This window comes from Lates calcarifer, linkage group LG12 (genome assembly GCF_001640805.2).
Source record: "Lates calcarifer isolate ASB-BC8 linkage group LG12, TLL_Latcal_v3, whole genome shotgun sequence".
NCBI lineage: Eukaryota > Metazoa > Chordata > Actinopteri > Centropomidae > Lates > Lates calcarifer.
In genome coordinates, this window is record NC_066844.1 from 25,693,837 (window position 1) to 25,902,874 (window position 209,038).

Here is a 209,038-nt window from a genome sequence, read left to right on the forward strand (position 1 = left end):
CTAATCCAATTACGAACAACCAGGTGCTAAAAACGTCCACGTTAGCCTCCAGTTTGTGATAGCAAATCAGGAATTTCGGGGATTTTTGATGTCTATAATATCTCCGAGAAAGACCTACAGACATGTCGACAGACTTTTGTCAGGTTAGCACCATGGATAAACACCTAGAAACATCCCCAGGGCGGAGTATTAGATGTTCCTCTCCTTCTGGCGTTGTGCAACCGCAGCACGAAGATTAGCGCTAGCTAGCTAGGAGCGTCTGATTCTCTCAATGAAAAACTTAAAGCCAAACTTTGAAAACACAAGCCATTTTCATAAAGACAGTTCCAATTCTTCAGAGATTCTCCTGTGTTAGTTTCTGTTCCCTTGAAACGTTTAACTCCTTTCCAAAGGTTTGATTCGGTTGCTTTAGGAAAAATAAAGATGGCCGCCGGAAGAAACTAGGCATCATTTACCAACTGTCATGAAACAAAAAGGAGAAGATGAAAATGAAGACACTGAGTCCTACCAGTGTAGACTATGCTAATATGACCCTGTCACTTTTAACAGCCAGCTTCTCATGTGTAGTAGAAGGAAAGACACAAGACGTTATCTGTAGTTTTGCAGCCAGTGATCAGGATTTAATATATAGTTGTAGCATATGTCACAAGGCAAAGCACAGAGGTCACATAATGTGGGTCTGTGTTCATGCAGGCATTCTGGGCATCAAGCACCGGACTAACAAGCTGTTAGATGAAAACATGCGCTGTGGATGTCAGTGATGAACTTTGATGACAGATGGAGAGGGCGCACTGAAGTTTGAAATTACACACAAATTGCAAAAAGATTTATTTTAGTTCAGAATAACATCAGTGTAATGAGATGTAGGGGAGTAAATTGGAGAAAAGGAGCAGATAATGACCCAATAAAGAGCAGTGTACAATCTCAGAACATATAGTTTTAGGTTTTAAAGCCGGTCTTACTGACGGCCTGAGGGGGATTTTTTCTGTTACTACATCTTTGCTTTGAATGTTGTACATGCTGCAATTCAGTATAGCAGCGGAGCACAGGTCACACACCCCTCCACAAACATGCCTGCTTTTATTCATCCTCTTACCCATTGTGCTTAACTTGTTTGAGGTTGTATTTGCTGCTGTCATTCTGCAGTGGGGCAACACGCAGGGCGCTGAAAACTGATTTACTGGCAGAGATTTAGATTTTTCCGTTACGCAGCGCACACGTTGCCAGGGTGGACTGGTTGGAAACAGCTCTCATTGGTCTATATATTCCTGAAAAGACACCTGTCTTTACTCTGGCAAAAACTTTTTTTTTTTTTGCTGGTCGCTGGCTGTCACTGCAGCACACTGTAATGAGTTTTGTTGTCCATCATTAGAGTTAGATGACAGGGGTCATGTTCACTTCACCTGAGCTGCATACTGTATTTCTCTGATGTCTATCAGCAGATGGGTCGCTGACCTGCTGCCTTACCCGGGCCGGGGTGTGCAGAGGCACAAATGGAGCAGCAGGAGCAGATGGGAGCGAGACGGATGAAAGGATGATGAGACAGAGCTGTGTGCTTAATATTTAACCAGTGAAGCAGCATGCTGCTCCGCCCAGGAGGGAGAGAGGATAAAATCATCACACTGAAGTGACACTGATTATAGAGATGCTGGAATTCACAGGTGGAAAGTAACTGAGTGTCAAGTACTGTGCTGCTCACGCTCTGAGCTGGTACTTTTTCTTAAGTACCTCTTTTACTCCACATTGTTTCAGTGAGGAAAATTTATTCCCCCAAAATGCAACTTACTTTAGCTCCATGATAGCACAGGACTTTGTCTACAGAGTTTTAGAGAATTTCCTCAAACCGTAAATCTTTCTTTTCTTCATTCCTCCTGCTATCCATCTTCTCTTGTCCTTCACAGTAAAAAGGAAGCTAACCAAAGTGAAGTGCTTTAGGTACTTTGGATGAAACACTGTGATGGTGCTGATACACAGATGCAGGGTTTTAGAGGAGAGACAGTTCGGTAAACTGTGCTGGTGCTGATGGTGTTGCAGCCTGCAGTGAGCAAATGTTCATTAACATTGCTAATATAAAATTAACAGTGTCTTTATGTGTTTAATTTGGATGCAAATTAGTGGTAAATTTACAACATGGAGCCATAAAGATCACAAGGAAAAGAGAGGTTTCACAGCAGCGCCCCCAACTGAGGGTTACTTCCACTGCCAGCAAGCAGTTCTCTCCCTCCTGGGCCCTCCATTAATCAACACACACAGACCTGACACACACACACACACACACACACAGGACTTCTCTCTATATTGGCTCCAGACCAGTGGGAACCAGGTTTCACAGACACAGATTAACACCATGCCTGTGGACGTCAGTACCCTATAAATGTCCCCTGGAAAGCCAAGTCAGCCTAACACTTTAGTTTAATCCTCAACAGTCAAACCAGACCTCAATGTCACCCACATTATTAGAAAATAATGTAATGTCCAACACTGAGTCTCTGGTGACCTTGTTAACTTTCTTTTTCAAAGTCTCCAAAGAGAACTACAGTGTCTCTGTATTCCTGTCTACAGTGGAAAGTTTTCTACACTTTCATAGTTTAATTCTCATTTTAAATCAAGTACACGGTGCATTCCTTCAAACTGGCTGCTGGAATTTAAAAACTAGGACTGAGGCATCCTTACAGTAACAAATGGAGCTCAGAATGACCCAGTGGAAGATTAATACATCTTTCCACGGACAGCTAGTTACTGGGTCATCTCTAGTCAGGACAAATTAGATACCATCCTCTCATCGCTCAAACCTGAAACTAGAGAGAGGGATTTTGGGCAGGACTACAGCCTGCTGCAACCTCCGACAGCTGCATAGCAACCAGCTCAGGTCCGATGTGCCGTTTCCCACTTTTCAACCTATTGACTTTACTGATGAAGAATTGGATCTTAAAGATGTCTTTTGCACGTGTACACACGATCAAGTAAAGTTACACGAGTCTCAGTAAACCAGACTGACAAAGGCAAACACATTATTTGACTCAGTATTTGCAGCAGAGTCACTCTGCAGGATCCCACAGTCTCAAAAAACACAACATGTTGATTCTTAGTCACCTTTGATTTATTCCATTTGTCACTGAAAATAGTACATTATCCATTTGTTGCTCTTTTTATTACAGAACCCTTTGTCCCTATGGTACAGCAGCCCGAAAATCCATTTCACCTTTTAAATGCCTTTTCAATTGTCAAAGGATTCCCAATGCAATGAAGAGAATAGGTTTATCTGTTAAATTCAAAATGGCGTATAAGCACAATAGGCCAAATTGGTTTCCCAATTATGAGCCACAGCAATAATTACTCTGGATTTAGCTCACCTCAAATCAGCCCTGAAGGGGAAGGAGCTTGCATAATTTTTATAATTAGCATAATAAAGAAAACCATCCATTGGTAATATTGACAGCTAGACAGTTCCCTGGAATCCTCATTTCCAGTTACTGACTGAAAAAATCTTTAAACCTGAGGTACAGAGAACCTTTGGATCTTCTTTCCAGGTGGTTTAATGTCTGGTTTTCACTCCATCAGACAATCCCCAGTTTCCACGGCCAACTACTTCTGGACCACATCTGTCCAGCCGGTCTGTTCAGCTGCTGTGTATGAACAATCCTTCTGTTCTTGAAGTGCTTCCACTTTTAGTGAAGAATGTAAATCTCTCCTCTGTCCAGAATAAATACAGCCCAACAACACACTGTGCTTTCTTAGAAAACTGTCACTGAGAACTGGGGACAAATTAAAGGCAGTGCGAGGGAAAGAAACCGCGTCAGGGAGGAGAACCGTGATCGTCACATCTCAGATTGCTTTCAAGCAAATAAAAATCTCAAGTCAGATTCAGCCGTGCTAATTCTGAGCCTGAAGTTGCCTTGAGAAATTTCAAGATGTGTGAGAGTGACTCTATGAAGTAACAGCTGTGAACTTGACAGACAAGCCTCCTTTGCATCAGGATTTCAAAAAACCAAAAACATCTTAACACGTGACACACATTATGTTGCCATAAATCCACTGTGCATCAGTGGACGGGGCTGTCGGGATTATAGTGGGTAAAAAAAACAACTTTCCAGGAACCTGTGACACATCTGAGACAAATGTTGACTGGTGAGATCCTGGGATGGCTTCTCTGGATTTATGCTTCAGCGGTTGTTGGAAGAACTCTCACAAACAGAGTTTTGGTGTCTAGAGATTTTACTGATGAATCTGCTGGCAGCTCTGAAAAACACAGAGAGACAAAGAGTTAAATAATGAGCTCGATTGATTTAAAGCAATTACAAAAGATCACAGTTTTAAAAACTCTACCTCCAAAGCAATTTATTTTAGTTTATTCAAAAGAATCAAATAAACCACTTAGTGTCATTAAGGAAAATGCTGTGATTTTTTCATCAATGCTGCACAATTTTCTTGCATCCAAACTGTGCCAATATACCGTAGCCATGTATGCATGCATGATCGGAGCAATTTAAATCCTATTCAGAGCAACATCCTTGTATTTTAAAGTAAATCTTCTTTAAAAATAAAACCACAAAAATTGTAAATTTTCTTTAAAGTAAATCTAATTCTTTCCTTCTCCTGAATTTTGCCAAGTTACCTATAAGCAGCTCCTGTTTGTAATGTAGCTGTGCATGCACAGATAACTATCACTAGATTACTCTGAACTTTTATTAGTGTTTGTTGGCTTTCTCCTTTGGTTTGTCCTTCTGACTGTCCATGTCTATTACACTCTGAATCCTATAATTCTGTTAAGTCTGGAGCGATGAGTTAAATTACCGGAGACTACAGGGAATATAATATATATAATATTTCCCCCCACCTCCCCCTGTAATGTTAATCCCATCCAAATGGAGTTTAAGAGTCTGCTGCACGGATGCCAAAGTCAATATGATATCCACCAATCGTTTCATCTTACCCTGGGTGAGGTCCTGGTCCAGGTAGAGTTTGAGCCGTCTGCTGCGGAGGCCGAAAACCTTGGCAGCCTCAGACAGCAGGCCTGAGTGGTCGAGCCCATTCTGGCCCACTGGGTTCACCAGCAGGAGGGTGCCCACCTCCCCCGTCTGGCATTCTAGAGCAGAGAGGACAAGCGTTAAAGAGAAGTGAACCAGACAAGACTTTAGCATGTGAAGAGGCCGAAGCCATGGAGACAGGGAGGAGACAGAGAGGAGGAAGACTGAGGGGGAGAGAGAGAGAGAGAGTGAATACAGGGGCAGAGGGGTGAGGTGAATGGGGTTCGGTGTGAATGACTCAGGATAAGGTTGGATTACAGCATTCTTCACTGCACTGAACTCTAGAATCAATACACAACGATCCTCAGTGATTCCAGTGGTGGAACGTGACTGAATACATTTAATTAAAAAGTACTGATTCAGCATCGCACTCTGCTAACGCCTGGTGCCTACATTACCCACAATGCAAGTAGTAGCAGCTAATGTAGCCTCGAGCAGAGATGAGGAGCAGCTACACTTCTCTCTCCCTCCAAACCCTCAGATTTTTTCTGCATTTTCAAACTTGGTGCAGCTCCCTCTGAAGACTTTATACAACTCTTTGACAAATGGAGTACTGCCTGAGACCTGTAAACAGACTCTGAGGTGTGAAATTGATGTGCAGTTTACCTCCAAGTCCTGTTCTCAAGTACAGGTTTTGCCTTTACCTGATGTTTCAACTCCGCTGCATTTCAAAGGTAAACATTGTACTTTTTATTCCACTGAATTTATTCTACAGTTCAGCTTCACACTAAACATAACTCTGGAAACACCAAGTTGATTTATCTCACTCAAACTAAAATAATGATGGTGTGTGATGGTGCGTTTCTCACCAGCGGGCTGTGCGTTACAGAGCATCAGGTTCACATAGGGACACAGGACGGCGTCGGTGGTGGGGGCGGGGCCGGGCGAGGAAGAGCCTGACGTCACTGACAAAGTTTTACCGCTCAAAGCCTGAAGGTCCGTTTTGCTGGTCAGCTCTGTGTGTGCACAAAACAGTTTCATCATTTCATCTGAGGTTCTACAGAGGTCAAGTCAAAAACACAACTGAATAATTCAGAAATTTCTGTCTTTCTGAGAAGTCAGATCAGTTCTCACCAGCCCCGCCTGTTGAAGAATCTGAGCTGGGTGTTGTTTGTTCCAAAGATGCTGCTGCACACTTTCCTCAGCTTGTCCACGTCTAGTCTGTTATCTCCTTTGGGGTTCTCCAACAGCACCACCCCCTCTGAACAAGAAACCAGTCAGAGAGGATCAGTAACAGCTCACAGAGAAATTATCCTACACGTGCAAGGCCTCACAGACCACAGACGTTACTTCTTTAATTGTTAACAGCTATACATGTTCTTGTCAGAGCTTCTCTGGAAAAACAAGACCTCCTTTCTGGTCTCCCCATGTGCTACCTTGCTCTTTGTTGTTGACCTTCACCCTGAGGTTCACATAGGTGCAAGCTGGTCCACTGAGAGGAGCCCGAGGGGCTGACGATCCCTTCACAATGGTTAACTCCAAGTCTGAGCCCTTCAGCTGCAGCAAAGAACGAGGAGAGAGAGGGAGACACACACTGAGTTTTTTCATAATCTTTACTCAAGTGTCCTTTAATCGGAAAATCAAATTGTGAGCTGTGCAGAAACACAGCCAGCTGGAGTCAGAATGCAGACATCATGGAAGAGTAGAAACCTGAAACAGCTAAAAAGAACAGCAAATGCCATCATCAGAGCATACTGGGTATATTCTTGGTGCTACATTACCGTCACACTTCTGGGTACACGTGGTGTAAAATAACAGTATGATCATTCACACCTAATGAAATATACAACTATCACAGCAGAGGAAACAATGGTCCTGTGTCTTTTCATACCTGTGTTTTTTCCTCTATGATGACACTGGCAGTTTTGGGGACAGGGAAGGGCAGAAGTGGAGCCTTGGTCGTGGCCAGGATGAAGTCGGTGTGAGCCTGGATCACAGAGTCCAAGTACTCCCCCTCTGGCTGGCAGCGGTAGTACACAGTTATCTCATCTGATGGTACCAAATGGCCCTGAGGCAAGAGATGGAGAGGTGGGTAGAACGTTTTAAGTAAACACATTTTTCACAAACTAAGTGAAGGCGTCTGTTTGTGAAATAAAAGCTGGTTCCTACAGAATCAAAGGGAAAAAAAGACACCAGGGATGACGAGCCAGGACTGAGTAAATATGCTAAAAGTCCTGCTTGAATAGCTTTTCAAACAATAGCACACAATAATCTGCCATTTGGTCTAGAAAACCTGCATTCTGATTAAAACAAGTGATTGCCAAGGACACAAAGAATCGCAGTTTTGCGACGGGTAATTTCTCTTCAAAGCTTTTTTTCCTCTTTTATAAGAAAATGAAATCTGGAAGAAACAATTACTGGAAAGAAGGAAGAAAAGGGGGGATGGGATAAACAAAATGGAAGGGCGAACAAAAGAAGAGAGAATAGGGATTAAAAGCAGAAAACAGACAGTATAAGAACAAATAAAGGCAGGAGGGAACAAGGGGAGATTTTTTTATTGGATGAAAGCCCATCTATTTTGGCATTGTGTGCTGCCAGCTTCCTCTAACCTTGACACATTCAAACACATTGATCTCATCCTAATCTGCAGTGTGCAGCCGTGCACACGTGTGCACGGCTACACACACATATACTGACTGTGCAGTACGTACACACACGCACACACACACACACACACACACACACACACACACACACACACACACACACACACTCCAATTGCAGTATGTGGCTCAAGGGCAGAGGAATAACGTTAGCTAGATACAGAGGAGCAGTCAATCAATGGAGGAAGGTTTATAGGCTTTTCCTGCCAAGTCAAGGTACTGACCCTACCCTGAAGGGGCTCGTGCAGTGTGTGTGTGTGTGTGTGTGTGTGTGCATGTGGGTGTGTGTGATACAGCTACAGAGAACTCCAGATTGTGAGCAATCCAAGAAAAAAGGAAATGCTGACCCCTGTTTCTCAACCGTGCATATGCTCACAAACAAAACACCAACACCCACGTAAACACTGCTACAGACACACACACACACACACACCCACAAACTACAACCAAACATGTCAGAGAATTGTTAAAAATTAATTCCCATCCCCGGGGTGGAAAATTCCTAACAGATCTCAGTTTGAAATAACTGGAGGAATTTAGCCTGGCCGGGAGCCAGTGCACACCACTGCTATAGGGGGATGGAAAAAACTGTTTGTTGCTTGTGAAAACAAGGGACTGTTGGCTAATCCGTCTTTACTCCCCAGACCACTTCAAAGCTCCAACATTAGAATCTGAAAGGGGCCAGACTGTAATTAAGCTTCCATTAAGCCTGCCTTATGATGGAGAAACTTCTAACTGTGACGCTGCAGTGGAAAGATTTCAAAACTGCCCTGACAAAATTAGCATGGGACATAAAGACGAGGGCGGGGGGGAATGAAAAGCAGGGAAATATAGCAAAAAAATACAGAAAGTCAAACATATAACTGAATCAATACATAGTACTACTGTAACATGGAAGTGTAAAAACAAAGATTGATACTTTAACAAAGACCAGGCGGTAAAATCAACTTGTCTTTCATTTGCTTACTTTATTTTCCTAACTCATTAATTTTTGGGGCTTTGGTAGATTTTTCTCCATGTAACATTTCCAATTTTCCTGATCCATAGATGATAATGAAACAGGTGTGCCACATCTGAGTGGCTATAAACTATGACAGTTTTTTATTTTTGCTTACTAAGTGATTAATGGAAACTGCTGCCAGGAGTGTATATGCAGGAAAATATTTTGTCTTCAGGCAGGACTACAGTACTGTGTGCTTCCTCAGCAGCATGTTTAGCTCACCCTGGTTCCATGTATCGGCAAACTGTTTCATCGATGTCAGATTCTATTCATTAAACACGGGATTGTAAAATTCAGTAGTGGTGTGTTAGGTGTCACTCTGGTTTCCAGAGTGAGTCGTGCTCCTGAAATAATTACCCCACCTTCTTGCGTAGTTTCTGAATGCGGTTGATGACCTCACGGGCAACGCCTTCGTCCACCATGGACTGGTCCGGGGTGACATCCAACAGCACCAGGACCTGAGGAGGGGAAGAAGAGGAGAGTGTGAGATTAAAGTGATCAGACAATCTGTCACTGAACTGTTCAGGTGTTTCCAAAGACTCAGACACAACCTTCTGTTTGTTTACATGTTGAAATTAATGTTTGATAATGTAATCTACGTATGCATGCGTGTAGCAACAAATCTCTACTTGACATCTATTCAAATTTGTGAAATTAGGCTAGTGGATGCCCCAAAATTTTTATGTTAAATAAATTCAAAATCCTGTTTCTTTTAAATATTCATCCGTTACTGTAACAGCAACAATATACTTAGAATTACTTCAATATACAGTTGCACATGACAAGAGGATGTTATGGTAGAAATCATCCTCTGATATCATGAGTTTACTGTAGCAGCTGAACCACCAGATGAACATGATGCAAGACGACTCGAGCAACCTTAAAGAAATATATCTGTCTTACACTGTTGTCCAAACATTTCTAATGTGAAAACTGAAAAAAAAACAACCAACCAAGCAGCAGTAATGACAATATTGTAGTCTGTGTGAGTCACTAAAGTAAAATGAGTGTCATGTTGTGCAGAGCTGAGCTGCTGCCAGCCCTGAACACTTTACCGTGGGAAGGAGGAGGGAAAGAGATGACAGGGTGACAGAGGAAAGTACACAAAAGCAACAGAGGCAGAGAATAAGAGGAGAGAGAGAACAGAGAGCCAGACAGATGGGAGCTGGAGAGTCAGTGCGAGCGAGCGAGAGTAACAGAGAATTAAAAAGCCAGCTCAGTAAACTGGTATTAAGGTGCAGCCGTGTGGCATGTATACGGTTGGAGGAGCACTGATTAGAGAGGGCCTGTGGGAAACGCATACATGCTGGATTCCACTTAGCCGTGAAATTATTTCATACATCACACTCACAGAAAAGACACATAAACGCATTTACTGTATGTGGCAGCTTAGTGCAGGAGCTGCAGCAGAGCAGCATTTATTCTTTTTTTTAGACCCGGTTACATTACACTTTGTAGCTCAATCTACACAACAACTGTTGGCAATGTAGCTGTAAAGAGAAAAACAGAGCATGGTACCAGAGGAGAGCGTGGACGTGTGTGTGTGTGTGTGTGTGTTACCTCTCTTCAGGTAAAAAGAATCAGTTGTACCTTTTAGGAAATACATGCTTAGCTTAGCATACAGACCTAACTACCTGTTGGCTGGGCACAGTAACTTCCTGATGTCTCTGCTGGTTGGCTGGTGACCTCAAAGTCACGGTAAGACTCCAAACTGCCATTTTTGCACTTTGGTTTTTGTTCAGATTAAACGATAAAACGTGAATTAGCGAGCTTCTGCTTGAGCCAGGCTGTCAGTTTGCCCCCGATTCCAGTCTTTAAGCTAAGCTAACTTATAGTAGCTGGCTATAGCTTCTTATTTTGAGGCAGGATGGTATCAATCATCAGGTCTAAAAGCCTGAACTATTGCTTTAATGAAAGGGGTGTTTTTATAGTCTCTAAGAGGTTTGCACTTTACATCACGGTGCTGAATGTGCGTGCAACGTTATGTCTTCAGTGAATGTATATAATGGGAAAACAACAGCGTCTAAGTTTCGAGCGGAGCGTACCTGTGCGTCAGAGTGTGCTTCATACTGTGCAGCTGAGTCTGAGCTCTGGTTGAAGGTGTACATCAGCCTCAGGTCCTCCTCGTGAAGCTCGTGGCCGTCCACCACGATGGAGCCTTAAAATGATCCACGACAACAAGATGACGTTAATAACCACAGTTATCGCTACGAACATGAAAATAAACATCATTATATGGCAGCATGAATTACCATTCATCACTTCACAGGAAAACAAACAGTGCTTTTAATATAATAAATATGCTGCTAATACACAATTCAGCATTATGGAGCCCTGCTGAGTTTCAGCACCGTCAGCCCACGTTTCTGAACCACCATTAATTATACAGCCTGTGTTAACTGCACCGGGGGGCACGAAAAGATTCAAACCATATTTAAAATAGACTCATTAAAAACTGTTTACTTTCATAGATACTACTTTTCCTTGTGGGTTGGGATATTCTTAGTAACAGTCATAAAGGACAAAATGATCTACAGAGTCGGTCATGAAAACTGCTCCAGGACAAAGAGTGTGAGGTGTAAACAAGAGAAGTCTGACAAACTTCAAATCCATTCCAGTGAAAACCACAGATCATGAATTCCTGCAAACAGAGATATCTACATTTTAATAAAACTTTCAGATCATGAATCTAATAACAGAAAATGGATCATTTAAGGGAGAATGAAAAGCCATGGCATCATGCTTTGCTGATGCCCATTATGATTAAATCAATGACGATAAACCAATTTAGCTCCCCGCTATCCTCCTAATTAAATTTGAATAAATTGCCAAGTGATTGTGTGAAATTAGTCTATATGGCAGAGTTTGTCTCTTGAGAAAGATTCTAGAAAAGGTTTCAATTACACCCAGTCATATTAAATAAAGTGCTCTGCTAACGTGCATGCAGACTGAGGCTTTGTTTTGAATTAGCTGGGGTCTGGACTGGTATTTGCTGGTATTTTATGATTCCTTACATTGCAATCTTTCCTGGCCACATCCACACGGGATCTGAGCTTTTAGACAATGCTGCAGACCCAATCTAGTCAGGTTTATATCTCCATTTTGCCAGCGGCAGCAATTATCCACGTCTGTGTTCTGACTAAAAACCATGACCGTGTTCTGCTCTCCCCTTCACTTCTCCACAGCCGGGGGCTGGGTGAAACAGTCACTCCCATCCCCTCTAATCCTAGATTTCCACACTTTGATTTCCTGTGTCCCTCCCTGCCTCTCTGCTCTTTACCACCTTCTCTCTGAACCTCTTTTCTTCTTCCCCATCAAAATGATGGGATCAAAGGTACAGGTAAGGAATAATACAGAATACAACCAATGGCAATGAACCCACAATCAATTTCCAGCCAAACTGCCAACCTCCTGGTCTAAATTGGAACAGGGTTTTTGGACTCACGCACTCTGCAGTGAGAAATTGCTCAAAAGGTTAAAAGTAGGCTCTGAACTGACACTGCTTCACAAATAGCAGCTTCCACCAACTTAACTAATCATTTTCTGTCCTTTCTCCAGAAGTCGTATGCTCTAAAAACAAAGATAGGTGCTGAAATGAACAGTTTAGCTCCTTAAAAACAGCTCTCATAAACTCAAACATCACACTCCAGCTTTGATCTCAATTTAACAAACTGGAACTTGGTGCTGCTGTACACAATTTCATCTGTGAGTTTCCCCTTCTCCATCATTTTTCCACCATCCTCTACCCGCGTCTATCTCCTTCCTTCTATCGCTCATCCTTCTTTTTTTCCCTCCAATTGGCTAGACTTCAAACATCCAACTGATTGGAAATGTTAAGTTCCCACAGCCCAGCTGACCTCCACTGCTTCCTTCCCCAGAGACTCGGGGAGCTCTCCTCGTCTTGCTATAATTGGAGAGACAAGATACCTTGCACTGCTTTGATCCGTACTCGAGCTCTGATTATAGTTTCAGAAGGGTTAGGGTTTACATTCTGGGGATAAACTGGCCGTCTGTGTGCAGCAGGTTTCATTACAGGGATTCACAGTTTATTTACTGTTCAGCAAAAGTACACTTTGACACAATAAGCAACAACTGTGCAATTGTGTTCAAAATCCAAACTGCTCTTCACTAAATCAATATTTGGTAAACAACATCACTGCCAACAGATTCATTTGCTGGTAGTTCTGGGAGAGAACAAAAGTATTTGTCAGAGATTCATACAGAAAAACTGGTGTAAACGTGAACTAGTGAAGCTCATTAGACTGATAATGTGCCTTTATCTGAAAAGTTTTTGTGCTCCTCTCCGCCCTGAGTTTGATTTTAAGAGTTGGGGTTCATAAATATTGGGCCTGTTTTGCACACACAGCCAGTACCTGTCTTCTGGAAGGCCTCTAGCTGTTCGCTGGTGAGCTCCTTGATAGAGGCAGTGACGGATTTGAAGGCCCCCTTTAGTCTCTTGCCCAGAACCATGTGGTCTGGCTCGGCTCTCAGACGGATGCCGTACTTGTCCTTGTCCGTTGACAGCGTTAACTGCCTCACATTAAGCTCCTGGGGGGATGAAATATAGACACACGTTATGTCTCAGAAAAGGTAAAGTCACTGTGCTGTAGCTTCCTGTAGAGAGTGTAAATATCCCAAGTACGGGCAAAAACTGGAGATTATCAAGTCACAAAAACTGAAACTAAAACTAAACTATAATGATCAAGAAAAATTTGTATTTTATTTATATTTTGTGCATGTAAACGTCGCAATTAAAACTAGAACAGAAAAAAAGAAATTAAATCAAAAGGAAAATTAAAGTGCAATCTAACATAAAAGTTACCTAAAAGTGTAATAAAAAAGAAAACTTTAATAACCCCAGGCATGTGCAGTATAAGGCAAATCAAAAATTGATCAGACTCTTAGGCTGAAAAAGTAAGCCAGCCATGAAATCAACCAGTCGGTCTATAAATCTCCAATAAGCGCTTCCAATTCAGTCGCTGTATTTCTGCCATTCAATACAATTGTTTCATTCTTCAATCTAAATGGAGAGAGAAATCTCTGATCCAGTCGTATGTGGTGAAGCAACAGAGAGAGACTAAATTTAGGTGCCACCCTGACCTGCCACGCACGGCTTCTCTCAGTCAATCACACTGAGAAGTTGAGGCTTGTGATTGGGACCGAGTTCTGACAGTTGTCCTGCTGACGGAGAGCACAGTAAGTAATAAACCTGACGGCAGCATGGGGTTAAAAACAGTGGCTCAAACTTCTGTTTTGAGCTGAGCTTGGTTATTTAAAATTGGACTGAATCAATGTAAAAGCCCACAAAGAAAAGCTTTCTCCTTCCTGAGGGCATATATGGCTCTGTGTGAGTGATGACTGAGGATTATAATGAATTCAGGCCTCTGTCAGTTCAAACAGCAGCTCATTGGATATTCCACAGAGCATCTCCAGCTCACTGGAAACTCAGCAGATAGCGTAGTCATCAACTAGCTTGTCAGCTGAGCAAAGCTAAAATTTACACGACCACTGACCATCAACAGCCAGGCTCATTCAGTGCAAGTGAAAGTTAAGAGAATTCACTAAATTTGTGTTTTGCCTCAAGAAACGGACAATAAAAATGTAATCAGAACCATTCTTCTTTTTTACACTTGCTTTGTGTGAAATGCTAAGATGCTGTGTTTTCATGTTTTTGCAAGTTAGGACTGTTAGTGAGTGCCAGTAGAATCCATTACTCCCATGTATCACAACAAGGAAGTTCTACATTCAGCTAAATGCTTTGTAACATCCCGTAAGAGAAATTAAAAACTTAAATTACTTCAGCCTTGTGAAATTAAAAGTTAATATTTTACTATTAAACATAAGTCATCACATTAAAAAGAGCAGAGGTCCTGGGATGACAGAACTCAGTCTGTGTCCAATCGTGTTTACGTAGTGGTAAAACAAATTAAGTTAAAGAGAATTACTAGTTAAAAATAAAAAGGTGAATCAAGACTACAACTAATGCACACACATTGTCAGAGAGCGTTAAGGCTCTTCCCTGGGTCACAGGACCTCAACTGCTCCCAATCCTGATCAAATAAACTGTGTTTTCTGGGAAGAAGCGAGAAGTCAGCGAGGTTAAATGTTTCTCCCATCAGAAATATAAAAAGTGAGAGATAAGAGACGGCTAAGATGAAGCTCGCAGGATCCAGCAGAGGGTTTTGTGAACCTCAATCCATTCCCATCTAATACACATCAGTCACCAAAGATGCAACATTCCCATAAAGGTGACAACGTTCTTACTTAAGACAGAAGCGGGAATAATTGGAGTCAGCCGTGGAACAGCATTGACATCTTGAGCTTTGTTATTGGAAAATCAAACCCACAGACAAAGGGATAATCTAAGTTTAACGGCTTCCTGCTCTGACAATTACTCTGTCTAATGTCTGAGTCATTTTTCCAAGTTTCCTGAACAACACCTGAATGTACTCGACAGACATTTGCAATCAATCTGCACTTTGTGCTGCACAGGCACACGGTGATGATGTTACTTCTGGAAAAACATTACATAACACGCACTAAGATCTGCAGAGGCCCAGTGCTCAACATGAAAGTTTATCATGAAAGAAATCCAGAGGATGTGCGAATAACAAAAAGCCTTTTTCTTTCTCTGGAAACTGAACTCAAGAGAAGATGAACTATAATCATGCGTATTTACTGTCACTTTAAAGTACACAAACAGATTCACAGTAATATAATGTTTCCTGTACTAGAGGAAAAAAAACCTAATGCTCTCGTTTGCACTCTATTTGATGAGGTGTTTGTGTGCCTGGCAACTGGAGTACATCAAATGTGAAATCATTTTCCGAGGCATCTGCTCCACCCCCTTTTTAAATTAACCAGGCACAGAAATTTCAATTACAGCTGAGGATACAAACAGCAAATGAAGATGTACTCCTTTCTGATGTTCATCCCCTCAACCAACAGTAGTGGCTTTGGAGTGTCAACAAGGATCTAGGGGATGTTTTCTCTAAATGTTATGGTGCTGATCAAAGCAGAGTAGACCAACAAAAATAGATTTTCTGGGAAACATTTCATAGGAAAGATGAGAAAAAGATGCTCCTCTTGCCTCGAAACAGAGCGCTGGTAAAGTGACACTTTACCAAGACGACTTCAAGACTAAACAAAATGCACAAAAAGACAGTTTACTCACTTCCAGGATGTATTTCTGCAGGGACTGGATGTCTTTCAGAGCCTCTGCATCCTGGTGAATAACGACCACCTCCTTCAATGGGTACTGAAATACAAAAGCAAAAAAGCAGGCACATTTAAGGCCACAGAAAACCATTTTAAAGATTTAATATATACCTGTCCACAACACAGGACACAGAATATATTCATACATATGAAAATAATAGAATTCCTAACCTGAGCACAGGAGTGTTTGAGTGAGCGAAGAGTAAAGTTGATGATTTACCTTGACGGGCAGGGTCTTCCTGTCTCGGATCACTCTGCCCAGCTCAATCACAGACTGCATCTGAGAAACAGCGCTCTCAATGCGCTTGTCAATCAAACTCTCCCTGGAAAACACACACACACACAAATAAAGAAAATCTGAGCATCACTACATCATGAGTTGTGTTACCATGTCCACCACATCACAGGACTGACAATGAGTGAGTGAAAGAGAGCTTAAATTAAAAGGTCAAACAAAACTAGAATTAGCTGGATTGTGTTCATTTAAGCTAATAGCAGGGGAGCTGTACCAGCCTGTCCTCTTCTTATAATGAGAACATTGTTCAAAACAACTCAACTTCTTGAGGTGATTATTCTATATTCTGGTGCAGGTGTGTTTTTACAGTGACTCAGAGTGATTTTTAAATTTGAATGGCTCTTCCATTGAGGGAAATTAATAATAGTGTGTGACAAGGCTGGCGCCACAAGTCTAAATAAAGCCAGAGTTCAGAACCATCAGCGCCAACTCTGGAACATCCACTAATAAGGTACACTGAGACCTCCACCTCTGAATTTAAATTAGAGCTGCAGAGCCACTGATAATCATGCATAATAGCGATATTAGTCCTAACAGTCTGCAGGAACACAGACACTGTGTGTGTGTGTGTGTGTGTGCTCATTTACTCCTGCAGTGTGTTTCCCCCTGTGTGCACACAACACTGGAGTAAAATGACAGAGGAGAGGACGCCGGGGACAGCCAATCATTTAATGAGCTGATTGAGGAGCAGCTGTTCCCACCGCCTGATTGGTGGCTGACCTTTGGGGAGGAGGGTGAAGCAGTCCCATTCGACAACAGGAGGGACAAGCGGCTAATAAAGCAGCAGCGCCGAGTGCTGCCAAAGTGCCAGAGGAGATTATATGAACCATTACACAAACTATTTTCCTTATGCCAAATCAAACGGATATTTAATCATGTCAGAACTTTTTTAGAGTTAAAGATGATGCAATTAAGTTTGGCCAATTAGAAATTCCTCCCAGGCATTAACAAAACCAATCAGCCACCAAGGCACACATTTTACTGAAGTAATTGAAGTGAAGGGGGTGAAATGATCATATTTTGTCAGCAGCATCCATTTGCAGGGCTGACAATCAAGGCAAGCCCTGTGCGATTCTGTGTGGGTAACACTGCGCCTCTGCTACAAGTGGACACAGTCTGTGAAGGAGAGATCAAAAGTTTTTACACTAGAAATACAAACAGGGTTCAGCTGATTTTTAAAGATAGCAGAGAACTTAAGGAGGCTGTGCACAAGGATTCAAAGTCAGATCCATGACCTGTTTGGATCTGACTTTGTGCCAGTGCAGAAAACGCATCATCTCTGATTCACTTTTATCATTGCAGAGACAACGAGTCGTGAATCGCATTTGACAGGCAGACGGAGAAAATCTGCTCTGAAACTGCTCAAAAGCAAACCTTCATCTAGAGAATCCAATCAACCCACTAAAGTAACACCTGTAACAATCATTATAATCATAGAATAATCTTCAAAATCACAATAAAAGGAGGAGAGGGGTGATTTATAAACTAGGATAAGTAGGAGAACAAAAAATCACAGAGGAAGATGAAGCCGACAAACAGCAGGAACGAGGAGGAGAAATTGGGTTAAGACACAAAGAGAACAGCTGCTGTGAAGCCTGACACTGATCTAGAAACTGCTGTAGACTCTCAAGCTTCAAAAGCTTCTACTCCGAGGAGTCCAGAGAGCGATACAATTGGGGTAAAGTAAGGTCACACACTCTGGCTGAACCTGATTAGGCTCTGGATCAGCTGTGGATATCCTGTGAGAAAAGGGGGGCTTTGCTGTGTGAGCTGCAGAAGCGACTGTGAGGCAAGAATGGAAGTTTTTAAACCAAATGACCCTTGTTACGTTCACTTGGTTAAAACCCTGTTACAGTAAGCGTCTGCTCTGCTGGAGTGCACTTCAACAAGACAGGACACAAAATCCAGGGGAGGGGATAAATTCCCTGAAGAGAGAAATGAAAGCTATTGTTACACTAAAACAGGTTTTTCTTCAACAACTGGTTAGTGGAGGTGCCAGCTTCTGATTATCAAGCTAACTTCAGTCAGCAGTGACTTTTTCCTGACTGAGCCGTTTGTCTTTTTGTTTCCTACTTGTTAAAATAGTTTCCCTGACATCTGAGTTGCATTTTGTGTATGAAAGGTGTCATATAATCAACAATCAGAACGATCCTGCTGCACCTTATCTAGTAATCAATTTAGCCATCATACAACAGTCTTAACCATCAGCAAACAGTTGGCTCATTTCTTAGATATGCACTCTTGGCTGTGTTTTGTCTAATTTATCTCGTTAAAATGCAATAATTTCTTCCTTTATTTTAAACAAAGTGGCATTCCTCCCCTATGAAAAGCTGTGGAACTGTTTAAAGAGTATGTACATCCTCAGTTTCTGCTCCTCCCGGTCAGAATATTTAAAGAAATGTGGTACGTGGAGTGGGAAGCGAAGGTGACACACCGACCATCACTGTTGCATCACCCACTTTCCTCTCAGGGCGCTTTCGCTGAGAGATCATAAGTTTTGGACTTGTCATGAATTTTAGCTCCACGCAGGAGTCCATGTCTCTGAAAACTGAAGCTTTACTGAAGCGATTTTTTCTCCAACCTGACTTGGGGAAGCATGAGATAGTGGATGCTGCTGCTGTCCTTCTCCTCGACAGAGGCGGGGTCGATGAGGTGACGCAGATTTTGGTACATCATCTCTGTAATGAAGGGTGTGAAGGGAGCCTGAGGTGAAGGAGGGAAGAAAGCAAGTAGAAATGAGAGAAAATAGAGGAGAGGATGGTTATTAGAAGCTCTGTACTGTGGTTAATTTACATTTCCTGACATGAAGGTCTGAGAGTCAGGAGCTGCTATAAAATCAGCATATAAAACACATTTTACTGCAGCTTTTTTTTCTTCCTCACATGGTGCAAAAGTTCAAACAGAACTGTGCCAGAGTGAGGTTACTTCTAATGCGATTCTCCTCCATTTTAACCACAGCTAATTAATTTGTATCGCTCACAGCTGATCTGTATTGATCTGGGTTAGGCTAACTGCCTCTTAGCGTGCCTCTCGCCTCACATGCAAACATCTTCAATGTGTTATAAATAAAAACTCCTACTGCTCATGCATTATTCATGGCCATGCCAGCACACACACACACCTCTTCCATACCAGCATTATTTCTTTGTTGTCTTGCACACACAAAAGCAAAAACCTCACCACAAGAAAATTTCCCCATACATTCTCTCTCAGTCACTCACACACAGGGTCTCACACACACAAACAGTATGACTCACCATCAGCCTGCACATGGAGAACAGAACACTGAAGAGGGTTTCCAGCGCCCACAGGCAGTCCTCAGTGCCACTCTCTCCCTACAAAGTTCACATATTCACATATTCAGTCCTCTTGGAACAGTGAAAAGATAAAAGTCCTCTGGCAGACATCAGTGCAAGTATCAAGTCAATCCAAGTCAGCCAAATGTCGACTCGGAGGGCCACAAACTGACTGCTAGAAAATGTCCACAGATGGAGGCTGCGCTGAGGAGACTTAGGGGTAGTACTGTTTCCACCGAACAGATGAATAATTTATGTGTTGATCAAAACTTAAAAAGACACAGGACATAAACTGTAAATTAATTTATGTATAAAGCTCCTGTCGCTCCTAATGTTTAAAACCTGCACTTCCTCATCTTCATTACATAAAAACTTCATTATCACTAAAACAAAAAACACTAATTAAAAGCTGTTGCCTCACCTTCAGACGGCGTCTGTTGGTCCTGACGTACCAGTTGGTGAGCATGTCCACAAACTTGACCAGGCGAGGCACGACAGTGTAGAGGCGGTAGGCTGCAGCGATAAATGACTGTCAGTGTGTTTATAAGAGCTTTATTTAGCAGGTAATCTCACTGACATCAAGATCTCTTTTAGAAGAGAGAGCTGATAATCAAAGTGTGTGTGTGTCTCCCTCACCATCCATCTCAGCCTTGAAGAACTGAATGAGGGACTGTGTGAAGGACTGAATCCATTTGTCCATGATGTTGTCACTCTGCTTCGCCGTGTTCTCGTTGTACAGAAACTGAATCTCATCCTCCTGACACAGAAACATGTGAAGTGAAGAAGCATAAACACAAACAACAAACAGCCGAAACGGAGCCTGGAGCCTGTCCCAGCGTCTACAGGTAAGAAAAGCAATCGCTGCTGCAGTTTGACTGAGCCACCTTTGACCAAATTATATAATTATACCCGCTGTTTATGTGTGTGCACAAAGTTGTTTATTTAAAAAGAGAACGAGCTGCAGTAACAGTAGTAATAAACCTGAGTTACAGGCGACCATTTCACAAAGACAGTTAACAAACTCACTTGTGTGAAGGTCAAGTGCCTGAATGTTAGATCTGATCATAACTGCTTTGAGTGGAGAATCAACATCCTCACAAAATTTGAGATGGTGCTAACAAAAAAACCCTATTCCTTTTTGTGCCAATGATTACCTGATAATTAAATGCTTAATAACAGTAAGAAACTGCTGTGATCTTTAGACGAGGAACAGCTAAAGAAACACTGTGGGACTGGAAAAATAATGGACTTTGTGTTCTGTTCACTGCTAATGTACCTTCTGTAACCTCTGTACGTTCTGCACCAGGAAGCGATAGGCATTATACCACGGCAGGAAGACATCCTTCAACACGTCCCGCACCCCCTCCTCTTTGAAACGCAGGTTCTCAGCTCTCACTACAGGAGAGTTGATGAGGTAGAGCCTGCAGAGAGAGACAGAGAAGGAGCTGGTGAGTACAGGATTGATCAGTCACTGTGTACACAGGTAAATAGGTCTTAGAAGGACAGGAGGGGTTGGGAGTGTGTGTGTGTGTGAGTGGATCTAGAAAAGTTATGTAAATATGTTCATGTTGAGGAGACAGAGAAATGTAAAAACAGGGAAGGAGTTAGCCTCTATGTGTTACTTTACAGGACGTACAAATCAAAAAGTTGCACTGACCTGTTAACCTAAGAAAAACACACTCATCTGAAATAACAGGTCTATATATGATAACTTTATTAGCTGGCGTGACATCTTATTAGTCTGGGAGGCAGTGTGATATACACAAACACATGTGAGACATTTAGGTAAAGCATTGGTTTAATAAACTGTAAACTGATGAAACAGATTTATTTTTATCTCCGTCTCAAGCCACTACACAAGAGCAGTATGTGGGCCGATCAGGTATATTTCAGTGGATTAGCATCTGCTATATAAAGCCTGATACAACTGCACTTCTAAAATTGTAACCTACTTGTAGTATGGGCACACCAGCTGTCAGAAATGCCTCCTTTGAGCTCTGTTAAAAACTGGAACCATTTCCAAACCATGCACAGCGCTGTGAGTGAGTGAACCACATCATTAATTGAAGCTGCATCTAGCCTCTCACAAGATGCAGCTAGCTGACAGCACACATCATCGAACAAAGCTGCTTTGGGCTTAAAAACATTTTGTGTTCATTTGTTGGACATTCTGCAGATGTAACGCGCTTCGTAAATGCTGCTGTTGGCTGAAAGCTGTGTTTGAATTTCAGTTATTTGTTCATCCAGGGGATGCAGAGAAATCTGGTCCTAAACTTCAGTCACAGACAAAACTCCTCTCTGTGGACGCTGAGAAAACACTACAGGACACTAAAAAATATTAAAAGAAGGCTGTGGGGCAGAATGCAAAGAAACAGCTTAATGCAAAGCTATTCAGCTGTCAAACAAATCTGAATTGGATTAGCTTTAGCAATCAGGCTAAACGTCCACCTTGAATATGTTCTGCACAAATTCTGGGCCAAAACCTAATTTTACCAACAGCAAGCATCACAGTGTAAATTAATCTCTTCCCTCCATTACAGCCCAGTGGAGACACTGTTGACAAATACTAAACAAAATAATCCATATCAATATAATATTCAGTGGCAGGCATCAGCACACTGGGTTAGATTGGTTAGAAAAGGTTTTCTGATGATTCTGGAGGCAAGCTGACATGATGCAACTTCATGCAACGGGGCATGAGTGATTTTTAATAGCAGCAACTCTGAGATGGATTTGCAATAAAATGCAGAATAGACACCTTAAAACGAGCAGAGATGAAGACAGACGCTCGTTTGACTGAAAACGCTTTTCAGTATCTGTACCTCGGTCTGTCACTTGTTCAATTTCCACTCTGCAGTGAAAACACTCGTGGAGCTCATGATACTGTAATGGCTGCACTGTGAGTAAAGTTTTAACAGAAAAGAGAAAATGGGAGCCATGAATAGAAACAGAATGTCGCCTCTCTTTATCTCTGCAGCTCACTCTTCAGCAGTGTATATGAGCATATGGTGCAACTGCATAGTGCTTTATTCATTAGGCCATATGGCTAAGACACCCTTACTGCTCAGGGCAAAGGAGAGAACGTATGAGGAGAAACAATGTGTGCATGTGTATGTACAGTGAGTATGAGTGTGTGTCTCCTGTATGTAGGACTGGGACGGTTCCTTGTTAATTGTAGATAGTGATTCAAGCCTTTTAAACCATGCCCACTATAAACATAAGGTAGGTTAACACACACAGTCCTGCCACCGGCACACAGCTTCAGAAACACACACTCGCTCACATTCAAGCACAGAGCTGACCTGAGGGCATCAGCTCCATAGTTCTGCACTATCAGTCCCGGATCTGGGTAGTTCTTCTTGCGCTTGCTCATCTTCTGTCCATCGCTGCGGGAAGGAGACAAGCAGAGGCATTAATGCGCAGACACGCATGCATGCACAAAAGTGCATGTTAGAAACCATGCACTCGGTATTCAAATTAGTCGAGTCCTTCCAGGTCAGCAGGCCTGTGAGCACAGTGCTGCGTTTTGGACCCCGAGGCTGAGGACAAGCAGCCCTATTGTAGAGCAGCTCTGAGGGCTAAATGTTACAGCACACATACCACACTGATCAGGAGAAACAGCAGAAAGATTAAGAGGAGATGAATGGGCAGGTGAATAAAGGGGGGAGAGGAGGAATATAAAAATAGTGATTGAGAGGAGGGGCAAAGAGTGGATTAGTGGAGGCAGACAAGGAAACACGACAGGGGAAAAATGAAAAAGCGAAAATGATGTCTGCAGAAAAACGGCTTAGAAATTTGTTTGAAATTGACAGTAAGGACAAGGCTGGCAATATTCTGTGTCTTTTATTATTGTCAACAAATCTGTTTAAAGACCAAAACCAAAGATGAACTGATCCTCCCAATAACTATTACCTGAACCTGTGTGGCCAAACATTAGTGTAGTTTATTCCTCAGTGCCTCCAACCTCCACTATTGACCAGAAACTATTAAAAACACATCACTGCTGCACTGTCTGACATGTTCCTTCATTACCATGAACACTGTAGTTTATTCTGAGCCAATCCCACATACAACATCCCTCTGCTGTAAATACTCACTGCACCAAATCCATGGCCAAAAATAGTGCCTAACTAATGTTACCATTCACTCCTGTTTGAGTAATGTTTGCTAAAACTACAGCGCCCAGCTGCTTTAGGAAATTTTTTTCCTTTTTTTTTAATGAAACTGTTTATTTAGGATCCTTTTTTAAGAAGTCTATTAATTAAAATGATGCCAGTCTTTACTGAATTTATTTTGTGATTGGAAAAAAGGAATAACTTGTTGGGAAGTTAGTGGACTGACCTAGCAAGAACCAAACCATTAACGATGACATTCTTGAAGGGTGGTTTGCCAAACAGGGCTGTGGAGAGCACCAACAGGGTGTAGAACCTGCAGGACACAAGAAGACACACACAGTCAGGGTAACAGGCACAATTCAACATAATGATTCATTCCAAAACAAACCAAAGAAATTCACCAATTTAATCTCTTTGTTTATAATTCAACCATTTTCCATCATTTGAACCAAATCATTCAATTCAGAAGTTTGAGGGAAACACTCGTCTGTCTGATTCTCTCTGTGTTTATCCATGCATTCACGCTCTGCTCTCATCAATTCCCTCAATGAAATCAGCAGGGAAGTGTGTCTCTCCTCCTCATCTGTCACCCTCTTTTCCATCTACCCCTCCATTAGTTCCCTCCATCCAACGATCCACTCATCCGAATCTTACCATCCCCTCGTCTGGTCAATGCCTTCGGCGATGAAGTCTGCGGGGAAAGCGTCCTCAAACTCCTTCCTGTTTTCGAAGGGGTAGTGGACCTGGGCGTAGGGCATGCTGCCGCTCTCGAACCAGCAGTCGAACACCTCGGTGACCCTCCGCAGCACGCCCTTCCCACACCGCGACGGGATGGTCAGACTGTCAATGCTGGGGCAGAGAAAGAGTGAGACACAGAGAGAAAGAAAGTGAAAGGAAAAGCAGTTGTTGAGACAGATGGAGGCAATAAGAATTTGACCAGTTCTGTTTTATTTCAGGTTTTATTGGCGCCATAGGGAACTATTTACACATTTGTACAGTGTATAGATCCACGGGTCTATAGGCTTTCTGGCTGCGATCCCGAGCAACGATTTTATAATCTTTCACCGCTGGGAATGAGGTTTAAGAAAAGAACAGTGGTGCTCATGTTTTGCTGACACCCAGCAGAATAAGGTCGGTTATTGCTTTGGGTCATACGTTTCAGACAAAAGAATATGGATTCATTTACTCCAAACACTGACTCGCTGAGATTCAGCCTATGAACAAAGTCAGCGTTTCGTCAGAAAAGTTACCTAACCTGAGGAAAAACAGACGAACCTGGCTTTTGTAGTAGTTATAAAATGTCAGCCTGTGTGAAGTGCCTATCAAACCCGGATCAAACGTGTATTCTGAGCAAAGAAAACCCAACAACAAAACATCTAAATAATATATAAACAGGAAGTCGATTAACCGCATTTACTTTCTTTTCCCCTGCAGCAACAGCTGCTGCAAATGTACAGAATTATACGCATTCAGGCCTATAAACCAAAGATTACACCTTCAGTAATCTGCTATTAACCACTAAAGCTGCTCTGTTGCAGTACTCTGCTGCTCTTAAGAGCTCTGTCCCAGGGCCTATAGAAGGAAGGCAGGAATTTTCCAAAAAGAAAAGTACTGCTGAGTACATCCTGAGTAGTTTAATATGTGATTTTCGCTGTGCGTCGAGTAGAATATTTTTGCTAAAATGTTCACTTTCCTACAATGCAGGCAGAGCTATTATCTTCACTTGCTGGCCACTTCACTTATTATAACGTGGAGTGATTACAGTCTACCCATTTAGCTGTTAGTGACGCACACATCTTGACTTTGGTGGAAAAGTTTTTCAAGTTGGGCAAAAAATTCAAAGCAAGCTTCTCCTAACATTTAGACTGTGTCTGTTCACACCAACAGAACAAATGAGACAAGTCACTGAGTTTACTGTTCAGCTGGTTTTAAAGCAAGAGTTCAACATTTAACTGTGCTTATTTGCTTTCTTCGTGCAGGTTAGATATCACTCTCATGTCTGCACGCAACATAAGAAGCCTCAGCCGATTAGCTTAGCATAAAGACATGAAATAGGGAAAAGTTACATGAGAAATATATATAAATATATTTAAATTAAAAAGAGTTAGGGTTACAACAAACCATTCTCTTTTAAACTACTACACTGCTTTATAACTGATGAGTTATTCTTTGACGTGTTTAAGTCTTCTTTATTATAGTAATATTTTAATTACTTTTCCAAGACTACCAGACCTGCAGAGAAACACTTAACATCCAACCCAAACCCAGGAGCAGGAAGAAAGCGACCTCTTCCTCCTCCATCAATTAAAGATGGCCAGCCCTGTGGAAATGATTAAAGGTAACTAGCCGACGAAGAGCGGAAGAGTAAAGTGATCTGTGTTCCACATCAGAGGGACGCAGGGAGGATTTAAAGTGGAAGTCAAACACAGACACATATACATGCACAGGCGCTGTATCACAGACGTCATGTTTACTGCACACACACTCAGCATGTAGACGTGATGGAGTTGCACTGTCGCAGCAGACAGAAACGTGGCTGTGTACACGTTCAGGTAGCTGTCTGATAATCTCAGTGGCTGATCAGTGACTCACCTCTCCCGATGCAGATCAGTTACTTTGACTCCGGTCAGCTCCTCCAGTTCGGCCATGGACCCTACACACACCACCTGACGAACGGGCACACACACACACAAACACAGCATTAACAGCAACAAACTCCTACATGAGGAGATAAACCATTAATGGGAAAACAAGTTGATTAATAAACAAGCCCAACATTCACTGTTTTTTTATCATTGTAAAAGGAATATTTGTGGTTTCTGGACTTTTATTATTAGAGCAATTAAGACTTCCCCCTGAGTTAGATAAGAGGACACGTCTCTGTCTGTACAGTAAATATGAAACTATGCACGGAGTTGTTTTTACATTTTGGTTTTTGTACAGATTAAACAAATGAGATACATCATGTTAATTAGTGCGCTTTAAAGGTGCTGTAAGGCAAATTAGCAGATTAGTCCTTTGGAAAGAGCCAGGCTAGCTGGTTTCCTCCCATATGTGCAGACATAAGTTACCCAGCCTCTGGCAGTAGCTTCATATTTACCATCGCAGTAACCTTCTACCATCTACCTCCTGACGAAAAAAGCAAATAATCATATTTCCAGTAACTATGTCTTTAAACCCACAGGAACTGAAGCCAGTTGTATTTATCCTGAGTTGGACCATTATTTATTTAAACAATCCTGATGAATCTGTCTGCCTGTTTTATGTATTAGATTATCACAGAAAACAACCAGTTAAAAGTAGGCCTACCTCAACACACTTCCTGAGTAACTTTACCTTAGAAAGTATGGTAAAGTGTGTTATCTTGTCTCCTCAGAGAATTAACCTGTAGGCTCTGCTCTAGTTTTACCACAGCAGCAGGTAACATGGCCCAGATACAGGCTGACACACCACCATCAGACACAAAAGAAGACGGAGCAAAAAGAAACATACCCAAAAAGACAGGGACAGGGACAGAGAGAGAGAGGAGAGGGGGAACAAAAAGAAGAGATACTGAGACAGAAATCACATTGTCTCACACACACACAGACACACTCTTAAAGCTTTAGTTTTGGGTGTGTGATTTGCCGCTGAGGGGTGTGTAAGGGATGCACCAGGGAGCGCGAGTGTTCTGGAAACAGTCACAATGCTATTTCCAGCAAGCAGGTCGCTGGCTGTCCCTCTTTCAGCCAGGGGACCAACACTTCATTTTTCAAACGCTCAAACAACCCAATTCTGACATCTCTATTCAGTTCAGTCTACTTCACACAGTCAGCCGGGTTTGGCAACGAACATCCAATATCAAGACGAACGTTTACAGTTTGGCTCTCTTCTACGCTGCCTCCTCTCATCCCTCATTTTACCCCCTTCTCGTCCCTCAATTCCCTCACCGGCTAATTTATTCTGACCCCCCTCCTCCTCTTCCTCCTCCCCTTATTTTGCGTGTCTTCTTTCCTTTCCCCTCCACGATTGCCGTTTGTCTTGAGGACCTTTGAAGTTGCCTTAACTGGCTTGAAGAGAAACCAAACGCATTTTGGTTGGTGTTTATTTGCTGTTTACATTAATGAATCATTCATATGTTGAGTTTACGGAGGCACTCGGCGATGGCGCCCGAGGGGAGCTGACTATAACCGCAGTACGGAGTCACGCTACACTCTCTGGTTTGACACCGTGGTCACCTCACTCTGCCATGCCAGAAAGCCTCTCCTACACAAGCCCCCGCGCACACATAAAAAAAAAAAAAAACGGCCAGATATGCTAAATTATGTTAGTGTCAAAAAGAGGTCAGCGAGAAAAATTTTCACCCTGCCAATTTCTGAGAAGAGCTGGATTTCTGTACCCTCGCAGCAGACCAATCTTCCTTTAGTGAGACACAAGACATTTTTCCCCTAACTCATTGCTATGGTAAATAAAAGTGAGAGTTACAGAGAGTTCAACTTTTCAATTATACGATTTGTGAGTGCTGCCAGAGCTGCGATCAGCTCCCTTGGAAAAGAATAACTGTCTTGATATTTGGTCATGACACAGACAAATTGTGTGATCTCTGCGGAGCACAAAGACACATTAGAAGCACTGAGTGCTCTATTAAAGCATAACAAGTGCCTGTTTTGTGTTTTCCTGACCTCCTCGAAGTCGTCGCTGACCCAGAGAGGGATTGGCGTGCCCCAGTAACGGTTCCTCGAAATCGCCCAGTCGCGTGCGTCTCTCAGCCAGTTCCCGAAACGCTTCTCACGCACAAACTCTGGAACCCTGCAGAGACAAAGACAGAATCACATTACGCATTCGGTTTTAATTACTTTGGAAATGTAAAGCACAATTGCACACACAAGGACAATCAAGTGTGTGTGTAGGATTTTGCCTGAAATGATGCACATCAGCCATTTATAATATTCATATTTATTGCTAAAATTGACATTATTTTGAGCTAGCTACTGTCGCCAGCAGTAGTGTCAGTGTTTGCTACAGGTCTGAAACAGAAACAGACTGATCCACTGCTGAAATAATCCCACTTTCTGTTGTCTCCTGACTGATTCAAAACATTTCATTACTAACATTACACAGAGCTGAATACTTTTTAAACATTTCTAAAGACCTGCAGACATCGTGATTAAACTAAAAGTATTTATCCCTTTACTGAGCAGGCTTCTCCTCCTCTTCTTCTTCATTTTTAGCCCTAAAAATAAACTGCACTGTTCTCTTTATGAAGCTCAACTGCAAAGGTTAACATTCCCTTCAAGGCATCCTCCTCCTTTTCCCTCTCCCTCTACCTCCTATTTTGCCTCAACCGATTCCTAGCTTTAATCCGCTATCTCACAATCTCTTCCTCTTTCTCTCATTTCTTTCTGTCCCCCCTCTCTTGCTGTGCTCAGAGGAGCAGAGGGGGGGTATAAATCCACGCGCTGAGCAACAAGTTCATCAATTCCCATTTGTAGGAGGCATTTCTATTTAGGCCCCTAATATATCAATTTAATGATTTTTTTTCTCTGCTGCTGCTGCTCTCTGCCCCCCCTCCCCCTGCTCATGCTAAATGTAGAGTTTAAACTGTGCTGTCTTGTGCTGGAGAAGCACAGAAGAGCCATTTAACATGAACTGGCTTCTGTTATATGTAGAGACGCTGCGACAGGGACTCGGGGGGGGGGCAGAGGTTGTGGTCGGGGAGGGACAGATCGCGAATGTGCAGCATGATGGGAAAAAAGGTAAGGAGGATAATAAATTAAAAAGCAGGACAAGGTTCAACAAATTGGGTAACAGATCATTCTCTAAACTCCGCCCCCTGAACAGTGATTGTCCAATCATTGCTTAACGACAGTAACTAGGCAAGGCAGGTCTGTGAGCTTTGATTTATCTGCATGTTGAAGCCATGAGCCATTTCCATCTTCTTTAATAAGCTGCAAATGTTAGCATGTCCGGCTAATTAGTTTACTATCTAAGGTAGAAACTCCATGTTCACCTGGCTCTTCCTCCTCTTACCTTACAAGTGAAAATATAAACAATAAAATCTAACCTCTGCCCCCAAGTAGACTTATTGTCAGGGACCTGTAACCATCGGGTGCATTTTTAAGACCTCAGCTGATGTGAGATCAGCTTCCTATCTAACTACAGCTGCTAAAATCTGCTAGCAACCTACAAAATTCACTGACTGAGAGAAGATTACTTTATCTGCCTCTGTCTGATATTACAGATCCATTGTTTCCAACATTACTACAATTATTGAGAGGTCAATCTGCCACTGTTCTGACTGACTGCATGGAAAGCTGGACAGGTGCAGAAATAGTGACTAAGTGAGGCGAGTTTAATGAACAGTCAGTCGGGTTTAAAAAGTGACAGAAAGAAGAAAAGGTGCAGCCTGAGTCATTTTAGGATCAGTTAATCACCACTGCAGTTTCTTCACACAACAGTGGCCAAGCTTCCTGCACCTTAAGCCTCAAAAGAGACCAGCTCCTCTTTCATTAATCTGGTTATTAATTTATTCAGACAGACGGACGTCTGCAGAAATCAGACTGAACTCTCTCAATAGATACTTAGCCCGAGTCTACCCACTGCACCATTAGAGTAAAGAGAGATAAAAATGAACAAATCACTCTGAGAATATGATAACTAGCACTTTGCTTTCTGAAGGGGCTTTTTTAACTCTCTCATCAGCCGAAATGAACTTCATACAGAGGTAGTGAACTCTGCAAGGATTTTACTTTTATTCGGATGCTGATGAGCTGGCAACTCTCACCGACAGACAAATCTTCCCGGGACTAGAACTCAAGAATGAAAGTCTCATCAAAAAGAAATCAAATGTTCTTTCTTTTTTTAAATTAAAAAAAAAAAAATCAATTAATTAGGGTTTGGGAATAAGCCTAATTACAAAGCTGCATCAGAGAATCACCATCAATATGCAGCCACATAGACACAGGAAGGAAATATGAGCAAATATGTTTAGTTTCTGACCATTTTTACCAAAAATCAGTATAAATTTACAGAGATTCTTTAGACATTGTTTCATTCTATCTACAAACATCTTACATCTCTTTGTGTTCTACCGCAGCACTGAAATAATAAGTTAATCCGTGAGCAGTAACTTTATCTAAATTTAAGTTGTCTAGCAAAACCGTCAAAATTTCACATCTTAAATTTTATTATTTTCTGACATATTATTGATCGTATCAACTGTTGAATTGTATTGTTTTATACCACCACCCTATTTATATCAGTGAGGGTGGGTTAAATAACAGAAACTCTCAGTTTAACACAATACAGTTCAACAGCACCGCAGACTAACACCTCAGCTTCAATAAAAAAACGACCATTAAACCTTGAGGTAGCGTTTAGTGCAGGACTGTTGTATTGGACTGCATTAGTTTTAGCTGGGTGCACCTAATAAACTGGTAACTGAGTGCATATAACACTGATACCCTTTAGATAAGGAACTTAGCCTTTAAAGTAGTGTGTGCGTTTGTGTCGGTCTCTATGTACATGTGTGTCTGTGCGTCTTCACCTTCCTAGCGGCTAGTCATTCATCTCAGTTTGACAGTCCCATTACCAGAGGCAGCTACTGTGGCTCAGAAAAGAGCACTGGGAGCACCAAGGGTAATACCACTTAGCAAAGCCATCATGCTGACGCTTACTTTTGCTCCATTTTCTGCCATTACAATTAGCATCATGCTAATGTTTTCGATAAAACACCAGTCCCATGTGCATTGTAATAATGCCGAATCTAATGAAAAATGAAGAGAAGTCCTTGCAGCAGCTTTTATTTTCAATCTAATATCTTCCCATTTAAAATGACTGCACCCATTGTTGTCTGTCCTGCAGAGACAGGCAACCACGTGATGTAGTAGCACAGAGTCGTGGCTGTAAGTATATGAAGTATTTTACACCACCTGTTTGGCAAGAAGCTCATTCCTGCCATCTCACTGTCACTTAGCACCGAGCTTAGCTACCAGTCGTTTCAGAAAACAGCTCACCAGTAGCATTTTCCATTGTTGTCCAGCAGTTTGTCCACCATGTGCTCCACTCGGACAAACCAGCTGGGCACCGCTTTGTAGATCAGAGGCGTGTCGGACCTGCAGGTGCATAAACACATGACATGAAACATTCATAACATTAATACAAATTCCAATTTATAAAACTGTTTATTAGGGGTTTGTCAAAGTTCTTTAGTAATTTCATGAGAGATCTACCATCAATCAAATCAGATCAAACCACACATACACAGTCCTGATGATGCATTTTAGAGCGTTAAACTCGATAAACTTGAATTAACCATGGATTTATTTTTATTTTAATATAAAACAGAATACTTTTAAGAGACCGGGCTTTTATGTAGCTGTTTGGATCACAGCCGTACAGGTGCTGCACGGTTAATAACACAACTGTTTCATCTCTACGAGCCGATGTGTCCTAGTGGCTTAGAGAGCACATCTCTGCATATTTACTGAGGTTAATTAATCCTCCTCAGGTCAGGTCGCAGCTGCTCCAAGTGAGAGAGCGACTTAGTCCACTAAAAAAGTACGTTTGCGAGTGTGTGTGTGTGTGTCCTGATAGTCACATTGTGACAATGTGGGACCTTGAGAGGTTGTGTGTGAGTCACTGAAGTGACACTGGCTTTGTGAGTTGTTTCTGTGCAGAGGCCACAAAACCTCTATTGACATCCTGTGCTGCTGATCCTGAGGGAGGCGTGAGCGCAGGCGAACCTCAAACCTCTGTGCTGTACTGCAGGTTAACCCAGTACATTATGTCCTCTACCACTACAAAGGCTTCCCGCATCGAAGCAGAGAAGATAATATTTAATTTGTGCAGGCCTAACATTTGTGACCTCTAACCCTCATCTCCAGCAGGTGCCCACAGCGGAAGATTCAAAGTCAAGTTGTTAGTTACAGTGAGTTGGACACAAGTTTTACAGTTAAAACTCTCACCTCCAGCAGAAGGGGTAACTATGTTTGAAGCTGCTGGCATTGACGAGGCGGCCGTTCTCCTTCAGCCACTTGATGATGTTCTTGTCAGCGTCCTGTAAAAGAACAAAAAAAACATTAGATATGTTTTATTAAATTCAAAAAATAAAGAGTTTCACCTGAGTCCACACCCAACTGTGACGTCCCAGTGTACTGACACACCCAGGAGTACACCTACAGCAAGACCGAGCTGTTCAACCACTGGAGGACTTTGTTGCTCTTTAAATACATGAAAACCAGATGATTAAAATTACTTGTGCGTCTAAAGCTTTGCTTTAATTAAGGATTCTGGTTGATCTGCCACATAATCACGTCTTTATTCACCATATTAATCTTTCTCTTTCTGAAGCTGTAGTGTTCCCTAAATATTTGTCCCACCAAACTTTAAAAAAAAAAAAAAAAAAAAAGATTCATTATCAAACTTTCTTGCGGAGGAAGCCTCTGCATCACTGAACACCACGGCTAAACGCTCCCTTGCAGAAAAGTCATTTGCAGCCAAGGTCATCGCTCTGCTCCTACAGCTATTATAAATATCACAAAACAGGTAGGGAGAAATTGTCTGTTCTGTCATCCAGCTCATTGTTTATGGCAAACAATCTAATATGCAATCAGCCCGGTGGCTCATCACGCACTATTTCATCTCCCACTAACCAAGTTCACAGTGCAATTCACAGGAAGCTCATAAATATGACTTTTCAGCGCGGTGCTTGGCAGACTGTTGGTCACGACCTCTTTGTAGAGAGAGCTTCTAAACTTTCTCAGCCAGGGGTAAATTTTGTAATGCCCTGACCCAAGCTCATTAAAACATGAAAGCACACTTGTGATATGGACACTCACCTGCAACCCACTGAGAGAATAAACCCATTACACCACCTGGCCAAATGAGGACTACTAGATATGTCACTAAATTACTCACACGTATCTGTGACTCTTTGCCATGAGGCATAATTAATCAGCAGAGTTACTATTACCAAAACAGTCATCTTACTCTTGTGTTTTATAATTTGAGCTACTCCAGCTAAAGCATCAAACGCAGCTTGCACGCTGGGAAAAATAATCAACATATAGCAACCTGAGGCTGGATTCACACAGCCATTTTATTTCTTAGTGGCAGATTCTGTATCTTCAACTTACTTAGAGGATAAAGAAAAAAGCAAAACAGTAAACTGAGATTTACTGGGTCTGACTCATAAAATGAGGGTAAAGAGATGGATGGAGAGCACACATAAAAATAAAGTTATCACAGAAAAGCGACAAAGTAAGAAAGGGGACATCAAGAAAGAAGATGCAGGAGAAAAGAAAAATCATCACTGCATTATTTTGGATGCACTCACTTCAATCTTTATTAAGTAACAGTTGGTCAACATTAGTGTAAATGGTCAACAGTTGTGTGTTGTCGAAACATTCTGAATAATCGAGGGAGACTGTGAGGACCAGTCATAACACTGAGGCTATTTGCTCTGCTTGGTTTGGGCTTAGATGTGACACATCAAAGCAGAACAAAAGCATTTCGTCGTGAAGGCAAGAGAAGCAGTGACGGCGAAAAGTGAGCAACTGTAGCAAAGGGAAGAGACAGAGGGAAAAGAGAGGGGTTGACTTGACGGGAAAAGGGGGAGGAGGGGGGATGTTGAACACAGTGGGGGTAACTATAGGAGCAGGAGGAAGGAGAAGGGTAGGAGCAAGGAGAGATGACAAAAAATAGAGTAGGAAGGGATACAGGAGTTAGGGAAGGAAAATGAAAAGACTTGCAGGAAGATGAAGGGAAGGACTGGGAAGCAAGCAGATCTGTAGGGAGAATGGGGTCAGGGTGTGGCAGGGTAAATGACAGGGGTAAGGAGGGATGGGTATCAAACCTCAACACATTTCTAGTACCAGGAGAAATTTGCCCCGAAACACCAGAAGATCCAAAACGAGTCGAGTACAGGAAGCTGTTAGCAAATGTCTGGTCAGATTCATAATCTTGTTTACCTACGTCTGTTTTAATCAGATCAATCCAGATTTGAATCAAAATGTAGGGAAAGTCACACACATGATATTAAAAGTGCATTTTTTTCCCCTCATTTTTTATTGGATCTATTTTAGGCTGTTCTAAAATTGTTCTTGTCAAACAACACGTGTTTAGACATCAACATTTTTGCTGTTATTGGCTTTATTTGTTGTAATTTGAAAAGTACAAGTATCGTTTTGGTCTCGTACTGAATCTCAGGTGTGGTGTCAACACTGGTATTGAAAAATTTCAAACAATACCCAGCCATCGCAGTCAGGACGGTGAGAAGGGAAAGAATGGCTAAGACAGGGAAGAATTTAGTCTCTTTTTAACTAGACTGAGATAATCTCTCCATCCACGATGCTCTGCTGCTGCTTTGGACCTCCTGCTCCTCTCATCCCGGATATTCAGGCTTCTTTGGCAATTCCAAGCCTGTGCTCCTCTCCTTCCAGCAGCTTCCTGTAGGTGGCGATCTCTGCATCCAGCTTGAGCTTAATGTGCAGCAGTTCCTGGTAGTCTTGGAGATACTTGGTCATCTCCAGTTTGGTTTCGCAGAGCTGGGTCTCCAACTGAGCGATGACACCCTCCAGGCCTCCCACCTTATCCATGTGGGACATCTCCATGTCCTCCAGCTGCTGCTCCAGGGCCACGTTGCGAGCCCTCAGGCCGTCAATCTGGTTCTGCAGGTCTGTCACCTGGTTGTGGAAGGTCGTGATCTCGTCTTTCATGGTCTTCATCTGATCTTCGTGCTTTCCAGCGTGCTCCTTGAGGGTGTCGAACTTGCTCTTGTACCACTTCTCAGCTTCCTGGACGTTGCGGGCGGCGACAGCCTCTATCTCTGCACGCATGTTGCGCAGGTAGGCGGCCAGGTCAGGTCGATCACCCTCCAGTTCGGCCGTAATCTTAGAGTCCTCAATCTGCTTCATGAGGTCAGCCACCTCTTCATCATGCAGCTTCTTGAGAAACTCTATCTCGGCCACCAGTTGCTCGATGCGCTTCTCCAGCTCGGCCTTCTGCAGTGTTGCGTTGTCAACGTCCTGGCGAAACTCCCTCAGGATCATTTCTGCTTCTTCTTTGAGTGCCAGCTCCTCCTCCACCTTTAGTCTCCACACTTCAACCTCCTCCTCAATGTAGCCCCTTTCAATATCAGCTGCTCCTTTCTCGTTAGTCAGGGCCTCGATCAGCTCCCGCACCTCTTTAAACTTGAGCTCATATTCTTCTGCGATGCCCGTGGGGCCTCCCTTGTAGCGGCTCTGCAGGGAAGCCAGCTCAGCTTGAAGGGCAGCGTTTCTCTGCTCTAGTGCCTGGACCTTCTCGATGTATCCTGCAAACTTGACGTTGAGCTCCTGCATCTCCTCTTTCTCGTTGGCATAGTGCTGGTGTATCTCTGTGCCCTAGCTCGACAGCAGTGCTGCGATAACCTGAGCGTCCACGGCTGTCGTACGAGGATCCACGGCACCGGGACGGCGACGGGCTCTGAACCCTTACTCTGCCGCCCGAGCCGCTAACTTGCAGGCTCTTCTGGGTGTAAGACGCAGCTCTCATGTTGTGTGAATACCGTTTTGTTTCTCAGAAGAACAGCTGCTCTCTCGGCTTCTCTTTACGTAGCCCACAACGCGACTGACGCTGCCTCAGATCACCTCTGACTTTTTATGCCGGCAATAAAGAATGTCTCAGACAGCCTTGAAACTCGCGCTCGGTTTGAACATATTTTAAAAGTGGATTATGACAGACTTTCAGAGAACTGTGGCTGCATGCTCTTTATTAGCTAACGCTGTACTGTTAGTGGCCAGGCGGGTCGAGTCCACTCCCTGGCCTTTGCGCCAGGATGTGAAATAGTGATCAGATCATGTATGGCTGCTATTTTTCACTCAATATCCACTTAGGATGGTAATGAAGTTGGGTGTGACAAGGAGGAGGAAGGCACACAGTGCACTGGTAAACAGTGACAATGTGCTTTGGCAGCAGGTTTTCCCACACAACTTTGTGAAACTGCTCTGACGCGGATTCCCTCAACTCCCTCCATATCACCAAGTCACGCAGCTAAAGAATAAATTGCATTCGGAAAAGCATGATAAATATTTCATATTTTCATTTCAGTTACTACATAAAGTAATTCTAAAAAGCATTAAACCTGTAACCAGGAGGACAGGGCACATTCCTGTGCAGAGAGAGAGACTTAAAAAATCATTTCAAAAAGATGCACTTTCCAGATATAAACAGAGGAAATGGAGAGAAATAGGAGAGTGGGTAACCAGAAAGCGGAAAATGCTGAATTAAACCGGATATCAATATTGTTGAGGGATTTATCCCGTCTATCGTACCGGTGGTTCTTACCAGGGGTGGAATGCCTGAAATGTCTGCAAACCTAATCTACATGTAAATGTCTTCTGTGTCACTCACTTTGACATACTGTCCCGCAAAGTCAGTGACCTCTGAAGTGAAGCAGCCTGAGGCGTCCACAGGGCAGATAGGAGCCTGGTCCCTCTGGATGATGTTGTATTCAGTGCACACCCTGTAATCATCCTACAGAGAAAATGATACACAGTTTAGGGACGATTTCGATAAAGGTGTTAGGTTTCCATAATACGATTCAATGCAAGCCATGTACTGTAGCACATTATTACATCTTGAGAATGTATTTCTAATTTTGCTTTGTGTTAAATTATATTATCTTGAAACTAATAGCGACCTGGTTCAACTCATGATCGTTCCATTTGTGTGAATAATACTGGAAGATGGAAGATAAGTAATTATCTAACACGATTGGCAGCCCCTAGTTAAAAGATGTGTAATGATTCCTTATTGAATTCCTTACTGAGCTGGACACTTTTTACAGTGTTGAAACAAGCATCACTGGTATGTGACAGCTATGCATGAAAGATCTGAGTACTGTCCAGCTGTAAATGTATTTTGTATTCAAACACCCTGTCTAGACCCATGATGGATGGCTCACAGGGTCATTTCACATCTAGTCATAACAACATAAAATTTGAAAAATGTAGTTTGACAGTGTGTTTTCCTCTCACCATATATCTTCAGAGCGCACGCAAACGCTTTTGAGTTTCACGTCTTCACCGACTAATCAACATGTATGCGATCGCTAAATAACTGACACTGTATCTTAATAAAAATCAGACATTTAAATGTAAATGTGAGTGAGACGTTGATGTGAAGGGTTTACGCCACACCTCCGTAAAGACTGGGCTGCAGTGATGTAAACAGAGAGGGCAGAAGAAAAAGCTAAGAAACTGAGTATCCACAGCTGGCTACAGCCACAGGGGCATCCATCTGCCCTTGACAAGGGCATCTAACCTATTAGCAATGACCCAATATCTCTGATAGCACCTCTGCTCTGGCCCCTAGACTCTAGCAAAACCAATATGGTACGATTCAACACAAATATTTCATAAAACACTCATCACTAAAGTGAATAGATCACTGAAAGAAACACAGTACACGAGAGGTTTAAGGATTCTACAGTGTCAGACCTGAGACACAGTATTCTGCAATAATTTAAAGAAATGAAAATTATAAATCGATAGGTTTGAATGTACAAATAAAAAGGGCCTGTGGGTAAAGATCCTGAATTCTGAATCAGTTGAAGCAGTTAAATTTAGTTCTACATCCGACTATAAAGTGATAAATAATCCAATGTATTCTCTTAAAGCAACACAACGAGGGACAATACCAACAAATGGAGAGAACATGTTAACTACTGTGACTGAAAAACCTTCTGAAAACACAATCAAACAGAACATAACTGCACTGGTAACATAAAGGCAAAGCTTCCTGGAGAGACAGAAAACACTACACACTCCGAGATGCACTTATTTTTTTTCCTAAGATGACAGGGAAGCCATCCATAAAGTTACACCAGACAAAGGTGACCTTGTTTTCCTCAGAGTGCGCTCCATATGGGCAACTGCAGGGCTGTCAAAACAAGCTTACTAGAGGCAAGGTTTCACAAGTATTAGATCTATTTCTCAACTTCTCATTCCAAATCACACAAGGAAGATGTGTATGTTGTAATTAAAGGAGGAGAGTGTCCACTCATTGAGAGCATCATGAGCTTATACTCCTAATCTTTAAGTCTTGATGACGATTACGTTTTTGTTGATATGGTTCTTGGTCTTGTTTAGAAGTCCTGATGACCAGGCTGATCAAAAAAATAATCAAGTATTTTCTGCGGTTACAATAAAGAAAAAAGCACAAAAGTGTTGAAAAACAATACTTACAGCTCCAAAGTAAGGTGCCTGGTGGACCACTCCGGTGCCCTCTTCCTCCTTGACGTAGTTATCCGTCACCACCTGGAACGCTCCCTTCTCCCCACACTGAAGTGAAATGAGGACGAGAAGAATTAGATGAGAGGGGGCGAGTGGTGAGGAAGCAAAAAAAGGTACAGCCACAGACAGTGAGAGAGATTAAGAGACAGATTTAGAGAACGTAAACAGAGATGTCAGACATAGGTCTGTCTTCATTTTGTGACAAACACATAGAACGGGAGGGAACGAGAACACAGACTCTACAAACCTTGGCAAAGTACTGGAAGAGAGGCTTGTATTTTTTCCCTTTAAGTGTCTTGCCAGGAAATCTGAAAACACATAAAACACATTTAACACATTTTTTTCCCACCTCCCCATCTCTCCAACCTGCAGAAATCCTATACAACCACAACCTCTGACGAAGCACAGTCAAGACTTAAAATCAAAGAAAGCAGAACCAGAAAGGTCTTAATGTGAAGCTACGAGAGCAGGATTTCTACTGTGGATGGAAGCCTCACCTCTTAAAATCCCACCCCCTCCCCAGGCCCAGTTTCTCTTTAATTTACTTACAAAAACAGCTGTAAACAGTGTCCTCTAACTGTCCAGCTGTTGATACACTCGTCAGAGTCACCCTCAGCTATTACCATGAGCTCACAGCAGGAAGTTTTATGAGCAGCAGCAGTGATTTGCTAATTAACACACATTCCTACTGCTGATTGGTGATGAAAATGTCATTAGTTCAGCAGACATTTGGTCTTAAACCAGAGTAAACAAATTAAGATTTTAACGTGACGACGGTGGTAGATGAAAAGGGATGCCCCAGGATCTCCTGAAATCTCTGTTTCAGGTTTAAAGTCAAAAAACGCTGTTTTTTGTAGTTATCATTCCAGTAAAGACGCCCCTGTCCCTGTGTATGACTCTGTGGAGCAACCTTTTTCTACATGCCGTTTTTATTGCGGGTTAATTTGTCCAATATATGGGTCGAGTGGATATAAATCATGCCTGGAAATGTGCTCCATCAGGTTTCAGTACACCCTGTATTCTTTATTCACTCAGGTATTTTCTTCATCTCACCTCGCCTCTTTTTTTTTTTTTCCCCTGCTCCATTCTGCACTTTCCCTCCGCTCCAGAATCATCCAGTGAACTGGGAAATTGGGAATTTGATTTGCTTTCCGCTGCACAGAACAACACTCAGCTGGTAAGATACACCTCTCTGTTAATTCTCCTGTCAGTAACTTCATCGCTGTCTCTTAACTCTAAGTTAGAGGAGAAAACCTTTCACAGGAAATGTAAAATACAAGTTGGGCTCTCGCTGAAAGACAGCAGCTAGGTTTGAATTTTTTTTAATCAAAACTTTTCAGGAAGGGGGAGTAAAAATTGATGTAAACTCTTAATTAGAATGACTGTCTCACGGTTGTGTGCCTCCACCAACCAGTCCATATGCAGTTAATTAGTGTGTGAACTCTTCAGTTATGGTTTAAAAAAAAATGTTTGTGAGGTCCTGGTGACCTTGACCTTTGACCCCAAATTCTAATTAGTCTTGAGAGCAGATTAACGTTCGAACCCTTTATTTCTGATCTAACCAGCAGCTCAGCAAAGCACTGGTGCAGTTTGACTGCTTTTAAGCTCAAACATCTATATTAAAGGTATTAGTCATTTTCATTCTCTGTGTGTTTTTAGGGTCGTTATAAGGTCTTGTGTACTCACTTGTCCAGCAGAGTGTACTCGCCCTCTGACTTAAACAGAGCTCCCAGCCTGGCCTCCATCATGATGTAGGTCTTGCCTGTGGTGTTATCTGAGAGACGAACAGAAAAACACACATGAATGCATCTGCAGAGAAACAAAAGAGAGGTTTGCACATGTTTTTGCAAAGGGAGAAAATCCATTAAGTAAGCAAGAAAGATTTATTTAAGTGTTATAAGGCGATACAGAAACAAAAGGCATCAAACACATATGATAAATATCACTGTTGGCCAAAGGAAAGAGGCCAACACTGGACTAAAGCTGCAGCATTTCGAACAATCTACAGATGAGCTACATACTCATCTGCAGTGTGAAGACACAAAAGCACGAATCAGAACATTTAAGAAATAGAATTTGTCTACTCTAAAGAGATATTTCCTACCTGCAATAAGGAAGCACAAGCGTCTTTATTATGCATGGAAAGATTAAGAATAGAATCTAAAATGAAATCTAAATTTTTACTGTGTTGTTTGATGTCTGGGGTCAAACATCCCAGGGTCTGTTGCAGGGTCTATTGAGGGCTTTAATGAGGACCTCTGTTTTATCCTCACTCAGTTTTAGAAAATTATGAGACCTCAGGCATCTCATGGCTGCCAGGCAGTCATCCAGGTTAATCAAATTACAGAGATCTTCATATTTGACTGACAAGTAGAGCTGAGTGTCATCTGCATAAAAATGATAAGATTTATCAAAATAACAATGTAGATGCCTGATGGTAACATACAGATAAAAATATATAGGTCTGAGAAAAGGCCTTTGAGCAAGTGTCACTACCCCAACAACTACTGAAATCATCGTCAGTAAGGTTCTTATTATCTGTTTGTCATTTCTAATTTATGAATCTGAATATGAATTTGAGCGTGTGTACTCAGACACCAAAGGATCATAATGCTGTGTTTACACTGCCTTGGTATTTATATATTCATTGTTCAATAAAGCATAGAGGTCGTTGAAGTAGGAGAAAAACAAAACAAAAAGTCAGGGGTTAGTAACTGTGAGGTGTAAAAAAAAAAGAACTTCTCTTCAACAGCATAAAGTTTCAATGCCAAACAAAGAGACTATACTATGTATGGCATTCATCTGACTCTGGTCTAAGCTGTTAAAGATTAAATAAGCTTTCATCGTGTGACTGCCACACAGCTGAAACCTGGAAAACAAAAAAAAATAGTGTTTTGGAGAAGGTCGACAGATTAACACAAAACTCCCAGCAGCTGTTTGGATTTTCTCCCTGTTTCTTTTTGGTTCATCTTTCAGCTTTCAAACCTCACAATGATGATACTGATCAATACGAAATGAAATGATGGTCATTTTTTAAAGTCTGCTATCTAAGTAACCCCTGCAGGGTGATTTATGTTTATTGAACTGAATTTCATGTATGATAAACAGCAACTCATCGAACACGGCTCGAATCCATGTAGCTGATAGCAAGAGGTACACAGTAAGTACAGCTCCATAATAACACAGCCAGCCATAAAGTCAAGGTCAGGTGAGTAGCTACAACCGCTCGACTGAAACTGAGCTAAATGAATCCAGTGCTGCTGAAAAGTTGCCGCCTCATGTAGGATAACTGCCTGACATTTTGGGGGGAACTGAACCCTCCTGGAAAAATGAACAGGGATTTTAGGAGAAATAACAGAGGAGAGGTTGAGAGCAGCAGGAACGACAGTTGTGAGGAGGGCAAAAACCAAACGGCCTGAGTCGGTGAGACACCAAAAAAGAGAGAGAGAGAAGGGGGCAGCATCAATAAAAGATGTTTCTTCCCCTCCGTGGTGTGACAAATGACTGCACAGCTCAGACCTGCCGCTGCTGACAACCCTAAACTCAAACAGCGACAAAGGATGCAAGGGAAAGAGAGAGGAGGCAACACACAAAAGAGACAGAGAGAGAGAGAAAATAAGAACAACGAAGGACAAAAACAGGTGGATGTGGAGGCAAAGAGAGCGATAAGAAAATGAGAGAAAAAATTAGGATGAAGATGGAGCGAGAGAGGACGGGAGATAAAAAGAGAGACTGAGATGATACAAGAAAAAAAGAGAGAGAGGAAAAAAAACATTCATTGGTATTCCAAGGCGATCTCCCATGCAGCACAGAGCAGGAGGTGCACTCAGAATGACAGACTGTGCTTCAACAGTGCCCCCTGCAGGCTGAAAGAGGCTACGACAAGCTTCTGTGAATCTAGGTCATCCTTTTAAAAACTCACCAGTTCCTCTCACAGGGAACCAAAAACTACAACAGGAGGGTAACAGAAAAACAGTAGCCACCTCTCTGGAGTATTTTCTTTTATATTTGAACAAGGACAACACTTTTTTTAAGTGACCTGATTTGAGGTTCATCCACATTTCTCAGGGCTGAACTGCACAGTAATGTACGTCACACACACACACACACACACACCAATCTGTCAGTTCAACTTACAACAAAAGACCTTTTTTTACTGAACTCATTTTAAATGTCACAATACGAAAAAAAAACAGATTTGAATGAGAAAATTAATGATGGCTGAATCACATTAAAACCAAGCCATTTTAATGTTATTAGTAACACCTGTGCTTTTATTACACTGACGAGTCAAAACGGCTGCTGTGCAAAAGGCCTGAAAGAAATGTTAATCAAGATAATTACAAAAATCAGACTGCTCTCCACAGAAACCTGGAAATATAACTGACCGATACATGTAAGGTGAGCAAAGATGTTATATATTATATTTTCTGTGTAGACTATTTTTTTAATGTTTCGTCTGTGACAGGCAGAAATAATGACAAATCTTCATGTTAAGATTTAAGAATCTAAATTGATGTTTGTTTGCTCGAGCAGCTACAAAATATCAAATTTACAGCCGACGTAAATTATATCAACTTTTGACATTTTATAGGCCAAACAATTATCAATTAACTGAGAAAATAAGTGGCAGATTAACTGATAGTGGCAAAAGTCTTTGTGTCTACAAAATTGTCATCCATCAATTATCTATCAATTAATTAAGCAGCATCGAGTACAGCCTCCAAAATGACAACACACTCTCTGAAACAGTTTCAACACAAACTGAACTTCACAACCTTCACGAGGGGAAGATTCACTGTGGTTTGTATCAAATAAACTGGCTACTGAGTGTATATACATCATGTCTCTGACAGCGCTGTGGCCCGAAAGCACAAATACTTGATAAAAGGCACCGTTTTAACCTTTGACTTTGCTTTGAAATTTTATTTGGTTGTTGACTGGTGTTAGTCTGTGCATTAAAAGACCTGTCAGGTCCCACGTTCGATTTGAACTCAGACGCTTCCTTTATAAAGACATTAATTTCAGATGGTGCCCTTATTAAGTTACCTCTTAAAACGCCTTAGTGCAGCCTGTATATAGAAACCATTAGCAGAGCTGATACATGGCATTTAATGCTCTTTTGTTTAAATCCGACAGGTGCATTTTATGTGGGTGAGTCTCCATCCACTGGGAGGACAGATAATGTTTCTAATGAGCCCATGTTAACATCAGGTTATGAATGCAGAGCGTCTGGTTGGTTACAGATAAAAACTAAGTTCCACTCACAGAGAGTCCTTTGTCATACAACAAAATAACAGTGTTATTTCATCAGCTAAAACGCAGCCAAAAGCTAAAAAGTCCACCAACACATTACGGTACAGAAATCCTTTCCTCTGGGTGCAATTTGCCAAGGCAGCACTCCTCCTCTGCTAATTTGTTCTTGTTTGTTCTTTCTGAATAAAAACACCCATCAGCTGATGCTGAGGTCCACAACACTGAACCCACAAGGGAAACAAGATTTCCACTCTGAAAACTTTGGCCTTAAGCAACAGCATTTAAGCAACATCGTTCAACAAAACAACCAATCCCGGTAATTCAAGTAAACCTCAACACAAACATGTTTGTCAGCAGGATGTGTGAGCACTAATGTCCTTTCTTTTCCCCCAACAATGACTTGAAGAAAGCACAGACAACAGCAACAAAACAACTGTGTTTTCTTTTCAGCATTTCAGTGATTGTTTATATCGGCTTAGGCAACTAAACAATGATTCTTCAAGAACTTCAGCTGCATCCCATTCCACACCACACTTAAAACAGTCAAAGTGCGTCCTAAAAAACACCGTGATTTTTGAAGGCGCTGCTGATGGCACTGTACAAAGAAAACGCAGGAGCTACTCACATCAAAAATTAAAAGCAATAGTGACAGCTCCAGGAAAACATCAGAAAACAACAAATAACTATTAAATGTTGGAAAAAAAATTGTGCTGTCTCTTTGTTTACAGTTTGATGGACATCCAACAGCACAAATATTACACAATACACTGCATTTGTGTCTCGTTTTGTCTCTCACCTTTCACCTGGACATAGAGGAACTCCGGGTTCACACAGAGGGCGAGGTTGCTCGGCAGTGTCCAGGGTGTGGTCGTCCAGGCAATCAAAGCAACATCTTGATTGTCGACCAGCGGGAAGTTGACGATCACAGATGGATCCTGAACATCCTGCAAAAAAATAAAAATAAAACAAACACAGAGATTAGGTCAGTTCAGCTTTTACTCCGTCTCTCTCTTCACTATGATATACATGATTCATTTGTCTCTGGTCTCTCTGAACTCTGCAGCACAACGTTAGACCAGCAGATCATTTCTACCAACCTTGTAGTTCTGGTGGGACTCGAAGTTGGAGAGAGGGGTGTTGCAGGCGGTGGAGAAAGGCATGACTTTGACACCTCGGTACACCAGACCCTTGTCATACAGCTGTCTGAACACCCACCTGTGTGAGTGAAGAAAAACATCAAAAGACGGCAAAGGCAAAGAGTGACTGCACATAAGACAGATCTGATTTGTTTTCTGTTTTTGATCTTATGTCGTTTTATATGGTAAATTTGCTATATATAGATTGTGGTTGTTATTCATGTGCTCCTGTGTTTATGTCAGAATGTAAATGATGTGTCTTAAAGCCAAAACTCGTAAATATAAAATGTCTGACATCCCTACCAGACAGTCTCCATGAACCACGGGTAGAGCGTCTTGTAGTCATTGTTGAAGTCAATCCACCGGCCCATTCGCTTCACTGAAGTCTGGAGAAAAAACAGAAACAAATCCACAATAAATCAAAAGAGCATCACAGTCACACGCTGTGTTTCAGATGATGCACTGTTTTATTTAACACAGTATGTAATTTGAATTGACATATAACAACAAAACCAAACTGGTTTCACAAGTATGGCTACAAAGTTCTCTCACATGAACATATTATTCTTCTGTGTATGCTCACCTCCCACTCGTTGGAGTATCTCATCACAATGTTTCTGCACTGCTTGTTGTACTCAGCAATGCCCATCTTGGCCACATCTTCAGGCCCTTTGATCCCCAGTGTCTTGTCAATCTCATACTCCTGCAGAAACACACAGGACGTGAGACACAAGCTGTAAATAAACTAAATATTCACAGGGCTGTTAACTATATTCATGAAGGTAAAATCGTACCACAGGCAGGCCGTGACAGTCCCAGCCAAAGCGCCGGTCCACATGGAAGCCGCTCTGGTGGGCAAAGCGAGTAACAATGTCCTTGATGGTGCCGGCTAGGATGTGACCGTAGTGGGGTAAACCCGTGGCAAAGGGAGGGCCGTCGTAGAAGGTGTACCTGGTTGGGAAACAGGCAGCAAAATATTTTTTAAAGGAAATCTGGCCTGAGTATTTTATCACTGATAAAGTGAGGAGTTTCCTCTTTGCAGTGAAGCATGTACGATAACAGAAACGCAACATTGACAGTCCTCCTTTACGCAGGTGTTCTCATGGTTGTTTCATATAAGAAAGCAGTGTATTCACTGCTTCTTCAGCCTGAACAAAAACAGTTTTGAGGTTACAAATCCAGTATGAGCTGGAGCAGGCTAAGAGACAGTGTTTGACACATGATGCTGTGCTATTCCCCTTTTATTGACATTGTTGTCACATGTATTTTTTACTATTTGGTGTTACCAAACAATAATCTAGTTAAATGTCTATTAGTATTAGTGAGGGTCTGTATGTGACAGTCCCTCTTAGCTAATGCACTTTAGTCTGCCTCATGTCATCATGACATTTTATCTTTAGTGGGCTAAAAAGTGAAAAACTACAAATTATTTTTGAAAGGTAATTGATGTAAATAAGAGATATGAGCAGAGATTTGATTTTTTTAAAGTATTTTCTTTGAACAACAAAGCCCCTGTGACACAGTTCAAATATTTTTCATCCTTTTTCCATTAATTCCAGTTGAAAAACTTAAAATAAACATCATTTTCTTTTTACCTAACATTTAATGTTTGTGCTGCCTGACTTTTAACACATAACATAACACTTCATTAAAATGATCTTAATGGTCCATTTTTTCCTCTATGTGTTTTCATATGCTGGACATGTACTGATACTCACTAAGATTAAATTCTGAAAGCACACAATGGAATCTAAGAACAACTGGTCAGCCAGGAAATACAGCTTCTTCATTTGGAAACAACAGCTGGAATGACAATCACTAAAAACAATCTTTAACCACGATTGAAAAATTTCAGCGACGTGACATTGTTGCTGCTCGAAACTACTCAAACTATTCATTATCATTTCTCAAAGAAGTTCACTTGAGCCAAATGTTATTTCACAAAATCTCATTTTATGCTTCGACAGCTTAGCATGGGAATATATCTTCAGCCTAGTTAATTCATAACCAGGAAAAACCAAAACAGGTGGATTTACTTAGGCCTGTTCTTGGACTGTCTGAGGCATTCCTGGAAGCAGTCCTTCTCTCCCCAAAACTGCAGGATCTTCTCCTCCTCCGAGGGAAAGTTGATGGACTCAGGGACTGGCTCCACCATGGTGTCCGACTAAAGGAGGAAAGCAAAAGTGTAACTCAACAGACTTGTGAAGCAGGAAGACAGAAAAATAAATAAACACTGCATGTGACATGAGGATCGCACAATGGATGTCATTCATGCAGTAACTGCGCAATCTTGTCCCATTCAGGGATATGACGTCCAGGTAGCACTAATTAGCTTGATTTTGACTCATTAAGAATTACTGTTATTGTTAGGAATTATTTACAAAATGTGTCAAAATGTGATGTATTAAGAAGAAACTAGCTTTCAATCACACTTTAGTGACAGTAACTGATATGAAACAGGTATTAAATTGCTTTCTGAGAGGTTTTAAAAACCCTGGAGAAACCTCAACATACTGTTATGTCATGTTAGTAAGTTGACCACTACATTATATGTGATGGACGGTAAGTATTTGTCTTTTTCAGTGAGTGTCTGCCACTCTCCGCAGACTTTAGGATCTTATTAATAGCTGACCTGTCAAACCCTGACACTGCTCAGTAGTTTGTTAACAGAACATGCAGTTCCCTTTAACATTTTACGAGCTAAAGTCGAGCATGTGTAATGTATTATTTCCATGTCGAACCTGCAAATGCAGGAACGAAGCCCAAACTAGTTAATTAAGTGAAATTAGTCCAGTAAATCACTTTTCCACAGCAGTTGGTTCAGATAGATGACGCCTCCTTGTTGTTAGCTAGCAGGCTATAAGCTAGCCGGTCAACGCTTCAGTTAGTTAGCTTGAAGCTACACGGGCTGCAAAGTTTACGAAAGGCGGCGTTTAGACGCTCACATGTGCGAACAGAGGGACGGTGAAGTGTGTCTGTAACCAAAGCTTTGTGTTGTGATTATTCAGTTTGAATGGAGATACTCACATGTTGCCTGCCGCCGCCGGCTGCCGAGAGAGAGACGAGAAATGATGCAAGCTGGAGTCAGAGCAGGAGCGGAAGTGACGACTGGACGTAAACTGATTTGTGCATAAAAATAAAATGCAAATACATCAAAATAAAATAAAAAATAAATCCAATCACATTTTAAAACTCTGGACTGTCACAAAAAAACTAAACATTATGGGGTTTGTAAAGATATTATGGCAGGACTGTTGTATTAGACTGTGTATGTTGTGGCTGCGGCTTTCTGTATCTCTTCCTCTTGTGCTTCAGCAGTATTCTATAATACCTTTTACTGTGTGTTAATCTCACTAGATTGACAAGCCTTAGCTGTATTTTAATGAATAGAGATGAGGTGTTTTCATTGGCTAAAGAAAAAAAAGCATTACTAATATATGCTGTACGTTGATAATGATGTTCTATCACTTTTTCTGGTCTTAATCTCTTAATCTGCCATCTCTTCAGGCTGTTTACGTCAAAAGTGAAGAGCTTGAGGACCTAAGAGCTGAACAAAAAGATAAATATGCTGAGAGTAATGATGACAGACGAGTGGTGGAGTGTTTCAGCAAGTATGTAAAAAAAAAAGTGCAAAGAAGCAGATTTTAGAAAAGAATTCACTTCTATTTCTATTCAACTGCATCAGTAGGTAGACTGATAACCAGCATCCACTCTCTTGTATCTTAATATTAAAGAATGAGACTGAGTTTTCTGGACAGTGGTCCTTTCTGAGCTTCCTGCTTCAGACTGAACTGTGAAGAGCTGGGTGAAGAGGCCTCTGAAATCTGTGGAGGGGTTCCCTTCACATCTTTATTCTGATTAGTTTTATTTATACCTTTAAAACTTCATTCTCCACTCTGCTTTCATTCAGTTTCCTAAATCATTTCGATCTCGGTGAATGAGGAATAAAAACAACAAAGCGGACCTGAAATTAATCCCATCCAACTAACAGTGATTTATCCCATATGGTCAGACAGAGACAAACAGAGTACAAACTGATGCTGGTTTGTTAACAAAGCATAGCTTTATTATGATGGTGGAAACAGAGTCTATGAACGCAGACAGACATGGAGGTGACCGGAGAGCGGCTTATTTCGCCTGAGCGGCCTTCTGTGCCGCCTTCATGCCCTTCTTGTTGTGCTTCTTGGCAAAGCGCATGTTCCTCAGGAACTTAGGGTCCACCTGCAACAAAAGGAAAAAATAATAAACTGAGTGAACAGGTGAAGTGAACAGGAGGGACACAGGTGTGAAAGGTTTCTCTTCTACTACTAATCAAACAACTTTGAACAAAATAAAGCAAAAGACAGATGGAATCAACCTGGGAATAAAACATGTCGACATTAGAGTAGGTACATATCTGAGGTTCTGGTTTATTTGAAGACTAAACTTAAATACCTGCCCTGTGCAAATCAGAAACATCAGAGATAAAGACACTATCTCTTAATCTTAGTGAAAGAACAGGAGTACTGCTTATAACAAAAGGACTGAGACAGTAACCAGTGTGCAAGATAGCTGATGCAAAAAAAGTCTAACCACAATATGCTTTAACCCACAGTGTCTCAAGCTAATTCATCACAAACCTGGCCTCAACAGTAACAGTAACAACTCTGACCATAAAAGTTGCAGTATTATTTCCCAGATACTTCTGTAAGAGAAGGCTGTAATAATGTTTACATGATAAAGAAAAGTCAGTTTCCTGTGAGCGAAAGCAGAGTTTATTCAAATGAGATCAGCTTTCTCGCTGCTAGGTTCATAAATTATTTTATAGAAAAACCTGCCAGGTCAACATTAGAACAAACAGCAACTAACAGGACTGATGTCTGAAGGTAAACTTTTACTTTGCTTTTTACATAGACAAAGTACTGTTTTAACAAAGAAACAACAGGATGTGAGTACAGATCATAACCCAATAGCTACATCCCATTAACACTAACTGAATTTAAAACCACACTATATCTGAAACTGCCTAGGCTCTCTATCACTTCATAGGATGGATACAGAGCCGGTCCTATCACTGTGCATCCATCCAGGTTAACACAAAAATCCAGGATTCAACATGTTGAATCATTAATTTACTACAAGAAACTGGGCCATAGTTTCATAATGAGCTTTGAAATAAGAGATGTGATGCCACATTCGTGCCAAATTGAAGTGAACAACCAGCTCTAACAGTGCGACAGTCTTCACACCAACACTTGTTATTGACAGATATTTGCATCTTCCATCCATCCAATGAGACCTGCCGCAGCATGTAAACATTAACTTCAGTAACAGTACGTACCCCCTTCAGTGACTCGTAGCGCTGAGATCTGGGCTTCTTGATGCCGTTCCTGTGGGCTTTACGAGCTGTGCAGACAGGACAACAAACAATTAGAACCAACTCACTGATACATCCATTCTTTTGTTAGTACTTCTACACACAGAATACTTTAAGACATGCATGTAAAATTAAAAGCTGGAACAATCTTCCATTGGTGTATGACCTTATGATTATAATACATTACTCTGAACCTGCAGTTCCTACAATTCACGGCATGTTGCACAGACATTCAAATCAGTACTTAGCATACATTGTACCACAGAGATCAGGTACTTCTGGTGTGCTGCTACAACACAGGTCACTCTTTTTTTGCAGGTTAACTTAAGCAGTTTGTACCTCGTTGTTGGATTTATAAATCTATCCTCTCTAATGTAGCTGGGACTGCAGGGTGGTAGTTTAATTGCAAAGTGTAACCTGTTGCTCTGTGCACATGAGAATAAAATCTTTGCACCATGAATCTTTGAGGTGAAATAAGCTCCAGTGTGAATAAACCTCAGACATGAATTACCGCTGCAGTCGTACTTACACTGGTTGTGGGTTGTGTGGTTCTTGGACTTGGCCATTTCGACACTGGTTAATCTAAAGAGGAGGAGGAAAGAGTGAAAAAACATTTCACGTTAATTTGAATTTAGCATCACTGCTACTAGCATGTTAGCTCACGTTAGCTCAGTTTGAACTGTGAGCCGGCAGCTGATAAAGCTTTTAACAATGCAAACAAAACTTAATTTATTAATAAAAGAAACAAAGGTAATCAGGAACAGTGAATGGACGGTATAAAGGTGTATTTCTGACATTAAAACAGACTGTTTGTCTGTATGTGTAGCCCGGTAGCTAGCTGATGTGAAGCGGCTGCTTTGCTAAACGAAGCGTTAGCACCATTAAAAGATCCATTTTATCTTTAAATAAAGATCCCATCTGAAACATACTGCGGCGGACACATAACCAGTAAAGTGCTTTATCAAAATCAGTGGCTGTTTCTGTGCGGATGTGTAAAATATACGAGGATTAAATAAGATTTTAAAACTCAGCCAAAGTGTAAAAAACAGATACCTGCCGCACGAACAGACGACAACCGGAAGAGAAAGAAATTCTAATCCGGCGTAGAAGAAGAAGACGACTGGAGTCAAGAAGGTGAAGTCAGTGTGAGCTGACTGACGACAGCGCCTCCTGTCGGTGGTTTCTGAAAGTGAGAGTCCACAGCTGGCCACTGGATGTCACTCTGTTCATATGTCAACAGCAAACAGAGAACAGCTGCTACAGCTGAAATGTGTGAGTGCCCAGTTTATCAGGTTAGTAACACAATATAGTTCAACAGCTCCACAGGATTTACTGTGTGTGTTTCTCGTAATCTGACAACTGAGAGTAACTCCAGGAACAAAACTGAAGGTATGTTCTGTTTTTTGTTTGTTTGTTTTTTCCTCATTGGAAATGAAAGTATGGCAATGACTCGACTTCCTCTGTCTGAGAAGACTGGGTTTGACCTTGCTTTCTCTTTCAAGAATCAAGAATCAAGAATTCTTCATTGTCATTATGCACGCACATGATGAGATTTTGTTTAGTAGCTTTCGGGTTAAGAAAAAGACAAGATACTTTAAAATATACACACAGAAAAAACAACTATAGATGCACTATACATATGTACATTAAAATAAAAATGAGGTAAGATAAGAATAGAATAAAATAAATTAGAAATGTGTTTAGATTCTCTTTTTGTGATGTTTGTGGAAAGTTAGTGAACCCAAGTACTGCAAGTAATGCATCCCATAATAACCATAAACACACAATACAGCCTATTGGTGATTATTTTTGTTTTCTATCACCTTTCATCCCTGTTTTTTTTTTTTTTTTACTATTAATGCCTAAATTATAAGATCAAGTCCAAACTATGAGATAACAGGTAAAAAGTTTGATTTAGTGAGTCAAAATTCTAAACAAATGTCAAACAATTATAGGTAAAAACAGACACATTTAATCCTCCAGTTTGTGTGAAGAAAGATCAATGTCCTGAACAGACCACCAGTCGATCACAGGGCTGACGCACAGAGACAAACAACCATTCACACTAAATCATGTGTGTAATACAGCAGCAGTCACAGTTTGTGCTGACAGACCTGTCAAAGACGCAGACTAGGTGTCAGTCTCGGTGGGTTTTATGAACCCGCGGTGAGATGATGGACAGATTGTAAAGCAGCCAGCATTTATAGACAGATCTACAGAGATTACAGTGCTGCTGGCTCTCCCCTGGGCTGTGATGGATGGGAATGGATGCAGGGCCATGTGACCGAGCTTACACCTCTCTCCCTCGCCCACACACACTTGATCATACACTGAAGGAACGGAGGGATTTTTCTAAATATGGCTGTAACCTCTGAACTCCTCCGTCCTTTCCTTTCCTCTCCTCTCCTCTCATTCTCAGCTGAGGTTGGGTGAATCCCTGCTCAAGCAGAAGAAATCATGCAGCAGCATCCTATATTTAGACCCATGTTTGATCATATGAGCCTCCACTCTGCAGCGCTCGCCTCTTGCTCAGTCAATTACAGAGTGCATGTGTTATTTCATATTTATCCTACATCTGATCGTGGTCAAGAGAAGACAGGTTTCCATTTCCTGATGCATCTCCGGCACGTGGCAGTTTGGGTGGTGTGAGGGTGTTATGCTGTAAAATGAGCTCGTCTTGGGGAGTGTTTTCTCTGTATTAGTGTTTATTAATGACGCTCGGTTGCTTCGCTGAAACACACACGATTATCATCACCACTCAGTGATGGTGCATCAAGTGTTCAGTTTATGCTAAGCTAAGCTAACTGTCTGCAGCTTCATTTTTAACAGACAGATGTGTGAGTGGTATCAAACTTCTCGTCTTAGTCTTGGCAAGAAAATGAAGAATATTTTCCTAAGAACAGTTCCCAAATTGAGCAACAAGGTCTATCTATAGACTCTGTACTTTTCTGCTTAGACACTCATACAAACACACACACACACCCACACACACACACAGTTTTCCTCAGACCAACTTTAATTTATTTACACAATATGAGGGTCTTGTGTGTCGTCTAAACTGATCTTAGATATTAGATCTCGTCTGAGAGTCTGTAACTGATTTCCCACATAAGGGGAAAAAAACACTACACATGCACATCAATAATTGTTTATGTTTATTAAAAACTGTGCTATATTGCTTCCCTGATATTGCATTGCCCATTTCATATCACAGGAGAATTCAATTACTTCTGCATCTTTATTTCAAGTCACGATCAGTTTGTTGTAATTAGCTTTATTTCTCTGGGTGTAAAGGTTTAAAGGCCTCGGAAATCTGTTCTAATGTCAGGATAATGTGTCATTTAACATCATGTAGCTACAGTATATACAGTATAATGTTGGTTCTGATCTTTGGAGATGCTGTGCATCCATTCCCACCAATAATAATAAGCCTATAGGGAACCACCAGCTCTGCTCTTTACTTAATCGCTCCCCTTTGAGAGAAGAGAAGCCATCAGGTTACTGCTGCTGCTGCTGCTCTGTTTCTTTGTCATTTCTTAAGTCTCTGCTGTTATCTGAGTACCTCCATTAAAAACTACTTCATATGTGCTGTATGTGTGCATCAGCTGTCATTCCAAGGCATCTGGTAGATGTTGAGATATTCAAAGTATTTCAGAGGAAAGGTTGAGCAGTTGGCTGCACCAGGTGGAAACTCAGGGGATCACCACATTCAGCAGGGTTCATCCTCTGGATGCTTTGCACTGTTGTGTTGCTACTTACACTCATTCACAACCCACACACTTTCCCCTGCCCTCTTTTACTCCAGCTCAGTCCTTTGCTCTTGTCTTTCTCTGCGCCTCTCTCTTGGTTTTACCCCTGAACTCCCTCTCTTGCTCCCCTGCTTTCTGTTTTGCTCGACTCCCCACCCACTTTCATTTCCTTTTCATCTGTAAGAGGAAATCTCGTCTTTGAGCAGCAGAGTCGATCCCCCAGGGACTCACTTCACCTCAACACATGAAAGAGGCTGCTTATTATGTCTCTGGATTTTGGAGGCATTATAGGCAGGCACATCTAAACAGAGTGCAAGATCCACTGAGTGTCACATACACGAATGCAAATGAATATAATAAGCGAGGAATGAAAAACGCCAAGATATCGAAGGCTTGAAGTTATGAATATGTGATGTGTTTTTTGTTTAGAGTTAAATTAGGAGTTGATACAGTATGTTACACACCCATGAAATCATTTACTGTGAGGTCTATTCTTTGACATTAACATTTATTTGTAGTTATCCTTCTGGCATCGTCATGAACGTAAGTCACCTGTTCGCTGCCTTTTTAGCTCTGTCTTTGCTCTCCACTAACTTCTGAGAAAAATATCTGGATGTTTAGCTGTTAAATGCTCAGCTGTGGTTCCTTCGTGCACCGTTCATCACTCACTCTGCATAGATTCCATAGTCTACAGAACAACAAAGGACGAAATAGTGACTACTGGAAGTTTTTGGAAACAACCTGTGTTAACAAGCTACTTTTTCTTTTTCTGTCTGCTGTTCGGTGCTTCACAGGAGGCTTACACTGGTTAGTAGTTTTCTGAAAGCAGACGGTGTTACTATCAGATAATATTAATCTGTGTGGAGAATTATATTCCCATAGTGTGTGTTTAAGTGGCTGATCTACATAAACTGATGATGAATCACCATCTCTCTCACTGCCTCCTGACAACATCACATTTGCTTGGAAGAAACATCAGAGTGCAGATGAACAGATAAACACAGTGTAACATCTCTTTTAAGTTTCACAGAACTTAAAATTCGCAGATCGCCTTTAAAAAGCAGAAGCGACAGTAACATACTCTTCCCTTCCTCTCAGCTTCTGCAGTAGCGCTCTTGAGCAACGCTGTGAATCACTGGTTGCTCAAGTGGAGCTGCTCAGCAGAAGGTATCTGCAGAAGTTGTGGTGTGTGTGTGTCCTAACTCGCCAGATGCTGCATGTACGATAAATGTCTTCCTGCCAGGTTAAAATGAAAAAACGACAGCCGTGCTAATGCCCTCTTCTTGTTAGTTTCCAGGGTAGACTGACTACTGTCCCCCATCAGCTGGGTTTGTTTCTCATTGAGCGATTCTCTCGCTCTTGCTCGGTGCAGGTCCCGGATGTGCATCGTGTTCTGAATGATGAAATGCAAATATGGTGTTGGAGGTTTCTGCTCCTCTCATGAACTGCATACACTCTCTCCCCTGCATCCTCTGTTTATCCATGGCTCCCTTAATGCTGCCTCTAACTCCTCGTTTGCTTTGCTGCACTGACTTCATTCATTACAGCCGGAGGACAGTACAGGAGAATGAAAGGCAGAGTGAACGAATGGGAAAGCAGAATAGAGAAGCTGAGTGTGTGTGTATTGGTGCCGGGAGAAGACACGTGGGCGGTCTCTGCTAAGACCGAGCTCTCCTATTGGTTAACGGGAGGGGATGAATGAAAGGACGCTGATTTGAATGAAGGCCAGATGTCACCGAGCATCAGGGCATGAAGCACCGCTGGGATGACAGGAGGGAGGGAGGAGTGATGGAGGGAGGAGGTAGAAGTATGAGTCACTGTCTTTGTCCCACCATCTATCTCTCTGCCTGTCCATTTGTCTCTCCTCCCTCCATCCTTCGCTTCGCTGTGGCTCAGCTGGCTGGCTACACGTGGTGAATAACAACATTAGAGTTTAAGGCAGTCATGAATCCAGAGAATTCAGCTTTGTCATTTTTGAAGCCAGAAATGTTTTGTCTAAAAATGCTGTAAAATACCCTCAGTGTTTTCAGGTTAAAGCCTCAACTCTACTTTGTGTTAACTGCTGATTAGAGACTGTCCTCGTGTAAAAAATGATCGTTATGTTTTATTGGAATGTGATCTCAAGTGGCAGCAATAGTTCTGATGGGAGCAAAGGTGTGGTGTGGATGGACTCTGCTGGTTTGTTCCTGTGGGTCATATCTGAGGCTGGAGACAAACAACCTTCATCTTTTAATTTGAAGAACTTATTAGCTAATTAGCAAATGTTGGCATGCTAACACCTCAAGCTAAGATGGTGAACATAGTGAACGTGATATCTGCACGTTAGCAGCATCTTAGCATGTTGATGTTAGCGTTGAACTCAGCTTAGCTGTAGACTCTTGGTCTTGTCTTCTTGGTGTCTTTGTTTCAGAACAGCATTTATTCCTCTTTAATTTCACACTTTTGCTTGCTCCTCTTCTTTGAACATCAGTCCTGTTGTTTGACTTTATCCGTCACACTTGACTTTGTGGATCCATTTGCTTCTGGCAAATGGAAACAACAAACAACAGATGTCAGTCTGCATTAAGAAGACGGTCAGGACGACAGACAGACACTAGTACTGGTTAATACAGTAATATGTGGTATGAAAAACAACACAAACAGGAGAGATGTACAGTCGAGACAGAGTACTTATTATGTGCTGTAAAATCAATTGTTTTTGGCATAAAAATGACCTTGACTGGTTTTATTCATACGTCACTGGTAGATCTGAATTCTGTCAGGTAATAGTAGTTTTATACCTCAGGCAACCATCTTGAATTTTGCTTGGAAATGTGTTGATTTTCCTGCACAATAATGCTAATATTGATCTTAAAATAGGCACAAACCTGGTGAAACGAAAGCTAAAAATATTAAATCCTTACGTATGCTGTGTATCAGACAGTTTTGATTTCCCTGGTGAATGTAAAACAATAAAACATTTCAGACTCTGTGCAGCTGAGAACTCATTTATCAGACATCAAAACATTTTTCGAACGTCTAACCTTTTCTTTGAAATCCATATTAATGTGAGCACATGCGATGTTCTGAGAAATAAAACCAAGTGAAGGTTTTTCCTCTGCTTAAATGACCTAGAAAAAGTGAGACATGCTGTTATTTCTTCCAGTATTAATTACTGTAATGTACTCGTCTCAGGCGTCCCCGCTCTGCTCTCAATCAAACTAATTCAAAACTCAGCCGCCAGAAAATGAATGTGAGCCAGTAAATATGATTACATTATCTCAGTCTCTGTTCATTGGCTCATTGTGAATGCACATATTGATTACAAACTTCTGTTTCTAACTACCAAAGCGTTACGCTGTCTCTCCACACAATATATCACTGATCCACTCGCAGCTCCGTTCACAGAACACAGGTTCATTGTTATTTTTCAAAGAGACAGCTCGGAGCACAGCCTTCTCTGCCGGTGTCAGGGCATCAGACACTGTCTCATTACTGGAGACACGGTCAGGACTCAACGCCAATTTATTTTCTGCAGCCTAAAGGTTACCTGAGCTCTCACCTCACCAACCGCACTTCTTCTCTTCTTCCTTCTTTGTCTTAAGTACTTCTTTCTATTTCTGGCTGTCAGAGAGATAAGACTTTCACATGTTATAGCATCACAAGAAACAGCCTAAAAGGCAGGCATATTAAAACCCACATGGAACAAATAAAGTGAACCTGAAGCCTTCAGGCTAATATGCTTACAGGTTAGCATGAACCTATACTCGCTGCTGTAGACACTCTACTGGAAACAGCTTTACTACAGGATCCAAAGAAACACCAGCATAAAATATTTTCCTTCAACAACAATAAAAAAAAAATGGATGGACTGACCAGGCACAGGCCCAGCTGCCCAGAGCCTCTGTATTAATATTTCCTGTTTACAGTCGTAGAGCTCAGTTAAAATACACAACATGACCACTAAGAGACACAACACAACCACAGAGACATAAAACCATCATAAAGAGACGTAAAAAGACCAAAAAGAGATGTAAAATGTCCACTAAGAGACCCACAAGGACCATGAAGAGACACAAAACCACCGCAAAGAAATGCAACAGGAACACAGAGATGCAAAACAACCACAAAGAGACACAAAACAAATCAGAGCCACGCATCATGAGCTCAGTTCATACAGACAGTTCAGTGCCTGGGTTGACCATTGACCCAAAAGTAGCTCTGCATCACTGAACTCTCTCATAATGGATTACTGAGGTGCTTTAAATGTTGATTCAATCACTGAAATGTCTACAAGCTGTCTGAGACTCTTCAGTTCTTGGCTGTTGTATAACTGCACATGTTATATCTATAACAACAGTGACGTGTGCAGGAGAAGAACACGGCTGCTGACACATGAATCGGCTTTATGATGTGTTCTGGTTAAAGTTCGGTTGGATTTAGTGAAAGATCGTTGGATTAAATAAACACTTTGTGAAGGTTAGCTGGAACTTGAACTTAAACAGGTTGTTTTGAGGCCACTGATGCTGTCATTGTTCTCAGGAGGAGTCTTTTTATCACAGACGACTAATATAAAGCGATTCACTGGTTAAATAACAAACCTAGAACTGAGGCAAACGAACTGTATTAATCATAATCTGGTGACTCACTTGTATCACTGCCACACGCGTTCACATTCACACAGCACACACACATTTATTGCACATACAGTACTCATATAAATGTGTTTTCACAACACACCTACGCACACACACACACACACACACACACACACTGGGACACAGTGCAGCTCAGCACTGGGTATTTTTGAACACAGTGTTGTTGGGCAGCCCGTTATACAATATGTGTCTCAGGGACAGCCAGTCTTACTCTGACCTGTTTTCTGTCTCAGTGGGAAGGTGGGAAGAGACTGGCCTCACAAACAGGCACGACTCACCATTGTGCTCAGAGAGAGAGAGAGATGAAAAGTTATCATCGCAGCCACCAGGCTCCTCTGCTGAATTATACTGACGAGAAACAAAAAACGAGAAAGAAAACACTGAGGGGACGTCGTGATGTGAGCTGCAGTTGATATGAAAGGGCTGATGGTCTATAAAAACAGGGATTTAATATTAATAATAATAATAATAATAATAATAAGACTAATACTAAAGACTAATAATAATGATTATGAGAGTAATGATAGTAATTGTAGCAGTGGGTGTTTCGCTGGATCTCGGGGCAGCAGGTGATTCAGTCACACAGGGTTGATGTGATGATGCCTTCAATGTCACTGCTGTGCCAGAGTCAGTTTCATATATCTATATAACTGCTGACATTATATATATCACACTCACATCCCTTCTCACTGTCTCCACCTGTCCTGTAGTTTATTTACCTGATCTAAATAACCTTTAACTCTTTTGCTGTGTTCACTGTTCCTCCCTTGTTTATTTATCCACTACATAGTAAGGAATATTGTTCTTATGAATGACTGCAAATGTCTGAGGGCGTGTGGAGTGTAAATTTCATGAGTTTCAGCTGAAACTGTTTGTTTACCTCAGGAGAAGCAGCATTAAAGTCCACAGATGATTTAGAGCTCAGATGCTGTTTCAGATCTATAACCACTGGTTTTTGGTGAAGATGTGACTGTGCTTCTTCTTCTTCTTTTGTGACACTCGATAGCTGAAGAATAAATTGAATGAACCGTGTTTGTGCTCTGCCTCAGTCCAGCTTTAATATTGTGAATCACTGCCAATTACTATAAATGCTGTACATTGTTGACTCTGGATTTCACTCTCTGGACACTGTGTCTTATGTTTCTGGATAAAAAAAACAACAAATGATGAAAACACTGTTATGCAAAACTGTTATCCAACTGTTCTCCATTGATGTGTTTTCAATATTCTCTGTTAAACCTCTGTGAGAGATGTAGTACAGTTAAAAAAAAAAAAAAAAGTACAGGTCTCTAACAAGACCAGGCTCCTCAGAGAGTTGAGTCATGTCTATTGAAAGGGTTGTTTGGCTCCAGGTTTGTTCACATTATTATCCTGCTTCTTTTCTTCAGGCCTGGACTAAACCACTCACTGCTCTTATTTACTGTTTCTCTGAGGACCAGTGTACTTAAACATTTTATAATTTACTGTTTCAAACCACTCTGTAGCCAAGTCAGAATTACTTTATCTTCTGGTCCGTCATCAAATGTTAAAACATCAGTGCTTACCAGAGATAAAATCATCTTCTGACAACATGTACTTTAATATAAGTCAGCAAACATGTTGTTTTAAATGTTTTATCTGTAAACATCAGCCACACAGAGAACTGCAGATCAGATTTAAAAGCAGATTAGTGTTTAACTTTGTGCAGTCATGTGCATCAGTGACAGAAAATATACCAGACATTTTGATTACAAAAAAAACTTCTAGCATGGATCCCAAAACATGAACGAAGAAGAGTTTTGTGTTGATGCTTCACGTGTAATTTAACAGTAAATAAACAAAACTTGTATGTATGCTGGATTATCACCATGTAAAAATTTATCATTGGCTGTGATGCTTTCATTAAATATTCACATAGGTGTTGGGTCTTGAACCATGTGACTTGACTTGAGTAAAGAATCTGTTTAAACTTTTAAACTGTTCGTTATGTGTCACATGTGATACAAACAATATGGCGGCCAGTTCAACAAAACCTTGCTCCACAGCGCCACCAGTGGTCAAAACCTCCACAGAGGACCTTTAATAGAAATAGGTCACCATGGTGATGTAATGTTACAAGGTTTGGTTTCATAATAATAAACTTAATAAACGCAGCAGCGACCTGAATCTTTCTAATTCCTTCTGTTTTCACTTCTTTCTCTTCCCTTCGCTCGCTCTTCCTTTTCATAGCTGCTGTCAGTGTGTGTGTGTGTAATTACAGTAGAAGCTGTTAGGTGGTTGGCCTGTACATGTCCACACACACTCGATACAGAGCGAGAGCGGTGCTTACAGCTGGAACCCCACTGCTGTCTGTGTGATGGGGAAAAAGTAGGTCTCTCATCCTGTTAATCACACATATACAGTTCGGTGCAAGATGAAGGTGTTGATTAAACACGTTGGTAAGAGACAAAGAGCTGCAGCGCTGCCTGAGGATTCTTATGGTGAGGTGGTTTTCAGGTCAGGACAGAAATCATCTGTGCTGATCAGAGGCTGTGTGTGTGTGTGTGTGTGTGTGTGTGTGTGAAAGCACTTGGTACTTATGATATTTGAAAAGTACAAGCACAACAGTATAATATATATATATGTTACATATTAAAAACATGTTAGCATAGATTTAATAGTTCACTGACTGTTGTAAAGGTTATCTGTGCGCTTTCTCGCATAAGTTTTAATTCGGTTTAGAGCTGATTTTTTTTTTATTTGTCTACAAATAATCAGCAGTTTCTATGAGTAAACTTTATTTCTATTTTATTGTTTCTATCTTTGTTGCAGCACTCCATGTATATTACTAATATACAGCTACAAACATTTATCTAAAACATCAGTAACCCAAAAAAATGACCATCCCTTATCCAAATCTGATCTGTGAACACTATCACTGCTCCTCAGAACACGGACATTCCAGCATCTGGTTTGTATCTGCTGCTATTGGAAACAGCACAAACTATCAGAGAAACAGGGACTCGATCCATAACATTTTTATCCAATTTTAGGTCCCACAGCTTCGAGTTTAATCCATAAGGGCTGCATGTGTCTTATTTTCTTGCGCATGTTTCCAATGAGAAAACATTAGCACAGGGTGGGAGTGATCAGGGTCTCCATGGGAGTGGGAGGGAGTGGGCTGATGCATGTAGGAGTTAGGGCAGCGATCATCAGAAATCCTGCAGGATTTTTTTGCTTTTGAGCTGGAGAACTTGAGCCCACCTGTCTTCTCACGCACAGGTGGAGAAGTTAAGAAAATCCTGATCCCAGAGCGAGATGTGATCATTCTCGGCTGAGGCCATGTGACGGCAGATCCGAGGCAGGCGGCCAGTGGAGGGTGACCGCGCACACAACAACGCACAGGAACACGCTCGCACAATTACACACCCACTCACGCTAATGTATCTGTCCATGCATGAGAGCGAACATGCTTCAGTGGCACACACTGACACACAGTTTTGTCTGAGTGTGCGCAGATGAAAAACAACATATTGAGAAGAGTATGCACAGAAATGAATGCAACACACTCCCTCTGTCCATCTCTCTCCCTCTAACCCAAGGCCAGTGATGTGTGAAACTGAGATGTGCAGCACGTGACTCCATTAATGAATGAATAGCTCTCAGCATAGAGTGTGTGTGACTGTGCCTGCATACGAGTGTGTGTGGATTGAGTATAGTGGAATTAATACACCCTGTGCTCCCCTCTTGCGATCACTCAGTGCTAAAGATGGCTGTGTATATGTGTGTGTGTGAGATGGAGTTCAGAAGGAGGGGGGTGGTGTTAGCAAATCCCTCTCATTCAGCAGCTAGCTACTGTTTGATATATCATTCAACTAAAAATGAGCCTCGGTGGAGGGAGGGAGGAGAACGATGGGGACCGAGGCAGAAAATTGGAGCTGACAGAGATGAAGCGAGGCGGTATGAAACAAAATCAGAGGAGGAAGAAAAAAAAGATGAGAGAGCCAGAGAGAGGAGATGAAGAGAGTTGAGAGAGAGGTGGTATAGAGTATAGGAGGAAAGAGGCCGCGGCAAAGGATAATTAGAATCTAGGATCTACGTTTCCTCTCCATTGATTAACTATGAATGGAGCTGGCAGTGCAGTTCCAGCAAGGCAGGACACACACTCTCTCTCTCTCTCTTTATCTCTGTATGTACATGTGTGTGTGTGTGCACACTTTGCTTCCTCCGTTGTGTGCCCGAACACACAAACGTGCTCGAGCAGAGTCGTTGGCTGCGTCCAAACATCCTGAGCGTCGTGATCTGTGAGACGTCACATGATCAGCTCGGCTCGCTTTAACAGAGGAGAAGAGGGGGGAGAGAAAAGAAGACAAAAGCCCTGACAAACGTTGGCTTTTACAAAATTAGAGTAGGAGTATGTACTGCTGCCTTTTGCTGTCTCCAGGCTGTAACAGGCAACAGCACGAACTCCAGCTGGAAGGGAAACAAAAATGGACGCCGGTTCTCAGAGAGCTCTGTCTGTTCTGCAGCGATGATTCTTTGAAAAGTGGAGTTAAAATCCTTCACTGCTTCTTCTCTAACTAACAGCACCTCAGCTCCATTCAGGTTCTTTATTCCATCAGTCTCTATCAACCTGTTTCATTCCTTTCTTTCTTTACATATTTGATTGTCCCACCTTCCTCAAGAAGCTTAGAATTATTTGCACTTTTTTCGCTTCACTTTGTGAAGTGAAACCACGACTTGTGAGTTCTTAAAACAGCTGTAGGGGTCAGACCTGGTCCTGATCCTGATCGGGAACCTGTGAAGACCTCAGGCAGATGATCGGTCTTCGGTCCGTGAGGCCTCCACCTGGGGCTGTAAAATAAAAGTGGCCTTGAAAAGCAGAGGGTTGTGTGTGTTTGTTTCAGGGTTAAATTGTGAGAGAGGCAGCAGCACAGAGGTACAAGTTCCTCCTGAGGCCACGGTCCATCTGGGAGTAAACACAGTGAGCGTTTTATTTCTGTTCAGCTGTTACAGAACTGATTCATTGATTATTGATCAAAATGCTGTTTAATAATGGTGAACTAGAAACACTTTACATTGTGTTTCTCAGTGGGCTTTATCTCAAATAACAAAACAACATGACAGGGACATTAAACTGACCAGCTAGCATCAGATAGCTTAGCATAATCCTTTATTTACCTAAACTGCATGAGTACTGTTAACTCTTTCACACAAATATTTCAGCATGTACACAGATAAAAATATAATGAAGTATTTCCAAGCAGGTATTTTCAAATATTGTTTGGCTTTAACACTTGTGGGTTTAGAAACTAGTTAGAAGTCACTAGGAGCTTAAGACACACTTTAAACACAACTGCATCATCTCAAAGCCTCAGTGAATCACATAAAACACTACATTTATTTTAATAAGGAAAGTGACTAGTTACTTTGCAGATTCAGATTCATATTACAAGAAATATAAGTAATAAATAAATTATGATTCTAGGATTAAGATGACAAATGATCATCAGTAAAGTGATACACACATTATTCTGGTTTGTTTGTATATTTTGATTCCCTATATGACTTTCACTTGTATTTCTACACTGTGGAAGTAAAAGCTCAGAGTATTTCTTCCCCCACAGATAACCTCTAAAAAACAAAACCCTCTGTACCTTTTTGAGGGTGCGTGTGTTTGGTCTAACAGTGCTGCTGTATCTCAAATTGAAAGTGAAACACAATATGTTTTTTTTTGTTTTGTAGAGCAGGCCTGTGCGTCTCAGATCCCACGAGAGATCGGCCCATAAGTCTGACCGTGTGCCAAAGCTTCCACAAACTATCGATTCTCCGGTGCACTTTAGATGTAACCCAACTCTCAGCCCCCATCAATCCTCTCAGCCCCCTCTGCATCCCGCTGCAGCATCCAAAACTGCCTTCTAGGGTACCGGGTCTGACTGGAAACTATTGATCCTGGCATGGACCATCTGATTATGATGTGTTTTATGACTCTCTGGATGGGAGCTTTATTGTTTTAGCGGCCGCATCTGGTTTCTGATGATGGGCTTGATGAGGTCAGTGCAGAGGGAGAGGGGAGGAGAGGGAGGCAGAAGTGAGGAGAGAGACACAGAGAACAATAGAGACAGAGAGAGACGGAGAGATGCGTGAGAGGGGAGAGTTTAATCGATACTCTAAAACATGACATCATCGTTTAGCCGGTCTGGAGGGACGTCAGGCGCTCTGCCAGTAACCGACAACAACCAGACCCCGGCCATGAATCATTAATGTCATCCGCTCATCCTTCCCTCAGCGTTGCTTCAGTCCGGGCTGATGTTACAGGCCGGGGCACCTTCAAACCGAGCAGCGTGTTTGTCAACAACAGCAGCAACTGATTTCAAATGCTGCTGCCGCCGCGTTGAACTAATTAAGAGAAATGGAGCGTGAAGCCTGATGCTACATACCATCACTACCACTGCGACACCATCACTGTGTTTTAAGCTGCTGTTTCTGCGATGAGGTATTGATCTACGTGTTTGTGCATAACAAAACCAAGAAGACCATCACCCACAGTTTTATTGAATTATCACTGAACTACAGTCCCTGCTGTTTTTACTGTTACCTCATACTACCATTCCTGCATCACCACTACCACTTCACACACAGTATTACTACCACTACTACTTGAAGAACACCAGTATTTCCGACTTATTGTTGCTGTAAAGGGACAACTTTTTTTTTTAGCAAATATTTTATGAGCACCAACTGATGGCTTTTTGAAACATGTTTTTTTTATGTCTTTTATGAAAACATAATAATAACAATAAGATATATACGTCAGGGGAACTCCACACACCACCACCCAAATGCTAAATTAAGCCTATTAGATGGCAAACCGGAGACATCCTCTACCTCACCTCCAGACGAGACAGGATGTCTTGTCTGGATGTAGAGGTCATTTATATATACACACCAAAAAAAAACCCTCCACACACACACACACAGGGATGCAAAATACAGACACACAAACCCAGATATGTGAGATGGACGCATGAGGAGACAGAGACAGAGAGAGTCTGTGACCGGGGGAGGAAGATGGGTGAGGTTAGTTAGTATTCCTGCTGTCTGGAGGTGAACTGGTCTCACGTGGATTATTAATGAAGCAGGGAGAGCCCCTTGAAACCCTGCACTCTCGCCCATTTTAACTTTAATGATCCAGGCACATCCGAACTGCTGTCTATCCTTACTGTTAGCGTAGACAGACAGACTGAGACGGGCAGACCGCCAAAAGACACAGCATCTCACATGATCTATAAAGTCTTTCTTAGTCCGACAATATTCTAAATTAGTTCACTGATGCTAAAGTTTATTAATAATTCACCGTCCTGCTGCAGAAATAAACAGATAAACTGCACAGACATGACAGCTAACTGTCCTCTCTGACACACACTTTGAGAGGCCTCAAGGTCTCCCCAACCAACCAGGTGTCTCCAGCGCCGCGGGCAGAACAAAGATATCAAGATGGGGGTAATGTGAGACCCTTTAATGCACTTTGCTAAAAGCCTGGCAGTTGGGCTCTGGACAACTTGTGAACGATCCGAGGAAGTCCTGCTAATGGAAGTAAAAAGAGAGTGAGAGTAATCCAAGTGGGATGAGATAAACGCAAGATTAGACCAAGGCCACGGAGGAGAGAGAGACTCGGCACTGCTAACATGCTAACGTTTACAATATTCTGACAATAATACTCATGTTCCTGAGTAAAAATACCAACACTACAGTGTGCAAATACTCTGTTACAAGTGAAATTACTTCATCTAAAATCCTAAGTACTGAATGTGATTAAAATATAACGGAAATGTAAATGTGGAGCTGTGACAAACAGTCCCCCTCTGGTCAAAGAACCAGTGGTTTAAATTTTTAAGAATCTAGTGTATTTTATAAGATTATCACGTTTTGTAATCTAGAAGTACACTTGTAGAAATGTGTTGTTAGATAAATGCAGAGGAGTCTTCAGGGCAGACTGGACGCTACAGCGAGTCAGTATCGGAAAGTAACGAGACGGGTGGGCCGGGGTTAGCTGGTTAGCATGCTAATTTCATTAGAGGAAGGAGGAAGTGATAGAAAAAGAAGAGTTAACATGGCTGTTGCTCTTGGGTGAGTACGAGAATGAAATTTGATGCTAAACTCACAACGTTCCTTCTAGACTGTTCTCATCTTTTAACTGTGGGATCAGAGGATTCCCACAGTAGCTGCTGGAGTATCTAATGAAAACCCCCTCGACGAGCTCCCTCTCAGGCTTAAAGGGAGGTGTGATGTCACCTTACATCCACAAAGGTTAATCCCAACATCGACGCCGAAACACACAAGCACATGTTTATGTACACAAACAAATGTACACGTGCAGAGAGGCACTTACACACGCACAAATAAACACGCTCACACTTCACCACACCGGTTAGAGCTGTGGCCTAGTTGCCATAGTGACAGGGCGACAGAATATTAAGCTTTAAGTGTGTGTGTGTGTGTGTTTGTGTGTGTTTGTCACACTTCACCCTCTTCCAGAATGTGTTGAGTGTTGATTTGCGAGGATTTCATCAGTGCTTCGGCACAGCACTGGTGTGTGTGTGTGTGTGTGTGTGTGTGTGGATGACAACACAGAGGAAACACTTGAGCTCGTCTGTCGGCACTCCACCAGAAATAGGCCTGATGAACACCTACTCACCAGATAAGAGCCTCTTTTCCATTGAGCCCCAGACTGAAAATCACTCTGACTCAAAAATTACTCATTTCTCCCCCTGAATGAACCAGCTGAGAGCTGACTTTATGACAAGTTATGTCCCACTTTATAACTTTTATTTGAGGAAAATACTAAACAATTTAGGTGAAACATACAGAGCCTGACATTTATGATAAACTGCATAAAACAACAATCTTGACCAGACACTTTGGATCAGATTAAACCTTTTAGAATAAAGTTAAGATACTGATGTGTAACTGTAATGTGATTATAGACGATTGGTTTGTTCTGCTTGTTTTCAGAGTAAGATACTAACTGTTTGCCAGAAAAAAGAAGGGTTACTTTAGCATTTTAAAAACAAATTATTCAAAAATCTTGTGTAAATTTGTAGTGCAAAAGTTCTGCATTTCAGTGAGGAGAGGTGAGAGATGTACTCGCCAGCGTTCAATCTGATTGAACTTCCTGACACAAAATCACAAACCTCTCTCTCTGACAGCAGGGCTGACCTCATTCAGGGAATATTAATTGTTTATATTCCTCTTTATGTAACTGCATGGCAAAGTAATCCAAGCAGCAGAGAGGGAGGGTTCAGGGACAGATCGTAAAAACGATGGAGAGTTTAATAAAAAGCAGTCAGTGTGTTATGTTCACAGCCTTACACATGCTATAACCTGTCCAACTGCTTCGAGCAGGTAAGTCTGAAATCCAGTCTGACTTTTCTTCAAGACAGGTGAAGGACTCAGTGGTGTGACTCAGAGGCTGACGGGTAAAAGTAAAAGATTATTGGGTCAAAGGGCAAAAGCAGGGTTCAGCAGGGTTAAAGGTTTTAACATGGATCGACAGAAACCAGGTAGGACAGAACATGAAGGCTGAACTGAGGTCCAATTGTCAAAATAATCTCCTTTCCTAACACTTCTCTTTGACTTCCATGGAAAACATCATGAGGTCAAGGGAAGATGTGAAGGAGAATTCACGAGGATGTCAGAAAAGACGACTGTGGTACTTGCAGAAGTGTAATTATGCAAAGGTGCATATCGTTGACGTGGGTTGCTTTATGTGTTGCTGCCACAAGGAATTGTGGGACAGCATTATCTCTTTTTTTCTCATCTCTAAAGGAGATAAGAAAGGAACCACTTTCCTCAGTATTTAGAGAATTCAACTCATCTTGCTCAGTTAGGAACCTTCCAGAGCAACAACATTTCACAGCAGGAAAAACACAGGTATGAAGAAAACGAACGATGGCTGATTTCCATTAAGCTGCTTCATATTCAGGGTTCTGGTATTGTGCATGCTAACTCACTGTCACACTGAGACACTTGCAACACCTGCACTTTTCCTGCTGTGACAAGTCAAAATGTGTGCTGCGAAAAAGCCCTGAAGTACAGAGTTAGTGACTGGCAGACGAATAACAGAGGTTCAAAGTGCAGAATATTGTGAATGTGCCGCCATTATAACAAGAATTTCAGTGTTTCCTTGCATTTTTGTACCATTTTCTATCACTGGAAGTATTTTCTGAGCTGCGGTTGTCACAAGAAGATGGCCTTATTTCTCTTAAACTGCAGCTGTCAGCATCTTTTTGGAAACACAACAACATTTGGAAGCATCATGGGAGATAAAAAAATAATGCTGCAGTTCAGTTTAAAGTGTTCAAGTGACTGTCTGTCGCATGAGCCTTTATTTTCATTTCTATTTGACCAGAAGCAGCAGAAAAAGCTCCCCTGCTCTCTCCCTAACCTCGTATCCCATCATTGCTTTAACAGGAAGCTGGGCGGTTAGCATGTTGGATGTTAACGGTCACAGCATCTATTTTCAGGCTGAGTGCTGCAACCTGAGATGGCTGGCAGCTGTGTGGACCTGGACTGGGCTGCTAGCCCTGAGCACAGGGACAGGAAGGCAGATTGGACACTGGGGTTTAGGTGTCAGCATGTGTGTGCGTGTGTGTCCGATGGGGCAGGAAGCGGACATGGACACCCGAGTCGTCTGATATGTAGGGAATCTGTCGCCTCTGATCACATGGTGGAATCTGTCGCACCAGGCCAAGGACAGGCCAAGACTTTCCCACAGTCAGAAGATTAGTCAGAGGGAGACAGACAGAGAGTCACTTCTGTCAGTTCAGCCAGAAACATGAGGTAGAGACTGAGCAACACTTCCTGTTACACTGCAGCAGAAAAACCGACGTGTTTACTGAAATAAAACTCAAATACCGAGGATCCGACACGCTCTCAGACCAAAACAAAATGTAATATTATCTTGGGGGGAAACTGACATAGCTATCAAAGCAGCAAAATATGTCAAGAGTGTGTGAAAATCAGCAACACATGAAAATGTTCTGACCTCCTTCAAAATCTCCCTCCTCTGTTTTTCTTTCTCATCTTCAGTACATGTATTCTTCTTATGCTTTGATTTGAAATTGGAAACAGTTTTCAAGGTCAACATCTCAACACAAAGTCGTTAGAATGTGGAGATTTTCAACCTGCTTTGGCAACATTGCAACTTTAAAAGGTGCTAGGTTGCTACATAGCCAGCGTTAGCATTAACAGCTGCATATGTACCAAAAATTCCAGTCATTGTTGTTTTTACAAGAGGTTACAATACTCCTCTCTGATGAACTGAGGGCGGACGGATGCTACAGTGACTCACTATAACAAAGTGGTATTAGGAAATAGGCTGTGGTTAGCTGGTTAGCATGCTAACTGCAGTAAGAGAAAAGAAGTGATAGAAGCAAAACAAGAGTTAGCATATAGCTATAGCAGAAACTTGTGTATAGGACCTTTAAATTGCACTCAAGCCAAGAAAAAACTGGATAATTGGACAGCGCTGATAAGGTGGGGTGAGAAAAAGAAGCATTAAAACACTAAAAATGAAAAACTGACCCAAAGGCCAAAACGATTCTGTGGCTAACATGGTGTGACATCTCTCCCACCACACAGCAGAAAAATCTTCCAATAATGATCGTTTTCAGCGCGCCGTGTGTCACTGTCAAACTGCATGTGTGGCTTGTTATCGGGGAGTGAGGGGGCAGATTTGAGTTGACCCTGTCACATGCTGCGGTTAACAGAGGGAGGCAGAGACCATATCACAAGCCTCAACCCCATGAGAGAGACGACAGAGACTCAGGGTCGTGTGTTCGGGTGAATCATTTAAGAAACCAAGCCTCTCAGAATTATGAAATGGAAATATATATGGATGTCAGTGGGAAAAGAGACGACCTCCTCAGATTATATCAGAAAAGCCACTGCTTTCATAAAATAAGCATAGAACATTTTGTCAACACAAATTATGTGAATGCCACAGAACGTTTCTTCACCACCAAGTGCAATAAGTGAAGATAATACAGGAAAAGTCTAAAAAAAAAAGTCATTTACCGCTGATATTTTTTGCTTGTTTGTTGAGGTTTAGGTTTTAGGGTTACTGAACCTCTCAGACACTAAAACTCAAAAGACACTAAAAGTGGTGACAAACCCTGACTTTATGTCACAGACTGAGGTGGAAACAAATATTTACAACACCGTTACTCGGCACTGTTTCAGTCATGTGATTCTTTCATGATGTGGAATAAATACGACGCTGTGGTCGTGAAACTTCTTTCCTATCAGGCTATATTTAGCAGCTTTAATTTATTGAGCTATTACTTATAGTGCAGGAATCCCTCCTCTACTTAAAGGGATTCCACTTAGTGAGATGATAGAAACTAATCTGTGTGTGTGTGTGTGTGTGTGTGTGTGTGTGATGCAGATATCTCAGCTGCTGTGCTGTAAATCCCACATTCATGTTCGCCAATAACTAGCAGCCTGGGCAGCAACACAACCAGGGGATTTGTAGCTCATTAGTAGCCCGGACACACACACACACACACACACACACACACAGTGTCATGTATCTCCTGCAGGAAATGACTTGTTGACATCCTGATTGTGAACGCTGCATCTTTAGCTCTCCCCACAGATAATGGACACTAATGAGGCGAGACAGACAGAGGAAAAGAGTCAGAGGGAGACAAGTAAAGGCTGGGACAGCAGAGGAGAGGAAAAAGAGTAGAAAAGATAGAAAGAGAGAGAGAGAGAGAGGGAGAAGACTCCATAAAAAAAGCATTAGCTGGATGAAAGAAAAAAGAGACATGGTATGAATTAGCTACAGAGACAATTAAGTGTGTCTGAATGAAACGAGAACACCCTGTGAGCACATAATGAGATTACAATGTGGAAAGAACATTCATGATTATTTTGAATACACCAGAGAGCTCTCATCCCTGCTGATTCCAAAACGCATGTACTCCTCAGTAATAAAACACTTGACATGCAGCGTGCACACGTTTGCTTCGTCTAGCACAACAAAGGCTGCTGATAAGACAGCAGTGGGATTTAAAATGATACCCACTCATCATTTGACTCATTTCTGCAACTCATTGTTCATAAAACGGAGAAAGGAAATGAAGCCTTCCCGCTACATCATTTGTCAACTGACTTAAAGCACAAGCAGCCTGGTGATTTTATTCTGCACCTCCATTAATTTGGGAGTCTTGAGGAAGGCCTTTATAGACCCCGACAGGCTCCCAGGTCCCACAGAGATGTGAAACACCAGGTCCAGTAAGTCCAGTTTCAGTTTGAACGTTCATCACATGATTACAACTGGAAAAGTTACAGCTGTGGCAACTCTTCTATCTTTAGCTGCAACAGTTGTGAGGTAAAGCAAAGTCATCTTCTTGCACATATTTGATATTTTGCCACTGCAGTGCGTTGCCAAATGATTGGCCTCATTCAGGTGAGTGAGGATCATGTGTGTGTTTGGCCTTATGGCGCCTAAGGAAGAAGAAAAGGGGGGTTGACTTATAGTCATTAATATGATAGCTCCACAGTCATCTTTCAAAGTCCACAGCCTTGAAATTCATTTCATTTCTCCTTCATTCATACACGCTTCAGGCAGACATAACCCACATGTTGCTGCTTGAGAATATCCTTGGTTGTGTTTCTGTCTTGACAGAAATCTAGATATGGTATGAGAGCGATTACACAGTACACGGCCGAGTGCCTTTCTGTTCATCGGAGCCGTTATTTTAAAACTGCATCATGAATTAACAGCCGTCGGTGAGTCTTCGTGAAAGACACGGCTCAGGGTCAGCCTTTCTGTAGGTGTGCTTGTTAAGTCTTAGCTGGTGTATCCACTTCTGAAGCGAAAGGAATCTGAGTCACGGCACAAAAGGAAATTCTACGAGCGTCAATCTAAACTTATATGAGAATGAGAGTGAGATGAGAATGACATATCATCACACGTTATCATAATGTTCATTTCTTACATTCTTGTGTGAAGTCTACTCTACAGGGACTTGTGTCGCATTATGTAACACAACTCAAGCCTTCATGCAGAGAACAGGGCACAGGGTTTAGAATTAAGGCCATAGGAGGAAAGCTTCTCGGCTCCATCACACCAGGGAGAGGTGCTTACTGGAAGATTAAAGAGCAGTTTCTTAAATCTTTATTCACTCACGCTGTGAACTCTTTTCAACCCAAACAAAGAGGAGCACGCCCAGGCCAAATGAATGCTTGACTGCCAATGAGTAACTGCTCTGGAGGAGGTGGGCGTCAAGCGTGTTGCTCAAGAGCACCTGAGCAGAAATTAAACACTTCCACATTCTGGGAGATCCGCTTATTCACTTCCTCGCTACAGACGAAATGTTGGCTGCAGCGTCAGTTGAAGTGTAACTGCTTCCTTTGATGGTTCAACATCTTGGGAAATGTGTTTATTTGGAGACCTAATGTTGATCTTTCACATTTTTTTCACTGTTAGATCCAAATCTTGTTTATTGAGCACTGCATTTTTTAGGGTCTTTTTTACTGTTGGATATTTGTAGATCTGTGTAGAAGCAGAAATGCTTCCCCTTTCATTCCTTATCTGTAGATCTGAACTAATTAAGAAAAGAAATCTGGTCGTAAAACACTAATTTTGTGTTTTTTCTCCTCCTGAAAACTTCTTCATTATGATCTTTTTCCTGTGTTTACATGTGCTAGTTCCCAAACGATCAGGACTGTATTCTGCCATCCTTCTCTCTCCCTCTCTCTGCAGCAGTCAGACAGTTACAGTATCGATGCTCTCAGCTCTCCTTGGCTTCAGCTCCAGACGCTTTCTCGAAATCCGCTCTAATTCACGGAGATCAAGCCTTCAAAGGCGACGTGTTTGGGCATCTGTAAATGCCTCACATCTGTCAGGGACATGGCTTTGACATGTGAGGAGCTAAAATCATTATACGAGCTCAGTTTCTCCTCTGGAAGAGGTGAATGTGTTTGAGTGGTCATTGCTGTTTTTTGGAGGTTCTGTATTTTCATTGTTTTTATTTTATTACTTTCTAGTCTTAACAGAAAGCGAAACCCTTCCTTAAACTATGGTAGATGTGGTTTTACAGCTCCTTTCTGCTTATAACTGCTGTAAGAAAAGAGATTTTATACGACGCTATTGATCGTCCCGTCCACAGTGAGATCAAAGTACAACCTCTGATACAGAACTGCACCACATGAAGGAAAGGAGATTCATCTTGTTGCTGAAGTCCACTTCAGTCAGGAGGAGGGGGTTGAATCACTGCGATTGACCCCCTCTGTAATCAGGGCACCGTCTCAGTTTAGTTGATCTGGGTTCAGTACAGTGCAGTTTAGGTCAGTGAGTTTGCAAAGGCTGATTATGAAAGCTGATAGATAATCTAATGGGGTCAGATAAGACTCTGGCTAGAGTCCAGGACGTGATGATAAGCGCTCACCACTACTACCGCAGCATGCCACCACGCTAATAAGGAAGACGTGGTAATAGGAGACTTTCCACTCAGCAGCTGTCAGCGGCTGTGCAGTGTTTTTTAACACACTGCACACACACATCCTCTACAACCTATAATCACTCACTCTGGTTTCTGTCAGCCGGTCCTGCTGAGCTCTGCAACAAATCCACTTCCTTCCTGTCCCCGGATACCATGGTAACAGTAAAGGAGAACTCTGCTATCATCAGATGGATCAGGCTTCAAAAAAAAATATATACATATATGTACTTTTATCTGTACTTCCCCATCTCTCTGCCTCATATAACCAGGGGACTGAGTGTCCTCACGGGTTTCATGCTACAGCTGGAGAGTTCAGTCATTTCAAAAGGATGAGAGAGAAGTTAAAACGAGGCAACAATCAGAAAGACAATCAGAAGTGGAACTGCATGTAAAAAAAAAGAAGGGTAAATATTTATCAAAGCTACTGATATGCACAAATAAACAAAGGCACACACACAGAGCAAAGAATGAGCTGTAACAGATACGAAGGAGATAGGTTTCAAGCTCAGTGTTCTTAGTTGAGTGATTTAGCCTCTTCAGTGTCTGAGGCTTTAATGAGGTTGTTTTGTAAAATAATTTCATGCTTGAAAAGCACAAGTGGATTTCAACATCATGTAAAAGAAAGCTCTGTGGAAAATATTAAATGAATCAAGTGAAAAGTTCAGTTCTGGAAATATGATCAAACTCTGGTTGTGATCATGTAAATATCTCATTGTTCTGTTCATCATCAACAAATCCCAACATCAAATCAACAATAAACTGATCATCATGACAAATACAGTTAATTCCTCTGTGTCCGCCATTGTTGTCCAAAACCGTGTTAGTTAGCCACTCTGTCGCACTGAGCACCACGAACATGAGCACGGAGGTTTAATTCTGAGTCACATTCAACATCCTACACCAACTGTGTATTCATCCACTGCTGAAAATAGTCCCTGACAGACACCCTGTTTACATGACTTCTGCTACAAACTACAGTGTCCAGCTACATCAGGAAGTTACATTATGTTTTTTAGTTATAGTGTGTTTGAATGATACAGATCCCAGCTCCGTTTAAAGTCATACATGAACTGGGAGCAGAGAGGACGAGGAGCAACTGTTTACAGCGAAGCCAAACAAATTCTGGGTGTTTCAGTAAAGGAGATTAACAATCAGCAATTTCACCTCATCATGGCTGATGTCTTAACTGATTTACAAGAATGCATCATTTCCTATGAATCCTTTGAGTGTTTAGCAATTTGAATCCTGTGCAGAGAAAACAAACAAACTCTTATGTAAAGAGACAGTTACAGAGGGAAAATAAAGTGGCTGTTGCTGAAAACAACAGTGGTCTGACATAATGGGAGTCTTAGCGATTAAAACTGCAGTTCTTTGAAACACTGATGGGGCATCACGGCCTGGCACTCGAGCTGCATACAAATGCTTGTGTTATTTCAGTTGCAGAGATCATCCTGATGCAGAGGCTCGTCCCTCAGAGTATCTGCCGCCTCGCCTCGCATCCGACAGTCGTCTCTAATATAACCGTTTGTCTCGGAGGAGCAGCCGGAGTGAAAGAGGATCGCTGAGATGGTCTTAGGCCAGTGAGGTGCTCCCGAGATGATCAGGCAATTTAAAGGAGTCAACGTGCTAATGGCCGGCTAATCCGACTCTGGGGAGCACACCGCAGTGTTTCATTCATCATTCATGAATGCAAGAGTAGAGAGCATGTCTAATCACTGATTATTTTATGGGTTCATATCACCTGTTGGCTGGAAAAAGACTGGATATATCTAACTACCTGGGTGAATAATGAGGGATGTAATACACATTTAAAGCTGGCAGGGGAGTCTGGGTACTTCTTAATATTTTGTCTTAACGCCACATAAAGCGAAGGAACATCACCGTGACACGGTAAGTGGCGTGCATGTCAGAGTCACCTGAAAACACGTCAAATCCACGGCAGGAAAAACCTTTAATGGACATTATGTCTCATCCATAAGCAGACGTGTGGCAGCAACACGTGCGTGAGAAATGAGAAGACACTGCGTGGTCTGGTCATAGAAACACTGCCCATGTCTACCTAAGAATCCAACCAATCCTGAAAGTACTATTAGAAAAGTACCGATGTGATTATGTTCAGCACTTTCTGAGTAATTTTTCCTTCAAATTCGAAGATGATTTTCCCCTGGGGGATTATTAAAGTACCTGCCCACCTTATTACAATTTGTTAAGACTAGAAAATAACTTTCCCACACTGCATCTACAACTAAACAGAAAATACAACTTCAAGAACAAGAAGTTAAATTAAACCTCCATCCCTCAAGCTCTATGAAGATCATGAATCAAAATCGTGCTCTCTGACACCACACACACCTCTGCCACAGGACAGAGAAAATGAAAGACAATTAGGAGGAGATAATGAAAGGGAGAGGACATGAAGCAGGTGAAGATTTTGTGAAATGGAAAAGAAGACAGACCAAAAAAACAGAATGAAGTGAAAGAATCTGTAAGGAAGGGATGGTCGAATCATTCTTTTTTTAAATGGGTGGAGATTGGAAAGACGTTACACTGAGCCCTCAGTAAAAGTAACCAGAAAACAGTCTGGTCACACATGAACTGCCACATGACAAAATTCATCACCTTCCATTAAATAAAGTATATTTGTTGCCGTGAATCTGATCAGGACTACAGTCCACACAACGTAGATTAAACAAACACAGCAGTGGGCTCTTGGGTAATGTCAGAGAGGTCAAAGGGATAAGAACAGGCTGAGTGTGTTTACTCTGCGAGGACAGGATCAAAGTCAAACATGTGGCTGCACAGGCACACATGTGGCTCCCACAGCAGGACCGGTTTTTATACTGGATTCGAACCAGACCCTGCACCCCATGATCAGCCTCAAAAGTCTTGAGCCACGTCCTCAGAACTTCCGAACCTTTAACACACTGAATTATCAAAGTCCTTAAGTCTGGACCTCAACTGAGGATTGATCAGTGATCCCAACATGGATCTAACCAGCAGAACACACAAAGGTTAGGTTTGCAAGCACACACACACACACACACACACACACACTTGGTCCAACAGCAGCTGAGATCATGGTCTAAAAGAATCTGGATTTTGCTGCCAGTCTAAAAGTGTTTAACCATATTTGGCCTCAGTGAAGCTGCTCCACACAACTAAGACTTGGATCCACTCCCAAAACGTCACACGCTGCATCCATCTTATGGTTTTTTTTAAAAGTAATTTTCCATGTTTTGCTCTCATGGCACCAATCATTGCATCTGAGGTGTTGTCAGTGATTTGTGGCGTTAAGACTTTGTTCAGGTGTGTGTTCGTAATGAGCTCGCAGGAAGTCCAGCAGCTGACAGAGATGAACTGACGAGGTGTGTGTTCTTCAGCTGCCGCCGACCTGCGACGACACACAGGTTTTCAGCTTTACAATAGGCAACCTCACATTTTCCCCGTGTGTAGTTAAAGGGATGGGAATGACTGTAATTTGTCGCTCCGATGTTTGTTCGGAGAGAAAATGTACAGATTGTTCTCTTAAACCATATAAAGCCAGGACTGTGCTCCAGACTCAAACTGACTTTCTTTGGCTTTCATGTAGAAAATATAAGTTGCAAACAGTTTTGAAGTGAATCAGGAGCAAACTGAAGCTTGTTGAACTGAGGGAGACGACAGCAAAGCATAGAGACAATCTGCTAACTCCAGAGGGGGGTGATTGGGTAAATGGGAACAGGTGTGTGCAGGAGGGGGGGCGTGGCTGGGTCTGAAATGACATGAGAGTTAATGCAAACACGGAACAGAGACAGATTAAATGTGAGAACCACGACACAGTAGTTGTAAAACTCTCACTCACCAGTAAAGACCCGGGCCGTCTCAGTCTCAGAGTACAGAATTAAAACCTGGTCTCTTTGTTTCTTAAGAAACAGAGTCTCAGTTGTTTCAGCAAAAGCCAATAAACATGAGAAATATGAATCATGACGGGAGCAGAGGAGGAAGTTGGGTGACTGTGAACAAATCTGTGAACAAAGGAAAACGAGTGGATGGACGGGTCCACAGAATGACTTACTGCTGAGAGTTTTATTAGTTCATGTAATTTAAATATGTTCAGTGTTCTGGCTTGTTTCACTTTTGAGTTTGCACCAACAGGGTGTGAAGAGGGTAATTTGGTTTTCCAGGTATGACAAAGACTCTGTGGTGAAATGACAATACACAACATACAGCAGCAGACAGAGCAGCAACAGAAAATACATGAAGCATGTTTGCTGATGATTCGTTCCTGAGGATGGGAAGTGTGCTTCAAAAACCTCTCACACAGACTCGGTGGTGTAACAGGAAGTTTCTGTTCTCCAGGTATGCAGGTCTCAACAGGATGAAACATGAACATCTCTCCCTCGTCTTGCTCCCTCCCTCCCAGATCGCCTCTTATTATGCTCTTCAAGCGGTGTGTTGCTGGAGAGAGTGCTGCACTGGTTCTTTATATAACTGTGAAAGAGAGCTGAGAGAGTCCAGTGCATCAGTAGAGTACAGTACCACTCACAGTGGGAGGACAGAGCTTGGCTGAGTGCAGCAGCAGCAGCAGCAGCAGCAGCTATTTACTGTAATTATTTGAGTCAATCAAAGGAGCCAGCAACTGTGGGGCTTCTTGTAAAAACAAAAAAGGCATGCCTAAGCTCCTCTGTTTGTCAGTGTCTGTAAGAATTTCAGCTCTGAGAACACAAGGAGCATCTCATTAAATGAAGACGAGGCCATTACTGAAATAAGTCTGTGCTGCATTCAGGGGAGTGAGGATGGCGTCGTCTTTCGCTGATGAACCTCAGGTTTTGTGTCGATGCTGTCAGCCGACGCAGAAACGATGGCACGAACATAAAGGTGTTTAACGTCAGTCGGCGCAGACGCAGACTCTCAGTTACTTCTCCAGCGAGACGTTTAGTTTTTCCCTCCAGGGCGTGTTGGTACCTGCAGTTTCTCCAGGAGAGGAAGAGTTGAGATCAGATAACTTTCTGCTGTGACCCTTCATTCACCCCGGGATTATGTCTGCAACAGCTGCTGGAAATCAACCACATTCCTGCACAGATAAAGTTCGGCTGGTGCAGGTTGACTCACTCATCAGCCAGTGTGTTGTTTACCCCGGCTGCACAGTGTACCCAAAGCTTATTAGAAACTGCATCATGATTGACAGCGAGGAGATTTCATCTGTCAACTCGGGAACAACGACACACACCTTTCTGGACACCACGGAGAGGTATCTTCATTAGCGCGCAGTGTGTCGCATGTTTCCGGCTCTTCAAACCCACAGGAGTGCCTCAGTAGAAAAGACAAAACAGGAAATGGCACAGTGGCGTCGATTAATCCCTTTAACTATCCCGGCTCTTGATAAACTCTCAGCTTTAATTACTTTAAATTGGAGCGGGAAACATTTCCTGTTACATGAACTCTCATGATGATGATTGGCATGTGGGGAACCCTGTCATCACGTTGCCAGGAAACCTCCGGGTGGGGGCCTTCATTTCCATAATTTCACCTCCTCCATCACTGTAACATCCTGTCTGAATTATTGCGAGATGACCGGCTCGCTTGATGGCGCGCAGGCCGGGGGAACGTCATGGCAAAAATGAAGGAGATCCAGTGTGGACGGAAGGGGACGAGAAGCGAGGATGACTCTGGAGGAGATGAGGAGATATTTATAGCTCAGCTCAGCTCACAGTGCTGTCTTTGAGACGCTCTTTTTTCCCATCAGTCCTCCTCCTCGCTTCCTGACTTTGCTGATTCTCTTTCTTTCTCCCTCACTGTTACCTTTCATGTGCACATGTACCATTATTACCCACTGGTTGAGGAGATGGAAAAGACAGGAGAGGTTATGAAGGAGCACGTCTGACGGACGTGCAGGTTATCAGGCCAAACCACTGTGTTTCTCAGAGGAGAGAGTTTTTCTCTTTTCAGTGAAGCTGAATTTCAGTTCCAGTGTACAGGAACAGAAACCATGTGTTGGTATACAGCAAATTAAATCAAAATAACTGTGTCTGAACAGTAGGAATATGCTTATTGTTCATGAGGGGACTGATACCATTCTTACCTCTGCACTGTAATGTAGCTGGAGTTGTTAGCTTAGCTTAGCACAGATCACAGCACAAACCTACCGGCTCTGCACCTGTCGGTCCTCTGTCATCTGTCATTCTGTCCGTTGGGGCGTCGTCTTCTCCAGTAAGGCTGTCACTCACTCTCTCTCATTTAGTGTCGTCATTTTCTTTCATGTCGCTCCTTCACCTGACGTACAGGTGCGCACGGCTGCCGTATCCCAGTCGTTAGCGCTCGAATGTTTACTCCTACGCGTCAACCTAACGTGATGTGCTTTGATCTCTGTTCCAGCCACGTGATTGGTTCGGCGCGGCACGGTTCTCATTATCATCGGCTTTACGTAACCATTAGGCAACCATTGGAGACTCCTGGAAATAGAACAATTTGTTGCTGTTACACTTTGGTTTTCATACAGAATTAAAAAAGAAAAAAGAAAAAGACAGTATAATGTGATAGTGATCAGTGAGGTTTAGAGGTTGCTGTTTGGAAGATTTTGTTACCTCTGGACAAAGCCAGGCTAGCTGTTTCCCCCTGTTTCCAGTCTTTCTGCTGAGCTAAGCTAACTGCAGCATGATATGATACATATTTCAACATAAACTGGGTTAGACTGTGATCAGAGTGGTTTAGGTGGTTTTCTTCTCGTCTTTTATGGTAAACAAACATGTTCCTTCCTTATTGCACACAAACACAGCGGTGTCTGGGAAGGGAAGTGGCAGAGTTTCAGTTTAAGCAATCAGATATGTAGCTGTCAGAAACCTTTGAAACCACAGCAAAGACGCAACAAGACAAAGCCTGTGTGTGTGATTGTGGAAGTCTTAGGCAAAGCAAAACCAAAAACACAAGTATAAAAAAACAGTCACTACAGTCTTGTTGTTCTAGGTTTATGTTCAATGATGTTACCAATGACCTACTATTTAGCATTCATAAGCAGAATATAAAAACTTTGGTTTATAATATACTTTAATGTAATGGTCTTTTTGCCAACCAGTTTTAAGTGCTTGTTTCTTCATATTATGTGCATTTAATATTTTTAAAAGCTAATCAACAAAAGAACCAGCAATTCAAACAAATAAAGCAAACACTTGAAAAAAAAAAATTGTGCAGTGTAGTGCGTTTTTTTTAGCTTTTCCCATTTCCTGTTTCTAGTTCAATCATCTCCCGGCCCTTCAGATTTATCCTAACCCTCAGACTGGGAACCAAAATGACCTGCTGAATCAATCACAACAACAATAACCCGTCAAATGGAGAAGAGAAGAAGAAAACAGGTGTTAAAGAAAAAAATATTTCAATATTTATTTGCGGTATAAACATGTCTTGTGTTGTTTCCATATACTGTACAATACATAGGGTCAATTGTTTTTCCTTCAGTAGACAGAAAGGTGAAACTGCCTCGGTTAACGTGCCCCTTGTTTTTATACACAGACAGATTGCATCTTTTTTTAAAAACTGTTTACAGCACAATACAAAACAGCTATTCAACATGTGTTTGAAGCTGTAACACGATGCAAGATGCATTGTCAAAAAAATCCCTGAAAAATTCCTCACTGAGGTAACATTTTTAAATCATTCACTTTTTCTTTCATTTTGTGTTTTTTTTTCTTACGCCGTTGCCGCCACCTCTCCTCCTCTCCCTCATTCACGTCTTTCCCTCCCGAGCACATTCTTACCAAGATGTAGCTACAAGTTTAAGGACACAGAAACTGCCGTTCCCGTGATCTGGCAAATTTACAAACAGAGAAAAAGACTTGGTTTCTCTTTCATTGTTACAAAGACACAAAACACAAGAAAGCAGCTTGAAATCAACCATATTCTTTTTTTTAAATAGAAAAGCTCCGTACTGAAATATATTTCAATCCTAGGGTGCAAGTGATCAAGTCCTCAACGTTTTTCTTATTGTTAAGTGGGATGTGACTCCAGACAAGGGAAGTCCATTCAAGCATGGTAGTATTATTTTCATCTCTGATGCTATAATAGGAGAGGAACTTTTGCATATAAATTCATAACATATATATACTTAGATATATATTCATATTGAAAGGCCACAGGAATAGCATAGAGCACATTATATCAAAACAAGACGGAAAAAGACCTTGTAATTATTTAAGCCGGGTAGTGTAATTGTCTATCGTGAAACATAACTGGCATGCTGAACCACAGCTCTGGCTGTGTGAAGCAGTGTGTGTCAATGAGGGCCTCTCTCAGGTTGGCAATGGGCACACCGGCCCTACATTTTGGACACCCCAGGTGAAATGTTACTTCAGTCCACAAGCCATAATCGAGCTGGATCTTGTATAATCATACAGAAGATAGATATAGTACAAAAGAAGAAGAATTTAAAAATTTTGAGGTCTTGGATCTACAAAATACTGCAAAAAAGGTGTTTTGATATATTGCAGAGTAACAAAGAGGACCTCGTGTGACCCGTTAACGGTAAAAAGACAGCTCGCCGTCTATTATTACCATGTTCTGATTCAAATAACAGATAACAAATATTTCATTTTTTTTTACACAATGTTTTTTCTAAAGTGAGATACAAAGAGTATTGAACAGTCAGCATTAGAAACAAGTTAGAAAGATTATATAAGGCCAGCTAAAACCAACCCTGTTCAGATTCAACTGCTGTTCCCTCAGAAACCCAGTTCTGTGTTTCTGTTTTGACCCCGTCCACATTTCCACTTTGAAATAAGATTTCTGTAGTTTGCTATAAAACCCTGGGCCTCATGTAAAAACCGCTCGTACAAACAGATCTGTTAAGTCACCTGTGAGTTAATAAGCTGGATTTAGAGCTGACTACAGGCCTGAGGAAGACTTGTAGTTAATTCAAACGTCATAAATTCTTCATGAATTTAAAGTTTAAATATGTTCCCAACTTTACTTTGATGCTCACAACATGAGCTTTTACTGGTTTGAGTATTGGGTAGAAGGATTCACACTGTCTTTGGCAAAATGTTTTTTTTTTTTTTTTGTATCTGACTTCACAACATGTCTGCGATGACAGTGTAGACGACTGTAGTAATAGCTGCACTTCTCTCTATTTTTTGGGTTCCCTCAGCACTACCCACTGCCATGGTTTGGTCTGCTGACTTCCTGCACCGAGCTCTTCACTGTGAACTTCTGCTTTTTATAAACATAGTGACATTTTTGTGAATGAAATGTGCCTGGAAATGGAGTGTAACAGGGGACGCTTTTGGGGTGATGATTATGCTAATGCTCACACCTTCTGAAGGTGCACCTTCTCATGAACAGGTGACAAGTGATTTATGACATGCTTGTGCAGTCTAAAGGGCTTTCTAAATCAAAATGTTCTTGCATGAGACCCAGTGTACCTACAGATGCTGCCATAAGTCTATGTGCTGCAGTGTCGTTCCACTGATCACAAGAAAGCCACATTAAAAAGACAACTGCTGCAGCAGAGGGGAATTTGAACAAGTTTTTGGATTTTTTTCATCAAGTTTTTCTAGGACACTTTCCAAATCATATTTAACGTGTTGTTTAAGTGCTCCTGATGGGGACAGGGTCTCAGAAAACTCCCTGACCACATGCTGTGTGCCACCGTTGTTCAGCAGCAACAGCAGTTAAAAAAACAGTCCTCATCGCTCGTCTTCCAACCTGGTAAAGCGCGATCCAACCCGTGGTTATGTCTACTGTTAGAGAGCATACAGTACCACAGCATGCTCAGGTATACAAAATAATATGGATCTGTTTCCTATTTGCTCTATAATATATATATATATATATATATATATATATCCATTTGTGTTTAATATATCTTTCATATAATATACCCAAGGCTTAAGGGTGAATCAACTCAGACAAAATTTTCTTTGAAGAAATGGGTGATCCCTTTGCAGAAAGACCTTCTCTCCAATGCAGTTAAGGGACGTGAAGCTATTATGTAGCTAAGTGCAGTCTGTAGCTGAGGCCAGTCCCAGTCCACATCACCATGATCCCAACACAGAGAGACCAAGTTACAAGTCCTGGACTCTCTTTTTGGCATCTATGTGGGTCCTGAAGGGAACCTGAGATAGGTCGACAAATCGAACGAGTTCCTCTTGGGCAAAAAGAAGTTTGCAAAGTAGGTGAGTGTTGAGGCACTTCTTTGCCCAAAGTTGCTAAAGTAAGCTGCCCAAAAAGTTGCTCAGAAATGTTGACACTACCTTAGTATCCCTAACCTCTCATTCAAGCCTTAAAGTACAAAAGTCAGAGCTGTCGGAAAAAAACAGTTTGGCAAAACATACCAGAGACAATGTGCTGTGACGAAATAATCCGAGGAAGTCAAGAGTTTAGTTTCTAACTGAAATTAAACGAATGACTGAAATAATCAAAACAACTTAGGCAACTGAATGAACAGTCATATGGGGAAGGAAGTAGGGACAGGGAACTTGAATTCGAAAACAGTTGGCCAATGTTCTTCTGTAGTATCTTTACCCGTACCCAACCACATTTCAACTGACAACTCTGAACCCTGCGCTTCGTCTTACCCACTGCCTGCCTCAGCCTCTAACCCGACTCTGAACCCTGAACCCTGTCCGTCCTTTGCTCAGGGCCCAGTTCCTGCTCCCTCCCCACCGTACGCTGCAGCTGTCGGGACTCATCGCGGCCTGGGACTGGCTTCTCCTCTCTCCCCTCCTCTTCTCTGAATGTCTCTTTATCTGCCTGCTTCCAGCACCGGCTTCAAGTGCCAACAAGTCAATGGCTACACCACTGTGCAAACTGCATTAGGTCATTACAAACCTAAAAGAAAAACGAAACTATAAAAAAAAGAAGACAACTAAGAATATCACAACAACGCTCCTTTGTAGGCATCGCCACACCCATTCTCCTTCTTTAGTTTTACAATCTCTTAAGCCATTATTGGATTGGATTACTTTGTTTTTGGACAAAGATAAGATTTCTATGCGTATATATTTATATAAGGTATAGATTTGTGCGTAAATGTACACAAAAATATACAAAAATGCATATAGACATACTGAATTTGTTAAGGACTGCCCATACATTTTCTGCTATGTACGTTAACATACATACGGTACATACAGTACAAACATACATACTTTGTTTGTGTGTGTGTGTGTGTGTGTTAATTCCTTGGTTTTTAAAAACTCTACATTCAGTAGAGTGAGATTTCCTACGAGTAAATCCCAGATTCTCCACTTGGCACCAGTCAGCTCAGCTCGAGAGCCGAGACAGAAAGACAGAGAGGATGCTGTCGTGTCACGAATCGAGCGCTGCGTAGATTTTTTTCCCCCCGTGCTCCTATCTTTGTATGAAGCTGTCAGTCCTGCTGCGACCTTCTCTCAGTTTCTCAGTCAGGTAAGTCTCCTCCTCCTCTCCTCTTTGTTGCAGGGGAAGTCGATCGGAGCTCTTCCTCCAAATTCAGTCAACTCTGAGGAGGCTCGCCACCGTAAAACCCGTCCATCAGTTCCCCGCTCTGGGTTTTAAAAAATTAAAATTAAAAAACAAAAAAACTCCCCTTCCCCTTTAACGTGGCATCTGTGACCTCCCCTGTCCCTTCAACGCTGCTCTGTGGCCAGGCTCTCAGACAAGATGAGCCTCGGGAGGCTAAAACATTCATTAAAACTGGCTGCTCTCCTCCAGTGCAGCCGCTTGTTACCATGGTAACAACACCGCCTTGACACCCCTCCCTCCGCAAAAAATAAAGGGGGACGGTCACCCCCCCAACTCTCCCGCCTCTGATTTTCATGTGGACTCCAGCGTGTCCAGTTGAAACACATTGTGATTGGTCGGGGTGGTGAAGAAGAGCTGTTCGTGGTGCGTCGGCGAGGTCGAGTGGTTGTCGCAGGGGCTGTTCAGGCCCAGCGTCCGCTCAAAGTCCAGGAGCTGGCCCATGAAGTTGAAGTTGGGGGAAATGTTCGACTTTTTCCGCTTGACAAAGTCGTAGGCGTCGTTGAGCGACAGGTTGAGCTTCTGCATCAGGTAGGCCACGGTGACGGTCACCGAGCGGCTGATCCCGGCCAGGCAGTGCACCAGGATGCCGCACTTTTTCGAGCGTGCCTCGTCTGAGGAGCAAAGGGAGGGAGAGCATGAGAAACGTGACTAAACCTAAACCTTCAAATTATTAATGAGTCTGAAAATTTTCTAAAACGTGAATTTTTCCTAATCAGCATTTTCATCTATATTAACATAGGGACATAGTGTAAAACAAATCATGTAAAGAAAGGTTCGTATCTAGCTCTAAATGAAGGAATCTCTGTCTGTCTGTCTGTTAATTTTCTTGACATCTGCTCATCCAATCGACTTCAAACTTTGTACAAATATTGCTGAGGACCAATGGACGTGCAGTGTGGACTGTGAAGTGTTTTGGATGAGTGGTTCTCAGAGAGCTTCAAACACATGTTGCCTGACATGAAGAAAAAGGTGCAATTGAACCACGAGGGGAATGCACCTGCACAGTTTGCACAAACACAACAGGAGTGTATCGCTTGCTCTCGCTGGTTGAAATGTAAAGACTATTTTCAGAGCAGGTTAAGCTACTCTTTACTGTCAGTATTAAGAGTTCAATCGTTTAACGTACAGTTCGGAAATCATCACAGTATCTTCCAAATATCAATGAATCACAAGATGGCAAATATGTAAAACTGTCATTGTTTGTTACATAAAACCAAACTCTTCATCCAAAACATCAGTGTGTGTGTAACATTTTTAGTGAAACACTTGTTAAACATTATTAATTTAAGCTACAGAAACTTTGCAGTGAGTCAGAACATTATTGATCATTGGTGGAATCCAAACAATTATAGTCGATTCATCGATTGCCCAACTACTGAGTGACTTTTTTTTCACCAGTCATTTCATCACGACGTAATTCCACAGAAAGTTCACGAAGACTGACACTGAATTAACTTGATTTATTGAATAACACGAGCACACTCCAACGCTAAATATGAAAAAGGAAAAATGTGATCTTTCTCTCAAAAAGAAAAAAAATCATACTATTACACGTGCAAACCAGGACAACCTTTCTCAATGACAGCACAAAGCCGTGTTTCATTCTGCTTTCTAGCCCTCAGTCTGTACAAAATCCTGAATAAAAAAACACCTTGCATTATTAACAGGCTACATCCATCCACCTTCTATCAGTTTCGAGCTCTTGCACTTGCATCACTACAGGCCATTAGGGCGAGAGTTAAGTGCTTCTTTCCTTTCTTTCCTCCTGCTCGGTCTCTCCCTTTCATCCTCTCCTTTATCTCGCTCTGCCTCTCCTCGCTCTCTCCGCCTGCGTCTCTTGTTGTAGGATTGGGGTCAGTTGGCTCATGAGCTCAGGCTGCCGAGCGGATGCCAAATTAAATTTATATGTGATGTGTTCTCGCTTTCCACAATAAAAAAAGGGGCCAAAAATCCTCATCAGGAGGCTAAAACCCAACTGTACAAGACTCCAAAGTCAAATAAGTAACCAGTGGTTAATCTGCAGTGAACTGATCTTCAGACTGTGCAGCATTACATCACGTTACTCGTGCTTTAAATAACACATAATAACGCAAGATCCCTCCATTTGTCGGGTTGTTAAAATACCAGAGTATACAAAAGCCCTACGTCTCTACCTTCTCAGACACAATAAAAACATGCTCCAACAATAACTTCAGATATTTAAGGAATCTATGGTTTACAACAGTACAATGTAAGGTCACATCTGGGTCTCCTTTTCAGCCAGAGCTTCTCTCCTTGACCCATAATTACCCTGCTGTTACCAAAAAGATCTGATGTAATTCCTGCACATTACAGCCCGCCAGACAGCTCCATTTAACATCAGCATGACCCAAATCTGCCACGACCTCTGGCTCTGGCATATGTCACACTTCCTCCCACCTAAGTAGAAACATTACTCAAAAAAAAAGAACGAAAAGAAAGTCAGGGGTCTGGACAATCTCAGACGAACATAAAGGCTTCAGCACTGACTCATCAGAGAGGGAACTCACTCATTCTCAAGGAGTTAAGTCAGAAGGAATGATGGGAATGATGGGAATGATGGGAAATACTGAAAATGGGAAGAGATGATGCACTGGAACGGGAAAGCAGCTTCAACAGGGATGAAATCCATGTGGCTTCGGTTTGACCTCACTCTTAAAAAATCCATCTCCATGTTTTATTCAAGACTTTGCTTTATATTGTGCGACTGTAAATTCATGTTTTATCAGTGGGAGCAGAATGACAGACAAAGTGTGGCTATTCCACAAAATCTTTTAATGATTTAGAATTAAAATCTTGGAGAATGGTGAATACTGGAGGGTGGACATATCGATTAATCGATGAGTTGATTGACAGAAAATTAATTGGCAACGACTTGGATAATAAAAATTCACCTGTGAACGTGAATATTTGCTGCTTTTCTTGGTTTTGGACTGAACAAAGGGTCTTAACATGTTTAAAACATAGAGTTTTTATAGACAGAATGATTATTGATCAACTTATCAGCAGATGAACTGATCAAACATTAACTCGAGCTCTCTCCTCTTTTACTCACCAATGAATGAAATGGCCTCGGGGAAAAACTGCGAGAGGTTCTGGCTCCAGTGATCGGAGATGGGGATCTGTTTGTACTTGAAGTCGCCTTCGTGTTCGAACATGTTGGGCAGGTTGGGCGTCACGTTGAGGATGTACTTGATGTTGTACTTGCTGAGCACATCCAGGTTGGTGGAGTCTTTGGCACAGCCCAGGTAAAGGTACGGCAGGATCTGGACGGGGAACGCCGGCTGGTTGTTGGGGAGGGGGCTGCCCTCGGACTCTGTGGCGCTGCCCGGCTCGCGGTCAGACTCCCCGTCGGAGCAGTCGGAGCTGATGCGGAGACCTCCCAGACCCAGGACGGAGGCCGGCGGGGAGCTGCTGGGACAGGAGCAGTCCAGATTGGTCTCACAGTGCTCGGGGTACTCCGACTGGAACTTGTTGAAGCCCCCTGGAGGACGAGGACACGACCAGGAAGCGTCAATTTGGGAAATGTAAAGAAAATAAACTCAGTGGGTGGTAGAAAAAAATTCCCTGTACATAAACACCCACAGGCAGAACACTGTGTGTGTGTGTGTGTGTGTGGCAAAATATGCAGTTCAACATTTACAAAATGGCAGCTGGATGTCAGGTCTACATGATACACGAGGTGGATCAAGAACCTGAACAAGAAATCATTGGATTTTTGAGCCAGAATGAATAAATGAAAAAGATAAATAATATTCAGAGTAAAACATACTCTAAAAAAACACAACCATGGTGGTAAATAATGAGCAAAAAACGTTTTAAAATAGAAACATCCATTAAACACACATTTGACTACAGTTAATTAATTGTCTACAGGTATTAGAGGCAGAGCAGTGGTCAGGTAAAGGTGTAGTGGAGACCAAATGAGATCACCACCTGTTGAGTTAAATAAATAAATCATATCACATCATCGTGATATGGGTTCAGAGTTATCACTAAAAGACTGTAATGAAAATGTTAGTTCATTCACAGCTTCTTCAGATCCTAACACTAATGTGACAGGTAACGTGATGTTTCAGTCATTGTGAATAAGCAGCAGAGGCCGGACAGATGTGCTCCATTGAGAAAAGCTGGGCCCCGGGGAGCAGGACACTGAGCTCCGCTGCAGCACCGCTCTGCTCTCTGGACTTTTTGTGAATGGCAGCTTCAGACTGTGACACCGCTCCAACATTTCCCTGACAGTCTGTAAATCACATACAGCCCTGTCCTCTAACGCTGCCGTGTGCTACCTGTGTTTTCTGCCTTTAAAGCGGCGACACCTTTTTTTGTTTTCATGCAGCAGGTTTATTCAGAGCGTCGTCGTCTCCTCGCTTCCCTGTTCATTCATGAAAAAAACCCGCTTGTCTTTTCCTGAAGGAACACACAACATGGCGGGGCCATTTCTGCAGCATTTAATTGAAAACATATTTGACCCAGCTCTGTAATCAGAGACACAGGACACCGGGGGGTCCTAATCGATAATCATTCACATTAATTCAACGAAGAAAGATCAGAAAAAATAAATCAAGTTTTTTCTTTAACGACGGCGACACGATAACGAAACTGTCAGACATCAAAGTTGATGATGAAGTCCTCCACTGTATCTGTCAGAATAACTCTGATCAGAACAACAGCATTTACTCTAATAAACAAAGCGACGCTGCCTCATTATGATACAGAAATAATAAATAACACACTTTGTTCTGGAGACGAGAACAGCTGGATTCACCTGAATATGAATGTTTTGTTATGTAAGAGGAGATTCTACTGAAGTAATAAAGCAGCCAGGATGTCAGGTGTTCAGTCCCAGGCAGCAAACATCTGGAGATAAAACCCAGTAATGAATCCAGATGTATTGTGTAGTTTCAGCAGTAAGTGTGTGGAGAGTAAGTCTGTGTCCTGTAACTGGGACAGTCTCAGGCGATCAGAACAGTGTGAGTTTATTTTATGAATTAAATGAACTACAACACACGCAGACGGTGTCTTCTCTTACCCTCCAGATAGAAAGCCTTGCACCCGTCGTCCCGCAGCTTCTGCAGGAGCAGTCCCAGCACGGAGCTCCCCAGCCCGGACTCCTGCCGCTCCGAGGTCGCCTCGTCGTACAGAACCACCACGTCCGTCTTGCACCGCTTCACAAATTTCTCCTTGTCCTCGTTGTTGGGGATGATGGAGCGGATGGGGAGGTTGCCCTTCTTCAGCCTGCGGAGCATGAGGCCCGGGATGGCCAGGTTGATGGCCGACTCGATGTGCGAGGACTCGTACAGCTCATGGGGTCTGCAGTCCAGCAGCAGCAGAGAGCTGGCCCCGGACTCCAGCTCCTCCTGCAGCCACTCCACGCTCTTACTCGACATCATCATCATAGTCACGATCACAGAGCCTCTCCACAGATGATTAATTTTCATCAGGGAAACGTTAATCCGCCTGTCCCCTGCTGCGACATGAAGAACACCACAACGGAATAGAAGGAAAAGAAGCAGAAAAATCACGGCGCTAAACTTCCCTTCCCGCGGCCACCACCACCACCACCGCCGCCGCCGCCGCTGCTCCTGCTGCTGCTGCTGTTCCTGCCGCGGGCGCGCACACACACGCACCCAACACACACTTCCTCACACATCCAACACGCGCGCACCGATGCCCCTCTGCTTGGAGCAGGAAACTTGAACATGCAGAGGTTTCTCTCCCTCCTTCCTTCAGTCCGAGAGAAGAAGTGGAGCTTTCATTCCAGTCCATCGACGTCCATTTGGCGAGCCCCGCTCCAACTTTGAGGCGTCCGCAGACCCACAAAATGGCCCGGAGAAGCCTCGTTAGTGTCTCGGGATGACTGCGCCGGATGAGGTGCTGCTGCTAAAGCCCATGATTATTGTTATTATTTGACATGCTGGCCCGTGCAGCGCCTCTGGTTTGTCATTTCCACTGGATGCGTTAAAGAGGCTCTGCGGGCTTGTCACCGAGGAGGGAGGAGCGGAGAGATTTAAAGGCGCAGAGCTGCTACAGATTCACAGGAACTCTCCGTGTTCTCATCACATACCGTCCATTCATTGACAATCTTTACAGCACAGACTGACTTTGAATCATAAATCTGACCTGGGAGGGTTAAATCCGCAAATAAACTACAGGATTTCATTTCTCTGCCGCAGCGGTAGAATGTAACTAAGTACATGTACTCAGGTACTCACTGTACTCAGGTACAAGCTTCAGCTTCTTGTACTTTACTATTTTCTAGACTTGGGCACACAAGCATAAGAAAAACTTACAGATATGATGCTTGTTATTAATCCAACAACGATTAATCCATTTGTAGAAAAATATTATTTGTAGAACGAATGTCGAGTATTTCACTGCTCCAGCTTCTAAAATGTGAGGATTTGCTTCTTTTTCTTTTTATTATTTGACTAATTGAATCTATTTTTGAACCATTTTGCTCTGAACAAAACTCTGAATCAGATGAATTAATGCAGCGTGCATGAGTAACAGTGGTGTGTCTGTATCAAGTACTTTTAATACTCTTAAGTACATTTTCCTGATTGTACTTCAACAGATCAGGCTGCTGTGCTGAATCATGGAGGTGCATCACGTCAGCTGATGTGTTGTGGCCTTCATGTTTACTGAATACTGTCGCTGCACAACTCCACAGTAATCAATTACTGGACACATTCCTAACTGAAAATTGTTTTTTGCGAGTAACCAGACAGAACTAATCTGGTGATAAAATCACAGACGAATCCAGACACATCTCTGAAGTGTGATGTTTCGGTCACGCAGCAAAAACCTGAGAGTTTTCTTCTTCCTCCTGTTTTTTTTTCTGCAGTTTGTCTCATAACACAACAGCTGCTGCATCACACTGTGTATTTTAAGAAGTTTTGTTGGAATTCTCAATGCAGAGCTGTGTAAACTCTAAACATGAAATATTTAGGGAGAAGCAGTTTAGGTGGTGTCCCTGCGAGCTGCAGAAGAAAAGGTTTCTGTAGAGGCCTGTGAAATAACACATCCAGTTCAGATACAGCTGCAACTACTGATGCTGTCCCATCAACAAGTATTTTTTGGACTAATCAATCATTTGTTTAATGAATAAATGTTGAAAAACAGTGAAAATATACGTCACAAGTTCCCAGATCCTGAGCTGGTGTCTTTACATCGTTGTTTGACCAGCTGTAAACCCAAAGATATTCTATGTTTACAAGGATATAAAACAGAAAGAACAGTTACTTCTTGCATTTATCCATGATTTTAATCAGGAATGATGAGCAGCAGCAGCAGTTCCTGGGGTCTGTTTTAAATGATTCATAGATTGTCCCTCACCAGACAAGTGACATTTATGTTCTGTGGAGTCGGAGCCGTTCATTAATGATGACAGTAAACACTGTTTTTCTCTTCACATTAAAGCGGGTGTCATGGACACCAGACTCACGTATCACGCCACGATGTTACATGGGATCTTTTTCTATTCGTACTGGCTCAGTGGCGGCGGCGGCGGCGGCGTACCTGCCGCTCCACACAACCCATCACTGGGTCATCGCTACGTTTCACCATGAATGACCTAATAAGGCATCAGCAGGTTGTGACAGAGGCAGAGAGGGGGAAAAGAGGAGTGTTTGATTTCCTCACAGCTGCAGAGAGGAGGAGTGGGGGATGCACCAGCTGCAGACAATGGCTCTTTATCCCCCCCAGCGACTTACACACAAACACACACACTCACACGCTCACTAACAAAACGCAGACACACACATGCGCACGCATACACACAAGTGCACAAACAGACACACACAAACTTTAGGCCTCTTGTGTTTCAACTCCCTTCATGGACAACAACAGGCTCTCTGAGAGAGTGTGTAGCCGCTCTGTGTGTTTGTGTTTGTCTACAAACTGCTCTCCAGTAGTAAACAAAACTATCATCACTTATTTTAAAACTCTGACGACTGAGGAGTGTAGCTCTACCAGTTAGTTTTTATAAAAAGGCACCAACAGACGGAGCGATAGCAGCGTCTTTGTCCTGTAAATTCTGGGGTTTGACAGATTGTGTGATGAATGCATGGTGAATCAGAGCCCTTCAGTATACCAGTAAAACCGATTCAAGCAGACACATTTCATCCACTGACATTATTCATCTGCAGCACTCTCATGTTTCAAAAATGTACCAAAACAATGAACAAGCGTCGCTGCTGGAAGAGCTGTGCATCGAAAACTCCGTGAGAGGACGAGACCGTGAAGCTGACCGGAGGAAAGACGACAACGTGACACAAAGACTTTAAAAGCTGAAGCTGGTTTTTGAAGAAGCAGCGTTATACTGGTGCCTCAGTGGCACAACAGAAACACTAACATCATCTCCATCAGAGGTCACGTCCACCATTTTTACTTATTTATTGAGACTCAAAAACTCCCGGAAACGTAAGAAAACAATCATCACATTTTGATTCGGATCAGATCTGAGCTCCATCCCTGAGTGTCCCTGACTGAACGAATAAATATTCATCGTCTTTAACTTGTGTTTCTTCATAAATGTCGGCGGTGCAGAGCAGGATGAGTTACACAACAAAAGCAGAATAAGACAAATAAGCTTATGATTAGGAGATTAGGATGTATTCACCACTATCTGAGCGACAAGAGACATGAGCTCATCCTCAGCTTTACCCGCCATTGTGAGCCTACTTGCTCATACATGAATCAACGGCCTTTAATCTGAAATTTTGGAAAGCACAGAGCCTCTCATCATATTTCCTGTATCACAATACGTCTATAGACTGTTTTCAAAATGTCAGGTTTTAAGAAAACTGCCCTCCTCCATACTCCGCTGCTCTGAGGTGTTTTAATCAGCTTTATTGTTCTTATATTGAAATGAAATATGAAGCGCGGCCACACAGAAATAACGACTGTGCAGTGGAATCTATTCAAACAGAAAAGCAATATATGAATCTGCCATCCTTCACTGGTGGAAAAAAAACCTCCTGCCAGATGGAAGAGCCCTTAATTCCACCTTAAATCTATACTCCAGAATGGTAATGTAATTTTCTGAAGCGGGGTGTTGAGATGAGCCCAGAGTCCCATTTGTAAATCCAGACCTGAGAGCGAGCTCCCCCGCCTTTATGAAGTGCTGTTTCTCTGAATGAAAAGCCACATACCAAAAATATTACGCAGCTCCATGCAGAACCTAAAAACACGAGATAAATCTTATAATGGGAAGATTTTTTGGGAGGTGGAGAGAAGTTTTTGTCTCTCAGGACGAAGTCTGCTGTTCTACTACACTGTAAGTGAAGTGAAAATCCGTCCTGAAAATCACCTCATGCATCACCTGAAGTTTCTCAGACTGTCAGCTCGACTGTGTCCTGAACTTAAAGTCAAACTGAAACTGAAATTACAGTTTTTGTTGAGAAATCTGTGAATATAAAGTGTTTTTTCACTCGTGCACTTATTTAGTTAAAGTCATAATTACCAAATAAAGTTTTAGGTTTATTTATTTGTGATAGTGTGATAGTGCCCTCTGTGTTAGTGACGACTATGTGGTAATTTAATATCTGTGTGAACGGGCGCCAAAAACAGGAAAATAGCAAATTGAGACACAGTGAACGTGACCATAACTAAACCCCTGAAGGACAGACGGCTAATGATCGCTAGACGAGCTGAAGTCATGATGTGAATCATCTGTTCCTTCAGCAATCTCTCATTTAGCATTTATTTCATCCGTTTTTATGAAAAAACAAAGGGATCATCCTCAAGATTTCTTCCTATATTGTAGAAACAAATTGCAAACTGGCTGTTAGAAGTTAAAACCTTCGATTTTAGCATCTGAAATGTTTGTATCAGTGTTCGTAGGCTGCACAGAGCTGTGACGTGCTCCGATCAGAAGAATCTAACAGTACATCTCCCTGCAGCAAATACACATAATAACTGCAGTATTGTTGTAATTTATATTTCCCTACACAAAAAAGCGAGGAGAATTCAAATTTCCGTTCAGCTTGATGAATATCTGTGCACTTCCGACAGTGAATAGGAGGATTATCTGATCTTTGTGGACTCGTCCGGGCTTTCTTTCCTATGAAAAGCATTAAATTGATGATTTCTGAACCAGAAGATCTGCCCATATCCCTGGAAAATCACCCTGGGTTGAATCCAGTATTCAGAAAAAGTCTCCCATTCATTGTCAGTGGAACAGCTCCAAACCTTTTTTTTTCTCCCCAGATTAAAATGTTCTCGTTTCAGGCCTCTGCAGAGATTTAAACTTCATGTTCACAAGACTGAACTTTACTCGCTCAGGAAGACATTTGTAGCTCAGACTCATCCTGATTAGACAGGATTTGCTGTGCTTCACCTTGATAAAATAATTAAATAACTTTTATCTCCTGCCCTGTCTTTTATTATCCAAATATGTTTCACTCTCAGCACGATGACAGTGTAAACTCTTCCAGAAGAAAACTGGGGAAAATACCAACTTGGCTCTAAGCTGCTTCTTGTTTCAGTGTTTCTATCTGAGGTCTCTTTAAGGCAGACTGTGGTTTAAACCCACTCACCTCAGTGATGGAGTGAGGTGTCCACCCCTCTCCCACGCTAACGCTGGCATTTCCTCTGCTGTTTCCTTTGCCCCCAAACATGCAGGTCGACAACTCGTTAAAAAAAAAAAACCAGGCCTGGAAAATGTATTAAGCGACTCTGCCTGCTTCTGTTCGGCTGCTCTGTGATTTGTATCTGCTGAATAATCAGACGTGTGCAGACACTCAGACTGAGTTAATGGTTACTGGTAAAATTATCACTATTATTGAGGTTTTCAGGAGGAAATTTCAGCCTAGGTTCAGTCCAGTGACTGATTTAAATCATCATTTTCTGTCTTTACAAAGGTTCAAGAAGCAAGAGGTGACAACAGAACTGAAACAACAATCTAAATTATTATGTTATCACACTTATATTTCTGCGGTGAGGTTTTAGACGATGCAAAAATTAAAAAATGTGACCGAGCATTTCGCAGGTGTATGTAGCTACCTGTCCTGAACATCCAGAGCCAGCTAACACGCTGGACAAATGTCATAAAATAACCGAACGCTGTCTCAAAGACAGCTGCTCAAACATCTGGGATGAGATCATCGGGTGAACTGGTGGAGCGCACAAGTAAAAAGTGAGCCAGTGTTGATGCTGATGTCTTTGGGTGGAAGTGTGCGAGCGCCGGCTGCGATGAATTTTTTAGGGATCTCAGAGAAGGTCCAGGTGTGGAGGTGTGTGTTTAAGTTGTTTATAGAGTGTGTGTCTGTTGTAGAGCAGTGAACGCATGCTTACGCTGTGAATCCTGAGCCACAGAGATGTTTCTCAACTGAACTCATTATTCAGGACCAGAAAAAGACAGAAAGAGATGGCGAGATGTAGAGGCCGACTGTGAGAGACAGATGGAGAACGGATTGGAAGAGGAGCTGACTGAGTGACGATGATGAACATTGGTTTATACTGATGGACATCTGGATGAAATCTCCTCGCTCTAGCAGTAATCAATGATTAATGACTGTGGGTTTTTTTCTGAGGGACTTTGTGTGAAGTTTACCGACGGCCTTACACTTCACAGCGGTCACAGGGAGGAGGTCACGGGTCGACGGTCGGCCCTGACGAAGCACAGGACTCAGACAATGGAGACCAGGTTCTGAGTCGTGTATGTTGCTGCTGTACTAAAGCACTCGTTAAAACTACGTCAAATCTGAAAAGATTGTGGTTTGAGAAGAGCTCAGAGCTAAATGAAGTTAGAGGTTGGAAGCTTAGTGGTGGAGACGACATCAAATCATCAGAGTGATGTTTTTGCAGAACAAAACATTAAAGTGTCTTAAACGTTTGTTGATCACAGCTTCTTTTCTGCAACAATCCAAAAACAAATGGAAAAATTCAACTAGCTTTTTGTTAGGTGAACCAGGGCGATGCTAACCGAGAGCAACACTACGAACACCTTCCTGAAAAGACGGAATCTATAGCTGTGGTAATTTTTCCGTAGGTCTTATCACGTGCTTTGAGTCACCTCAGACTGTGTTTGCTGAGGTAAATTAGTTGTAGGTGTATCATTGTTGAGAGACAAAGTTATCACAGGGCGGTAAGTGATCAGGAACTGGGAAAGTACCTCTTTGATTTAGGGTCCGTCAAAGAGTTAAAGGTAGAAATCTGTCCTAAAACGAAGTCACCCAACCTGTCCTTAACATCACTGAGCTGCGGGATCAGCTCCAGGAAACACATTCAGCTGGTTTTGATCACAGTCCAAGTGAGTGTTTAATAAATCACTGAGCCGACGTGACAAAAGCAGCATTAATTCTGTGCCACTCATTATATTTGATTGTTAAATCTTTTTTTAAAACCACCTGTACTCTACACCCCGCCCACTGTATCTAACAACCTGCAGAGCAAACACACTGTTCCTATGTAGGCAAGATTGTAAAAGCACCAAGGTGAGTCATCGTGTGTTAACTCAGTCCTCACCTCGCTCTCTCACACACTCACACACACCTTCAGCCTCACCCCATTATATCACTATGACAGCTGAGAGGCCGGGCCGTAAAGACAGATGGTCAAAGGTGGACGAATAACTCGAACGATCTGTCGGATCTCCTCCAGAGTTTCACTTTCCTGCGCAGGAGGTGACTCGCATCAACACATTAATCCACCAGGTTAAGGTTTATACACAGTGAAACATCTGACTGTCAGACTGTATGTGAACGTGACAAATCATTTGTTGTGTTTGGTTACAGCTACAGGACTCGTCTAATGAGCATTTATTTGTGGAACTAAGATAAACATATATGTAGCAGGTCACAAAGAGTGAAAGGTCCTGAAGTCTTATGGTTTGAGAGGTAATAATGAACGTTCCTGATTTATATGCAAAAATTCTGTCCTGAAAATGTCAGAAAATAGTTACAAATACTCGTCATAATTTCCCAGAGTCCACGTCTTCAGATTGCTTGTTTTGCTCAGTCAACAGCTAAATCACAAACAGCCGATCACATCCGACAAAGCAAATCCTCACAGCTGAGAAGGTGGAACTAATGAATGTTCGACAGACTATTGGAAAACAGACTTCAGTGATTAATCAAAGTTAATTAATTTTCTGTTGATTGACAATTTACCAACTCATCGTTTCAGCTTCAGTCACTTTAAAGTTGTTGCTCCTTGAGAGATCTTATTACAACCACAGCACGGTAAGACGATAGCGTTGTATCTTCACAGTGTAAATCCACAGAAATGGTGTTTTGAAGGTGAATTCTCATTTTTCTGAGACTAAAGATCTTTAAATGTGACATATGTAAAAAATCCCTTCATTACTTTAAGAAGTAATGAAGGGATTTAGTGCGGTATTTGTCTCCTGTAAATTATATCAGCTGATCACACAGCCACACATCTGAAATCTTTTCCTCTTCCCTGCAGTTTTCATGACATAGCTGTGGCATTGTTACGCAAGCCTTATAAAAGTTTTACCCCAGAAATGAGCTCGGTTCAGCTGCAGCTCTGTGTTATATTTCTGGTTAAAGTCCGCCTTAAATATCGTGGGCATGTGTCAGAGTGGTCGACCTTTAGAGAGGCAGGTGAGGTTAAGGTGAGGCGAGGCTTTGAGAAGCGGGCAGGTGTTCTCGAGTTATCACCCGGTTTGTTTTATGGGTTGGGCGTTGTAAAGTAGGTCATCAGTTTTCACATTTACACACCTTGAAGTGTGTAGGAGCTGGTTTTATTTGTGTTACCTGAGCATGTGTGCTGACCTTGGAGGATTTAAGTTGTACCGCTGAACTAAAGTTTCATGTTCTGCTGTGAGGACTTTTTCTCAGAATTGAAGTGGTACTAACTATATATTTAGTAAAACCAAATTATAGATGTGTATAGAATGAAAATCTTTGCCGAGACGGATGTGAACAAAGTGAAGTTTTTGCCCACTGAGATGAATCCAGAGATCTGCTGCTGATAAGAGGGCAGCTGGAATTGCTTTTTAGACAAAGTGCGGCTTCAGGCTAGTTGGTCAACGAGATTAAAAACCTTTTTTTGTTGTATCGTCTTACAACCGAGGGGGGAGAAGAAAAAAAAGAAAGAAACCTCACTCCCTCCATCCATTCACTCCCATTGGGATCGAATGGAAAAGATGGTTTTGGAGCAGAAGCTCGAAGCGTGGGCTGGAGGAGCAGAGCGCCAAACCTCAGCCACTGCCGACAAGCACGGCTCAGTCTCAGAGGGGGAGGGAGTGGGAGGCGATGAGGAGTGGGGGGAGGGGGTGAGGGGTGAAGCAGGAAATGAGGCACAGGGGAGTTTTGCCAAAATCCAGCAGTGGTCAGAGAGGACATGACGGGACGGAGGCTCAAACACGTTTCTCCTCATTTAAACTTTTCTGTGACAAAACTATAAAGACTTCAGTGAAGTCGTGCACCTGTACTCTGTCACTAGTCCAGGTTTGTAAACTCAGAGATGGATTTCCCCAACATCCACATGCATAACATTCAAACAGGTGGTGGATAATAAAATAATGTAAACACCATGTCAAGGTTTCTCCCAAGAAATGGTTCAGTAGACTTGAACAGAATAAAACTTCTTACTCCTTTGCTGTATTATTCCTCATCCACATTCCCTGTCACACCTTCAGAAGCAGCAACTGATCTTTAATTATTTGAGGTATCAGGTCATTCATCACCACATTTTAGCATTTAGTCAGTTTGGGATCTTCTGGTCTAAACAACAGCCACATTCTGAATAAAGTGACTTTAGTTTTTGAAGTAGCATCTCTGCTCTTAAATGTTTTACATTATAAAAGTGTATTAATGTTTTATTGTTAGTGGGGTTAGGTGCTCTGTCTCTGCGATTTAACACTGAACTGTTGCAAACACTGCTTCAGAAGTGGGACATTATTAAGCTGCCTGCACATTAACCAGTATTTATTAGTTTGTTTAAGCTGTGTTCTGGTTCTGGATAAAATAATTCTACTTTTTTTTTTTAACATTAACGCACTGGAAAATTGGACAAAACCGACGTGGCTTCCTCTGATGCATTTGTTAGCTCATGTTCCTTTGAACACTCTTTAAAATGCACACCTATGCACCAACGTCTGACCTTGCAGTGACTCACTGGAAACTCTTGTACATCACAGCCTATAGTTTCCAAACGCCGGGGTTATTCTATGTTATTTTACAGCGGTTCCTCAAAACTGTTCTGTGTATTTTGTATCCACAGACCGCCTCTCGTTTGTTTCCTAGAACTACAGAAAGTACAAAAAGTACCTAAAAGCACTACCACCACACTGATGAGATGATCATTTAAGTGTTCTGGTCAGCAAAGGCAATTTATATCACAGACTAGTACATCGTGTAGTTCTAAGAATACACACTGGCAGTGGATGTTTTGGGAAAACTGCCTGTTTTTCAGCCACAGTGAAACTATGTACGGCAGCGCAGCCTCCACCTGCTGCAGCCGCTCTGCCGTCCGAGCGGCCGCGTATCATCTCGATAAATCTGTCAGAATACGACAAAATGTCTGAGGAAACAAAACGCCGAGAAGAGCGAGAGAGTACAAAGGCCTGACACACTGAACTACAGAAACACTACAACACACACACACACACACACACACACACAGGCAGGCAGTGGCAGCAACCACAGCACACCAGGAAAAACATATCCAGATGTTCTCCTCATAGGATTACCAACCCCCTCCCACACACACACACACACACACACACACTTGTGGGCCACACATGGGCTACATATTACAGAGGCTCGCTCTCCAACTTCTCTTTTCTTTTTTTTCTTTCTGATGCGCACACACACACACACACACACACACACACACAGACACACACATTTGTACAGTTATACTTGTGAGGACCTTCTCTGACCCAACCATCACCTGTAAATCTCTAACCCCAGCCGTCAGTGGGCTGCTCTGGGGGGAGTTTGTTGCTTCAGGTACCGGTGATTTTAGGATTTTAAAACAGGAGGTAAACGTCAGAATGTCACGTTACAGAATAATCTACGATGTGTGTTTGTGTCTGTTTAACTAGCCAGCACAGTGTCTTCACATCACGTTGCGACAAAAGTTGAGTCAGGTTCAACTTTTTTTCCCAGATGCCCTGTTGTGTCACCAGACTGGCCTCATTCAGATGAATGAGGAAGCTGAAGATAACCACAGCCAAACCTGAATGGGCTGAAAGAGCTGGAACAATCTGCCCCTTATTTCCTTGATTAACAGCTTTGCCTTTAAAATCCCAGCAAACTGTAAAAATGACGTCATATCGCACTGAAGTAAAAGTAGAAATACTGCACCAAAAGCAAAAGGTGAACAGCCCATTTTAGACTGATCTATATTATATTATTCAGTTTGAATTATTGATGCATTAATGTGTAAACATTACTAATGATGCTGCAGCTGGTAAAGCTGGTAAAACTTTACATACAGCGGGGTAACATAGACCATAACAATGCATCATAGTTAGTTGATTATATATAAATAAAGTGAAATGTACCTCAAAACTACACCTACATAGAATGTACTTAGTTACATCTAAACTCTGAACGGTGAAAACGGCTGACTGACTTTATAAAAACACTTCTCCCATGGACTAAAACTAAATCTGGTCCTCTGAAAGACAGACATACGAGAGCGTGCACACACACACACACACACACACACACACACAAACAGAGTCAAGCTTAGCAGTTATTGAACCCACTCTTTCAGCCCCTCCTCTCTGCTACAGCTCCTGGCAGGCCGTCTGGTTGAGGCCCATAGTAAAGGGAACCGTTTTCTCTGGCATGAGTGTCTAAGTGTGTGTGTGTGTGTGTGTGTGTGTGTGTGTGTGTGTCCACGGGCCCCAGACAGGAAGGAAGAGCGTGGGCCCGGCAGCACAGCTCCAGAATTCCGGTTTTGTTTTTCTTCTTTTTCCATCAGTGCGGAGCCTGAGCTGGGTCTTAAAGAAACAGTCATTAATATTTTTCCCCCCTTTTTAATGACGCCACACTGTTCCCTGAGAGCGACCGAGGCCTCCACAACAGGACTCAGTATGACTCCTTACTTCAGTATGTAAACATATTACCACTGTGTAAAATAAAAAAATAAAAGACACTCAAGTGAATGAGTCGTTCTTTTATGGTTTAACTGTTGAAGTCACAGCGTGCGTCTGAGCGCAGCCTCGGGCTCATTTTCATTGAAGCTTCTAAAAATAAAAGTACTGATCCAGCATCAGTGGTCAGGTTACGTAAATTACTCAGGGGGTGAAACATAAGGATTTTGGACACAAGCAGGGCCGGCGTGCTTAGCTGCCACCCCCACGCTTTTGTAATAAATCATCACTCAGAATCTGGCCGAGAAAGGGTTGAAAACCGCTCGCCGTCATCGACGGATGACGCGGCTCAGGTATCATCACCTTAACGTTTCTGCTGAGGACAATAAAGACAGGGAAGCCGTGATTTCTCGGGTTACTGCTCGGGTTCTGTGGACTGATCAGAGAGGAAGAGAAACGGTGACCTCATCGTTTTGGCAACGCTTCTGAAAATAAACTCTCTCTCACTCGATACGCAAACAAAGCTCCATGTTATGGAAGAGGAACCGGACTCGTTTTATCAACTAATTTCAAGTCAGAGATAAGAAACTGAAAACATTTATTAAAAAGGTACACAATAAGTTACTTTCAGCGTATAAAAGTTTCAGACACAGGATGTAAAGGGACGGAACAAGACGCTTATCTTTCAAACTGCAGTAATTACAACCAGGCGCTCTGCACTCACCGGGTAAAAAAACTCTAACTCAGAGCCAAAGCAAAAGCACCATTACTCTGAAGGAGACAGTGTGAGGATGACATTACCCTCAATATTTTCTTCACTGTCAACAAATCACATGAGAAGGCCAAAACCAACAATGTGTAAATCCGTCTCGGGACTTTCAGACTCACCTAACCTGTCTGCCGGTTTGTTCCTGGTCACAAATATATGGTTTCCTACATGTTCTCCTTCATAGAATAATATTCAAATCCCAAAACAGATGGACACTGCTTCTTCTTTACTCATAATAAAGCAAAGAGTGTGTTTGTTGGGGACTATTTTTTTTGTCCCTCGCACTAAAGACTGAGTTGTCACTGCAAACTGACAAACAAACTGTATTTAATGTGGATCGGTTTCATCACGGTCTAATAAGGTCAGTATCTGCACTAACGAGCAAGACAATATCTGTGGTAATGACTCAAAACAAACTTCAGTGCCTCTGTAACGTAGAGACGTGTCACCAAGGGCAGAGGTCTAACACAGAGGAGATAAACCAGGCTTCAGCTTCACTGTGACTCGTGATGAGGATGAATTAATTGTTGGTTTTGCTCTTTTGTTGACAGTAAGAAAAATACAGAACAAAAACAACAAGAAAACTGCACCAATTAAATCAAGTTCCTTCGTGTAAGACAAAATAAAGGCACTGTATTAACTCTGCAGTAACTGTTTGATTAATTTAAAACTGTCTGGACTTTTACTTATGATGGAAGAAGAACAAAAAAAAACAGTATCTGCAGGCGACAGATTGAATAAGGTCAAAACGAGCCTGATAATAAAAAAAAGGTTCCTATTTTAATGAGTTTTTCAATGAGCCTCTGTCTCCAATTTAAAATTAATGCATTGGTCTGAGTGCTGCTAAAACGACGGCTGTGCCCTGTGGACATTTTGTTTGTGTGCACGTTATACAGCGTATGTGCTTTTCAATTAAAAAGAGAGCATTTAACTGATGCTGTTCTGTGCCAGCCTGCACACACACAAACAGAAAAACAAACACGTGCGCGGTGCACAGGCGAGTATGAAAGTCTCCTGCATGTGTGTACACATTTGTACAGGCAGCCGTTGTGTATACACACACACACACACACACACACACACACAGAGTGACTGGTAGCAGCAGGTCCTTCGTCAGCAGAAAAAGCGACTGCGCTCTCAGCACAACTTCTCTAATATTCACCTCCTTCACTTCTGATCTCTCTTTGTAAAATAACCATCAGCAGTAAGGCTCAGGGTGCGTTTAAAGTCCAGTCAGGAAAATGGTTCAGGTCAAGTCCTTGTTGAATGTGTGAACGCGCAGCTGTGTGTGTAGGACCGAGCATTTTATTGCGATCTAACCACAGTGACGTGGGTTTGTGTTTCTGGTGTTGATGTGACCCCATTTCCCGTCACACCGCAGCTCAACCTGTTTTGCCAGCCGCCATCTTTAGGCCTCGTCTCGTCTCTGGAGGTGCAGGCCGATCTCCATCTGATTCTCCAGACACTCCTTGAGCTTGTCCTCTGTCAGCGTCAGCCGCTGCTCCAAGATCGACACCGTCTGGAGGAGGGAAAAGGAGGAGAGAGAGAGGACGATGGAGGAGAGGACCGAGACAAAAGGAGGGGAAGGAAGGAGATGGATGAGAGAGACGGAGCATGTTAGAGAGGGCTGTACAGCATCAGCCTGACAGTAATGACTATATAATGGCTGTGTTTGTGTGTGTGAAAGAGGCAGTTTGTGTGCGTTTGAGACAGATGTTGTGCGTGCAAGACAATCCAGCTGATTATCGTGGAGAGATCTGCTGCCTGAGCCGAAAACAGCAGAGTCTCTGTGTCTGGCACGCACTCTCTCTTGTTCTCTCTCTCGCACACGGTTGCATAAACACACTTACACACACAACAGAATACAAGAAAGTCGCTTTTCCGACACAGGACGGGGCGCGTGTGGGTAGTGAGATCACAGCGCGACATACTTTTCCTCTCAGCATCCTCCCAACAGCGACGGCGTTTGTTGTGTATCTGTGCTGGTACGTTTGAGCTCTGTGTGCCTGTTAATCAGGGGAGCCTCCAGGTGTGATCTTCACCTGGATGAACAGATCGCTGAGGAGAGAGAGTGGACTCCTCCAGGACGGAGCCTTTTATCATTTAAAACAAATCAGAGGATTCATGTCCAGATAAACTTGTTAAACGCTGTTAGCATGATGAGTCCACTGTTGTCTTTCCTGTTTGTCTCTGCTTTTGTTCCTTTTTGTCTGTTGTTGTTATTCCTGTTAATGCTGTTTCGCTTTTAACGTACGATCAGTCAAACTGATTCATGCCTTCAGGGACCAGGAGCACATTACTACAACGTCTCAGTCTGAACACTAGCTTCCAGTAATGGTTATAAAAAAGTTTTTTTGAATGCTGCTGCTTTGAGGCATCTTTTTGGAAAGTCTTGTGAAATATAAAAATGAGTCAGAGTTCCTTAGATGTTTAAGAACAAGTCAGGTAACAGTACTTGGAATCAAAACTAGGGTTGAATACCAGGAACTGAGATCCTGATGATGAGTCCTCCTGTTTTGCAATACAGAGTTTGCAACACACTGTAATGTTGTTATTAGCAGCCATTAAGCCTCCAGGAGGAGTTAGAGCTGTTACAAATATATTAATAAACTTATATCTGCTACATTACAGTGAGTTATAAACTATTTATTATGATTAAATGTTTATATATATTTATATAATTAGATGTCCTGCTGCAGGGTTGCAACTTAAAGTCCAAGACCAATCCTCCATTTTATAAAGATGTTCATGACACTCGTAGAGAACAACAAAAAAAGGATCAAACTATTCTCTCTGGTTGGTATCATCATACTTTTTTCACTGTATGTTCTTTTAAAGGTTGATCGTGTAAACAGTTTTATGATAAATGCACCTCATCAGTCACTTCCTAATTTAATTAAACCTTTTCTCGTATCTTTGATGAATCCATTTCTTCCATTGCCCTTTATTTTTCTTTTATTGAATTAAGTGTAACTGCGCCGTAGATGAATTCCTGTCCTCTTATTTGTATCTGTATTTAAAGCACTTTAAACGTCCTCAGATAAACTCGCCTTGGTTTATAATTATAATTATGCAGCCAACATGATAAACAGGGACATGGGTCTAAAGTGATGATTCACTGATGCGTCCTTGGCGTTTTGCTCCTCACAAACACATAAAACAAATTTTCTACTTTTAATTTACTACTCACTACGTAATAAAGGAATGTGAAAATGTCTTCATGAAGATGACAAACTGACTTCTGGGAAGTTGTATTAGACAACTCATTTTACAAAAAAAGTTGACAGTAATCTGAATGAGTCTTCTGGAAACACTAAAGTAGCAGCAGTTCCCTCTGCATCTCTGACATAATTGTTTACTGAGCTGATGTTGCCTGGTGACAAACACAGGGGCCTGTGCAGCTCTGGACAGCACTGCTTGGCAACAAAAATTTGGTTAAAGGCAGGAACAATCGAACAGTAAACACGTCAACCCCCTGATAGATGAGACTCTCCAGATCTGGGCTGGTGAGAGGAAGATATGTCAACGTGTCTCGACCTGTAATTTTATGTCTCTCCTTGTGCCAGCGAGGGTAATTTTGAAATTGCTAGAAAGCAGCGGAGAGATGAGTCACTCCTCGAGCATTCATCAAAATATAACCAGCTGTGTATTAGAGACATGTGGAGGACACGAAGAAACAAACCAGTTCCCTCAGACGGGGTCGACTCTCTCAAGCTTTCAGGTGTAAAACTGTTTCATTGAAAAATAATCTGATAATGGGTTAATTCATTAAAACGACACAGTGGGTAACTCAAAGCTATAATAGGATATGTACCTCTTATAATATGATCTTGATGGTACGCTTTCTCACCATCTCTGATTTCATTTCTGTTCCAGGAACGTCTCTCTCTCACCGTCCTTTAATGGTCACTTGATACAATCAGGACACTGCTTATAATCACATAATCTACTGAAAAAATCTTCGTCGCAAATATTCATTGTTCTTTTTCTTAAGATTACTTGATTAGCTAAGAAGATGAAAAATGAAACTTCACTTTCTTCAGTATTATTCTGCCCTTGCTCTGCAGAATCTCTAAAGACCTATTTGTTTGATGAGACGACGACCAAAGCATGTGTTTATGTCGTCGTGGAAAAGATGAAGTACAAACAGAGACGTAAAAGAGTTAAAAGCAACAAAATCAGAGGACGTACAAACACTCAAACTCCACTGCAGCCTCGTGAATGTGTCTGAAATCAACGGTCACAGGCCAGAATGCCACTGGACAAACCTACAGCCAATCAGAGCAATGAAACGTGTGACGCAGCGCTGAGCGACAACTCGCCAAACACTGTTAGTGCAGTTGTTTATTCTTCTTTTAGAGAAGATCTTCTGTTCAGTTCATTTGTTAATGTCACATCAGAGGCTGCCATCTTGGCTGTTAATGAAAAACATGGACTCGCTGACTGGTCTGGTTTCCAGGCTGATTAACTGTCAGTGGTTATTCTAACCAAATTATCTTATCATAAACAGACTGACACTCTTTTTCCCCTCACTCTCAATCATTCAGTTTCATTTTGACATTTACAGTTCAGCTTCACCAAAAACACTAAACCAGTCGATCCACTTTTCTAACTTACTGAGTCTTTCCTTCATCACTCTGGGGTCAGGGTTTACTATAAAATGTTTACACACTGCTGTCCTCCAAATGTCAGTGGCATTTGAGCAAACAGAAACCAGAAGTTGTTCTTTCACTTCAGCTCTTGATAGATTATCAAAAACAATCATGTAAACTCAGGTTTCCTGGGAAATGACTGCAAAGCATTTAAACACTGCAGAGGATCTTGATCTGATCATTCAACCTCATCGTTCTTCATCATTTCCAACACGTAATCACAAAGGAACTGACAAAGATGGCCGAATCTCTCCGATAATCTCACAGCCCAACATACGCATCGCACGCCAACGAGTTCAACAGCGTGTGGGCGCGTGGTGTTTTCTTTTGGGTCATCAGGCTCGATAGCATCTCCTGCTATTTCATGCATCATGTGAGAGAAAGGGTTTATATTTCCTCTTTCTCTCCTCCTCTCTGCCTGTCTCTGTTTTCTAGATCAATACTCCCCTGTTTATCTTACCAACCTGATATGGCTACCCAGTCCTCAGCTCAGCCAGCCACTGCTGCTGCTGTGTGTGTGTGTGATCCTGCACGTGTCCCCAGGCAGCAGCAATATTATACGGGCCTATAGTTTTCATCTGGAGTAGAAACCAAATCTTTATGCTGCTAAAAATAGAGCGAGCTGTTTTTCTTTTCTCTCCAGAACACATTATACTCTCCATCGCCCTGAGCGTTACTGTCCTCATAGCTTTGGTATGATCCACGCTACAATGGTCTGAAAGTCAAAGGAAGACGAGCTGGTGCTGGTGAGAGGCGGCAGCGTCAGTTCTTCTCTCTGGATCAAGCTAACTGATGTGAGCTCCATCATCATCTGATGAACACCGTGGAGCTGATGATTTACTATGAAAAAAAAAAAACAACTCACGTACAAACATCAATTATATTAGTAGGTAGCTGTAAAGCAGAGGAGGCCTGAGGCTAATGTTAGCCTGTTAGCATAGCATTAGCAAGTACGGGCTGAAATGAATGAGTGAAGGCATCACTAAGACATGAGGTGACTCTAAACATTTTCCACTATAAGTTTTTTTTTAAATGATGATGATACATTATTATGACATTGTTTTATTTATTTATATAAACACTCAACAAAAACAAACATTTTTGTAAAAATTTGTTTTTTAAAGAACTGATGTCAGAGTTTGCACTGAATGAAAAATAAACTTGTCAGTTGCTGCAAACTATGGTGGGACTGAAGCTAAAAATCATCTTTATTATCAGTTCATCTGGCCATTATTTCCACAGTTAACTGATAAAACGTTTGGTCTATAAAACCTCAGAATAAACTTCTTGTTTTGAACGACTAACAGTCCAGAAGCTAAAGACATTCAGTTTATATTCATAAAAAACAGAACAAGTTACAAATGTTGTGTATTAATTTTCTGTTGACTGCGGTTTCTTTCTGCTCATCAGTCGACATAAACACTGATACCAATATTATTAAAATATGCAGATACTGGCCTACATACAGACCCAGCCTCTGTTCTGCATATTTTTAACGAGTCATTAACAGATTTTAAAATTTACAGTATTTACAGTAAGATACATCTTAACGCATGTTGCAGGATTATTGTCACTTCTTTCTTTGTTTCACTACAGCTCAGAGAAAAAGTAAATCAACTGGCCTGGGAGCCATTTTAAGAGAAAGGGTTTCATTCTCCCACAGCGCGACTATAAACACACTGATCAGAGAGCTCTTCAAGTTTCTTAAAATCTGAAACTCTGTGGTGAAAATTTCACAATTCTTCAAAGAGCGTTCGGTTAGTGAGCAGTTTAGTGGTTTGTAAAAATCAAGAACTTGCACTTTAATCACAGAAACTGGTGAAAGAATTTCTAAGAAACAGCTGTGAGGAAACGTGGTGAAAGATGTTTCTTTCTCTTTCTCCTAATGTTCCTTGTAACTCCACTTGCAGCTGAACTGTGGTTGGATACTCTGGTAGTTTGGGGGAATTACAGCGCGAGGCAAATGCTGATTCAATACAACACTTGCTGTTACAGTTTCTTCAAAATTCATTAAATCTTCTTTAGTAAACTAATGTTTAACGGGCTATTGAGGAGGAGAGGGAGCTGCTGCACTTGAATTAGTAAATGAAACTGAGCGATTGTTCATTCAGGATTCTTCGTAATTAAGAGGGAGAGTGTGAAAGAAGAGGACTGCAGCTCAGTGCGAGAGGACGTGTAAGAGTGATGAATTATAAGACAGAGGGAGATGGAAAAGAGAGAGGGGAGGGAGGGGAGACAAGTGAAAAGCAGCTAACACAGCAAACTGTGGCTTTGGAAGATTCAGTCTAATGTTGAATAATTCATCATCTTCCCTCTCAGTCTCCTCGTCTATTAGAGTTACAAAGAGCTGTAATAGTGAAAAATAATGCTGCGGAATAGACTTATAAAAGGGAGCAGGAATATAGCGCAGAAATAAATAATGTTGCTTAGTCAGCCTGATCTCCAGAGGATGGGCGGCAGTAATTTAAGCCTCCATATTAACCAGAGCTGAAGAGAAATTAGAACGAGGGTGTTAGCTCGTTTCTCGTTTAAAAAAACGAGCACCTTTTGTAGGATAGAGACGTTTTATGTCGTCTGTATTTTTAGGAAATAACAGGTATCATGGGTTCACTTTGCCTCTATCAGGCACGTCGCCAAATATTTCACTCTATTTTAAGCAAATTAGACTTTGGGGTTTGAGAGAGGCCTCGGCAATAAGCAGCTGATTTTGTGCTTCACTGACAGTTTCCTGAGCATTATAGTCTATTACATAACTATTTTAAGTTCCAGTGGTCTGATGGAGTTGTTACATCTGTGCCTCAACATAATGCAGATCATATCTAACTACTGGAGGTCTGAACTACACTGTGTATAAAGCAGCAGATCAGGTGGTGATGAATGTGTCATGGCCTGTTCTCAGTGTGCTACCTGCTGCATTATCTCTCAACGTTAGCCTGAGATTCCTCAGTCTCACGTCTCATTCATTAGCTCAGAGGGAATCTCAAGGTTTCCTTTGAACTCACTGATAAAATGTACACACACACTGTCATTTCATCTCTTTATTTGTAGTGTTTTTCTCTTGTAATTAGACTTTCTGCCTCGCTTTTTTATGTCTCATATTTTCAGGCCTGATTTTTTCAACAACCAGCGCAACAGACACTCGACGGTTTGGTATTTTCCTGATCTTGAAGCTCACTTTGCCCGTCTGCGTGGTGTTTTGATGCCAAACGCAGCGCACACTAACTGTGCGACCAGGTGGGAGGAGAGGCCCAAACAGGTGGCAGATACGATGTGACAGTTTAGTAGAATTAAAATTGCACCAGATTAATGCGATCGTATAAACTGCCTCACCACACAATTTTTTAATTATTTCCTTCTATCATCATTGTACTAATTAACTGTTTAAAAAAAAAAAATCCCCGCACCATCTGTCTCCGTCTGCAGCTTTGTTGGTGCTGTCTGGTCACATCGCGCCGCTCTCTCTGCCATTTCCTGGGAAAAAAGATTCTTTGGTTGTTGAGCTGTTGTCGTCACGAGTTACTGTGATCGGTGCAGATGTTTTGGTGCGATGAGAACGACGATGTGACTGGATTTATGATCATTTTGCACATAAGAGAACTAAAACAGCAGGTGCGCCTGTACCTGCCCACACAGTCTGTGCGTCCAAGACCTCCTGCTTTACACTCGTCACTGCGCTTGTGTGATTAAAATAGCGCTTTATATTTGAAGGTTTTTAACATCAGTTGTTTATTGAGTCTCTTTGGTACAACAGCTCGGCCTGATACACGACGGGCCTCACAACTGGGAGTCATCGAGGCGAGAACAACAGTTTTCCACGACAACCTTTAAGTTGCTGAAAGTGTGAGGAATCTGCATTCATATAATTCATAAAGAAAACTTCAGTTCATCCATGTTTCTATCACTGAGGAATGAAACCTAATAAAAAAAGACCTGACGGATAAAACCAGATGCAGACGGTCCATCTGGGATCAGGACTCGGATTCAGTGGGCTTGAAAGGGAGAAGCTGGCACCACCACCCTGGGAGGGGTTAGCAGGCTGCCTGGCTGCCCAGGGCCGATATTAAACGCTCCCACATGCTGGACTTGATCAAGAAAGGAAGAAGGAAAAAAGCCAGAGAGAAACCTCTGACTGAGACACACAAGAAGTGTCTCTGCAGCGTCTCTGCAAGGTCATTAAGCATTTACTCTTACTATCAGTGAGTGAGGCAGAGTGCTGCCAGCTCTCATGTATGAATGATGCATTCTCCTTAGGGCACATTCTCAACCTCCAGATAAAACCCTGCACCACGCACAAATACCAGCCCTCCTCCCTCCTCCTCACCTCACTCCTCATCTCTTCTTTTCTTCCCTTTTCATACCTCTGACCAACTCCTGCACTAATGTGGTATTCACACAGGTTTTGAATGAACATACAGCGCACTAATTCAAACATGCACAGATCCTCGGTTCAGTACAGTAACAAAGAAGCTGCTGGTATTTGGTGAAAGCTGGATCGTAGATGTTGCCCTAAGATTAAACATCTGAGAGCGGTTTCTGGCAGAACATCACACATCTGGTGATTCATTATTTGGTGATTCTTTTAACAAGCTCAAACTAAACACTTGGATGAAATGCGCGGCAATTACATGATAATTGTAAATAATGTAAATAAACTATTTTAATTAAACCCTCCCCCGGCTGGTTGAAAAATCTGGATTGGCATTAAAAATAAAAAGTTAATGAGATTATACCAGGAATGCACCAAGTATAAAACAAACGGGCAATTCTTTCCAGTGTCTGACACAGCTGCACATGTGTCACAACAAAAACCTTCCATGGAAATAAGGAGATTATGGCTTTTAATCATCTGCAGAATATGTTGAGTTCAATTTACAGCATCCTAACACAGAGAGGAAACTAACAGAGCAGATACAGACTCTGAATAAACTGGAGGTAGGTGTTAGGAACACCTTTACACGGAGCTGTAATTGTTTCAGATCATTTAATTCCAGACTGGAGAGCTCGTTCAGCTAAAGACCTGAGCAATTTCCCTTTTACACTTGGTTTGCCAACAGTGGAGCCTCAACAGGTTCATCCATATCCATCACTGATCACATCTATTAAGCTAAACAGACATAAAAAAACGACATAAAGCGATAAGAAGCAGACCGTCGGGTCTTTACTGGTCGCTGTTCTTCTCTGTTTTCGTTAACAGGCCTATTTTTAGTCCTGCAGGCTCTGGTTTGCTCTGGCTTCAAACTGTGTCTGGCCTCCACCAGACACGAGAGCACTCACACTGAGAGCAGAGCCTAACCAAACACAGCCAGCACGGTGTGTGTGTGTGTATAGTGTGTGTGTATATTTTGACATACATGTTGGATAAAGACAACAACAGTCTTTCCGTCTGTTGTGTAGGAAGTTCATAATTAAGATTAGAAGATTAGAACGAGAGTAAGAAAATAAATAACATGTAAACTGTGAATCACATGACATTAATGTAGTTGGCATGTATGCATATTATTTCAGGTTAGATGATTTAGTAAGAAAATAATTTCTGTTATGTTGTGATAACTCAAAGCACCTTAAGGACCTCATTACACACGTCCAATAAAATTAGTCTGAGTAGTAAATGAATGAATGACTGAGGAAATGTTTGTGTCAGTGCAGTTTAGTGTTAGCGCTGACAGTTCGCTGCTGCACTGGGGTGTGTGGGTGTGTGTGTGTTACAAAGATGGACTTTCATGCAGAAAGTTGAATTTTTCCCTCAGTGTTTCATCCCTGGTACAAACAGCATTAACATGTTTTCACTGCGACACAGCTGCATATCTACAGACCTCAGTACGGACAGTATCAAGGATTCCCTCCTGGTTGCTGATGAAATAATGAAATGTAATGAGTGTCCGTCTGATGCAGCACCAAACAGGGAAAAGCTTGTTTTTCCAGTCGGTGCTGCTGAAACCATCTCTGGCCCACAGGTTGAAAAGTAAAGGAAGCTTTTGTTCTGAACGGTGTGAGTGGGCGCCACAGCTAAAGTACAGGGCATGCTGTTAGTCATCAAAGACTGGCACATCTTCTGCTCACCTGAGTGAGAATATCCAGTTGACCTATGATGTGTTCCAGGGTGCCGGCGAGACCAGGGGGCACCCCTCCATCTGAGGCCCGGTGCTGCGCCTCGACGTCCTGCGGTAAACCCCGGGTCTGCGTCTGATGGGTGGAGGAGGAGCCGGTGCTGGGGTTCCTGTAGCTGAGGGACTGAGTCGCTCTGCTGCCGCTGCCGCTCTGAGTGTGGGAGTCCTGTCTGTTAAAATGTTCTGACGGGTCAGAGGTCTGAAAACAGAGAGGAAGGAAGGTGAGGAGCTGGTGTGTTTCACATATAATATGATACTGATGCAAGAACTGAGTCATCAACATCAACAGAGAGTTGTGTGCAAACGTCTGACCCCCTCTGGGAGAATCACACATTTTGTAGTAAATACGACCCCTGCAGCAAACGGACGTTAGAATGAGCCTGTCCTTAAGTGGTAACGCCCTGTCTTGTTTTATTTCATGAACTTATAAAACACGCCACTACTAAGTCAGTATTTAGTTTTTTCCAGTTGGAAATATTCTGCTTGGGAAACATGATGCGGACAGAGGGAAGAGTGGATTCCACAAAATACGAGCGACTTCTGGATGCAAATGTCCTGCAGAAGGACGAGCAAATGATCCACAACAGACCTCGAAATCTACCTCAAGAAACACGAGCTGAAAACCCTCACATCCGTCTGACCAGAACGATGCGCTGTGTGCAAAACAATCTGAAACTATCTCAGAACTTGAAGTGGCGTGCAGGAAGAGAGGGTGAAAACTGACAGATCAAGAACAGAAAGATTAAAGCACAGGACTTTGCAGAGTGTCCAGACTTTTATAGACAGTTATACAGCGTCGTGCTCCTCTCAGGGATACTGAAATCTGCAACTATAAACTCCTGAAACAGTGAATCAACATTTTTATTTGTTTAATCCTTAAATCAGATGAAGACCTTCAAAAAAAAGCTCTAAAGTGCTAAATTAGATCAGTGAACTGCACACTGGCTTCATGAAGGGTCATCCTAATAATACAATGTCGTGATAATAGTTTTAATATCAGACAGAGACTTAGTCAGCTCGTAATATATTTATCACCAACAATCTTTTTTATTTTACTCAGAGATTCATCAGTGTGTGTGCTACCACAAACATCTGTGACTCAAATGTTTTCCTGGCTGCAGCGATGTTCATCTCACAGTTACCAACAAACTTCAAAGTTTGATGCATTCTGTCAAATCCCAGTCTAGTTCTGGTGACGCATTAATTTGGTTTTTAGAAGGTTTTGACTTGACCAATAAAATTTTAACAATAAATACTCATCGTTAAGTTTCTTAAAAAACAGAAAACAGGCCTGGTTTGAACTGATTCGCTTCACTTTTCATTTTCTTTCCATCAATAAATTGATCGACTTTCACTTTAATCTTATTTTGCCAAAGAATTTTAGAACTCAAAACGCAGCCGGAAAGTGGAAACTAATCTTCGCTTGAATGAATTTTGTTTCAGGAGAGGAGACACTGACTCTCACACACAGACCGCCGCTCAGTCTGCCTGTGTTGTGATTAATTCAATGAGACATAAACACATGAAGGTCAGCGACCACATCTCTCCATCACCATGTCTATGTGACTAAAAACTGTGTGCACACATCTATAGGTTTCTTCATCTCTGCAGACCTCTGTCTGGTTGTGAAGAGGTCTGTGTGTGTGTGTGTGTGTGTGTCCTCTGCATCTCAGCGAGGGAGTCAACAACTGTTTTACTCATCACCACACAACAGGAAATCTCTTCACACTCAGCTAAACATGTTCAAGACTGCAGTGTCAAACTGAGCTGCTCCTAAATGAAGCCAGATGAGCGGAGCTGTCAGCTGTCGCCCGGCTCAGACAGAGGTAACACACACTGCCACAATAAAAGGAGGCAGTGGTCCCCTGCAGTCATGTATGATACGCTGTGACACGTTCCTTGATCGGCCGTGTTACATTTCTCTGTAATGCTTTGTCATTTCTGACAAAATAGAACGATAATAAACAGAGCAAACGTTTCACGGAGAGGCATTTCACTAAATGTGACATCCACTGACTGAAAACATATTAACATAAAACTGTAGCCGTTGGATATTGCATGCAAGCGACAAAGACTAAAACAATATCAAAGAGGTCGGCTGTGGGAAGGCCAGCTCTGCGAGGAAGTGTAATATGTGAAAATGAGATCCCAGGGCCAGAATCAATTGGATGCTGGGGAAGAAAATAGCAGAAGAGGAACTCGGTGCCCTTTAAGATGCTGCCGCCAACTTCCAGTTGGTTCAGCACTCAGAATGATCTCAGCGCACTACATGGTGGGTGCCAACGAGCAAACAGAGTTATTGCTAATGAAGAGGAAAATAAACCGTCCAGTCACTCTGTGTGTTTTTGGTCAACATCAAAATGTACCTGTGACATTGTGGTTTGTGCAGCACAGCTGTGTTACCAAGATCCCAGTGTTTCCTGGGAATTCTCTCTGAATTTTTAGCACATGTGCTCGTGTGTGTGTGTGTGTGTGTGTATTCTGAAGGATAAGGCATGTACTGAAAAAGACACCTTCAGTATTATAACTGGACCAACGTCTCATCGTCTTTGTTTCAACATTTTAGCTTTGTGAGAAAATATCTTTTAGATTAGGTGAACAAAGAGCAGAGCAATCTTTAAATAAAAACTATACAAGTGCATTAATTACACATAATTTAGAGCTGTAGGGATGACTGCAAAGTATTTTAACCCCGCGGTCATTTTGCTCTGAACAATGTATGAACTACATCACAAATAATCATGAATTGTGCAGAAACTCCAGGTGAACCGCTCTACACTGTGGTTAACTTGTGAACCTGATAAAAAACAGAAAGCAGAGTATGTGTGGATTTTCTTTGCCTCTGTAATTTACCGTTCTGATCCTCTGTACAAAGACAGGAGAGGGAGGAAAAGACAGAGAGAGAGGGAGAGACAATAGAGCAGTTCTGCTGAGCCTACAAGCTCCAACCAAGACTGGATTAACTCTTGTTGAGAGTACGACTCATAGCTTTGTTATTAAAACAGCTGCTTAAACACACACAGACACACACACATCCTCACACGGACAAGCAGAGGCAGACTACATATGTGCAACCATGTATGCACATAATCACACACACAGGGTTTTGCCTCAGTAAATCCAACAGCCTGCCTGCGTTTCTGTGAAACGAGTTGTTTCTTCTTCTGCGCTCATAAAATTAGATTAAAACACATCATTTGTCAGCGAGTTATTTTCATTGTATGCTTAACAATCAAAACTGAGCGATGCTTTCATCGCTACGCTGTTTGTCTTTCAGGTTCGTCATGAAAAAGTTTGTAGTGGTCACTTGCAATTAAGCAGTAAAGTGGTTTATACGTCGTACCACTGTGCCTTATTACAGAGCATCCTTTGTTATGAAACATGTACATAGTGATGTTGATGTTATATATACGGCAGATTGCACTGCAAACTCAATGCATCTTACATGGGGCGAGGGAAAACCCTGATACGCAGGAGTGTGCACACACGCTCACGCAAACACAGCACACACAGTAACCACCCTCTTAATGAATCACCTGGAGTGGAAAAACCAACAGTGGAAAATTTCCTGAGGCCCAAATTAAACTCTTAGTCTGACACAGCCAGCCATCAATACACCCTGCAAGCTGCATGCAAAACCATTCATCTTGCTGCACACACACTCACAGATGCACACAGAGTCGGTCCTCAGCTTGAAATTTTCTGAGAATTAAGCGGTGAAACGGGCACACGTGTAAAACTGAAGTTTCTTCTTTCTGCTTCAGCGGCTGGTTCCTGCATCGTGTTCGGTCTCAGCAGGATGAGAAGGTGATTGGAAATTCACCTCAAACACACTCCTTAAAAATAATTATGAATATTAAGGCGATATGATTAATCTGAGCTGAGGACACTGGATCCTTCAGTGCTGTAACTCAGTGCAGAGGCAGCAGAGTGATGCAGTGATGGTTGAAAGGGCCAAGTTCAACCTCATGTAACAGCAAACCATCTGCCAAGCTCACATTTACCTGAATCCATCCTGAAACTCCTCCAGCTCCAGAGGTGCTTGTTGTGTATTTGACCCTGTACAACTTCTTCACGTTCAGCTGGGTTTTATGTGTGAACTGCAGCAGCAACTGTAAGAGTTTCCAGTTGAGAAAAAGTGCAAGTCATGCCGATTACTCATGTTGTTCTCTGCATTCAGCTGCTCTAGATTAAGGACTACAGATCTTTCTAAAGATTTCTAAAGATAGACAGCTGTCAAACACAGGTGTAACTAATGACATTAATGATGGCTGCATTTCATGCTGCTTAATGTAAACAACATTATTAAAGTTATTAGTTACACCTCTGCTCTGACTTACAGGATGTTTTCTTTGACATCTCTATTTGAAAGAGAGCAACTAGAACAAATACATTTATATTGTGAATAAAATCTGCACAAATATTTTCTGCTTGAATTTTAAAGTTGCTGCTTGCTAACATGAGGTCTCTGCCCCACCTTCACTCCTCTGTTGCTGCTTTAAAAATACACTGGAAGAGAGGCGTCGTTATGAGAAGTTCAAACAGCGATAGTAGGATGATACAGAGGTGAGGTTTAATATGAATTACTGCGGAATTGGAGTTCTGTCTTTCTGTAGCATCAGTGGAAACATTTTAATGTAATGTCAGTTAACTTAACCACAGGAAGGAGACAAATACTGTAAGAAACAACAACAGGGACTCAGCAGTACAATGGGTGTTGACGCCAGCTGTTGCTGTTCAACAGGAGCAGGACTTTAAATTGTCTGTTAGAGCGTAATGTCTGTGTTTTACTTTAAATCCATGCCTATCACCCAGCCCCGCCTTCTCCTTTACATCGCACAGATGGTAAAGCTGGTCATATAGATCTCGTTGCTCTGTCACAGAGGAAGTCGTTTTCTGTCGTTTGTTGTGTAAAAAGAAACGTCCAAGCCAGCGAGCGACGCCAGAGGTGAGTGTTTCCATGTCCGAGTCCGCATCTAGTGTCTGAGAAGGATGTAGACAACTCATTTCACCAACTGTCGACATCTCCAATAATCAGAGGAGCAAACACTTTATGACAAACTGCTCGTGATGCTTTTTTGATGAATGAAGTCTGTGACGTGACTCAGCTCGGGACTACAGCAGTGATCGGGGTATTTCTACAGTCTCCAGGGGGGACATGGAAAGAACATATTACACATATTAAGCTAACTCATAAAACTAAACAGTGTTCAGGCGTTAGTGAGTTAGAGCGTGAAAACTAGTTAACAAGAAGCAGGTGAGTTTAAATAATCAGAGTTGTTGAAGTAGATGACTAAAAGACCTGGATGAATTATTAAAATATTAACGCATCCTCTATTCTCTCTCCTCGTGTATATTATTAATAGTTAAATAAATTCTGACTACACACATATTTGGAACATGACTGGTGGTAGTGACCACAGACTCCCAGAATCAGTCATTTTCCACTCTTTCATCACTCTTTCTAACCCCTTCTCTTTCATTTCTCTCTCCTTGCCGGTCTTTTGTCTGCCCCCTAGTTTCTGTGAATTTCCCGTCTCTTTCAGTGAGTCTCTTCAGTCTAACGACGATGAACAGGTGTCTGTTAATGGCTTTCTCATTTTTTCATTATTCTCTTGCTTCTGCCTCCCATCTTTTTTCCTGTGTGTGTGTGCGTGCTCGTGTTTTCTAGCTCGCTCACGTGCTCACCCTGTTTTCCCACTTTCCCTACCTTTCACTCTCCCTCTTCCTCGCTGATGCTCTCTCGCTCCACTAGACCATTAGGCTCTCTTTAACTCCACTGCTATCTTGTCACATCCCTCCCTCGCTCGCTCTCTAACCCCCATTGTCAAATGCATTCAGCTCCCGCTGTCAGAAAAATGCTACCTGCCTTTCCATACCAGCACCTTAAAGATGCACATGCAACGCTCTGACGTCTTAAACTCATCCCATACATGCTCGTTCAGTTTGTCTCACTGCTTCTGCTGTTGTTGAGTCTTAATTAAGAAGAGTGCAGGTAAAGTTCAGCCTATTAGCTCCTGTAAACGATTAAAATAAAGATAGAAGTTCATGCAGCCACTGCAGCCTCCGAACCCCCTCCCCACTCTCTGATCCACATCCTGAAGCTGAGCTGAGCGGTGCAGTGGTGTGTGTGTTGTGTGTGTGTGTGTGTGGTGTGTGTGTGTGTGTTGAGCTGTGAAGGGGAGGCCTGCTGTGAGTGTGCGGCTCGTCTGTCTGCACACGTGAGTGGGAGAAAGACCCAGATGTGAAGCTAGAGACAGGAAGGGAGGAGGGTGGTGGGGTGGATGGAGGGATTAGGGCGGATGTGATCAGAGAGAGCTGATCTGCCTGTCAGCAATGGGTGGCACTCACACTCACACACACACACACACACACACACACGATGCATCTATTCTCACACACTGAAACGGCGGCAAATAGAGGTTTGTTTCTCTCCATCTTTAAGCTGGAGAGACGTCATTTTAAAGCAGAGTTATTGTGTTTAACGGAGTGTCGCATCCAAGCACATTAAAGGATCAGCTCATCAAATTAGCTGCTTATGAATGAGGGCAGTGGACGTGAGTGGCCTTTGCCTCCATATGAATAAACACAGCATCACTGTCTCATTGGCCAATTTCTTCCTGGTGAAATGAACTGCAGCCAAAGGCGTTTGTTGTGTAACGCTGGATGTTCGGGATGGTTTTAACACCTAGGTCACATTACACTGTTTAAACACAGACCACAGAGCCTCTGAGCCTCAGGCAACAATTATCTCATGAGGGGGTTTTCTGCCCCGATCATACGCTTCATTGGCATCTACCACTGTATGACCTGGAAAAAAGGTCGAGGTAAAACACTGATTATTTCACAAGCGTATAAATACAACATGTCCCTTGAGTCCTAGCCACAGTGGCGCTGTCAAAGCCTCATGGGAGCTGTAGTTGTTGAATACTGTTCTGGACAAATGAGGAAAGAAGAAGTGGTAAAACCAGGTATTTGGCTCCGTTTACATCACGTAGTGCATGAATAAAGCTTATTATCAACATGCATGTTATACAATATACACCAGTCTAATATTGTGTAGTTCCTCTCATGCTATCAGAACAGCTCTGACCCGTCGGGCGCAGACACAGGACCTCTGGAGGCGTCCTGTGGTTTGCACATATTTGAATATTTGCATATATGCATATTCCAGCGCTGCTAATAAGTCAAGCACTGCATAGTTTTTCATATTTTACTGTTTGCTTAGACATTTCATTGGAGGTGCAGTTACTGATGTTTCCCCTCTTTGCTTTTGTGCAAACTATTTCCTGGGTTTCTGCAGACTTACCAAGACTTTTTAAGACCTTTTAAATAGAATGCAATTTAATACTATTTCTTAGCCGTACCAGCTCTAGTATAAAGGTATGAAAACCAAGACAATATGGCTCAGTATTATTCATTATTATTATCACATTCTTTCAGCAGTTCATGCAGAGCAATGATTTCAGCCATTTTGTTTGCTATTTCAGAAAGTACCTCTTGTGTTTGGTTTGCTTAGTTTAGACAAACTTTCAGTTTCTAATAATAAGATTACAGGTCTGTGAGGTTTCTGATATAAAGTGTAACCTTGAGGGTAAACAGGCTGATAATATTCACCTCTGTGCAGCTCTTTAATTAGACTTCAGTCTGGTTTTTGGTTGTGTGAGAGGCAGTGGTGCTCCACAACTCCTTTCATAGTTGCTTTCAGCCAAAGAACATCCTGTTTACTATATTCTGCCTCTCTGAAAATGAGTCAATTTATAAAAGCACATTAGATCCACTTTTCCCATATTAGAGTACCTCTCTCTGTTTTTTCTCTCCCTGTAAACTCATAAAGCCTTTGAATGCTCTTTCCATGAGAGAGGAAAATGAACACATTTATGTGAGCCGGTAACATTTTTCTCTCTCTGCTCTCTCTCAGGCGACACGTGTGTGAGACCAGCAGCAGTTTATGAGAGATGAAAGGGCCTGTATTAATAATAAATTATGAATAGATAAATTATACATGAAAAGGAAAATCTAGGAAGCTGGCACTTCCAGGTGCAGCTGCCACCATTATTTCAACTGTAACAACAGGCAGATAACAATTCATAAAAGAGGATGAAAGAAATGTCAACAGGAACTAGCTTAGGTTAATGAGGTTGGTGTGTGTGTGTGTTCATACAATCTAACTGTCAATAAATACTGAATTATTAAAACACTACTCTAGTAGCAGTCAAAATATTTATTAGATGAGAGCAGAAAGATAATAACTAACTTGTTTAATCACATACAGCAGCAGGATCTATTATTGCTGTTTCAATCATTTTAAATGTATTTTTATGACACTGATGTTTCAGTTAAAGCTCAGTGATCTGTTTGGATTCGATCCCACTGAATAAGACGCTTTCACGCGAACAGCAACGTTAGAAACAAAGGCCAAAACACTGAAAGCTGCAGCTCCACCAGGTCTGATTCACTCACAGAAATAAATGAACTTCAGTTGGATATAGAGTTGGAGCTGAAAACCTCATTTACACATGCATTCATAATTTTTCTGCATTATGCATTCATAACTCTGTGGAATCTTCTCAGCCATTAAACTACTTTGCATTAGTTTATCCACGTGTTTAAATTTTCATCTACGGCTCAAAAAGCTGCTGCAGCTACAATATTTCACTGACCATCAAGATTACGTCATTGTGAAATTACAGCTGATGGTGTAATAAACATCACACAGCACACGATACTATAATCCCATGTTTAACTTTCATAGTGAACACAGGATCAACAAAACAAACCAGGGGTAGCCTGAGTAAATTAAACAGAAAATATCCGGAAAGTATCCATCAACAAGACGTTTTCATGTCAGGTTCAGCAAAACTTAATTTCCTTAAAAGGAATAAACGGCTCTGCCAGTGGAGTGAGACGATTTCACTTGGTCTTTTTCACCTGTAGAACAGCTTTCACTGTTTATTCATGAGATTTGAGAGCGAGAATTTTCCATTAATTTTCCTTTTTTTCCCGTCCACACACGTCCTTGTTTACAGCAGTGAAATGTCTAGAGGTTAGGGGACGAGGTTCAGACTCTGTGGCCTTGGATACAGCAGCAACTGTGACCGCTGACTTCTCTTTTTTTTTTTTTTGCTCGCTACATGAGCTAGGCTTACACAACCAGACGACAACAAACACACTGCCATCATGTAGGCATGTGCAAGAAGCGAGCCAACACAAGCAGAGTTTTCTTAATCAACCAGACGTGAGCTATATCTTTTCCATTAGTGCTGAAGCTTCAGACATCTATATTTGAAAAAACATATTTCCCAAAGAAAGAGTTAAGCAGGTTTTTACAAGAACAGCAGTTCTCAGAAGCAGAGAATACATTTCATACATTGCACTAATCATCTCTCCCCACATGGTCCAGCTGCCTATTTGATAATCACCCTTTGAGGCAAGTCTGTAATAACGGCTGTCAAGTGGAAGAGCTATTAAAATCCATTTACAATCCTGTATCACAGCAGCGAGGGAGAAAGATAGAGTCAGACAGAGAAGAAGAAAAGAGCCCCAAAGGGTCTGTGGATGGCATTAAGAAAACAGGTGTTTAAAGGACATTAAAAGACGCACTTACACTGTTCTGGCCAATTTTAAGGAGGTGTTAGAAATAATCACCCTGCTTCATAAAGACGGGCTTTAAAACACATTCAGACAAAAAAAATCAGGGCTAAGTCGACTGTTGAAGCTTTCTGATAAGGAACATCTAACATCTGCTGTTTGCTGTGGGAACGTTTTTGGAAATTGTCCCTCATCTTCTGTAATTAAATATCATTACAACAACATTTTATTGCAAGTATGCAGCTTCAGAAACCAAAAATGTCTGACACTGAGGCAGAAAACAAATATGATATGAAGACATTCGCTCCTTACAAGTGTTTTTTATCCATACGAGCTGTAAGTATTCAGTGCTCTATGTGCTGTGGTCTTTAAGAGCTGCTAATTAGTCAAAAGTTTTCAAAACAAAAACTAACCTTAAAGTTCAATTCACAGTTATCATAACTAGCAACAGTTTAACATCACATCACCTCATATTCAACTGGATCTAGAATAAAGTGTAAAGGAAAGGCAGCATCACTGACAGAGTGATCAATGAGACAAAGAAGAGACAGGACGGCTGTGTGTGTGTGTGTGTGTGTGTGTGTGTGTGTGTGAGGACCTTGGCTGTGCCCTTGTTGATGTAAGTAACACTGCAGCAGTCAAAAGGGTTGAAATCCAAACCGTTCCCTGAGGTTTCCCGGCCTGTGACACCCTGTCCCTTTGTCTGTGTCTGTGTGTGTGTGTGTGTGTGTGTGTGTGTGTGTGTGTGTGTGTGTGTGTGTGACATCTGACAATATTAATATTTAAACATCACTAATGACGCATGAATCTCACTTTCTATTTGTTTCTATTCATTCATCTTGAGGTGAAAACCTCAGCTCAGTGTCACTGAATCACAACACCAGGGCTGAACAGTTACTCATCTTAAAATCACAGCCTTGATTCAGTCATCAAAGCTGTGTGAGTAAATGCTGAAACAACAAGTCGCCAACTTATTGGTCCTGGTTCCAGCTGTTATAATGTGTAGATTCGCTGCTTTTTTTTACGGTATATGACTGAAAACTGAGTATCTTGTGGGTTTGGATCATTGGTTGGAGAAATCTGCCAATGTTACCCTGAGCTTATGGAAACTGTAACAGCCCTAACTCACTGTTTTCTGACATTTTCTGAACTAATAATAGAAAAGGAAAATAAAAAAATAATCGATGCAGCCATAACATAATCAATTAGTGATGAAAATAAATTCTAAAAGCAACAGACAGTTAGAACCACACACTAAAATGTTAATAATCAGAAAACATCAGCCTTAACTCGGCTGGCTAACCATCACAGTTAGTGGTAATCACAACCATATAAAACTGACTTTGGAAACAAACCTTATCAACTGCTCCACCCTGAGTCACAGGCAAACGCGTTTCTCTTCTACCCATGCTTCTGAAACTGTACGATCATTCAATTTTCTTATTTGTAAAGTTATCGTTTTTAAATGGATCCACAGAAAGTTTTTGGACGGCTCTTTCTTCTTGGACACATTTAGATAACAGTCACAAAAGGGTGTGGTGGAATCAGTGCACTCCTACTGAAAAACAGAGAATGATGTTTTATTAAATTACTGTCATGAAAATGGAGGAGACGCTGCCACAAAATGGGCTTTGAAGTCTGGAAGGCTTGATTTCCATCTGAATATTTTTACAGTTTAACTGACTTTGGCATTTATTGACTCACATAATATTATCCAAACCTCTTGGTTGTCAAATTGAATAAAGACAGTGCGATTAAGGATAGTGCAGAGTCACGTGTGCTGCGATGACGTTAGGAATAATAACAATGTGTTATTACAAACGCCTCATGTAAAGACACTCAAATGAGATTCTATAGGAGAAAAAAATAAATGAAAAACCTAAATATTCACCTGACATCTGTTTCTTTGCTGTTTTGTTTGTCAGTGCCTCGTTTTAGTGTGTTAGCTAATTCATAAGACAAAATACTCACAGTAAGTTGACGCTGTCTGAACTCAACAGCACCTCACCACTGCTCATTTATATCCTATTTTAATAATTTCACAGTATCATTAGGATTCATTAGGACGTCACGAGCTGAACACAGATTAATATTTAATCTATTTCATGTGGTCAGAAAGATATTTTAAAAATCTTCCTCTATATCAAAGTGTACATGTGGGAATAAAGTAGGTATTTCTCGCCCTGCATGTGAGATATGAACGTAGCTTTGGGCTCCACTGCAGACTTCAAAGGAACGATATGCATAGAGGAAATGAGGCAGCCGCACTGGCAGCATGAAATACTGAGGGGGCATCTGTGCATGTGTATGTGTCTCTTTATGTTTATTTTTGAGCCAGTTGGCACACAGGCACGGAAACGTGTGAACACAACAGTTTCAATTAGTCGTCTTTGTGCTAATGTACATACAGTAAACACAACTGAGGACAACAGTAACGTTGGGTTCGGTATGTCAGGGAACGTAAAGGATATGTGTCATGTGACAGATGTGTGTGTAAAAGGAGTAAAATGCTGGATCGAAACGTAGATCTGCTGTCAGTTCACTCTGACCTCCAGCTGTCTGGACTTACCTGGCTGCGGAGCACAGAGGGATGCACGTTGAAGGGGAGGTGAGCCGTGGAGGTGGCTGGTGGTGCCTGAGTGCTGGACGTGGTTTTGTGTTGTAGCCTGACAGTGTCACCACACTCACTGCTGTCAAAGTTGCTCTTCCACACCATCACCTGTAGAGTGAATGTAAACAAAAAAATCAAGTCAGGTGTCAAATCAATCTGGTTCAGTGTTTTAGGATTAGTTAGAAAAATCAGGCATCACCTGTTCATCAGAGCCTCCAGAAGCAAAGTACTCTCCTGTCCTGGAGAAGGACACACAGGTCACTGGACCCTGGAGGGAGGAAACAGAAAGATGGAGGACGGAGGTGGATCCTGAAACTCTAAACTACAAACGGTTTGTTCCAGCAGTCAGTCACACAGTCAACAAACAAACACACAACATGGCTTCATCTATGGTGTCAAAATGATGTCAAGTAACTGATGAGTTGATTGACAGATTAATTGATAAGCAGCTGATTTGATAACTACTCAGCTGTCATTTTTCCAAGCATGACTGACAAACATTATCTTAGTCCAACAACTTAAACATGAGCATTCGCTGCTTTTCTTTGTCTTAAGTGATAATAATCTGATTATATTTGGGTTTGGGGCTGTTGGTCAGGAAAAACGTGCAACTTAAAAATGTAATCTTGAGTTTTAGAAAATCAGGATTCACCAGTTTTTGATATTTTATAGACTAACTGACGAGCTGCTGCTATAAAAAAGGAAAAAATCCCTGTGAAAATGTTGCTGTGTGTTTACATCAGTCCCTTCATTCATTTTCCAACCCTACACACATAGTAACTTTGAATAATATGAATAATTAAATATTTTTCTTCTGCCAATATATACAGTAGCTGCAGTGAAAGTGTAGGTGTTAACATTAGAGAGCGTAAACACCACATAATTTAATGAAATACAGAGTATTAAAATAAAAAGATGTATTCTTAACAGACTTGAGTCAAAAGCAAGGATTGAGCGGCATTTTTTTTGTGTGTCTGCAGCTCACAACATCCAGGAAAGACTTCTTTAAACCTTCTGAGGAAATAAAATTTGCTCAGAACAGAAGCTCAGGGTGTGTGTGTGGGTGTGTGTGTGTGTGTGTGTATGTGTGTGGAGGAGGAGGGTGGGTGTGTGGGGCTGCAGCAGATCAATCAATAGTAGAAAGCGGAGACTCAGGTGGGGTGAGGTCACACATGGTCAGAGCCAAAAAGGATCACCTGGGGATGTCAGGAGTTTGGCATGCCATGTGTGAGCAAGTGTGAGTGTGTGTGTGTGTGTGTGTGTTTGTGTGTGTGTGTGTGTGTGTGTGTGTGTGTGTGTGTGTGTGCAGGATCCAGCTTTAAAAAGAAAAATCAGAAATCACGCTCTCTCCTGGTTTATTCTTTTCTCTAGCTCACAATGCAGAAGGGGGTCAGCGGTTACAGCCTGAGCCCTCTGACTGTGTTCAAAGAGAAGATGAAGGAGAGAGCGAACAAAAGAAGAGGGGGAAAAGAAACGGACAGGGACGCTGCTGGGAAGAAAAAAAAAGAGAGGAGCTGTGTCCTGTGGCTGGCACCCAGACAGGCTGGTTTGGGTGAGGAATGATTTCCCAGAAGCACCTGAGAGAAGCAGACAGTGTCACTATGGCAACGCGACGGCCTGACAGACAGCATGTTCTGTCTCTGCTCTGACTAATGCCTGCTGCCAGGCTGGCACTCGCCACGGCCAGACACACACAAACACACACACTCACTCACACAGAGTCTGACAGGGCAATGAACCTAACTGGCACATTTTATGTTCTGATAAATGAACAGGGATTACAGAAACCAGACAGGCCCCACATGGTGCGCTCCATAAACTTATGACTAACAAAAAAAAAAAAAAAAAAAAAAAAAAAAAAAAGATTTCATGCTTGTACTGGTTTTATTTTGTAGACTATTATTTCTTTAAATTATACCTCTACATGTTTTCGTCTTGTGATGCTTATAAAATAATAACAGTTCAGGCATGTTTTTAAAGCATTAAACAGTCAATCAAAAAATAAACGTCCGATTAAAGTGATATTGAAAATCATCTGCACTGACAGCAAAATTCTGCCCCTCTCTGTTTACAGTAAAACCCTGTCCTGCAGGTCTACATTTCTCCTTTAACTAACATCAGCTCCAGTGATGTGTCGAAGGGTTACAGTACATGTGGGCGTCAGCTTGCAACAACATCATCAACATCTGTGTGCGCTGACACAAAAGTCGAACACATTATGCAGCCTGACTCCTGGTATAAAATCACACCTGTCCTCTTCACCCTCCTCCAGCTCCTTTGTCATACAGGGAGGTGGAGGAGGTAAAGTGGTCTCACGTGATGTGCTGCTCCTCAGAAAGACTCGGTACACAGACACTACCAGAAGGAACAGCTGAAAAACACTGAAAACATTCAGAAATGTATCTCTGTATTATCACAGTTTGAACATTAGGTCCAAGTCATTTTTCAGTATTTTTGTGCCGTTCCAATGCAACAGAGACTCATGTGCACATGTGTTATGGGCCAGAAAAAGCTTGAAGACAGAGCAAAGATCAGTGGATGACTGGCCACCATCTTGGTTAGTTAGTTTACATTCACTGTTTCACAGCACAACACACTGTAAAAGATCTGCAGAGATCAAATTGTTTACTTCCCTGTTTGCCTGCTAGAAGTCTTCCTCTACTTTGCTTTTAAAGGTGCATTGCAGTGTATTTCCCTCTAAAAACATTGCTCTGTAGAGCTTTTAATGGTCCACAGGGACATTTACTGCATACATGTTGCTGAATAAAGACTGTCAGTGTCTATTTTTAACGTCTAAAATCAAGTCTCACTTGACATTATGTCCCACAAATTAACCTAAATGAACATGATTCTACCCTGCCAGGTAAGGTCCTCCTGAGGATAGGTAAACAACACGTTTGTCAGATCCAATAGCAAAACACTCCCTCAGAGCCCTGGTGTGTTTTCACATACATTACACACACATAGGTCGCCACACGTGCACAGCAGAACACATACAAGCAGAGACATAAACACACATAAGCCGCCATACCCACACCGAACAGATGGGGGTCTCTCCCATCTCTAGCTATGCGACTGGAGAGACAATTAACACCCTGTGAGCTCCCAGCACCAACAGATTGGAGAAGTCACCACTGAGCCAAAAAAAAAAAAAACACAACAACAACAACAACAAGAGAGACACAGAGCAGGAGATGACAAATTTGGAGGTGTGAAGAGAAAAGGGGAAAGGAGCTTGGCAAATGGCTGGAGAAGCACAGGTGACACAGAAAAAACAACAACAAAAAAACACTAGAATGAGAGACAGGCAACGTGGACAGAGGGATAGATAAACAGACTGACCACATGTGGTACTGGCAAGCCACTGATTTCCACAACTAGCCAGCAAGCCAGTTCATCAGCTGTTCAAACAAACTGATACAGTCAGAGAGCCGTCCGGCCAACTAGTCCAGTCGGCCAAAATGTGAGTGATCAGATGTAGGGAGGAAGGGAGGAGAGGCAGGAGCAAAAAGAAGAGAAGGACGGCAACAGGAAAACGTCCCTAGAACACACGAGGATATAGAGAGAGGCCTGGTGAAGCCGGAGAAAAAAGGACGGGACGGAAACAGAGAGGAGGATGAAGAGAAGAAGAGGAGGAGAGGATCCAGAGGAACGGAGGCAGAAACACAGTTCTGTTTCCTTCCAACAGCCCTGAGATGAGTCATCATGAGTGGGCTGCCCGCTCGCCTGGCAAGTACTAAAATACACCACGTACAAAAAAAGGCATCATACGCACACACTCACACACTTCAGAGAATCAAACACGCAGAAAAGGAGATGTCAAACACACTCACACATAACTGTCCACACCAAACCCTCCACGCACAAATACACACACACACACACACACATGTAGGAGCAGCAGAGCAGACTACAGACATGACCTATCATGATCATGACCGGGTAAACTGCACAGTTAGGCCTGCAGGATATCTCAACGGTCTTTGTGTCTGTGTGTGTGTGTGTGTGTGTGTGTGTGTGTGTGTGTGTGTGTGTGTGTGTGTGTGTGTGTGTGTGTGTGTGTGTCTACCTGGTGTCCGTGCAGTGTGTACAGCAGCTTGCCCTCTACAAGGTCCAGTATCTTCACGGTGGAATCGCTGGACGCAGTGATGAGGAAATTACCAGCCGAGTGGAAAGACAGGCTGTTCACCACACCACTGTGGACTGAGGAACACACACACACACACAGTTTACACACAGAGAAGAAGTCACAGTAAAACCACATCAGGCTCTGTTGTACTTGTACTTACTACATCATTAGAATAAAATGGCAGCAACAACAACAAAGATAAAGATCTTATTGGGATGATACTGCCACACCATGTTGACATCAAGTATTATATCAGATGAAAAAAAGTCAAAAAATATATTTATAGTCACACAAAACCTTGAGTAATTCTATACTTTATGGATTCTAGCAGGATAATTTGTTTCCCTTTTTTCTCTTTACAGAAAATCAGAGGATCAGGTCAGATGCTTGGTATCACAGCTGCCTCAGTCCCACCGCTGGTTTACATTGTCATATATCATCATAGCAAGTACTGAAAACTTCCCCTGACTTGAAATCATCCAACTTGGTGAATGGGTTCTTTACGGAGACAAGACATTTAATAAGCGACATGGTCCCTCTGCTGGCTGTGACGTGCTATGACACATAGAGGACATACTGGTACCTTTAGCTGCACAAAAGATGCTGAAAAGCTGCATTTAAGGACACTGTGGGCGGGGGGAATATGGTCTCTGATACGGCTACGGTTCATGTAAGGACACAGGGAAAGGTAACCACCCAAAAGCCAGTCAAATTAAAGACCCAACAGCAAGCTAAGACAGCTACAAGATGACTGAACATACTGTACAATACTATTCATGCTGTACCTGACCCCTTAACAAAGGAGTATTTAAAGGCTTTCCTAATCAAAAGGTTTAAATCAGACATTATACACATTTACCTGCCATTGTTTTTGATTACTAACAGCACCACATTTTAACCACAATTAAGCACTTCAGGCTGGCTAAATAGGTAATTAAGTAGAGCGTGTGACATGCAGCACTGTGGAGAGCAGGCGAGAGGAAAAGCTTTTATCTTCATGCTCAGTCTCCTCAGACAGATGTGATTATCCATTATTAGATCTCACAGCTTAAATCCATTCAAGAGAGCTGATTAGAACAATCAGACTAAGTGGCTCACTAACAATAAGGCATCAACATTCGCTTTATTGAATATGCAAGAAATCATGAATCTTGATTATCACTTTAATCATGAGCCTCAAAGCCTAATTTTATCTCGGTGTTATTTCAGGTATTTGTTTTAAACCTTGTGTTTAAATGTGAGACTTCACTTCAGCTGTTGGAGGTGTCTGTACCTTGATAATGCTGCAGCATCTTATGGGACCTGATGTCCCACACTTTAACAGAGTTGTCAGTACTGGCGGCAGCAATGCAGGTTCCACTGGGATGGAAGTCCACGTGGTTTGCATAACTTGGGAGAAAGAAAACATGAGATTTAATGAGGTGAGGTGTTTGGTTAAGCTTTTACAGCGCTTTAAATGAATTATTCCAGCAGGTTAATTCAACTAACACAAAACCTTTGTTCTAAATGTTACTGAAAAACATCAACCAGAAAATGTTTTTTAACTCAATGTAATTAAAAATCCAAAAGAGTCTACATTTGAGGCTTTTAGCTGATGCTTCAGGAGAAGCTTGTAATGAGTGAGTAGGTGTTCATTAGGATATCAACAAGAGGACACATGATTATGGGACTTGTCACCTTTTTCTGTTGTTGCTGAAACATTAGGTTAAATGAAAATCTGTTTTACGTACTGTTCACCATCCCCCACACCAAAAACATTACATTACCCACGGTACATAATGCTATTCGGTCTCTTTGGTTACTGCATTTCTTTCTCCCACACACACAATAAACTTCAAAATGCATCAGTCTGGTCTGACGTGCTCACCCAGCATGTTCGTAGAAAGAATGTATACACTCTCTGCTGTTCTTGTCCCACAGCTTTATAGTCTTATCATCACTGGACGACACAATCAAACGATCATCTGGAGAAAACCTGCACGGAATATTTTTAAATCAATTAAATCAAAATTGCAAATTAAAAAACTGTCCAGAAGCTAAGTCTCCAGCTGTTTTACTAATGACATGCATTCATTTAAGTTGTAAAAAAATAATCAGGTTTGTGTACTGTGTGTGTGCATCGTACTTTGCACAGCGGACCCAGTTGATGTGCTGGTTGAGAGAGAACAGGAACTTTTGCCTGTGCACCGTCCACACTTTGATGGTCTTGTCGTCAGAGGCTGTGACCAGAGTCTGTCCGTCACCGGAGAAGTTAACGCTGCGCACAGGTCGCTGTGTGAGCCCTGAAAACTGTTGACTCAGCCTTCCTGTACACAAACACAGAGACAACACTCAGGTCTAAGACGAGAATCAAAACCAGTGAGTGTTCTGCAATGTCTGCCGTCCCCTCTGTCCCGGCAGGAGCAGGAGATAAACTGTATTCAGCAAAACTGTCTAGTTTTGTTGCTTTTATGAGTCAGCGTTATTGTCTTTTGTGGTAGCTTTTGGACAGATAACAAATAGCAGACAATGTTCAAAAAGAAAACGTACATGCTGGGCACCCAGAGACGCACAGTCTTGTCTCTGGACGAGGAGGCCACCAGGTGTCCAGAGGGAGAAAACTGAACAGACATGACAGCATCTTTGTGTCCATCAAAGCGATACGCTCGCATCTGAGGTTTCATGTTCCAGATCATCACACAGGAATCCATGGAGCCCGTGGCTAGAGGAGGAGGAGGAGGAGGAGGCACAGAAAGCACACCATTATAGGAAATAAAGTAAAAAGACAACAGCGATGCAAATGCTTCAGTCGTGGACAGAGAGAAAAAAGCAGCAGAAGTTACCGATCTGTTTCATGCTGCAGCTGAAGTCCACACTTGTCACAGTGTCCCTGTGACCTTTGAAGTGTCTCTCTAGGGTTGGATCAGACTACAGGGACACAGAGACAATAAAAACTTAGTTACAAACTACTAAAAATTCTATATAGGTGACTGAGTAAATATGCATCAATCACAGTTTAAAATTTGCAAAAAATCACCCTAACACTCAAAAACTTCCAATGTGCTTCACTGGGACTGTGTGCATGAGTAGTGTGATTTACAACAGCTTTTCAACATACCTAAATGAGCCCGTAATTATCCTAAAGAGCTAAAAACTTAAACAATGTCTCACATATAGTCACATCAACTTGTGAGAAACAGGATAACAGACACAACAACATCATCATCCCATATGTGGCAGGATTGTCTGAGAATTTTCTCCAAACACAACATCCCGGTGCACTTCAGACCCAGTAACACCCTTAGGCAAAAACTGGTTCATTTGCATACAAGTGTACAGTGAAGTGTGTCTCTTGCTACAAAAAGCACTGGTTGAAGTTGAAGCACTACAGCCGCGGAGTGGCGCTGTTTCGCCGTGTACTTGTTCCCAGACTCCGCAGGTTGTTAAAACTCCAGGGAAACCAACAAGTTAACACTCATTTTGAAGCTGACGATAAAGCCGAAAATCGGTGTTTGGTTATGTGGAGTTAACATGGAGTTATTTCTTATTCTGTCTCCAGTCCGCAGGCGTTTCTTTTTTAAACGATGCCAGAAAAGGAAACGCGTCACACGCTCGACTAAAAGCCCAGTATTTAGCCTTTCAGGCATCATTCCTATAAGCATTCATCGCCAATTTCCCCGATCGAATAGTTTCTTATAACTATTTTACGAATGTTTTGTTGATAAACTAATTAATATGGCACACCGCCTGTTTAAAAGCGCGGTGTAACCGTGAGCGGCTGGACAGGAAGTGCAGCCTGAGAGCCCAAACTCAGGGTACAGCGTCTCCTAAATAACGGCAGGCTGAGTTACCAAGGAGACGAGAGCTGTGGTGCTAATCGAAGTTAGCCATTAAGCTAGCCGTCAAGATAGCCGTTAAACTCGGAGAAAGAGGCCTCTTGGTGCCGTATGTTTTTGTGTAAGGGGACCTTAGCGACATGGCAGAGCTGCATATTATCGGCCAGATCATCGGGGCGAGTGGTTTTCCGGAGAACAGCCTATTTTGCAAATGGGGAGTTCATACGGGAGGAGCATGGCGTCTCCTGTCCGGGCTGAAGGAGGGTCAGACCCAGGTGGATCTCCCCCAAATCGGAGACATGGCGTACTGGAGTCACCCGATTGATCTACACTACGCGACCAAGGGGCTTCAAGGCTGGCCGAAGCTTCACCTCCAGGTGTGGCACCAGGACTCCTTCGGACGGTGCCAGTTGTACGGATACGGGTACTGCCACGTCCCGTCCAGCCCCGGACATCACCGGATAAGCTGTGTGACCTGGAGGCCGCTCGGCTCCTGGCAGGAGCAGCTGGCGCAAATTTTTGTCGGCGGGGGACCGCAGCTCCGCAGCCCGGACCTCATATACAGCGGGGCGGACAGATACAGACTGCACACCGAAGCCATGGGGACTGTGGAGCTGGAGCTGGGCATTATCATGAGACACTTTGACAAATATGGCGTCGACAGTTAACACAGTGGAGTAAAACTGTAATGGACTCTAATATTGTACAGACAAAGGTGTATCTCTTTTTTTTTTAAATCGCGTTTGTGTTTTTATATTCTAGATATGTAAATAAAAAAACTTTGGTCTTAACGACGTTACTTCCACGTTCATTTCATTTTCCAGAGCAAACTATACAGACACTTAATCTGCAACTATTTTGATAATCAAATACTGATGTCAGTACATTTTAAAGCAAAGTATTTGCTGTTTCTAGCTTCTAAAAGATGACAATGTTATGCTTTTGCTTTATATCACATAATAGTAAACTGAATATCTTTGGATTCTGGGTGTCACCTTGGTCTGTAGGAAATTAATTTGCTTTTTATCTTTCACTATTTTAGAGCATTCAGTAGTCAAAAAAATGGAATATTCATACAGTCAAGGCTGTAAGTAAAAAGACTTCCTACAATGCACTGCACTGCTCAGACCTCATGTTTTGTTTTGTTTGTTTGTTTAACTTTTTAATTGTAACCCTTTTTGTGTATTTGTGTAATAAACAACAAGACTATTTTAAATTTAAATTATTATCTTCATATTTGCCAACCTATAAACACAGGATGACCATACATGGCTTAAATTGTGGTCAGCTATGGAGACAAAACTGCACCCTTAATGTTCAATCCAAAAACTTTGATGAATTGAACGAGTTCCACAACAATTTAAAGTTGACTTCTCTCCTAAAGATTGGCACACACAGTCTTCTGTCTTTCACTTTTTAATCAATAAGCCGGATATTTTCTAACATTTGTACTGACTCAGCTCAGCAGGATTAGTTTCATGTGCATCCAGGGATTTAAACTTAAACGTAACCCAAAATTTACTTTAGGAGTCAGTGATTTCAACACAACAACTCCAACTATGCTAATTTGTCCAGAACCATGTCAGTTTTCATCTCCAACTTGACTGAGATTATCTGACATACAACATATGTGATTTTTACCACACAAGCTATGTTTATTACATAGGTGCAGATGTGTACACTGCAGTAAACACGTGGCAGAACAATAGTAATTCACTTTAACACTGTGTGACACAAAGTACACAAAGTTTATATATTACAAAGATTACATTTCTGTGACAGATGTTATGGTTGCTCATAGGCCCTAAGGTGATTAACCCGGGGCAGTTATTGCACCTGTACAGACTAGCAACATGTAGGAGGTTTACTAAAACACAACTATAGTAATATTCATGGCATATTTAACCTCTGGTGTCTGAGTGAACTATTTCCCTCATTGAGATATCAATTACAGATTCCTCCTCTACCTCAAACAGTGACACAGTACTCAAACACATACAACAAGGTAAAATTAGCTCTATTTACAATACGGCTAAAGCTAGGGTAAATTATGCTCAGGGAAAAGTCCCCATATCATATCAAACATGGTCATTTATTGCTATTTTCTTACTTTACTAGTAACAGTCAGTGTAAAAGTACAAATAAGAAACAGACTTCAGCTCCGTGGTTCAACTAACAGATACCAGGCAGCTTCACTCACCAGTGCAGAAGTCATCTTTCCTGTTAAACAAACACCCGGCGAGAGCAACTTGTTGCTGTTGTTACCGTTACAACCGAAATATTAACAACGGTGCTCTACGTCGTTATTATGACGGTTGAGTGTACCGACACCGTCCTGCTAGTTCATCGGCCGGCTAACGCTAGCTAGCAGCTAGCAGCTAGCTCGTAGCTGCTGACAATAACAAAGTTCAGTTTACGCGCCGCGATTGGGCGCTGAGCCTCCGGTCAAACTTCTTAAAGGGAAAGTTGTACCGTTACCGTTTGTGTCGACAAAACAATCGATACCGCACTGATTATATTATACAAATATGGTAAAAATGAAATGCCTTACAATTGACAAAATAGTTTTAAAATCAATGAATCCATCTAAATAAGTGAAGTTTTTCGTGCAGCTCAGTGTAGTGACGCACCGTCACCACCAGGTGTCAGGAGTGTCGCACTAATTGGAATCTCCCTCTCATTGTGGAGGTAGTGGTTCTATCAAATACTTGAGTTTCATTTGAAATTAGGGCACAAAGTCCATGAAAAATATTGAAGGTGTCACTGTAAGATCTTAGCTTAAATTAATTTTTCATGCAGGAAGAACAAGAAAGAGGAGAATATAATGGTTTTGTTATCAGCATTCGCAAGCCTGTGAATATTCTCATTCATCCAGGTCATAGATATCTCAAGGAATCTCAATCGAACACAACTAGACTTAGTTATTGTCTAGGAAGACGTTTCACCTCTCATCCAAGAGGCTTTATCAGTTCATGCTCGCATCTGACCAGGCTGGGACTGGTCCAACTAGCTGGGGTGGAGACCCAGGTATTTAACCTCTGTGAGGGCTTTCACAAGACCGATTATGTCATGGATCCTTTGTGCTCCACGTACCAACCACAGTCGTTAGAGTGACAGTCGTTGGTGGAAAAAATTGGTTTCGACTTGTTAGTGCTCCATTGTGTTATAACAAGAGTTGTTGGAGTCACATGAGGCCATTTGTGAAAGGTTGTTTTTCCTAGAGGCCAAAATGTTGAGTCTCCTGGGAAGGGATGAAAGGGCGGCATTGTAAATTGGAGATAGGTGGTGTCTCAGACCTCCTCCTCTGTTGAGGGATGGTTTCTCTACTTTTACATAGATGGCTTCTTTTACTCCTCTTTCAAACCATCTGTCTTCTCTGTCTAAGATGTGGACCTTTGAGGACAACAAGGTCTGAGACACCACCTATCTCCAATTTACAATACCGCCCTTTCATCCCTTCCAGGAGACTCAACGTTTCACAATGGAGCACTAACAAGTCGAAACCAATTTTTTCCACCAACGACTGTCACTCTAACGACTGTGGTTGGTACATGGAGCACAAAGGATCCATGACATAATCAGTCTTGTGAAAGCCCTCACAGAGGTTAAACACCTGGGTCTCCACCCCAGCTAGTTGGACCAGTCCCAGCCTGGTCAGATGCGAGCATGAACTGATGAAGCCTCTTGGATGAGAGGTGAAACGTCTTCCTAGACAATAACTAAGTCCAGCTGCGTTCGATTGAAATTTCCTTCAGATATCAGCATTTGCAGTTTACTCATGACCTACTTCAGTGCCCTTTTGAGGTACTAATACATTTCTTGAGTGTCATACTGTTTTATACTTTTGCTTCACTAAATGTCTAAGGGAAATATTCTGCTTTTTGTTCTAATATGCTTATGTGATAGCTGTTATTAACTGTTCCTAACATATGATGCATAGTTGACACTGGCCATTCTTCACAATGTGTGCTTCCTTTTTTGATATTATTGCATGTTGCTAATACCTCTGTACTTTTACTTATGTAAAGTTGTGGATGCAGGACTTTTACTTGTAGTGCTGTGATAAATGTGCTGTTGCTGCCTTTACATCAGTAAATGGTCTGAATATTTCTTCCACAACTACTGTTAGCTCCTGCTCTGCTGAAAAAATGAAATGTTGAGTCACAATTAAAAAGGAAAAACTGTAGGCCCCAGATTTGCTGTGTGGCAATTTGGTTTTGGACACATAAATTTCAGAAATTGCGACATTAATGCAACACATTCAGAGGTTATGTATTCACAAGTATCTGTTGGTTTATTTGTTTATTTGTCAGCAGGATTACAAAGAAAGTACTGAACCAGTTTGTACCAAACTCTGGTGGGCATCCCTACATTGCAACATCACACATCATAAAACGATTTAATCAGTTTCTCAGAATATCCTTTCTCCTTTTATCTCTCTATTATGAGAGCGACATGGACATGAAGGATTGTTTGGCCATGGTGTAGGAATGTGCTCTACTGACTGCCACTCCAGTTACAGACAGGTCACCCACCAGTGTAATATTATTTGCTTTACAGGACGTGTTCCGGCATCCTATCATGACTGAAGGCTAAAAATAAGATAATGCAGATTATAGTCAGCTCATTTTACACAGGGCTGCAAAGACTTGACTGGAGTGGAAAGAGTGAACAAAAACTCTGCTTCAAGTATTCAAGTGTAGTGTGTTAATGGTAATCCACATAGAAAATAATCTTTTTCTGCTGAGCCATTACATTTCAACACAAACCCTTTGTTTAACCAAATCCCCTGTGAGCCTTTTCAGCTGCAACACTTCAAACCACAAATACTGAAATAAGTAACCCGCCTCAGCCCATATCTGTGTAGTATGACTGGCTGTAATTAGTTTGTTTTCATGTTGTGTTCACACTCTGTCACGTCTCTGATCTAAGATGGATTTACAGAAACATGCTGCGCTTCAGCTTCTGTATTTTCCTTCAGGGTTCGTGTAAGAGGCCTTCAGCAGATGTTGTGCAAGAGGTTTATAAAACCTACTAAACTTGTTCCGGTGTGACGTCGGGTCAAGCTTTTTGTTATCACCGTTCTCTCCTTCCTAAAGTTATTTACTTCCTCATACTAACCTATAGCCTATACTGCCCCTGGAGGTGTTAGTTCCCGTTCAACCCAAAAGGAGTGTGCAGAATTCCCCAACACACTGTGATAAAAGTAGGTAGTGGCTTATTTCAGTAACAGTAGACAGTCAGTATTTATTCATATACTCTGCGTGGGGTTTTGTTCTCTTGTAAATAATTAATCAGAATCAACTGATCTGTGCAGGGAAATTGCTGTGTTACAAGTATAAAAGTAAAAGCAACTGTAAAATAATAATTATAAATGCACATGTGCAAAAACTACTGACATCGGTGGTAATTCACTGTACATGCTTCTTATACACTGTGGGACAAACCGAGGTCATGCAATTCAACCACATTCATATTTCTTGATAAATTTAAATCAGTCACTTCCAGTTGCTGATGAATGGGAGGAGGAGGAAGACGGAAGGACAACAGACAGATGAACTGAAATCCTTTTAACCACAACTAATGATTCATGTTCAGTGGTTGTAAAAAGGACTGTGGGATTGTGTTTTATTAACACACACAGATGGTTTACAGAGGGAATCTGCTCTGTGCTCGGCAGAGGTTTGCCCCACCTCAGCAGCACTTTACCCAAGGTTACAAGCCTTTAAAGTCAACATTCAGACCTTCAGAGTAACTGTGCCCAAAGCCACCATGCTTATAGTTCAAGGTAAGTTTAGTTCATAGGGAGATAACGCTAAGAGGGCTCACACACACACACACACACACACACACATGCACACACACACAGCTTCCTTTTCAGTAAGAGAAGATGTTTTTAATGTTTGTTTCATTTGCTGTGTCATTTATGCAAGACTGGAATTACCAGTGAGTTCTGATGTTACTATCATAAAGAGGGAATTCACACTTGGAACCAGAAGCTGGAACCAGTGACTTCTGGGCAATTTTTAATAAATACAGTTATTTTTGTTGTTTTTAGATTGAACGAACCTCGAACCTCGAGGAGGTTCATTCAATCTGCATTTATGGCTGCTATTCAAACCTGCAAAGGGCTCTAATCTGTATCTCACTTCCTGTCAACTTTCACCACAAATCATAAGATTTTATGAACAGTCATTAGTTCGTTAGCTCATTCTGCTGACTGTAAAGGATAAAGGATAGTGTGGCATGTTTGGAAATGTTCTTATTTTGCTGTCTCATCAGCATCAGTTACAGTTTTGTGCACTGATTTGACAGGAAGCTGTGTGACCGGATTCTCAGGCAGCGCAGCCTCTACCGTCTGTTTACACATCACATGTTGTGTATTAAATGTTTGTGATAACAGAAAATGAGACGAGGTGGAAGGAGCTTTGAAATGAGCGTCAAATGTCAGCTGGGTACACTCATGACTTGTTCACTAGTTTATAAGATACAACAAATAAAAAAGACAGTTTGGGAGTTTACATGTTTATTTTAGTTTTGACGTTTGGCTAGTTGTTGCATGCTAAGCTAAGCTAAATACTCATTTGCTTATTCGTGTTTTATCTTTTAAACTTTTACTGTGGAGCTGCTCCCATTCTTTGTGCTGCACAACACATTATGTAAAAAAGATAGAAGTATCACAGAACTAAACACATTATATATTATTTACCAAACCTGTGAAGACAATCAAGCTTCAAAATCATTTAAATTTAAAGTTCAATTAAAAGTTCAATTATTTTCCTCTTTGAATGTAAAAGCATTGGCTCTTCTCTTTATTAACGTTCCTCTCTGTCCCTGCTGTCTTTATTGCTGAGGCTGAGGTAATGTTTTGACAGGTAATGGAGGGATTTCACAACAACAACTTATCTCACTTTGGAATAATTGTTGTGAACCCACGTTTGTCATGTGAGTCTACTGATGACAGCGTGTCAGGGGTGATGTCTGTGGTGTGAATCTTCACAGCATGAACATCGGAGTGACACTCGCGGTGGTTTGTTTTGCTGTAGATCCATCATGTTTGATGGCCTTTCTCTAACTAACAATAGATTTACAAATAATGGATAAGGTGCGTGAGAGAGAGATTCCACAACATCCTTCTTCCTCAAGTTTTCAGAGGCACGCCTTGACTCTGTCAGCTCCTTCAGAGCCGGACTAACACAAAGAGGGAATTTCGCTCCATTGTTCCACAGCGCTGAGGCTCGAGTGTCACGCTACGATCACGACAAAGCTAGACACTGGCTTATTTTCAGAGACAAAAGTGAAACAGCTCTGTGGCTTGTGAATGAGGAAATGTGAAGATTCATCTGATTGCTCATGATGCAGGTCTGCAGCACTGCACTGTTAAAACTGTCACCGCGTGGTTTGCCTCGGTGGCTGCAGAGTACAAAAGAAAAGAAACCTTTTGGAAATATGTAAGAGCATGTTTCCTACAGATGCACAACACACACAGTTATGTAATACTGAGTCAGTGCATGACCTTTTCTAACTGTGGTTACACTTCTGTTTGTCAGAGTTGGGCAACAAATGTCATGTTTTTAGGTTTGCAGGGAACTCTTGGTATACTTGCTCTGACTTTAAGTAAATGTAATATTCCCCACATTTCAGAGAACGTGTTGGTTGGTAGCTCCAGCTAACGGTGCCCAGGGCTGACAGGGAGGAGGCTGGATCATCGTCTTCCTGTGTCTTGACTTGATAATCCAGATGGCAATGTCATGAAGCTGTGGCATGAGCACAGATAAAAGTACAGATAACAGGTGACTGAGCACTCTGTAGTTGTTCAGTGGTGTTACTCCTCTGTGTGTGAGTAAATAAGGCCTGTAGCCATCAAAAACTTATAAGTTTCCTGTTTATACATTTCCATGTTTGACCCCCACCCATGAACGTAGGTGGAGCACACACTCATCTAATTAACAGGCTGATTATTGTTACATAACAAACTGCTGAATTGAGACTCTCTGGCTTATATCATATCTCCTGCATAAATCAAACCCTGTGGGAAAACAGTGGAAATCTTACAGGAGGAGCCACGGAGCAAAAGAGCTGCTCCATCCTGTAACTCTCTGCTCAAAACTACAAAACTGTGACAAACAACCAGAAAATAGGAATTTCTCCAAAACATGTCAGTTGCATCAATTCACTGTCGCCTGAGTAAAAAAGCCTTAATCAAAAATGTGTTGACTTTCTTTAGCAACAAAGTTTGTTAATGTAAAATATGCTTCAACTAAATGATGGTTTCTACTTTAGAATTAGAGATTACATGTGAATGAAATCCATAATTTGGTTTTAGAAGAGTCTCATTCCAACACCCATCAGCTGATCAATGAACTAGTTACGGCAGAATTGTTGAACATGCCAATTAATTCGGAGGACAAGGGCTGCACTGTGCAGGCATCGTCTCATGGCCGCGTTCCAGGAAGTCTTTGTTGTGGTTTCTGCGAAGGAATGGAAGAACAACAGTTGTGGAATTTCCAAACCAACATCCTTGATTGTGTGTGTGAATGTCAGACACTGCTGTGAGAAATGAACAATATTAATTAAGATAACAGCCGTCAAAACAGTAAAATGAAGTCATTATGCAAAGAACTTCAGCTTCGTTTGTACGAGCAAAGGTTCAGTGTCTTCTCATGTATTTGCCTGATAGCCTTTTACCTGCATGGTGTAGAAACGAGTTGGCAGGCATAAGAACAAAGTCATGAAGTCATGGCTTCTCACCCAGAACGTTATCAAACAGAGACTCACATTGAGAAGAGTTTTCATTAACCAGACAAGCTTATTTTGCTGGGCTGTAGCGGTGTTAGCTGCGTGACAGATTTGTTTAATGAAGCTGCTTTTTATCAGCAGCCCTCCTTCAAAAAAGAAAAAGAAGGAAGACTGGTGTGTAGCTTGGCCTGCAGGGAGGAAAAAGGAATGACTGACCTCAGCTAACCCCCCTGCCTCTGTGGCTGTTATCGTTTAATCAGCCTCTGGTGTCACGCACATGCATATATACTGTAAATGCAACAACACTCCTGCTCTCTGTCTGCCACTGGAAACATGCAGTGAAACAGAAACAGATGAAATGTCCTGACATTCAAAATGACTTTGTTAAACTCAGTTTTCCAGACTTTAAGAGTTCAGAGTGCAATGCCAAACTCCACTGACTTTTTCAGAGTTTTTAGGGTTGGAACTTGTCGTGTTGGTAATTACTGCTCTCTTTTGTTCACCATATTAACTCCGACTGGAAACAGCAGACGTCTGAGAAGGAAACACCAGACTAAATTCTCAGTGACAGACAGAGTGGCTTTTACTGGAGCCAAGTTACCTTTATACATCCTTGTTCCTGGTGTGGCCTCAGGTAGGTGTGGGCAAAGTCTGACTCAGGTTTTAATGGAATAAAAGTTGCAACAAGCGGCACAACATTCAACTAATATTCATTTTTACAGAAATCACAGGTAAACCACTCTTATGTCTGCAGCTACAAATAATCTCTGACTTCTTGTACAAAAAGAGATTTAACTCAATAAATAAAAGTTCATTTTTTTGTGTGACTGTTTTGCCCTCATCTGTAACCCGACCTTGCCTGTCTGTGGAGGTGTTTCTAACCAAGGACAGCGGGTATGAAAGGCCAAAGAGGGAGAGGAATGTCCAGCTGGTGAACCTGGACTCTGGCCAGTCTACGTCCATGTCCGTGAGACAGTAACAAGGCTGGCCCTACGTGTCCGACTCCTCGTGCTCTGTAACTGAGTTATCATAATTCACCAGGTTTATACTTTTTTATACAGAACTGTGAAGTTAATTAGTAATGTTTTATTTAATGGGTCCATGATTTCTGAATAATGTTTGCTGTTGATCTGGTATTAATGTCGAGAAAACAGAGAAAACTGCCATTGCTACTATAACCTCTTTTAACCAAGTTCCATAGTTTATTTCCAGAAACTGATCACAGACCTGTTAAATAAATGTTTCTTTAAAATAAATGACCCCACAGACAGTATTTGATTCAGCCAGCATCATGCTGCAGGCTCTGCAGGACGTGATGACTGGAGCACAATACTGGTGAGAAACATAACTGTCCCTCATTCCAGTGCAGTTTGCAGCCAGAGTTTCTTTATTCTCTGCTCTCATGCTCCAGTAAACCAAAGAGGAAACGTCTATAGTCATAAAAAGTACAGAGTAAATAAACAAAGCTTATCAGCGTGGTGTATTCCTGTATGCTGCAGCCCATAAAGACTGAATTTAGTTGGTGGCATTTCCTCAAAAGCAAAGAAAAAAACAGTGTCCTTGGTGGAGAAACTGCTGTAAATCCAATTAGTCACAAGGAATACAGCCCACAGTACAACATGCGCACTGCATCAAAGTGTGCAGGGGTTTCCAAAGAAAATCAATTGACTTATTTCTTTATCTGAGACAGGAAGTCTTAATTATGTTTCTCTGGGTTTTTTTTTTTTTTTGTGTGTGTGTGTGTGTGTGTGTGTGTGTGTTTCTCTGCTGCTGTGTTGCAAGAACAGACGAGTCTCCTTTTTTTTTTCCTCACAACAGAAGTAATTGTGCAATAGTCAGTGCAATAACCGCTTGTCCTGGATGGTCAATACATTTACACAGAGAGGAATTATCATGTGTTTCAGGGTCGTCTGTGTGTGATTTATAACCCACAGTGAGCTCAGTGACAGCAACTCATGAATCTGATAAACTTCTGCTGCCTTCTTATTTATTTTCTTAATTACTTGGTAAACACAGGCGTACACATTAAAACAAACCAGAGAACTTACCTCTTACCTTTGGAAAACATACTGACTTTAATGTTTTGGCTGAGGCACAGACACTTCAGCATTACCATTAAACAGAAAACATCATGGTATATAACTCATGAAGCCAGACAGGTCATCATAATTTGCTTATGTACAGTTAATCAGAGGGAGCTTAGATACAGCTGATCAGTGTGGAATATGGAGCATGTTGACATTTGAATGAAGCATACAGGCAGTAAGTTCTACATACAGTATAACTGAATGGGCCTCCATTGACTTTAATGCAACTCCACCGGTTCTGCCTGAATAACGACACAGCACAGGCTTCGAGACACCTTTTTATATGTATATGATGGTATGCAACTCATGCAGATACATGCACTCCTCACCTGAAACAGTGAAACAGTCACATTCCTGGAGGAGAGGACCCTGATAGATAAATGAGGTCAGAGCCAAAGACAGGCAAAGCATGAGACTGGATAGAGCAACCAGTCTATTTAAATCAGCTGACAAGCTGGGATTATTAAGACACAGCCATTGTCATGTCATGGATGTCTTTCTTTGAATCCTGGAAAGCAGAAATGATACCGCGTCTCAGCCTGTGCATCACTTTGTCTTTTTTTATTTGATGTTATTTTGTTCTGTCTGTTTCTGTCAGCAACATTAAACCAACTGAAAAAAGGCAGCTGCAGCCGTCTCTACTTTACTATGTGGAGCAGAGGACGCTGACCCCAGTACAGCAGCACCTTTATCTGCCTCAGTTCTTAGAAAGCCAGGAGGAGAACACAGAGGGATGAGAAAGATCAAGTTACGTTTCAAAGAGAATTCATTTTGAGGGATGACACTGCAATGCTGGTAAGAGACGTACTGTTCATAAAATCCAGCTGCACCGAGCACCACTCCCTGAAAACACAAAGGAATGTTAAAACTCTGAAATTCGATGCTGTTTCAATCAGCTTTGTACTGTACCAGACAGAAACACCATGACTAAACACTGTGTATTCATGTCTGTGTACGTCCAGTATCTGCTCAGTGTTTTAGACATGCTGCAGTTACTGGCTGTTTGTCTTTGTGCACCTCTGTGCTCTCTGTGTAATGAGGAGGTGACCTTTTCTCAGAGAGATGAAGCTCTGGCAGTCGAAGCTGTGTGGTGGAGTCCTGAGCAGCCAGGGGGCTGATGGCCTCTGCTGCTCTGAGAAAACAACACAATCTGCCTTTTAAAATGCTGATGCTGGCTCCTGGGGCCAGTTCCTACTTCACTATGAATAAACACAGACACTTGAAACCACCAGTAACTCCAACTATTTCTCAAGAAATGCTGATCTAGCTCCTTAATATCTCCTATAACCATGAGGGATGTCCTTTTGGGTGAATAGCTGTTTGGTTTCCCACTGTGGCGTCTGTTACCAGGCAGCTAAGCTGAACCACTGGGAGTTAGAAGTATGAGTCTCCTCTGCTGTGGGCCTGCTGTAAGTTTCACTGCTCCCTGCTTTCTGTCTGGACCCTGAGAGTCTGGAATCAGTCGTCATGGAAATGGGTGGATAAAGGCTGAAGCACATGCAGAGAGCTGGTGGTGGTCAGAGGACAACAAACCTCACAAAAGCACAAAAGTGTTCGTCGGTTTAATGAGTCCAACCAAACACACACACACACACACACACACAACAGTGACAAAGACGTTTTAACGTTACAGGTCAATTAAATCACTGACAACAAACAGAGACCCGGATGACTGAGGTGTTAGTCATGGGTTGAGCACTGTAACACCCAGGGTCAGCTGGAAGGTTGGTGATACTACACTGTGGGAAAATAACAGATGTGCATTCTGTTTGTGGACAAACACAAATTAAAGGAAAAACATGAAGAAATGAGCGAATAAACACAACAGCTGCAGGTGGTTCCATACAGGTGAGGAATCATCGTGAGCTGTGGTTTTCACCAGACCCGGTTCAACTTCCTGAAGGAGACTTTGGACCGACATGTTCCCAGAAAACCAAATAAGTGAGCATCGTTTTCTTCAGTGTCTTTGCTGCAGCAAATAAAAACAATATATCATGAAAACAGACAAAAGAAAAAGACAAAAGAAGGTTCAGAAGAAGAACAGCAATGACACTACTTCAGATACACTGTTTGTTATGGTTAAAACTGTTGAATCTTGACGTGCAGGCATTTGTACACGTGAGTTTATTTTAGTGTATCTATATATATGTGTGTGTGTGTGTAGGGGGAGTGATGTGAGTCACATAGTTGAGGCTATAAAAATAGCTCAGGAGTCAATTAACCAGAGATACTGTGTTAGCCGCTCTGCCGTTCACACTCCCATAACTCTCACTGCATTGATCCATATTCATCATTTTAATACAAGTTCCAAAGCACTGCATCACTGTTGAAGGAGTGAGTAAACGTGTTGTCTCCTCAGGTTCTGACAGAGCTGAGCTTTCTTGGTTGCTGTGTTTGTGTCCTTACAACATGTAATGTGATTATACACAGGTCCTGAGGCAAACAGTAGAATCTGCCAGCACTGAGACATTTAACAAGGAGACAATGAGAATTTAATCATGGAGCCACACAGAAGATTTGACCTAAATTAACTTTCAGTGCGTTGTTGTTGTTGTTGTTGGTTCATGCACCTGCAAAGTACATTTGCAAGTTTCCAGTTGGATAATCTGAATGATTTTGTATTTGTTTACATTTTCTGTTTTCTGATTATGAGTCAAAGATTCCATGTAGTGAACCAGAATGTATATTTAAACTCTCACAGACAGAAAACCTGACTGAGAACAACCTCTCTCCTCTAAACAAACTGTTTATTGCACCACTCGGTGTCTCAAGCAGACAGTGAAACATCTTTCACCACAGAATGAGGTTACAGCAAAACTCTGATACCCACTTTATTTAACAGCCTCCTCTGATAGTTAGAACATTACAGACGTCTGGCTTCACATCACATTTCATTTTGAAGGCTGTGATGCATGAAAACCCACAAGTCAGTTTCACTGATATGACGCACATTTTTCTCTAAATGTGTCATTGCCACCACTTAAACATCCCATATATAAATGAATCCAATGTGCAACCGAGGCTTTGTTGTACTTGTGCCATGATAGAACTTCCCATAAACCTGTTGTGATGTTACTGGCAGCTGCAGAGTTTAGTGAAGCGTCAACTCAAAAGTGGAAGTATCCTCATTTACATAAAACAGTGGCAACATCATTTCTGTGTGACGACTAAAAATATATCTCACTTCAGAGAGAGGTTTAAGACATTTATTGATCTGAACAGTTCTGTCTGCGTACATGGAGCTGTCTGTGATCCACTCTGATTCTGATCTGGATCTCGAGGATGTGTGCTTGCATGGTTGTGACCACCGTGACCTCTTTCTGTTTTGTGGATCTGGGTCACCTCGAGCGCCATAGCTACCTTTATGTCATCTCCATCTGAATTTACAGGACAGTGGGTTAGTCGGCCCTTCTTCTAAGACACGTAATCAGCGTAAGATTTCACCTGATAAAACAGCACAGTGAGCAATCTGCTGCATTTCATGAGGAGGAATTATTCTATGTGTGTGGAAGTTTATTGTGTAACTCCACAACCCCCGGTCTGTCCTGGATTAATGTGTTTCAGTAGGTTTTTTGGAGAATAAATCGTGTTAAAATATAACACCACGTACATTAGAACACCTGAATGTGTATCAGAAAACTGAATGGCTAAATTGCTGTGATGCTATTGTCTCCTCCAGGTGTTTATCACTGTCAGACAATCTTTCTCAGTGCCCTACAAACACAAGTAGGCCAGTGGATCAGGATAATTAGGTTACTAACACCACCATCACTGCTACACAAAGATTCAGCCTTTTTTATCTGCTGGACCAGACCGAGTGTTGTGACCCATTTCTGTAGCCTTGAGAAAATTATTCAACAATCAGTCGACCCCTCAGCATCAGAGGCGTAGTGACTTATCACAGCATCTTTAACCCAGTTCAGACAATGTAAACCTTCACCTGGTGTGCAGAGAATAATCGTTTTATTCACGATTCTTTATCAAAGCTGCAACATTATCATTTGTTTTTTAAAACTCAAGAAAAAATACAAGATGAAAACAGCCGTACTTTCTTTCTAATATTTTATTTGGAGCATATATAACATCTGAACATAGAATATTTTAAATAACATGTGTAGGACTTATCAAAGATAATTAATACATTCTATGACAGTGACAGAGGAATGGGTGTTTCGAGCCAGCAGTGGTGAGTAGTGTTATGCGCAGGCTGAGATTGGGTGGCTGAGGCCACTGAAGTAAGACTTTTCTCGTTCGCTCATCAGCTCAAAGTGCAGCGGCTGCTGGCAGAACGTGCACTCTGCTGACGAGTGCGGCTTCAGCTCCAGGCCGACCTCCTTCCAGGTGTGAACGAGCCTCTCTGAGGAGGGGGAGAACAGAGGAGGGGGAGGTCAGTTTGGCTGTTATTAAAGGGATAAAGCTACAGTCAGGTGCAGCTGCCGTGAGGACATCAACTTACCGACAAAGTATTTCATCATCTCAGGGGTGTGGTGAGGCGTTGGGGCGATACGCAGCAGCTCCTCGCCCCTGGCAACGGTGGGATAGTTGATGGCCTGCACGTAGATGTTGTGGCGACTCATCATGATGTCACACACCTCTGTGTTTTTCTCTGCGTTTGACACCTAAAAATAATAACACACACCCAGGATGATTAGGCTGGAGGCAGACTAAGGACTTCTCTGTATGTTTTTAACTGCACGTTGTCATAAATTACCCGGACTGGGATGATGTGGCTGGGGCAGTGCACCACAGGCAGCCCGGAGTCCATCAGCATCTGTCGGAGCAGCTTGACGTTTCGCTGGTGTTTGCGTCTCAGCGAGCGGCCCTCCTCTCCTTTAAGCACCTGGATGGACTGCTTGGCTCCGGCTAACAGCATCGGCGGCAGGGAGGTGGTGAAGATGAAACCGGCGGCGTAGGAGCGCACCGTGTCCACCAGGGCGGACGTGCTCGCGATGTAGCCGCCCACACAGCCGAAGGCCTTGCCTGGATGACGACACGACACACAGGTGGTTATCCTTCCATTTCATTCTGTCAGACATCGCCCTTAGATTCTTGTTTAAAAAAAAACACTAACACACTTCCACCCACTCTATTCTCACAGACTAGATCTTCTTGAAATGGCAGCTGCAGGAGCACAGGAGCTGGAGGGCTCTCAGTTAGAAATAATTGTCGCTTCGGCTTGACAGCGACACACAGAGAGTAATTCAATAAGAGCGCAACAAGAGCCCACAGTCGCCTAGCAACAACAGAGCTGCTCCAGCTTCTTTAAGCCCTCTGGCATATTGAGTGACGCAGCTGAGGCCTGATCCTGATTATTCAGGACAAACCACAAGATTCCACAGAGAGCAGCTTTGATTGATACAAACACAAATATAAAGAGCACATTCAATTATAAATGGAAAGATGCTTTAGTCTGGACTGAAAGAGAAAAAGCTTCGTGTAAGATCAGAGTAGAGAATATATGCTGACCTAGTGTCCCTGAGATGATATCCATCTTGTGCATGACACCGTCCCTGTCTCCGATTCCGCCTCCTCTGGCACCGTACAGGCCGACGGCGTGGACCTCGTCTACGAAGGTGATGGCGCCGAACTCATGGGCCACGTCACACATCTCCTCCAGCGGACACACGGCGCCTGTGTTACAGGAAGATCCACAGTTATGATAAGAGTTGATGATAACAGTTGCTGACAAACAGGTTTTACTTAGAAAATGGCTGAGCGACCATCCCAAACTAACCATCCATGGAGTGGACGGTCTCAAAGGCCACGATCTTGGGTTTGCTGGGGTCTCCCTTCTGCAGCAGCTCTCTGAGATGAGCCACGTCATTGTGGCGGAAAATGAATTTCTTAGCGCCGCTGTTCCTGATTCCCTGGATCATCGAGGCGTGGTTGCCTGCGTCAGAGTAGATCTCACAACCTAAAACAGAGCAGAGAGGAGCAGCTGAGAATGAGGAGAAAAAAACTGCAACAAAGTGATTCATTCATTCGTGTGAGATTTACTGCACAGTAAATGTCCAGGAGTCTTTGGTTTACCAGGCAGCATCTTGGCGAGGGTGAAGAGGGTGGAGTCATTGGCCACGAAGCAGGAGGTGAAGAGCAGTGCAGCGTCCTTCTTGTGGAGGTCAGCCAGTTCTTGTTCCAGTTCCACGTGGAATTTACTGGTCCCAGAAATGTTCCTGGTGCCTCCCGCCCCCGACCCATGCTTTCGTAAAGTATCCCTGGAAACAGACAACAAGAAATTGTTTTATCTTGTTTTGTTTTTCTGAGCTGCTGAATGCTAGATGTAAGTCTAGGAAAGGGCGAGGCTGTAATAAATGGAAACATTTTAATAATTAAGCAGCAGAGCTGCTGAGCAGTAACTGACACCTTGATTGAAGGTGTTACTGCTGCACAGGGAGCAAGCAAGCTCAAACAAGCTGAGAGGAAAGGAGGAAAAACACCTCCACTGGAGCCCAGGAGGTTTAGGTGTAAACTATGACCCACACACCCACACAACACACTGGGTGTCAGATTGTAGACAATTGTCAAGAGCTTTATCACATCTTCTCAGTTTCTGTCTGAACTCTGGACTCTCAGTGGGACAAAAGGTACGAAACAATAGGAGAAAGTGAACACGCAAGAAAAATATTTGTCCCACACCTGAACCCGAGGGACTGAGCTCCAACACAACACACAAACAACCCCCTCCAACACTCACATGATGGACTGCACGACGCGAGGGTGTCGACTCATGCCCAGGTAGTCGTTGCTGCACCACACGGACACCTCCCTCTTCTCCTCTAGAGAGCCTGTGAAGTCGTCGGCCATGGGGAACTCGTTGGCCAGACGATTCACAGTCTTAAACACGCGGTAGGTGTGGTCACTTTTCTTCTCTTCGATCTTCTTCTCGAAGAAGTCATCGTAATGAAAGCGAGACACTGTGAGAAGAGGAAGATGGGGCTTGCTTAATATGGCTCAACACTGGTTGCATTTTGATGGGTGAAGCAATTTCTAACATGATGAAAGTCTCAGTTCATGTTATTCAGAAACAGACTGACACTTGTCAAAACACCAAAATAAAACTTACTGCTGCCTGGCAAGTTGTCCTGCAGCAGGTGAGAGACCATTTTAGGTCTCTGTTTCAGGAGGGTCTTCATTAGATTTGCCGGCTCCCCTCCACTTCCCTCAGTGGTGCTGGCCGAGGACGGCTTCTTCAGCTGGGCAGGGGAGACTTCTGAAAAGATCATGGGAGGGAAAAAGAAAAATATGATTAAACTCTGTACAAGATAACAGACAAAAACAGCACAGTCTGATCACTTTCTACACAACTTCTTACCTTTCTGGACAGTGCGGACTTCCTGAACATCCTCCTGAAACTCCATGCCGACCTGACGGACCACACTGCTGTGCTTCTGACCCATCTCAGCAGCCAGGAAAGGGCATTTGGAGGCAACTGCCTGGCCTGAGGGTGGCATAGGGTGACCAGCAGGCAGCTTAGGCTCCACTTTTTGCTTGGGCCCTGCACGTGGACAAAGGGAATTTTAGATCCTGTAAACTATCTCAGATATTTCACTTCATATAATGTATCTTCAGTGTAAATTTGAATATTCAGGTTAAAAAACTTTCCTCTCCTTCCTCATCAACCTCACCTTCAGCAGCAGACGCGGTGTCCTCAGTCCTGTGGTGGGAGGAGGATGAGCAGAGGGCCCGTGCCATCGACGGGGCCATGGGTTTCGAGGCCAGCTCCATCATGATAGGGCACTGCTGGGCGTACACTACCAGAGATTTTTTGGACTGCTGCAGGAAGGCCTGAGGCACACGAGCCAGGAAGGGACAGCGACGTACGATCAAGTCCATAGTTGGCAGTCGAGGCGATGATTGTCCAGAGATCTAAAGGAGACAGTCAGAGCTTCACTGAAATGTGCTGTGAACACTTCAGGTATTTCTCCTCATGTGCTACAAAAACCTGCTTTTCAGGCTGGAAACTTAAAGGCACAGTGCACCCAAAACCACAAAGGACATGGGTTTTTTCCTTTCCACTTGGAATGTAATCAATTCACCCAAAAGGCAAAAGGTTTCAGCATTATTTACACAGTAACACAATGACAGGAATACAAACATTTAAGTAGTCTTTTCTTTCTGTACAAGGAATGAAACTGATGTGTGTGTGGATTGTAACTGTCATTTTTACACAAGTAAGAGACGTTAGTGAAACCTCGAAGGCATTTCTGGAGCAACTATCCACTGTATTCATACGTAAACCAGACAAAGATTATCTAAAGAAACAGAAAAAACCCACACAGCGCACTTCCTGGACATTTTTATAGGTGATTAAAGTTTGCTTGGTGTCTTCCACAGCGTAGACCTTGATATGTGGCTGAAAAGCCTGGAAAACTTCCCGTATGTGGACCTTAAATTAAGAACATCTTGTCAAACTGCTATTTTCAGGGTCAATAATAGATCTCTAAGTGTGTGTGTGTCCTTTCCAAAGGAAAACATTACTTCACAGGTTATTTCTCTGACTCCATGAACTGTTGCGTTTATTGCAACAGGTGTCTGCTCGTGACGCTGTAATAATAATGTTTACAAATAAAGTTTCGTTGCGTAAAACCGACATTTACATCGCTGACGTCTATTCCTGCCATACCCTTCCCCCAGCTAGAGCCAGGTCCACACACATTCCACTACAAAGTAATCACTCCCATATTTCCCCTCCTCTCAAGTTCTTGGAAAAGGGGCGAGAGTCAATAAAAAAAAAAGAGAGAGAGAAAAAACGCGTAGACACAAGTGTAGCTATTTTTCTTGGTTAATATAAGCGTAAATAAGACACCTACACAACGTAAAGTGATGATAATATTAATCAAGTGTTTTTTTTTTTAATAAGTCAACACATGAACTTCCACTGGTGTTACACTGAAAACTGTACCCGGACAGATTATGTGACCTGACTGAAATATTCCAGTATCCTTATAATAATCCATGTAATTTTACCCACAGCCTGAACAAGGGACAGTGAAGCAACCCAGCAGCGATTGTTGCACTAAGATCGCCGGTATTAGCAACATCTAATCGTCTGCCCGTGCTTATAAGCCGGCTGAGCTGACACTAACTGTGAACGCGTTTCACGGTTATTACACATTAAGAGAGCAGGAGTCACGACTTGTCTGTCTTTACTGTTAATTAACATTATTAATAACGTAATATGTTACAGTTGAAGCGTTTTGGGAGTCCTTAATGTCTGAGTCCTTGCCCGGCTGCTCGTGATTCTTGCCGGTTGATCGGGCTTCACATTAGCTAGGCTGCTAACGTTAGCTTAGAGGCTACAACCAGAGGTGGAGATGAGGCAGAACTTACCTCTGATAAAACTTCACACGTTAGGACGCAGTCCTCTTTATCAGCGGTGTAGTGGTCAGAGTAACAGCAGCGGAGCTAATCTTATGTGACACTGATAAAAATGACTCGCAGAGAGGAGCTGAAGGTGATGTTGCTTCGTTATCCTGCACTGAGGACGAACGAAAAGGACGAGGACGTGCTCGCGCTTATATGACCCCGACCATGGCCGACGCCGAGTGGAAGTCTCGCGAGATTTGATTAATTTACGTCAAAGGTCTTTACAGTCAATTAGCCGGATGAGTCATGGGTGTGATCAGAGCATCACACGCCCGAATGCGGTGTTTTCTCTGTGCAGGTGGAGGATTCTCATGTTTATTTGTGTATTTATTGACAATTACAACTCCTCCTGTAGGCGGAAGCTGCTGTATAAACAAATAATGATTAACAAAATAGTAAAGTACACTTTGATAATATAAATATATCTCTGAGGGAGAGATTAGAAATGTTGAAATATGATGTACATTAATAAACTCTTTACAATCTTCTTATAGTGCATAATAAACACGTTTATATACTGAATATACATGATAAATACTTTAAGTGATACCTATATTTTATATTCAATAGTAATTATTGATGTGTATGCATTACTTTAATGTTGCAGTCGATAAAGGTGGAGCCAATTGTAACTAATTGATACGTTATATTCATGGGTAATCTGTAATCTATGATAATATTTCATGATTTATTTGTTGGTTAGAGTTTGAATTAATGATCTTCAAAGTAATTTAAGATGTCATATAAATGTGGTGGAGTAAAATTTACAATATTTATCTCTCAGCTGTAGAGTAGAAATATAAAGCCATCTAACATGGACATACTTGAGTAAAGTAGGTTACAAATATCTTAAGTACATTATTTGTGTAAATTTACTTGGTTACTTGACACTATTTTCTTTATTACACGATGTTTAAACATAAAAACACGCCTGATATGTTTCTGGATTTGTATTACATACATACATACATAAACATAAACCAGAGTGGGTTTATCAACATTGCTGACATTTTAGAAGGACTGGGATTTACAAGGGCACTGTTGAGTGGCTGTCACCTTTATGGCATAAGTGCACTCTCCCTCTTTTGCTGTGTTGTATGACATGAATTCTAACCTCAGTTGAACAGATTTTCTGCACACCTGAGACCTCTGGTGTTGAAACAGAGACACTGAACCTGAACTGGTTCCTAATGTCTGTGTTGTGTGATTGTAAATAAAGATAAATTGTAGAAATTGTTTTAGGGATATTTCCATTTTCATACTGTCTGTGATCTACCGTCACTGATGGTCAAACTATAACATCGTATAGAAACACTTCTCAGTGTAACTCAGTTCAACAGCACCACACACTGCTGCCTCTAAGATGACCACAAACCAAATGCTCCACCACATGCACCACCAAAGCTCATATTTAGCAACAGTAACAAATAAATAAATAGTGGAACTGCAAAAATATGACTAAACTGTACTTTGAAATGAGAGAGCAAATAATTTTGGCTGCCTATTTGATCTAAAATCTGTGTCTGTGACATCTCGATCTGTCTGTAGAGTCTTGTATTTTCAGTCAATGATGTTTTGCTGCCCTCTACTGATCTGTTCAGGGCGTTGGCGCTATGAGGTTTTACCTGCAGGACTGCTGTATTTTATTTAAATATACCAGAAATGACTGAAAACAGGAGGGTTTCAGCTTGAACACAGGGCCAACATAACAGAAATCCAGATACAGATAAATTTAACAAACTACATATTGCATATACATCTTTTAATACACTATATTAGAGGAAATCTATACATGTAAGTTTTATTATTTGCTTCCAATACAGTCTGTTTCTGTTAGAGCTTTTATCCATTCAGATAAATGGCGTTTAAACTGTTGCCTCGCGGATCCTTTAACCAATCAGATCAGGGGCCTTCTAGCAGGCCTGCCATGACGTCGAAATTTTACTGTCATTTGATTGGACGGTCAGAGCTAGCAAACCGCCTCTGTAGCTACTAGCTACATACTAAAAGACGTTAGTAAAGATTTAATAGCCGTTTGTTCAACCCACAATGACTGAAGGAGGAGGAACAGTTCGCTGACTCCGTTGTAAAGGTTATTTTTGTGTCTTAGATCCAACAATAAGTCTATTTTTTTCTAGTCTTTTCTATCGCTATGGAGGCTAACGCTGCCCAGTTATATTTTTCGCAGTTTTAACTGAGAATGTCCGCTCGACAGAAGCACTTTTTAGACAAATAATCAGCAGATTCGGTGAGTAAAATGTGTTTTACCTAGATTTTATTGTTATGTTTATTTGTTAATGACGGTGTTGAGAGGTGGGTTAATTCAGGAAGGGCACCAGTGAAGGCACTGAACTCAACTAATATAATAAATAATATCCATGACAGGACGAGTTCTCCCATAATGGGTATTTTTGATTGATAGTGTTTCTGACTTTTTATTTACTTTTGCAGTATTTCTGTCACTCCTACCCCTGCAGAGGAAGAGAGATGGAGACCAGACTGTATAAGGGAGAAATGCCAGCTTTTCGTTATCAGGCACGGCCCATACACAGAGCACGTGAGAAACCCGCGTCAGTGACGTCATGTCATTGGCTCGACTCTAAACACAAACGTCTGAACCGTCCATATAAAGTGATATGGTCAAACGGAAAGGTCTTCAATCATCAACACTCTACTGAGCTATTACTTTAATTCACTTTGGTTAATCGGTGGATAATACGATCACTATAAGACAGAGGTCTACACCCAGGAGGAGGGCGGGACTTCGGCGGAGTGAGACGCCCCTCTGTGTATAGACGATCTTTGCGGCAGCCGATCGGGTTCAGATCAGACCAGACCTCCTCCTCCTCCTCTCTTCCGTCGGAGGAGATTCCCACTTTTTCTGCCTGAATCCGGGAATTTCGGAGTAGCCATGGCGTCAGGCCTGTCCGGTGTTGTTGTGTTGGCCCTGTGTGTGTCTCTGGCCCCTCATGTATCCGGTAAGTTTGGCTTTTTATAAACTCTCTCTCTCCGTTGTCTCGTTCGTCTTGCTGCCATTGTTTTAACGGCGTTTTAACGGCTAACAGTCAGCCCGGGTCGACCTGAACAACCCCCCCGGCTCAAACGCTCCCAATTCGGGGCGATGTCAGTGACGTTAGCTCGGCCACGGAGAGCTGGGCTGTCCGTTTTAAAGTTACCGTTTACCGTTCAAACACCGTTTTAACGTCAGTTAGTCTTATCCAGCTAATGGACAGTCAACCGAACCGAGTCTTTCTTTGTTTTTTAACGATTTAAACACCAAAATACACACTGACAGATTTAACCGTTAAGGGCTCCACTAGCTACTCATTGTCAGTTGGTATTTTTCTATCTTTTCCTTTACATTTTGTCTTTAAAAATCCATCTATCTGTCACCGTCTGTGCCTTAAACCCTGCCTTCATGAATAATGTTATAATGTTCAGTTTTTTATTTAAAAGGTTGAGAGAGTCATTTTGGAAGCTGGGACTCGTGGACTAGTTGAATTGTATTGTGTTATATGAGATATATTTTTCTTTTTTACTCTACCTTCATCAATATAAATGTGTTTGGACACAACAATAGAAACATAATTCAACCATAACCTCTAAGATGACCATACAACTGAATCAACGCGTCTCTGAAGGTGTCCTAAAAAACATTAAAACATTATATTAAGGTTGATAAAGGTAGGAATAAATTGGCAAGTGGGTGTAAATGAAGGTGAACCAAAGTAACCTCTCTGTATAATGTAATACAGTTCAACAGCCCCGCAGACAACATCCTCCCAAATGAGCATAAAGTTGAGTCAGCACCTCCTTAAAACACTTTCAGCAAATTTATTTTATGAAATATTTAGCAGCCGTTGTATTAGACTACATTAGTTTTACCAAGCTGTACCTAATAAACTGGCAGTCCAGTCCAAAACCCAAAGATATTCAGTTCACTGACATGTATGACAAAGAAAAGCAGTGCTGGAAAAGATGGAGGAAGGGACTTATTGAAAATGTTTTGAAAAAATTAGATAATTTCAGCTTTTTAAAAAATTGCTCTAGACAGTCCAAGTAATATACTCCTAAATTAGCGTAAGCAGGTTAAGGCCTGTGTGTGATTGAGTAAATTCCTTGCGTGCTGTGCTCTTTATTTTACCCCTCTCTCACAGTGAAATCACCACCACAGTTTGTCTTCAGTGTCTGTCTTCAACAATAACATTTCCTGCCTCTTTCTGCTCTGTTACAACAGGGGACCAACATTGTAAATCCTACAGAGATTTGAGAAACATTCTTCAGTCATCCCAGTATTGCAGGGTGGGATTTTGCTGTGGTACCTGCTCCGAACGATACTGCTGTCAGGATTTTTCTCAGCAGCTCTCTGAGGATAGACAAGATGACTGGTATTCTATTCTGCTTTATTCTGTAATAGATGATGAGCTGCCTCTAACTACAGTTGACTACAGTAGAGATGTGTTGTTGTCAAGAAACAGGAAGTAGTGTCTTCCTGTGCACGACCCCCAGCTACATAAAGCAAAGTGTGAACTACCTACAAGTTGCAACCGAAGTCCCATTAAAACTAAGAGGCTGATAAAATACCAGCTTGTGTATTTACATCAAGCACTTTTTTGCCTATTATCCTGTATCAGTAAAGAAATTGCATTGCTGATTAATTTTATCTTTGTTTCTTTTTCAGTGAAGAAAACTCTGTCCTCTCTTATTCCGATCCCTATTCCGATTCCTATTCCTCACCGTTGCCCATGGTTTTTGGTATTGTTGTTGTCGTCATCGTCGTGCTCATCTTCATCTGCTGCTGTGTCTGTCCCTGCTGCTGCATATACAAGGCGTGCTGCAAGCCACAACGTAAGTAGCCCTTCACTGATAAGTCACACTAATGTTTGTTGTTGTTGTTGTTGTTGATGCTTTTAGATGCATAACAGCAGCTAGTTCTTCGGCCTGAGATATCGACTGCCTTGATATTTACAATAGCCAGTCTTTCAGGAGCATGAAATGGGCTGTGGTTTGATTAATTGACACATACACTCAGACACTTTGTGTCAGTAAGGCACCTCATTTTATTTTGAATTTTTCTCAATAGTCTTAATATTTAGTAACCATCCCCTCAGAAAAAACATTTATGAGGAAACATACTCCTCTTCTGCTGAGAGTTGTAACTCCAAAGGTCTAGCTCAATTTTTAAATAAGATGGCATGAGTTGCTTATTGTGTTGGGTGGTATGATAATATAATGTCTTCTACTGTCATAGATTTTGTCACACAGCTCATACTGTATCTGTCCTTTCAATATCTCTTGTTGTTTACGAGTTCAGCAGCCAATTACTGATAAGTTTACATCCTGGATTTAGCAAGATAACGCAAAAGAGGGCAAGTGTTTAAGATAAACAGAAACTTAAATAGAAGTTGAGAAGGGAAAGTGATTGTATCAGTGTGATGAAGTAACTTCATCTGTGATTTACTGGAACACATCTGTTTGTTTTAACTAGTTTTTCAATTTATTTACCCCAAAGTTACTTTTACAAGATGCTGCACATATAGAATTACAGTACAGATATGATCTCCAGACACTGGTTCAGTCATGAGGATGGAGATAAGTTTATTTAGCTGACACTTTGTTAGTGAAAAGTGGAGCCTGTTGACAGAAACATGTCAAACACTGAGAAGGAAGATTTAACCATCTGTCATATGGCATCTTTTAGTGTTTATTTCTGATGCCTCTTTATTGTAGAAGTATTCCTAAAATAAATTATTAATGTCAGTCCAAAGGATCCCATCATCTGTTTGTTGATATCACTGCCAGTAAGCACTTCGTACCTCCCTATGTAAAAAAGGCTCTGTCAGTGTGTGTGATGCTATCGTATCATTTGCATTTTTCTCTGCAGACTCAGGTGGAGTGAACTCTGCTCTTATACCTAAACTAAACCCTCTGTGTGATCCTTCTCCTTATACGAGTCCCAAACCCAACATCACTCCTGATTCAAGACCTAAAATGCCCATTGGAGCCCTTTCCCACCATAAAACGCTGACTTTTCACACAGATCAATGATCTGATAATTTGGTGACGTGTCAGCAGTTGATTGTCTTAATGAAAGAACCACAAGCTTTTACAAAACAGGATATGGCTGAGGTTAGTAATCAGTGGCATTTTCATCAGATGTGAATTTTAGAGAAAGATTTTGTCAGTCGAGTTACAGTAAATTAAATTTTTTTTTTAAAGCAAAAATGAAAAAATAAACAGGTGTCAGCTTCTTAAATGTTTATATTTTTTAGTTCTCTTGATTTGATAATAAACTGAATATTTTGGGTTGGAGCTGTGGTGAATTTTAAGGCGATAAAGCAGCGTTTCACTACATTTCACTATCACACATGTCCTGAACAGTGACCATGTGTTAACGTTACTCAGGTATTACTTTATCCATCCTGATAACTGATAAATGATGACTTTAACAGGTAGTTAATATGCAGTTTAAGCAGTGAGTAATATATCGACAGCTTGTTGCCATGTGCTGCTGCTTCTGCAACATGTTGCTGCACATGTGCAGGTTTCCTGCACACAAGCAACATATTTCTGAGCTGCTGACTGGCTGTTGAGGGCTTCTCAGCCTACAGATTCAAGCGGTGTCTGATTTTTCCTCTGTTAAGAAGAAGAAGTCAGACTCTTGGTTTCCAGTGTGTTGGAGTACGTGTCTGTCTAGTTCTCAAAGCAGAACATGAGGGGACTCATTTGCAGACTGTTTGCCCACCCACCACATGACTTTCATTACTGCAGTGGCTCGGTCTTACTAATAACACAGACGCCGGGGCGCAGAGCACAAACTGATTTAATGTTCCCAAATTCACAGCGCTATGCAGAGGATAAGTGCCGCTGACAAAGGTTACAGTGAGGTGCTTTATTCATCTAACTCGAGCGCTGTGAAGTTCTTCATCTGATATTTGTGTTTGTCATCGTTTGAAACGTTGTGCAAAGTTTCACCTTGGCTTCTGTGGTGAGCAGTGTGTCCCACAGTTTGACGGTGCAGTGTTGTCATCAGAGGTAATTACTGTTTGGATTCAAGCCAAATTTGAATTCTCTGCTGCTGTTTGAGTCGAAGCCTGTTTTTAATGCTGTGAATTAGGTCCTAGATATGATAAAATAACTTCTGTACAGGCAGTTTCTAGCTCCAAGATGCTTTAATCAAATTGTCTTTATTAAAGGATAGTTTGGTGATCGTCCCATTTTTGCAACAAATCCCATCAAAATACTAAAACCAGCAGTGAACTGATTCTACTAACAGTTATTGCCTGTGTAGTTGGAGCCAGAGCTTCTCTGTGAACACATCAGTGAACCACATCATTAACTCCGTGACATGTTGAGCTGATCCCACAAACACGGTGCTCCTGTCAAAAGTACGAAACCACAGCTGAAAATAGTCCCTAGAAACTTCAATATTTACTCCTGGTTACTAAAAATGACAGCGCCCAGCTTTTTGAGGAAATTATTTGGTTTTTTTAAATGAAAGTATACTTTCATTACTTGTTTTTAAAGGTTTATATCTTCAGTAGGAACCAGTGGCTGAATGCCACAGACAGGGTGGGGATGCTGAAAGTGTTGAGAGGCGGACAAGCACATTGTTGGTTTTAGTCTTTTCTTTGAATGTTGCAGACCTTTTAAATCCTTTAAATGATAATGCAACTCAAATTAATTGATCTTTTTTGTTGCCTTTAATGTTAATAGTGACTGTAAGTACAATGGCTCTGTATTCAGCTGTATTCACATCATTTATATGAAAGTAACACCTGACTTTTTATCATTTTCATTAGAATCAGATGAAACACTCAGCTGTGCCTGTCTGTTGTCTCTGAGATGGATACTTTCACACACAGTCTCTGTTTTCATGTTCCTGCCGCAAAACTGTGGTTAGCACCTGAGCTGTCCGATATGCAGGTCGGTGCCTGAGCAGCAGACATTAATGTTTGACTGCTGCTGCTGCTGAGCAGCTGTCGTTTTCCCACAAGACTCTATGGTTTTTGAGACAAGACGTCAGAGTCAACCACTCAGCCTCCTCTGTCATTAAGAGTGACTGCTCGAAAATCTTCAGGAGGTTAGCTCAGTTTTATGACCTCGGAAACGCTCCCATGTGCTTTGCAGCCAAACCTCTTTCGTAGTTTCATCTACATCTTACTTATTTTCTGTGACGTTTAGTGATGCGAGTCCAGATTTCACCAAACTCTCCTCACTGGACAAAGTTGTAGATCAAAACTTTTAAGCTGATGACTGTCACCTGATCGTGGGGACGGTCATGAGTTGTCATCGTTATAAGAAGTCTAGTTTAAATTCCCATATAAGTCGATTTGTTCCACTCTTTGTGTTTCTATCAGAAGAACAAAGAGTAAAAAGAAGAAGTTCACACTGCTGAGTCTCAAGTCCTGCTGTGGGAAATCAGCTGACAAAAAGACAACAACTTTAGCAGTGTCACTGATGGCGTTAGATGATCAATGATGGCAAATCAGAACACAAATAAAGACTGAATCATGACATCAACTTACACGATAAAAATATCTTTCTATAGCAAAGTGGTCCATGATTAACATGAGTAGGACACATGTATATAATACAAGTGACTGTAGTGAATGTTACAGCCTGCAGAAAGTGATTTTTGAATATTGATTTTACACTGAGTTTGTGTTTTATTTTAGTTAATAACAGAATCATATTTAAACTCAAATAGATTCAGATTAAGATGCTGATGAGTGTGAAGAAAAGCAGATCTGTTCTGTTTTGTTTCGTTCGAAAGAAGTACAGGAAAATTGGTGAAAATGGCAAATTTTCTCAAGAAAGAATCCGTTCGTACAAATGTTTTTCACATGAGGCCTGCTGTGCTGGGCTGAGATGAGCATATTTAAAGGACAGAAATAAAAAACACCTACAGATGTGAGTATAAATTGGGCTTAATATACAGTCAGTGACCTCCTGACAAACTACATGAAGTAAGTAAACCATGGCATGTGATTCTGTTTCCACACCCTGGTTTTTATGAGTTTGTGAAATCAGTGGCAGACATCCTCTATCCATTGCTCTCTATCACAAACTGTAGATTTAACAGCAGTTTGTCTCTTTACTCTAACCCATAATTCCTGCTGCCGCATTTCTTCTTTTGTTCTCCTCTCGTCTCAGTTATCAAAACAGACATCATCCTCTGATCCATTTCTCTAAACGAGTCTTTTAAAGAATGTACCACAGTGTTGGAAAGCACCGGGGTGTGTGTGCATTTATGTTGGCAGTCAAGCGTACACTTGTTAATAATGCACGCTCTCCCCACTTCCTGTCTGTTTGGTCTTTTAGCCAGCTCGTTCAGGTCGTGCCACGAAGCTCTGGCAGAGAGCAGGAGTAGGCAAAAACACACACACACACACACACACACACACACACACACGTTTGAATGTGGATTTCCTGAGTCGGGCAGATGCACGTTGGGATCACATCCAGGAATGTGAGAGCTCCACCTCGTGTGACTCACTGTTTCCACGACAACCGCAATGGGGGGGGGGGGGGACTCAAGGCCTTCCCACGTCATTTACAGGAAGTGGTCATGATGACTCCCACTCTGCATAGTGGTGGGGTGACTGACACACACACACACACACACACACACACACACACACACACACACACACACTTCATTTCCTCAGGTTTTTTAAAAAAAGACAACACCGTGTTTCAGTTTCACTTTACTACACAGAGACAGGTCGGTGGAAACTCTGCTCAGTCTGTGTAAATCTTTATACTGTGAAAAACTTGTTGCTGTGCCTGTGATTGTGATTTCTTTTTCATCTCTCTTCTTTGTAGTGTGAACTGCACAAACTTGGTTAGTTCAGCTGAATAAATGTAGAAGTGGTGATCTAACGCTGTGTGAAATCTGAACTTCTCCTTTGTTCTGATTTTGTAATTTGACTTTTTTTTTTATTCTATCGGAACAGTTCCTCCCACTTCACCAGAAACTACAAGTGAACCCCCGCCCAGCCCACATTAAAAACATCTGTTTCTGTGTTGTGTTTGTTTACAGCTGTGATAGCCACCACCACCCACACCACAGTGGTCACCACCTCTCCTCAGCAGTACCCCCAGCAGCCGTCTGCAGCGCCCTCACAGCCTCAGTCTTACCAGGGCGGCCAGTATCCGGGCTACCAGCCCGTACCGATGCAGCCGGGGTACGGAACCCAGCCCATGCCCCAGCCCTACGGAGCTCAGGCCGCGCCGTACCCGGGACAACCCTACACACCAGGACCACCTCCGACATATCAGGAAGCCAGTGAGTGTGGATTTTTACTCACTAGATTAAATGATAGAGGTGTGACTGTGACAGTGAAAACTGATGGTTTCTAACAAAGCAATATATCCCATCATGCATTTAGTTTGTGCTGTGAGGGAGTGAGTTTATCTGTGCAGCACATTTCAACAACAAAGTGATTGAAGCATTAAGACGAAAAGGAACTCATGAATTCAAGTAGAATAAGATCTAATTATTAAGGAGTTAAAAGATTTGAAAATAAAAAACAAGATAAAATACTGTAGGACAAAATGGATATAAGAATAAAAGTTACAATGCAGAGCAATAAATTGATCACCAGCCTCAAATTTGGTTTAATAGAAGGCAGCAGCAAACAGAAAATATTTATTATGGATCGTAGTGAATGAGTCAGTGGTTTCAGACACAACCATAGAAATCAGAATTTCACCGACAAACTCAGACTAAAATATCGACTAAAACAAAAATCAAATCACTAAAATGTGTTAATATACATTTTAGTGATACAACTACAGCTAAAATTAAATTAAAATGGTGTCACCTCACCTGTGAAGACCTACAGCTCACCTTACTTTTAAAGCTTAAAGAACGTAGATCTTTGCTTTTCTCATGTTGCAAACTATGAAAAAATTTCCATTTCCCAACTTCAGTTACACCTACACAGTAGTTGTTTTTGTAACAGCTGTCTGAGAACTTTATACAGATTTGAAGAGGGCTGCGTCGTGGGTAATGGATAATGATTGCTTAGTATTTTTAGGAATGTCCCTCAGTCCATAGGGAAGCACCTTTAAACATAAGTTAATGACACATTACAGTGAAAACATTGTGCAGTTTTAGCTGCAGTGGGAAGTGTAGGTGGAGTAACTGCTGCTGGTACTCAGCTGGGTCGAGTCTGGATTTTGTAAAAGAGGAACTGACACGTATATGGTTACTTTGTCAGACGTAGTTGTGGTTACTGTCTAAATATTTTCAACCCCCTCCTCCTCATGCTGTGTTTCCTCTCTGTGCCCAGCTGGCCCCGGCTACCCTCCCCACCCGATGCCTTACAGCCAGGCTGCGTTCGGCCCGGGCCAGCCGGCGTACCCTCTGCAGCCTCCCGCCCAGCCGCAGCCCAACGCTCCGCCCGCGCAGATGGACTACCTGGCCCAGCCTGCGTACAACCCCAATTATGTTGCACCCTAGACTGGATTATGGACCACGGTGCCATGGTCTCAGCCGCTTTAAACATGCTTGGCAGAACTGGAAATGTGTGATGTGAATCGAGACGAGGGTTGTCCCACAGCGTCTCGATTGACGTGTTTCGGTGGCTGAATGTGGGTTTTTTTATGACACATTTTCAGTTGTTAAAGAGTTACCAGGTGAAAATGCTGATACGTCTCAGCTGGTATTGCATGGACTCAGAATATACAAGTGGTGAGATCAGTTTTGTTTTTATATTTCTTCATGGCTCCATCATAGTCATCTTGGTGAATGAAACATAAAACCACTTTTGTCATTCCCTCTGAACATGCCTCAACATCTCCTTCCTAGTCCTCGTCCGTACTGTGGCCGAACCTGCTCGGCCTCTTTAACTCGCCGTCTGCAGTGAATGCCGTCACCTCAGTGGTCAAACATGGGAGAAGGAGTTTCTGTGTCTGTGGCTGTAAACTGAGGAAATGCTTTGAGTCTTTGTTTTTCATGTGCTTTCTCTGCTGTTCAGGAAGGAGTGTTCTGCATCTTACATGGGAACAAATCAAGTCCAAAATGTTTTTTATTTCTACTAAAAATCATAGAGAGGATTCATGTCATTGTTAGAAGACCTGTGATATTCAGAGGGTGTGCAGGCAAAACACATTTCCATGGGAATTAACAGGAATAAACTGGAAATTTGTGCTCACTTCAGCAGGACTACTGTATCTGAGCCCACAGACCACATCCAGTCAGTCGGTCTGGATCAGATAACTCAGCTCAGTATATTTGATCTGTGCTGTTAAAGTTTAACGAGCAAAAAATAACTGAAAACTTTAAAGCTAGTTAGCTGCTAAATCAGATGTGCTAAATGTTAACTAGCTAGCATCATTTCATGTAAGAGGTCAGCTAGCGTGATGCTAGCATGATGCTAACTAGCTCCACTTCTATAAATCACCCCAAGTTTCCAGTTAATTCCTTTAAATTCCTGTTAATTCCCATATATTTCTGTAAATTCCTGGAAATTTTTTCCTTATTTGCTACCCCAGTATTAGACCCCCCCCCCAACAAAAAGGGAACACTGCTCATGTCACTTCAACAGAATAAGGAAAGTTCACTTTACATTTTAACTTTGATGTGTTTGTACAAGGGAGACTTTTTTTCTCAGGTTTTTTTTTCATTCTTTGTTTCCAGTCGCCTTCTCACCGCTGTGCTCGTCTAACTCAGCTAAAATGCATCGGCAGCTTTGAATCAGTTAACCAAAGGAGATTCATTTCTTTTCATTCACATAGTGTCGTCTAGCAGGTAAAGACAAATGCAAGAAACAGTTGTGCCTTCTCAGCCGTATTACCTTTATCAGCAGCGTCATTTAGAACACTTTAACACTTTATTTTCTATTTATTCCTGAGTGTTTGTTTCTGATTTTTATAGTGTTACTTGTGCTTAACTGTCCTCATAAAGACTTAGATTTAATCAGACCATAAATGATGTTTCTCAGTGCTCCATTTTTAACATTACTGACATCAAACTGTGTAGCCTTCTAACCGTAGTTCCTTTAAGCCTGGCTCACACTAAAAGATTTTAAAATCTTACCTGATGTAGAAAATGTGAGATAGCACACACACGACGACAGATAACGACAGATTTCACAGTTGTGTTCTTATAGTGTGTGATGTGCAGAGAGAAGACCAACACAGCCACACCACACACACAGATTCACCAACAACCACAGTCTGAACTCATAGTGACTCTGTCTTCTGATTGGCTATCATTCCGTCCACGTGACAATCCACAGAGAGCGTGCTCGGCAGTGATTTTTTTGATTGTAAATATTGAACATGTTTCGTCTTGAGAGCAGATCAGGGAGGGTAGAATCAGTCTGAACACACCTCACACCACAGGAGAATCTGACAAGATCATCTTTACAACCATCAGATAATCAGCCTGATTATCTTTTGTGTGTGATACAACCCAAACTATTCATGTTATTCTTATACAGTACTGTGTTATTTGCTGTGTCAGATCATAAGTTGTTTTCTGTTTCATTGTGATCGCTGTCGCCTTCATTAGACGATGGAACAGTGAGAATCTGTATCTAAAAGCTGAACAGCCTTCCTTCCTTTGCTCTGCTGGTGTTTTCTTTGCAGCGTCTCTTCCTCTCTCTGCTCACACTGAATTTACTTGAAGACAGTTTTACTGAAGTGACCTTTCTCTCGTCGGTCGTCCACAGCTCATGTGACAGACCGGATCCTTTGAGCCACCCTCTTTAAAATGCCAGACTTTCCAATTTCCCCTGTCGAGGCTTTGCTTGTTGTCAAAGAGAATAAACCTAACTCACTCTGTTATCCGTGAGTATCACTGGTACATGGTTTCACATCTGTGCTGTGGATATAATGAGACCACATGCCAGCTAATAAAGCAGCCTGATGCAGAGTAGTTTATATGTGAGGAATGTGCATGTGTTTCCTGTCGACCGATTGATTTTGTCTGTGCATTTCATGGTCGTCTTGGCTTTTGTCTCAGATCTGTCTTGTGATTTTTAGTCCTGTGGCCAGTGTTGATTCTTCAAGGTGACTTTAGTTGGAGTGTTTTTTATTTGTACGTGTGGATTATAGCCATTCTTCTTCCATCTGTTTCTCGTCAGAGAATAATCGCCATCGATGCTACTTTGAGAATATATGTACATGACTTTTATTTTGTGACAAACCCCAACACTTATCCCGCAGAGTTCAATAAAATATATATTTTCTGTTTTCCCCAACTTTGGTTATTGAATTTGCAGCATCAAGTCAAAGTGGGTTTATGTTTAAGTTTACAGCAGATGACAGAGGGACAAAAAGCTGAGTGAATACAAGTTAGTTGAGTGTGTGAATATAATTATTCAAAGACTAATGTCATGAACTCTGTTTTCTGTGAAACCAAAGGCAGGATGTGTGCAGGTCCTTCCACCTTTATAAACATTAAACCTTAAAAGTCATTAAAAGGTCTTAAAGTCTTAAACAAATATTTTATCTAATGACATTTCATTTATTTGTCCTTTTAATTTCTTTTTGTCAAAACAAGAGAAAGTCCATGTTTCTAATGTTAGAAATCTTAAACCTGTCACTGAATCTAATGCCATCTTTTTACACTACACTTGTATTTACCTGATGGCAGAATATAGATGAACCTGATTCACATATTCAACATATTCACACACATTTCTCACTCCTATATAAAAACTGTATGGGATCAGGTGTTGTCTGTCGTCACCTGAGTAAGACAACAATGAATTGCCCAAAAAAGTTTTAGATCTGGTTAAAAATATCTTTAAAATCTTTAAATGTAATGCCTGTAAACATATATTAACACTTAATTTCACATTAACAGATAAGAAGAAAACGATGGTACTTTCGATTCGAATCATGGTGAAAACAGACAGAGTGTTCAGTTGGTTCATTCCCATTTAATTCTTAAAACAAACAGAGGAACATATATAAAGAATAAAGCTGATAAATGTGTTGAAGCACAGATCAGAGATCAGTGGAAGGAGGCAGATACTTCGCCGTCCTGCAGACACACACTGTATCTGAGCTGCTCAGGAAATGAAACTGAAATTTAAGGTGCAGACTTACAGTACCTGTGATCTGAGTTTCAGTATGAGTTGTTTTCACTCACCAGTAGAAACACAGATTTATACCATAGTTCTTAGTAAATAATGCAGCAGGTAATTAATGCAGGTCTTAAAAAACAGGGGTTTTAATCTCAGTTAGGTTTTTAAAAAATAATTCTGAGGAGTCAGAGTAACAATAACTGTTAGACTTTGGTGTCTCTCACCTGAACTCAGGAATGCTGCTGGGTGACTTGCTGCAGGGAGGGACGGACGCACAGGTAGAGATCGTCGTCCTGGTGCAGTCAAAGTCTTTTCTTCATCACATCACAGCAGTTATGGTTTCCAGAGCCTTGTCCGGTCTTGTGTGTGTTTTCGGTGTGATCCTGCTCCCGGCCGTGTGGGGTGAGTTTTTCGTTTTGTGTTCGTTCAGCAGGTCTACACCGTTCAGGACTTGCTCGGTCATGTGTCACAAAGTGAAACCAAGTCAAGGCAGGACATGTTATTCAAGACTCAGGTCAAACACTTTCATGATTGCAACTCTGACTTTGTTTTATGTCTTACAGCTGCTTTCTGCAGCAGCCACTGGGACGACAACGGTCACCACCATGAGTCCTTCCAGTGTGGCACAATGCACTGCTGTGGAGGATGCAACAAAAAGTACTGCTGCTCCGAACAGGAAAACTATCTGAGTCAAGAAGACTGTCCTGAAAGAGAGTGTGTTCCTTTCTCCGTCATATACAGATTTACCGAATTTTTCTTTTTAAATTTAATCATGCTTCTAAAACGTCATGTTTCCTGTGTCTTTTCCTCCTGGTCCAGCAATACCAAACACATATCTCTTCCAGCTGTGGGAGGCATCGTGTCTGTTTTCCCCGTCGTCTTCTGTGTGGCTCTGGTCGTCTGCTTTGTGTGTCCCTGCTGCATGCTTCACCAGAGGTGTTGTAAAAGACGCCGGCGACACCAACAGAGTACGACTCCAGATCAGTTTGTGCAGGAAAGTATATTAAAGCTTAATAACGCTCTGACTGTGCAGGTGAAACTGAATCTGTGACTTTACCCACAGTCGTGATAAACCCCACCGACGTGCCCCTGCAGACGGGCTCTCCCTCTGGGTACCAGCTGTTCTACCTGGGCTACCAGCCTGTTCCTGTCCAGCATGGACGTGGAGGTCAACCTGTACCCACAGCACCTCCACCCTCATACATGGAAGCAAGTGAGTTCTGGTTAAAGGACAAGTGTTAGCAAATAACAGGATTACTGTGACTGTGACGTTTACATCAACCTTAATATTTGTTTCTGTGTTTTCAGTGGGTCCAGCTCTCTTTCCAGGGTCAGTTCTCTCCTGGGTCAGTTCTCTGTGGGTCAGCCGATGTACCCCCTCCAGCTTCCTGGTCAGCCTTATGGACTTCCACTGTCTGAACTGGAACATCCTCCGTACAACCCGTCCTATGGTCCAAACTTCTGAACAGATAAAAACGCTGCTCGGTGACTGCACCACCTTTCTGATGGGAGTGTGTGAGCGAGTGTGTGGAGCAGGTTAAACAGCAGAGATGTCAAATTAAATACATTTGGTTAAATCTATAATTTTACAGTAATGTGTCCTAATTTCAACTAAAACTACCAGAAATCTTATTGTATCTTTTTAAGTTTAAAAGCTTTATGAATAATAACTTCAGTAACAGACACAACAAGGAAGGTGATTCCAAAATAAAACAGGAAATAACACAAGTCCAGGGAGTCTCACGGGGACACAACATTTATGATCCAGATTCATTCATATTCTCTGAACAAACACTAGAATCAGTCACAGTTTATGTTTTAATAAACTCAAGCTGCCACTAGAGGTCGCCTCTGCCTCACATCTGTGCACAACAAGCTGCTGCTGCACAGTGTGTGTCAGGTGAGTGTGTTCTACCTGCCTGATGTTTATTAAAGAGGTGGATACTCTGTTGGATTATTAAAACTGATGTTTCATCCTGAGCCTGTTTCAGTTCTGTGGCTGTTACAGTCATAACACGAGGCTGAACGATACATTTGCAAATAACTGCGACATAACAGCAGGAAAAATGACTCTGTTCTGTCCCAGAGAGACAGAGGCAGTGAACACAACACCACATATAACATGATGCACTTCTACTATTCTGACCCACGATGTTGTAACTGAATATTACAGTGTGTCCCTCCGTGCAGCATCCTCCTCCTCTGGGATCGTGTGTGGTTAAATATCCAGAGTGGGCGTGCTTGCATTTAATCCCGTAATAACCGCCACTCCCTCTGATAGCATCCTGCTCTCTCCATTAATCAATACAGTAATAGTGCTGACTGCAGCTATCTCAGGATAAAACGGGAGCGATGACCCTGTCATATGTGCCGCTGCCTGCCGTCTAAAATAAGCTCTCTCCTTGAAGTGTGGCTCAAACTGCTAATGAGCGCTGGTGTAAAGATGGCAGAGTCATGGACAGATCTTTACAGCCGGCCTTCACTGTTTCCCTCCTCTCCCCTCTGACTGTGCTCTCCTCTGTCTGAAGGCATTCTTGTCTGGCCTCCTGCCCGAGCTGCCATTAAGATGTGTTCAGCATTTTCTCCTCATCCCACACCATTCCTCTCCTCTTTTTTTATCTTTTTCCTCCGCTCTGTGGTATTTATATCTCAGCGTGTAGATAATGGACAGAGAGCACGCTGTGTTACTGGTCTGAACCCGGTCTGTGGATCAGGTCTTAGATGATTATTCTGGACTTGTGTGTGGGAGTTCTTCAGGCCAAGATGCTCCAAACAGATACAGACTGGATGAACTCTGCTACATCGGAAACACAAACATCTTTATTTATGTTTGGATATTTTTAAATCTGCTGAGATAAAACATTCATATTTTCACATTTTCACATCATTTCCATCAGTAAAGATAAAGACTGAACGTGCTGATGCTTGGCTTCATGGAGAGCAGTGTTTGTTTTTTTAAAGTTTGATATTCATGGTCCTCAGAGGATTTGGTGGAGGTTTAATGCTAATTAGCATGCTAACACTTTAAAGTAAGATGCTGAACCAGGTGAACATTATACCTGCTAAATATCAGCACGTTAGCATCGTCATTGTGAGCGTGTTAGAGGCTACAGTCAGTCTGTCAAGTTGTGCTGAATGCTAACATCAACATGCTAACTGTTGTTATGTGCAAAGTGAGAAGTCACTGTCAGAATTAGTGGATCAACATGTCCTGAGTCAGGAAGTGGAAGCTCCTCAGCTGTGTGTGTTTTTAATCCCACCTCAGTGCAGCAGAGGGCAGAGAGTGTTTGACACCAGAAGCTGCTCCATGATGTCAGTCAGAGATCACATGAGACGGATTCAACCTGTCCCTCCAGGAACCTGGTGCAGACTCTGATGATAGAGACGCTAATCTGAGGTCAGGTTTAATCCTCCCTCATGTGCAGGTTTAATGTGCAGGCTAAAATCTCAGCTGGATTTACAGGTTTCAAGTCACACCGGTGTTAAAACCCAAACGTCTTACTCTGATGAAAACAAACATGGACGCTGTAATTTAAGATTTCTGTTTCATTTCTGATGGACTTGTCGTCTCGGCTCCAGCAGGTTCTGGATTAGCTGGCCTTTGTGAAAACCCCGTTTCACCTGTTTGTGTCGACTGCTGCGTGTGAGGTTTATTGTGTGGAACAGTTGAGGTGACTCTCTGACAGCTGCACAGACTCAGGAGGAACAGAAATCAGCTGGTTAAAGCAGAGCAGCTGTGCATGTGGAGACAGTGGACAGAGCCTCTGTCATCTGAGCTAAGAGCGGAGAGTTCAACGCGCACGAATTCTGTTTGATTTACTTCACTGTAATCTGGTCATTTTCCTGATTATGTCCGTGTTGCCCTCGCTCTGTCACAGCTCATACATTCCTCCTGTTTCTCCGTCTTTTCAGAGGAGCTAAAGGTCTGTAATAAAGCTTCCTGGGTCACTGTGCACATTTCAGCTCCTCCTGTCTCCCTCATTCATTCCACCACAAGTCAGATGTCAGGCCTTTCAAGCTCAGCGTCCTCGAGTGGAGCAACCTGTACGTTTAGACTCAGTCGCTTTTTAACCTCTCCTCAGATCCACGAGCACCTGCAGCAACGAGCGTCCACAGAAGGAGGCAGTTTGGACCGTGTGAACTCCGACAGATGAAACAGTCTGCTGTCTCCTCACCCTCTCTCTCCTCTATTCAATAGACTCCAAGTATCTTGACAACCTTGCCTGGTATTTTGGCAGCAGTCCCCTGAGTGTTGATGTCAGCTGAGAGGGGGGGGGGGTAGGAGGGACTGAAAGAGAGGGGGGAGGAGGGAGGAGTGAGCGGGCTATTCAAGGCACTTGTCCTCTGTCTCCCTCTGAGCATAGAGGAGGGGGAGGCGCACATGCATTCAGAGAAACACAGTGGTAGCGGCCACATTTCCACAGCCTGCTCCTCAGACTGACAGCAGCAAACGGAGCTGAGAGCACGACAGAGCGAGGGAGGTAGAGAAAGAGGAGAGGGAAGAAGAGGAGACTTACACTGGATTTGTCCTCTTTTTTTTTTCCTCCTTCAGCCGTGAAAGGAATCTCCCCCGTGCTCTTCTGGAGCTGAACTTGCTCTGCACCTCTGCTATGGCAGCCCCAGTGGGACATGGGAACACCGTCTCCCTCTCATCTCGCTCCTCTCATCGCTGGACTACCCTCCTCCTCTGGCTGCTGTTGACCCTTTTCAGCCAGGCCCGGGGCTTCAACCTGGATACTACCCACACCCTGCACAAGTTTGGAGACCGTGGCACCTTTTTTGGTTTCTCTCTAGCTCTTCACCAGCAGCTTTCCCCGGAGCCTCAGAGCTGGTGAGTGGCTGAACTCATCCTGTGTGTCCTGTGTGATTTTCACCTCACACCCCCAGTTTACATGTGTGATATCTTGTGTCTGCACCTGCTCCTCGACATACAACACAGAATGCTCCCTGTGCCATGAGTTGTGGCTGCTTCAGTCAGCGTTTCTGTGCTGCACCAGCCCCCAGATCTGCTAAATCATTGCTGCACTCATAACTCTTCACTGGGAGCAGGAGTTTTAGGTGTGTTTATGAGAGCCATGTACGGCGAGAGCAGCCTGAGCTCTGAGTTAATAGAAGATGATTTACAGTAAGTGGAGGGCGGATGGGAGCGGGCCCTGCTGAATCAGCTGGCAGACGGTGATTTCTGTAAAAGGGAGAAAATGGTTTTTAAGCGACTTTCCTGGATCAGGCCTTGATGGGACTGTGTTAGAGGAGATATTAAAGCGTCCTGTAGTGTGTGTGTCTGCTTCACCATGTGACTGTTTGTCCTCTGTTTGCCAGCAGCTGTTTTGATGCGTCTCTCAAGACTAAATTATAAAACACAAGTCTGCTTGTAAACCTTTGGAAGTCTTTACTGCACGACCATAAATAAGACGCGTCCTTAATTAACATCTCCTGAAGCTCTGTCACTAATACTGAAGGAAGACATTTCATTTGATCATGTGGTACAGAGAACTGTTTTGTAATATATCCACTACATTTTTCATCAGCCCACTGGTCTGTGAAGCGTTTTCCACTATAAATTCACGTGGCGTGATTGTAGCCATCGTATATACATTAAACACTCCCTTTTAACAGAGCAATGAGCATCAAGACACACTGCAGAGACACAGGTACAGGACTCTGACAAGTGTCAGTGCTACAGTGTAAAAATACTGCAGTTAAAGCTGTGAAATAAGAGTTAAAACTAAAATACTTCCCCCTGTAATGAAGTAAAATAGGAGTATAAAGTAGCATGAAACTGTGCCTGTGAGTAAAACAAATGCAAACTGACGAGTAACAAGTTACTTTACTACAGGTGCCTGTTTCAGAGCTCCATATTTAACCGTCAGCTCCTCAGTTTACCCGGGCTGCAGTCATACTGTCGCCTGGTAAGACCAGGGGGATGACATCAGCTTTCAGACAGACAGACAGACGTCACCTCTCTGAAACCTGCATCATTCCTGGAACTTATTTTAAAAAGTGCCTGTGAGGTTAAAGTATCTCTGTGCTGCATCAGAGCAGCTGATCAATAAACTGATGAACGTCCTGGAAGCAGAGTGAATAATCCTGCTGCCGGTCGGCTCTGACCTCACACCAGGAAACACTGAGGTCACGCTCAGAGTTCCTCACTTTCTTCTGGTCATTAAGATTTTTAACACTTTATTATCTCTCCTGGAAATAAACAATCAGATAGCTCAGTGTCCTTCTAAGTGTTTTAGCCTGCTCATTTGTTCTCTTTTATCTCTGTTTTTGGTCTCCACCAGGTCCTGAGAGAAATTTCTGGCTCTTTATCTGTTAAATGCTGCACTATGTTCACCAACTCTGTCTCTCCAGTAAAAACACAGATATCCAGTCGCAGCTTTTCAGCCCTGACAACCTGATGTTGTCAAAATGTTCTGAGTTGATGTTGTTGCACTTTGAGTCGGAGAAATGTATTCACTTATCTTTCCTGTCTGAATAATACATTTCCATTAAGCGCTCTGACGGCGTCCTCTCTGTGTTAATGCAGCTCGGATCAGAGTTTAGTTTCCGAGCTGCTCTCCTCCTCTGATGTCCTGTCATGAAGTCTTTTCCTGAAACTCACTGTAATCAGATGCTTTTGACTCATTTTCTCTTTGTGTTGTGAAGTGTTAAGTTACTGTCGCCTGTGGCCGAGTCGCGTTGCTCTCATTGTGTGTTACGCTGGCTGAAAATAATATTTCTGCTTTGATGTGCTGAGTCATGATTGTATCACCTGTAACTGTAAAGTGGCGGTACACATCAGATTAGTCAGTGTCTTTGGTGTTGGAGTCTATCTGTGTTGTTGCCCCCTCCGAGCTGAACTTATGCTACTGTTGCTGGCAGACAGAGGATGAGATGAGAGGGTATTTGAGTCTGAGTTATGTGTGGGTCTGCTATTTGTATTGCTATGAGAAGTGTTTCCATGAATAGTTCAGGAAGCCCCCTGAGCCTGATCCCACCACTGCCACTCTGCTGCTGCAGGTTTGCTCTCTGGGCTGTGGTAAATCTGCCAAACAACAACAGGAAAACACACCAGAGTCCACTGCAGAATAAACCTGTGATATGATCCATTTTAAGATATCTAAGGAGAGCAGGTTGTGTGCAGTAGATTAAGTGCATGTTGCACCAAGTCTCCGTACAGGAAGTGGTCTTAGTTCTTCTGATCTGATCTGTTCGACCCAAGAACTCTGCAAACTGGGAGGAGTAAAACCAGCAGCTGTTAGCAGGTGGGTTACGACTGATAAGAGGTCTGACTTTGACCTTATTCTTGTTTTTAATTTCCTGCTCCTGCTCCTTGAAACATCTGAGCAGCGAGCAGAGTGAGCAGAGTGAGCAGAGGGATGGATTTTGGTTTGCTTTAATTGATTTCTTTAAGCAGAAATAAAAGGCACAGTGGTGCTTTTAATGTCATCAAAGTTCAGAGAGGACATCAACGTCTTCACCAGATTTTATTGTAATTCCTCTGAATGTTGTCAAGACTCTAAAGTGAGTTCAACAAAGTCAGTTAGATGACGCCTCTCTGCCGCTCTGCTACTGTGGCTAAAAACTCTCAGTCTATATTAAGGAGAAGCTGATTCTACAACCTTCATCAATATACTTAGAGCAGACCTGTGACCTGCATATATCACTGTTTAGATTAAATCACAGTGTATTTAACATGCGTTCTCTGCCTCATGATTTAATGTAAAGGCCTTTTCTGTTTTAGACGAAGGTGGGGGAAGGCAGCTCTGCCACAAATCATCTGTTATTGTTTCTGTCTGTGTGGCCTTCAAAGACACGGATCGTGCTTTATCTCCACTCTGACCTGATTGTTTCCCCCCTTTTTGTCTTTGATTCATGGAAGTAATTTCCTTTTTTTTGTGCCAATGACTTCTTTGTGTATCGGTCTGTTTTGGCTGCAGCGTGACAAACGTCATTGACTCTTATTTACCACACTGTTGATTCAGTAGACCCAGAATTAGCCAAGCTGCATTTCTGTCATTTAGAAAGTAGAAAGTCTCAGGTTGCAGTGGTTCATGTTTACTGTGGAGCTGCTTTGGTGCCTTTCTGAGCAGGAGGACTCAGCGAGGCCACAGGTAGCCGATATAATCCCAGACATCTAGTCTGGAGTTCGGTTTCACTGGCTGAGTAAGAATGTAAAACAGAGCTTTCTGAAGCTGAACAAATCCTCTCACTGAGCTGGAGGCTCGATGAACACTGCTTAAAAAACAAAGAGTGGTGCGTGGAAGTCTTTTTTTGGACGACCTCCAAGAGGTTACAGAGATAACAACACAAAAGATAAAACACACAGGACTGTTAAGGACTAAAAGAGAACATTTGTTTGTATTAAAGCTGTGGGTCAGTATTTTGGGAAATATTTTTATTTGCTCTTTAGCCAGGAGATTAGCCTAGCTTAGCATAGAGGCAACAGGTTAGTGTCATGTTTTATTAATCTTCTTCTAAATCGTTAAAGTTAAATTTCCAAAACTATTCCTTAAACTTTGCTGTTTAAATGATCAATGTGTTTGTCAGTATCCTATGTGCCTTCCAGTGCAGCGTTTAAATGGCGTCCAGCATAACTTCTTCACACATTCATATCACAAAGAAGAATTTCTCGAAGCTAATTTGCATCAAAATAGTGAATAAAAGCCGCTTTTCAGCCCCTGCTTAACAGTTGAGAATGAACCGCCGCCTTCTTCCCTCCCTAATTCAATTCATGACTTTTCTCCTGCTCCATCTCTCTTTCTCTCTCTCCCTCCTTTTCAGTTTGTCCCACAGTAACTCTCGTTGCTAAATCTCTCAGAGGTCATTCACGTGAAAGCCTCGTAAATGTTGGGACTCACCCTGTTGCAGTGCTTATTTATATGAGAGATCAGAAAGAGCAAAGGGTGTATAGCATGAGCTTTACAGTCTCACACACACACACACACTCTCTCTCTCGACTGCCTCCCACTTACTCTCTGTCTGTTTAGCATTCTCTCATTCCTCCACTGGGCTGCCGGGGTTTTGGACAAAAGCTCGGTGGGAAGCAGCGCTGCCTTTGCAGAGAGCTTTCAGGAATATTACTCTGCAGACCACGTGCTCTCTGGAGGGAGAGGGACAATCTGCAGAGTCAGGAGGAAACATGCAACTTAGATCTGATGGAGGTGCAGAGGAAAAAGCTCAGTTTGTTGGTGCAGCTGATTCTGCACGATAAAGACCCGAGGTCACAGGAGAGGGTCAAGATTTGTCGTGTTTTGTTGCGTTATCAGTACAAAACTGGTTATCTTCAGTGTGAAATGCTCATGTTTGACAGTGTTAAAAACCTCAGCTGTCAATGCATCGCCCTGACACGACTATGAATATCATATGATGTGTGTGTGGGGGAGGGGTGGAGCGACTGATGGGGACCAGAGCTGAAGGGATGAATAAATCACGGCCGGCCTCCCCTCTGATTAAATATGTGTGTGTGTGTCCACGCTGAAGTGTGCGTGCATTTGGATAAAGATGCAGTTTAATCAATCAGCTGATGGCAGCTCCAGTGGGAACTGATACTGAACTGAGATCAGAGATAAGCCATGAAAAACAGACAGGGACAGGAAATTACAGGCTTTTTGTTTTTATACAAGAGATTTGTTGTTTGATTTTTGCAGGAAAGTCTTTGGATAAAAATGCTCCAACTACTTGAACATTCAAAAACATCTTCTACAGATTCCCTTTATCACTGGCTTATCTCTTCTTTTTTTATTGGACTGTTGACGTCTGGAGAGAGAAATAAAGGCAGAGAGAGGCGGACGTGAGGATCGAGTCGTGGATGTTGTGGTTATGTGGTGTTTTCTGATTCCTTCACACAGTTATGAGTTGAATCAGTGCAGCAGAGTACAGAGAAAAACCTTTAAGCCTCACAGAAACATTATGACAGGAAATAATTCAGTGTCTTTGTTGACTCCCTCCTTCTCTTCATATCAAACATGGAGACCATGTTCAGGCTGTTTCCTTCCTTTCTCTCTGCTCAGCTCAGATGGATGGACAATGACCTTCTCTACAGACGAACTGTACAGCGCTGCAGATGTTACTCTTTAAAGAAAGACAGTAAGAAAAGGAAGGAAAGAGAAACTTCAGGTGGAACATGAGAAGGATCCAGACAGACAGATCAATAGATGGATGAGTGGATAACGGGGGGAGAAGAAAAGGAGATAAAAAGGACCAGGGGAGGGATGGTGCAGGGGCTGTGTCCTCTTTACACTTTGGACCTGAGGGCCAATCATTACCCCATCTATGCCTGGAAACAGCCCTTCATGTATTGATCAGCAGAGGGGCAGGTGGTGAGCTCAGGGGTTGTTAAAGATGCATGTGAAGTGAGGATGGGGTTACCACTGATGCACAGATAAACACAGTGTTTGTATCTTTAACCTCCCTGAAATCTTCTTCCAGTGTTGTGTCGGAGTTCTTAGATTCTTTTTAAATTAATACCTGCTCCTGTGATGCCCGCTGAACAAATGGTTCAAGCAGGAAGTTGAGTCACGTCCGTGGGCAGTGAACCGCCGTATCCCAGAGGGGTTTTTTGGCCTGGACTGGCAGCTGTTTCTGTCTCTCTTTTTGCACTTTGTCGTGCATTACCCAACCCTTTTCTCCTCTGCCCACAGTGAGGGAGAGAGTTGAGATGTTAAAATCGTGATGATTCAGAGCTCGGTCGCCTCATTCTCAGCTGTCGTTCCCCCGTCAGGAGAAACAGGAGTCAGGTGTGAGTCCGTCTGTTTTATGAGACACGGTGGATGCTGCTGGACAGGCTGCAGTCAGTGTGCTGATCCAGAGTTTACACAGTTGTTGCACGGCCTTCTGTTGTCTGGTGTGCACCCTGTGTGCATGAGTTTGTGAATAAATATTCAAAGTTATTTGTGCACTCATGGCTCTGTTAACGTGTGCATGCTTGCACATGTTTTTCTTCTCTGTGTGTGCAAGTGTGTGTGAGTGTTTGTATGCGGGGTCAGAGGTCACAGTCTTGCCTCAGGATAACAACAGAAGGCCTAAAGAGACCCCCGGCCCCCATGCTGATCCCATAGAGCCACTGTCTACAGAGCTGCAGCCTCACGCTGCTCTGCAACCGACAGATGCTAAAGGGTGTGAGCAGGCAGATTAGGAGCCATCAACTGAAACCATCAAGAAACTAAATATTGGAAACGGTTAGCGGTGTATTAGATTCAACATTTCTCATAACTTCATTATCCTTCAGAGGCCCACGCCTGGAAAATTCCAAGGAAGGGTTGGGATTAAAAAAAGGTTTGTATCCGCTGTTTCACTTGCTCTTTTGATGGATCTTCAGGCTAAAATTAAGTGTGAGAAAGCTTCTGTTCCCTGAAGCATTTCTTTTTTTCTGGCTTTAAAAAAGATGAAGACAGTAGAGAGAGACAGGAAACATGGAGAGAGCTTTCTGTTTGGACGATACGAAGTCTTCACTGAATTGTTTTCCACTCGTTTCTCTCTCACACTTCATTTTTTCTCCTTCTTTAGTTTGAGCGTCAGAACTTGTACTTGTCTCCATAAACAAACAAAACAGGACTCTGAATTCTCCTGGGATTACTCCATGCCCTTTTGCAGACAGCCTTGTTTTCATCTTAATGTTGGTGAACTTCTGAGTGTGGATAAATAGATTTTTTTTTGCAGGATAAAAGTCGGGGAGCATCGAGGAGCATGTGATCCTGCAGAAGAAAACATGAAAATTGTATTTAACAGCAGTGAATGAGGGCGCCAGGCTGAAAACCACTGGACTTAATCATGTTTTCAGGCTGTCGGTCATTCAGTGACACACTCCTCTTTTTTCTGCTCTGTGTCTTTGATATTTTAGTGAGAGAGTGCTGATCTGGATCACGGTCTCTTGTGCTTCTTCAGTCCGATCACATTGTTTCCCAGTGTGTCGGGCTGTATGCAGGGATGTGACTCCTGAGGGAGGGGGGAGGAGTGAGGGAGGATGGGACTGTGTGTGTGTGTGTGTGTGGTGGTGTGTGTAGGGGTTTGGATGGGGGAGGGGTGGACAGGATTGTAGGTGGTGGTGGGGGGGGTTGTTGGGGTCACTGCACACGCTCCCCTCAATGAAAAAACAGAGTGTGAGTGCAGCGTAATGAGGCTGCTGTGTTTTGTTTGCGACGATTAGCTGGAAAAACATGGATGATGGATGATGGGTTAGAAATCAGAGGAGGAATATGAATGTCAGGTTTTCCCACTGTGCTGTAACACACTGTTATTGTTCCAGTGGATGGCAAACACATAAAACTATCATGAGGAAAATAAAATACCACAGGGTGTGATTGGCTGTGGATTGGACATGATATTCATCAGACTAGATTCTACATATTTAACAGCGTTAATAGACGAGGACCAGTCTGTGATCAGTAACAACTGGATTGATTGGTGTGGTATTTTGTGCAGACATTCATGTTCCCCAGAGGATAAATTCAGTTCAATTCAGTTTTAGTTATATAGCAGGGAAACACAGCATAACACAGACTCCATGTAAAGCAGGAATAGTAGAAGCAGTGGTAATAATTGCAGCAGGTGTTGAGCAGGATCGTGGGAGCAGCAGGAGGCTTGTCGTCACAGATCAGACTCTACAGCGCCAGGAGTGCAGTGCATCATGGGAAGTCCCCCAGCAATCCTGGTGGATAAATCCTCGAGACTTAACTTTTCCTTCAAGTCAAAGAGGTTTGATAAATACCTGCAGAACTAAAGACATTCACCTCCTCAGCTGCACTTTGAGTTTAGTGCGACGTAGCGAATGTTAGCATAGCAGCATGTTAAACTGGAACATGGTGAGCGCTGATGTTCAAAGCAGCACTGTGCAGCTGTAGACAGGCCCCAGGTGCTCTGTCTAATCTCCCTGTGCAGAGCGTTTCCCGTCTGAGTTCATTGTGGGTGTTTCACTGGACGCCTTCGCCGTCACACTCAACACCCTGATATCTCCTCCAGCGGCAACAACATACCCACAACCACTCACATTACACACACACACACACTCCTCCAACTCCATGTCAAATGTGGGTTTAGTGAAAGATGAGCCTGGCAGTGGAGATCAGGATCAAACTATCTGACTCAATCGAGAACAATGAAGTGAGCTAAGAGGTGGGTAAAGGGCAAATAAGTGAGAGCATTACTCAGCCGTGACATTTTATCTGTGTCAAATTCGAGACATGTGTGCCTGTCTGCATCTCTGCCAGCTCCAACTCTCATCAATCACTTAACTTCACACAAAAATGAGTCAGTGACTGTAGGAGAAAATATAAATTACATTAGCACAGCTCAAACTTCCCTCACACCCTAACCTCAGTGTCAGACATTTTCTCAAAGTGACCTTATGTTAAAATTATGTTGCATCTACAATAACAAATCTACATTTACTTGCCTTCGAGCCTGCACGTTCCAGTAATGTTTTCCTGCGCCTCTCCTGTCCAAATACTGGTGGTATAACAGCTTAACAAACCCCCCACACCTGCCTGTGTATCTGCACATGCAGGGGGGGTAAAGAGGTATCACCTTAACCCCTAAACATAAACCAGAGCCGCCTCCAGGAATGCTGAGGGATCTGATCTTATCAAGTGATGTCTTCCTCCTCTCAGCCAGATCCCATTTGTTTAACATGTGTTTGCATTAGATTAGCAGTGTTTAGTCGGGTTTTTCGTGCAGACCACCAGTGTAGTGGTCATTATTTCACGTGAGATGTCTTTGCTTTGGTGGTGGAAAGGGGCTGTTTTGGGTTCTCATTCATTAAGGTGGAGGGAATCATTGCTGAGACATGCACTACTGCACCTCAACAGACGAGGCGGGAGTAAAGACAAAGTGGAGCTGTCCGACAGTCTGGGTGGTATCAGTGTGGGTGTTTGAGTTTAATATGTGTGATTGTGTTGTGCTCGGCCAAAATGAAAAATAGGACATTATTATTTTGTTCTTACAGTGGAAGAAAAGACATTAAATGCTGTTGTTGTGGTGTAAAATCCGTCTGATAGTAACGTATAAAATGGTACGGTCCATTCTGTCACCGTCAACCTGTCAGGGTGTCCATAGTTACGGCTCTGTGACGTGTGACCCTCCTATGCACTTTGACCTTTCCGAAATCAAAATGTTGGACATTTGTTCTGCGTTAAAACAGCTGCGACTTGTAACTGCGTTACTAACGAGACAGTGAAATACTATTTAGTTAAAAAGAAGAATCGGCTTTGTACTTACTATTGTACTGAATTAGCCAACACAGCGACTCGCCAGGTGAGGTCATTTCGTGTTGTGTTCAACGTTTTAGCTCCACGATGCTACATAACAACATGCTAACATGCCCGCGGTGACAGTGTTAACACGCTGATGTCTTTCGGGTCAGATCATAAAAACGTTTTAGCCTTCCCGCTGAGGTTTGTTGTGTGAACACAGAGTAATATATGATGCGTCTACGTGACAATGGAGACCACATTAGCACGCTAATGTTTAGCATGTTATGTTGTTAGCATCACATACAGTTAACATTTTAACATGCTAGCATTTACTTGTTAGCCTCAGATATGTTCACAGGTTTGCTATCTGTGTTAAATGCTAACGCTGATGCTACGCTGTTAGCATGCTAATATTATGATACCATTAGCATATGAAAATGTACATTAGCATTTTGTCATTCCTGTGAGTATTCTCTCATGACAGTCTCGGCAGACGAGGTTCAGACCTCATGATGCTAATGTTAGCAATTAACTGTCAAAGGTTGAAGACAAGACAGTAAGTTGTAGTTATACAGTTGTACACTAATGTGACAGTGATTGTAGGTGAAGAGAGTTTGTGAGCTTTATGTTCTCTTTACTGTCACTGTGAACAGTAGATATGTATCTCTCGACAGTTTGAATATATTGTTTCTGCTGTCACCTGTTGCCTGTGTTTCTGGGGAACAGGTGACAACTTAGTGGGAAAAGTTACAGCACAATTCACCCAATTACCTTAACACACACACAGTGGAGTCAGCATTGTCAGATGCATACAGTATAATGTGTACCAAACATAACTATCTTAATTATCCAGCACTGAAGTAAGAGGAGCTCATGTTATGGCCGCCTGATGTCCCAGATGTCTGTTTGTCTGTTTTTCTGCCTGGTCCATGCAGTCATATCAGTTTGCTTCTCTGTATTTATAGTCAAAAATATTTTCCAGCAGCAGAGATACCTCTAATTTAAGTGCGTACATAACAAGGTAGATATGAAGGCGGCTGGTGGAGGGCTTTTCACACCGGCACTGGCAGTTAGTTTGTTGTCACACAGCTGAGCCAAACATTTTCTTTGCCAGCGTCATTGTTATAATTAAATCTAAGCTGAAGGCATGTTGTAACTGCTGTTTAGGATTGATCTCTCTCTCTCTCTGTATGTTTTAATCCTCTCATTCTCTTGTCTTTTTTTTCCCATTTTACATTCTGCTCCTTATTCTGAGATGCTCCTCTTCTCCCCCGGTTTCCCCACGTCTCGTCTCGCTTCCGTGCATACAGTGTGCCACGGCTGACGGTGTTGGGTGGAATGCGGCTCAACGTTCAGTTTTTAAATAGCATCCTAGCCTGAATCAGCCGCTCCTAATAAGGCAGAGGGCAGTGACACTGGCCCCAGAATATCAGCAACCACCTCACTGAGAATAAAACTTTTCCTTCCCCTGATAGTGGAGATACTGTACACACAGACCTCACAGAACTGTTCTGAATCAGTTCCAAGTTGAGATAGCTTGACAGCTCAACTGTAGGCGGTGTCAGCAGAGTTTGAATAGTTCAGCCTGAGCTGCAGGTGTTTATACTGAAGAGAAATGTTGGTTTCAGTCCGCTGAGGTGATTGTGTGTGAAAACTGTCAGAAGTCACATCTTAAAAATAAAAGTCATTTACGTTAGAAACCAAAACCTGCAGATACTACCCTGGACTGAAACAGTGATATAAATTTTGTCTTTCGAGTAACGTGTAACATGTTTTCTGTAACTTCACCCATCAAGATCTGACACCATGAATTACAGTTAAATGTTGCTGATGTTCCCTCAGGATCCTGGTGGGGGCGCCGCAGGCAGCGGGGCAGGGCCGGTTGCGGGGCAGTCGACCAGGAGCCCTGTTCAGGTGTCCCATCACGCCAGAGGAGTACGACTGTGAGAGGGTGGATATCGATGGAGAAGGTGGGTTTGTGGTAAAGCTGAATGATTAATTAATTGAGGAACAAAATAACAAGGAATTTTGATTATTAACTGTTTAAGTCATTTCTTCTTCTTTGGTTTCAGCACCTTAGATGTGAATATTTGCAGGTTTTTTAGTCCTTTACGATAGTAAACTGACCACTGACCAGGTTTTCAACTGTTGGTCAGACAAAAAGAAAACCAACAAATGGTTTTAAGAAGTGGTGATGGGCATTTCTTCATCAATTCATTGAGAAATGAACTGTCAGATTAATTGATTATGAAAATTGTTTCAGTCCTAGTTTGTAAACTGTTTTTTAAGCAGCTAGAATCCCTGTGTTGTCTTTTTCTAACTTTTCCACTATGTTTTGAAGTTGAATAACTCCATTACATAACAAACTGCTGTTTGCTTCCTGTGGCTCGGATCCTAATTGGTTTACAATATGGAAACCACCGTGACTGCCATTTCCTTCTGTGTTTCCTCTCAGTGAGTCTGGACAGAGAGAGCAAAGACAACCAGTGGCTGGGAGTTACTGTCAAAAGTCAGGGCATTGGAGGGAAGGTGGTGGTGAGTAGAGACCACATCATGTAAATTCATCAGCGCAGGAAGCTGCTGCTGTTCTGCTGATCCAGTCATTCGTGAACACAAGTCACATTTTCATATTACCTGTCCCTCACCAGACCTGCGCTCACCTGTACGAGCTCAGGCAACGTGTCAGTCAACCCTCAGAGACTCGCGACCCCATCGGACGCTGTTACGTCCTGAGTGAGGACCTGACCGAGCGAGATGACCTGGACGGAGGCGAGTGGAAGTTCTGCGAGGGTCGGCCGCAGGGACACGAGCAGTTCGGTTTCTGTCAGCAGGGTCTGTCCGTCAGTTTCACCCCGGACAACAACTTCATCCTGTTTGGCGCTCCGGGAACATACAACTGGAAAGGTAAGGTGTCTCAGTGGCCTGCAGAAGGCTGGATCATAGAAGCTCTACAGACAGCTTCAGTAGTTTTAGGCCTCTGGTGGCAGCAACAAGCCGACGCTGCCTGCCTGTATTACCTCATAAAGATATTTTGGCTAATGTGTTTGAATGCAGTGTCAGATGTCGTATTGGTATGTGGATCATGTTATTAGATGAAATATTAGCAGGGAATTCAATTTTATTGAGTTCCCAATTCTGTATTGATTACCTCCTTTTGTTCAAACGCTTGTTTTGCAGATTTTTCTCCAATTTAAAGGGATAATTTGGGAATTATACCCGCTCTCTAAAAGAGTTAATTGATACCACTGACACGTTTCTATGGAAATATAAAGCTACAGCTGATTAGCTTAGCTTAGCATACAGACTGAAAAATAACATTTCAGGTAATCAGTAGAAACACCAGAAAATAACTGTTCCTGGCAAGAGAGCAAATAAGTTTATTCCTTTAAAAAAAAGTGTGAGCAGGAGGAGAAAGCCGGCTCATGTAAACAGTTTAATGAAGACAATGCTACTAACGGGACAATACTCTTGGATTAAAAAGAATTTATTCATAAGCCAATCTAGTGAATGGACACTGTAATTATGCAGCATCCAGTTAATCAAAGAAAGAGATTCATCTGGTGCAGTAATAAGTAACTGGATTGATTTATGTTGTACTGTCACAGTCTGCCACACAAGATTAATGCTGTGCTTTATTGTGTAATCGTTTCATGCGTTTATACAGTTCACATTGTACTACACTGAAATATGATGGTTCTGGTTTTACTGAGGGTGAAGAATCAGACCTGAGACCTGCTCCACAGTCTGTACATGTACAGAAATATACACTACACATAACTGTAATTATGTCTGCCGATGTCGTTGCTTTGCTGTGCCCTCACCTGTTTCCATTCCAGGTGAGATGCGCGTCCAGCTCCTAAACCAGACTCTGCTTGACCTCGGTTTCTATGACGACGGGCCCTACGAGGTGGCAGATCAGAAACAGCTTAATGCTCAGCTCATCCCTGTGCCTTACCACAGTTACCTGGGTAGGATCTGCCCTCCCTGCTCACTGCTGCCTGCGCACAGGAGAGAAAGCGAGGGCCGGACGAGGGGCGACACCGGGGGGCTCAGACTGCACCCTGACACAACCACAGGAGCTAGCAGCAGTAGCAACGATAGCTTCTGTCAAACTGCCTCTGACCGGCTGAGAGAAAACTAGCTGCTGTCACTCCCTGCAGATTATTTCTGTGTGACTCACTGAGCCCTATGTGTGACTCCACCTCATTTTTTTAAACACTTTCCCATGTGAATGTGTCAAATATCTCCAGAGCTTATTGTGGCCTGACATAAATTCTTGTGATGCCAACATTTGTTCACTTTCTTGGACGAAGCAGGGAAATATTTTCCAGCAGCATCAACAATGATGCTATCCTCATTCCGTCCGCCGCCCTCTTCTAGAAACGAAGCAGAGGAAAACTTTATGTGGGTGGTGTACGACGTCAGGGTACGGTCTGAGCCTTTAAATGTCGTCTCTCTGCCGGGTACCCGGTGGTTTTACAGGGGGAAAAAAAAAAACCACTGAGGCACCACAAAGACAAAGCACCAATCAATCACAGCCTGTCTCACCTGCACCTCCCTTTTCCCCTTTCTCTCTTTTCACTCTTTTTTTCCTCCTTACCATTTCACCACCCCATCACTCCCCTCCCACACTCCTCCCTCTGTCTCTCTCTCTCTCTATCTGTCTTTCTTTTTCCTGTCTCGGGCCGTAGGGCTCTTGTTCATGGCTAGCCCTGTTGAAGATGCACTGCTGTACAAAACTCTGGAGCCCTCCACCCGGCCCACACCGTTTGAGGATGTAGCTCATAATAGCTACTTAGGTTTGTAGGCGTGAGGTGTTGTGTTTTTATTTGGACCGGACTGGGCTTGTAGTGGAAGTAGTCCCACCCTCTTCTCCGTCTTCGTCTTAATCCTTTCTGCTAATTCCACCTCGTCTCTACGTCCTATAGATTTCTTAGTGTGTAATCTATGTCCGATGTGGGGCGGTATCACCTTCACTGTTGTGAAGAGACAGCCATCTAAAGCTGAAAACATGTCCTTAAATTAACTATTTTTTTAATGTTTGGGAGGATTCCTTTTTTTGTCTCGTAGCTGATTTGGACAGATGGTTGTCTCTTTGATTAGCAGCAGGGTGTTTGTCTGTTCTGTCTGTAGATCTCTGTCGTCTGTAGTCGTCTGTCAGTCTGCATGTGTGTGTCGGTATCAAGCTTTCCAGGTGGTGGTGGTTCTCTCGTCGGTCGGCGCCTTTTTACTGATTAAAAAGGGTTTGACTAACAAGCACTGTGAAGCTGAACTCAGGCACAGTGATACCTTCAGCGACATGCTGATATCAGCGTGCTAACGTGTTGTTAATGCTAACATTTGCTTAGTTTAGCGTGTTAGCATACTAACATTTGCTGATAACACTAATCACAGCAGAGGGAGATTTTATTTAGTTGTAGTTTTGACCTGATGATGTTCACAGATGTAGAGATATGTGAGAACTTTGATTTAATGTCAGTGGGGTTCATCCTCTGGAGACTGTGAATGTTTGACAATCTTCCTTGTAGTTGTTGAGATATTTCAGTCCAGACTGCAGTGGTCACGTTCTAATTAATCTCCTAGTGTTTAACGTCCGTGTGTAATGACCCATCGTGTGTTTAACTGGTCTTTTTATTTATTGGTTCCAGTTATTACTTTTCACCGAGTGTGTGAATCTGCTATAAATCTCTTTATTCACATACCTCCAAGCCTGCTTACCCTCCTACTCCTCATATTGAGCCGTCTCCTTGACAACACTAATTCCCACATGACCTTTTAGCCTTCATTTATAACTCACATGCTTCCATTGATCCTAACCAGATGATAACCTCACCTGTGCATGCTTACTAAACTCACAGAGACAGTGTTGAAGGTATTTCTGAATTATTTCCCTGAAGTGTTAGTTAATCTCACACGGTGCAGGATTCCAGTTGTTTTTATTACGGCTGCACAGAAACAATAAATCCATACAATGAAGGAGCAGAGCTGAAAGAGGACGTACGTCCTTTTTTTTTTTACCTCCATCAAATCAAATCCTGCCCATATGATTATATTGCAGGGTGTCAGGCTAACAGAGGTTAGCCACTGTCCCGGCTTTACTTTGCTAAATTTGTCCAAAAGTAATGGAAAAAAACAGCAAGAACAAAAAATATTTTTAAGTATTTTATTTGCTCATAGCAGTTTGACCAAAGGTAATTTGCAAATCTAATGACTTTGATAAAATAGAAAAAAGTAGCAGTAGAGTAAATAATGACTTAACAAACACATTAATTTCAGTCATATGACGCTGCTGCCACAGCGACATGAGGCGAATACCATACAGATTAATAATATGATAAATGAATCTGAGCAAGGAGAAGGTTTTGAGAATTAACTAAATAATAATGTTCACACTATCACTCATGTAAATACTGGGACAGAATACTAATAGAGAAGCAATCAATATATTCTGTCCCCACGTAAATAGAATATTCTGTTGGTGAGGATGATGTATGGTGTGTGTGAAATAGAAATAATTACATATAGAAGGTTTAAAAACATGGCACCCAGTTATTTAAAATTCTTAGTCTTAGGCCTGTGAAATGAAGTGAAACCAAACAGTTTCTTAGGCTCCATCCTCTTTTAAAAACCTTCTGCAGCATTAAGTTTCCATTCTCCATTTAGTTTTACAGCGTCGACCTCGTCGGCAGCCTGTGTGTTAAAACCTCTCTGTGTGGAAAAAGTAGCACCTTCTCTGCCTCCGTTGGTTTTTACAGGAGCTCAGATTCAGACTGTTGCATTCCACACCTGCCACCCTGGAGCTGCTCACTGTTTGTCTCTGTTTGTCTCCCTCTGCATGTTTACTCAGGACTAACAAATGTCCTGAGACGATCCTCCTCCACACTCTCTGCATGTTTTTTTTTTTTTTTCCTTTTTGAAGCAAATGCATGTTTCTGCTTCTGTTCAGGTGAAATGTTTGATATGATGTGCTGTTTTTCACAGCTTGATAAGAAAACAAACGCACACTCCCCTCCCCCTTCACTTGATTTACATGCAAACACAACCTCACATTCCTTCACGCACACATACACACTTCCACAATGCACACTCTCACAAAGGAGGAGATGCTTTAGGCCATACATCTGATTAATGTCCACCCGCTGTGTTTACATTCTGCCTTCACCAGAGGCAGCAGCATCATGAATCTCATGAGACATTAGATGAAGCCCAATACGTCTCCTCCTGCCCTTTAGCTCTCGCTGGTGGATGCACAAACGTTCGCTCGCCTCCGACAGCCTTCTTCCAGCAAACAGAACATTTACACCCATCATGAGTTTGGCATAAAATCAATAGTCACTTAAGGCACACATTTCATTAGTAAGAAGATAAGGAGAGCATGCTACACAGAGAGATGAGCCTCCGAGTCCCACGGTCAATACTAACCCCTGACCCTTCCTCCCCCTTCTCCCCATCCTCCTCCTCCTCCTTCTTCCTCTACCAGGGTTTTCTGTGGACTCGGCCATGGGGATAATGAACCTTGGAGAGCTGACCTTTGTGGCGGGTGCACCCCGGGCCAATCACACAGGTGCCGTGCTGCTGCTGAAGAAGGACAATGTGTACCGGCTGGTGCCGCAGCACATTTTCTGGGGGGAGGAGCTGGCGTCGTCGTTTGGCTACTCGGTCGCCACGACGGATCTGAACAGGGACGGGTGAGGAGACGCTGAGCGTACTTTAAACTTTTATTGGAGGAAAAAACCTCATCACAGAGTTGATGACGTTGCGTTGAATGATCCTTTTGGATAAAATGTCTGGAGCGACTCTCTAACTTGTTATTCCCTGTTCCTGTCTTTAGCTGGACAGATCTGATTGTTGGAGCTCCTAACTTCTTTGACCGTAAGGCAGAGATCGGCGGAGCTGTTTACGTGTACTTGAACCCCTTCGGTCACTGGGACGATCAGGCTCGGCCGATCCGTCTCAACGGGACGTACGACTCCATGTTTGGGATGATGGTTGCCAGCGTCGGAGATCTGGACCAGGACGGATACGGAGGTGAGAACAATGTCTAAAACTAAAGAAAGAATAATGACCTGAAGGTATCTGGACAGTATTTGTTAAGACAGATGTGCAGTGGAGGCTACAAGTGAACATCCTGTTTGTGTACAGATATTGCTGTGGGAGCGCCGTTTGATGGAGACGGCAAAGTTTTCATCTACAGAGGCTCAGACGCTGGAATTGAGACAAAACCTGCTCAGGTGAGTCGTGGGTGTCACGTGACGACTGAGTGAGCAGCAGGAGGGAAAGATGAACAGAGGGATAAGAATGAAAGCACTGAAGGAAGGAGGTAAATGGATTATAAGACTGAGTGAATAAAAGACTGATAGCCGTGTTTTTTGTCCCGTCAGGTGTTGGATGGTCGTGACTTTGATGTGAGACGTTTTGGTTACTCCATCTCAGGTGGTCTGGACATCGACAATAACCAATATCCAGACATTGCAGTGGGATCTTTGAATGATTCTGTCGTTCTCTTCAGGTGAGAAATGAGTTCTTTAAAGACCCAAACATATTTGACAGGAAACAAGGTCCTGTGGCTCTGAAATCTAAATCTAAAATTTTAACTTAGGGATGTAAGATCTGACGTGGTGAAACATTTCAGACACTGTCAGACTGACGTTAGCTACACAGGGGAATACCACTGACTGTTTTTCACACAATTAATTTTCATTGTTCAATAAATGTTGTCATGTTATCAACGTATTCTGATATTGTTACATCCCTAGATTCTAAATCTAACCTGAATGTTTACAGTGTGTTTGACCATCAGTCAGTCATAATTATTTCTACCTACAAACCCCCCCAGGTCTCGTCCAGTCATTCATATAATCAGAGAAATATCTATAGACCCTCAGTACATCGATCTGGAGCAGCACAACTGTAAAGGCAGAGATGGAGTCTGGTAAGAACTGATCCAGATTATAAGGACATAATTCATCAAACCTTCGTCTTCTTCCGTAGTTGTGATGATAAAACTGTTCACTGTTGTAAACTGTTGTCACTCTCCATCGTCTGCCTTTTTTAGCGTGGAGGTCAAGGCCTGCTTCATCTTCACAGCCCACCCAGAACACTACTCACCACACATTAGTAAGTCACACCTCTGTCTTCACGACCGTTTTTGTTCCCCCCACAGCAACAGGAGTTGTTTCTATTTACAGTAGAAGGGAACCTTATCTGTGGGGTAACGTTAGACTTTATTATGATTAAATCACAGCTGGGAAATACTGTATTCCCTTAGATGGGGGGGTTAATATAAGTCAAGCCCCTGGTGGGCTCTTTAAGTGCTCTCTGTGTGTGTCCTGACATTTCTGTGTTCACCCCCCACCCCCCGTTTTACTCCCTTCAAGCCCTGGTGGTGCACTTTGAAGCTGACACAGAGCGCAGGAAGTTGGGCCTCCCGCACCGCGTCACCTTCCTGGGCCGCAGCTCTTTAGAGCCGGAGTACATTCAGACGGAAGAAGTGGAGCTTCATCGGCAGCATCACCCAGCGTGCACCACCGCCGTCTTCCAACTCCACGTCAGTAAATTCAATCTGAGTGAAATTATAACATGTCCTCTGTTCGGTTTGAGGTAGTTTCTGGTCTTGGTTCTTATCTTTTTATTTTTCTCTTGTAGTAAAAATGGATGTATGCTAACACTGTCCCTGACTCTATAACCAGATATTCTGTTGATCGTTTATCATTTTTATAATCTCTGTCTCTGCAGGAGAGCATCCGTGACAAACTGCGTCCCATCTCACTGGCAATAACCCATACGATCAAGTCCGTGCCGCCACGCAGACACTCGGGTGCCAAGAGGCTGGAGAGGCTGGCGCCCATACTGAATATTTCTCCCTCTAATACACTGCACTCTGAGGTCTGTGACAGTCTGAGTGTCTGGATTCATTTTTATGTTTCTGCATAAACAAATTGAGGCTTTAAAGATAAATTATTACGAAACACACTGAGCTGAAAGAGGTTTGAAGACGGTTGCTTCACATGTAGCTTTGTTAGATACAACATTTCTGCACAGAACGTCTTCATGAGGAAACTCCATGGTTTTGCATCTTTTGCTCTGCTCCCTAATATCTGCTGTGTCATGGGCATTTTACTCAAGTAAAAATAGCCATACAGCTCTATAAAACACCACCTAACTCCTTCATTCAAAGGTACAAAGGTATTAAAGCTATTCAGAATCAGAATTCGTTATTAAATTCTTTGTGGGAAATTATTGCTTCATTTCACATCTACAGACTGAATAAAGAATAAAATGACACAACGATAAAATTAAAATAGTAACTGTAATATAACCCCATATTCCAAATATAAAGAAATAAAGAAATATACTCTGATTTTTTTTAATTAGAGGAAAGTCTCTGCAGCACAGAGTAAATGTACTTCCTGCACTTCAAACACACACAATGCAATAAAAACACATTTCAGCACTCACTGTTCCACGTAATTTAATTCTGAAACTTGCTACGCTTAAACACTTTTGCTTCACCTCTGTCTCGTTTCCCCCCTGAAGGTGAACTTCCTGCGAGAAGGATGTGGCGCTGACAAAATCTGCCAGAGCAACCTGAAGCTCAGCTACCAGTTTGGAACACGACCCCTGACCTCTGACCTCTTCACTCCTCTGCCAAAGTTAGTAACCCATTCTGTGTGAGCTCGTTGATTTCATAATGTGAACTGTTGCCTGGTAACCTACACCCCAATGCAGACAGTTTGGTGTATGCAGATGGAATAAGTTTATAATAAGGCATCTTTTCTAAAGGGTTAAGTACACACTGTAAAAATACTCAGGTAAAAGTCCTGCATTGGAAATCTAACATTAGATATTCCTGCTGTCGTCTTTTCCTTTCTGTAGAGATGAGGATGACGTGCAGGTGTTCTCCCTGTCAGACCAGCGGCTGGTGGTGCTGGAGCTCACCGTCACCAACATGCCCTCTGACCCCCTCTACCCTGAGGAGGACGGAGATGACGCCCACGCCGCTCAGCTGCTCATCTCCCTTCCAAACACTCTGTCGTACGCCGGCTCCAGGATCCCACCACAGGTACCGGCTGGTGTTTCATATTTAAAAAGATTAAGCTTCCTAACAGATGTTGTGATAACGGCTCAAAAACTAAACTAAACGCTCTGTGATTCATCATGACTGAGTGCAGATGAGATGTCAAGCGAACCAGAATGGCTCTCAAGTCGAGTGTGACCTTGGAAACCCGGTCAAACGAGACACGAAGGTGAGGAAACTTTATTTTTCAAGCAAAAATTAAAATCTAAATCCACTCAAACACGATGATGTTATGGAACAAGAGAGAAACATTCTCCGTTCATTAACGTGTTTAAGAACAAACCAACAAGCAGAAGTGTCAATAAAATACCTTTTTGCTCATTATGTGTTTTTGTCTTTTCACTTTGTATTCGTTCTAATACATACATGTGTGTGTTTGTCTCTCAGCTGAAATTCTCCATCAACTTGAGCACATCAAACATCACCATCGAGACCACGGAGTTGACAGCAGATCTCTCACTGACAACGTAAGTTCACGACAGACCAGTGTTTTACTTCACTCTCATCACACTTTACTTATTTCATTGCAGATGTTTGACTTGTTCAGATCAAGTCCTCCTTTTATTCACTGTGTTAGTTCACTGTATTTCCTCTCAGGATCAGTGAGCAGCCGGACCTGACCCCCATCACAGCGTTCGCTAAAGTTGTGATAGAGCTCCCTCTGTCTGTCAGTGGGTGAGTCACCTCAGCAGTGTTTTAACCCTCTCTGGCTTCTTTGGTTTGTTTCCATCTTGTTTTCCTTTAGCTGGTGTTGAAGTAATCTCACTCTGAGCAGACTAAATAAATAAAATTCAGTTTTAATGAAGCCACTGTCAGTCATATGAAGTGATGCTGTGTTTCACTACAGGCTCGCTCGTCCTCACCAGCTGTTCTTCAGCGGGGCGGTGAGGGGAGAGAGCGCCATGAGCAGTCTGGAGGACGTCGGCAGCCCTGTGGATTTTGAGTTTGTGGTGAGGAATGAGTGTGTGTGTGTGTGTGTGAGAGAGATATCTTTACAGGTGTTTTCACAGAAATAAAAATGCTGTTTGTTACTTTATAAACTGAATGTGTTTTCGTCTGTCAGGTGGCTAATCCCGGACAAGCTCTGCAGACGTTCGGCTCGGCCTTCCTGAACATCATGTGGCCTTACGAGCTGACCAATGAGAAGTGGCTGCTGTATCCTGCGAGCCTGAAGTTTGAGGGTCACCCAGACACACAGTGCTCCCCCACCGGGGCCCTGAATCCTCTAAAGCTGCAGAGCTCCTCACCTGCAGAGCTTCCACAGTTGATCGACCACAGGGTGAGCGCAGCAGAGTTCAGCTCTCACTCCAGAAGGAAATGTTATCTAAGACTCGACACGACTCGACACTCGATGTTAATTCAGAGTCTAAGAGTTCATGCAGGAATGTTTCGTAGCAGCAGCATCTTCTCTCTGCTCCACACTTGTGCAGTTGGAGGTCACGTCTGCACAGACTCTGATGCTTTTTCCTGAACCATCTCAAGTGACTGATCCATCTCTGTCTTTATTACTTCCTTCCAGGCCGGGAGAGCGCGGCGCTCGTACCCAGAGGACGAAGGTCAAGTGATGGCAAAAGGCAACGTGGGACGAACCACCCCGGCGGTGGCAGCGTCAGAGAGACGCAAGTCGCTCAAACTGGTGAGAGGAGAGAGAGGAGAGGTGAGAGGAGGGGAAATGACGTCAAACATTCCCTGGAGAGCTCAGCTGTTGTTTCTTCTTCCAGGACTGTCTCCTGGGATCGGCACGTTGTGTCCTGTTCCAGTGTCCTCTGCACAGCTTCTCTGGTCAGGCTGTCCTCAAAATCCACGCCAGGCTGTGGAACAGCAGTTTCATAGAGGTAAAAAAAATCATTACTCTCAATCTCAGCTTCAGCTCAACTGTTAGAGCTGCTGCTGCTGCTCCTGGCACTGAGCTCAGTACTAATGCATTTGAATGAGTGATAACTGCAGCAAATGGCTGAGTAATGAGAGAGTCAGGAGGCTGTGATGTTGAGGCAGTCAGCAGTCTGTAGCTACAGCTGTCAGCTCGACCACTGACTCACCTGCAGCTGCAGCTTAAATATTCAATCAGAGATCCAAGAAATATACGAGACATACAACAAACATGGTCCGTAAACATTTTTTTTATCGTCTCTCTGTCTCTCAGGAGTTCCAGGCCGTCAGCGCCCTGGAGCTGCTGGTCAGAGCCAACATCACTGTCAAGTCCAGCATCAAGCACCTGGTCCTGAAGGATGCTGCTGCACAGGTGCGAAACACTGGGTGTCACAGTGCTGTCTTTTTGAAACGTTTTCATTCACATTCATCCTTTTTTTTTTTTTTTGTCCTCCATTTCTCTCCAGGTCCCAGTGATGATCTACCCTGAACCTGGTCTGGCGGATCAGTACTGGATCCCCTGGTGGATCATCCTCATAGCTGTACTGGCAGGCATCCTGCTGCTGACTCTGCTGGTCTGCATACTGTGGAAGGTAACACACACACACACACACAGGATACCTCACTCCTCATTCATCTCACAGTCCCCACACTGTGAGTGTTTGGTCATTAATGATACAGAAACATGGTGGGACATTAAGATTCCCTCTGTAGTAAATATTGATAAAAGCCTGTCAGATGTCTTTAAAAAGTTTCATTGACTTCATCCTGTCACTGCCTTTGTCATTACTCTGGCATTTTCTCCTCACTTCCCATGGCAGTCCCATTATTTCTGCTTTGTTCTGTCCTGTAATCATTTTATTCCTTCAGCTCACTCTCCTCTTGTGTCTGTTCTCTTTGTTTTGTCTCCTCTCTGGGTGACTCTGTCCCTGAATCCCCTTTTCTTTTCTGTTTTATCATCGTGTTTCCTCCCTCCTCTTCCACCTCTCCGTTGCCCCAGTGTGGGTTCTTCAAACGCAGCGAGAGGCGCCGACACTATGAGACGGAGTACTACCGCGCCCATTTGGGGGTCCAACCCTCGGAGGCGGAGAAGCAGGCGTCAGAACTATAATATAAAACATATATCACTCTGGCCTGTTCTCCCCTCCTCTCCCTCCAAGCGGTAAACATCCTCACCCACGATTGCTTTTGTCCCCTGACCCACTCTGGCTGCTGGTGTTCATTACAGCATGAAATATTAACTCATGGAGGGTGATGGACCGCTTTCTGAGCACAGCTGCCCGTCGTTACTGTTGCTATGTTTGTATGAGCAGATCTGATTTAATCCAATCTAAACTAATCATCCAAAAATTAAACAAACAGTTAAATCATGCCAAAAATTCAGGGAGTCTTTTCTGATAGTAAACAGTATCTGGGAGGTTTGGGCTGATACATCTGGATTTATTAATTGTGATGGGTATTTTCAATATTTTCTGACATTTTATACACGAAACAATAAATTACTTAATAAATAATCCACAGACACAGGTTGTTTTTAACCTCACAAAATTAGTCAGCTAAAGGTAAGATGCTTCCGATCACACTTCTATTCTCATTTTCACTTTGAGGTACAAAAAAACACTCCTGAACAATAGGGCAGCTTCTCTGATGAATATCTTCACAGGGTCTCTTTAACCAATCAAGGCTGTGGCTGTGCACAGTTGCCCCCGAGCTGCTGTTCTCTGTTATTAGATCATAAATAGCAAACATGTTGTTTTTAGCGTATACACTTTTCCTTTATTCAGCAGCATTTTCCCTTTTTAATCTGTGCCTGTTGAACACCACCCAGCCATCTCTCCCTCAGGGCTGCGACATGCCTGTTGTGCTGTGTTTAATTATCTGCACTTGTTCAGTCTGGCACCTGGTCAGTGAGGACCATTCATTCTCATGATGTACTGTCACACGCTTTTCAGTTTCTTAACACTCAAATTTGACGTGCATCTCGTGACCAAACTGGCTTCATCAGGTGTCAGAGCGAACTCGTCATTAGGATCGTGTTTTTGTTCATATTGATGTGTGTGAATGTTTTTTGGCAGCAGCGTGTTGGTGTGTTAATCTGGGGCACTCCAGACTGGAGCTGAATTGAAGATATAATAGAGCATGTGGATATGCTTTTTGATGGATTTGCTTTTCATTAAAAAGTCACCCTGACTGCACAAGGTCATCACGAGATAATCACTTTTTCTTTGCATCTGTCTGAAATGAACTAAAAGACTTGAACAGATAAATGAGATGTTAAATGTCTCTTACCACACGATGTTTGAATGTAGATCATTGTATCTGCTGAAATGAGAGCAAACGTGCAGTCACAATCTCATACACGACATCAGTTAATGCTTTGTTTCTTCCTCTCCTCCCCCTCTGTCCCCCCTCCTGTGCCGACAGTGTGGTTTCTTCCGACGGGCCCACTACAAAGACAAACTGCCTCAGTACCACGCGGTGAAGATTCCTCGCGAGGACCGGCCACAGTTCCAGACTGAGAAGTCAGGAGTTGTCCATAAAAAGGAATGGGCCACGCACTGGAGCGACGGGACCTCGTAACTTCGCTTTGAAGCACTGACTTGACTGAATTAATTCAAATCACCACGTGTGGCACTCATCCTGTCTTTGCATTGGAACTAACGGACTAAAAAAGAAAAGTGCACACAGACTGAGATCGTGAAATCGTGTGCACATCGTACTCGTATATTGGTGGCCTGTTACACTGTGACTGGATCTATGCTCTCCCATACTGCAGCCCACTGATGGCTGGCCTCGGATAGTCTATTTATACTGTGCATCCTCATCAGCGTTTTACAGTAAATAGCAAAGAACCAGTCTTAGCTGCTCAATATGTTTCTCAGCCTGCACAGGGAGCGCCGATGCTCTCCGTCTGTCATCAGTTTGACTGGCACAACAAAGGAGGACAGAAAATCACGACACAAAGACATGCATGAATGCACAAACATACAGTATAATATCAGATGCATACAGACACACTGGACATTGTAGAAGCCACTGCCCACGACAAAGACTACTTTTTTGCCTTAACTACTGTAAGACTGACGACTGATAGGGGCAATGAAAAAATGCTTTTTTTATATAAACGGGATGTTTTGGGGTTTTATTTTAGTTAGCACTGGTAACCAATGGGAAAATGTCAGTATGTAAGATATCCATAAAGTTGTTACAGAACGCTGAATGTGTTGTTTTCTGGGCTTGCTGATTGCTCTAGGCTGGCTAAAAAAAAGCCAATAAATAAGTTCACCTGATGGTTTTTGTTAATTCTTGTTCAAGGTAAAGAAAGCCTTCTAAACAAGGAGCCTTTTCAGTTTGTATCTTTTACTTTTTTTGTTAAATGTCAGTCAGATGTACTGTACATCAGTAGTTGATTGCCTGAGTGAACTTGAATAAGAAAACCACAATACAGCCTGTAAAAGCAAAGGCTGTAGCACTGTTATCGCATGAAAACCAAATGTGTCAGAGAGTGAAGCAATGCTGGAAGTGTGGTCAGTGTTAGCGTTTAAATTTCTGAACCAAACTGATTTTTGAATGGATGTCCTGAATGATAAGGACACTCATTTTCCCCATGTATAAAATTATGTGTGAAACCATACTTTATTCTCCAGTTAAACCCACTACTGCTCTGTATGACTGAATGTGACACATTTAAATCATGACACCATTTTTTTTTCTACTAAGGAGACGTCATCCAAATTGTCCCGTTAAAGTGTACTAACCTGTTTGAAGCACTGTTCCTGTTCCTGTTCTGATCAGTCAGGGTAAGACTGTACATTCATTTCAGGACTGACATTTCTAATTGCATACGAGTGCCTTATGGTAAAAAGTGGCAGATTGTGAGCTACTGGTTAAGAACACAAGGCTACTGCAAATTAGATCATGCTGCCCTGAAGCACCTGTTGGACACCTGTGGGCGAATAAACATCCCTCCAATTTCCACAACATGAAGAAAGGAGAGATTTCCTGAAAAGCAGCGTACGTCAGAACAAGACAAACTTTCTTTGGATCTAATCTGGGTCGATGAAGTGGCTGTAAAGCATGAAGAGTCAGCTTGTTTTTTTTTTAGGTATTGCTGGACAATCTTGTATTAGCTGCATGAAGCTCTTGTTGCTGTTCTGGACGTTCCCCCATTGTTTTTTTTTTCATTGTCATGACTGTTTTATTTATTTTTTGTTTGGCTGCACTGTTTTAACATTGTAAATAAAAGACAACAATAAACCCATCAGACAACTTCAGCTGTGTGGTTCTTATTTAACTTTGTGAAAGTTGCAGTTCACTCAGAGAACACCAGGTGGCGGCAGAACTCTGGGATTTTATTTGATGAAACAGAACAGTGTATTAGATACATAAAACCATACTGGTCTGGTATGTAAATGCTTTCATCTTAAGTATGAAATAAACATAATTTCAATGTAATAACAATAATAATAATAGGTCTTGATATTCATTATTTAGTGTGCGTACACACACACACACACATATATATATATATATATATGTATCCAGAATGGCGCAAAATGGCGAAAATAGAGTTGTAGGCCAACCCTGTAGTTAGCATTAAAATAAACTCTGGATTGACCAAGATGTGTGATACTTAGACGTTTTGTTCAGCAAGATAATCTTAACAAATGACCATCATTTAGATGTTTTTGAATCTTAAATACAATCTCCAGAAATAAAAAGCTAATGTTAGGTGAACTACACCACGGTCACATGACGTCAACGTTACTTGATTTAGTCGCTCCTCTACATCTCTACAAACGCCGAAAATGGCGTCCATTCCGTTCTATCAGAGTTGCTCACCTGGCGCATGCCATGTGGATGTATTTAAGACCAATCAGAGGCGGTTGCTAGGCAGAACAGAATCAACTGACCAATCGGTGTTTTTTGCGTGTGGCGTCATCGGTCATAACCGGAGGAGGAGGAGCAGAGAGGCGGGGAAAGGAAGTCAGGAGAACAGATTAAAAGCAACGTTTGAACCGGTACCTCGGTTTGTCAGTACTGTCAGAAAACATGATAACTAAAGAAGCCTGGATGCTAAAGCTAGCTTTGGAGCTGCTTTTGTGTCGAACAGGAGTGAGACTGGACGCTGAATACACTTGCGGCGCGAAGGTAAGTCTAAGGACCGAACTAGCTAACGTCTAGCGTTAGCATTTGCGTTAGCGGCGAGCGTTAGTATTAACCTTCTCTTTTAGTGACAGTCTTTGACCTCATTTCCATTTTCAGTCGTTTTTATCGTGTGGGTAAGAGTGTGTTTGTGTTTCCGACCCCCCGCATGGACGGGTGGAAACACAACTAGCTCTTGATAGCCTGTTTAAATCCCTGTGGTGTTTGTTTACCGACATTTTGCATCTCATTGTAACTTTGTGTTCCATCCTGGTCATTTTAACTCAGTTTATAGTCTATCACGTCGTTGTCATAGTTTTGTGCCTATTTGTGGTCATTTTGTATTATAGTGCGTCTGTACCTGTCTGCTTTACACCTTGATGTCAGCGTTAACATTAGCTTTATCTTCTGCTAACTTTAGAGTTTAAGGCATTCAAATACAGCTGTTCAAATTTAACTGATTTCAAAAAACCCAACGTTAAAACATGAATGCGAACCGATTCAAATGTATCTCAGACTAGCTGTTGTTAGCAGTACCAGTTGATGACAACGCTCTACGCAGTACAAACATTCTGTGTTTTCATGGTTAAACTGTTGATAAGGAATAGGTAGTCGTGTATTGATCGTTTTCCTGTGTATGTTTCTCTTTGATTCCCTCCAGGTGTCACCACTTCGTCCACGACATCGTCCATAATCGCAGAGACATGGTCCATGATCGGAGAGACATTGTTGAGGATGAGGGAGACATCGTCCACGATCAGAGACGTCGTCTGTGATCACAGAGACCTTGTCAAAGATGAGAGAGACGTTGTCCATGATCAGAGACATTGTCCCATGCTTCGCAGAGCTCTGCGCAAGAATCGGTAGAGACACTGTGGTTCCTCGATTCGACGGCATGACCGCGATCACGGAGACATTGTCGATGGTCACAGAGACACCGTCTATGATCTCAGAGACATCGCCCATGATCATAAAGACATTGTCCATGATCACAGAGACTTTGTCCATAATCTCAGAGACATTGTCCGCGATCACAGAGACGTAGTCCACGATCACAGAGAGTCTTCATACTATGAGGAAGTTCTTTGAGACCAGGACAGAGGCCTCCAGGTAATTCACAAACAGCTTTACATCAACTGTCCAACACAGAGCACTGACATTAAACTGTTGATGTTCCGGTATTCAGTATATTAGGAAAGTGTTATAGATAGAAGTAATTTGCAATATAAGAACAATGTATATGTCATCAACATTAATAGAAGTAATGTAAAAGTACTTTGTAATCTCAGAAGTAGAATGGAGAAAATCACAGTAGTAAAACATCAAAAACTGTCAAAAAAGTCATATGATCAAATGATTTCCTCCAGGTGTCACCACTCCGTCCACGTCATCGTCTACGATCGCAGAGACATGGTCCATGATCGGAGAGACATTGTTGAGGATGAGGGAGACATCGTCCACGATCAGAGACGTCGTCTGTGATCGCAGAGACCTTGTCAAAGATGAGAGAGACGTTGTCCATGATCAGAGACATTGTCCCATGCTTCGTAGAGACCTTGCGATAGAATCGGCGGAGACGGGGGTCACCGATTTGACGGCACTGCCCGCGATCATGGAGACATTGTTGATGGTCACAGAGACACCGTCTATGATCTCAGAGACATCGTCCACAATCACAAAGACATTGTCCATGATCACAGAGACTTTGTCCATAATCTCAGAGACATTGTCCGTGATCACAGAGACGTAGTCCACGATCACAGAGAGTCTTTGTACAATGAAGAAGTTCTTTGAGACCAGGACAGAGGCCTCCAGGTAATTCACAAACAGCTTTACATCAACTGTCCAACACAGAGCACTGACATTAAACTGTTTATGTTCAGTATTCAGTTTATCAGAAAAGTGTTATAAATAGAAGTAATTTGCTATATAAAAATAATGTATATGTCATCAACATTAATAGAAGTAATGTAAAAGTACTTTATAATCTCAGAAGTTGAATGGAGAAAATCACAGTAGTAAAACATCAAAAACTGTCAAAAAAGTCAATGTAGTAAGACATAAAAAATGTCATGGTGTAGTATGGTGTCTAGACTGTACTCTTTTATGTTATTTGACAGAAAGAGACTGAACAATTCCCACCATGAGCAGCACTAGGCGACAGTGGCAAGAAAAAACTTTCTTTAAGAGCTAGAAACCTAGAACAGCAGGCTCAGGGTGGGCGGCCATCTGCCTCAACATGTTGGGTAGTATAGTGAAGTATCAAAAATGCTGTAAAATATTATACTGTAGTAAGGCATGACAATGTCTTAGTATAATATGGCATAAAATGTTTTGTTAACTTCTCTGGTTCAGCTGTAATGTTGAACATTTCTCTGTGTTTTCATGGTTAAATGTTGATGAGGAATAGGTAGTAGAATATTTATAATTTTCCTTTGTATGTTTCTCTTTGATTTCCTCCAGGTGTCACCACTTCGTCCACGTCATCGTCCACGATCATAGAGACATGGTCCATGATCGGAGAGACATTGTTGAGGATGAGGGAGACATCGTCCACGATCAGAGACATTGTCTGTGATCGCAGAGACCTTGTCAAAGATGAGAGAGACGTTGTCCATGATCAGAGACATTGTCCCATGCTTCGTAGAGACCTTGCGATAGAATCGGCGGAGACGGGGGTCACCGATTTGACGGCACTGCCCGCGATCATGGAGACATTGTTGATGGTCACAGAGACACCGTCTATGATCTCAGAGACATCGTCCACAATCACAAAGACATTGTCCATGATCACAGAGACTTTGTCCATAATCTCAGAGACATTGTCCGTGATCACAGAGACGTAGTCCACGATCACAGAGAGTCTTTGTACAATGAAGAAGTTCTTTGAGACCAGGACAGAGGCCTCCAGGTAATTCACAAACAGCTTTACATCAACTGTCCAACACAGAGCACTGACATTAAACTGTTTATGTTCCGGTATTCAGTATATTAGGAAAGTGTTATAGATAGAAGTAATTTGCAATATAAGAACAATGTATACGTCATCTACATTAATAGAAGTAATGTAAAAGTACTTTGTAATCTCAGAAGTAGAATGGAGAAAATCACAGTAGTAAGACATTAAAAACTGTCAAAAAAGTCATATGATCAAATGATTTCCTCCAGGTGTCACCACTTCGTCCACGTCATCGTCTACGATCGCAGAGACATGGTCCATGATCGGAGAGACATTGTTGAGGATGAGGGAGACATCGTCCACGATCAGAGACATTGTCTATGATCACAGAGACTTTGTCAAAGATGAGAGAGACGTTGTCCTTGATCAGAGACATTGTCCCATGCTTCGTAGAGACCTTGCGATAGAATCGGCGGAGACGGGGGTCACCGATTTGACGGCACTGCCCGCGATCATGGAGACATTGTTGATGGTCACAGAGACACCGTCTATGATCTCAGAGACATCGTCCACGATCACAAAGATATTGTCCATGATCACAGAGACTTTGTCCATAATCTCAGAGACATTGTCCGTGATCACAGAGACGTAGTCCACGATCACAGAGTCTTTGTACAATGAAGAAGTTCTTTGAGACCAGGACAGAGGCCTCCAGGTAATTCACAAACAGCTTTACATCAACTGTCCAACACAGAGCACTGACATTAAACTGTTTATGTTCAGTATTCAGTTTATCAGAAAAGTGTTATAAATAGAAGTAATTTGCAATATAAGAACAATGTATATGTCATCAACATTAATAGAAGTAATGTAAAAGTACTTTATAATCTCAGAAGTTGAATGGAGAAAATCACAGTAGTAAAACATCAAAAACTGTCAAAAAAGTCAATGTAGTAAGACATAAAAAATGTCATTGTAGTATGGTGTCTAGACTGTACTCTTTTATGTTATTTGACAGAAAGAGACCGAACAATTCCCACCATGAACAGCACTAGGCGACAGTGGCAAGAAAAAACTTCCTTTAAGAGCTAGAAACCTAGAACAGAAGCAGGCTCAGGGTGGGCGGCCATCTGCCTCAACATGTTGGGTAGTATAGTGAAGTATCAAAAATGCTGTAAAATATTATACTGTAGTAAGGCATGACAATGTCTTAGTATAATATGGCATAACATGTTTTGTTAACTTCTCTGGTTCAGCTGTAATGTTGAACATTTCTCTGTGTTTTCATGGTTAAATGTTGATGAGGAATAGGTAGTAGAATATTTATAATTTTCCTTTGTATGTTTCTCTTTGATTTCCTCCAGGTGTCACCACTTCGTCCACGTCATCGTCCACGATCGCAGAGACATGGTCCATGATCAGAGAGACATTGTTGAGGATGAGGGAGACATCGTCCACGATCAGAGACATTGTCTATGATCACAGAGACTTTGTCAAAGATGAGAGAGACGTTGTCCTTGATCAGAGACATTGTCCCATGCTTCGTAGAGACCTTGCGATAGAATCGGCGGAGACGGGGGTCACCGATTTGACGGCACTGCCCGCGATCATGGAGACATTGTTGATGGTCACAGAGACACCGTCTATGATCTCAGAGACATCGTCCACGATCACAAAGACATTGTCCATGATCACAGAGACTTTGTCCATAATCTCAGAGACATTGTCCGTGATCACAGAGACGTAGTCCACAATCACAGAGAGTCTTCGTACAATGAAGATGTTCTTTGAGACCAGGACAGAGGCCTCCAGGTAATTCACAAACAGCTTTACATCAACTGTCCAACACAGAGCACTGACATTAAACTGTTGATGTTCTGGTATTCAGTATATTAGGAAAGTGTTATAGATAGAAGTAATTTGCAATATAAGAACAATGTATATGTCATCTACATTAATAGAAGTAATGTAAAAGTACTTCAGTGATCAATTCAGTTTTATTTATTTAGAGCCAAATCGTGACAGAAGTTATCTTAAGGCACTCTTCATATAGAGCAGGTCTAGACCGAACTCTATATGTATTTTCAGAGAGAGACTCATCAAATCCCACCATAGGTGCGCACTAGGTGACAGTGAAGAGGAAAAACTCCTCTTTCAAGACTGAAACCTCAGCAGAACCAGACTCAGCTCAGGCTGGGCGGCCATCTGCCTCGACTGGTTGGGTTGAATTAGTTGATAGACTGTTCATTTTCTGAAACAGCCCTCTAATGTTCTGGTTCAGCTGTAATGTTGAATATTTCTGTGTTTTCATAGTTAAACTGTCAATAAGGAACAGGTAGTAGTGTATTGATCATTTTCCTTTGTTTGTTTGTTTTCCAGCAGGTGTCACCACTTCGTCTGCAATCACAGAGACATGGTCCATGATTGGAGAGACGTGCAACAATTGCAGTGACGGAGTTCCTCATACAATGAAGGAATTCAGGACTGAGGCCTCCAGGTAATACAGAAACAGCTTTACATCAACTGTCCAATACAAAGCACTGGCATTAAATTGTTTATGTTTAGTGTTTGATCTTCAGACTGAATAGCTCATAATTTGTCAAAACATAACCCATTCATGAAGTTTATTTACATAAAGTGACTGTTACTGTAAAGTATCAGAAAGATAATGACTAGTTATGCCTTATTAGTAGTAGTTTTTTTGATTAATGTTGTTGTCATGGTGTTTGGAAAAACCTGGTTTTAAACAAATGTTCCATGTATTTCAGATGAATCCACAGAAACAACAGGATCCACCAAAATGGTGATGGTAAGAAAATATTTTTATTTGATATATTTAAAAACAGATCAATAAAATATTTCTGAAACTTCACATGAACAAACAATTTATTCAGTTATTAAAATATGATTAGGAAAGAAAGACACTTGAACTGTCTCTCAAATGTCATTGAAATAAACAAAAACAATGTAACAGAAGTAATAAGAAGTAATCTGCCACACAAAAATTCGGAATAAGGTATTAACAATCTGTCTTATCAGGAGTAATGTAATTTAAAAGTCATTTGTAATATCAGAAAAAAAGATGTAACAGTCAAATGTATCTTTAGTATAAAAGTAATTTCCATTAATAAGGGTCTATCTGTAAATTTAGAAGTAGTTTAGGCGTCACAAATGGTCAAAAAATGTCATAGTACAGCAAGGTGTCAAAAAATGTTTAAAAATGTCATAGTATAGTAAGGCGTCAAAAACGGTCAAAAAATGTCATAGTATAATGTGGTGTCCAAAACGATCAAAAAACGTCATAGTATAGTAAGGCATCAAAAACAGTCAAAAAATGTCATAGTATAGTATGGGGTCAAAAAACATGAAAAAATGTCATAGTATAGTATGACATCAAAAAATGTCAGAATAGTATGGCATCAAAAAATGTCATAGTATAGTATGGCTTCAAAAAACATGATAAAATGTCATAGTATAGTATGACATCAAAAATCACCAAAGAATGTCATAGTATAGTAAGGGGTCAAAAATGGTCAAAAAATATCATAGTATAGTATGGCATCAAAAATCACCAAAAAATGTCATAGTAGTAAGGGGTCAAAAATGGTCAAAAAATGTCATAGTATAGTATGGCATCAAAATCACCAAAAAATGTCATTGTATAGTATGGGGTCAAAAATGGTCAAAAAATGTCATAGTATAGTATGGCATCAAAAATCACCAAAAAATGTCATAGTATAGTATGGCATCAAAAATCACCAAAAAATGTCATAGTATAGTATGGGGTCAAAAATGGTCAAAAAATGTCATAGTATATTAAGGGGTCAAAAATGGTCAAAAAATGTCATAGTATATTAAGGGTCAAAATCACCAAAAAATGTCATAGTATAGTATGGAGTCAAAAATGGTTAAAAAATGTCATAGTATAGTAAGGGGTCAAAAATCACCAAAAAATGTCATAGTATAGTAAGGCATCAAAAACACCAAAAAATGTCATAGTATAGTAGGGGTCAAAATGGTCAAAAAATGTCATAGTTTAGTA

The 209,038-nt window shown here is 42.2% G+C and overlaps 10 protein-coding genes and 1 long non-coding RNA gene across 19 annotated transcripts in view; 5 read left to right on the forward strand and 6 right to left on the reverse strand.

Annotated features, from left to right (window-relative positions):
• Positions 1-3,078: 3,078 nt before the first annotated feature.
• On the reverse strand, positions 3,079-86,833 carry iars1 (isoleucyl-tRNA synthetase 1). Of its 2 annotated transcripts, XM_051074497.1 has the most exons (34): positions 48,228-48,310; positions 47,237-47,364; positions 45,995-46,151; positions 45,784-45,903; positions 45,504-45,586; positions 45,162-45,279; positions 44,861-45,008; positions 40,495-40,582; positions 39,056-39,116; positions 38,761-38,856; positions 36,926-37,048; positions 32,500-32,591; positions 31,549-31,647; positions 28,216-28,342; positions 26,147-26,220; positions 24,209-24,403; positions 23,781-23,867; positions 22,742-22,825; positions 20,716-20,860; positions 20,076-20,196; positions 19,861-19,952; positions 19,401-19,478; positions 18,725-18,846; positions 16,069-16,171; positions 15,805-15,888; positions 13,004-13,178; positions 10,676-10,788; positions 8,993-9,088; positions 6,859-7,035; positions 6,404-6,524; positions 6,106-6,228; positions 5,837-6,016; positions 4,934-5,086; positions 3,079-4,239 (listed from the first exon to the last, which is right to left on the reverse strand). In XM_051074497.1, the coding sequence occupies exons 2-34, from the start codon at positions 47,353-47,355 to the stop codon at positions 4,157-4,159; spliced, it is 3,837 nt and encodes a 1,278-aa protein (XP_050930454.1). In that variant the 5' UTR covers positions 47,356-47,364; positions 48,228-48,310; the 3' UTR covers positions 3,079-4,156. The 2 variants fall into 2 exon arrangements, with proteins under 2 accessions (XP_050930454.1, XP_050930453.1); XM_051074496.1 differs by lacking the exons at positions 3,079-4,239; positions 4,934-5,086; positions 5,837-6,016; positions 48,228-48,310 and adding an exon at positions 86,830-86,833 and having other exon boundaries at positions 6,083-6,228.
• LOC108891048 (desmin-like) lies at positions 32,601-36,917 on the reverse strand. The gene is given in 2 exon segments (XM_018688157.2): positions 32,601-35,916; positions 35,918-36,917. Coding segments are annotated over 2 exon segments (1,137 nt in total). The 5' UTR covers positions 36,068-36,917; the 3' UTR covers positions 32,601-34,929.
• On the reverse strand, positions 49,242-51,715 carry rpl29 (ribosomal protein L29). The gene is made up of 4 exons (XM_018688181.2): positions 51,610-51,715; positions 51,086-51,138; positions 50,521-50,585; positions 49,242-49,421 (listed from the first exon to the last, which is right to left on the reverse strand). Exons 2-4 carry the CDS (start codon positions 51,120-51,122, stop codon positions 49,329-49,331), a joined length of 195 nt encoding a protein of 64 aa, XP_018543697.1. The 5' UTR covers positions 51,123-51,138; positions 51,610-51,715; the 3' UTR covers positions 49,242-49,328.
• dusp7 (dual specificity phosphatase 7) lies at positions 81,744-95,652 on the reverse strand. The gene is made up of 3 exons (XM_018688176.2): positions 90,935-95,652; positions 88,958-89,386; positions 81,744-86,495 (listed from the first exon to the last, which is right to left on the reverse strand). The coding sequence occupies exons 1-3, from the start codon at positions 91,341-91,343 to the stop codon at positions 86,176-86,178; spliced, it is 1,158 nt and encodes a 385-aa protein (XP_018543692.1). The 5' UTR covers positions 91,344-95,652; the 3' UTR covers positions 81,744-86,175.
• A 7,851-nt stretch (positions 95,653-103,503) lies between these two features.
• Positions 103,504-137,241, reverse strand: poc1a (POC1 centriolar protein A). Its single transcript, XM_018688179.2, is given in 12 exon segments — positions 103,504-105,210; positions 114,404-114,649; positions 126,611-126,760; positions 126,852-126,920; positions 130,722-130,855; positions 132,055-132,170; positions 132,649-132,756; positions 132,907-133,049; positions 133,051-133,087; positions 133,311-133,482; positions 133,604-133,688; positions 136,797-137,241. Coding segments are annotated over 12 exon segments (1,386 nt in total). The 5' UTR covers positions 136,812-137,241; the 3' UTR covers positions 103,504-105,099.
• Positions 134,096-135,387, forward strand: b9d2 (B9 domain containing 2). The gene has a single exon (XM_018688180.2). It carries the CDS (start codon positions 134,737-134,739, stop codon positions 135,262-135,264), a length of 528 nt encoding a protein of 175 aa, XP_018543696.1. The 5' UTR covers positions 134,096-134,736; the 3' UTR covers positions 135,265-135,387.
• A 12,226-nt stretch (positions 137,242-149,467) lies between the features above and the next one.
• Positions 149,468-154,936, reverse strand: alas1 (aminolevulinate, delta-, synthase 1). Its single transcript, XM_018688177.2, has 11 exons — positions 154,753-154,936; positions 153,048-153,288; positions 152,735-152,917; positions 152,486-152,632; positions 152,117-152,336; positions 151,453-151,637; positions 151,157-151,336; positions 150,889-151,053; positions 150,134-150,402; positions 149,879-150,041; positions 149,468-149,779 (listed from the first exon to the last, which is right to left on the reverse strand). The coding sequence occupies exons 2-11, from the start codon at positions 153,253-153,255 to the stop codon at positions 149,619-149,621; spliced, it is 1,881 nt and encodes a 626-aa protein (XP_018543693.1). The 5' UTR covers positions 153,256-153,288; positions 154,753-154,936; the 3' UTR covers positions 149,468-149,618.
• Positions 154,937-156,870: 1,934 nt separating this feature from the next.
• Positions 156,871-169,004, forward strand: LOC108891054 (protein shisa-5). Its single transcript, XM_051074191.1, has 6 exons — positions 156,871-157,036; positions 157,240-157,766; positions 159,026-159,176; positions 159,470-159,636; positions 164,834-165,079; positions 166,089-169,004. Exons 2-6 carry the CDS (start codon positions 157,700-157,702, stop codon positions 166,256-166,258), a joined length of 801 nt encoding a protein of 266 aa, XP_050930148.1. The 5' UTR covers positions 156,871-157,036; positions 157,240-157,699; the 3' UTR covers positions 166,259-169,004.
• Positions 169,005-169,154: 150 nt separating this feature from the next.
• On the forward strand, positions 169,155-171,419 carry LOC108891053 (protein shisa-5). 2 transcript variants are annotated; one of them, XM_018688173.2, is made up of 6 exons: positions 169,155-169,949; positions 170,070-170,237; positions 170,399-170,549; positions 170,655-170,803; positions 170,899-171,048; positions 171,144-171,419. In XM_018688173.2, the coding sequence occupies exons 2-6, from the start codon at positions 170,072-170,074 to the stop codon at positions 171,374-171,376; spliced, it is 849 nt and encodes a 282-aa protein (XP_018543689.1). In that variant the 5' UTR covers positions 169,155-169,949; positions 170,070-170,071; the 3' UTR covers positions 171,377-171,419. The 2 variants fall into 2 exon arrangements, with proteins under 2 accessions (XP_018543689.1, XP_018543688.1); XM_018688172.2 differs by having other exon boundaries at positions 169,155-170,237.
• A 2,711-nt stretch (positions 171,420-174,130) lies between these two features.
• Positions 174,131-201,226, forward strand: itga7 (integrin, alpha 7). 3 transcript variants are annotated; one of them, XR_001962233.2, is made up of 26 exons: positions 174,132-174,666; positions 185,849-185,976; positions 186,462-186,541; positions 186,655-186,910; positions 187,843-187,974; positions 191,487-191,694; positions 191,838-192,034; positions 192,149-192,237; positions 192,388-192,515; positions 192,843-192,938; positions 193,062-193,123; positions 193,384-193,553; positions 193,742-193,891; positions 194,543-194,658; positions 194,882-195,068; positions 195,178-195,252; positions 195,471-195,550; positions 195,681-195,758; positions 195,931-196,033; positions 196,147-196,362; positions 196,603-196,719; positions 196,805-196,918; positions 197,227-197,325; positions 197,420-197,545; positions 197,953-198,114; positions 199,377-199,525. XR_001962233.2 is itself a non-coding variant. In XM_018688170.2 (25 exons), exons 1-25 carry the CDS (start codon positions 174,446-174,448, stop codon positions 199,530-199,532), a joined length of 3,384 nt encoding a protein of 1,127 aa, XP_018543686.1. In that variant the 5' UTR covers positions 174,131-174,445; the 3' UTR covers positions 199,533-201,226. The 3 variants fall into 3 exon arrangements, 2 of the variants coding, with proteins under 2 accessions (XP_018543686.1, XP_018543687.1); XM_018688170.2 differs by lacking the exon at positions 197,953-198,114 and having other exon boundaries at positions 174,131-174,666; positions 199,377-201,226; XM_018688171.2 differs by lacking the exons at positions 187,843-187,974; positions 197,953-198,114 and adding an exon at positions 188,698-188,805 and having other exon boundaries at positions 174,133-174,666; positions 199,377-201,226.
• A 706-nt stretch (positions 201,227-201,932) lies between these two features.
• The window catches only part of LOC127143131 (uncharacterized), a 9,813-nt gene continuing 2,707 nt past the window's right edge, over positions 201,933-209,038 (forward strand). The window contains exons 1-8 of one of the 5 annotated variants that reach the window (XR_007814333.1): positions 201,933-202,103; positions 202,759-203,207; positions 203,465-203,912; positions 204,561-205,008; positions 205,266-205,711; positions 206,361-206,808; positions 207,376-207,493; positions 207,765-207,805. This is a non-coding gene — a long non-coding RNA (uncharacterized LOC127143131). The remainder of the gene's footprint in view (positions 202,104-202,758; positions 203,208-203,464; positions 203,913-204,560; positions 205,009-205,265; positions 205,712-206,360; positions 206,809-207,375; positions 207,494-207,764; positions 207,806-209,038) is intronic. The other 4 variants (XR_007814335.1, XR_007814336.1, XR_007814334.1 and 1 more) reach the window with 4 other exon arrangements.

Bases quoted from the DNA above. Each gene is read 5' to 3' on its own strand.
- iars1 (XM_051074497.1), bottom strand. From the start codon at position 47,355: ATGGTGGAGCCAGTCCCTGAGTCCATCAACTTTCCCTCGGAGGAGGAG. The intron at 45,280-45,503 runs GTAGGGATGTCA...TCACTCACACAG, and splicing joins TGGTTCATGGAGACTGTCTG to GTGGGTGTTCAGACAGCTGT. The intron at 19,479-19,860 runs GTGAGGCAACAG...TGAACTTTGTAG, and splicing joins CCAACAGACGCCGTCTGAAG to GGAGAGAGTGGCACTGAGGA.
- rpl29 (XM_018688181.2), bottom strand. From the start codon at position 51,122: ATGGCCAAGTCCAAGAACCACACAACCCACAACCAGT. The intron at 50,586-51,085 runs GTAAGTACGACT...CTGTCTGCACAG, and splicing joins CCACACAACCCACAACCAGT to CTCGTAAAGCCCACAGGAAC. The intron at 49,422-50,520 runs GTACGTACTGTT...CTTTTGTTGCAG, and splicing joins GCTACGAGTCACTGAAGGGG to GTGGACCCTAAGTTCCTGAG.
- dusp7 (XM_018688176.2), bottom strand. From the start codon at position 91,343: ATGAAAATTAATCATCTGTGGAGAGGCTCTGTGATCGTGACTATGATG. The intron at 89,387-90,934 runs GTAAGAGAAGAC...CTCGTCCTCCAG, and splicing joins CAAGGCTTTCTATCTGGAGG to GGGGCTTCAACAAGTTCCAG. The intron at 86,496-88,957 runs GTGAGTAAAAGA...TTTGCTCCTCAG, and splicing joins CGAGGCCATTTCATTCATTG to ACGAGGCACGCTCGAAAAAG.
- b9d2 (XM_018688180.2), top strand. From the start codon at position 134,737: ATGGCAGAGCTGCATATTATCGGCCAGATCATCGGGGCGAGTGGTTTT.
- alas1 (XM_018688177.2), bottom strand. From the start codon at position 153,255: ATGGACTTGATCGTACGTCGCTGTCCCTTCCTGGCTCGTGTGCCTCAG. The intron at 152,337-152,485 runs GTAAGTTTTATT...CTCTTCTCACAG, and splicing joins GGACAACTTGCCAGGCAGCA to TGTCTCGCTTTCATTACGAT. The intron at 151,054-151,156 runs GTTAGTTTGGGA...CCTGTAACACAG, and splicing joins GACCGTCCACTCCATGGATG to GCGCCGTGTGTCCGCTGGAG.
- LOC108891054 (XM_051074191.1), top strand. From the start codon at position 157,700: ATGGCGTCAGGCCTGTCCGGTGTTGTTGTGTTGGCCCTGTGTGTGTCT. The intron at 157,767-159,025 runs GTAAGTTTGGCT...CTGTTACAACAG, and splicing joins TCTGGCCCCTCATGTATCCG to GGGACCAACATTGTAAATCC. The intron at 165,080-166,088 runs GTGAGTGTGGAT...CTCTGTGCCCAG, and splicing joins TCCGACATATCAGGAAGCCA to CTGGCCCCGGCTACCCTCCC.
- LOC108891053 (XM_018688172.2), top strand. From the start codon at position 170,072: ATGCTGCTGGGTGACTTGCTGCAGGGAGGGACGGACGCACAGGTAGAG. The intron at 170,238-170,398 runs GTGAGTTTTTCG...TATGTCTTACAG, and splicing joins CCTGCTCCCGGCCGTGTGGG to CTGCTTTCTGCAGCAGCCAC. The intron at 170,550-170,654 runs GTGTGTTCCTTT...CTCCTGGTCCAG, and splicing joins GAAGACTGTCCTGAAAGAGA to CAATACCAAACACATATCTC.
- itga7 (XM_018688170.2), top strand. From the start codon at position 174,446: ATGGCAGCCCCAGTGGGACATGGGAACACCGTCTCCCTCTCATCTCGC. The intron at 187,975-191,486 runs GTAGGATCTGCC...TTCCTCTACCAG, and splicing joins GCCTTACCACAGTTACCTGG to GGTTTTCTGTGGACTCGGCC. The intron at 195,069-195,177 runs GTACCGGCTGGT...GACTGAGTGCAG, and splicing joins GCTCCAGGATCCCACCACAG to ATGAGATGTCAAGCGAACCA.